At 38.4% G+C, this 281,217-nt stretch overlaps 1 protein-coding gene across 1 annotated transcript; it reads left to right on the forward strand.

The window, feature by feature from the left end:
• Positions 1 to 12,530: 12,530 nt before the first annotated feature.
• LOC132143729 (neuroligin-4, X-linked-like) lies at positions 12,531 to 145,493 on the forward strand. Its single transcript, XM_059554210.1, has 6 exons — positions 12,531 to 12,855; positions 18,505 to 19,261; positions 45,079 to 45,231; positions 99,611 to 99,796; positions 103,960 to 104,749; positions 143,267 to 145,493. The coding sequence occupies exons 2-6, from the start codon at positions 18,799 to 18,801 to the stop codon at positions 144,156 to 144,158; spliced, it is 2,484 nt and encodes an 827-aa protein (XP_059410193.1). The 5' UTR covers positions 12,531 to 12,855; positions 18,505 to 18,798; the 3' UTR covers positions 144,159 to 145,493.
• Positions 145,494 to 281,217: the final 135,724 nt, after the last annotated feature.

The following is a 281,217-nucleotide window of genomic DNA, read 5'->3' on the forward strand; positions in this document are numbered from 1 at the left end:
TTTTTCCAGCTGGTGTGTCACAGCCTTGAGGACACCTATCGCCCTCGGAACAACTTTGTGCTCGACCTGCCACAATTTTTCTAGCTCTTTCTTCACTGCCTGGTACATCTTGCACTTGTCTGCCTTGTTGCTTTCATCACTTTCTGTGAAGCTCCCATTTACACTTGTCTTTAGTCTGTGCTCTGTGTACATTAGGTGATCCATCTCGTCACCCTGTTTGTTTCTAATTAGTGTATGCTGTTGTTGCATTAGGAGCTGGAGGTCTCCCTGCACAGTCTGCACTTTCAGTCTTTTTTGATACCATAGAGTACTGTTTATTGATCTGGTACTAATGATGTATCCATGATGTATTCACACATGCTTTGCATTTTATCCTTAATTGGCCTTGACAGTTAAGGATATCATCTTTTCAACTTGAATGTGGCTTCTAGATATTAAACTTCATATGTAATGCTACACGTATATCTTACTACAAAGCAGAATTTATTTTTGTTAATATCGACTGTGTTCAGTTACTCTCTTGTTCAACTTACTAGGGATGACTGACAGGGCGTATGACTTGTTCTTTAGCTCAGTAGAGGTCATAGGTTTGACTCCCAGGGAATATATAAAGTGTATAAAATGTATAAGCCAACCTTGAAGGTAATGGATAAAAGCATCTGTCAAGTAGTCTTGAGCTTATGTCCCCTAAAGTGGTCCTATTATGCTTTTTATACTTTCAGCTTCCTTTAGTGCATAATTCTGCTGTTTTTAGCATGGAGACCTGCAAAGTTACAAAGCACAAAGTCCACTCAAAAGGGAGTTATTCTTTATATCAGTAGGCACCATTTTTGAACTCCCTTATTGTAGTCTCAAGTTTTCTTTTGGGAATGTACACACCACAATCTCAAATGTAAATTGTTCCTGCCCAAGGTGGTAATGCTTGTTTGAGTTGAGTTAATAGTGTGTAATCTAACTGCCGTATTCAAAAGACACTGTTCCACAGTTGTAATATACTGATACACATGCAATTTCTTCCCAACTTTACATCCATTGACATAACCTTGTGTGTATATGACAGTTGACCCAAAAGAGAACTTAAGTTTAATACCCACATGACATCCTATCTTAAAGTTGAGCAACAGAAAATGAATGAATGAGAAGTAATGTAAAGTTCTTACCTGTAATAATAATAATAATAAACAACATTGTAAATTAAGAGGTAATAGGCTATTCTCTGTCCTGTTTTTAAGGAGGAGGCAGTGTTTTGCTACACTATTACATCATAGAGTCGTACATTCCAGAAGCTGGCATTTTGTCAGACTGGCTTTAGTATAACCTGTTATTAGACTAAGAATAAAGTTTTGATTTTGAAACGTACACAATATTTTATAGTACAATGACCTTTTAAATGTCAAAAGATTAAATGAATATTGGTTTCTCAGTTAGAGACCCCTTACCCCTTACAGTATTATCACGATATTGAAATTTAGTTTAAAAAAGTGATCATAATACAGTATAACAGGTTTAATAACTTTTATCTTAAAACAAAAATAACTGAATATTTGAATACAATAAAGCAATACAGAAAACAATATATAAATAATTAACTAATGTTAATTAATGAAGTCCTAATGTAAAGTGCGAACAAACAATAAAGAATCAAAACACTTTCAAACAATTAAAATTTAAATAAAAGTTTGAAAATGAATAGCCTATTAAGTCTAAATATTTGAGTATTTGGCACTTTTAGTATCTGGCACTGTGATGAACACCATAGCAAATCCACAAATCTGAATGGCCATTTAAATTATTTAAAAACGTTTTAGAAAGTAGTGTAGCTGTTTTATTTATGGGGTTTCCAGGGTAATGGCTGCATTTTCTGCAGTTTAGCGCCATCTGCTGTCAGAGAGTGAATGTGCTTTCATTCAGTGCCTCTCATGTGTTCCCCCATGTGCTTCTCATATGTGCTTGTTTACATCAGAGAACACTCATCTTCCAAGCAGCATACAGCGGTGTTGTGCATTTTGACCAGTTAATGGGAAAAGTATTCTTAAAATGCATCCCAAATTCCGAACAATTTATAATGTATAATTATTCATGGTATATACAAGTGCCCACGATAACAATATCGTGCATATTCACATTACCGTGATATATTGCATTAGTGAATACCGGCACATGTCTAATCGTCAGTTTTATTTGGATTTTTTCTCCTCATCATAAATGTGTGTGTGTGTGTTTTTTATGTACACTTTTTGCTACACAGAAAAAAAAAGTTTTCTTTCAATGTATTAACCATTAACTATGACTTTTGCTATTATATTTGCTAATTTGCTACACACACACGCACACACACACACACACACACACACACACACACACACACACACACACACACACACACATATATATATATATATATATATATATAGTAGTAAGTTAGTCTATAGGTTATGTATTGGGTAGGATTAGTGATGTAGAATATGCTCATGCAGAATGTGTGCTTTGTAAGTACTAATAAACTGTCAATATGTTAATAATAGGCATGCTAATAATTAACCAGTTAGTGAGAACCGATGCAGGTGGCAGATCATTTATTTGATTGCGGATTGTAATCTAGAAAGTGCCCTTGCATGTTATGTCTCCTGCTCTTTTTTCTAGCAAAAATTCACTCATCACTAAATGAAAACTTAAAGACGTTATTATTTCAGGAGCCTTATCACAAGTCCATGTTTTTTTATTTTTTTTTTTTTTATTTTTTTTTTTTATGTCAGTGCTACTTGTGCTATATTTTCACACTTAAAACAATTATTCCTCTTGAACCATTTTCCTCTTTTATGCTAAGAAATATGTCACCTGGCAGTTCTCTCCCAAGTTGTTACACTGCTACCAGCATTAAGTCTGAGTATGATCCAGTGGGCTATATAACAATTTTAATCATCAGGAAATAAAAAGTTTTGTCTTTAAAAGTTTTGGTTCAATATACATACCTGTTGATCAAAAATAGCCTAAAAACCTTAGCCTTTTTTTTTTTTTTTGATTTAGTATCTTTCAGGAGGGTGTACTAATTTTTGCAACACAAAATTATATCTCTTTGATAAGAAATTCTTATTTTGCTGAATAATTCTTCTTTGGTAATTGATCAAGCAGGCTTGTTGGAACATTATATCTCCATAGAACCCTAACATGTCTCCTAAGTAAAGAGTAATTGCTGAATTTATTAAGTTTTAGAGTGGGTGTACTCATTTATGCTGTGCACTGTATATGTAAAGTTTATGTATTTAAAAATGAATGTATGACTTCGTATTTGCATGGTTTTGGTTGCAGTTGTTAAAAGCTATTGAAAAAAAGATTCTGTATATTGCATTTATGAATGCTAGGGAAGGGATATAATGTGATGATTTACCTCGCTTTTATAAAAAAAAAAACATATTATATTATTATATTTTGAATTTGTTACAGTTAATTCTTCTATTCTGCTATTTTATCACTGTGAAAGAAAATGACATAATTCTTTATCACTTTGCACCTCTGATGACCTGAAGCTTTAAGACATCAGCTGTGTTAAACAGCTACACCATAATTTTGCCATTAAGCACTGGATGAAAACCTATTTTTATGTTCACATGCAAATGTGTATATACATGCATGTCATAATACCTGTGATGTGTGACTAGCATGTGCAGATAAATGCGTTTTTGCCTAGTAGAACGTTTGTCTGAATAATGTTGCATGTAAGATGGTGTGTTTATGATTTTCCAGTGAGTGCGTGTGTGTCTGAGTGTCTTTGCGAAGTATGTGGAGCCAGAATCACCACATCTGTAAGCAGGTCAGACTTCTGAAGCTCCCCTTGAGGAAACCAGAAAGAGTTCCATAGCACCACTTATAATCCAGCACCATTTTCCAAGAAAGTGGAACGTACTCTCCTGACCTTAAGAATGAAAAGCAAATACGAAATCTCAATTTATACAAGTGACACACAATGCATTTTTCTTAAATATCAATATATTATCAATATCAATGCTACTACATAAAAAAATAGCTAATAGATAATAATGATGAGTTCAATATTCTGTTCATCTCATTTGCCAATGAAATAATTTATTATTGTTGCATATTTGCCTGAAGGCAAAAAAATTATGCACCCAGGTGAAATGAGAATTGCTAATATTTATGCTTCACTGTGGAAGTGTTACAAAAGAATGTTTTATTTATTTTCATCTGATATGCCTGATTGAATTGTGTCAACAAATTCACAAGAGAGTCAGTGAAGTCTAAATAGTTAAACATGCAAACTATGATACTCAGTCAAATGAGCATGAAGTTACACTTTTTCAGAGTTCTTCTTAATGTATAGCTCATTCACTGACCATATTTCAGTATCGTCTTATTAAATGTGTTAAAAATGCATAGGAAAGATAGACAAGAAAAGTGTTACTCGGGGATGAAATTATTCATACACCATTAGAAGGAAAGATGCACTCATGAACACAAACAATATCATCAGTCTATGAATTATTAACGCCTTAGGTCAAACCACATTATCCTTATCCATCAACATGTTCCGTTTTGACATTGATCTTTTTACCCCCTTTGCCTTCTTTATCTGTTGCTGCTGAAGGACAGCAGCACTCCAGTGCTTATTTTAGCTCCTCTCTGAATATGGAGATCCTTCGGAATTGGACCACTCAATCTGTCCATCAGCCCTTGTGAGACTGGCAGATGTCACTGAGGATTCATATCAAAGATACTGCATGAACGTGCAATGTGGAGGGCTTCTGTCTGATGTGGGATGATATAGACCCTGTGGTCAATGTCTGGGTCAGGATGTTCTGTGAAGGAAAGGTTGTATCCTCTGTGTGTCATTTTGCACCTTACAATGCTCTTTTTTTAACTCCATGTGTCCATGTGAATGACTGATTCAGAATGAGGTTATTGCTAATTAAAACTGAAGGAGAAAACTACCAGCCGAACAATTTCTGTATTTATTTAATTTTATTTAATTTTATTATAAATGCATCTGAATTGTAATCAATAATTGTGTCGTTTTTGATGTTATAATAATTATAATACTGTTTCCAATAAAATAACTGGTGATAAATATACATATTTCCAATAACCCTCATGCAGAGAGCTGAACCATGGCGTGAATAGTGAAGAGGACAAATGTATATGACAATTTGAACCTTAATAAGGATGTGGCGTTTCATCAAATTACATTCTGCTCAGTCTCATTTTACATGGACTGAATTTTCTTGAAATTTAAACTTGAAAATCGTCTTATCAAGACTCGTCACTGACTTGTCAAATGGTTTTTACAATTTACATCTAGACAAATTGATAAAGAAAATGGTTGAGGAATTCATTCTCAGAAAAAAAAAAATAATAATAATAATCTTGTAGAAATGTAAGGTCAAAGGGGCTTAAAAAATTATTTATTAATTCATACATCAGTATTTAACTGTCATATTCATATTCATTGAGACTAAAAATCCATATTTATCATATAAAGTAGATGATATACAGTAAGTATAAAAGTAATTTCTCTTGGAATTTCTTAAACAGATTACCTGGCAAATGCTTCACTTCAACTCTTATTCAATCCCCTTTAAAAAAGAAACCACAAAATCAATAAATAATACTAAAATATATAAAACAGGGTTTCCCATATGCAAATGCAAATGCAATATATCATAAATATATGAAGTAAAAAAATATATATATGTGCACATACAAATTTTACTATGGGGATTTTATATATGTTACAAACTAAAATCTTAGTCTACCCAGATAATGTCAGTATAGTATGGGAAAATTATATATTGCCTTATAGATAACACAAATCTTTGGTAACATAAATAATTATAAGTAACATAATTCTAACATCTTTTTGCTATTGTTGAGAGACTAACAACCCCCCCCCCACCCCCAAGTCAGATTCCCGGTGAAATGCTCTCCGACAGCAAATGCAATGAGTTTGCTTCCTACTTTTCTGTGAAGATCAATAACATCAGGAAGGCGATTAGCACATCCCCAAGTTATGCAGGGGTCAGACAGATTTGACCACAATATCAAAAAGAAGATATTACGTCTGCTTTTGAAGTAATTAACATACTACTAGAAAAACTGGAAAACTGGGTCTGGCTTTCTGGGATGGTAATCAGATGGTTCAGGTCATACATAAAAGGGAGAGGTTATTATGTGAGTCTAGGAAAGCATAAGTCGAAGTGGACGTCCATGACATTGGGAGTCCCACAAGGCTCAATTCTTGCACTGCTCTTGTTTAGCCTGTATATGCTCCCACTATGTCAAATAATGAGAAAAAAAACGAATTGCCTATCACAGCTACACTGATGATACCCAGACTTATGAAGTTCGGATCATTTTACAGACTTGGACCTTTGAGTCTTGTTCAGCAAAATGAACAAATCTTTTTTAGTCATTTCGTAAAATTTAATTTTTTTTCGATTATTGGTGATTCCATAGGCTCTCTGGTTTAAAACACCAAATAGTTATGCTATGACAAGAACAAAGAGTCTCTCTCTTCTCTGTGCCCATGCTTGATAATAACGTGTATCGTCGATCTCACGGGCTGACGATATGACGATTTGAAAAATGACCATATCGCCCAACACTAGAAAGAACGACTCAAAACCCGAATACTCGATAAATAAACTAATCAATTCTCTTTCTGGCTCAGACTGCATTGGTTATACTTATGGGTCTGTCATGCGAAAATACCTGAAGATTCGATAGATGAACTAATTAATTCTCTTTCTGGCTCAAACTGCATTGACTGAAACAGGTGAACTACTAGACTAATTCCAGTACAGAACCTATAGACTTTTGTGCATTCGAGATAATTAATTCTTTCCGAGTCACATTAAAGGTTCTTTCAAATTGAACGAATCATTTACGAAAGACCCATTACTACTACCTACCCTTATCACCAAATGACTACAGCCCCATTGACTCCCTCTGCCAATGCATTGATGAAATTAACAGCTGGATGTGCCAGAACTTTCTTCAGTTAAACGGAAAAACGGAAGTCATTGCATTTGGAAACAAAGATGAAGTTCTCAAGGTGAATGCATACCTTGACTCTAGGCATCTAACAACGAAAAATCAAGTCAGGAAACTTGTTGTGATTCCGGAGACAGACCTTAGTTTCAGTAGTCATGTCAAAGCAGTATCTAAATCAACATGAAAAAATTAAAATAAATGAAAGAATAAAAACATCGATTTAGATGTTTTGTTTCCAGTCAAGACTTGGATAAATTTGTTCATGCCTTTATCACAAGCAGTGTGGACTATTGTAATGGTCTTCTCACCGGCCTTCCCAAAAAGACCAATAGACAGCTGCAGCTCATCCAGAACGCTGCTGCCAGGATTGAGGAACCAGAGAATCTGAGCATATCACACCAGTCATCGGGTCCTCACACTGGCTTCCAGTTACATTTAGGATTGATTTTAAAGTACTTTTACTTGTTTATAAATCAGTCAATGGCCTAGGAACTGAAATACATTGCAAATATGCTCACTAGATATAAACCTAACAGACCACTCAGATCACTAGGATCGAGTCAATTAGAAATACCTACGGTTCACACATAGCAAATGGGGAATCTGCTTTTAGGTATCATGTCGCCCGCAGTGGAACCAGCTTTCAGAAGAGATCAGATGTGCTAAAAATTTGTCACATTTAAATACAGACTCCAAACTTTTCATTCATTTTCTGTTTTAAAATAATTTTAAACCTTTTAAATCAATTATAAATCATTTTTTAAATTCCTTGTTTTATTGTTGTGATTATTTTATTTTATTTTATTTTATTTTATGTAAAGCACTTTGAGTTACCATTATGTATGAAATGTGGTATATAAATAAACTTGCCCTGCCTTCATTCAGTATCACTCTTTATATATCATATTTTGAAGATCCAGCCATTCATAAGAAAATTGCGATTTGGATTTATTCAAAACTAGACAAGGATATGGTGTATTTAAACTCTCACCCTGAACCTTTCACGGTTCGATGCACACTAACAGTGCACTTTTTCACTATGCCACAGCCAAACGTAATATTTAATATTACATCAATACAAACAGTGCTATATGTCAAGTACAGAACATAAATTATTAAAGAACAGTAGGCTCAGTCTTGCTCTTACTCTCATTGCTTTTGACAGGAAAACTTCAGGTGTAAAAGCTGATATGCTATTCCATACCGCCCATAGCACTTGGCCAGCTCTCAGCAGCCATTGATGCAGGTGTCATGTCTGATACATCACAGGTTTTCCACTAGAGACAATTGTTACATGACTGCGGGATGCGGCCAGATTAAATGTGTAACCATGTTTGGGGTCAGCGGGCACTAGACAGATCCATGCTATTAGACTGGGATGAGGAAGACAGTGCAGCAAAATGAGCTTCATTGTCTCGAGACATGAGAAAATCTGAAAAATGAGAGATTTAGAAAAGTTTCTGTTGCTGGGTTACTTATATATAATAGCAGTGGAAGAATGGGATGGAAGGTGGAAGAATGATCTGGAGACTCAGCACTGACTTGGGAACTAATGGAAAAAGTCTTGTCATTGCTAAAATAACCTTTAACATCAGATGTATCTCAAAAGAAGAATAACTCTCTCTCTCTCTCTCTCTCAAAAAAAAAAAAAAAACTATATATATATATATATATATATATATATATATATATATATATATATATATATATATATATATATATACAGGTGCTTAAAAAAAAAAAAAACAGAATGTCGAGGAAGAGTTAATTTCAGTAATTCAACTTAAATTTGGAAAAACTCATGTATTAAATAAATTAAATGCACACAGACTTTAGTGGTCTAAGTATTTGGTTCTTTTAATTGTGATGATTTGGCTCACAGTTATCAAAAAGCCTACCAATTCACAATCTCAACAAATTACAATATGATGACATGCCATTCAGCTAATCAACTCAAAACACCTGCAAATGTTTCCTGACCCTTCAAAATGGTCTCTGACAATCATTGACACCCTTGCCGCTGTCGCCTCTGGCTTGCTTAGTTGGGGACACTTCATCTACAGCGATATCGTTGACTTGATTGCAAATAAATGCACAGACACTATTTAACTGAACAGAGATGACATAACTGAATCCAATGATGAACTGCCTTTAACTATCATTTTTGCATTATTGACACTGTTTTCCTAATTAATGTTGTTCAGTTGCTTTGACGCAATGTATTTTGTTTAAAGCGCTATATAAATAAAGGTGACTTTGACTTTGACTTTGACTTCACAAGGAGTGTAAGTCACAAAAATGAATTGCCAATAAGCTGCCTGTTCACAGAGTGCTGTATCCAAGCATGTTAACAGAAAGTTAAGTGGAACGAAAAAGTGTGGAAGAAAAAGATGCACAACCAACTGAGAGAACCGCAGGTTTATGAGGATTGTCAAGCAAACTAGAGAACTTCACAAGGAATGCACTGAGGCTGCGGTCAAGGCATCAAGAGCCACCACACACAGATGTGTCAAGGAATTTGGCTACAGTTGTCGTATTCCTCTTGTTAAGCCCCTCCTGAACCACAGACAACATCAGAGGCATCTTACCTGGGCTAAGTAGAAAAAGAAATGGACTGTTGCCATTGGTCCAAAGTCCTTTTTTCAGATGATAGCAAGTTTTGCTACCATCTGCAGTTTGCAGTGCCACAAACTGATCACCTCCATGCCACGCTGAATTGAGGCAGTAATTAAAGCAAGCTGAGGCCCTACCAAGTATTGAGTACATGTACAGTAAATGAACATGCTTTCCAGAAGGCCAACAATTCACTAAATGTTTTATTTATTTACTTATTTATTTTTTATTGGTTTTATGAAGTATTCTAATTTGTTAAGAGAGTGAATTGGTGGGTTTTTGTTAAATGTGAGCCAAAATCATCACAATTTATAGTAGCAAAGACTTAAACTACTTTAGTCTCTGTGCATTGAATTTAATACATGAGTTTCACAATTTGAGTTGAATTACTGAAATAAATTAACTTTTCCTTGACATTCTATTTTATTGAGAAGCACCTGTATATAATACAGTAATATGTATTGCCCATAAAGTTTGTACTGATTATTGTAGTGACACAATCCCTTTGAAAAGTCTTTTTCAGTCTCAGCCAGAGGCTGGAAACATTTATTTCCTCAGGCTTTCGCTGGAGAGACAAAACTATAAAGTATCTGGTATATGATTATGTTTTTAAAAGTGCTGTTTTGTAACAGATATGAAGAATAGGGAGTAAACAGTGGCAGGGATCTACTCACATTACACTCGCGTGGGCCCTCGGCTGCCATATGAATCCATTTGCTGCCCTGAGGCAACAAGCTTCATCTGCGCCGGGAGTTTGAACGCCTGGAGAAATGAGCGCCCATGGTCTTTGATCTAAGTCTCTCGCGCGTGATTGTATCTTTGCAATTCGAAGCACTTAGGCACGCTTGGTAATTTCCTCTACAGCCACCGCACCACAGTGCATCAGCCCCTGTTGCATTTCCCTTTTAATCTAAACATCCAATTACAGCTGTGATCAGTAATAATAATATCATAGTTTAAAACAAACTAGTTAATAAATGACAGAAGCTTTTCCAATAGAGAGAGCTCTCCAGAAAATGACAGTGATCCTTGTCATCCTAAAAAATGTAATGCTTAACTCATATGAAGTCTGTTCTCAGTAAATCTAAAGTTCAGTGTCTGTATGTATGCCAGAAAAAAAAGTGATTAACAAGTGTACATCATATATATATATCACTTTTATTTATACGCCACGTTTATTTTTATAGAACTATATACAATAGAATATCACAGCATTAAACAGGAAATTATCATAATCAATGATGCAAACTTCAAAAATAAAAAAAATAAAAAATAAAATTGCTATGAGGCAGCTGTAGCAAGACAATTCTGTCGTTATTCAGCTTAATTCAGTTCAAGTTTAGTACTCATCCAGTAGTGTCAGTGGTGTTAATTCGATATTACTGTGTTGGGTAATACTAAGATACTTTTAAAAGTAATGCATTACAATATGGCATTACTCCATAAAAATGAACTAATTACATTACTTAGTTACTTATTATGGAAAGTATTGTGTTATGTTACTTTGTTTTTTTTACTGGGCAGGACTTGCTTGTTTGTTTTAATATAAAAGAAAAAAGTTATTTTACAAATGTAAAAAGCCTTTTCACAACAAAAGTGAAATGAATACACTTCAGGCTGTAGGAAATGTAAATTTATGTCTGTACAGCAGAGGGCACGGCTCAAACTAATTGCATGAAGAATATGATGCAGGAGAAGAAAGTTTAACACTATTCACCAAATTAAACACGAATGTTTGATTACTGCTTAAAATGGTTGAATTGGATCATCGAAGCCAGTAGCAAAGACATTAGTTATTAAAATGTTATTAATACATGAATTATAATTGTCTTATTTGACATATTTAATTATTGCAGGTTCGTCTAATATTCTGAATTCGTATTCAACTGTTTTTTCTTCATTTTGAGGAATACTGAATCTGTTTTTGTACAGGTGAGATGAGTAAATACATGTTCATATTTAGCCCTACAGTAACCATCATGTTCACACAGCACGCACAACAACTCTGCACTTACTCCTGATTTCTCTCAACATGGAAACACAAGAGCTGTCAGCCAAGACATGGGAAACAAAGTAACTGCCGTTACTTATTTGAAAAAGTAACTCAGATATTTCCTTCAAAAAAAAAAAAAAAAAGTAATGTGTTACTTTACTAGTTAATTAAAAGTAATTTAATTACATAACTGGCATTACTTGTAAATGCGTTACCCGTGACACTGTTACTGACCCCAAATTAGCAAACCAAAGGCTATAGTTGCAAGGAACCCAAACTTAGAAAGTTGTCCAAAAAAAAAAAAAAAAACTGGAGGAAACCATTTGTTTCAAGAGAGCTGTTAATTACTACCGAGACATTTCATTGTTCGTGGACAAGACCATATGATTGTATGATTGGTGTAAAGTGGAAAGACTTTGCAGCGGCTTAACCCAATCTAGTTGAGAAACAGTCATTTGAAATTGTCCGTGTGAATGATGGACATTAGAAATGGATGATGGAAATTACTGTGATCACACTTTTAGAGTTTTCACTCTATTTGTGTGCATTTTTAGAATATGTTGAAAGTCAGACCATCTACACATTTTCTCACTTAATGAACACTCAGCTCAAGGAAAACCTGGTGAGCAGCTTCAGGGAAACATGTATTTCATACTGAGTGATGAGAAGGGAACTTATACACTATTCCAGTGATTTTTTTTCCAGTGTTACATTACATTCACCATATAGCTGTAACCCAAAACAAACAACACAGCTATCATACACGTATTAAAGCTGGTTAAAGGGTGATAGAGTGAATGCGGCAATCTATTGGTTGTAAGCATTGTAAATTTCATTCAATGCAGTCCAATGGCAACGAGAGAGAGAGAGAGAGAGAGAGAGAGAGAGAGAGAGAGAGAGAGAGAGAGAGTCAGTCCCTCTCCCTTTAATCTCTTTTTTTTCCCAGTCAGTGCTGTCTCTTTCTATGGAGACAATCAGATTCTCTATACAATTTACTGTTCCTCCGCAGTGATTTCAATGAATTACCTTAATCTATGTGGGTCATTTACATCAGATATGTTGCCGCGTCTCTGCTGAATAGTCCCCGGTGTGCCACCTCTCTTTTGGACGGCAGCATCACGTTGGATTTTAGCAGGGGCAGAACGGAGTTTGTTTTTTTCCCTTGTGTTGGCACATACATTTTGACCGTACCTCAGGAAGTCGCGGCGGCAGGACAGAAACCGTACAATGCAGATACCGCAAAGGTAAGCCACGAGAACAGCCCTGCATGGAAGTGAACGTATCTTTTATATTGTGCTGATACAGAGTTGAACAGTTTGCCAGACGCCGCGTACACGCTTATTTCCAGCTGGTTCCCAGGATTTATTCCCTCTCTCTCTCTCTCTCTCTTTCGCGCACTCTGAAAGCTTCATCCATCCGGACGAACGATGCAATGATTTTGCTTTGCGTGTTTAATTCACACCGGCTAGTAGCGCTGATTTGCATGAAAAAAAAAAAAAAAAAAAGCTCTGACCCTGTTTCAGTAGTTTTTGGCCAATACGATTTGAGTAGACATTTTTTCCTTATCGAAAATTATTATTATGCTCAATAAAACACGTGTTCTACTCTCCATCATTAGTGTCAGAATCTACATTAAAGATGAAGTGCAAATACAGTGCATGAAAGAGTCTTTCATATGAGTCATTGTAAGTACGCACTTGATGATGAGGAAATTGTTTTTTAGCAGGGGGTTCATGTAGCAGAAGTGTTTCGGTATATCACTACGTGAACCTGTGGCTAACCAAACCTCTGTACAATGGGGTACTATGTTGATTGATGTATGATTGTTTTCCTCCTTGTACATTTAGAGCGGTTCAAATCCACATGCGTGCTAACCATTTACCCGGCTTAAGTAGCCGATGTGGTGGCGATAAATCTTTCCAAATGTCGTTTCTCGAGAGCCATAATGCTGGGCCAGGGGGTTGAAAGAAATATGCAAGGTTATTATTCAAAACGTTTTTTGTTTGAGATAAAATGCAATATCAGTCAGTGATTGGACACTGAAAAGGTACGCTGAGATTGAAGAAGATGTGGTGTTGTGTTAACTTTCGCCTGGCTTTGCTATGCTTACAGACGAACCAGATTCTCCTCAAAAGATGCGATGAGTCCAGACTTTCATCACAGGGACCACTGTTTCAACCCAAGCTGTCCCGCTTATACAGCGGTGAACCACAAGGTGGTACTGTGGACATCTCCTGCATACGTGCGTGTTTGGGGATGGAGTAGGCTATAGCCTAGTGAGGAGGGGAAACTGGGCCGCCTCTCGAACATTCGCACTGACATTAGGCTAGTATCGGTTTAGGTTCTGATGTACATTAAAAAGTGCCAACAAGTTCAGTCTCTCTGTAATGTAAAACTCAAAAGACAGTAATCAGCTGCACTTTAAAAGCAGTAACTAAATTAGAAAAACTGACTGATAGAGGATTTTTTTTTTTTTTAGGTAGGCTGTGTGTAGCTAATTAGGCCTAGGCTTCATACATACATACTTCATCCACAATGTTGGAATTGTTCTTTGACATATAACTTTCCAACAATAAAATGAAAGTAATTTAACTGGGTGCTGTAACTTAAGTTGGCCTAGGCCTACTGGGGCAACTTTCTTGGTATCTTTAGTAGGACACATTTTAAAAAGAGTGCTGTTTCTGGCTTTTTGTTTCATTTTATTTTAATTTATTTTTTACCTCTTGTAGTACTTTTGGATATTAGACATAATCTTGTACTTCATTTTGGTATTGTTCACCTACTCTTTCATGAATATTTATAATATTGAAATAATTTGATGTACTGCTTGTTGCACATTATACAATACAAAACATGCATATTCTGACATGTGTTAAAACTTGGAAACAAATTTGTCAGTTTTGTAAAACTTTAATACAAGTGGCATAATAGGGTGTAGAAAGGGCTAAACATAGTCTGATTATGTGGCTGAAAATATTTTGTTGGATAGACAATAGGAAATACCTTGGGATAGGAATTGCCTACCTGAAAATGCAAACATACTTGTAATCATCACAGTTGTTTTGAAGTTGTAGTTAACAATAGACAGGGTGCTTTCACAAATTCTGGTCTTGATCGCTGAGGTTTAGAGGTTCAGTTCAGTATTCATTTCTCATCCATTCTCTCTTGATTGGCTGTTAGTATCACTCTTTCTCTTTGCTTTCTGGGGTTCCTTTCCACACTCAGTCAACTGACAGAAAGATAGAAGGAGAGAATACAGCTTGAGGAAACTAATTCCAGCTGACTTGCCAGCCCAGACGCCATGTTGAATAAGTCATAGCAGGTGCATTTGCGGTGGAATCACACCGCGTTCATCCAAAGTTCACCCAAAGGTCACAGCGGTTTCTGTGTTTTATTCCATGGTCTTTTGTCTGTTGCTTGGACCGAATCAATACTGTCTCCTTTGCATCACGAGTCACTCTTTGAACAGTGCAATTGTTAGAGCCTCCTTCAAGCAGATCATTTATTATAATTAAAATTCAGAGAGAGGTCCGGCACCTTCATTGAGATTCGCGTGAGTTATCTTCAGTGATCACACAGGCAGTGAATGCTATTTTCTCTCCTTTTATTCTCTTTGGTCTCATTTCTCTCCTTTTTATTTGTCATACTCACTTATGTATCAAGTGTGCATTCAAGTGAAGTGTGCAGAACATGTAGAATAGAAATTCCACCCAATCACCTTTATCTAAATATAACTGACAAAAACACATTTTCTCTTCCTAAATGATTTTACACATTTAATACTATAAAACAGCATGTTTTATCTATCTATTGTTATGTCTGTGCATCTGTCCATCCATCCATCCATCTATATATTTATTAATTTATTTAATAAGAAGTAATCATGTACTTACTTTCCCCAAACAATCAATTGATGGGAAAGTGATTGGGATCCAATGTTGTTTTGTCAAGAAAAAAAAATGTTCATACAGATTTTGGACAATATGAGGGTGAATGAATTACAACATTTTTCATTTTAGGTGAAGTATCTCTTTGGGCTGGTAGCCAGTATGGACAACTTTGTTCTTTGTTCTTCTCTGTTGTAATATGGCATTTTGGCAGAAGGTGTGTCCATTTACTGGGCCTCTTAAATGTAAGCATTTCTTGAGGATGTAGCTATATTGGCGTAAAGTTATTGAATAAATCCCCCCTGGCTGGTCTAGCTGGACATCAGATGAGAGTGCATGCAAACTGGTGGATGCTACATAGCTTTTTGTCTGTGTTGGAAATTAAATTGCTGGCCAGACATGCAGGCCCATTTGCTTCAGAGGACAAAATATGTACGTGAAAGATTTTCTGAAATGCCAATCACAATGTCGTGATATACAATGATGATCAGCAAAGAGAGAACTAATGAAAGCTTAGGACTTAAAAATCAGTAGGCCTTCCCTCTTAGATCAACAAAGGCCTGTTGATGGATAATGCTGTGTTACGTGTTATTTTTTTACTGACTCTATTAAAATGTTTTATTTAAAGAGAACGAGTTTTCACACTTTTTTGTATCCCTTTATAATGAAGCCATTGCTGTGTGCACACAGCACATGTCTTGATATCTGGGCTAAATGATGGCTTTAATTTGAAAAAAGAGTGAACTTAAAACCCCAGGGTGTTACAGGATGGGTCTGTCTGAGACCACCAATAAAGATCTTTTAAAGCATGTCATGTGCACTGGGACTCAAGCCTTATTAAAGTCCTACTCCTTCATTAGATGCTGCCTTATAGGAATATCACCTTTCAAATGCTCTAAACTGCCACTAAATATTTATCAGAATAATATTTTACAGGCATGTACTGTATCTGGGGATGTTATATGCACTGTATAAAGGAGATAATGCTTCTGTGTTGTTTGTTTTCTTGTGCTTCTTAGTTTTCTCCTGTGACTGGCAGTGCTTAAAACATCCTGCCGTTGTACTGTTATGAAGTGGGAAAGTGAAGATAACCCTAATCCTTTTGTAATTTAGCATTGTTCAACACCAATTTCAGTTAATGTGACTTGTCTCAATGAGTCTATTATAGCATCACTGCTTTGTTCGCACAATTAACTTTCCTTGGGTTATACTATCTTCCATGTGATCTCTGCTGAAATTGCTTTGTGAAATTAAAAAGTTATATCAATCAATCTTAGATTCTTGAAGAATTATTTAGACAGGCTTTGAAAATGACAGCACAGATAACGCTGGGTGTGACATCTGTTAAACACACCGTATTTTGAAGATGTTGGCAGAATGATGGCCTTTTATTACTGTTTAAATAAGAGGTACTGATTCAAGAACAGTCTCATAGGAAATTTCACTTAGCTTTCACTGACAGAGCTATTAATGGGGGGATCAGAGCGAACCAAACAGTTCATCGCTTGCAGATTTACTCAAGGACTCAAGTCATTAAAGTTTCCCTCCAGAGGCTCCAGCGAGCCTAGTTCAGTAATTTGAGGTAAATGTGCATGAGCAGTCCATGTGATGATCTTGAACTGTATATGAAGTTAAACAAGTCAGAGCTATGGTTTGTGTTGAATGATGGTGGTGAAGTTCAAGAATATCAAAAACACCAACTGATGAGGATCTTCTCGATTCTTGTTTCACACCCACTCTTTTCCTCCTCTTACTTGTATGTTGATGAAGTGCATGGAGCATTCATTATTCAAATTCACACGCCGGGTAGCATTTCTTGTGCATAATCTGCTCTCAGCTTTGTGCGCTTCTTTTGTTTGTTCATTCAGGTGGAAAGATTATCATTTGTTCAGACAGTAAATGTGATGCAGACATACCATTTTACAATTCACATATATTTAAATCAGAGGCAAACTTGTATTCATGTCTACTCCAATATGTGTCTCTAAGGAAGTTTCTGTTGAATGCATTTGATTTGTTCCAGAGGATCGTCCTGGAAAGATTCCTGGAAACACCGTGAACTTTAGCATTTCCAAATCTAGAGGAGTCTCAAACCAAAGTCTTTCTTGAATTTCATTCTTTCATAATTACACAAAACGTTTCCTATTGCTAAATTCCCAAATGTGTACTTAAACAACGGGCAAGAGTCAAAGGATAATGGATAAATGTTTGGATTTGTGTAGATGACAGACCATGATTAATTTCACGCTTTGATCATGCTCACTGACTTCACATCTCATGCTTTTATTGATGATGCCTATGAAGAGTAGTAGCTCATGTAGCTCAAACTGTTAGCAATGCTAAACTCATGGAAGGTCATGGGCTTGAATCCCAGGGAATGCATGAACTGAATATATGTATACCTTGAACGCAATGCAAGTTAAAAATGTCTGCCAAATACATGAATATTGGAACTTCATTTTTAGGTCCAAGTCATCAGAACACTTCAGAGTCATAGATTGGGCATTTCTAAACTAAGTGATTAGAAAGACAAGAGAGAATGTATATATATATTGAACTCAGTTGTTGTTCTAAAATACAACTGCTTCAATCAAAGTGCTTGCTTCAGTCATAGATAGTTTCCAAGCAAATAGATCGATATGTTCTAAACAGCCTTATTTAGTGAAAATAACCTCATAAATGGATATACTATACACTATTTTGTGTATACGCTACAATGCTCCACACGCAGTTATTTGAGCCTATCAATTACCAGACCACTTACTGTATAAATTGTGACCCAGTCAATACAAACATAGAGTCATATTTCAAAATAGCTATTGTTTGAATCTAGAGTATAATGATGTCTAAGTGTTAGCATTTGTTTGCTATTTAACCAGTGCAAGGTTACCTTGGTGCCTCCAACACTTAACACAAAGCATGCAATATAATGAAGGAAATGGAATTCCACTGTTGTTGTTTATGACAATGAATGAGAATTTATGGGCTGTCCTTTCTTTCCCACAGGCAAACCAATAAAGGAGGTATTGAAAGGAGGGACTAGTTTAACCAGAGGACAGCTCAGGGGGAAGGAACTGCATTCTCTTTCTCATCAAAAGGATAGCAGTTAAAGAACAACAAATATACAACTGAGATCCAGAATCACCCTCATGGCATGGGGGAATGACATGATTGCTGATCTGATTGGTTTACGCGCTGTCAATCATCTGTCCATTGCAGCCTGAGGGCGGGATTTGACCTTGGCTGTGGAAGGAGTGGAGGACTGTGAATTCAACCAACTCTGCTAACCGCAGCTGGACCATGTCACGGCTCATAGGAACCCCATGGATACCACTCACCATGGTTCATCCGCTGGCTACTCCACACCTTTTTTCCTGGATTCTGCTCGCAGCTGCTTGGCTAGCCATTACACAGGCCCAGCATCACCCTATTGTCACGACAAACTACGGCAAGCTAAGAGGCTTGAAAACGGCTCTGCCTAATGAGATTCTAGGGCCGGTGGAACAGTATCTTGGGATTCCCTATGCCCTCCCACCCACGGGGGAGAGAAGGTTTCAGCCCCCCGAGCCCCCCATGTCGTGGCCAGGGATTCGAAATGCCACACAGTTTGCTCCCGTTTGTCCTCAGTTTCTGGAAGATCGGTTTTTACTCAATGATATGTTACCTGTATGGTTCACCGCCAACTTGGATACCGTTGTAACCTACGTACAAGATCAAAGTGAAGACTGCCTGTACTTAAACATTTATGTTCCCACGGAGGATGGTATGTAATGTTCTTTCTAATTATAATTTGATGTATATCGTTTTCTTGAAATGTTTCATTGTTAGTTTGCTGATTTGGTTAATCTCAGATGTATTTAGCAGCTTTTTTTTTTTTTTTTTTTGCTTAGTTGGCATTATCACAACTTAATCTGTGAAGATTTCCCCAAATTCAGCTAATTGTTGCAGACATTCCAAAGATTAATTTTTATTTATTTATTTTTTTGTCACACTTTATTTTAAGGTCAAGCTCTCACTATTAACTAACGGCTTTAGCTTGGTAGTCTACTTCTTTTCATAGTTTTGACCCTGTATGTCCTGGCTACCGTAAATCTTACAGCATAAATATATATTTTTTTTTATTTGAAAGTTGCTGTAATGTAATTGAAAATAAGATTACACTATTTTAAGGTGTCCTTATCACAGTGTAATTATACATTTAAATACTAAGTAATATTAATTAACTACATGTACTTACTAAATGGATAGTAAGTATTAAGTTAGTATTAGGGTTTGGCTTAGGGTTACTTGTATGTAATGATGCATAATTAATTGTTATTATAATAAGTACATGTAACCAGTTTAACAAGGACACCTTAAAATTAAATGTTACCGTAAATAATAACAATTCACAGATATGACTCAGCTGTTGCAGATTTGTGTGTCCTCTAGTCTTGAATTGAATAATAGTGTTTATTTTTAATTTAAACAAAGTTAATTTAAAATTAATTTAATATGGACACTGGACTGAAAGATTAAGGAAAAGTGACTAACTTACAAATTAAAATCTCTCAAAGAGTGGAGCAGACATGTCTGCATCTTCAAATTATTGTTGTCTTATTATTTTAACATCATCTTAATGAAACATTTTGCCAAGTACTCAATTATTAAGCCATATGGGGAGAATTTGTATCTTGAAGATATGAATCTTCCTGCTCAGTACATAGTGCTTCGTTATAATAGTATTTATTGTGATCTGAAACCTAAAATCGATAATAGTATTTTTATTTTATTTTTTTTGTAATATGAAATAATTTGGATTTCTTTCTTTTTTTATTTTTTTTTGGAGTAACTCCATTGTTGCTGAGCTGAAATCAACGTTACTGTATTCTTCAGATTCCATGACTGTTGCTGCACCAGTGTGGAGTAAATTCCTAACAGAATGTGTCAGCATATTGTGACAGCCCACACTTTTGCTTAAAAAAGTCCCTTCTGTGATGCTTGAATTCAATATTTTTTTTGTGCCGTACTGAAGTCATCTCCTGTTAGCTTTCATGCACTAACCGCCCATCATGCTTCGGCTCTCCAAATTGCCCTTTTCAAAATCCTGTGTAATATGGGACCATCCTGGCATTTTTGACTCAAAGAGGGACTTTCTCTACAGTTGTGGCAGTGTTCTCTACAGTTGTGGCAGTGTTAAAGCAGAATGATAGATATAAAAAAGCCCTTTAGTGCAAAGACCATATCAAAAGAAAAAGCATGGCGTTCAAGGCTAGAATGGAAAACTGGGATCCCCTCTTCCTGATCTGTTGAAAACAGGTTAGAGACACATAAATTCTCTTTGTGTTTTACTTGCCCGCTTCCTTTGTTAGCTAGACGCACAAAAGAGACTGCAGTCTGTTAGTGACGTTAGTGAGTCAGCTTTATCTTTCAGTGCAGTTACGAGTGAAGGCTGTGGAGGTGGCATCCTGTTTTGTTGTGAATTAATCACAATGAATGCTTCAGCCTGAAGGAAAAGTCTGGGTGAGGAGACAATGCAGGCTCCCTTCCACTCTTTAATTGGCAATGCTAAGCAATTTAATTTCAGTTGGACTATTCAAAAAAAAAAAAAAAAAACATTCAGAGAAACAGAAAGGTGTTGAAATGAATCAGTGCTTGTTACACTCATTGTCTATCTCAATGGGTGTACTTCTTTAACATCTGAAATCCAATCTTGTTTTAAAGATAATTGAGATCTACTCATAGATTGCAAATGGGGAATTGACACCTATGATCGTGTACTGTAATTAATACCACTCATTGTTCTTCCACAGCCTGCAGGCCTATGTTTTCATGTTGGTAGTTGTCACACTTTTCTTTTTAGTGAATACTTTAGTATTTTATTTAATTCTATTTTTATTGTATAAATGCACAAACCCTTTTGGACAAAATTGCTTTCTTAGGAGAGGATTAAACTGCTTATTTCAAGATTTTTAGCAACGTCTATCTATCTATCTATCTATCTATCTATCTATCTATCTATCTATCTATCTATCTATCTATCTATCTATCTATCTATCTATCTGTCTGTCTGTCTGTCTATCTGTCTATCTGTCTATCTGTCTATCTATCTATCTATCTATCTATCTATTGTTTGGTTGCATAGCAAACTGAGAGAAAGTTAAATATAAAATGAATTGGAGGATTTTCATATAATAGACTTTTCAAGACTTTTGTATGTTCTTATTTGATGACAGCCCTCTCCAGCTGATATGGATTTTATAAGTATATGCAATACTCACAATAATTCATTTTCTGGCATCATTAAGAAAATTCCAAATAACTTTAATGGAAGCAATAATAATAATAATAATAATAATAATAATAATAATAGTAATAATAATAATAATAATAATAATAATAAAAATAATATGACCAAACAGTTCATATATTGTCAAATGTAATGATTTGATAAGTGACCTAGAAAAGGTAACAGTCATATAAATGTTTCTTATTTAAAGTCATAACATTTATTTCTTTTTGGAAATCATAAAACTTTTTTCACCTTGAAGTTGTATTTTGAATCCCAGACTCTCAATGTCATCTCAAACTTCTTTACGCCACTAAATATATCTCAGAATGCATCTCAGAAGCTGCCGATCTCCTGGGATTGTCAGACACAACAGTCTCTGGAGTTTGGAGGGGGGGGAAAATCAGATGAGCAGCAGTTGCTGGTGAAACTGCTTTGTTAATGAGAGGGTTTGACAGAGAGTGGCTAGAATGGTTCAAGCTTTCAGGAAGGTGGCTAACTAAAATAGCAATGTATGACAACAGTGCTATCCACCTTGAACCTTTAAGTGGTTGTTCCGGAGCAGCAGGCAAACAGCAGATTCCTCTGTCAGCTAAGAACAGCTACAGTGAGCATATGCTCGCCAAACTGGACATTAGACAGTTGGAAAACATTGTTTTTCTGATGAATCAAGATTTCAGATGTGATACAGATGGTAGGGTCAAAATTTGGTGTTAACAACATTAATTCATGGATCCATCCTGCATTTTTAATTTTTAGTTATTCATATGTTTTGGTTCAGGCTGCTCCTGCTGGTAAAATGTTGTGAATATTTCCTTGGCACACTTCGTTTCCAGGCTTTTTGAGCATCATTTAAATTCCACATCCAACCTGCTGTGATCCTGCATCCTTGCTGACTATGTGCATCTCTTTATGGACACACACAGTCTACCCATTTTCTAATAGCTCATTCCAGCATGATAACATGCCATGTCACAAAGACAGGTGATGTCATTGAGTTAAGGACAATGGTCTCCTGGGAATGGCATGAATTTTAATGTGTGATATTCTCATGTCAATATGGACTAGAACCTCCAAGGAATGTTCCTGCTTGTTAAATTAATTCCATCAAGAATTCATGCCTAGTCATTAGAATTTTAAGGATTAGTTCACTTCCACAAAAAATTAAAATAAATAATATATAAAATATATATAAATATATAAAATCGAATAATTTACTCACCCCCATGTCATCCGAGATATTCATGTGTTTCTTTCTTCAGTCGAAAAGAAAATAAGGTTTTAAGGAAAAAATTCCAGAATTTTTCTCAGTATAATGGACTTCAATGGGAGCCAAAGGGTTCAAGGTCCAGTTTCAGAGTGGCTTCAAGGGTTTCTACACAATCCCAGCCCAAGGAATAAAGGTCTTATCTAGCAAAACGAAAAAAAAAAAATATATATACACTTTTTAACCACAAATGGGACTCGACTTCACACATTACACAGTCACCTTGTAAAGTTTATGTGAGACTTATGCGGAAGTACTGACCCAGTGTTTACAAAGCGAACGTGCAAAGAAAGTCAAACACCCTTTACAAAAAAAAAAAAAAAAAGAGTAAAACTGATGGGGAGAGAGGATGAGATGTTTTTTGCTCTGCTTTTTTTTTGAACCGGGGTATACAGATGAAGAACTAACCGTGCACTTGACCTTTGCAGCATGATTATAAAATGCGGAAAGTCACACGTCGCGGAGCTAATACAATCAATTTTGGTTAAAAAGTATATAAAAATGAAAGATTGTTTCTCTAAAAATGTACTCGGTTACTAAACGTAACCTCGGTTCTCTCTAGAAGAGCGAACGAGTACTGCGTCTTAGCTAAGACGCTACGGGAAAAGTCTCTTTTCACGAAATACTGAAGCAAAAAATTATCCTTAATTTTGTATTTTTGTAAAGCGCATTTGCAGCAGTACACAGCCATAGGCTTCGCGCCCTTCTTGCCACTTCCCGCCGAAACGGCTGTGGCCCAACCTATAAAAGGAGCTCGAAAAGGCTGACTCACCTGATTTATTTCATCAGAGTGAACCAGAGTGAATCGTGCGCACGGCAGAGAACGCAGTACTCGTTCGCTCTTCTAGAGAGAACCGAGGTTACGTTTAGTAACCGAGTACGTTCTCTTACGTGAGCTCTCTCGTACTGCGTCTTAGCTAAGACGCTACGGGAACCCAATGCAAAATGCCGTCCGCGCAGGGATCACACACCAATAAACCTGAAGCAACGCCCAGGATTTACAGTGCACAGTCACCTGAGGGACTCACAGAGAGTCCAGGACAGAAAAGGGGGAAAGCCCTCCGTCCCATATCTAGCAGCATCCGTAGATGCGGCAATATGACATCACACAGCCGAGGCAAGCCTGACCAATGTGGCAATGCAGGTCTTACGCAATACTGCCCATATAACAGTCGGCAGCGCATAGCGCTCATGAACTCAGAATTCCCCTCAGGGCCCTGGCTCACCGAGAGCGCGTGCAAATCACCCACACGCTTCACCGAAGCGAGAGCCAACAAGAATACTGTCTTGAACGACAGATTCTGAAGGCTAACCGATTGGATAGGCTCAAAAAGGGGGACCCTTCATGGCCTCCAAAACCGCGGCGAGGTCCCACATAGGGACTGACGGAGGTCTGGGAGGATTCAGCCTCCTAGCTCCTCTGAGGAACCGGATGACCAAATCATTCCTTCCTATTGACTGACCGAGCGCTGTTTCAGAAAACGCCGCGATGGCCGCCACATAAACTTTGAGCGTGGATGGGGCTCTGCCCTTATCCAACAGCTCCTGTAGGAAGGAGGGAACCTCCGTCACCTCACAACTAAGGGGTGAATATCCTCGAGCTGTGCACCAGCTGGAGAACACCGACCACTTCGAGGCATACAGACGTCGTGTCGACGGAGCTCTAGCCTGAGTGATGGTATTCAGCACTCCCACTGCGAGATCAGCGGGTAACCGTTGAGCGCCCACACATGGAGGGACCACAACTCCGGTTGAGGGTGCCAAATCGAGCCCCTGGCCTGCGAGAGGAGGTCCCTCCTCAACGGTACTGGCCACGGGGCGACATCTGCTAACTGCATCAAATCTGGGAACCATGGTTGGTTCCTCAAAAGAGGTGCTACAAGCAGTATTGAACATCTCGTTTCTCTCACCCGTTCTATCACCTGCGGAAGGAGGGAGACGGGAGGGAAAGCATAAAGCGGGCAGCACGGCCATTCCCGTGACAGCGCACTTTCGTTCTTGGAAAAGAACACAGGGCAGTGAGCGTTTTCGTGGAACGCGATGAGGTCCACCTCCGCCCTGCCAAATCTCTCCCACAACAGCCGGACTGTTTGCGGGTGTAGAGACCATTCGCCTGTAGGAACATTGCCTCTGGACAGCCTGTCTGGACCCAGATTCTGTAGCCCAGGCACATGCACTGCCCTCAGCGAACGCATGTCGCGCTGAGCCCAAACCAGGAGGCGTTCCGCTAGCCTGTACAGGTTTCAGGACCCGAGACCGCCCTGGCGATTTATGTAGGACACCACAGACATGTTGCCCGAATGGACTAAGACGTGGTGATCCTTGATTTGGGGACAAAAGCGCATCAGCGCGTTCTCCACTGCCAGCATTTCCAGACAATTGATATGATGGAGCTTTTCCCGTTCTGACCTAATGCCAAAGGACGTTCTGCCCTCGAGCAGCGCTCCCCATCCCGAAGTGGAGGCGTCCGTCGACACCATCTTCACATTCGGGGAAGTCCTCAGGCTTACACCTGATCAGTACCAACCGTTCGCTGTCCAAGGTGCCAGAGCTGTGACACAGCTCTGATTGACCTTGAGATGCAGCCGGCCAGATGCCCACGCTCTGCGCGGCACCCGCGTCTTCAGCCAAAACTGCAGGGGGCACATGCGGAGCAGGCCCAGCTGCAGAGCCGGAGATGCTGAGGCCATGAGGCCCAGCATCTTCTGACAGTGTTTGAGCGACACGGTCACGCCGCAGCGGAAAGAACTCGCTGCGCGCTGAATGCCCATCACGCGCTGTGGTGACAGCTGCGCCGTCATGGAACACGAGTTCAGAACTATACCCAGAAACAGAATCGTCTGACTGGGGTTCAGCGAACTCTTCGCCCAATTGACACTGAGGCCGAGCTTCTCGAGGTGATCGAGTAAAACGGCCCTGTGGTCGCTCGTGATCGGGCCAGAACCAGCCAGTCGTCCAAATAATCCAGCACTCGCATGTCTCTGAGTCTGAGAGGAGCGAGCGCTGCATCCATGCACCTCGTAAACGTACGAGGAGCTACGGAGGACTGTAAACTGGTATGCCTGGCCCTCGAAGGCGAATCTCAAATATCGCCTGTGGTTTGACGCTATCTGTATTTGAAAATACGCGTCCCTCAGATCTATTGACATGAACCAGTCCCTTCTGCGAATCTGCGCGAGGAGTTTCCTGGTCGTAAGCATTTTGAAACTGCGTTTCATCAATGCCTTGTTCAGCTGTCTTAGATCCAGTATGGGCCTGAGACCCCCGTCTCTCTTGGGCACCAGAAAGTATCTGCTGTACAGCCCCCCCTCGCTTTGAGCTTGAGACACAGGCTCTACAGCCCCTTTGCTCAACAGTTTTGATATTTCGGCCCGAAGTATGTGTGCTACTTCTGTTTTGACCGTAGTTTCGACGCGCGCTGAAAATCGCGGAGGGCGTCGAAAAAACTGTAGCGAGTAGCCTCTCTTTATAATGCCTAGCACCCAATCCGAAAACCCCTGGAAGCGCTGACCATGCATCTGCATGAATGGCTAAGGGCTGGATGCGAAGCGCGCTCTGTTGACTGGGCAACGGCGGCGCTCGGGTGTGCTGCGCATTTGAGGCGGGGATCGCGCTGATCACAGCGGGCAGATCACTCCTCCTCGACCCCGTCCCGGTGCTTAACCGACTGGGGGAAGGCTGAGCAGGTCCCGTGGGACTCGATATGTCTGCGAGTAACTGTGGGCTGCATATGTGCACATTAACCACTTTCAACTCGCTGTCTGCCTGTGCAGAGCGTACGTGCACGGGCCTCGTTTTTACAGAAGCCACGCGCCGTATGTGACATAGTGTATGTGGGCACTGGGGAGTGGGCACGTTTACTATGCGGCGCGCTCGACCGATCTTTGTCGATCTTATGTGCGCGAGCCCTGTGTGCAGGGCTGTGCTTACATGTGGAGATGGGCACTGAGGAGTGGGCATCGTCACTGCATTTATAGCACCATCGGCCGTGGCCGGACGAGCGTGCACGGGTTTTGTTTTTACAGAAACCACATGACGAGTGTGACATAGTAATTGTGGGCACTGAGGGGTGGGCACGCTTACTATGCAGTGTGCGCGATCGACTTGAGTCACTTTTATGGGCGCAGGCCCTGTGTGCAGGGCTGTGCTTACATGTGGAGATGGGCACTGAGGAGTGGGCATCGTCACTACATTTATAGCACCATCGGTCGTGGCCGGATGAACGTGCACGGGTTTCGTTTTTACAGAAAGCACATGACGCGTGTGACATAGTGATTGTGGGCACTGAGGAGTGGGCACGTCTACTATGTAGTGCGCGCGATCGACTTGAGTCACTTTTATGGGCGCGAGCCCTGTGTGAAGGGCTGTGCTTATATGTGAAGATGGGCACTGAGCAGTGGGCATCATCACTACATTTATAGCACCATCGGCCGTGGCCGGGACACCAGAAATTACACCTTTTTCGGGAAATATCTGGGTAGCCGTGATAACGGTTTTTGTGTGCAGGCAAGCGGGCAACCGTACAGGCTTGCGCATTGCAAAAAACACTGAAACAGTCACAATCTCTGGAACTGAAACAGCGGCGCGCTTAGGTGAGAGCCAGGCCACAGCGGAACTCGTACACCGGCGCTTCGATGAAGCAGCCATTGTGTGTAGTGCCGACGCAGCGTCATGCAGCATGCATAGATGGCTTTCCTAGGATGGCTTCGGGGCTCCCGGCCTCACCGTAATCCTCTGCCGCGGTCCCCGCGGCGCGGGGCGACGGCCGGTAGAGCGAGAACAGGGGTCTCGAACTGCGTTGCTGAAGCTGTTGTGATAACGGCTTTTGTGTGCAGGCAAGCAGGCAACTGTGCAGGCTTGCGCATTGCAGAAAACGCTGAGACAGTCACAATTCCTGGAACTGAAACAGCGGCGTGCTTGGGTGAGAGCTCGGCCACAGCGGAACTCGTACACCTGCGCTTCGATGAAGCAGCCATCGTTAGTAGTGCCAACGCAGCATCACACAGCAGGCTTTAGATGGCAACACCGCTTTTGCCGCCGTCCAGCAGAGGGCAGACAAAGGTGAGTCGCTATCGCCTGTTCCAACGGCGGAAGTGAGTGGTAGTTCCTGTTTTTAGCATCATCAGTGTGGAGAATGCTAGTGAGACAGACGAACGAGTTCGCGCTGAATATGGAGCGTTCCAAGCCTTCGCCACCTCTTCGTGAAGCTCAGGAAGAAATGAGGCGGGCTTTGAGAAGTACGCTCATCCGAAAGGGAAATACCATCCAGCCGGGAATGAGAGGGGGGGGCGCTGGTGCAAACCACTCGCGGCCGTGACTCATCGCGGCCAACACGAGCATTCGCCCCGGCTCCTTCTCGATGTCAGCTCGTCTGCTGGGCTTCTGAGCAGAAGGCGCGAGATCCTCGGAGCTCGCCCAGCCCTCACTGCCCGAAGCTAGCAGAGAGCGCGTGTCCTCTTCCCCCGACGCGGCCCTGAGATCGACTTCCTCGGACGACGCGCCGGCAAACAGCGGGCGCTGCCCATCGGGAAGCGATGCAGGGGGGGCCGGTGAAGCAGGGCGAACCGGCGAGCTCGGTTGAGCTGAAGACGGTTCCGGAATCCGCTGGAAGCGATGCTTTTACGGCGCCTCAGCGCAGCGGAGAATGCAGGCTCAGAGAAAAAGGCCAGGCGAGTCCTCAGAGTCACCATGGCAACAGCTCGCAGTGGGGGCATCCGCCGTCAGCGAGCGCTGCATGATCTTCACCCAGGCAGGAGACACAGATGACGTACCGGTCTCCCTCGCTGAGTTGGGCTCTGACGAGCCGCAGGAAGGCATCTTAAAAAGACGCGAGCTCTTTTACGAGTGTGTGTCGCAGGGCGAACACACACACACACACATAAAGAACAGCTTGGATATAACAGAATTGAAAGGATATAGGCGCCGGATAGCGCAGCAGGAGCGGCAGTGGAAGGCGGCGATGCCAGCAGCTTCAGAATGGCTCGTCCTGCTGATGTGCTTTCTCAGACGGCGCTTGCTTCCTCCGTGATCCAGCGATGCGTGAGCTTCGCTGAAGAGATGAAAAATCAGGTGAGTCAGCCTTTTCGAGCTCCTTTTATAGGTTGGGCCACACCCGTTTCGGCAGGAAGTGGCAAGAAGGGCGCGAAGCGGCCTTATTGGTCTGATGTTGCATCAGCCCGTGCTCGATAGGCTGTGCAGTTGCCGCAGAACAAGCCAATGAGCGATCTGGAACTTAAATCTGTTAGATCCCAATGAAGTCCACTGTATGGAGAAAAATCATGAAATCCTCAAAAACCTTAATTTCCTTTTGACTGAAGAAAGAAAGACATGAACATCTTCAATGCGACAGGGATGAGTAAATTATCAGGAATTTTTTTTTTTATTCTGGAAGTTAACATAAAAAAAAACATAAATAAAATAACATAGCAATATGGTTATTTTAAGGTGAATCTTTGAGGCTCCTCATACAATCACGTATGTTCATCTCTCATTTTGTGTCCCGCTGTGGCTTGTAATTTGCTGCTGTCAATCATCTATGAGTAATTGGCCATTTCTTGTGGTTAATGTGTTTTGTGTGAAACCTTTATTTGAGCTGTGGGGATAGTATCGACTGCTGGGTAATGAGATGTCCTTTGAAGCTCAGCCCAAAAAAAGTGTTCAAAGCTATTGTAACTTAGTTCCTCACATTCTTCAGGTTGAATTATTAATGAATATAATGTAATGAGCTTCTGAACTAAGGGATTAATATATGTGCTTCGTACATGCTAAAAATACTGATTTAACCTGTGTTGAGGAGAAAAGAAAAAGTGCATCCATTTTTTTGGTGTCAAACATGGGCACACAGGGGTGGAGGGTATCCCTGTATTTTTGTTTTTGTTTTTGTTTTTTTCTTTTGTAGTATGCATATCACAACCATATTAGTGTCAAAGTTTCAACACTCATCCTGGGAACTGAGAATGACAAATGATACCATAACATCCAACATTTTCCCTACTTTACAGGCCATGGGTTTCATCATTTTCATAGTGGGTCCACCATTTGAAACATTTTCTTGGCACTGGTACAGTATTCAGGATAATCTTGAATAGCACTGGAAATCCTATGAAATTAAACAAATAAAACTGATTTGCCATTATGAAATGTTCTTATTTTAAGACTATGTAAAAGTCTTATTTTTTATGTGGAATCTTGCATTTGTTTAATAGCACATCAACATCATAGAGATGAACATTTAGCTGTTAAAATTGCATTTAAGTCCTCTGAATGAAATTTTCCTCAGTCTTGACATTAATTAAATAATTTTATGTAAGCACATCAAGCTAATCTGTCTAAACCAATGCAACCATAACATCACTTATGCAGACTTTTGTGTAAGCTAATGCTGAAAGACTCTAGGGCAGTGAATAAACATTTCTAGGATAGTTAATGTATTTTAAGCTACATAAGCTTGCAGCTAGTAACTAGTAGGCTCAACTTTGGATTATTTTCTGTGTATTTATAGTTATTTTTTAAAAGATATTCTAAAGTACATATTTTAAGGGATTATACAAAAATCTAGCAGGGACTCTACAGCAGCAATCAAACTGTAAATCACATTTTTGTCACACATCAGTCAAAACTGTTATATCAAATATGATTTCAATTTATATATATATATATTTATATATATATATATATATATATATATATATATATATATATATATATATATATATATTCCCCTTTTCTTTCTTTCTTTTTTTTTCTTTTTTTTTCAAACCACAGACATCTATGGCACATAAATAAATAGCAATACAGAAAATGACACCAATTCAAATATTATTGGTTTAGATACAAATCATTGTAGAATGTTGATAACTAAACAGTTTTGATTCCCAATGACTTCCGTTGTACTGATTAATCGTTAATGGGAAGATGGTACAGTCAATAAGAACTTACCAATATAACAATACCAACATTATGTGTCTTATTTTAACACACTGTACCAAACCAAGCATGGCATTGGTAACTAGAAAGTGTTGTTAACCTCAGGTCCTCAGGCAATTTAATTGACTTATTATAAGGGAGACTGTTTCTTTGTTTGTTTTCTCTTTCAACTAATAATTACAGGCAATTTATAGCAATTAGGGACTGTGCCAACTTGGATCTAAAATATACAAAATTCGAGTAGATGGTAAAGTTCAATGATCAATCATGAGAAAACCTATATTGATCAACCTATAAATTTAAATATTGGGTCAGACCTGTCCACCTCATTATTTATAGTTATGGCCCAGGATTATGCCTTAAGACAAATCACTTTCTTTCTTTTTTTTCTTTCTTTCGGGATCTCCTCATAAAAAGATGAGAATGGCAGATTTTTAATAAATCAAGCTCAAAGATGTTAGACCTGTTATACTGCCCTGGTGGCTCAGTAATTAGGCTAAAGGCGAACTATGTCAATATTGACCTGGTGGAAAATAAATTGACAATGGGCCATATTAATGATGTGAATCAAAGGAGAAATAATTAAAGATTTGCTAATAATTAAACTGATTAATTGTAATGCATTATTAAAGGTCCACAGAAATGTATTTTCTCTCAAAATAAGCCCCAAATTATTAAAATTTGTCTGCATGAATGAACAAATGTTTGTTATTTGTGAATTCATATCTTTCTAAAATGGATTTGTGAATATCCAACAGGCATTCCAATTAATCATTTGACATAGATGCAAATCCTAAATATTTTACTCCATGTATTCCGCCACATTAGCAAACAAGTTGTATGGATAACATTTTTATTACTGCATCCAAAAAGTCTTCTTTAAATATCAGTCCAGTATATTTTCACATTTTGATTTGTGTGCAGTTATGCTTAGTACATCATCAGCAATATGCCCACAAAGCTCACACACAATCTGTTAGACTGGACATTCATTAAGCGTCCTTAAAAAGGGCAATGCAAATATTCCAAATGCATTCATACTGCCACCACTCTGGAACATTACAAAAGGGGGTACACCAAACTATGTGGTCGCATGCACATTTTGTGCATACAGTATGTAATTAGGCATAGGTATATGTGTCTATGAACACATGACCCTGCAGTGAAGATCTAAGACATTTGCTTTCTATGGCTGACCAGTTCCACAGACACTTACCCCTTTCTTTTCTTACCTGACTTACCTGTCAGAGGAGGGAGATCTATTGTCCTACACACTTATGTGCTATCGCTCGGGCATATACCCATGAAGCAGCTGTGTGGGCTTAGCCAAAACTGGTGAACTGAGGTTCTTTTCACAGTTATTTTAAACATTAACCTGATCTCCACAGCCAAAATGAAGAGTTCTTCGCTTTAAAACAAAGTGTCACTAGTGGGACTAAATGGAACTGCAAAAATAATGATAGTTATCAAAAAGGTTTCTGTAACACTACAACCTTCATAATCATCGGGAAGAAGGAGGCAGGAACCTTCAACAATCAACTGAAACTTTAATACTCAAAATAAACACAAAACAGCGCAACAGCGCCTCGCGGACGACTGATGCGCACAAATAAAAAGCAAACACAAAATAAAGTCCAGGCCTGGTTCTCTCTCGTCCTTCACTGTCGTCGCTCCAGTTTTATATCCTTCCATCTCTTCCGTGGGACTCGAGACCGGTGGGTCGAACAGGTGTCGCTCATCTCCAACCACTCCACCGGCCTTGCTCCTGTTCCCACATCTCTCGGCCCCGCCCCACTCGTCACATACCCCCATCGCCCCTCGCAGGCCGGGGGGACCGCTCACTGTGACCTGCGGGAACCTGGGGGTAGGACAGACGAGGGGAGAGAAAAAGAGATGGAAGGAGGAACGACAGAGACGAGAGAGGGGAGAGAGGAGAAAAAAAATCGGTTCCCAGACGCACTGCTGCTTGGCTCTCCACCAGCTGGGTGATCTCCTCCGCGGTGCCTGGTGGTAGCACTGGACGGCCCTCGGCGGACGGCACGACACTCCTCTGCCACCCGGTGGACGGCGACGGCTCCTCCGATTTTGGGCAGCCGGCAGGAGTCCCCCGTTCCCTGCCCCTCCGGATGCCTTCACGGAGGCAGCAGGATCCAGCCCCCTGGCGAACTGCGCCGACTCCTCCGCTCCCTCACGGACGGCAGCCGCCCCTCCACTTCACGGGCGGCCGGCATCGAGCTCGCCCGTCCCCAGCAACTCACTCCAGCCCACCGCCTCGAGCGTCCATGGCGGCACTCTCCTTCGCCTGCTCGATGGCACCGTGGATTCACCACAGCGGCGATGACACCTTCAGCAGCGCGTCCCTCCTTCTCCCGGGCTTCGGCACCACTGTAACAATACAACCTTCATAATCATCGGGAAGAAGGAGGCGGGAACCGGCGGACAATCAACTGAAACTTTAATACTCAAAATAAACACAAAACAGAGCAACAGCCCCTCGCGGACGTCTGTTGTGCACAAATAAAAAGCAAACACAAAATAAAGTCCAGGCCTGGTCCTCTCTCGTCCTTATACATATAATTATAGAATTTATATATATATATTTTTTTTTATTTATTTATATTTATTTATTTATAATAATAATAATAATAATAATAATTATTATTATTATTATTATTATTATTATTATATTATATATGAGAGGATAAATGTGAAATATAAAATGAGAAACATCATTTCTAAAGGGGCTGTTTGTATCTAATATGTTATGTCAAAATGCATTGCCTTTTTCACTTTTCAATTCGAATACAGTCCTGCCAAAATCCTGCCAAATATTGATTTCAGTTGAAAATATGTTAAATGTGAAATTGTGAAGTAGAATAGCAAGACAAACATCTAAAATGTTCAGCATAGCAGAATTGATGCTGTCAAATTCACCAAATGAATTTGAAAAGGCTGGAAACACATACTGTAAAGCTGCACCATTGCAGAGCTTTGTATAATACAAGCCTCTTTAGGAGGGTTGTACAAAATAAGTCATTACTCAGAAAGAACCATGTAAAAGGATCTGTGCAGTTTGCCAAAATTCATAACACTGATAGACTGCTGAAGGGAAAGATTTAGAGTCCAGGACAGAGCTGTTTAGCTAGAAGTCAAACCGATCTGTGTGATGCAAACCTAACAATACACAGGGTACACCACATCTAGAATGAAGTATGTTGGTGGAAGTATCACGCCATAGGGCTACTTTGCATCAGCAGGAACAGAACATCTTATTAAAAGAAAGAAAAATGGAAGACCCAATACAGAGAAATAATGCAAGAGAATATAATTTGACTTGATATAAACTGAATCTTGGTAGCTCATCTTTGAGAAGATCAATAACTCGAATTTCATGTTAGGCTACATAACCTAAAAATATCTAAATGTGGGAATTGATGCTAAAGTTACATCACTTTTTGTCAACAATATTGTATTACATGACTAACATGAACATAATTTACAGCTTAATACATTTTGAGTGAACCTAAATGCAATCTCACTCTATTTGTAATTTGGTAAAGGTACAAACATACTGGAACAGTATCTCTGCAGATTTTAAGATTTAAGCGTTTACTGCTGGGTCAGCATTCATAGAGGAAAGGAGAGAGAAATGCAGTCTAACAAGGTTGCTAATCATAGAGTGTCCAACTGTATCATACAAGTCATTCATTTAATTAAAAAGTCTAGCCTTTAGGCTGAGACTTTTGTGATGTATTATTAATATCATATATTGTGATAGACCCAAACTAATAAAACAAAAGAAGAGAAAAGAAGTGTATAATTATTCAGGATCTAATCGTGATCACCTCTTGGCAAAGTTATTACGTCTTTTTTTTTCTTTTTTTTTTTCTAGTCCAACCTCATAATCCCTGTTGTGCAGTGCTTATGACCCAGCATGGGTGTGTTATTCACACTCTAGTGATTTACATGCTACTTGCTTTAGTTTATACAGCTTGACATCCAACAATCCTCTGTTAACTGAAGAAATATTGGAACCTGCATAAACTCTCAGTGTGAGCCAATGTTAACACACAGTGCTGCATATATAATGTGCCAAGGTCATTTACAGAAACACCAGAAACCTGATGCTCATTCTGCATTTCATTAAAGGTTTCTTTTTGAGTGTTTATTATTTTTATTTTTTGGGCACTTTATTCTGCCCCTCATTTGCACACCAAAATGCAATACTACTGAAGATTACAATTAATATTATTTATATTTTATAATAGTAAAACTTTGTTCAGGAAAATAGTTGTAATTATCTACAAAATGTATGTATTCATTTAGAGAAATATTTCCAAGTTGTAATGACTAATCTTCATTGTGTTACAATAGTTGGTTTCAGCAGACTTTCTTCAAACTTGAAATAAATCATTTTGGAAATGATTTTCTTTTAATATTAAAGCTGCTGTTTTAAAATCTGTTCCCCCATTTATCCTCTTTACTTCTCCCCTGTTGTTGACAGTAGGAGCCAACACAGTCAAAGGCGATGATTTCACCAATAATGAGAGTGGCGAAAATAAAGGTATTTTTTCCATCTTTTTTCTATTTTTTTTAACAACAACAAAAAAAGATTCCAGCCTGAAACCTGCATGAAAGCGAAACCAATTTTTTTCCTGTAATGAATTCTTTAGGTTTATTTAATTTTGTTCTTACGTTTTTGGCCATCGAAGCGCACCATCATAAAGCACATCTTTTTGACACCTCTTTCCTCTTTGGCGATTCCTAGCACCACGCTGAAGGACTGTGTGAAAAGGCTAAAGTTTGCCTCTGCAGAAAATACAAGAACATCCATAAAATAACACTTGTTTCCCACATAAATATTACCTTCTCCCAGTGCTGCAAAGTGAAAGATGGTCGACGAAAGTCTGCATGCTTTTTTTCCTCTCCTCCTCAAAGAAAAGATTAAACAGTCATGTTTCCCTCTTTTTTCTCAGTTTTGCCATTATTTTTCTTTCATTGCCCGGTGAAGCATGAGCACTAACCTGTGTTGTTTTGACGGTGGAAATCTGTTCATTTGTAACTCCTGTCAGATGCTGTGTTAAAAAAATTCTTCTCACCGTAATATTAATGGCTTGCTCTTTTGCATCCCATTATACTTGGACAGATAATATTTTGTAAGACACAACACATTATAAGATGCCATGAAAGGGTAGAGCCATGTGAATGTATGTTTTATACACGGTGGTCAAAGTGTATGAAAAAAGAAAAGAAAAAACAGGGTGGATGCTTTTAACTGACTCCATGCAATAAAAAAAAAAAAAACTAAAGTAAAAAAAAAAACCCTATTAAATAAATGTGTCAATAAAGATTCATTTTGCGATTAAAACCTTTAAAATGGTAGATGATTATTGTCAACAATAATTCAATATTTTGCCGAATGTGTCATTAATAAAAATGACACTAAAACTGTTAGTAGGTGGCAGCAAGCCCCTGTTTTATTAAATGATTAACTGAATTATTCAAATCAAATGATTGGTTCAATATAGCTGATTCAATTAGAAACGAAGCAAGTAACTATCTTCATGAATGGAACGTTGAATCATTGGCTCACTCGATTCGTTCAAAAATGAATTCAATCAGGAACAAAACACTGCAGTGTTGCTCTGCACTGTTGTATACAATTAATAGCACATTTGCAATTATGTACACATGCTGATATTCAGGAAAGCACACTTGCTTAAAAAAAACTCATACAGGAGTATTTTTTCCTTTAATTAATTGAATTATAAGGGCATTCTAACAGCATACTCAATAGTGTATCACCTCTTCGTCCCTCACAGTCACACATACAGCACAATAATGTTATGTAAGGGGAATGTCTTTAAACTTGAATCAAGAAAATATAATACGTTCTGTTGACTTCTTTAAAAAGAACATCAAAAGTTGTGCTTGGACCATTTTGCATGAAAAAATTAATAAATCAATAAATAAACCTTGTTTGAGCTTGTATTGTGCAGCTCATATTGTTCTAATTGGCCAGTTGGCGTTATTTAGTTCAGAAATTATCATACGTAGATAACTGTAATATAATATAAAAAACAGCTGTCACACTTTGTTTTAAGGTCAACCATTAACAAACCATTAACTAACATTTTCCTCAATAAAGTCCTAATTGTCTGCTTATTAATAGTAAGGTTGTTTAGAACCTGATCAGTTAAACATATATGATAATTGAATTGATCTGTATTGGGCACAGGCTGTAGTGGTGTCTCTTGACACATCTGATAAATTGTTTTTGTGGATCTGACTGTGGTTTGTGGCTGCCGAGGAGTCAGCTGTCATGATCTCTGAGTGATGTGTGCGATCATTGATTGCTGCTGTCCAGACTTGTTGTATTTTCTGATTGCCCTCTGATACCTGTATCTGTATGGAATAGAGCCAACACATGTTTGTAGCCAGCTGGGAAAATACTACAAGAAGAATTTTTTGAGATCTTATTTTTGCTCTTTTACAAGGTTCAGCTTGAGCAACAACCTGAATACTATCGCTCACAAAGTTGGTTGAAATAGATTGCATTCCTCTTGCAACCCGTCACTGTGTGAACACATAATGGTAAAATTGTCAACATCAACAGTTATTTATTATTATTATTATTATTATTTTATTTTTTTAAAGCAGTTCCCACACAAAAGTTTAAGTCTGTCATCATTTACTCATGATTACTCACTGCTAATAAGCAACTAGTTAATATTGAGGATTTGTTAATAATTTTCTCATGTGCCATATAGCTTAACAATGTTGAGTATGAGCAATTGAAAAGTTCTTTATTTAGTCTGTACACGTTTTCGACATGCCAATTATTTGTGTGTGGTGTTCCGTGTATAATTGAAAATATTGCTTATGGCACATTTTATATAATATAAAAAATGCATACATTTATGGGGGGGGATCATGTTTCTCATCAATGAATTGGTAATTAAAGGGAAACTATCAGCTATAAAAATAGACTTAGACTGTGGACTGAGTTGCCCAGATGGCATATTAACATTTACAAATGCCTATTTAATCTCTGCATTTTGAAATTAGGCTGCCTTAAAAAGAAACAGTGTTAAGTCCTGTAATACCCCTACCGAACGCGTCTTGTTCTGAAGAGACGAAGATGGTGTTTTCAGAAGGGCAGGATCGATGCTCTCTGTCTGTGTGAACATCTGCAGTGGCGATGAATTACTCTTCCTGGCTCCCTTGAGGTTGTACCTATACCATAAGACTCCCCTGCAAAATCACCCTACAGCAATGCACCTGCCTCTGCAATTTCCTGCCACCTTTAAAAACTCACCCAGAAAGACTCTTTAAATGCATGGAAATGAAAGAGAAAGCTATTCTTTCAGTCTGTTGTCCCTTTAAAAGGATGACACTCTTTAGACTCAGCCTAAACAGAAAGGAAGAGCTTTAGTTTGGAAATGAACGAGTGAAAGAATATCACTTGTCAACCATGCCTTAATTGGTTAACATGGGTTCTGAATGAAGGGCCTACGGCATTACTTTAACCGCTTTATTAAAGGTTTATGTTGAAAGCTTACATTTGAGATCCAGTAGCAGTACATGAATATCAAATATGGTGCATGTCCAGAAGCCACGGTTGACTTCGGCTTGATTTGAGGCCAATAATTGGCATACAATTGCCTTTAATGATATATTACAGCTAGGTTTTCGCTGGCGTGCCTGCCCTGTATTGCTGTGCATAACAATTCTGTGTTACAGCTGAACAGACTGACTGAAGAGCTCAGCACTGTACAGACTGCATGGTCATTAACAGCCATCCTTCCCTACTAACACTTCTGGGAACAGGTTATTCAAAAATGAAAATTCAATCATTATTTTCTTATGTTTCAAAACCTGTATGACTTACTTTCTTCTGTGGAACATAAATACATTAAATGTTAAATAAATATGTTAAATGTTATAGCAAAAGTAGAAAAGGTCAAATTAAACTATATATGAAGAGTTTATTTGGCAAAAACAGATAACTCCATTTTTAACAAGTGTGGATTCCAATGAATCTCAATGAAACTGCAGTTTGGTTATTTCGATTAAGTAAAAATAAAAAAATAAAATACAGCTAACAGTAAAACACAATAGAAACCTGACAACAACAATAAAAAGAAGAAAAAAAAGGAGTTATCTGTTTCTGCAAATAAACTCTCTGTATATATTTCATTATGTATGTATACATACAGTATATATGAATTGATTTATGCATATACTAAAAATATTTATATTTAAGTTTGGGGTCAGTTCAGATCAAATTATTTTTGGTAAAATTTTATTTAAAGCCTTTATGTATAATCATTATAACAGTAGTATAAATGCTAAATTATGTCTTTTAATGCACCTTATAATGCATTGTACAGTCTCATGAATAGTTGTAACCACAGTTAGTACACTACATACATTACATAACACTTATCAATTGATTGTTACATTATGCATTTTAGATGTGAATTTGGTTATAATCATTTATGACTAGATATTATTATTATGTATTACAACACACACACACACACACACACACACACACACACACACACAAATGTATTCTAATTTTGTATATATCCCTTTATAATAGATTATACATAAAGACATTATGTAAAATGTAAAAAAAAAAAAAAAAAAATCAATCAGAAAAAAACTTTTCAAATGCTAATACCAAGAAAATTTTCTTGAGCAAGTTTCTTGTGACACTGCAGAGTAGATTAATGGCTGCCAAAGTTCATCTTTGCACCACATGAATAAATTACTGCAATAGACAATTACAATGTGTTCTTTTGAGTAATTTCACAATATTACACATTTTATACATTTTACACTGTATTTCATGTTACACACACTACACTGTATTTCTTGATCAAATAAAAACTTTGGCGAGCATAATAGACTTTTTTTGAAAAGCCAGTACATTTTGCTAAATAGCTCCTTATGTGGTCCATAGTAGTCATACAGGTCTGAGATGACACGAGGACGAGAAAATGCTTACAGAATTTTCATTTTCGGGTGAACTATTTCTTTAATAAGAACTGTTGAGTCTAATGAAGAATTCAGCTCTTTCTCTCTCGTTCTTGCTCTGTATAAAGATGAGTAATGTGTGCAGTGCCGTGCAGCACATGAGGGAATATATTATCCTCCTCGGCCTGTCCTGGCAATGATGAATGTCCAGGGTGTGTGCACTGCAGAGTCACCCCCACTCACTCTCTCCTTTCGTTCATTCAACCCTTCCCTTTTCTCTCTATCTCTCTGACATTCTTGCTCTCTATATCTTTTCCTTTTATTTTATTTCTGTCTTTCATGTTCTCTCATCCTCTTTACCAGTGTCTTCTTGTCACTGCACAGTTCCACAGACAAAACAAGAAAGGGAACTTGTATAACATCTAAGCCTTGGCACTGACAGGATGGGGTCAGAGTGGACGCCTAAAGGCCCGTTCACACCTGAAAGTTTCTTGTATCTCCCTGGGCTGTTCTTCCATGTAAATATGCTCTAGAAGGAGTGAGTGATTGAGCAACTAACACAACTACTACTGGGAATGGATAAAAAAATAAATAAAGTGGATAAGATGCATAGAATGTAAGTGATTAATTTGTTTGTTGCTACAGCAGAGTTAAGTTACCAAATGGACTAAAGATAAACTGTTGTTTCCAATAACTAATAAGGTGAAGCAACACATTTTATGAGCAAATTAAAGATTGTTTTTTTGTTATTTACTGATAATAGCTATGCAACATATTTGGATTACTTGTATGATGTCTTTATGAACATTCTGAAACTTGAACATTTTGTCAGTGCATGGAGAATATTACAAATATTTTAATTTGTGTTTATAAGGATTTGGAACACATAAAGGGTGAGTAAATAATGTCTGAATTTTCAATTAAGGGTTAAGTAACACTTTAACCATAACATTTGTTTGCAATAAGGAAAAGCGAAACAACTCCATAACATCTGCATGCTTTTATACAGTCCTATAGCATAAGTCATGAAAAAACTAGAGTATTGCAATAGTAACTCAAAGTGGTTAAATTCCACTGGAGTGCATAACTGATAAAATAAATATTGTGAATTACTTTTTTTTTTTTTTTTTGACAAAAGCTAAAAAAAAAATCAGTTCAGCTTTTAAAAACGAGATGTTTGGTTCCATTCCACTGCGCCAGCAGTAGCTGTTTTTGCATGCAAGAAGTAATTCTGGGTGTACAGCCCCCAAATCATCAATCCCAAGACCCAACATGTTTGCCAACTTTGCAGGTTTCCAATGCCAGTTGAGTTTCAACGCACCTGGGATGCAAAATGCGCTGCCTTCTCTGCTAACAGCCCCTCCAATATGTCCCCTTGATCTATGGGTTTCACTGTGAAGAGCTTTAAGATGTGTATCGGCATCTACTTTAAACAAGTTCATGGCAGCACTCCATTCTCGTAATGTGTTTCTGGATAGTTCTCCTTCCAATAGCTGTGGCGATGAAGGATTTAAATGGTTTTCTTGGAAGGAGCCCATGAAATTAGTACCTAAACTGCTTCTACTGGGTCAAGTTTGTCAGTAAAGATTCTCCCTAATAGAGCTCTCCAATTACGTGGGTGGAAAGTTTTGTCAGCGTTGGTAGTAATGGGTCAGAATAGGTAATCCTAGACTGGTATAAAAGGGTAAAACATCAACACAATACTTGTGTAACATCTTCACTAAACAAGAAGCCCTTGCGCAGTTATTAGTCTGCCTGGTTGAGAGGCAGAGTATTAGACAGGAGGTTCTGGCCTTGCTGATAGTCCAGCGCAATAAAGGCGCTGCAACGCTGAAAGTTGTACACCAGCAAAGAGCTGCAAAATAGACGCACTCGCATTAGTGCGCTGCCTGGCGCCCACTCAGAACCCGACCGAGATTAATCACCTGTCACGACGGGTTGTTTTCCAGCTCTCCCTCTCTTTCTCTTTCTCTTTCTCTCTCACTCTGTTTCCCTCTCTCTCCTTCTTTCTGTTTTCCTTTGCGGGGGAGAACGATACACAGGCTTGCCTTTAATTCTGCACGCCTGCCCACAGGCACTGTAGTATTGTGCCAGCGCTGCAGCAGACCACGCTGTGTGTGTGTGTGTATTTGTCTGCGTGTTTGTGCACCACCTCTATGCCGTTAATGAAGCCATATGCAACAGAAACCAATAATCAAAGTACAGTGACGTATGAACACCAATTACTCTGGGTCTTACACCGTACCCCTGCTGGACTCCACTCCAGTCTGAGAAGCCAACAAGGGCGTTTCTAATGCAGATATACCACTCCCACTGAGACGAGACTGTTTGCAGTAAGTGTGTTTACAGAAGTGGATGCAAACAAACACACACACACACACACACAAACACACCAAATGTCATAACCCCTTTTTGAAGCCATTAGCTCTCTTTCCATCAGCAGTTTTGAGCAGGCTGAGGAAGCTTTGATGAAATATAAGTATACACATTATCCTAATAAGAGTAACTGTGCAAACCACAGAGCATTAAAACACACTTAATTAAAGATGCAAACTGATTATTCACCCTGAAAAAAAACAAAAAAACAGTGTTATGACTTGTTTGTAAACAGTATTTTTTAAGGAGTCTTTGAATCAATTGTAAGTCATTGTTACGTAGGTGTTTTTGTGAACTTTCAGAAAAGTTAACCGTCTTAAAGAAATAGTTCACCCACAAATGAAAATTCTGATTTCATTTAAGCACCCTCGTGCCATTCCAAATCTGTATGATTTTCTTTCTTCTATGGAATGTACAGTACATATAAACACCCACCAACCACTCAGAACTGCCTTTTTTTTTGCATTCAGAACTGCCTTAATTCTTTGTGGGACAGATTCAACAAGGTGCTGGAAGCATTTCTTAGAGATTCTGGTCCATATTGACATGAAAGCATCACACAGGTACTGCAGATTTTGTTGGCTGCTCATCCATGATGCAAATCTCCTGTTCCACAACATCCCAAATGTGCTCTGTTGGTTTGAGACCTGGTCACTTGTGGAGGCTATTCCAGTATTGTGAACTCATTGTCATGTTCAAGAAACCAGTTTGAGATGATCTAAGCTTTGTGACATGGGGCACTTTCCTGCTGGAATTGGTCAGAAAGGGATATGATCAACAATAGTACTCAGGTAGGTCATGGCACTTCTCAACATAATAAGAAAATATCCCCTACACCATTACACCACCAGCAGCATCCTGAACCATTGATACAAGGCAAGATGGATCCATGTTTTCATGTGGTTTACATCAAATTCTTACACTGCCATCTGAAAATCACAGAAGAAACCAAGACTCAACAGACCAGGCAACCTTTTTCCAATCTTCTATTGTCCATATTGGTAACCCTGTAAAAATTGTCGCATTAGTTTCCTATTCTTATCTGACAGGAGTGGTAACCTCTGTGGTCTTCTGTTGGTTTGATATGTTGTGGTTTCAGGGATCTTGCTCTTCATATCTCAGTTGTAACAAGTGGTTATTTGAGTTACTGTTGCCGTTCTATCAGCTCAAACCAGTCTGGCCATTCTCATCTGAACTCTGGCATCAACAAGGCATTTTCGCCCACAGAACTGCCGCTCACTGGAAATTTTCTCTTTTTCTGACCATTCTATGTAAACCCTAGAGATGGCTGTGCATGATAATCCCAACCGATCAGTGGTTTGTGAAATACTGTACTCAGACTAGCCCATCTGGTAAAAACAACTGAGTTATGTACAAACTTTTTTAAATCATCTTTTTTCCCCATTCCGATCCCCAGTTTGAACTTCACCAGATTGTTTATGAACCAGAATGTAGGGTGACCATACGTCCTATTTTTCCCAGACATTCCCCTCTTTTTGGATGTAAAAAATGCATCCGGCCAGGGTTTCTAGTTTGCCCAAAATGTCTGGGATTTTGTTTTTGCTTTTTACCAAAAGTTGCCATTCATTGTGTGTGTTTTTGTATTAAAGCCCTGCTGTTTTCTTAATTCTGCTCCTGCTGATTGTCTGACCATTATTGCCTACTCCCAGTAACATTGTAATATTTAATATAATTTTCGCACATCAGGGAGCCGCTACCAATATGCAGAGTTTAAATCCCTTTGGATGCAGCTCATGTTGGAAGCAGGGTCGCCAAATCCACATTTAATTTTTTTTTACGGAATTGGGCTGATTTTAAACTATTGTGAAGGATTGATTTTCTCCTGTGGTTTAAAGGTGTGAAATATTCCATAAATCACATTTGTCTGAATTGCTTGTATTGAAACTGATAAAACTGTGGTAGATGTTAAGGTTTGTGAAGGATGGCTGATGGAAGCCTTTTAGCTGTGGTTAGGATCCGTCTGCACTGAAATGCTGGCATGTGAATGGCTGAATAGATATTTGCATTAACAAGCAGTTTAACAGCTGTACCTAATAAGGTTGCCATTAAGTGGAAATATAGGCCAGTGGTTTACAGTTTCCCTTAAGATGCATTAGTTGATATTATTATATTGTTCAGCGTCTGCAGTAAAATCACTCATCTAGAACGTTTCAGTGCGTGTTTTTATTGTGACTAAACAAAAAGATACATCTGTATCCACATTTGTTGTTCAAGACCATTAGATATCTGGTGGGAAAAATCTATAGTCTGGTAAGCCTGCCTGCAATTTGTGAAATGTTATCAAAGACTTCCTCATCCTAGGGCTTCATGTCTCGTGTTTTATAATCAGCCTCCTACACATGTACTAATCAGGGGCTTTAATCAGAACAAGAGAGACCCACAAATAACCAACTCATCTGCAGCAATTACGGACTTCCCTGTGCATGAGCCACATCTTGAGCTGAATCTCGCCGAGGTACGATTAGTTTCAATGGAAATGTGGCTTGGTAATGGTATAAAAAAGCACTTTAATTTGGGATATTTGTCTAATCTTCTCATTTGGGATTTTACTATTGGATTTGCTTGTCAAAGTGTAAAGCCTAATGTATTCTACTGATGTTCGTTTTTGAGAAAAACTGCCAGTGCTTTTGTCAGGCCACTAATAGTTGGTGAGAAAGGGTTGTTTAATCATCCTACAAATATAAAAAGCGTTTACTTTATGCTCAAATTATTTTTTTTCTTCTTCTTCTTCCTGCAGACATCCATGATGAGAATGGGCTGAGGCCTGTTATGGTTTATATCCATGGTGGGTCCTACATGGAAGGCACAGGCAACATGATTGACGGCAGCATTCTGGCCAGTTACGGAAATGTAATCGTGGTGACCCTGAACTATAGGCTGGGAGTGCTTGGTAAGTCATTGGTTTTTCTTTAAATGGTGGATGGTTTTGATTATGGAATGTCTTGCTGACCTCCTGTTTTATATTCACCCTCCTACACACGCAATAAAGATATACACGTGTTAAAGTGGCTCATGATCTTGGAATAGCTGAGAAATAAAAGGGTCTCAGGCTTAAAAGTCACAGACTTTAAAATGAAGATTTCATTTTGTTTATATGTTGAATTAAAATGAAGAAGAGGTGGAATGTTATGTAAATGTTTTATAAGATCTAGTTTAATTCCCTGCAAGCAAGCAATTTTTTTTATTTATTTATTTTTATATTTTTTGTAGTTTGTTCTAGTAATTTGATATGCCTTTTTTGTAACACTTTATTAAGGACCGATTTTCACTATTATTTAGCTGCTTATTAGCATGCATATTACTAGCATACTTGCCATTTATTAATACTTTTAAATATTAATGCTTTTTTCTGCATGACCATATTTTAGATCCCTTAACCCTACCCATACCTAAAATTAAAAAGTTCATAAAATAACAGTTTATCAAATTATTATTATTATTATTATTAGATTTATTTATTTTTTTCTAGTAAATTTTGTAATTTTATTAATGATATTAAGGCAATATTTTTCACTCATTTATTTATTTTAGATTTATCATTTGATAAATTTGATCTTTTTTTCAGCTTTAGTACAATTAACAAAATTAAAATGTTATGCATGATATGACGTATGTTGTTTTACATAGCCAGTCATTGTTTATTTGTCGTTGCATCATGACCAGGCAATATTGCCCTCATAAAACAAAATGATTATCTTCCAGGTTCTCGAGAAGGGAAAAATGTAGTACTTTCAAAATATGAGAAAGGAATGTTCCTAATTTACAAGTAATGAATTTCAGAATTTGTGCTGTCTAAAAGTCCACTCTGGATTTCATAAACTCTTATTTCACCTTTCATTCCAGTATACAGTTATGTTTCAGTAGGACATACATAATAATATTTAATAAGTATGATTAATAATTTACGTTTACGAATCTCAGTCTCTCGGTCTGTTACTTCTCCTATCGGATGTGGTGGGTAAACATGAAAAAGGATCATAGTTTTATTCACAGTCCTCCACTTCAGCTGTTCTTACAACTCATTATCAGCCACAGCTCTGTTTGAGGCTGGCTATATTTAGATGTGTTGGAGGAAAGGGTATAGGCCTCTGCGAAAGTGTGCACTGCAGGAAAAAGGCAGTAGTTGGGGGAAAGAGAGGAAATTTGCAGCAAGACTGAGGACAGGAGTGAGAGAGCGCGAGCGAGGCCTTTGTTAAACGAGTTTCTGCTTCTCTGCCTGACAGTGCACAGCATGAAGCTGATGGAGATATTCTAAAGTGTCTGGCTGTCTCCGTCTTTATGGAGAACAGTTTGAAGTGTGGTGGCAGTGAAAAGCTGAGCCCTAGATGGAGGATAAAGTGAGATTGGAACATGTTCCCAAGCATATAAAATTGCAGGATCGTTTCCCTTTTGTACACCTTCTTCAGAGAGCGAGAGCTCTTTCTCCACAACAAAAGTCATATTTTAACACCTCGGAGGTATCTTGGTTGCAGCATGTGTGTGTGCACACTGCACAGACTGCTGTCTAGTTGGCCCGTGCCCAGTCCGCCACCAGCGAGACAGATTTTCTTCTCAGCTGTTTTTAGACCTAGTGTTGTAATGGCTTTATCCAGCTTTTAGACACATGCTCACTGATTAGCCAGCCAAGGGAGAGAGGAGCATTCCGATGTGAAAAAACTGTTTTCAGAAAGTCATGCACTCCTTTCTCAAATGGCTTGTTGGAGAACAAAAATTGTGGCTGAACATATGTAGGCACATTTACAATAGATACTGTACACTGACTGTTTGGTATGTATAACAGGGTTGTTAGTGTCATAATCATGTAGGAAGTGATACGGCTGCATGGTTGTTTATTTATATTCATTTCGTATCGGCTGCATGGGTATGCATTTGTACGGATGTGCTTTTTTCTATCGAATGTAACTGTGTGTGTGCCTTCATAGTAATTGCTTCATCTGCAGTGGGGCACATGTGGCCTGCCGATGATCCAGTGGAGGCTGTTAGAATGAACTGAGATGTGTCACTGGCACATGACTCTGTCTCTCTGTCTCTCTCTCTCTCTCTCTCTCTCTGTGTCTCTGTCTCTCTGTCTCTCTCTCTCTCTCTCTCTCTCTCTCTCTCTCTCTCTCTCTCTCTCTCTCTCTCTCTCTCTCTTTCTCTCTCTCTCTCTCACATGGCAACATGAGCAGACTGCTGATGTGCTTCATAATACAGCAGAATGGGTCTGTTTCTACACTTTACTCTTCATCTCGGTGCATTAAGGCAAACTTGGTTCCAATTTTTCATAATGAAGTATTTATGTATGCGGCACTAAATGAAGAATTAAAATGTCTGTGTTCAAACAGCAGCACTGAACAGCTTTTCTTTCTTTCATTCTTTCTTTCATTCTGAAGACTGCCAAGAGCCCTGAAATATTTAGGGATAGTTCACCCAAAAATGGAAATGAACATTTATTTGTCCTCATGTTGGTAGAAACCAGTATTGTTTTTCTTTTTTTTCTTTTTCTTTTTTCTTTCTTCTTTCTTTTTTTTCTGCTGCACGCGCACACACACACACACACACACACACACACACACACACACACACACACACACACACACACTACTTTGAGGGATGTTCCACAGAAGTAAGAATTGCACACAAATTTGAACAACACAAGGTACTGTACTGATACTGTACTGTACTGATAAGACTGCAAGTATGAACAGTTCAATTTGATTGATTCACATCTGTTAGTAAATACTGCTGCCATTCCTAAACAGTGACACAGTGAATGTAGCCAATCAGATTAAAGTTCCCTGTATAACTGATTTCTTGCTGAACCTCTAGTAGAAATCTGGAAATTTTGGAAATCTGCTTCTTGAGGTTTTACAGTCTATAACCATAAAACTGCACTGCAGAGAGTCCTGCAGAATCTCACTCTGACTCTTGTCAAGCAAGACACTAAAAAACCTTCCCAAATCACCCTCAGAGTCGTTTAACAGACAGTAGCTTGCGCTAATAGACCCCTTTGCAGTGGGTCAATCTCTGTGGAGCCTTTATCCTATTCACTTCTGTCTCTGTCAGTCTGTCTGGCCTGGAAGGCTCTTACAGTTTCCCTGAGGCCTCTGTGAGTCTCCACAGCAGGGCAAGGACAGGCACAGCCCAGGGGAGAAAGGCCAAATGGGCTTCAGTCCTCTGAAATGCTTGCATGTGGGAAGAGAAATAGAGAGATTAGGAATGACAGAGAATGAGAAACAGAGGGCTTTTTTATTTTGGTCGCATTTTAAGCAATAGCAATATAATGATGCAGTTATAAAGGTGAGAATGGGCTTGGGTGTCTGTGGGCATGTCATGCTGTCCTCAAATGCCGAAAGGCAGAGTTGTTTGTTGTGGTCTCGTGGTAGGTCTAATGACTTTGCTTTCTTTTACACAAAAGCAGAGAGAGGTGAGGTGATGTAAGGTAACGGCAGGATAGGTCAGTGGAGGACTGCTCCAGGTAAAATGTGTTGAGAGTTGGATTGGACAGGAGTGAGGGATCACAGACTATTGAGTAGATTAAAGATAGCATGTCAACACTAGGAGAGGAAGGGCAGAAGAAGCTGCTAGAGAATGGGAGAGACGACATGGGACATAAGGGACAAGAACATAAATTGTCATGGACATTAGATCACAGCCTAGAAGTTAGCACGTGTTTCAGGTATATTCTCCGAGAAAAGATTTGAGTTCAGCCTGAATTTGATTCATGTGAAGATGGCCAGATACAACTTTAAATATTAATATCTTTGTTACTGTTTTTATATAGAGATGAACAATCCTCCTGTGTAAATACTGCTCCAAAGTCTTTTTAAACTCCTGATTTCACTATTTCTTTAGTGAATAAAGGGATTTATTTAGTAGGTAATCTGGATTGGAATCTCTAGGCACCTCACGATTCGAGTTATAATTCAGAAGGCTGCACTGTAATCATAAAACAATTATCAATGCATCTTGATGCTTTTTTTTTTCTCCCTTGGTACTTCGATACATATGATCTATGGTGAATTTGCTGCCAATACCTATTATCAATTAAACAAATGGAAGTGTTGCAATTCTTGATCTACATTCATCTTGTATATATATATATAAACACCCTCACCTAAAGGATTATTAGGAACACCATACTAATACTGTGTTTGACCCCTTTGGCCTTCAGAACTGCCTTAATTCTATGTGGCATTGATTCAACAAGGTGATGGAAGCATTCTTTAGAAATGTTGGCCCGTATTGATAGGATAGCATCTTGCATTTGATGGAGATTTGTGGGATGCACATCCAGGGCACGAAGCTCCTGTTCCACCACATCCCAAAGATGCTCTATTGGGTTGAGATCTGGTGACTGTGGGTGCCATTTTAGTACAGTGAACTCATCGTCATGTTCAAAAAACCAATTTGAAATGATTCGAGCTTTGTGACATGGTGCATTATCCTGCTGGAAGTAGACATCAGAGGATAGGTACATGGTGGTCATAAAGGGATGGACATGGTTAGAAACAATGCTCAGGTAGGCCGTGGCATTTAAACGATGCCCAATTGTCACTAAGGGGCCTAAAGTGTGCCAAGAAAACATCCCCCACACCATTACACCACCACCAACAGCCTGCACAGTGGTAACAAGGCATGATGGATCCATGTTCTCATTCTGTTTACGCAAAATTCTGACTCTACCATCAGAATGTCTCAGCAGAAATCGAGACTCATCAGACCAGGCAACATTTGTCCAGTCTTCAACTGTCCAATTTTGGTGAGCTCGTGCAAATTGTATCCTCTTTTTCCTATTTGTAGTGGAGATGAGTGGTTCCCGTTGGGGTCTTCTGCTGTTGTAGCCCATCTGCCTCAAGGTTGTGCGTGTTGTGGCTTCACAAATGCTTTGCTGCAAACCTCGGTTCTAACGAGTTGTTATTTCAGTCAAAGTTGTTCTTCTATCAGCTCGAATCAGTCGGCCCATTCTCCTCTGACCTCTAGCATCAACAAGGCATTTTCGCCCACAGGACGGCTGCATACTGGATGTTTTTCCCTTTTCACACAATTCTTTGTAAACGCTAGAAATGGTTGTGCGTGAAAATCCCAGTAACTGAGCAGATTGTGAAATACTCAGACCGGCCCGTCTGGCACCAAAAACCATGCCATGCTCAAAATTGCTTAAATCACCTTTCTTTCCCATTCTGACATTCAGTTTGGAGTTCAGGAGATTGTCTTGACCAGGACCACACCCATAAATGCATTGAAGCAACTGCCATGTGATTGGTTGATTAGATAATTGCATTAATTGCATATATTTACAATTATAATATATATATATATATATATATATATATATATTAGTGCTGTCAATCGATAAAAAACTTTAACTAGATTAATCACAAATTTTTTCTGTGATTAATCGCAATAAAAAAAGAAATGTTTTTGTACGTTTTTAATATATTTTTTAATGTAATAATTTCACAGTTAATCAAATTAATGTAGAAACAACATAAAGACAGTATATTTTAAATACTTTTTTTTTTTTTTTTTTTTACATTTATTATTAGGCTTCAAAAATATAACAGTATTTAATTTAAGTAAACTTAAAACAATGCTAACATAAACCCATAATAAATGTCATGTTTACTCCTGCCCTTCCTGTCTTAGCAGTTAGGAAATATACAGAAATTTAATAAAGTTATCAAAGTTATATGCAGTCCGCACTGCATAAACTATAAATTAAATAGTTAATCCTTATTAAAGCTACAAAAGTTATTTAGTCAAGAGCAGCGAGTCATTTTCTCTGTTCCCCTTGTTCTTTAACTTTACTGACAGGAAGCTTTATTGGCTGCTGTCCCTTTAAGAGCAGACAGACACGCGGATCTCACCGTTTATATACTGTCTATGGATCTCGCCTCATTCTCTCACAACTCTTTTTGTTCATTTTAGACTTTATATAAATCATTTAAGATTGCTCTTATGAGGATAATCGACAAAACTGGCACTTTGGGATGTTTATTGTTAGTTCAAGCGCTTAAGAGAACTGGATTCTGGCGCCCTGTCTATGCATTGTGTGTGTGTGTGTGTGTGTGTGTGTGTGTGTGTGTGTGTGTGTGTGTGTGTGTGTGTACGTGTGTACGTGTCACATAAGGGCATTCACAGACAGCGCATTCTCTTTTGTCTTGCCGCGCTTTAAATGTTTAAAAGTATTTAAATGAATAAGAGCGTGATCATATAATGTAAAGCTAGCCAACGGATGGCAGAAAATACGGATGCTGCGTTAATTGCGTTAAATATTTTGACACGTTAAACCAGACAAAAATTAATCGCATGCGTTAACGCGTTAACGTTGACAGCACTAATATATATATATATATATATATATATATATATATATATATATATATATATATATATAGAGAGAGAGAGAGAGAGAGAGAGAGAGAGAGATTTTATAATTGCAAATTAATAATAAATTAAACCAATTGTATGTTCAGAATTATAAACTAAATATAGATTGAAAATATACAAGCAAATGTAATGAGAGGAACAAAGAAACATATTACAGGCGATAAACAAAAAATACTTTCAATATCTGCTTTAAGTATCTGAAAGTGTTCAGACACACACAGTATGGATTTTTCTCTTTTTCTCCAGAAAATATCACTGACTGCCATTACAGTACTCTTGCATCGTACAAGCATTTGGAGATTCAAGTTGATTGAGCTGCATACACAGATAATGCACACCTGCAAACACACACAAAGTGAGGGTGAGCTTTGTGTATACAGTATGTACTGCATTTCAAATGGCATAATGCAAGAGGAAAATGTAATATCGGGATTTAAAAGGGCGAGTTGTTCAGCAAAACGCACGTTTCTAACATGCATTCTGAAGTTTTCAGAATCATTAAAGACTGACATGCAATGCATTAGAGATTTTTTTTTTTCTCCCACTCCTATAATTTAGCATGGAAATTACCATAGTATTATCTTAAAGGTAAATACTATTACTAATAACAACAACAATTATATTACTATTACCAAATAGTTCTTATTTATTGCTAATATAAAACTACCTTTTTGAACCTATAAACTATATGAACAATTTAAAATCTTTTAAAATGTCAGATAACTTCACTGTTTCATAACGTGGCTAGGTTAGTACAAGTTGTAAAATGCTATGTGAAGATTATTATTTTTTATGATATTTATGAATTATTATCTTATGATATTTATGTAAAACATTACCTTTGAAAAATATTTAACCACTGTTAGGTTTAAAAAATAGTATTTAAAAATCACAGAATTTAGAAACCTAAATACATAATTATTTACCAACTAAACTTTTTTTTTTTTTTTGGAGGGGGGGGGGGGGGTGTTAATGCTGAATAATGTCATATTTTTTGTTATTTTTGTACCAAAATGTATTTCCGATGCTTCAACAAATTCTAACTGACCCTCTGATGTCACATGGACTGCTTTGAAGATGTTTTTCTTACCTTTCTGGACATGGACAGTATACCGTACATACATTTTCAGTGGAGGGACAGAAAACTCTCGGACTAAATCTAAAATATCTTAAACTGTGTTCCGAAGATGAACGGAGGTCTTACGGGTTTGGAACGACATGAGTGTGAGTCATTAATGACATAATTTTCATTTTTGGGTGAACTAACCCTTTAACATTAGGTAGAAATAGCTCATTAAGGTAACAGTTGCAGGACATCCCATTTATAGTGTGCTCAATCCCTGATATTTAAAATAACTGATTTTCTTGTTGCATTTCTCCCTCATATTTCCCTGTTATTTCACTACTTTGTTGATTAAAAAAAATGCAAAGGATAGGATGGATGAGGAAGGAGGGTAAGGTTGAAAAAATTGAGGTGACTGCCTGAGGCGAGTCTTCTAAGCGGGGCACATGCAGCGCATACAGCGCTGGTTAACGTCTTCCCATTACAATCAGCTCAGAACACAAACAATAAGCAAACAAGCGTCTTTTGAATTGCACTGATGCCCGAGGTGGGTGAGAAAGCTGATTTGCCTGTACCAAAAGAATAAAAACAAAACCTAATTAAAGACAGATCAAGCCCCAATTGACGTTTGCCTTTTGACACATAAACACACACCTCTAATGGCTTATAGAAACACAAACCTCTAGGAATTATATAAATAAGCAGAATCCTCTTCGGATGATGCAAGCCCTCTTGTAGTGATTATTCAGACATTTTGAATCATTGTGGCTCTGTGAGAGTGTCTGGCAGCTCAGATAAGGAAGGCTACCTTGAGAGTCATTTGTTGAAATGCCTCCATTTTGTAATTTTACCTTGTAGCCTGAATCTTTCAAACATTAAATATGGTATGCTGTAAAAAAAAATAAAAAATGACAAAGTATTTTGTCTTAAGTTATTAATGATAAAGATTTAGCTTTTACAATAGCTTTTGTCTTAAGAACCTTTAAAGAATACAGACTGAAATCCATCCCCAGTTCTGCCCTTATGAAGTTCGGATGTATATGCGTGGCTTATCGTAAAGGTCATTGTTGTCATATTTCTCTGTAAAGCCAGTATTATAATGGGCTCTGAAGTATTTTGTATTTTGTGTGTACTCAGCTATGCTGTCTTCATATCTAATGGTGATGGTTTCTCTATACTACTGTTAAGAAGTTTGGGATTTTTTTTTTTATTTATTTTTTTTTTTTAAGACGTATATGCTGACCAGGGTTGCATTTATTTATTGCATATATAAAATAGCTTTTTTCTGGATTTATTTACTGCATATATAAAAAGGTAATATATAACAACATAAATATATAATAAATAACAATATTATATAAAAAATGAAATCATTCTAATATGCTGATTTAAAGACTTTACTGTCCTTTTGAATCAATTTAATGCGTCATTGCTGAATAAATATTTATGTGCTGAATAAATAAGTAATTAAAAAAACAAAGTTGAACTACTTCATGGTAATTAAAGCAAATTTTTAAGACAATAAAATTAGAATCCATTAAAATCCATATACTTTAATGTGTAATTCAAAAAAAAAGAAAAAGTTAATTATTTTAAGACAAGCTTTGAACAAATCTTGAATATTTGAGGAGTTTTACACTGCAATATGTGGTAAACTGCCGCTGTTACCTTAAATATATATTTCTACATGATTTAACCAACAGTTGGTATAAATGAATGTATTTAGCTTATTTTAGCTATATATACATAGGTTTTGTTAAAACCTGTTAAGTAAATACATGTCCCCATTTGTATTTATTTATTTAATTTTATTTATATAAACCTTGCAGATGGATATAAATAAGCAATATAGTAATTTTCAGATTTTCTTTAAACTGCAATTCAGTAATTCCAAATGAAACTGTGTGGAAACTTCGGTAGTGCACAGCTAATTCAATTCAAATTTCATCTCCAGGATGCAGCATGTTCATATATCAAACAAATGTGCATGGTTGTTTACACACCTGTAGACATCAGTAAACATTCCTCACCCTGTCATCTTACTCTCATCTCAGATATGCACAGTTTGGAATCATCAAATCTCTACACTGATTTGAGAGGAGGAGACCTCACTATGTTGATTGGTTAATCCTGTATTTTCTCTCTGAAGATCTGTGGATGGCAGCTTGTCACTCAGGGATGCAGTGTGCTGGGGCACAAGAGGGCAAATGGTTAATGTGAATCTGGCCGCTGCCTCTCTGGCTGTTTCAAGCCTTGTGTTCAGTCATGCTTACCCTGTTTTGGGCTGCTGTGCCGGGGGACATGCGGAACTCTTTGCCCTGCACACGTTTGGATGCTAATGTGCTGTTTGCTTGTTTTTGTTTTGAGCTGTGTCATAGCAGTGCCACAGGATGGAGGATGTAATTGTGTAGGGCATTAAATCTTGAAATTACAGTCACATTGAGAGCATTGACAAAAGTAGGGAGAAACATAGTGAGGCATAACGGGAAAAAACATGTAAACATGCAATGACATGACCTTGACTTGACATAAGTCATTTAGGCACACTAAATTGTTTTATTTGTGTCAGTTCATTTAGTATTCTACCGGTAAATGGGGATAAAGAGGGCTCTCAAATGCAATTTACATGCAGCCAGTAACAACAATGATTCCTTTTCAGGAACTCGAGCTGCGTCAAGCGCTTTGGGGAACGTCCCTGACGAGACCGACTCTGAATATCGTGTGCAATCTTTCCAATGGAAGGGTGTGACGTCACGGGCGGGGTGACGTAGCGACCAGGAAGCTATAAAGGCACCTGCCACGCAGCTGGCTACAGCTTCTTGTCCTTCAGCAAGCGCTCTGTGTGTGCATGTCTTTCTGCCTTGTCAGTCTTATTTATTGTCGTTCGTCACTATTAGCTCCTTTAAGTAGCTATAGTATGTCAGAGAGCAAAGCTAAGACTGGCATCTGAAGGGTGAATCCAGACCGCATTCAGATTGTGTGTTCCTCCCTACTCAACAAAGCTAAACATTAGAGGCGGGGATACACATGGTCTGTGCATGGTCTGCCCGGGATCAAAGCGCGCTGCGTATGATTTCACGTGCGCTTCGATCCCGGAAGGCTCTTTTCGAGAAGTGAGCCTTCGCCAGCATTCCTCGCGATGCCGGTCCCGCTTTCGCCGAGGCGGAGCAGCACCAGCATTCGTTGGGTTCGCAGATCGATCTGCTGGAAGGAATGGAGATGGGCACGTCCTTATCTCCTACCTTACCCACCAGATCTGCCCGATTCCGGGCGTCGGCGAGCTTGTAGTTGCACAAACATAAAGTTGCATAAGCGCCAGTATACAACAAACAATGTTATGCCTAACATTATACGGGCAGCGTTATGAGCAGCTATTTAATCTCCGAGGGGATTAATATTGTTTGTGTGACTAAGATATTCACGCGCTGTCGAGGCAACGCGTGTATTACATCATTTTCAGCTTTGATGTGAATTTTTCCATACCCGACCGCGTGTCTGGTTATTTAAACTCCATTTAATAAAGGATGAGTTAGTTCTATCACTTCAGTGTGTACTTTATCACAATCTAGACCATGTTTACTTGCCTGATTGTTTGATTACATTAAATTCTGAGAAATTTAATGACATTGAGAAGTTAATATCACTTCAATGTGTATTGTATCACAATCTAGACCGTGTTTACTTGTCTGATTGTTTGATTATTTTAAATTCTGAGGAATATGATGACTTTGAGAAGTCAATATATCACTACAATGTGTACTTTATCACAATCTAGACCGTGTTTACTTGTCTGATTGTTGGATTGCATTGGATTCTGAGGAATCTAATGACTGTTATCTAACTTTGAGAAGTTCAATATATCACTACAATGTGTATTGTATCACAATCCAGACAGTATTTACATGTCTGATTGTTTGATTGTTTAAATTCTGAGGAATATAATGACGGTTATTTGACTCATGAAGTTGGATGTACTGGAGGGACTGCTGGGTGGGAGCAGCCCCCTCCGAGTACAAACAGAGCGTTGCCGCTTCGGGACCAGAGGCTGAAGCAACGCTCTGGGCCAGTCTGGGAGGTCCACGGCCAAGAAGTCATGACGCATTTTGGTCACGACTACAGAGGGCGGCCCCTACTGGGGTAGAGCGGTGTCCACCTCATTACACGGTGCCTGTCTCACCTCAGTGCCCTCGGGAGGTGGGTCTGCCAACCCTGCCAGAGTTTCAGGGTGCAGCGGCTTCCAGCGAGCACTGCTCTCAGTTATTTCCGCCCGTGAGCGTAGCGGAGCTGAGATGCTCACCTCCCCTTCGGGGGCCTCTTACACCAGAGGTCAGTCTCTAGATAGACTGATTCCCTTAGTACATTAGTTAGCAGCATGGAAACTACTGCCAAATGTATCTCAATGGGTCCTGCACACAGGCTATCGCATTCAGTTCGGCCATCCACCGCCGACATTCAACGGGGTTACACCGACAATAGTCGGCCTCCGGCAGGCTCTGGTTATGGAACAAGAAGTGAATACCCTATTAAGGAAGGAGGCCATCGAGGTGGTCCCTCCTCTAGACAGGGAGTCTGGGTTTATAGCCGGTATTTCATAGTTCCAAAGAAGGATGAGGGGTTGCGTCCGATCTTAGACTTACGTCATCTAACCTCTCAGTAATGTCACTGAAGTTCAAAATGCTCACTGTCAAACAGGTTGTAGCTCAAATCAGATCCGAGGACTGCTTTGTCACAATAGATCTCAAAGACGCATAATTCCATATCCATCCTTCCACAACACAGGGAGTTTCTGAGGTTTGCTTTCGGGGGCAAAGCCTACCAATATCGAGTACTTCCCTTCGGCCTTGCACTCTCACCCCGCACGTTCACGATATGTGTAGATGCGGCTCTGGTATCCCTCCATATGCAAGGCATCCGCATTCTGAACTATATCGACGATTGGTTGATTTTAGCTCAATCAGAGCAAATGGCGGTTCGACATCGAGATGTCGTTCTCGCACATATGGGGGAGCTGGGTTTGAGACTAAACGGAAAAAAGAGTGTACTTTCTCCAGTTCAGAGAACCACCTATCTAGGCGTAATGTGAGATTCGACCACGATGCAGGCACGTCTGTCTCCTGCTCGGATCGAGTCGATCCTCACATCAGTCGAGAGAGTCAAAGAAGGCCAGTCACTCACTATCAAACAGTTTCAGAGACTGTTAGGGCTTATGGCAGCTGTGTCCAACGTGATACCTTTTGGCCTCCTGCACATAAGACCCCTACAGTGGTGGCTCAAGACCAAGGGATTTTCCCCGAGGGGGAATCCATTACGAACTATCAAGGTCACGCGGCGATGCCTTCGTGCCTTAGACATGTGGAAGAAACCTTGGTTCTTGAATCAGGGCCTGGTGCTGGGAGCTCTTGGTCGCCGTGTAACGCTAGCGAAAGATGCGTCCCTCACCTGTTGGGGTGCGGTCATGAGTGGCAACCCTGCCCACGGTCTGTGGAGCGGTCGCCATCTGACATGGCATACCAGTTGTCTAGAGATGCTAGCTGTGCATCGGGCATTGAAATATTTCCTCCCAGACCTGAGAGGTCACCATGTGTTGGTGCGCACCGACAACACATTGGCGCTTTCTTATATCAGTCACCAGAGAGATCTGCATTCGGGCCCCTTGTACAAGCTGGCACACCAGATCCTTCTGTGGTCCCAGGGCAAACTCCTCTCATTCGGAGTAGTGTATATTCCTGGGAGATTATAATTCACCCATATATAGATATAATTATAATTATTTTATAATTCAAAATAATTCACCCTCGCCCGGAGTTGTGGAAATTGTGGGTGTGGCCCCTGAGGGGGCACATTTCATAGCTTCCGGTCTATCAACCGAGGTTGTTGAGACCCTCCTCCAATCCAGAGCTCCCTCTATGAGGAAACTGTATGCCCTGAGGTGGAAGCTCATCTCCTCATGGTGCAGAGACCGCCAGCTTGACACTGTTAACTGCCCAGTTGGTACAGTTCTTGAGTTTCTCCAAGCTAGGCTCTCTGCGGGGTTAACTCACTCCACCTTAAAGGTGTACGTGGCAGCCATAGCTGCTTACCACGTCCCTTTCAACGGTCAGTAAGTGGGTAGACACCCTCAGTTACACGTTTCCTCCGCGGTGCACTGAGGCTGAGACCTCCAGTACGGTCCCGTATTCTCCCGTGGGACTTGGTTGTGGTGTTAGAGGCCCTCTGTAAAGCTCCATTCGAGCCAATTCAAGATATATCAGATAGACATCTGACCCTTAAGACTGCCCTGTCACTGGCTATTACTTCTCTTAAGAGAGTTGGAGATCTTCAGGCCCCCTTGGTGGCCCCTACCTACTTAGACTTTGCCCCTGGTATGGCCAAAGCATTCTTATACCCTCGAGCAGGTTATGTTCCTAAAGTTCCCTCTGTTACTCCACAACCCATAGTACTGCAGGCCTTCTGCCCTCCTCCCTTTCGGGAGCCAGACCAGGAGAAGCTAAACTGTATGTTTCCAGTTCAAGCGCTGGACGCATACGTCCACAGAGCTGCCCTGTGGAGAAAATCTGACCAATTGCTTGTTTGCTATGGTCTTCCTAAAAAGGGTTTTCCTGCCTCTTCGCAGACCCTTAGTCGTTGGATAGTCGAGGCAATCAACATATCCTTGAGTCCTCTGGTCTTCCCCTTCCTTTGGGAGCCAAGGCTCACTCCACTCTGGGTATGGCTGCCTCTAAGGTGTCTCTAGCAGGTGTGTCCCTCTTGGACATCTGCAATGCTGCGGGATGATCCACGTCCTCTACATTTGCCCGATTTTATGACCTTGATATGCGAGCCACTCCGGGCTCTTTTGTTCTCTCGTCTTAGCTGTGCTCTTCGGATACACACTAGGCAGGGATTTGGAAGTCTGGCAGCGTGGGCACATCGTTCCCCAAAGCGTTTGACGTAGCTTGAGTTCCTGAAAAGGAACGTCTCAAGGTTACGAATGTAACCCTGGTTCCTTGAAGGAACGAGACGCTGCGTCGCAGAGCCATACTCCCGGCATCCCTGCCGGCGCTTGCTTCCCTACTCGAAGCTGAAGCCAGCTGCGTGGCAGGTGCCTTTATAGCTTCCTGGTCGCTACGTCACCCCGCCCGTGACGTCACGCCCTTCCATTGGAAAGATTGCACACGATATTCAGAGTCGGTCTCGTCAGGGACGTTCCCCAAAGCGCTTGACGCAGCATCTCGTTCCTTCAAGGAACCAGGGTTACATTCGTAACCTTGAGATGTTTTTTTTGTAGAGATTTTCAAACATGGCTCACTTGGTTTGTTTGAGGGGTTAAATATCATGTGGTGTGGTGTAATAAAAAAATATCTTAATCTGTGACCCGAAGATGAACAAATTTCTTACCGGTTGGGAACGACATGAGGGTGAGTAGTTAATAACTGAATTTTCATTTTTGGATTCCTTTGACATTCTAAAGTTTGGGGTTGGAAAGAATTGATTAATTGAGTGAGTCTTTTGGATTAAATTATATATATATGAAGATGGTTCAATCAATCAATCAATAAATTAATGTTCTTTTTATAACTGCTATTCACCATTTCTAGTAAAAAAAATAAAAAAAACCTGACCACTGACAACTGTTTTCAGCATTGATAATAATAATAAATGTTTCTTGAGCAACAGATCAGAATACAAAAAAATATTTTGAAGAATCATGTGACACTGAAGACTGGAGTAATGACAGCTAAATATGATAAATATCTAAATATATGAATATAGAAAACAGTCATTTGAAATTTTAATAATATTTCACAATATTACAGTTTTTACTTTATTTTTGATTAAATAAATTCAGCCTTTGTGAGCATAAAAGAACATAAATAAATAAATAAATAAACATCTTGCAGACCCTAAACGTTTGAACAGTGGTGTATATAGTGTAACTTAAAGCCAGTTTTACTGAATAACAGAAAAAAAAAAGGAATTGACTGATTACTTTAGGCATGTTAATTTAAATGTATAACACAATGGTTAATCCTGTGTGAAGCCAGTATGGCTGTTGATTTGAGTATGAACATCATAGCTAACATCACAACTATAATCACAAAAGATTTTTGAAAGGAGTTCCAGAATAAAATATTTGCTACCCGTCACATGATAGCAGCTGACATAGGATGCTCTGTGAATCATTACATAAATGCCAACCCAATCCCCCTGGAGGGCTGTCGGGTGTCCTTTATGCAGTGCACTCCAAGATACTCATCATGACTCCACTAACCTCTAGCAGTAGAGGTAGGCTAGCAGATTCAGTGGAAACACTAAATTTATATTTATGCTCTCCATACTGCGTGAACAATATGTCAAAAAACTTACTATAAAGCAATGATTTAGGTGTAATAAAACTAACAGATATAGAAAACATGATAGAAACTCAAGGAACAGGGTGACAAGAGGTTAGCTTACTGCCACAGGACTAGCAACAATAATAAAAATGAAGCACCCATTTAAATTCATTAGATCATAATTTCATGTTTTTTTATAATGCATGGTATTGTCATTATCCACAACACTGATATCAACACTAGGTTTAATTGCATACACATGCAAACCATTCAAACATCTGCATTAGTATGCATGAACAGCAACAGCAAAAGAACGGACTAGTGACAATTTGATTGAAGGAGAAAGCTTGATTTGGGACTGTGGCATAGAGATAATAAAATTTTAATTACTTTGGCAATGTCATTGCTTTACTCAGCAGGGCTACAGTGCAAAAACTTAAACATTGCCTTGCTCTAGCCAAAAGAAGACCTGATCTTCACTCCTTTTTTACTCATAATGAAGAAAACATACTGTATTGGACTTGTTAGGGGTAAAAAGTGGTATTCATGCATACCTTATATAATAAGTTCACCTTCAGGAATTTGAACTGCATCAAGATGCTTTGGGAACTCCTTCAGCATGACCACTCTATGAATCATGTGTGTAATCATTCCAATGAATGAGCTCTCGAGGGGGCTGACTGCACTGTAAGCTCTTCTCCCTGCAGAGAAGCCATCTCTAGTGTTCCTCACCAGCAGTCCTCACGGCTCAGGTCCCGCTGCTGCCAAGGCAGAGTGGGCGCAATGATTGCAAATGGATCTGCTGGAAGGAATGGAGTCCCTTCTTCCTCAACCTCCAGATCCAGTGCCCGAGTTCAAGCAGCTCATGCGAACTCATGCAGTGTCCAAGTTAAATCTTGAGTGGCCCGCCGAGAAGCAGGCTGAGCTAATGAAAAGCAAGTTAGATGTGCGCTTTTTATGGTTGAAGCCGCTTCACACCGGGGCTTATTGTTTTTCACCCTTCGCCACACCAAGGTGTCGAGATCATGGTTGAGACCATAATCGGCACACCTGTTGGGTCTGAGGGCAACTGCATCCAATGTAATACCTATTGACCTGCTGTCCATGAGATCCCTACTGTGGTGGCTCAAGACCAAGGGGTTTTCCAAGAGGGGAAATCCGCTTCACATGATCAAGGTCATGCGTTGATGCTTTCATGGCTTAGACATGTACAGTAGAGGAAACATTGGTTCTTGTCACAGGGCATGGTGCTGGGAGCTCCTTGTCATTGCGGAACATTAACAATGGACATGTCCCTCACCGTTTGGGGTGCAGTCTTGATTGGCCACCCTGCCCGCAGTCTGTAAAGGGGCCGCCATCTCATGTGGCACATCAACTGCCTGGAGATGTTGGCTGTGTTTCGAGCACTGAAACATTTCTTTACAGACCTAAGAGGCAATTTGTTGGTGCGCACTGACAACACAGCGTTGGTCTAGTACATCAATCACCAGGGAGTTCTGTGTTCACGCCCCTTATACAAGCTTGTTCACCAGATCCTTGTGTGGACCCAGAGAAAACTCCTTTCACTAAGAGCTGTTCACATCTCTGGGAATCTCAACAAGGGAGCAGACATCCTGTCAAGAGAGGGGCCAAGGCCTGTGGAATGGAGATTCCACCCAGATGTGGTGTGTCAGATTTGGAGAATGTTTGGCCAGGCTCAGGTGGATCTCAGGAGGAGAGGTTGCACCTCCTGCCATACTTCCAGCACCCCTACAAGAACTTCCTTCATTCTACCAGAAGCTGCCACTGTTTTCACCACACATGCTCTTCTAGCTTCCTAGTCACTCTGTCACCTCATCCATGACGTCTCACCCATTCATTGGACAGATTACACACGTGATTCAGAGTGTTGTCATGTTGAAGGTGTTCCCTAAGCATCTCGAAGCAGTGTCTCTCTTCCTTCGGGGAACTATTGTAACATACCTAAATATGACTTTTTTATTACAAGGTCAGGTTAGTTCAGAATGCAAAAACCTTTTTTTTTTTTTTTTTTATAATACTTAAATGGATTGTTCACCCAAAGATTCTGTCATTAATTTCTTAACATCATGCCATTCCAAACCTGTAAGACCTTCGTTCATCTTTGGAAAAAATTTTTAGATATTTTGATGCATTCTGAAAGCATTCTCTGACCTTCCCATTGACAGCAATGATCCTTACACAATCAAGGCTCAGAAACATAGCAAGGACATCGCTAAAATAATCCATGTGTCACCAGTGGTTCAACTGTTATTTTGCGAAGCTACGCGAATACTTTTTGTGCACAAAGAAAAAAACCCCAACATTATTATTTAACATTATTCAATAATTTGTCTCCTCTGTGTCACGATAGTGTCATTTTGGAGAGGATCAAAAACATAAACAATGTATGATTTGCGGTGTCAGCAGCACTATATACGGATACGCTGTTTACGTTGTTTATTATTTTAACAATCTCCTCCTTGCTACGTTTCTGAGCCTTGATCGTGTAAGGATTCTTGCTGTGTATGGGAAGATCAGGAAGCTCACAGAAAGCATAAAATAAATCTTAATTTGTGTTCTGAAGATGAATGAAGGTCTTACAGGTTTGGAATGACATGAGGCTGAGTAATTAATGACAGATTTTAATTTTTTGGGTGAATCCCTTTTAGATACACTCATCGTATCCAATATGGTTACACCACTTGACACTGGTCAAGACTTGTTGTCAGAATTGGTTATTCTCTCTTTCTTGTGAATATACCTGTAAAATAATGTTAATTTTGCAATCACACAGCTTGCCAAACAGGCAGTTCTAAAAGCTGCTAAAGTGTGCCAAGTGTTAAATAAACTGTGTTTAGCTAATTATGTGAAAAAATATCCTGTTTGTTTTCCCAGAGAAGGAGGGACACTAATGTGTCGCCAAATGTGCTGCTGCACAATATTGCACATTTTACCTTCCCATTAAATCAAAAATGCTTAGTTTGATAACCATGATGTTCAAAACATGCAACATTTTTTTTCCTTCATGTCCTTCCCTCCAACCCCCTCAACTTCTCGCTTCATTTACTTTTGAATGAGGACCAGGCTGTGTTAAGAGCCTTATCTCTCCACAGGATATCTTGTGTAGCTTCAGATGGCTAACACTTTTACATCAAAGATTATTCTCTTTATACAGTGCAAACACTTAAGCCTCTGTCAGAGGACATTACTTAAATGCTCTTATCAAGACATTCTCACATTTGTACATAGGTGCTTTGGAAATGAGGGTGGAGGGAAAATGTGATGGGCTCAGCTGAACTTGGCTGCTAAATGGTCATCTGACCACACCATGAACTGAAAACATGAAATGTTGTAAGCAATGGGATTTACAAATGCAATGGAACAGTGCAGCTAGATGAAATACGAGTTTTCACTTATAATTAGGCATTATTACAATATGAATTGTTCTAGCAGTACATATCAACACCTTAGGATTGTGTAACACTCCAAGGATTCACTAATTAATACTGCATAATGATATATACAGGTGCATCTCAATAAATTAGAATGTTGTGGGAAAGTTCATTTATTTCAGTAACTCAACTAAAAATTGGGAAACTTGTGTATTAAATAAATTCAGTGCACACACATTGAAGTAGTTTAAGTCTTTGGTTCTTTTAATTGTGATGATTTTGGGTCACATTTAACAAAAAGCCTACCAATTCACTCTCAACATATTAGAATATGGTGACATGCCAATCAGCTAATCAACTCAAAACACCTGCAAAGGTTTCCTGAGCCTTCAAAATGGTATCTCAGTTTGGTTCACTAGGCTACATAATCATGGGGAAGACTGATCTGATCTGACAGTGGTCCAGAAGACAATCATTGACACCCTTCACAAGGAGGGTAAGCCACAAACATTCATTGCCAAATAAGCTGGCTGTTCACAGAGTGCTGTATCCAAGCATGTTAACAGACAGTTGAGTGGAAGGAAAACTTGTTGAAGAAAAAGATGCACAACCAACTGAAAGATCCACAGCTTTATGAGGATTGCCAAGCAAAATTTATTTAAGAATTTGAGTGAACTACACAAGGAATGTACTGAGGCTGGGGTCAAGGCATCAAGAGCAACCACACACAGACGTGTCAAGGAATTTGGCTACAGTTGTCGTATTCCTCTTGTTATGCCACTCCTGAACCACAGACAACTGCAGAGGCGTCTTACCTGTGCTAAGGAGAAGAAGAACTGGACTATTGTCCAGTGGTCCAAAATCCTTTTTTTCAGATGAGAAAAAGTTTTGTATTTAATTTGGAAACCAAGGTCCTAGAATCTGGAGGAAGGGTGGAGAAGTTCATAGCCCAAGTTGCATGAAGTTCAGTGTTAAGTTTCCTCAGTCTGTGATGATTTGGGGTGCAATGTCATCTGCTGGTGTTGGTCCAAGGTTTTTTTTTTTTTATTCTATTTTTATTTTTTTTTTCACCCATTTATCAAGAAATATTTGAGCACTTCATGCTTCATTCTGAGAGGAAGGAACCCCAGAGAGAAACTATGGGCTATTGTCAAGAGGAAAATGAGAAACAAGAGACCAAAAAATGCAGATGAGCTGAAGGCTACTTGGAAGAAACCTGGGCATCCATACCACCTCAGCAGTGCCACAAACTGATCACCTCCATGCCATGCCGAATTGAAGCAGTAATTAAAGCAAATGGAGCCCCTACCGAGTATTGAGTACATGTACAGTAAATTAACATACTTTCCAGAAGGCCAACAATTCACTAATTTATTCATTCATTCATTCATTCATTCATTCATTTATTTATTTATTTATTTATTTATTTATTTATTTATTTATTTATTTATTTATTTATTTATTTACATTATTATTATTATTATTATTATTATTATTTTATTTTTTTTGGTCTTATGAAGTATTCTAATTTGTTGAGATTTTTATTAAATGTGAGCCAAAATCATCACAATTAAAATAACCAAATACTTAAACTACTTCAGTGTGTGTGCACTAAATTTAATGAATACAAGAGTTTCACAATTTGAGTTGAATTACTGAAATAAATGAACTTTTCCACGACCTTCTAATTCATTGAGTTGCACCTCTGTATTCTGTATATAGCTATTTTGGAGCTTTATGCATGTAATATGAAGCAGATTTTTAAATATACATAGCTAAACAAATAGTTCATCCAGAAGTGACAGTTTGTTGGAAATTTACTAATCCTCAGGCCCTCTAAGATTTTGGAGTTTGTTTGATCATGGTAAAATTTGGAGAGATTTAGTATTGCTCACCAATTGATTCTCTGCAGTGAATGGGTGCAGTCAGAATAAGAGTCCAAACAGCTGATAAAAACATCACAATCCACATGACTTCAGTCCATCACTTATGTCTTGTGAAGCAAAAAGCTGTCTTAATGAATAAACAACTTTAATTGATGGACTCTCATTCTGACGGAACCCATTCACTGCTGAGGATCCAATGGTGATTCAGTGATGTAATGCTAAATCTCTCCAGATTTCAATGGGTGAACTATTCCTTTAAGAATTGGGAAATTGTGGTGCAGATTTCCATTTTGCCTTCATTTAAATTCTTCATTAGCCTATTGGCCTGATATATGTAAAGCAGATTAAAATGGATTATGCTATTAGATGTACTGAGATATAAAAGGTGTGCGATGTGTAAAAATGCTGCTTACGAAGTAAAACAATTAGAAACTATAATGTAGAAAATGTCAAAAAGCTGCTGAATGGAGTGTGCACTTTCATGTTTTAAATTAGTTCTTGAGGTTAAAGGTCCCAAAGATACTGCTGTTTTTTGTTCTAATTAGAATGACCTGAATGATCACTTACCTTATCAACATAATCATCATTCAGACCCCCATTTCTCCTATTCATTTCCTGTCTTGCACTTTTGGCTAATTTTAAATTATGCATACTGTTTTGATGTGGTTGTCTGATTAGAATTCATGAGAAATGTTTTAAATATGCTGTTAACAGACATATAAAGGAACGTTAATGGCTTGACACTAATTACTGGATGATCCCTGCTGAGAATGATTTTAATTACATGAGCTCGGATCCGATTAAGGCCTTCACTAAAAGTTGATATTCAGAATGTCAACATGAGCAGCACATATTATAAGCTCCTCCAAATATACCAAATTTACTGCAGCTATATGTGCAAGGCAATGTGTTTAAATGTTTACAAGTTATAGAGTGGGTCTGGGTTTTTAAGTCACTGAGAAAAACTGTATATATATATATATATATATATATATATATATATATTAGCGCTGCTTTGTGTGGATTTCCCTGATCTTCTGTGCAAATACACAGCTGTTTCTTGATGTTGCTTATTTTGCAGGTGACAGATCAAAGGCTTTAGAAATTTTAAATATGAGTATTCACTGTATTGGTAGACATCTTATGTTTGTCTGATGACTAAGCGTGAACTTGAGAGTAATTTTAGGGCTTGGATTTCTCCAAGCCCTAGTACTCTAAAATTAATCTTGATTGAGTATTTTATATCAGACTTTGACCAAAGACCATACTGTTAGATGAGCGCTTATTACTGTCTGTAATTGTATGTATGAGCAGATTTGTGCAACAGCTGTTCTCCGGATGATGTTTAGAAAAAGACTAAGGAAATCCTGTAACAGCGTGCCTTTCCCTATTTTCTGCTTCATCCAAATGATACACATGGACACATTTTCATCCACCATGCTGCGATGAAAGACAAGAGATCTAATTTAGAAACCATGAAATTTTTCACAACAACAATGCTTATGGTTGACAAGAGATCTAATTTAGAAACCATGAAATTTTTCACAACAACAATGCTTATGGTTACACAATTGCTCAGTTTGTTGTAGTGTTTAGCTAATCCATCTGCTGGTGGTGTTTTAGGCCAAGGGCACAATGTGGATCCTTCAGAATGGATGCTCGAATCACATTCTATACAAAGCTGTTCACTGAAGCAGGTATCTGCCCGAGGAGCTGAAACTGAGACCTGTCAGAGCAGATGTCATCCATCCATAGCAATTCTTAGATAAAGACGGAAGGAAAACAGAATGCAGTGGATCGAGACCTTTCTAGCAACTCAAGCTGAAAGAGAGCAGTCTAAGCCCTCAATGTCATAAATCCTTTGCTCTCCACTAAGATTTTAGAACATATGATGTCTGAAGACTCAAGCATCAGTTCCTTGTCTATCAAAGAGTTTAATTCATGTGACATGCTGACACTATGCGTGTATCTTTATTTAAAAATCATGCACGTCTTTGTGCTGTGCATAACATTTCAGGTGGTAGCAAGTAATGCTTTGACATTTACAGGCTCACATCTTAAAATGATGGCATTTCTGTAGTTGTTTTGTTATCTTCAGAAAATGGCCACAGACGATAATTTGTTTCATGTCTTCTAAAGAATTAACTCTTTTCTAGATTAAAGCTGATTAAAGATGAATGCCTCTCATTCAGGTGTGCATATGCACAAATTTGTGCATCGTATCTACAACCCGAATTCCGGAAAAGTTGGGACGTTTTTTAAATTTTAATAAAATGAAAACTAAAGGAATTTCAAATCACATGAGCCAATATTTTATTCACAATAGAACATAGATAACGTAGCAAATGTTTAAACTGAGAAATTTTACACTTTTATCCACTTAATTAGCTCATTTAAAATTTAATGCCTGCTACAGGTCTCAAAAAAGTTGGCACGGGGGCAACAAATGGCTAAAAAAGCAAGCAGTTTTGAAAAGATTCAGCTGGGAGAACATCTAGTGATTAATTAAGTTAATTGATATCAGGTCTGTAACATGATTAGCTATAAAAGCTTTGTCTTAGAGAAGCAGAGTCTCTCAGAAGTAAAGATGGCCAGAGGCTCTCCAATCTGTGAAAGACTGCGTAAAAAAATTGTGGAAAACTTTAAAAACAATGTTCCTCAACGTCAAATTGCAAAGGCTTTGCAAATCTCATCATCTACAGTGCATAACATCATCAAAAGATTCAGAGAAACTGGAGAAATCTCTGTGCGTAAGGGACAAGGCCGGAGACCTTTATTGGATGCCCGTGGTCTTCGGGCTCTCAGACGACACTGCATCACTCATCGGCATGATTGTGTCAATGACATTACTAAATGGGCCCAGGAATACTTTCAGAAACCACTGTCGGTAAACACAATCCGCCGTGCCATCAGCAGATGCCAACTAAAGCTCTATCGTGCAAAAAGGAAGCCATATGTGAACATGGTCCAGAAGCACCGTCGTGTCCTGTGGGCCAAGGCTCATTTAAAATGGACTATTTCAAAGTGGAATAGTGTTTTATAGTCAGACGAGTCCAAATTTGACATTCTTGTTGGAAATCACAGACGCCGTGTCCTCCAGGCTAAAGAGGAGGGAGACCTTCCAGCATGTTATCAGCGTTCAGTTCGAAAGCCAGCATCTCTGATGGTATGGGGGTGCATAAGTGCATACGGTATGGGCAGCTTGCATGTTTTGGAAGGCACTGTGAATGCTGAAAGGTATATAAAGGTTTTAGAGCAACATATGCTTCCCTCCAAACAACGTCTATTTCAGGGAAGGCCTTGTTTATTTCAGCAGGACAATGCAAAACCACATACTGCAGCTATAACAACAGCATGGCTTCGTCGTAGAAGAGTCCGGGTGCTAACCTGGCCTGCCTGCAGTCCAGATCTTTCACCTATAGAGAACATTTGGCGCATCATTAAACAAAAAATACGTCAAAGACGACCACGAACTCTTCAGCAGCTGGAAATCTATATAAGGCAAGAATGGGACCAAATTCCAACAGCAAAACTCCAGCAACTCATAGCCTCAATGCCCAGACGTCTTCAAACTGTTTTGAAAAGAAAAGGAGATGCTACACCATGGTAAACATGCCCCGTCCCAACTATTTTGAGACCTGTAGCAGAAATCAAAATTGAAATGAGCTCATTTTGTGCATAAAATTGTAAACTTTCTCAGTTTAAACATTTGCTATGTTATCTATGTTCTATTGTGAATAAAATATTGGCTCATGTGATTTGAAAGTCTTTTAGTTTTCATTTTATTAAAATTTAAAAAACGTCCCAACTTTTCCAGAACTCGGGTTGTACATACATGTTTCACAAACTATAATCTTTTGTCTGAGGGAATTACTTCAATTGGAAAAAAATCAGTGATAGAATTTACTGAGGAAGGCCTAGTGATTTGATGATCCGTTTGATGATCCTGATAATCCATTTGGGACTGTTGTATAATATAAATCTAAATAGCCTACATTGATTAAGTTTAGAAGTGAGTACAGATCCTGCTGTTTTCATTTGAAGTAATTATGATTTTTACTGATCAATGCACCGGTAAGTATTTGTTGAGTGCAGTGATTTAACTTTTAATGCTGAAAGGTATACAAAGGTTATAGAGCAACATATGTTCCCCTCCAGACGATGTCTATTTCAGGGAAGGGCTTGTGTATTTCAGCAGAACAATGCAAAACCACATACTGCAGCCATTACAACAGCATGGCTTCATGGTAGAAGAGTCTGGGTGCCGAATTGCCCTGCCTACAGTCTGGATCTTTTACCTATAGAGAACAAACCCAAAAAATATGTTTAATGATTAAAGCGTATTAAAAGATACGTCAAATATGACCTCACACTCTTCAGCAGTTGGAAACCTATATCAGACAAGAATGGGACCAAATTCCAACACCAAAACTCCATAAAAACTCATAACTTCGAGGCCCAGACGTCTTTAAACTCTTTTGAAAAGAAGAGGAGATGCTACACCAATAGCAGGTATCAAATTTTAAATGAGCTCATTTTGTGCATAAAATTAAAAGATTTCTCAGTTTAAACATTTATGTTATCTATGTTCTATTGTGAATAAAATATTGGCCCGTGTGATTTGAAAGTCTTTTAGTATATCATTATCTAATCAATTGTAAATGATTTATAACTTAAACTACAAAGCATAGATATAAATACTAACATATCATTCATCATCTATGAGCATAAAGTCATAGTTTTTTTTTTTATGATTAGCTAATCATTAACTAATATGAATGATTTACAACTGAATGTTATTATAAAGTGCTAACCTATTTTCAATAATATTTCATCATCCTGACAGCACTGACATACCTTTTACTGTGTGCACTTTTTGAAATCAGTGACTGACAGCTGGCCTTGGACATATGTGACTTCCCAGATAGGTATAAATGACTTTAAAAACAACTTTCAGTTTTTTAACTTTCATTATCAAGTTGTTTTTAAACGTCCTGTTGAAAGAACTCTTCTTATAACCCCTGTTATCCAATGTAAACAAGCTCTTTTAAACTGATTTGTACAGATCTTATGAAACAGGAGACATTTCCTTTGATGGTTTAAAATATTTTACCAGTTTACCAGTGACATTGATTAATAATATAATCATAACTTAAGCAATTAAAATGTTCAGTTCTATTTTCAGCAGAGGGAGCAAAATAAATATAATATAAAAATGTTTGTTTGTGCTCGATTTGTGCTGGTTTGTGCTGTAACTATGACCGCTTCTTTATAAACGTAACTAAAATACACTTTTTAGGAACAGTGACATCACTCTCCACCCCATGCAATCTTAATAGTTCCAAAATGGTGCCATTCGTTTGTGCTCGATTTGTGCAGATGTATGCTGTTAAAATAAACATTGTATCTATTTCCAGTCCTCAGAGATAACAAATACAAAATATGGCAGTGACTTCACTCTTCATTCCATGCCCTCCAAATCCCTCCAAACCGGTGCCATTCGTTTGTGCTTGATTTTTGCCAGTTTGTGCTGTTAAAATTGTAACAGAAATGACTCAAACCAGACAAATTAAAGAGTCCATCAGGGCTGTGTTTGAAACATGAGCCGAATTCCTCAGGAAGTCATAAAACATTCTGTGCCACAAGTCCCAAGCAATATGAGCAACCAACTTGTTCACACAACAGCTTTCAACATTAACACCACTAGAACAATTATTTACAATTTCAATTCGAAGGAGAGAAATTTGGTGTCAAATTTGTTGTTCGTAATGGAAATGAAACGCTGGACATCACATGTAAACCCATGAGAGTTAAACACTTCCATTGACCTCCCCCCACCTAACAGAACCAGACTGAAATTCCTAAGGGGGAAAGGGGCTTTGAACCTCTGGTCTCCACAGACATCTTTGCCAAGAGAATGGCAAAGAACCTGTCTTTTCTACATGTATATGGACCAAAATGAACTCCAAAATGACTTATAAATGAATCAGTCCATCGCTTCATATTCATTTATATGTTACCCACACATTTGACTATCATGTTATAATCACTTATTGTGTATGTCTTTTAATAACTATGGGATAACTTAAGGATTCATAATCATGTTTGGTATGGAAACTGCTTGCTTGAAATAGGCCTGACAATCAAATATTTGTCAAATGTATCCTATTCGTGTTATAGGAATCATGTCCAAAATTATACCCTACAAGAGCGGGAAAATTCGGACCACATGCTTGGTAAGATAAACATTTGATTTATGATGCCCCCGAGCCAAGACAATATCTGATTGGTCAAGACAACATTTGAGGTGTGGCCAACAGGCCAGTTTAAATACTCAGGACACCATAAAATCTTGCTTTTAGTCTCCAGCTATGCTTCTGCTATTAGTCATGCCATCTTTTAGCTTTGCTTCTTAGCTTTAGCTTTTAGCCATGCTGTTAGTCATCACTGTTCTTTGAGCGCGGTCCAGCGTGCTTCAGCCTGCATGCCTGCTGCTAATTAGCCACGATGAGAAGAAACACCACCTATAGTCTCGTCAAACTTTACTTCTTTTCTTTTCCGTTTGAGAATTTCATGGTCTGAGTTAAGTTTTGTAACGTCGAGTCTCCGATGCCTGACCTCGGGTGCCCGTTCAACTTCAACCAGCCACACAACTCCATCTTCAGCCAACGTCCAACCAGGGCTTCCCAAGACATCACTTCAACGACTACTGAACTTCCAGCCAATCAGCGACAACTTTACACATGCAATGTACCTTCAGACATTTGTGCTGGTGTATCTAATATAATTTTAACCTCATTGAGGAACTCAATGCGAGGGTTAATTAAGTGATTGATGGCTGTTCATGTCTATGCAATTTAACGTATTGCTGTAAACTTTGGATTCCATATTTCCATTCTCTTAAACTCATCTTTCCCTAACTTTCGATCTTCCTGCAACTTGTGTGAATGTGTGAGTGTGTGCGTTTGTGTGTTAGATTAGTTTATATGTCTTAGATTTATCTAATAAAGCCTTATTCATATTGAAAAGAGAAGTATCTTGTGTTTTGTGCTTACAAGTTAATGTCTTAAACTGCCGATCTTGTTACTGTGCTAATTGATAGTGTTTTCACTATAGTTTGGATATTAATATCCAGCGCAGATTTGATGTTAAACAACTCGTTCACTGAATCGCAGGGCGTCTCAGTGATCAGCCTTGAAACAGTGATTCTGTTCAAATTCCCTTTAAAATCTTAAATGATTCCCTTTGAGCTAAAATGATTCCCTTACAAAATAAACAGTGTAACCATGACTTATTCCTCTCCACCCCAGTGTTATTATTATTATTATTATTTTTAAATTAGTGTTCGTGCTGCGTTGAAACTTTGTTGTCAACTCAAATATCCAAGTTTTCACTAACCTCATATTTGACTAAGCTTAAATTTCAAGTCAGCATTAAGCTGTACCCTTTTTTTTTAACAGTGAGTCTAAATCATTATTTTCCATATGTGCTCAGTTTGTGCCATTAGAATATTTAACACTGTATTTAACCCCCCCCCCCCCCCCCCCAAACCAAAAAACAAAAAACTAAACAAATGTATGCTAATTCAGGACGTTCCGTTCATTTGTGCTCTATTTGCACCGTTAAAATTAACATTCCGTTTAGATCTCCTCCGTATGGAAAAGTGTAACACGAACCGCTCACCCAATTTCCCGTCTTCTATTGTTTGCAAATCTGATGGTGTGTTATGATGTTTTTCTAAGTTTTATTGCCAGTGATTTCATCAAGCTCCAAATTCTAAATTTCCGTTGTGTGTATGTCAGTGTTTGAAAATGTATCTGCAGGCTATTGCAACTTATCACATCTGTGTTCTAGTTTGTTGCTTTACTAATCTAATTTGTTTTTCAAAAAATCAACATGACTAAATAAACTGGTCTATACAAATATCACTGAATCAACCTAAAGGAAATAATATATATATATATATATATATATATATATATATATATATATGTGTGTGTGTGTGTGTGTGTGTGTGTGTGAGAGAGAGAGAGCATATGTCAAAGCATGCAGGCTCTTTAATGTAACAAGTTTACTTTGTCCAGTACCATTCTATATAGCCTGTGTAATTCAAAACAAGTAATAGCCTGACTATATCACATCGACAACGACTGTTTGCCCATGTGATATTGTTTAATTATTTTTATTTATTCTTATTTATATGAATTGCATTATGCACATTTGAGATGATGAAATATTCATAGCATTAATATTACCATTGGTAAGAAAGAGTGAAAGTGAAGTGACATTCAGCCAAGTATGGTGACCCATACTCAGAATTCATGCTCTGCATTTAACCCATCTGAAATGTACACACACAGAGCAGTGAACACACACACACACACTGTTAAAACACACCCAGAGCAGTGGGCAGCCATTTATGCTGCGGCGCCCATGGAGCAGTTGGGGGTTCAATGCCTTGCTCAAGGGCACCTAAGTCATGGTATTGAGAGCACTGTACATGCACTCCCCCCACCTACAATTCCTGCCGGCCCGAGACTCGAACTCACAACCTTCCAATTGCGAGTCCGACTCTCTAACCATTAGGCCACGACTTCCCCAAGAGTAGAGTAATACATAATTCTGTAAAGGGTCTATTTTTATTTGTGTGTGCTCACAACAAAATGTGCTTTTAAATAAAGAAAGCAAACAGGATGCGCTTTCTGCCGTCTCAGTCTTGAACAAGAGCATTTCACACTGATGAACCAAAACTCAACAAATAGACTGTTTGCCTCACATGATAAATACAGGTGCTGGTCATATAATTAGAATTTCATCAAAAAGTTGATTTATTTCACTAATTCCATTCAAAAAGTAAAAACTTGTATATTATATTCATTCATTACACACAGACTGATATATTTCAAATTTCTTTTAATTTTGATGATTATAAAATCCCAAATTCAGTATCTCAGAAAATTTTAATATAACTTAAGACCAATACAAAGAAATGATTTTTAGAAATCTTGGCCAACTAAAAAGTATGAAAATGAAAAGTATGAGCATGTACAGCACTCAAAACTTAGTTGGGCTCCTATTGCAATTACTGCTGCAATGCGGTGTTATGAGAGCCCAGGCTGCTCTGATAGTGGCCTTCAGCTCTTCTGCATTCTTGGTTCTGGCATATCGCATCTTCCTCTTCACAATACTCCGAAGATTTTCTAGGAGGTTAAGGTCAGGTGAGTTTGCTGGCCGATTAAGAACAGGGATACCTTGGTCCTTAAACCAGGTACTGGTAGCTTTGGCACTGAGTGCAGGTGCTTCTGACGCTGTCTGTTGTTCAAGAGTGGCTTGACACAAGGAATGCGACAGCTGAAACCCATGTATTGCATACTGTGCATAGTGGTTCTTGAAGCACTGACTCCAGCTGCAGTCCACTCTTTGTGAATCTCCCCTACATTTTTGAATGGGTTTTGTTTCACAATAATCTCCACGGTGTGATTATCCCTTTTGCCTGTAAACTTTTTTTCTACCACATCTTTTCCTTCCCTTCGCTTCTCTATTAATGTGCTTGGACACAGAACTCTGTGAACAGCCAGCCTCTTTTGCCCTCATTGTGCAAGGTGTCAATGGTCGTCTTTTCCCCATGATTGTGTAGCCTACAGAACTAGACTGAGAGACCATTAAAGGCTTTGCATGTGTTTTGAGTTTAATTAGCTGATTAGAGTGTGGCACCAGGTGTCTTCAATATTGAACCTTTTTACAATATTCAAATTTTCTGAGATACTGAATTTGGGATTTTCCTTAGTTGTCAGTTATAAACATCAAAATTAAAATAAACATTTGAAATTTATCATTCTGTGTGTAATGAATGAATATGAATACTTTTTGAATGTAATTGGTGAAATAAATCAACTCTTTGATGATATTCTAATTATATGACCAGCACCTGTATATCTATGGAAAACTTTAAATTACTACTTTAAAACAAAATAATTAAAAGTGTTCAATAAAACTCTTCGAATAGTTAACAACAAACTATTTCAATATGTAATCCGTAGAGATGCATTTCTCTCTTAAGGATTGACTTGCGATACTGGCTCAGAAAACACTTTATTAATAAATAATTCAAATATATCCTTACTATTTGCCAAGACGCATTCATGGTAATTTTTTTATTTTTATTTTTTTAAATCTCTTGTAGAGCAGGCCTAGTTTTAATCCAGTCTCCTTTTTAACTAACTTTTCCAGTTGCTTTGACGTGAAAATTAGCTCGAAGCCCGGCCCTGTAGGGCATATAAGTTGGGACCAGGCTAAAATGCACGGCTATAAAATAATGGTCTTTGGATTTCCCCTTACCTTAAAAAGATCCTCTTTTGTGGTTCCTTATTAGCCTATTAATTGAAACACATCAGTCATAAAATACAATGTCAAATTCGCATAGCAATATTAAACATCTAACTTTTATTTACAAAATGAATAAGACAAATACTTGCATTGTAACCCACACAAATAAGGTATTTTCCCTTTAAACGTTTATGGTTCATTATGTTTTTTGTATATAAAACACAGCAACAATGAATATATATATATATATATATATATATATATATTCCTGCGGCTATTAGACTTGTGCCGGTATTCAGTAATGCAGTATATTGCGGTGGTTAATATGCACGATATTGTTATCGTGGGCACTTCTAAATACCATGAATAAATATACATTGCAAATTATTCTGAATTTGGAATGCATTTTAAGGATAGTATTCCCATCAGCTGCTTAAAATGCACAACATCGCTGTATGCTGCTTGAAAGAGTGCATGCGCTCTGATGTGAACAAGCACGCATGAGAAGCACATGGAGGAACACGTGAGAGACGCGCTGAATGAAAGCACATTCACTCTCTGACAGCAGATGGCGCTGAATGCAGCCCTTACCCTGTAAACACAGTAAATAAAGCAGCTGTTACTTTCTAAACCATATTTAAATAATCTTAAATAACCATTCAGATTTGTGTTTTCCCTATGGTGTTTATTACACAGCCAACTACTGAGATATTTAGACTTAATAGGCTATTTATCTTCAAACATTCATTTTTTATTTTTTAAATCTGGATTACAAATGTCCTAGATATTGTTTGAAAGTGATTTGATCTTTTATTGTTCATTCACACTTTACATTATGGCTTCATTAGTTAACATAAACTGCCAATGAAAAAAATATTCTGAACTTTCATTAATTTTAGGTATTCCAATATTTAATAACACATTGTTAAAATTTAAAGTTGCAACGGTGTTATTTAATGAGCTAACATGAACTAAGACTTGTATTTTTTAACAAAGATTAATAACTTCTATAGCAAATGTAGCTATTGCTCATTGTTTAGCTGTGCATTTATTGAATGGGCACTATGCGATGTCCGAACTGATAACACTATATTTTATGTATTGCACTGTATTTTATGTAAAATCATTTTCTATTTTTTAACTGTCTTAAAGGAGCATTGCGTAGGTTCTAAAATTTCTAACCGTTACTGACACCAGTGGCCGTTAGAGGAACGGCAGCCAGTTTCATGCTCATTCTCAGTGCGCACGCTCTTTTTTTTTTTAACTTACGAGGATTGTCCGTGGGTGTCTGAATTGTGCTGGAGGCTGGTCACTTCTTTCCATCAGCAGAGTCCATTTGAAAACACTATTGCTGCTGCTTACTATAATGGCTGGCATGCCGTACGGTTGTAAGCCCAAGTAGACGAGAAAGCGCATGACGTCACATTTTGTGAATTTTAGCGCCAATTCGGGCCCGACTCCTCCACACACAATTGAGCCTACAGGCTGATAGAGGCAACCGTGGTGGACAGTCGAGGTGTCATTCTTTTTTTTACATCATGGTTGGCTCATACATGTACAAATGAAAACTCTATCTTAAAGATTTTTTTTAAGTAAAAACCTCCACATAGCTCCTTTAAATTCATTTTAAGTCAATTTTTAAATCATTTTCATTTTCAAGTTCTTAAATTGCTTGTTTTATTTTTGTGATTATTTTTCATCATGACTGTTTTTTACTTTCTTTTTGAATTACCATTGTGTACAAAATGTGCTATATAAATAAACTTGCCTTGCCTTGAATGTTAATGCATTAACAAAGGTTAACTAATGAGGTCTTATTGTAAAGTGATAACTATTGGTTTTTATAGTTCTTTTGCACTTTAATGTGTAAAACATTTAACTTTTATATGTTTTTCTGTATTGCTTTATTGTTTTAAATGTTTAGTTATTTTTGTTATAAGAAAAAAAGTTATTTAACCTGTTAAACTGTATTATGACCACTTTTTTAAATCAAAATTGCAATACCCTGATAATACCGTATAACGTGATAAAAGCATTATCAATTAACCGCAACAGGAAAATGTAATACCGGCATATCCCTAGCGGCTATATACATAGGTGGTAAATGCAGTCATACCATGTTATTACATTTTATCCTATATATAGTCTGTAATGGCATATTAACAACTTATTTTGTCTTAATTATATATTAATGAAGAATTTTAGTTATAGCCAGAGTTTTAGTTACAACCAATTTTTTCAAAGTACAAATTGAGCACAAGTGAATTTGGTATTTGCTGTGAAGAGTACCCTGAAGCATAGGCATTTATTTATTTATTTAGTTATGTGGATAAATGCAGTATTCATTTTAGCAGCACAAATCAAGCACAAATGAAAGGATTTAGATTCACTGTAAAATAAATTAATAATAATAATAATAATAATAATAATAATAATAATAATAATAATAATAAAAACTCTGGTCACACTGAATGGGATGGACAGTAAAGTTTCCATTATATTTAAATAAGAAGTCAAGGTTACATTTGTTTATTTTAACAGCACAAACGAATGGCACCGGTTTAAAGGGATTTGGACGGCATGGAGTGGAGAGTGACATCACTGCCTCAAATTCTGTTTGTTATTTCTAAGAAGGGGAAATTGATGATTGGCACAAATGATTGGCACAAATCAGCTCTAATCAAGCATAGACAAATGACACCGTTTTTGTGTAATTTAGACGAACTGGGTGAAGAGTGACACCACAGCTCCTGAAAACATTGTGGTTATATCTAAGGAAGGAAACTAGTAAAACTAGAAACAAATGAACTGTGCTGATTCGGAGTGATTTAGGCAACATGGGGTGGTTAGTGACATCACACGATCAAAAAAATTGTGTAAATGTTTAATATCTCAAACACCAAACCAGCACAAATGTTTGTTCTTGTGTCACAAATCAGCACAAAGATAGTACAAACAAATGGCATAGTTTTGATGATTATTTCTTTTTATGAGGAGCCAACTACATGGAGGTCACATCAGAAGATAACAGCTATGTTGCCATGACAGCATTTTTTTTTTTTTCTTTGTATTTATCTGCTCTGGGTAAAAGCATAAAGCATAATTCAAGATTGTCTGGGTACATTAAAGGAATAAAACTATTTGCTTGATGACCAGGTAATTATTACAGAGATAGTCTCGATCCCTGTGGTGCTCAAGCCAGCTCTGAGCATAGCTTACAAATTTCTTCATTTAAAATTTAATTTGGATGTTTGGATTTGATGGTGTTCCTCTTATTTTCATATCAATGCTTAATTTACTTAAACTGTGTGTTAATACAACTTAGTCTATGCAGGAGAGACGAGCAAGTTAGTCTAAGATTTTAATTGGTCGTTTAGCATCCACAGTCACGGTAATGTGAAATATGAGTCAAGTAGCCACAACAATGTCATTAAAGTGCTGCATGATGCTGTTGAGACCTGGATTGAGTCCTGAGCTTCTAACTAGATGTTGCAGCTGAGGCAAAACTCTACACATGTAGAACACTGACAGACAAATTCGATATATTGTACAAAGGAGACCCATTTGAGTTGCTGTTATGGCTCATTGGTAACATGTTTGCATCATTTGTAAGTAGAGTGCTAGTGTTTGTGTGGATCCTTGCCTTTGAAAAAGAACTCCAGCTCTTGTTGATGAAGAGGATTTGTTTGTGTTTTGACATGGTTATATATTTACTTAGTATCGATCTACCCCTAATGTGTCCTCTCCACTCCCCACTCAGGGCTGCGTAAACCGTTTCAATGACACAACAAAGATTCTTAGTGGCCAAGTACTTTCATATATATTAGAGACAAAATTAGGCTAAATGCCATCGCTAATTGGTGCCATCTTTCATATTACTGGATCCATATTGGACCATTAAAGTTGCTCTTTAGCTTAGGTTTTGGTTGAACAATAAAACTGTTTCTTTGTACTTCAACATAAAGCAAGCTGTTGATTATCACACAGTTAACCCTAGAATATCAGAGGATAAATTGTCATTGTATGAAAGAGTCATTTAATATTTCCTATTAAAATCTCCTTGGTAACCACCAATGTAGTTAAGGTTAACTACTAGTTAAGGTTATTGTTAGTAAAATTGTCAATTTTTAAATGCAGGAAATTCAAATGATTATTATTTGGATTCCACTTGGATGGTTTAATTATTATTATTATTTATTTATTTCTTGAACAGCATGTCTTATTGATTCAATTCATAAAATATTCACAATTTAACAACGTATTAAAATTTTGAGAGGGCACAATCTGTTTCTTTTCTTTTTGTTTCCCCATTTTTTTTTCTCCAGTCATTGTTTATAATGTAATCCATATTTATCATCAAAACTGTGATAGTGTACTATACTTTATCAATTATAACATAGATACAACTTTAATTTGAATGTGCAATGTTCGGTAAAGCATGTTTTTATAAACTATCTTATTATTAGTTGTAGTAGTATTACTACTCTGTTTGACGTTTTTCCCATAAAACAGAAATGTCTCAAAATAAGCTGTTCAGAAATGCACAGATCTCATATACACATGTAATTTATTTCCCATCATTTTACATTCACAGACATAACTATCTGTGTTTATGTGAACTTTGCAATTTTGTGAAGTGTATATTTGACAGTTTAAGCTCAATAAGAAAGATAACTTAGTTTAGTTTTCATGTTATGCACTGTCACAGCTTTCAGATGTGTGCGCTCAGAAAATTCTAAGTTATACACGATATATATATCAAGTTATGTGTATTATATAGTCTCAGCCTCAGACGTCACACCCACAGACCATTAGCTAAACATCTGATGCATATGGGACACAAAAGTGGAAACACTTCAGGTGTGTCAAAGTCATTATCAGATTGGTTAAATTCTACAGGATTTCCACGAGACTTGTGTGTCGCGTTCTTTAACGTTCCGCCTGTCTGCATTTCCAGCACTGCTAAAATCATAGGGCCGTACTTTTTAACATCCTCTAACACTCGAGTAATAATGCTCATGGCATGTTAATGTTATGTAACTTAAATATCACTGTGCTCCATCTTCACACTGGCTTTGTCACTGACTGACTAATGCTCCATGTCAAAGGTGAAGGAGAAACACATCATATACTGTCTGTAGGTTCTTCTGAGCCTTGAGGTGAAGACCACCTGTCTTAATGAGTACAACTGACTCTGACATCCATCATCGACACTGACAGGAAAGCATTTCCCAGACGTGATGTTCATCTTGTGAGTGAAGGATAGTGGCCTGTAAGGGACAGCAGACTTCATCATGGACCTGTGTGGTTACCACTAAAGTGCTGAGGGATGTGTACTCTCACCCCTGGAAGTGTCTTAATGTTTGATGGAGCGAACTGCAGATGCCCAAAGTTTAAAACTGAAACTTATTGTGACAGTCTTTGCAAGTTTTGATGATTGTGTGAATCACTGGGGAGCTTATAGGATATAATTATATATTTATAATTATACCATTCGCTGCCTTAATAAAGCTTGGAATCAGGCCATTTTTTAATATAACTCTGATTGTATTCCTTGGATGGCTTGAGGGTGAGTAAATCATTGGGTAATTTTTATTTTGGGGTGAACTATCCCTTTAAGGTAAGAAAATACATTACCAGTGGGGGCCTTCAAGTCAAAAAGGTTCAAAACCGCAATTTTGACTGATTGTCAACACCTCTCCTTGTATGAACTGAAAAAGATTTAGTCATCAACCATATGCTTTAATTTATGCGTTCATAGCAGATGTGCAAAAAATAAGTGGTGAAGAAGCTATCTAGAAGCTGTAGCTATGAGCTACTCATAATTTATACAATTATTTATTTCTTTCTTTTTCTTTCTTTCTTTCTTTTTTCTTTCTTCTTTTAATAGTTATACTAAAAACAAATAATAGAATCTGTACAGTGTGACTATAATATATCAGTACTCGTTGGATATATCAGCTACAGAACTACAGACACATTACTGAAAAAATAAAATTATATATATATATTAGTGAGATAAAGTATACACCAATGCTAGTTCTAATTCTTTGTTAAAACAGCAAACATTTTTCTCTAGCCTCAGTCCTTATGGATCAGCATAGATCTGGTCGTAAGCAACAACCCAAGTTAATATAGTAATGCTGTACTCTATATGCAGACATATTGCATCTGGCCTGTTGTTTGCCAGCTCTTGCAGAGAGTTGGGTGTTAGTAAGAGAGAGCTCAGTGTATTTGTCAGATGGCATGGGCACGTGGGTTTTGCTGCCCTGCAGATAGCGACCTGGGAGACCCTGATGGATCTGATTGCCATGCTTTTGGAGGACAGATGGCTTGTGCTGAGGTGATGAGTGTGTGCGTGTGTGTATATGGACTCGCAACAGGGGGATTTAATTCTCTCTGACCCTGATCTCAGTTAAGCAGCCTCCACGTTTTCCCCTGTCTGAGGTTGTTGGAATCCTGGGGATGACAATGTGTTCTTTGCTACTGTGATATATGTGTTTTTTCTCCTCTGTTCAATCCCAGAGTATTTATGGAGGCCTGTTTTGCCTCTGTTCTTCCCTGCAGCTTCTGGTCAAGGGCAAATTCGCATTTTATCAGACATGAAAATGGAAAAAATCCCTCACATATGTTTTGGGAAATCAGCCTTCACTGCAGAGATTTATCTGTGGCTCTCTTGACTCAAAGATACTGATGAAGCCAGAGTAAAAGGTTTTGATCAGAATTCACATTCCTGCTTTGGGACAACATGAAGTGCAGGCCGTGTTTTATTGATGTGCGGGATGAGGAATGAGACTCGTGTCTGGGTTTCTGACCCATCCTGTGACAACCGATGAGAGGATGTATTCTGAACTGCCTAATAGAGAAATATTCTAGAGAGAAATATAAAGCTCAAACATACACTACATCCTCTTTTCCTTTCTGTCAATGTCACATATCTGTCTTCAGCCGAGCTGTCATTGTCCACCCATAAAAAACTGGTGCCCTTCACCTGAGTGACCTGTCATTCTGAATACCCACCAGAAACAGCTCTGATTCCTGTGACAGTTTAACTATACATCAGAGCAGGAGAGACCTTCATGAGCAGGGAGTGTCTGGACTCCATCACCCAAAGGGCCCCTCATCAGACTCCCACTCACTGCTGATCCTTGTCCAGTCAAACTGAGTAGACTGGACACCTGTCTTAACATGAAGTATGAGACAGACAGAAATAAGGCTAAAGATGATAGGTAGGGGCCTATGGGTATGGGTATGCTGTCCAACAGAGGAAGGAGAAAAAAAAATCATAGAAAATGAGGGAGATTAAATAGGAGGACTGGAAAGATTTACAGAATAAAATAAATAAATTAGAATCCATTCTAATTCGCAGTTTAGGGAGATGAATGTAATGGAGGCCAGCTAGGAAGCACACCAACCTCCCATGCCGTTTGAAGCAAGTTCAAACTCCTCTTTAAAACAGTTTGAGTAGGACAGGTTACCATGACACGGATGAGAGTGAGGTTTATGGAGGTGAGTGTAACGGAGGCAGGCTGGTAAGAGCTGTGCAGGTAAGCCTCACTTCTCTGGCCTGAAAAGGTGCAATAGACTGAAGCCAGAGGCTGAAACATCCTTGTTCTGCCTTCCATGCCGGTATACGCTTGTTTGAATCCCATTTGGACCGTTGAAAGCAGGACTATTTCTATGGACAAAATCATTCTAAATATCTGCTTTTCTGTTCCACAGAAGAATGGGAGTCATGTATGTTTTAAAGGCCATTGATAATGAACAAATGAAGACAGAATTTTCTTTGATTCCAGTCACGTCACAGTCCTTTCTTTCTCTGCATTTTGCCAATAAAAGTGTCAGAAAGTGTCTTAAATGTCTGTCTAAGATGCTCTATCCATCCTGTTCAACAGAGTGTATGTGTGTGTGTGTGTGTGTGAGCATAATATGATGTGCAAGTTCTGTGAGGGGCACTATTCCAAAAAAACTGCAGAGCTGCCAACCTAAATGGCATTTTAGGCATCATAGGCACTCTTCTGATGCAAATGTTGTTTGAAACTGTTGGTAGAAAAATGATGCTGCCTTTTAAAAATTTCATTTGGCTTTAGACTCTTATGCAGCATAGCATGCATCCTTCACAGATAAGGCATTGCCAGAATCCATTTCAATGAACTCAACTTCAACTTCATTCAAGATGAAAAGTACAACAAACCCAGAGGAAAATGAGAAGGGTATTTATTCTGTGCTAAAGACTGAAAATATTATTTGCGCAATATTTCACCTGTGTTCTGTATTTACTGATTTAGTATGAAAAAAAAAAAATACATAGAAAGATTACTTCCTTTCTCTCTTCATTTAGAGACTGCATATTTCAGATTGACCTCACTGAGATTTTTAAAAGAAATTAAAGGGGTCATGAACTTACTTTTTTTAGTTTGGTTTTACAAGGTTCAATGTTTTTACATAAAAATAAAATAAAAATAGTAGTAATAGTAATAGGCTATTTTCTGTCTTGTTTTTAACCATATTAACGTTTAGGTCAAATACACATAAATGCTCAGTACATTTCAAATGATCTGTAATAACAGACAAAGCAATAGTGCCCACGTAATAAAAACATTCACTCACACTTGTGATTTGAGACAATAATGTTAGATCCAGTTTAGTTGGCACAGCATTGTCTTTCAGCTTTAATCTTTACCAGTAGACGGGGCTAAACAGGCAGCAATCTAGAAGCAGGCGTTGATCTTCTTCTGCGGAGGCAGTGTTTAGCCACACTATTACATCATAGAGTGACATTCCACAAGCTGTTGTTTTGGCAAACTGCCTTCAATATAAGCTGCTTTTTAGACTAACAAGAACGTTTTGAGTTCTGAAACGTAAAATATGTATTTTATACTACAATGACAACATTTCAAGGGAATTTTGGTTTCTCAGTTAATGTCCTCTTGTTAAAATGACATTAAAGACATTAAATTAAATTTTTGCACATATGTGTGTGTGTGTGTGTGTGTGTGTGTGTGTGTGTGTGTGTGTGTGTGTGTGTGTGTGTTGCGGTTTCCAGACCTCATTAAACAGCACAACCATTTTCAACTGTGATTATTGACTGTGATTAATATTATAGATCCATATAATAATGTTTTTTATATATTTTATATTATATTTTTAGTTTTTAATATATGAAACATAGAAAACAGTTCATTTAATCTAATGGTATTTCACAATAGTACTTCTTTGATGTAGTTTTGATCAAATATATGCAGCCTTGGTGTAACAATTTTCTTTATTTTAAAAGCCAACTCAAACTGATCTCAGACTTAAGGACAATAACTTGCATCTTGCATTTGATTTAAAAATAAATAAATAAATAAATAGCAAAAAGGACAGTGGAGATTCTACAGGCATGCAAACACACAGACATCCTTGAGACATCTTATATATGAGAATAACCAGTGGGAGAAAATAGAGTGAAAAAAGGCAAAAAAAATATAAGGAGAGAGTATGTTAAGAATATATCATGGTCCAGAAAAAGACATCATCCATCAAAATATGTCTATCTGACAATGGCAGAATGACAGGAACTGGAGCAGAAAGAGGACTCCATCAATTACAGCTGAAGTTTTTGCTGATAGATGGGGAATATTTTGTCCTTTACAACATCATGCCCCTGAAGCTTATCCTGCTTTTACACAATGCTGCCAAGACTTAGTCTAATAAAGTCATATATTAAAGACTTACTTATTTGTGCCTCGAGGGCCAAAGATAAAACACCGCAAGGGGTGAAGATTCAACATCTTGCAGTGGCTAATTTTATAACCGTCTATGGAAATTAATTCATAAATTTATGAATCCAATTACATTTGCAGCACAAATTGGTAGAACTGAGTGCAAGTAAGGTCTAACCACCTCTTAACTCAAACATTCTCACACACACACACACACACACAAACATAAACTTCTTTCTGAACTTGCATGAGAACTTATTAAGAGTTATGCACTGTACTTTCCCTCAGCTTTAGGACTATTTTTTACCGTATGATCCTGCAAGCCTTGCAGTCCTTCTCTTAGGGGTGTCAAATAGATTCTAATTACCTCGGCAGAATTAAATGAACATACGCTAATGGATCATGGGAGGCATAGCCTGGCTCCAAGGATGTGTAACCAATTGCACTCTTCATGGTTCAGAGGGAGTAGAGGAGCTAGAGGAGTGACTTCACACCAGACCTTCTGTATGTATTACCTCACTATATCATTTTAAACCAAATTACACTTGACTGAGTCTGTGAGGATTTTACTCAAAAAGAGAAAGATAGCGAATTTGAGAGACATATGGCAATGCCCTGTATGAGGAAGGGCACTGCAGTTACTAGGTGCCTGGAGATTTTCCCTCCTATGAAATTACTGGGATCTGACTGTGCTTAGAACTATTTGCTTAAGGCAGGTATTGTAGCCATATGGTATGGAAGCATATCATTTTACTTCACTTTCTTGGAATTCAAAACAAATAAACAAATTACCTGAGTATGAAAGACACGCACCCTTAAAAATAAAGCTACTTAAAAGGTTCTTCACAGTGATGCCATAGAAGAACCATTTTTACTGTTTTAGCATCTGAAGCACCTTCTTTCACCACCAATAACCTTTTGTGAAACGTTTATGAAGCCATTTAGACAAAAAAAAAAGAAAAAAAGAAAAAGTTATTCAATGGCATCATGAAGCACCTTTATTTTTAAGAGTGTGTTATCATTTAAATGATGCATTGAGGAGGAGCCCAAACTACAGTTAGTGGCCAACTGATGCTTATGTTCCATGATATTGGTACAGATTATGTGTAATAAACAATGCGTGACTGTATATTTCAAGTTGGAAAATACATTTAGTTCCCATTTTAAGTGAGCCTTAGTTCCCAGGTCACCTTGACTGATAAAGTCAAGAAGAGATGAGACATAAACACATGACAGTATGATTGAAATGTCAAAAAAAGTAGAAAAAAAGACAGCCCCTCACGGACGACTACCGCACACAAACAAAACCAAACACAAAATACAAACCAGGCCTGGTACTCTCTCGTCCTTCACCGTCGTTACTCCTCTTCATACTTCCGATCTCCTCTGTGGGACTCGAGACCGGTGAGTGGGGCAGGTGTCGCTCATTTCCAAATCACTCCACCGGCCTCGCTCCGTTTGCACGGCTCTCAGCCACGCAACACTTCTCACACAGCGTTTCCAGGAATTCTGAGAATTCACTACACAGAGGTGCCCACTATTAAAAGAGAGAAACAAGGAAAGATTGTGCGACATTATAGATGGCCTGTAAGCGGCAGGAGGCCTTACTTATATGGACCTTGAATGATTTCAGGAGAGCAGTCAACCAAGAGCACTCATTTAAAATGCATGCAGTTCACTATAATGCTGGGCTTTACAATGAATAATGCAATTTGATTAGTGAACCGCTGCTCTGTGTGTGTGTTCACGGTGTGTTCACTTCTACAGAATATCTGATTGTTAAGTTACAGAATTGGAACATTTTCGCTGCAATATCATAACCTTTTATACAGCAGAAAGTCAGCAGCGCTGATGGTAGAAAAGACACTTTCTCAACAGCACAATTCTCACTAAATAAAGAACAGATGGCGTTTTCACCACACATCAGACAGACTCCCTGATAATTACACGTGCTCATTTTAATCAGTGTGCTTCTGTGTTTTATGCAATAGGTGTGCTGGCGCACTATTTTCTGTTGCTCCATCGCCTGACACATCTTAATAAAACCAATGTGTATTGCTTTCATTTGTTTTAAGCAAGTATTGCAAGTGCAGTATTTTCAGTTACATTTTAGATGCTGTTTAGAAAATTATGGAATCTCTATGGAAGCTTGTTTCCACCACAGGATAAAAATAAATAAATAAATAAAATAAAGATAGTAACTATTTTTCATAAATGCGAGCTATAAAGTCATAATTGTGAAATATATACTCACATAGAGAGATATAAACTCTTAATGCGAGGAATAATATGAGAATTGTACTTCCTTTTTAATCTGATATTGGAAATAAGCTCCATATCTCTTCTATAGTCGCAACAGACTTACAAAGATGTTGGTCCAGATTGTCCTAGTCGTGAAGGAGCATTGTGATAGAGTGACTCAATTGCAACTTGACAGATTGACTATTTTGCAACTAAGTCAGGGAAGATGGTGTGCTGTAACTCTGAAATGTAAATAACAAACAGGAAGGCTCAGAAACACTCACGGCTAGACAATTACCATAAGTGGCGTAATTCTTTATGAAACAAGCCACAGGAACAGCATAGCTAGTGCTTTTATTTCTGAAGTTCACTGAGAGTCATAAATTATATAAATCATGCAGTCTGACATCCTGCAAGCGTATCATCAGAATAGGACCTGGGGCTGATGGCACAGTTCTACATTAAGTCCAAAGTGACAGACTGGATCCAGTTGTTTGCTCAGAGCCAGTGGCATAAAGCATTTGATTAAAAATTTTATATAAACATTCACCAAATATTGCGCCAGATTGCTGTTTATGTAATCTCAGTAAAAGGGATGTAAAAAAAAAAAGTCAGGATTGAGTATTGGTCAGAGTCATTTGGAGTGTGATCAGTAACACAGCTGTTATTGTATAACCAATGTGTTAATACAAGCAGCTTTCACTAGATGCACAATTTGAATGCAATCCAAAGCTTTAAATAGAGGTTTGCTTTGGTAAATAAACCCACTGAGGTTTCTCCTGATAGCAGTGATGAATCATATTAGGTGTATCATTTATGGAAATAGTAAGTGAATTTAAGGCTAACCAACTCGGTCATTATAGTTGGTGGACTACAAAGGTCTGTTTAATGATTTTTCATGCATTGTGATGGGTCGGGAAGAATAAAAATATCTTCATATGAAATGTAAGAAACACATAGAGATATAAATAAATGTTTTCATTTAAATTGATAGATTTATTTTTTTGATCGTGAGCATCTTTCTCCCAGTATCTGTTTGTGAAACAATCAACTGCTGCTGCAGACAGGCTTAAAAACAAGGGCTTTATTTACTTGTTAAGGCTTGAAATACACAGATAAAGAAACTAAGCTGCAATGTCAAACAAACCCTTTAAGGCATTTTTTAATCAAACAGACAGAAAAAGGATGTCTTTTAAGGCCAAGTGTTTATAGCTTTGTTTGCTTGATACTGCACATGATTAAAAATAATCTACAAGACATGATTTATTCATGTACATCAGTGGTGAAACATAAACGCACATAAAATTAAATAAAAAATATATATTTTTAGATGGATTTCATAGTAACTCGTCAGTGATTTTGTAACAATCATCTAATCATCTATCATAATTAAAGTGTGTGTGTGTGTGTTTGTGACATATCAGGACACGACTTTGTATAATGACATGGGTATGACACAGTGTTACAAGGAGAGGGTGACTTATGAGGACATAACCCATGTCCCCATTATTCAAAACGCTTATAAACCATACAGAATGAGTTTTTTTTTTTTTTTTTTTGAGAAAGTAAAAATGCACAAAGTTTCCTGTGAGGGTTAGGGTTAGGTATAGGGTTGGTGTAGGGCCATACAGTTTGTACAGTATAAAAACCATTAGACCTATGGGATATTCCCACTTTTCGCAAAAACAAACGTGTGTGTGTGTGTCTGTCTGTGTGTGTGTGTGTGTGTGTGTGTGAATGGTGGTGGGCTTGCTTGCTTTCTTAATACAATATGATACATTGTGCTGGATGTTGTTTTTCCATGAAGTTAAACTTTCATGGGACTTTCAAGAGTCAATAGGATGCAAAAGCACCATAAACATTAAACATTTATTAAACATTTTCTGAAGCCATACAATATAAATACATAGTAAACGATGACAGAAATGTATGTCAAGTCTTTATTCACTCTATAATCTGGGCTATTAATCATTGTGACCATATCATTGAGTCAGTGAAATAAACTGGACTGTTGAACTAATGTCAGTCCGATTTTGGGAAATTGATCAACCAATTCATTGATACAGCTGACTCCAAAGAACTATTCTTTTACAAAACAGTCATTACTACTTCTTTCAAAAACAAAAGAACTAAGGAAGATTTAAAAAATAATCTTATATCTTCCACAGAAAAAAAGTCAAACAAGTCTGCAGCAGAATTGATAGAAACTGCAGAAATGATGACATTATCCAGTTGTGACTACTCGTATATGTTCTAATGTATCCATGTATCACATATGTTGTAGTCAAAGTCCCTTTACAGACATGTCTTTGAGCATCTACTTATGTAAGTAAGCAGACACTTTTTTCCAGGGTGACTAAGAGTTTACTTATTTTAGAGTCTGTCCCTGCTGTGCTCAGCTATAATGGTTCCGGTTTCTTCCAGTTCATAGACTCAGCTTTGGCCACTATTACTTCCCCCAGATTTGATCTTTTTATATTTTTTTTTTACAATAATTATCCCAGAATAAATTTGTATGGATGCTGTATCATCTCAACTGCAGATTGAGGTCTAGTGTGAATGCAGTGATCGGAGTTGATGGACTGAAGTTAATTTCCCATCAGCCCTAATGGCGGTCATTATAACCAGCACCTGCACCTTAGAGATGCTGTACCAGACTTCATTACCGCTCTTTTGACATCATACTCAAACAAAAGAAATTGACCAATAAAGTTTTAAATAAAATTCCTGGTATGGTGCATGTGCATGACCTGAGCTCAACTGAGCTAATCCAGAATGTTTATCTCATGTCTCCTTCTTTGAAAAATTCACATTTCATCTGAGAGCCAAAGAGATTATCTTCCTGACAGTGAGCACAATTAGACACTATTACCATCAGCCTGTCAGAATATGGCTTTCTTTTCCTTCATTCATTCTTTCTCTTGCTGCCTTTGCATATTTTGATTAAAAAAACATTAGTTAATGATTGCTGAATGCACATATTAAAGATGATTTGGCATTAAAGACAAGTTTTGACAAATGTGGCTGTTATTATGTCATTACAAAATCAGAGGGTGTCATCACAAAGAAATGAAATCAATGTTGTTGTTTTTTTTTTTTTTCACAACTGTTCACTTGGATATGACATAGTTACTATCAATACCCAGGACTGAAATCTTTCCAATCCATTTCTAGTGGAATTAAGTGTGTCCTGACTGAAACTTTATTTATTAAACTAACCGATAGCTCTTCGAGAAGTACCAGTCACTGTCAGTACAGGGAGTCACTGCATATTTCAGAAACTTTCCAATAAATGTTTGATGCACATTTACTCTCATGTCATTCAAAACTTCTATGTCTTTTTCAGTGGAATGTAAAAGAAGATTTTTTTTTTTTTTTTTTTAAGAATCTTCATAAATATTTTCAGCTCCCATTGATTTCCATTGGAAGGACAAAATACAGGAGCCTGTCCTCCAACAAAAAACGACCATATGGGTCGTTTGTGCAAGCACCTTATTACGACCTATATTTACGTTTTAAAGTTAAGTGCCCTCTAGCGGGCGTAAAAATAATGACAGTATCGCGTTGCGTCTGTTGTCATGAACCAATGAACCAACGTCATTACCAATCAAAACGCACGTTTATTTAAATGCAATGTGTGGACTTTTTACACCAATCTCACAGTATTTCCTAGATATTTTACTAGGTGGCTTATTCGTTCGAATGACCACACCTAACCCCAACCCTAAACCTAACCCTCACAGAAATCGTGCTATATTATGATTTATTGAGCATATACATTTCCGTGCACGTCTGTTCCCTGGGATCGAACCCATGATAGCATGATTACATATCAAGGTATAATGCAATAATCTACCAACTGAGCTACACGAAACGCAAATCAGAAGGCAAATAAAAGAGTACAAAACATTAATATGAAAACGACCTTTTGCCGATAGGGGCGCAATTGTAGTATACGCTCTGATGGGTCGTATTTCAGGGATTTGGACAAACGACCTATACGAGCGTATATATATATATATATGGTTAATCCCACTTAACAGTAAACTTTTTAAATTAATGTACAAACAACATAAAGTGTATTTTAAATATCTGTTTAACACTAGAACTGCCAGCAGATAAACTTTACCAACACACATTACAACTGTTTTTACATGGCTAAAGAAAATATTATTTCATTGTATTATGCCACTGTCTTCACAAAAAAAGTGTCTAGTCATGAAATGATTATGTGTAGTCATCCGCTGTAATTTTGGCCTGTTGTTTTTAGTTCAAGTCCTTTTTTTATTGTATTTTTTATTTTATTTATTTTTATTTTTTAATGCAGGCCACTAATCACTTTTCAACGGTCAATATAATCTAAACAAGCCTGCACTGACAGCGACAAATAGTAGGAAGTAAATAATATTTGGATGGTTTAATATCATAATACAATGTTATCAATAGGGATGTCCAGATCCGATCACGTGATCGGAAATCGGGCCGATCGCGTGGTTTCAGACTCGATCGGAATCGGACGTTACCTCCCGATCAGGACTCGGATATATATATATATATATATATATATATATATATATATATATATATATATATATATATATTCTCATTAATTTTTAACACATCTTTTGTTATGCGGTGGCACAGAGTTAGACCCTTTTGACTCCACATAGAAACAGCGACGCGTGCGGCATGACATCACTTTGTTTTCAAGAGCTGGTGTGAATAAATATAGATTCAAACTCAAAGAGACATGATAGTTTGCGCATGACCTGATATTTCATCCGGACTCAGGATACAGCGAGATGAACATCACAGAGCGCTAAACTCTCATGCAGTGTGTGTTTCATTCATACTTGAAGCCGGAGCGCGCTCTCGCGCTGATATCAGGAAATTCCTAATATGGACAAAAGCATCCAGCTATGCTGTGGTGCGCACAGGAAAACAGAAACTTATGCAAACACGAAGACGTTAATATACGATCACGACAATAAATTGTTCTTCAAGTCATCTCCAGCAGGTGATAAATAAAGTATGAACAATGCAGTGCTGATTGACATAGTATTTATTACAGTATAGAAACTATTCTGCATTAATATGTGATAAACAGTGTTTGTAGTATATAAACAAATCATTATTATTTGTTATTGTCCAGCATTTATAGATTTCTAAGCCAATTAAAAGCTAGAAATTAGAGAAAAAATAAAGTTGCCTATACTACCAGTCAGAAGTTTTTGAACAGTAAGCTTGTTAAGGTTTTTTTTTTTTTTTTTTAAGAAGTCCCTTCTATTCACCAAGCCTGCATTTATTTGATCCAAAGTACAGCAAAACAGTAAGATTTTGAAATATTTTTACTAGCCTATTTAAAATAGCTGTTTTATATTTGAATATATTTCAAAATGTAATTTATTGAACATCCTGGATCTGTTTTTTCGCTCTTCTTTATTCTTTTTTTATGTATTTTAGAAGTATCGGATCGGGACTCTGTATCGGCAGATACTCAAAATCAAATGACTCGGACTCGGACTCAAGGACAAAAAAACCTGATCGGGACATCCCTAGTTATTAATCTATATATTAAGTCAACCTATGCTATTTAAATTACTAAAAATTACTAGATAATGAGAAATTATAATTCACCACAGTGAATATGATGATGCGATGACACATTCAATCGCAGTTTAGTTGTATAATTTATAATTTGAATGAGAGAGCAATGGCAACAAAATTTGGTCAATCAAAAATGGTTTTATTCATTATATAATAGATTGGATAGATTGGGTAGACTAAATAACAACACAGAAAGTGAAAGGCATTTCCTAGCAATGAACAATTAACAGAAGCAGCAATAAAAAGACATTATATAGGTGGGTAAATTTGACTGGCTGGCGCTTATAGTTATAAATGCAATGTGGCTTGTTCTGGTCTTCTAAACAATTTTTACCAATAGGGGATTGTACATTACACAATTTTAGCAAAAGTCAGTGACTGGGAGACTTGGATGTTTTATTGGAAATCTTGCATGCACATTTGAATAACAGCCATGGGTAAAATTTACACCATGGTGGTTCTAGTGTTGATGGAATGGACACTATGGGGCCAGGTGGGGCCCCAGTGGGACAGCCCAAAGTGTGGGATGAGTGTGGGCTGGTCCACACAGAACAGAGTGAGTCCCAAATGGGGCCAGTTTTGGGCCAATAACATGCCCACAGTATGTAGACACTGTAGGCTGGGTGTGGGCATATTGTGGGCACAGTGGGGGAAGTGTGGGAATATGGTGTGGGCACATTCTTTGATATATGAAACAAAAACATTTTTTTTTTCACCAATATCTTGAATTTTAGGGCATAACTGTATTTATGGAGTTGTTGTCCTGCATCAACTGTATGAAATGTCAGATAACGTCAGATTGCGTTAATTTTTCATAACGAATTAAGTTAACACATTAAACTGACAGCCCTAATATACACACACACACACACACACACACACACACACATATATATATATATATATATATATATATATATATATATATATATATATATATAAAACAACAGAGATTAGATATTGTGAAACTTTTCATTAATCCTAGATATTACTTTATACTCTTATCCTTTATGCTGCTGTCTTTCTCTGCTGAGATTTATCTGTATGGTTTATGGTTGCCTACACGATCCATCCTCTTACAGGCACAGGCCTGAATAAGGTACATAAAAGATTACATGTCTGTGTTACATTAAATTACTGAGGTTAGTTTTTGGTTGATTGCTTGGGCCAAAGCTGTGGTTGTTTTTTTTTCACACAATATTTTAATCATTTGTTAACTTGGTGTATTAAAGGTATCGTTCACCCCAAAAAAAAAAAAAAAAATCATATATGAACAAGGAAATATTTGATCATCAGTGTTCATGATGATCTTTTCTGTGGAATGAAATTGAATTGAGTGAGACCAGGTTGCATAAAATAGTTTAAATATGTAACTTTAACTTCTGCTTGTGCATTCTACAAAATAAACAAACAATCAAAGTAATCAATCAATCAATCAATCAATCAATCAATCAATCAATCAATCAATGGTCTTTCATCCTGAGAGACATGTTAGCCATTATTTATTATTTATTTTTTATTATATTTTTTTTTACTGCTCTTCTTCACTAAACTACCCTGTTATTGTGTGTTTGTTCTCTGTTTATTTTACTGCTCTCCCAGAAGTCTTAACTGTCATCTTAGACTGCGTTGGGGGTTGTTGCTAGTGTATAATTGTACAGCTGACACTGCTGTGGTGACATCAGTGTGAGCGCCCTTTTCTTCCATACATCCTGCTGAGGTGTGTTAGGGATACATTTGGAAGTGTTTTAGCAACAGCAGCAAGCTGTGAGCCTGGCAAGATCTTTTTGTCACTGTCGCTCAAGCTTCTGATCTCTCCAAAGTATTTGGAGGGGTGACCTACATTTCTGCAAATGGCTCTCGCTGGCTTCACCATTTAATACAGCATAGGATTAGTGAGGGTCTTACTTTGAACAACACACCAGGAACGGCATCAATCCTAGTTGAATGTTCCGGAGTGTCTTTCCCAACACTAATACAAAACTGTCCACATCATGTGGCCAAGTATTAATAAAATACTTTGGTCTGTAAAGAGAAAATAACATCACATTAAGCTTTATAAGAACCAGAAGCAGGTGTCAAGATTGTGTGTACCTGTATATAGACACATAAAAAAACACAAATAAAAAAATAAAATAACTTTAAGAAATACTAAGCATTTTTTAAGCTCCTGACTCTTTTATACCTGTGATGTCTGCAGCAGAACACATTGCTGAAGATGCACACTCAATGGAAAAAATAAAATAAAATTAAAAATAATAATAATAAAGTAATTCTTCAGAAAAGTGCAGAATTTACATGGTGGTTGACTGTTCCATTTTTATTGTTAGCATTTTATTGCAACTTTCACGCTAAATGCCTTGAATTCAGGCTTGTATTATGGTGTACCATGCTGTTCAATACAATTACTTTTTAAGATGTCATTTTCAGATGTTTTCTGCCAAACCAAATGAAGCCTTGTACATTCTTTTTGAAGTCTGTGACCCCCTGCCCCCCACATACATATTCCATTTAGTTCTGCCACTTTTTAAGAACTATTTGACATTAACTACATATCGAGACTACTTAGGAAATATAAATCGTTCAATCAATCAATCGATCAATCAATCAATCAATCAATCCACTTATTTTTTTCTGAACGAGGCCGCTGTGTTTTAAATTACGGGAGGCACTTCTGGTTTGAAAAAGATATGCTCAAAAAGACTGAAACACATTACTTTAAATCATAAGGTTACAAAAAAATCCTAATACATCAGTTTGACTGAATTAGCTGTACATTTCCCTTCTTGTTCTATTTTCAGAAGTCAACGTAATGCTTGATATTTTAATGTGACGTGATATAACAATGATACCAACAGAAAAATACTTTTCAGTTCACTGCATTTTCTTCCTCCTAATTATTTTCTTCTCCCCAAACCCCTTGTTCTCTACTGTGTGGAAGAAGAAGAAAAAAAGAGAGAAAAAAGACAACATATAGTTTGCATTTTTGGTCTGCTTTTCCCATTCAATTTATGATATATTCCATGAATATTTATCTGACATGCACTAAGAATCACTAATTTTTTTCAGCCCTGACGATTCTTTCCAGTGTTTTCACAGAGACACTTTAAAATGTAATTGTTATGTATTATAGACATATATTACAACAGTTATATGTAATACATCCAAAATATTGCTATGTATAGAACCAAGTTTTAAGGGTTATTCATGGTATGTCACATATTTACATTTCCTTTTGGAGATAATAATGTCACCTCATTGACATTACTTAGTATTGTGTTCATAGAGCAAACCTTCTGCTGATTGTCTGCTGCTTAACAAAAGTTATTCTTATTATTCACACAAAGCATCATGGGACACAGGAAAAGGGTGGAAAGTTTACAATAGTAATTTGTTTAAGATCAATTAAATGTATTTTAATGTACCATATTAATAGGGTTTTTAAATAATTTTGAATAAAAGCACCAGTTTCCAGTTTAAAATAGCAAACTAACATGTTTAAATAATTATTTCAAATTTACCTTTCCCTAAATCCCCAAATAATTGCTGTCAAATAAACTTTTTCCAGCCCTTCCATTTTCCATTTTTTGCAAGTTTTGAATAGTCAAAGTTACAGTATCAACATTTATTTCAAAGTTGAGAGGAAATTCAAATAATTATGGTGTAAGTCATTTACGGTTCTTTCTATATCGATTCAGTCTAGAGATAAAGTGCCCTCACTTATACAGTCATTATAAAGTCCATGCAAAGAGACAGACTTAGAAGTGGTTTTGAAGAATACCTTTTGAATGGACAGGTTCACAGATCGCAGACACGCAAAAGTGGACAAGGTGCAGTATGCACCAGGTGTGCCTCATCACACTGCCAGCAATATTCTATTTGATACTGGATGAGACTGGATGAGGACTGGCTGTAGGAAACTGATGAATGTTTCGAGAAATGATTTCATTATCTGCATGCATATCTTCAAGTACGTTTTACATTTCTATTAAGGTTACTTGTAATGCTGTACTCCTTTTTCCTCTTTGTCATGATGATGTTCTGTATGTGATCATGGCCTTGGGTTATCCAGTTGAGCTACAGTAGTGATGCTGTCCTGGGCTTTGTAATCCCTCTCCCACAGCAAGACCCTTCTGTGTAGGCATGACCAACTGGATCTGTCCCTCTATCAAAAAGCCACAGTGGCTAGTCTTGCTTCCCTTGCTTCTCATCCTATTTGTCCAGAGCTGTCTGGGACCAGGCCCTAAGCGGGTGTATGGGGAAAGTGCCTTTGACATGGGCCAGAATCGGAAATCCAAGACCGGGCAAAGGAACAGAATTGATACCCCTGAGGCTTTTCCGGGTCTTTCTAATGGGTTTAAGACAGTTGGCTAATTTGTCAACCTGTTTGTGATTTTGTGCACATTGACAAGCCTGTTAAAGGTTGGCACACTTACTGTAAGCCGATCGGAGCAATGGGGATTATTTAAAAAGTCTTCAGGAAATATTTGTTGCTGCATGTTGTCACTTTGATGTAGTGTCTCCTCAAATGAGAAGTGATTTTGTCAAACAATGCCTAAAGACATATCACCATTTAACGAGAAGGTACTGCCCTCCTTTAGCAATCTGAATGTCAATTTTGATTAGAATCTAGCTTTTATCCACATGGAGAACTCTGCAAAAGGATGCCATCAAGCCAATGGACCCTTAACCCAATGGAAATTATGGGCATCTCTACATTCAACTTTGAATGAGTATCTAAATTGCATCAATTAACATGGAAGTAACCTCAACCTTTTTCTATAAAGATGGTCGAATGACCCTATTAGTGTCTAAAAAGCAACCTTGAACTATATTCTTTGCCTTAACAGCATGACTCTTGCACCCAAAGTGGTGCCTTTTTGATTCTTTCTTCACAATGATGACTTTATAGAAAGGCTATAGGGACAGACAGGGTCCCGAGGTAAATAATGAGCGGGTTTTGAGGGCAGCCATTAGTGCCCTTAACATGAAGTAACCAAGGCATGCCATTAAGAGTCTCTTTTTAGAATTCTGTGCTCTGCCTATTTGGATGTCAAGTGCAGCGATTCTTTTATGTACATTTGTTTGTGAGTGGAAGGTAATGTATCAAAAAAACAACAACCTTAAATTAGATAGAAAACAAGTTTTTTTAATCAAATGGCCCATAGATGTACAGGTATATGAGAAATAAAAGGATTGTGAAAAAAAATAAAAAAATAAAATGAAATATTGAAAGAATGAATATTTATAAGCAATGAATTACTTCAGAATAAACCTTTAAAAGCTTTCTGAGATTTCTTCTAAATGCATTTTGTGTGTGTGTGTGTGTGTGTGTGTGTGTGTTTTTTGTGTGTCACTAGGGTTCCTGAGTACAGGTGACCAGGCAGCCAAAGGGAATTATGGGCTGTTGGACCAGATCCAAGCACTCCGGTGGATCAAAGAGAATATCCTGGCTTTCAAAGGCGACCCGAAAAGGGTGACTATATTTGGATCAGGAGCTGGGGCATCCTGTGTTAGCTTGCTGACCCTGTCACACTATTCAGAAGGTAAAAGTCATTTTGTAATAGACAATTAGATATAGTACTGTGTTATCTGGCCATTCTTTGGGAACCAGTTTCTGACCAAATTGGGTAATTGTGAGATTAAATGGAAAATGTAGTCACATTGTTATATGTAAAGCTGCATTCGCAATTGTGAATTGCATTACGAAACGTTTCAATTATGAGATAAAATGTCATTGACGAAAAATGTAGTCACAATCACCCAAAAATGAATATTTTGTCATCATTTAAGAAGATATTTTGAAGAATGTTTAAGAACCAAACAGTTGTTGGTCACCATTGACTTCAATAGAAGTACTGTTTGATTACCAGCATTCTTCAAAGTATCTTCTTTTGTGTTCAACATGAGAAAGAAACTCTTACAGTTTTGGAACGACACGAGGTAAACTCTCCCTTTAAGACCATTTTCAACCTGGCTCGTTTGGAGCATTTGTTTTGCTACCTAGTGCACTTTCCCCTTTAATTTCATTTAGGCATATATGAAAAAGACATTTGAATTCAGATGTGCACCAAAACAATCATCAATGTGATCTTGGCCTGATTGAAGACAAACTCTAGAAAGATATGCATCTGGAAAGATAGCAATCTGACCGAGCGGATGAACGAACCGATATCTTTATGCATGATTTCTGCTGTATGAAGGACAGCACTGTTTGTTTGGCTAACAGAATGAATCAGTTAACCTGAGCAAAGATGAGGCAGAATCAGTGTACTAGCACATCACTGCAATGCATAATCAATACGCCCGCTTTTTATCTGAAAATACCTTCTAATTGCAAAACAGGTCTAGTGAAGCACTGCTGTCCTGATGTCGCCTTAATTTATGTCCAGACTCATAAATAAATATAAGTAATGATTAGAAAGAACGCTGCAAGCCTGCTAAACTGTTGTCCTGCTACGAGACCAGTTGCATTTGAATAATTTGACTTGCATCAACAAATTTTGGTCCATTTAGAAATGTTGCCTTTGTGAAAGCAAACTAAAAAAAATTGTAATTAAAATAAAAAACAATTTTAATCCCTGTTTTGGAACAAAAAGCAAATAAGTTAACAAATCAATAACTGATTCTTGTGAAGTGGGCCAAAGCAGGGTACAAAAAAAAAATAAAATAAAAAAAAATAAAATAAAAATTTGACTAAGCTACTGAGCTATGCTTTGATGCAACCTCCCAACTTTTCTTTTTTTTTTATCAAATTAAGCTTTTTACCTTGGACTGTGAAATATCATTTCAATATTATCTTTAACAGCAATCAAGATGTTTTGAAATGTTGAAAAAAAAATGTTCTATGGAACATTCTCATGTTAGCATACAGATTACATGTGTGACCAACAATTGCTCAACAAATATAAAATCTAATGAAATATTATCAAAATAATCATCTGACTGAGGTGACAGAACTGTTATGTGTTCCCTCAACCCCGACTCTTCTAGAAATGTTGACTGTCAGTCTGCAAAAGCAATGCTGTCAGGTCACATATTTAGTATTTATACAAAAAAACAAACAAAAAAAACACTATTTTATATTTAATATAATTAAAAATGACTTAAAAATATGATGACTTCACAGGATGAATGTCAATTCCTTCATTGGGAAAAACACCGAAAATCTTAACGGTGTTGACATCTGACAGTGTTGATAAATTTGGCATTTTTTTCACAAAGCAACTGGAGATCATGTAGAAGCCATATTTTTTTATCTGTTGATGCTAGATTGTAAAAGACCCTTCTTCAGGAGAATACAATTTATTTTAAATAATTTCCTCAGATATTGGAAGATGGTGTTGACATATCATGGTTGTGACAGTAAATATTAACATTAGGATTATAATAAAAAAAAAAAAAAATAATAATAATAATAAAAATATTTTTTATCCATTTTATAGCATATGAATGATTGAACCCTCCTCTGTGGACACACTGTTTTAGATGCAGCGAGAAGACAATAAGTGCCATAAAATGTATATAATAATGATACAATTAAATTGAAGTGAATAATGGTGTTAAACACATTTTTATTGATCCCCCATACCATTATTAATTTATGAATCCCCCATTTTTAAACTTATTAACAGTTTCAACTGCTGGACATATTTTGTCCTATGTCTCAAGAATCAGTGAAATACAGTACAGATCTGAGCATGCCCTAAATTACAATTATGAGAAAATAAACTGTGATTATGTTCCATTTTGTTTCTATTTTTCAATCTCTCTGATTCAAAGTCATTTTCCAAACCATTATTATCTACATTTACAACAAACATACAATCCCCTCTTTCCTCTGTACTGATATATTGAAAGATCTTTTATGAACCAAAAGCCCTTGGTTCCAGTGTGCCTGGCTGCATGTAATTTTCATTGCAATAACCCCTACAAGGCATTCATCTGGAACTCAATTGTCCCACTATAAAAATAGATTTTACATTCAATGTCCAGCCTGGGTAGATAGCAGACGAAATCTAGTAATGGATCAAATGACCTCTGGCTAGAGTTACTCTAACACTAACACAACACCAAATAAGGAAGTGTCATATTTGATCAAAATAACAGGACAAGATGTACAGTTCCCTCCTGGTGTTCTGTCTGAAAGGTCAGCTATGATTTATGAATGAATTACATAATGTAAATTGTAAAATAAGCAGAAGGGCATTTAATTTCACTTGCTGCCCGTGCTGTTTTCCTGAGCCCTTGTCTTCAGACAATCTAGTGTTTTTTTTGTTTTTTGTTTTTGCAACATGTAATTAATGTATGGTTAATTAAATACATTATTTAACATGTGAACTCTTTTTCTGATCTAAAGAAGAGCTTTTTAAAAAAAGGAAAACGCTGTTATTTTCTGTTTGCGTTCTTGTAATATTGTTCTGATGCCACTCAAAATGCATTCAATGTGCCTGGCAAAGCTGTCATGCATTTGGGTTCGATTTGGACTTCCTTTAACCTAGTTCAAAACATATTATGAGTAATCAGTCTTTGTTTTATGGGAAGGGTCTGCTAAACTCTATAGACTGGGCATTGATATTGATATTTTTAATGGCTTGTACATTATTAGAAAGCTCTTGACATAAGTGCCGTCTCCACATTTTTGATATTTTAAACTTGAGTGAAGGCTATTTTTCACTCCGTGTCAGTGCGGCAGAAGCCTCGGTTCAGCCTAGTGAGATCGGTGCCCTGAGGTATTGCTATTTTCTAGGACACAATCTGTGTCAACGTGTTATGGCCACGGCTGGCTGAGCTGACAAAGGTACAGCATCAATGCATATGCATATTAGTTGCCGTCTATGTCAGGCACTGTCTGATATTACTTACCCATATAACATTATGCAGGGACAAAGACTCCAGCAGGCTTCATTACAAAGCATTCTTATTCTAAATGCACTTTCATTTTCAAGCCAGTTTTGGCCAGGTCCAAATTAAGTCTTTGATGACACATTGTAATATACAATATGAAATAAACAAGCACCTTCCTTATTATTATAATGATATTTTCATTCTTCTTCTTCTGATTCTTCTTCTTATTATTATTTCCCCTCAGTTCTCACTTTCATTTGTATCAGATAGACACTAATAATAATAATAATAATAATAATAAAAATACTTTTGCCTCAATAAACTCCTAATTTGCTGTTCATTAATAGTTAATAAGGTAGTTAAGTTAGTTATTGCATAGGATTAGGGATGTAGAATATGGTCACAGAGAATATGTGCTTCATAAGTACTAATAAACCGCCAATATGTTAATAATAGGCATGCTAATACTAAAGTGTTACCAATATTTTTATTGAAACTTGAGAGATTGCAATTCTTCCACTGAAAGTCCATTCACCTAAAACTTGGATGCTTCATAAAGTTTTCATCATACAAGCAATCCATATGAATCAAGCTGCTTAAAGTCTTCTGACACAATCTATTCATATGATTAATAGGTTTTAATTTAGGCTTTTATTTACATATAAACACTGATCAACACACATACATAGAGCACATCAAATATGGTTCATGGAAGCTGAAATTTACTTGCTTGACATGCAAACAAAACTCACTGGTTCTTGAAGAAGTTTAAATGTGCAACACATGACACATATTAAGCAATGTTAATTTTTGGGTGAAATAATTATTTAATTTTAATTAATGTTTTTATTTTTATTTTCAGATTTATTTCAGAAAGCCATCATCCAGAGTGGTACTGCTTTGTCAAGCTGGGCCGTCAACTACCAGCCAGCCAAATACACCCGCATACTAGCTGAGAAGGTGGGCTGCAATATGCTAGATACTATAGATCTGGTGGAATGTCTACAGAACAAAAACTACAAGGAGCTGATTGAACAGTACATCACTCAGGCCAAGTACCACATTGCTTTTGGTCCGGTTATTGATGGTGATGTCATCCCCGATGACCCCCAAATTCTGATGGAACAGGGAGAGTTTCTCAACTATGACATCATGTTGGGCGTCAACCAGGGTGAGGGTTTTAAATTTGTGGATGGCATCGTGGACAGTGAGGATGGTGTCTCTGCAAACGACTTCGACTTTGCTGTGTCTGATTTTGTGGACCACCTCTATGGTTATCCAGAGGGCAAGGACACGCTTCGCGAAACCATTAAGTTCATGTATACCGACTGGGCTGACAAGGAGAACCCGGAGACCAGGCGGAAGACTCTAGTTGCACTGTTTACTGATCACCAATGGGTGGCGCCAGCAGTAGCTACGGCGGACCTTCATGCTCAATACGGATCTCCTACATATTTTTATGCTTTCTACCACCACTGTCAGAGCGAAATGAAACCTAGCTGGTCAGATTCAGCACATGGAGACGAGGTGCCTTATGTGTTTGGAATTCCCATGATTGGCCCCACTGATCTCTTTAACTGTAATTTCTCCAAGAACGATGTCATGCTTTCAGCGGTGGTAATGACTTACTGGACGAATTTCGCAAAAACTGGGTAAGTTGAAGCATTTTATTTGTTCTGTTAATTAATCTTGCTCAATGACTTCAGTATCAGATACGTATGAATAGTTATTTGAACACTCTTTCACTTGTTATTTCAAAATTCTTTCTTTCAGTTTATTCTTCTTCTTCAAAAAAATCATTCAATATGTAGTTTACACTAATATGTAGTTAAATGTGTATTACGAGTGTGATAGCTGTCTTTAAATAAGAGTATGGATGAAAAAATGCTAAAATGATTAAATATTCAAAAAGAAAATCTCATAATGTCATGTTCTTAGAAAAATTCAAATAAGTCCTATTTGGATGAGACTAGTTTTACAGGGGGTTTCACAGACATACTTGGCGATTTTAATCCCGTCCGAATCTGCCACGTATTCGTTTTTCTCACACAACCTCTGTAATAATTCCAGAGCAAATTACTTACTGTTTTTCGGCAAACTCCGAACTCCTGGCGATCCTCTGAGAAAACCTGTTTCCTTGTGTGTTTTGGCCAACATCTTACAGTTACATTTTTACGCGCACATTTTTGATATGTTCGTGTGGCGAGTGGGGCTAGGCCGAGGGACGTGGGAACAAGGGGTGAGGCCGGCAGTGATTGGGCAAATCAGTGGCAACTGCGGCCCACCGCCGGTCTCGAGTCCCACGTAGGAGATGGAAGGATATAAAACTGGAGCGACGACAGTGAAGGACGAGAGAGGACCAGGCCTGGGCTTTTAGTTGTGTTTTTATTTGTGCGCACCAGTCGTCCGTGAGGGGCTGGTGCGCTGTTTTGTGTTTATTTTGTTTTATTAAAATGTTATTGGATTGTCCGCCGGTTCCCGCCTCCTTCTTCCGGATGAACACAAAGGTTTTTATCATTACAGTGGTGCCGAAGCAGGTTTTTTTGTGTGTCCGATTTTTTTTTTCTTTTTCTGGACAACCTTCGGATGGATTTTACTTTAAACTGTGAGTTCCATTCAGGTTTCATGCCATTGGCACTTTATTGGAAGGATTGTTTACAATTTCACAGCATAAGCTATAAAGCTGTTTCCCAGTAAATAATACAACGCACTGCAATCGTATTCTGTTTTATCCTTATTCTTCGTGAAAATATGTTCTGAAAGATTCCTTAAGCTTTGTTCAGGATGTTAAACTACTTTAGGAGCTCTAAGGACTGCCATGGTGAAAACATTATTTGAAATCTCCTTGTGAAATTTGCTAGAGTATGGGTCAGTGTTTTGATTGCAGAAGAGTTCGACAAAGGATCACTAACACATAATAAAACAACTCCAGGTATATTTTTGATGAGGATATGACAATGCACAATGGTTAAAATCTCTCAAAAATCAATGCTGAATGATAAAGACCCTTTATTAATAATTTACTTGGGGGGGGGGGGGGGGGTGGAAAAAAACGAAAGTATAAGTACATAAACCGATTAATCGATTAACCGTAAAAAATAGCATATATAACCAGCAGTGAAATGTGAGTCAGGTCCGCCTCATGGACAGAACAGTTATTAAAGAAAACAACACAGATGAAAATATACATAAATATAGCTATATAAGAACGAAATAAAAGTAAACAATAAAAATATAAGAATAAAATATAAAAAAGATGTATATTTTAGAATTAAATATAAAACGCGAAATAATGTGCATGAAAGTAAACTGTAGTCTTAAATATTAAATGAGTCATGACCCACAATTTTCACTTTTCCACGAGAATCAATGTATGTTATGCGATTATACACTGGCCGGGAAGCCGATATTTAAAAGTGAAGCGTTTGTTTACCTCAGGGTTGGTAAAATAGCCCACGTGCACGCGCACTCAAATACGAGATTTTGATTTCTTCCCCGTCTTGACGTCAAGACGGGGCAGGATATACCATATATGGACACCGCAGCAGGAAGCTCGCCCTTCCCCTCGCCCTTCCCCTCTCCCCCTCATATTCAGTCGAGAAAGACGCTGGAACTAGTGCACACGTGAGTTGCTCTGTGGTTGACTGCCAGAATCAACATGTAAATGTGTTTTCTCTACCAAGAACGGACCTAGCTATCAGAGACCAGTGGATTAAATTCCTCTTTTAATGACGCGGTTCCTTCAACCCTTCCACTGGTTTATCTTTACGTGTTTGTGCTAAACATTGTACGCTGAAATCCTTCACAAATTTGGGGCAATATCAGGCGAAGTTGGCATCGAAGCTCGGGAAAAGCGCCATTCCAACAAAATTGCCTGCAATTGTTTTTATTGCTCTACTGTGTGTAACAAACAGCATAACTGCTAATGCGGCTATTGTATGCTATTGCGTCTGTCACTAGACAAATAAACGAAAGACTCTTGGTGAAGTAATTATTTATGTTCCCTGTAAACTGACTGCAAAAACGGACTTTTGACTGCATTATAAGGATTTCTTAATTCAGAATATGATCAAGATTGCGTAGGTTGATGTGTTTGGGGAATTTGCCAGTTAATAGTAACATTTAAAGCCCCTTGTTCAAACATTTAAAGAGTGTTTGAACAAGAGAGTCTGGCGTTGCCAGATTGGGTGTTTTTTCCGCTACATATTAAGGCCGGTTTATGGTGGGTTTTAGGTGGGTTTTCGCCTAGAAGGCTTTATAGAAATCTGGCATCCTACTGAACAAAGTTAAACTGAGAGAGAGCGTGGCGTTCACAGACACCAGAATGAACGACTTCACAGTAACGTTCATCAGGCAGTAATGCGGTACGTTCAGTTCAGTCCAAAACATGAACGAGTTCATGAATTATCGTTCAATGAACGCGTCCAGGCACAACACTGGCAGGAGTATTAGCTTCGAGGTATGGGGAATGGCTGCTAACGTACTTTGCAAAAAACAAATGACTGAGATCATCATGAATTCGGTTATTGTTTATTTATTGCCTAACGCTTACATGAGGCCCCGTCTAGTTTGTGTGTGTGTGTGTGCTCACGTCTTATATTTGTGTGTGTGTGCTGTGCTCACGTCTCATATGAGTAACTTTATGTGCGTAGATAGTTCATATACATGTATGTGTGACTAGTACTTAGTATATATGCAAGTGTGTTTCATATGTGTGCGTGAATGAAGTTTGATTTAAGCCCTAAACGGCGCCTCATACTTATACACTGGCCGGGAAGCCGGTCGCGTTCATTCACAACTTGCGCCATGATGTCAGTTTGTAATGATATGCTAAAGCGTTACCTGCGGTGTCAACCCCCCTCCTTCCTGCAACCAATCAACGTGCCCCTCATTTGCATTATTATAATGACCGTCCACGACAGCCAAAATATCGCATCAGATCTCGCGAGACAATAATGCCTACAGAGATAAGGGTCTGAGGAGCTCTGTGTTTATTTTTTTCCACTTTTCTTTTTTAGAAGGGCCTGAAAGACTATAATACAGCAGTAGGTATCCAAGGTAATACGAGGGTATGACTCCTTTAAGATATACAGGGATGTACAATGTGCATATGTGCATTATACTGTAGTCTTAAATATTAAGATACACAGGAATGTACAAGAAGCAAATGTGCAAACAGGTTGACACTGTCAGTGTGTCTATGTGAGGTAGTGAATGATGAATATCTTACTGATAAAGTGTACATTAAGTGGAGGCGTGAGGATGTTAAGAGGCTGGTTTTGAGTTTAGGAGCCTGATGGCCTGGGGGAAGAAACTCCTCCTGAGTCTCTCGGTTTTTTACCATCAGGCTACGGAAGTGCTTACCAGATGGCAGCAAAGTAAAAAGATGGTTACTGGGGTGGGTGGAGTCTTTGATGATTTTAGCAGCTCTGCTTCTGCAGCGTTTGAGGTAGATGTCCTGCAGAGAGGGGAGAGCAGATTCTGAATTGCGCTCAGCTAAGCGCACAACTCCCTGCAGGGCTTTGCAGTCTTGACTGGAGCTGTTCCCATACCACACTGAGAAACACTGAGTCAATACACTTTCTATAGCCCCTGAATAGAAAGTTTTTAGGATTGCTGGTGAGACCCTGAATTTCCTCAGCTGTTGCAGATGGTACAGTCTTTGATTGGCTTTATTAACCTGTGTTTGAATGTGAGTAGTCCAAGTCAGGTCCTCGGAGATGTTTACACCAAGGTACTTGAAGCTGCTCACCCTCTCCACAGGGGTCCCGCTGATCATAAGAGGAGTATAGGGCTGCTGCTGTCTCTTCCTGAAGTCCACAATCAGTTCTTTAGTTTTGCTCACATTCAGCGAGAGACAGTTCTCCTGGCACCATGATGTTAATTTCTCTACCTCATCCAAGTATGCGGTCTCATTATTGTTGTGAATGAGGCCCAGAAGCACAGTAGCATCAGCAAATTTGATTATAGATGTGGAGCTGTGCGAAGACACGTAGTCGTGTGTAGAGAGAGTAGAGCAGGGGACTCAGGACACGGCCCTGTGGGGCTCCTACGTTCAGGGTGATGGAGCTGGAGGTGTACTGGCCTAGTTTCACCACTTGAGGTCTGCCGGTGAGGAAATCAAGAATCCAATCGCAGAGTGAAGAATTCAGGCCTAGGTCTATAAGTTTAGAAGCTAGCTTTAAGGGGGCTATAGTATTAAAAGCTGAGCTATAGTCAATAAATAGCAGCCTTACATAGTTCCTGTTATTGCTGTCAATGTGTGTGAGAGAAGAGTGCAGGATGTGAGAGATGGCATCATCAGTGGATCTGTTTGGGCGATAGGCAAACTGAAGAGGGTCCAAAGTATCCGGTATGGAGGAGTAGATGACGTTTTTAACCAGTCCCTCAAAGACCTTCATGACTATTGATGTGAGGGCAACTGGACTATAGTCATTCAGACAAGAGGGTTTATTGTTCTTAGGCACAGGGATGATGACAGATTTTTTGAATGAGGTGGGAACCACCGATGTAGCAAGAGACTCATTAAAAAGGGATGTAAACAAACCAGCAAGCTGATCAGCGCAGGACCGCAGAACACGGCCAAAATTCCCATCAGGTCCGGCTGCTTTCCTTACATTCACTCGCTTTAGTGCCCTCTGAACCTCGTCCTCTGACACGGTGATCGCATGATGATCGCTGATCTGACTGCTGCTTCCTGACGCGCTGATTGGCAGACTCACACTGCTTAGATTGCTTTCAAAGTGGCCGTAGAAAGTGTTTAGCTCGTCAGCCAGCGACGGATCTGCTCTCACCTCTGCAGAGGATTTATGTCCAAAGGCACAGATGGTCCTTAGTCCTTGCCACATGCGTTGGGAGTCATTTAGCTGGAAATGTGACTCTATGCATTCCCTGTATCTGTGTTTGGTGGCTCTTACTGCGCGTCTGAGAGCATAGCACGATGCTTTGTACTCGCTCATGTTTCCTGACAGAAGACCAGCGTTGTAAGCAGCAGTGCGTTTATTTACTGCTGCACGGATTGATCTGTCCACCAACGGTTTTTGATTAGAGAATGTCCTTATAGTTATTGTATCTGTAGCTTGTTCGGCTAGCGTGTTTACAAAGCTTAATGCTACATCCGTGAACTCGCTGACGTCAGATTTGGCGGACCATCGCGTCACCACCCTCTGCACCGGGGAATCTTGAACGAGCCGTTGTTTATATTCCGACGTGAGGAAAAGGGCGGCATGGTCCGATTTGCCGAAAGCCGGTAGTGAGCGAGCTTTGTAGGCATTTTTAAACTGAGTGTAGCAATGATCCAGTGTATTCGGTCCTCTGGTTGGACAGGATACATGTTGATAAAAATTAGGCATAACTTGCCTGAGTTTGGCTTTATTAAAGTCCCCAGCGATAATAATAGCAGCGTCCAGATGTTTGTTGATGTTGCCGCTGAGCGCATCGTGAAGCTCAGACAAAGCCAAACCGGTGTCTGCTTGTGGTGTGATGTAAACAGCAGTTATGATGATCGATGTAAACTCCTGAGGCAGATAGAATGGGTGGCAAATAATGGATAAATGTTCCATATGAGGCGAGCAGGAGCGCGACAGAGAGGAGATATTCCTGGGGTCACACCATTTCTTGTTAATCATGAAACACACTCCTCTGCCTATGGATTTGCCGGTCTCGGCTGTCCTGTCCATCTGTAAAACAGAGAAGTTTTCAGACGGCGTTACAGCAGCGTCCGGGACCAAGGGCGTGAGCCATGTTTCAGACAAACAAAGGATGTTACAGTCCCTAATGTCCCGTTGGAAACTTATCCTGGCTCTAAGATCGTCCATCTTATTCTCCAGAGACTGGACATTGGAGAATCAGAATGCTCGGTAAAGGAGGGCTGTGTGCTCTTTTCCTCAGTCTGTTGCGAATCCCAGCACGTTTCCCACGTTGTTTCTTGATCCGTCGCCTCGGGTGGTTATTAAGGTGGCCATTGTTCATCTCTGCGTTCCGGAGAATCTCAGATGGCCACGATGGGTTGGAGGATAAAGTGTCCTGAAACAGGTTAGTGAAGCGGTGTCCAATGTCCAAAAGTGTTTCTTTGTCATATATGATCAGTGCAGAGGTAATGTGTGTAAAAAGAGAAAGCAAAAGTAGGTAAAAAAGTACATAAAAACATAATCTAAGTGGAGCGACCTGGACGGCGACCGGACTCGGCGGCGCCATCTTGCTTCATGTGCTCTGCATGCAAACAGGGTGCAAGTTCTTTCCATTCCTGCAAATAAATAATTTTAAATCACATTAAAATGTGAATGCTGGAATTGTTAAGCAGAATCAAAATGCATGCTTCTTATCAAATACCCGGTTCTTGGAAATGGTTGTAAAATGGAACCGTTTTCGATTCCTAACTCCTTTTTATAGACCACAAATTGGGACTGAATCAGCTAATATTAATTTTCACTGACTAGGGGCAGGATTGTTTTCTTATTACTGATAGATTTCTGCTAGGACTGTCACGATATTAGATTTTTCAGATCACGGTTATTGTGGCCATATCGATATCGTGATATCTATAGAAACCTTGGGGGGAAAAGATATCAGTCAAATAATTTTTTACTTTGTTTATTGAGTTTTTCTTTTTTTCACCCAACAAGAATACTGATGAACGTAGGGCAGAAGACTCAGGCTTTCTCCGTCTTCTTTGCAACTCTTATGAAATAACAAGAGAGAAAATACTGTCAAGTTCAACAGTATGATGAATAAATATTAATGGTAAAAATTTACAATAAGATGTAATTTATTAACATTATTAACTAACAAGAATGAACAATGGACAATACATTTATTACACATTTTATTAATATTTGTTAATGTAAATAAAAATAGCCACTCATTGTTAGAGCTAATTCATGTTTACAAATACAATTCAATACAAATTTTAATAATGCATAAGTAAATGCTGAAATTAACATGAACTGAGATTAATAAAATCCTGTGGAAATATTGTTTATTGTTATTTATGTTATTTATATATGTTAACTAATGTAATTAACTAATGTTATCTTGGAAATTTGTCAGTGACATCTTAAGCTGCACTTAAACATTTAATTACCTGATCATTTTAGCATGTTTAGCAGATGTCCATTAAGATTTCTTAAGATTAAGAGTCTTACTCTATAAAGAATGCTTGTTTTAACTGTCTCAAGCACACAATGTGGAACATCACATTCTATTTAGGGAACTTGTCCTAAATGAGTCATGGTTTTGATTAAAGAACCTTCGGTGGCCTTTGTTGTCTCCTCACATTTCACAATTTGAAGACTCAACAATGTCAGTCAGATTATTATTTGAATGGTATCGGACCAGCTCTTAACAAGCCTCTTGAATTATGGGGTTCTCTCCATCCTTTTCCTCATACAGCATCACTGCACTCAGGGCAAGCCCAGTTCATCCCGAACGTACTTCAGATGTAAGTGACTGAGGCCCCCTCATACTTTCAGTGTTCCATTCGCCATTTATAGGCAGAACAGGCAATGCTTTTTGGCACCACTCCAGATGATACCTGTCTGTCAGGAGATAGATTGGCAGGCTCATCAACACCTCACATCAGGCTGCTCTCCCTCCGCTAGCTAAGTGTTTCTCTCAGAGCGAGTACTTTAAAACAGAGGAGGAAAAACGAAAGCAATTTCAGCAGCACTTGGAAAATGCTCGCTTTGCAAGAGAGTCTTTCCAGCCTCTGGTAAACACTCCAGTGGTGATATCAGCCTCTCTGAGTGTTTCCACAAAAAAAAAAAAAAAAAAAGACATCGAATAAATAACCTGCAGAGAAATGTGCAGAACATAATGTCTCATTTGTAGCCTTCATTTGTCGCTATGGCTGTCAAGCTTCGGTGCTCAGTCTAGAGAGAGCAAGACATGGGTCATTAATGCTATCATTGACGAAAATTAGCATACACTGTTGTTCTGGATGTCAAGTGTCAACATTGGCTTTGTGGATTTTATGGGTCAGGAAAATTGTACACACATATTGTATTATACATCAACAGCAGACTCGAGATACAAACCTGAAATAGATAGATGGAAGTCTTTGGGACTCACTATCACGTTGTTCCAATCCGGTATTATTTTACTTCTTCTGTGAAAAGTCAATGTAGTGCAAAACAACACTGAACCCTATTGACTTTTGTATACACAGAGGGAGAGAGAGATGGGGGAGAAAGAGAGCGATTTTTTTATTTATTATTAACTGCAATTTATTTTACCATTAAAAACAACCTCGCCAAATAAAACAAATTTTATAACTCAAAAGATTTTCTTAATATATTTCAGAGTGCATTTTCTGCATGGGTTAATTGGGAAAAAAACTGACACCCTGTTACTGGGTTGTCGATCAGGGGAGCGTTTCTCAAAACCATAGTTGCTAACTAAGTTAGCAACTTTGTTGGTTGCAATACAATTTCCCATTGCAAACCAACTAAGTTGCTAACAGGTTAGCAACTATGCTTTTGGGAAACGCACCCCAGATCAGAACCCACCTCAGCTTCTATATCAGTGCCTTTGGAATGAAGAGGGTGTTAAGATACTTGTATTGTTATTTGGGAAAAATATTTTGTGGACTTCTTCTGGGGTGTCCGTTATTGGCTCCCCCCGGAGTACTTTGTTTTCCTGTCAATGGGGGCAGTCAAGGGTTAATCCGTCTGACCTCTATGGTGTAAACCATGAGATTACAAACTGCTCTAAAGTTGCTGTATTCTTCAGACTCTACACCATGGATTAGTTTTGGTCTTGCAATTAAAAAACAAAACAAAAAAAAAAACAAGATGAGACTTGATAAGCAAAATTTTATTTATTTCTGTATTTCTTTTTTTTTTTTCGTTCTTTGTACAAAAACCAAATTCCAAAAATTTGCATTGTTCATTGGTTCATTTCGCTTAAATTTTAAGTTTCAGTAAATTTACATTTTCTTAGTTTTGTACTGTGTGCAAAGATCCTGACACTGTTTTTCAGATTTTCTTTTTATGTTGTAAATTATTTCCCCTTTTCAATATTTTAGACATAATTTTTCAGTAGGTTAGTGTAATAATAAACACTCCATAATCATCGGGGATAAGGAGGCAGGAACTGGCGGACAATCAAATGAAACTTTAATAATCAAAAATAAACACAAAACAGCGCATCAGCCCCTCACGGACGACTGATGCGCACAAATAAAAAGCAAACATAAACTAAAGCCCAGGCCTGGTCCTCTCTCGTCCTTCACTGTCGTCGCTCCAGTACCACGTCGTTTAATTAGCAAATGCATTTGCACACAAAAAAGAGATCACGAGGTGTGTTCAGGCACATTACTGGCGCAATGCTATTTTAAGGAGCTGAAAATAGACTGCGCCATAGACCAACTCAAACCTGGTCTAAAGTCTGGCGCAATGTTTTTTCTTTGTTATCTAAAGAGCGTACACGCTGCATATATATATATATATATATATATATATATATATATATTCCTACATGTAATAATGGATAGTCATCACATCTATCAGAATTAGGCTATTTGCTCACACACGAACAGCTCTGTTTCATCTCGGAGATGTGTTCTTTCTTTGCGCTTGCCAAATTCCAGGGTGTAAATAGCAAATCCATCATGGCATGAGCACAACTGGCTCTTAAAGGGAATGGAAGATAGAGACTCTGATTGGTTTATTGCACGTTATGCCCAAAAATCACCCATTACTCATTAAGAGAATAGGGACAACCCATTTAGACCGTGCGCCAGTGCGCGCCAACCGTTTTTCCGTCGTTAAAATAGCAAAAGTGGATTTGGACACGCCCTGAGTGCACATGTACCGTGCGCTTTACACTTTGCATTCGTTAAAATCGTTAAAATAGGGCCCCTTTTCTCTCATTTTAACCATACGATTCCTTGTATATTGGTGGAAAAAAAAATGGATCTGAACTTTTCCAATGTCCCACCACTGCCCTAGAGTTTTGTACGGTGACATTCTCTCCCTCCATTCTCCCAAAAAGAGTAAAAAAAATTCTACAAAGGACACCTTTCAACAATCTATTATTAATAATTATATTAGGAAGTGTTCTGTGTTATAGACATAGCTACAGCAACATACTGATGATCAGAAAGTGATATTGGCAAAATATAACTGTTAAAGTTCTTCCTCTGTTATCCATTTGAACATACTGTATATCCTATCAAGTCGTGCACCAGAAACTTTGTTAGCATGAATTTTTAACCATGTAAAGTATATTAATTAGAAAAGCCTCTCTCCATCCATCAAAGAGGTTATGATACTGAACTATGGTTTTGAGAGTTTCAGCGTGAGAATTTAAGTGAGGCTCGCCATGATCCATAGTGTAATCAAGAGTACAATTAAAATCACCAGCTAAAATTATTATTCTATTATTTGGAATTTCTGAGATGACATCGTTCAACTTTTTAACTTTCTACACCATCATTCAGAGCATAAACATTAATAAGAGAAAACTACAATTGCTTTTTTTCAAACCTATACAAACCTATTCAACAAAACACTATTTTTCAGCACTATGGCATCTGTTAACATTTAGAGATCCAAAATTCAAGAATGTCATAGTGCTTACTTTAGAAAAAAAAAAAACAGACAAAAATAAATAAATAAAATAACGGGTATCAAACAACAAGCTATATATTCTTTCTCCCTCAATCCATACTAATCCGATTTTCTCATTGCAATTTTACAAGACATCAAAAACCGCTTCAAATCCGGAAATAAAGCCTACATTTTTGGTTTAGGAACTCCTTTGGATCCATTAAGAAAGTCACTTATTTGTTTTATTGTAAACACAATTTACAAATGAATGATTCCATTCTTTCAGCATCCTCTCCATCCGACAGACTACCTATACTCTGTAGATCATTGTCTGAATCATTTTCAGAATGAGCATATTCTGAACTCATAGTGGACATCTCATTGTAGCTTTTCACAGCTGTTTCACTTTCACCATCTACTTCAGTATCTTCTATTCCCATCTGTTCTTTTTCTGATCGTTTATCATCTTTGTTTACTATTGACATGGATTTTTCCCAAACACCAGCTTGATTTTGATTGTTTCAGCACTATCATCATTTTCTGTGTTCAATTCAACTCAGTTCAATTTTATTTATATAACGCTTTTTTACGTTACAAATCATTGCAAAGCAGCTTTACATAAAATTTATATTTCTATAATATTTAGTAGTAGATTATCGGTGGTGACCCAGTGTCTTTATTTAACGTCACATTTTTTTGTTTTAAAGGCGCTGTTTCAACGACAGGGACATGTTCATTTTCTTGGCCAACATCTTGTTCGGTTGTTTTTGAATGAGATGGCTTGTTCGTTTATTTGGTAACATTTGCTTAACATGTCTCTGTTCTCCGCACACAAAAAAAAAACAGCATTTGATCAGAGCCAATAAAGATTGTATAATCTTTGCCCTTATTGTTTAGTTTCATGGCCAAGCTAAGCAGATCTTGTTGCACTTTTAATATCATTTATATATCGCCGAAAAGACAAGACGTGCTTGACATCTGGATATTTCAGACCTAACATGATCATCTTTATAGGAACTGTTAAGTTTGCCATATCTTTCAAGCACTCCCTGAATAACTTTGTTCTTAATGAACAGAAAATTAAATTAAATTAAATTAAAATTAGATTTAAAATTACATTTATGCATTTAGCAGACGCTTTATCCAAAGCGACTTATATTGCATTCAGGCTATCAATTTTTACCTATCAGGAAAAACATTCAATATACTATGTTCTTTTATGGACTCACATCACTACTGGTAAAAACGTGTAATTAATTGTAATTCCACGTCCAAAAAGATTATTAAACCATTTGAACACTGGCAAGACAAACAACTACAACTTTGTTCATTCTAGAAGCTGACATAATATGTAGCCCACCAACCTGTTCACTAACTGCAACCAACACATCTTCCACAGATATGGAGTCATCTGGCATGCACTTCAATCCATGTCTGAGAGTCAAGAGTGTTAGACAGCAGTAGTTCTTAATCCTAGTTCTTGTGACCCATTGCTCTGCACTTCTTGTATGTTTCTCTTATTGCTTCATATTATCTGTTCCATTCGACCGTAAGTGCCCTGAAAAGTGGACATCACAGGATATTCTGCCATGATTCCAGTTTGAAAGGAGTGTATATGTTCCATTAAAGAGGCATTAAAATGTGCAAGATGTGACAGCTAGGCAAATATCATGATTACGGTTAAATACATTTTCATTTTCATCCATGACAATGCAGGCGATGGTGTAGCACAAATCTGTGTTCTTAAGTGAAGTAAACTTCAGCTGGTTTCCTGTGTGCAGGGAGTAGAGAGTGTTATTTAATTATCTTGAGGTTATTTCCAGATAATCCTAAAGAGATTGTTCACCCTAAAATGAAAATTACCCCATGATTTATTCATCCTCAAGCCGTTCTAGGTGTATATGACTTCTTTCAGAAGAATACAATCTGAGTTATATTAAAACATGTCCTGGAACTCCCATGCTTTATAATGGCATTGATTGGCTGTTGACGTTCAAAAGTCAAGTAAAATACATCCATCCATTATAAAAGGTGCTCCACATGGCTTTGTAGGGTTAAAACAGTCTAAACCGTAATCTCTAGCTTCCCTTAACTATTGTATGCAGGTTCACAAGGGAGTGGTGTTCCAGCGGATGACATAGGACATAGACGTAGCATAAGCTTCCTTGAGATTATGCTAGTCTCACTAGAACTCAATTTGGTTTACAGCAAAGGAAAACTAGTCTCCTCTTAGATTACATCGAAATCCTCTGACATTTTTCTATAAAAAAATCTTGTCTTAAACTTATAATCCATGGCCAGTGTTTTGTTTTGCTCTCTTCTCTGTGCTTCTTGACTTGAGAATCAGAGTGTGATTCAAACATGGAACACTTTAATAAACAACTCAGGAACCAAGAGACAGTGATAACACACCTAATCATAATGGAGATCAGACCAAGACTAAGGCCCCGTCCACACAGAGATGTGTTTGGCTGTATACGCATACATTTATTACATCATATAGGCATTTCATCCACACTGATCTGGCATTTTGGTAACCGATATTTTTTAAAGGATGTTTCAGAATGGATAAATCTGAAAATGCCATCCTTGCATTTTCGTGTGGACAGGGAATTTGTATATTTTCTGAAACAATGACGTCATCAGCCCACATCTTGACCCTAGTCAGACACTGCTACTTCACGTAAGAGCAACAAAAAAACATGAACAAACACTGAACGTTTGTCTTATTTATTAACTAACATTAACACAATGTATTGTATTATGTTCGTTTGTATAACGTGCGCAAGGTTTATGCGCATAGTCCAAGTCTTCTTCTCCATATTTTGTGTATCTCTGTCACAGGATTACAGTGCCGCATACTGTGCTGGCATGTATAGTAAATTGTTTTGTGTCGCTTTCATATGGACACATATATTTCTTGAGACGAGGGGAAAAAAATGTCAGATAGGGAAAGCTCTGGCTTCATGTGACAATGAAACTGAAACAGATCACAAAACACACAGAACATACAGAACTGCCATCTCATCCCTGTATGTCATGTTGCATTAAAAAATAAAATAAAAAAATGAATTAAAAAAGTTCACAAAAGAAATAAACAAATTAAGCAGCACTAAGAACAGCTTTCTCCGAAAGAGGATGCAAAAAGCCTTTGCTTGTGTAAGTCAATGGCTGGGTTGGAGTAACTCTGCTGCTAAGGGGTGTTTGAGAGCAGGGATATATTGGGATCCCTGAAAATTAAACTAACCACTTACCCAGTGATTGGGTAATACAGAGAAAAAATAAAAATAAAAATAAAACCGGCTGAACCTGAAATAATAAGAAAAAACAAAACTGCATGTTTTATAGTGAAGGTCTATCACTCTCTGAAGGCAGAATACTTCCACTGTGTGTTTTAGAGGAATAATAAGATTAGTACTCCACTAGTAATATCACCTTGTCACACTACGAATTGAATGAGGTGATGTAAATGTCTCTTTATATGACACTTCCTGCTTGAATGCTTGCACAATTTAGTTGTTTATTGTTAGTGCGTGACACACCAGTTAGCTTTACAAGCCCTGAAATATTGTCAGATTTGTGCATTACAATACAAATGATGATAATGGCTCTACAGAGATATTAGTTCCAGAAAACACAAGTGAAGAAATGACTATTCCCAGTTATATTCTGCATAGACCATTAAGTGGATCTTTAAGTAAATGCATTTCTGTATCATGGAATCACACCGTTTGCCAAATTCTGGCTGGAAGAGTCAAATCCAGGAATGAAAATAAAAATCAATATAGATTTCAGCCATTACAGAAATATACTCACTGACTGAAATGAAGCATAATGGATATGGATTTTGACATATCGTATATATCGATATATTGTTTATATTTAATTCTGATTCCGCCACTTTGCTTGTTTGTCTTCTCTGTGCTGTGCTCGCCCCCGCTCGCCCCACGCCTCCTTGCTTTTGACCCCCCTCCCCTCGCGTGTACAGAACTAGTCAAAAAAAAAAAAGTAAAAAAAAAAAGGACAATTGGCTCCATTATATGTAGATACTTCGGTTTTCAGACGTCGGGAGAACAGCAGGCAGCCACGATGCAGAATCCAGTCATAAAAACGGAATTTACAGTTTAACGCGAAATGGCACGGAATTTCTCAAATTTTGAATGAATTAATCAAAAGTAGGTCATTGCACTTACATCAAATCGCGATATGGACTAATATCTGCAAATATTAAGCCGTAAAGGTCTATTTAAATATGAATCCTGCGTGTCTGTGTTAATGAATGGCGTAGAAGCGCGTCTTCATTCAGTAAACACACGGAAGCGCGCGTGACACTCGCAGTGATTTCAGCTTCTGTCATCTCACTAAATCAGGACGTAACACATGAAGAACATCTCCAGAACGACTCTGAGAGTCACTTCATGAGCATCTGACCGTTTGATTTGAGTAAAACTAGCATCATATATCACATCATAGACTGTAGTATCACATACACAGAACTGTAACGGTTCGTCAAAATAAAAGTATTTGCCAGAAATCTATTACTATTGTTCAGCAGAATGTACATAGCCAACTACTACTACTATTAAAAAGAAATTAGCATAATTTTTAAAGGAATAATCACACAACATTTCTTCCATTTTTTTATTTTTAATAGTAAAACCCCTTTATTTACCAAAAAATAAAGTTTGCTTAATTTTAAATAATTAAATGATAAATTAAATGAATGTTTTATGCCTTCATTTGATAACCAGAAAAATGTAAATACACAGAATTTCTGAAGGGAAAAAACATTTCACATAAGGCTATTGTAAGAATTTGTGTAGAATTTTTAAGAAGTAATTAAGTTGTTTTTATGCATTTAAATAATTACACATGCTAAAACACAGAATTAGGTAACAATAAAACATATGGTGAAGAAAAAATAAAACGTTTCATAGGGCCCTAAACATGTAATATTTGGCATATTTGTTTTTGCAGTAGTTTTTGGGGGGTTATTTTTCCTGTAAAGATATCGAGATATATATCGTATATCGAGATATAGCAAAATATATAGAGATATATTTTTTGCTCCATATCGCCCAGCCCTAATATATATATATATTTAGATAGATAGATAGATAGATAGATAGATAAAATATACAAAACTTTTTTTTTTGAGTAAAATAGTGTAGTGCTTTGAATTAACGTTCTCCAGCTCTGTCATTAGTTTCTATGTTCAGATGACACTGTAATTTTTGTATGTTATGTATGTTATACCTGTCTTGTTCTTTTTGCCAGTTGCATGCATCTTTTTTCCTTTTCGATTTCTTCACATCCTTTTTCTTGTATTGTCTTTTGTCCTCTTCATTTTTTTCTAATCATGGCATCCTTTCCTTTCCACTCTTTTATTTCTGTCTTGCCCCTTCCGTCTCACTCCTCTCCTCATCTTCATATTGCTTGTGACCTGCTGTGGTGAAGCATTCCCTGATGCTGTCTAAGGATACACTGGATTTACCCATGGAAAATGCTTTTGTAATTCAAAAGAAAGTACCATTGCCTACAGTGTGAACAATCTGAATATAAACCTGTGATGACTGTATACTTCAGGCAATAATTAAATAATATGAGTGCTGTTTGACTTAATATCAGCGTGGCTGTGATTTGGCTGTATGTACAAGGCTATGCAGTTTGTAAAATGATTGGTGTTACTGAGCAACGCAGAGACTGGCAGCTTGTCTGGAGTGTTGCAAACACAGACAAATGGAGTAATACAAACAGTGAAGCTTCACAGTAGTGCAATAAACTGTTCAGAACTGTTGGTGGACCGCATGTCCAACAGTTGTATAGCTGGGACCTGTTTTAACATTGTAAGTAACCTGAATGAAAGAAAATTATACATACAATTACATAAATACTGTACGGTCATGTTCCAAACAGTTAAATTGTTAAAGTCTATGAAATTAACCCAATTTGAGATGTTTTGAAACCCATTTTGAGTTTAATAAAACTTAGCATAATGGGTTGACCTATTCCAGTTAATTTTTAAAGGAAAACAGTGTTATTTTTACCTCATACTTCACACTTAATATTTAAGTTAATATTTCTAGATTTATTTAAATTAAAATCTTGAAATCCTATACACAACCATTGTATGCACCTTCTTTTTTTTTTTTGGGATGAATGTAATTGTTATTTATTGTTCATGCATACCCTTAAACTCATTTAACAAACATAAAAAAAATATATATATATATATATATATATATATATATATATATAATAAAAACACACTTTTCCATTGAAATTGTGCTGGCTCTCGTGCTGGTGTGTTGCAGATATCTAAGCTAGTTTTGGAATGATGTTTGGAGGAGGAAATGTGAATCTCAATCTGAAGGATATAGGTATAACATATTTTAACATCCAAACCAATTGAATTCAGTATTATTACAATAATAATAATAATAATAATAATAATAATAATCTGTTTATACAGAACAACAGGCATTTCTGTTATGTGAAACGGCCAATGCTGACAGATATTTCTGTCCTGTATGTAGCATTGTGTAAAATAAAAAAAAAACATATATACCTATATATCTCAGTAAATACTCAAATATTTCCCATTTTCCGCTCTCTGTTTGCTCCATGCTCACTGGTGCTAGAAACCCCGTCCTGAGCAATTAGGAGTGATTAAAAAAAAAACAGGTACTCCACTTTTCTGCTCCGCTTCCATATTTTGCACAGCTCACCAAATGGTATGGAATACAGACAAGTGATACAAACAGTGAAACTTACTACTGTCTTTGAACTAAATATCAGCACTCGTGGTATCCATTCAAAGGAACTAGCAAGTAAGAGCCACTCTGTGTCAATTTTAATGATTTAGGAAAATTGCAATATTTAAGTGTTATTTGTTTATTTATTTTAATAGAATATTTCAGTGTTTATTATAAAATCTGGGCACACCATTCCATCAATTCCTGATGGCCAAAATCAAGTCCTAATCTACATTTGTTTTTCTTCCCTGCTGAAAAAACCAGCTAAAACCAGCCTTAGCTGGTCAGGCTGGTTTTAGATGGTCTCCCAGCCTGGTCATAGCTGGTTTATCAGGCTGGTTTTAGAGGGGTTTTGACCACTTTTTTAGCTGGTTTAAGCTGGTCTAAGCTGGTTTAAGCTGGTTTTAGCTGGTTTAAGCTGGTCTAAGCTGGTCTTAGCTGGTCAGGCTGGTCTTAGCTGGTTTTAGCTGGTCAGGATGGCTGGTCTTAGCTGGTTTAAGCTGGTCTTAGCTGGTTTAAGCTGGTTTTAGCTGGTTTAAGCTGGTCTAAGCTGGTCTTAGCTGGTCAGGCTGGACTTAGCTGGTTTTAGATGGTCCGACTGGCTGGTCTTAGCTGGTTTTAGCTGGTCAATCTGGTATTAGCTGGTTAGACTGGCTGGCCATAGCTGGTTTAAGATGGTTTTAGCTGGTCAGACTGGGAGACCACCCAGATAGCAAACTGACATAGAAACAACATAGAATCGACGTTTCTCTTGGCACTGACACAATGTTGATTTTTTGCTTGTTTAAAAAAAATCTCACATACTTAATAATAGATACATTAGTAATAATTTATTAAACACACATCACATTTAGTCAAAATGTCTTTATTTATACAAAATATACAGTTTCAATTATGTTTAGAGCATACAAACTTTCTGTATACAAAGCCTCTATAAGACTAATATTGAAAATGCCTTTACACTCAAATACACACAAAGAGGTATAACGTAAATTATAGGCTAATATAAATCGTCTCAAGTTACAAATTAAAAGAATTTACTTAAGAATTAAACTTATGTTATTTTGTACCAAATATGCCAGTGTCTGACAGCTTATCAGAATTACTGGCCTGAGTCTGTATTTCCCCCACCCTCTCCCAAAAAGCTTATACTACTGTTCCAGCTATTAAAATAGTTCCGTTTTGTATGTAATGGCAAAGTGATTGTATATTTTATAGTTTTTATTATTATTATTATTATTATTATTAATAAGTTAAGAAAAACGTTTGTTAAATATAAAACAAAAAATTACTGAAACTTATATTAGAAAGTTTTAAATTACTGTATAACAAAATAAAACGAATCAAAAACAAAACCTCTTTCATTATAATCATAATCATTCTGGCCCGAAGCCCGGTCCGAGGGACATAAAAAATTCGGGGTGAAATGCAGGGCTCTAGACCAGCCTATAAATTTAACTTTTAAAAATGTTGTCATCCTAACAACAAACAGCTTTACTCATTCTTGTACACAGAGTCTTATACTGTCTATCAGCTATGACTATTTTAGTTTTTCAAAGGACAAAATGGGTGAAAAAACAGTAATAAAAATTAGACATAAAATGCAGGCTAGGAGCGAGGCCCTTTAGAGGCATAGATCGCACAGCGGTCGCACACTTGGCACAGCTCTTTCGACGGTATACTGAGTGAGAGAGCGGCATGGCTTATCGGACACAGCAACAGTAACTAAGGAGGGTGGGATCAATCGTAGCAATTAAGGAAGTTATTCAGAACATTTGATCAGATTCACTCCTGTAATTGGGTAAATTTGGTGTTCACTGTTCTCCTAATTGTGAATGGATTATACAGTGAGTGCATAATAGACGATAGTCAGCGAATATTCTTATCTTTTTTTTTTCTTTTAAGCACATTTTATGAATTTCAAGCCACAAATATATGCACAGGAGCGTTTGAAAGTAGTCATTTTCAGCAGGTACCTAAATTAAATCGATACTACTTTGAATCACTATTTACTACTGTACACACATTTTCAAAAACTCTTTGGATTTACTTAAATCACGCTAATGATCTATTTTGGATTCAAAATGACAATTTTTACTTAAAGATGATATGTTTGCATCCCTGAATATTCGGTTGTTTATGTCCCTTTGTTGTATTTGCATACAGTACATTTGTGGTATCTAAAATTATTGTAGCAAAAGTGAGCACCTGACAGTAGAATTTGTAGAGAATATTTCAATTATTTTATATATCATCAAGAAAATGTTTTAGGAGTTGCAATCTTGTATTTTGTTTCCTTCTCTCTCTCTCTCACAAAAACAACAAAACAGTTACACCTTCTCAAAATATTTACTGTAGGAGTATAAATCCTATTCTACAAATTACAAATTAAAAACTTCACAGGCTGTTATACCAGACTTATGCAGGGATATATGTCATTTTTATCCAGAATAATCTCTAATATTATATTTCATTTTTATTTATTGTAATTTTATGACTACAATGACCATAATAACTATGACCATATCCTTCAAAAAAAAAAAAGAAAAAGAAAAAAAAAATGAAGTTTGTAAAGAAATATCCATAAAAGTCACCTATTTATTTAGCCTAGAATATTGAATATGAAATAGTAGCACTCAATAAAAACTATTTTGCCACTGTACATATTTTGCCAAAACCATATTTCTACAGTGCAAAGTAATTTCAGAGTAATGTTGTGTCGACTGATTAATAATGACATGATCATGTCATTATTCTGTGTCAAATAAAATGGGTCAAGAACCACATGCTGTGTTTATCACTGGATAGAGTGCAAGAATGCATGTGTGGTCTCACATATCAGTTCTCATTCTTACAGTCGTGGTCAGAATCATTAGCACCCTTAGCAAATTTGATCAAAGAAGCCTGTAAACATAAATCTGTATTGTTTACATTTGTACATTTTATTTAATAATAATTTATTTTATTTTATTTAATTAATAATAATAATAAATAAATAATAATCACAAAAATCAAACTTTTCAGTAAATAAAAAATAATGAAACAGGTATGTGATCAGCTAGAGAAAAAAAGCAGGAAAATATGACCACTCCCTGCGCCACGCCCCCTGCCACTTATGTATATATATATATATATATATATATATATATATATATATATATATATATATATTAGGGGTGTAACGGTTCACAAAATTCACGGTGCGGTTCGATACGATACACTGGTGTCACGGTTCGGTTCGGTTCGGTTCGGTACTTTTTAGATACAGCAAAAAGAAAAAATTGGCAGATAAATTTCCTTGATTTTTAAAAAAATGTTTCATTTATTAAAACTAACAAAGTATGTTTTTTTTTTTTTACATTGAACAATGATGGAGCTATTCTTTACCCATCTTCTATAGTGTTTTCTTAGCAGCATACTGTATAAAACAAAAACAGCTCCTTATAAAAAAAAAATGTTATATTATTGTAGTAGTTATGAACAAATAAAAAATGTAACTTTTTATATGGAACTCTATAACTCTTTATATTGAGTGTGTTTTTACTCAATTGGTTCTCTATAGGGCTTATGTTTTTTGGAACAAAGCAGGAATTACGGTCTGTCTGAAATGGGCTCGTGAAGGAATATTGTAACGGGCTCAATTACATTAAGCATGTTCTTAAAACCTACGTTTTCCACTACAGAGTAATGGTCCTTTCACACAGGACGCGGTATACGCGGCTCTTGCCGCTGGGTTCAGCGTTGCCCTTCAGATACAACGCGATTTGCGCTGCGCTATGGCGTAGGCGGAGTTTTAAAAACTTTTAGCGGGAGCTCTATCATAGTCTGTTGTTCCTTGAATGGAGATATGTCTCCATGACACAGCTTTCCTGACGATGTCCCTATACTACCTCAAACTTGTATCGTACAGCTCAGGAAATTCTGACACACACAGTATTGTACTAGCCATTCATTCATTTTGATTTCCGTGCTTGTTTTGGATCCTATTGGTCGCGCTGGTAATCGTCACAGAGCGCAGCGGCAAAAGTTGAACTATTTTGAACTTTGACCGCGGCGTGCGCGCAAGCACGCAAATGATGCGCACCGCTGCACTTGCGCTTTGGTCGACGCAGCAACAAAACGTCCTTGCGCGGAGCAAGCCGTTGAGATGAATGGGTTTTATAGCGCAGTGCCGCACATACCGCGTCCTGTGTGAAAGGCCCATAAGGCGCTCGCTCACTCAGTATACGCTGAGGGCTCGTTGCAAAATGGCTAATGCATTTAACAGACCAGAAATAGAAGATCCTCCAATAACCAACAGGTCTGGTGTTTGGGTGCACTTTGGATTCCCTGTAAGCTATAATGGTGATGATAGAATGAATGGTAATTAGTAAGGTCTCATATCCGCGGCTATAACGTAAATGTAGCCTACCAATCGCCGTGGTGATGTCTTTTGCCCTGTTTGAATCCGTTGGAAATGTCTGTCTAAATGCTGCGGGGATAATTTGTTGCGTGTATGTGTCTCCTTTTTTTCGTCTTTTCCCAGATACTGACACACCAAGGTGATGTCGGCGTAAATGAGTTGACATGTTTCAAGTATTCCCGCTGGTGTTTTTTTTTTTTTTTTGTATTCCCGCTGATGTACCCTAGATGCGACATATCGTTGTTTTTTTTATCCACCACTCTCTTGCCATCACCATTATAGCTTACAGGGAATCCAAAGTGCACCCAAACACCAGACATTGGTTGGTTATTGGAGGATCTTATATTTCTGGTCTGTTAAACGCATTGGCCATTTTGCAACGAGCCTTCAGCGTGTATTACTGAGTGAGCGAGCGCCTGACTGAGTAGCCTAACATAAACATAAGTTGGTGTCTTTTTCTTCTTCGGGGGTGTCAGGGCCTGTAGTTGCCTGTTACGTCGTTTGGGTTATTGGGCTACCTTGTTGAACGCATATCATTATATTTCACAATTTTTTTTTTATTTTCCAAATATAATTAATTAGTCCAACGAACCGTTCGGTCCATAATGCGTACCGCGTACCGAACCGAAAGCCTCGTACCGAACGGTTCAATACGAATACGCGTATCGTTACACCCCTAATATATATATATATATATATATATATATATATATATTAGCACATTAAAATATATATATCTTATACTGTAATAATACATACTATTATCGTGTAAAATAAAAAAACAGCATTTCATAATCATGAAAATAATATAATATAGCAATAATAAAATATAAATGAATTATTATTATAGTACCTGCCAAAAGTTTGGAAACATTAACATAAATTATTAATGATTTTGAAATAAATCTCTTCTGCTCATCAAGGCTGCATTTATTTGATCAAAATATTGTAAAATATTACAACAAATAAAAATAAAAAAGTGGAAATGTGTTAAGATTTTCTATTGTATTATATTATAAAATGTAATGATTTTCATGTGATTCAAAGCAGAGTTTTCTGCATCATTAAGCCAGTTTTCAGTGTCACATGGTCCTTTAGAAGCCATTACAATTTAATTTCATGCTCAAGAAATATTTCTGATAATTATCAATGTTAAAAACATTTCCCTTTCAATGCTTCACTTGTACTGCGTCTAAGATGCTATATATATATTGGCCGCTTCGCCACAGGAATTCAGGTTACTTCGACTGAGTTGTGAAGCCTTTTAGCACGGCAAGGAACTCAGTGCTCCTTCCGTATTTCAGGGAACCGAGGTTACGTTAGTAACCGAGTACATTTTGCTGCTTCATATTTTGTGTGGATATGCTGATACATTGTATTTTTCAGAATTCTTCGATAAATAGAAAGTTCATTGAACAGCATTTATTTGCATGTATCAAATATATTTATTAAATTTGTTAAAGCATTTATTAAATATAAATCTTTTTAAACATTTTAAATGTCTTCACTCACTTTTCAACACTTTAATGTATGATGAATTAAATTATTAATTTCGCTCTCTTTTTAAATCTTTCTACAGATTTTTGAGTGGAATCATTGTTTCCACAAAAAAGTTAACCAGCAAAAACTGTTTTTATTATTGCTAATAAATAGTTAATGCTTCTTGAACAGCAAATCAGCATATTAGAATGATTTCTGAATGATCATGTAACACTGAAACTTCTCTCTGTAAACTTTGCTGTAAACAGATTTATAAACTATTCTAATGACGAATGTTGAATTCCCAAATGCAAATTAAAGTGACACTAGCACAGCATTTACAGTAAATCGAAACTGAAAACAGACATGTAGCGTGTCAGACTATAGTATGTATTTATATAATTACATCACAACGGTTGCAAATTTTATGATAGTATTAATCAATCTCAAATTTTCCCCACCATTCATAAAAGTTACCGGGCGAGTAACACGCCTCAGCACATAAAGGGATAGTTCACCCAAAAATCATAATTATGTAATTAATAACTCACCCTCATGTCGTTCCAAACCAGTAAGACCTCCATTTATCTTCTGAACACAGTTTAAGATATTTTAGATTTAGTCCGAGAGCTCTCAGTCCCTCCATTGAAACTGTGTGTACGGTCTACTGTCCATGTCCAGAAAGGTAAGTAAAACATCAAAGTAGTCCATCTAGTCGTAGTTTTTGCTATTTTTGGACCAAAATCTATTTTCGATGCTTCAAAATATTCTAACCGACCCTCTGATGTCACATGGACTACTTTGATGATGTTTTTCTTACCTTTCTGGACATGGACAGTAGACCGTACACACAGCTTCAATGGAGGGACTGAGAGCTCTCTGACTAAATCTAAAATATCTTAAACTGTGTTCTAAAGTTAAACAGAGGTCTCACGAGTTTGGAAAGACATGAGGGTGAGTTATTAATAACATAATTATGATTTTTGGGTGAACTATTCCTTTAATCAGATTTAGCGCTTTGAAGCATTTGAATTCTTTTAACGGTCCTGCAGGGGGCGCTGTGTGTTTGTACAGTGCTCTCAGGAATATTCTGTCCATGATGTTTTAGAAAACAATATTTTTACAGTTTATTTAGTTGTGGTGGAAATTATGATTCTTTCAAGAGATTCGTTCATTTTCAGTTCGTTCACCAAAATGATTCGTTCAGATTAGTTCACTGATTCGTTCAGTGACCATTTCTTCGTATTAGACCAAATATGCCAGCAGGTGGTGAAAAAGTGTATTATGTGTTATGTTTTAAGTCAAGGAACGTATTCACTTGTGACAAAAACATATTTGGTTTTATTAAAGTGTGTGCATAATCGCATTCAGTATATAAAGTCTAATTAAGTTGTTCAGATGAACAAAGCACGAGGTTTTCCTGCATAATTAGCATTTTAATTGTTTGGTCAGACAGTTTGTATATTATATATTCACATTCATAAATTAGGAATTAAACGTCTAGTTATGTTCTGTATGCTAAATATGAAAACAAGTGTATGTGAAACAGTACCTATAACTGCGCTTTGCATTTTAGAGCTTGACATGATAAATTGCCAACTGACCCGGTTTACTCATTCATTTCGCTCTCGAACGAGATAATATTTACCAGGGCCCGGTTCCCCGATAACGTTCACTCTTAGCGCGCTAAGAAGACATTGAAAGATATATCTTACCAAAGTTGTTGATGTTTCTAAGTGTGTTCCCCGAAGTGTCCCTTAGGAAGCTTCTTAGCACGCTGCCTCTTACGTCCGACGTTACAAGAGCGCTGTCCAAAGTCAGGGTGCTGAATTAGTTGGCATCGATTGCTCATGAATCGATTTTCCACTTTACGCGAAGGTGCAATACAGCGTTAAGAAAGACAACACGTTCTATGCAAATGAAACATTCCTCAAATTATTACAGTGACATTTATTTTAACATAGTTTAAGTTATCAGTAGAATATAGACTATAAATTAAATTATCAAATGGTCAGCAATATGTTCACACGATATGTTGTGATGGTTAGACCAACCGGGTATCCCTCGCTAATCATCCACCCTCCTAATTATCCCGTTGTGCCACTTGTGCCGCTTCTTGACATGGGTTTAACGACATATAAAAATTATTTTTTTTTTAATAAAAAGCAACCTATCTACAATGAACAGAGAGAGAGAGAGAGAGAGAGAGAGAGAGAGAGAGTTAGATACAGAATATGCTGGGGAAGCAACGTAAAAAAAGGGCACAAAGCCTCTCGTCAGAGGAACTTGAAGTTTTGCTGACCACCAGGTCAGATATCACACCCTTATGGTCCACTATAACCTGCACGTTTATGGCCGCGTCTCCCTTTCGCGATGAGTAGCCTATGCCTGATCAATCACTGATGGATTGGCGATAGGGATGAGTGTGCCATCCACCAGGATGCAATCCCCGGCACGGTGCAGAAGGGTGTTGGAGACAGCGTGGACGCACCTCCACACCGAGGTCTTGATAAGGCCATAGCCCTCTCCCACGACCTCGATGAATCTCTCTGTAGCCAAAAAGAAAAAAAAAAAAAAAATGAGCGCTGGGCTTCAGGGCTTAAAGCAAAATTCCGCTGCTTTAGCCTGGCAAGCGCAGGTCTGAGAAGGTCCAGCAGCTCCATAATGAGCTGTCTTGGGAGGCAATTTTTTTTTTAATATAGCCACATCAGGCAAAATGTCAAAAGGGCTTAAGTTTTGCCGAATAAAAAAAAATGACATGGGCTAAACGGCTCCGCATCCGGCTCCGTCTTTGATTCAATACAAGGACACGTTGGATCGCTGCTATAGTTGGTCGCTTACTGGACACCACCATGATTACCCATTTATAGATCTTAGCCATTTAGAGCCATATTGTTTGCCAGATTTTAATTATCAAAAAATGTATTGTCAATTCGCTTTAATTACATTACGAAAAAGCCTAGGCTAATTACCACCTTATTAGTTCTGTAACCACATAAAGTCAACTTCATAAATAGGCCTGTATCCATTGCGAACATAATTTATTATGAGTCTTAAAAAATAACAGAAAACCATTGTTGAGCCACAAAATTGTCAACGTACCGTAGTTTGACTTGTACTTCGCTGCGCTGGTTTCTAAAGACTGCTGTACAGTAGCGTCATGAGCTCAAATAACGCTAAGAGAGAGCTATGAATGGTCCAAACCAACCTTACGAAAGTATGACTTACAGAAGATATACTTAGCGTACGAACGTGTCGGGAACCGTGCCATAAGGTTAAGAGAGAGGTTAAGGAATAGGTTAAGAACTACTTAGCGATAAGAACGTTTTGGGGAACCGGGCCCAGTTCATTTTATTCATGATTGACATGTGTACCAGTTCAGTCATTTCATTCACGAACGAGATTTACTACACCATTCAGCTCGTTCGCGAACGACATGGGTATCAGATCAGTCATTTCATTCACGAACGACATAATTTCATTCAACTCGTTCGCGAATGACATGTGTACCAGTTCAGTCATTTCGTTCACGAATGATAAGATTCTCTAGATCTCGTTCAGACTCATACGAAACTGTTCAGTGAAGGGCGTATTCGTTCACTAAATTCAACAAATCACATGCTCCGTTACATCTCATACTCGAAGGCTATTGGCTCTAGGTTGAGTAATGCTTTGACAGGATGAAACATTCATAGACAGTAAAAGAAATGGACACCGCGACCCCACTGGATCATACAGTGGAAACATTTCACAGATACCCGGTTCACCGAGCTGCGCATTCGCTGCTTATAGCGCCGCGCTGCTGTGGAGGGAGGAATTTCAGTGAATGTGAAATATGAGTCAGTGGATTACGTGAACGAGAACGATTCGTTCACCTAAAAGATTTGTTCTAAAAGAACGATTCGTTCACGAACGACACATCTAAACCCGGTCCTGGAGGGCCACTGTCCAGCAGAGTTTAGCTCCAAATCGAATTAAACACAACTGAACTAGCTAATCAAGGTTTTACTAGGCAACTTCCACTAGAACTTACAGGCAGGTGTGTTGAGGCAAATTGGAGCTAAACCCTGCAGGACACCGGCCCACCAGGACTGAGTTTGGACATGCCTGGTTAAAGGCCATTTGTGTGATTTCAATCATCATGCAGTAACCAGCATCACCTTGACTCTTTTTCATATTTATCAAGGGTGCCAGTTATTCTGACCACAACTGTATATACAAATGTGCAAAATTTGTTCATGATTTCACATTTTTGATTCGTGTGTTATAAGTGTGTTTTGCCCCACATTCATTACAGCAGCTCTGTCCAAACTGTGAGCATATGGTTTCTTTATTTTGTGATTTGTAGAATAGGATTTGTGCACCTCAGAATTTGAAATGGTGTTACTGTTGTGTTGTGTTTATGAGAAAGAACGAGTAAATAAAACATTTGCAACTCCTAAAAAAAACTTTTGTGACTTCAGTTTACTGATATGCGTGTGCTACTATTTTTACACCTGCAGATTCCACTGTCCCAGGTGATCAGTTTTGCTATAATAATACCTTCACAGAACATGGTAGTAATCAGCTATCTGTGCAAAAGCAGAGAGGTCAGTGTGATGTACTGTAGGTACAGCTGTCCAGACCAACATCTGATGTTCTGATGTCTTCAAGTGGGATCCCAGAAAACCTGCAATAAAAATAGTACAGTTCAAAATCAATTATACATAATCAATATAGCATGGCTGCCCATTCCTGTTCCTGGAGATCTTCCTTTCCTGCAGAATTCAGATCTAACTCTGATCTGGCTGTAATTGTCAACTGCTCCTGAGGAGCTGAAATTTGCAGAAAGGTAGAACTCCAGGAACCGGACCCCTGTATTATAAATTATCACATCTGGTATTATTAAGTATCATTCCAAGTTTAATTTTAAGATTAGCGGAATAGAAAATATTTGTGGTATAATACTGGGATACTGTCCAGTCCAGTGACCTTGTCATGTTTTCCTTTTCATATAATTTTCATACAATATTAATGCTACAAAATACATTATAAACCCCCCATAAATTTACAAACCTGATATGGATAAAAACAAGAGTGGAAAACCATGTTTGTTACATAGGAAAGCCTTCCATTGATGCGCTGTGAAGTGAATTTGTTGAGAAGTTCCTCCCTAAAGTAGAGAAAAAGACATCGACAACACCGTAAAACTGTATTTTCATAGTGGGTCATTTAATAAAGTTACTATTATACTTTTTTTTTTTTTTTAGGTAAACATGGTAAAAAGATGCCCCAACTGATTAATAATTGAATAGTAGTAGACTAGTAGTATAGTAGTTTGAGTGCAAACAAACAGTCAGAAAACACAGCTAAACAGGAAACAAAAGTGAGAAATGAATTCAACCTTTTGCATCATCTGCCAGAGTTCTGCCTCCAAATAAATGGTGATATTCTGGTACATGTAATTCAAAGAACAGGTAATCATTGTTAATTTACATATATTACCAACACTGTAACAATAGAAAGCTGGTTAACAATCTGTGAACTTACTTTTTAGGGCAATGATCATAATATAAGGGTAATATTTGGCAGACTTGTATGTTCATCTTTAGTTGTCATCATCTGAAGTCATCGTGAGTGTTAGCATCTTCTGAAGTCATCGTGAGTCTTAGCATCTTCTGAAGGCTGGATCCAAACTGGAACTGGCGTAATGTTTAGTAACTTTGAGTTGGGCATCCCAAGATAGAAACAGGAAACCAACAGGAGAAAGATTAGCATAGCTGCTGTTCATATTATTTCACACAAAAGATGATATATTTCATCACATATAACTGTACTGCACGGTTATGAGATGTGTTATGTGTGAATTATGTTAAAATGTAATTGATCACTGTGATCTAAGCTGAATTTTCTGAATAGCGGTTTTATGTGTGAATATAGTAAAATGTAACTTATTTCTATTTTAAATAGACCCAAAACCTTTGAATGGTAGTGTACACTAAAAGTTTATGTGGCAAAGTGGGGTGTGGTTCAGGAAGGTCTGCAGCGGCCAGCTGGACAGATATTTGGGAGACGAGCACCGAGTAAAGTGCAAAATGATAAACACCTGTGTCTGATTGCAGTAACTGGCACGGAGAGATCGGATAAAAAGCCACCGGAGAACAGCAAGGTGGAAAATCAGATTGGACTGAGAGCTTGTGCATGCTTCTCCCAATAGCAGAGGGATGAACCACGCCCGCTCACTACAGCTTAATAGTTTAGATAAAAAGAAAAAAAAATACATTTTTATTCAGCAATGATGCATTAAATAGATGAAAAATGAGTGTCACTATCTTTGTTTAAGATAAATGCTGTTCTTTTGATTTTTTTTCCTGAAAAAAAAGCATTGGTGAGCATGAGATGTCTTTTCAAAAACATAAAATATCTTACTGAATTTTGAACAATAGTGTATATTTGTGGTTATTAACTGTATGGTTCAGTGTTCTTTGTAGATGTTGTCTGGCAGAACTCTGGGGTGTAGCAGGCCATTAGCATTGAAGAATCTAGGAACATAAGCAATTTGTCACAGAGACAACAATATTTAGTGTACAGTGCCAGTTTTATTACAAGGAACCAAGCTAAAGCAGAGAGGAAAATAAAAAGAAGAAAATAAAGAAAACTATTTCGTAACGTAACAGAATTTGTTTCTAGGTTTTCTTATTTAATAGTGCTTACTTTTAGGAATGTCAAAGCCTTAAAAATTTAAGAAGCTTTCCCAGTTCTTCTGCCTTCAGAAACTGCTAAATCTTGGAGCTTCCCCTGTTGCTGAGGTTTTTTTTCCTCTCTTGAAAGGCTGAAATCAATAGTTTTGGTCAATATGTGTTTACCATGAGAGATCAAAACACATGATTCAGTTTATTATCGCGCTGATATAAGTGATGTCACTGATTAACGGTTAATTTACAGTTTAGATGTTTAACTTTAGGTTAAATAAATGAGCCTATTTCCAATCACCCATTTAAAATAAATAAATAAAACACAGCAAACCTTTCACAGACCTGTCAAATGCTCTCATCTACACATAAAGATGTAATAAAAATCCCAAACTTTAATAAAGAGCTCCGTCTTTGGAGTTAGCCTAATGTTACCTCCTCTGAAAAGGGTAAGATGCTAACGGACTGATTCAAAGACATTAACCATTTCTATGAAGTAAATTCAACAGAAGCGAGTCAAATTAAAAAGCAAGAGAAGTGTCAGGAACAGTTGTATGTAATATATGTGTGATTTTAGGGACTAAACTTACCGAAAGCTTTGAAAACAGCAGCAAAAGTCAGTGATTCTCTGCTTGTCAGTTGTTGTGTTGGCGCTCCGTTTCTATGGCAACTCCCTCCGCTCCAGTTTTTGAATGAAACTCGAATGTTCAGCACGCACGCCCATTTAAACACGTCACAGTCACGCAGAATTTACATGAATAAACATTTAAAATTAGAACATAACTTAATTTAATTAAATAATTATTAAATCATCTATTCTTTTTACTAATTTATCACATTATGGGGACCAAATGTAAATATAGTAAGTATAATATAGTAAGCCTAATACCAGTACATTTTGACCATGTAGTGACAATTTTTTAGGTCCCCATGAGGAAACAAGTTTATAAATCACACAGAATGGAGTGTATTGAAAATCTGAAATACCAGAATATTTCCTGTAAGGGGTAGGTTTAGTTGTAGGGCGATAAAAAATATGGTAAAAATTAGAGACCAGCTAAAACCAGCCTGATCAGCCTGGCCAAGCTGGGAGACCAGCTAAAACCAGCTTAACCAGCCTGGCCAAGCTGGGAGACCAGCTAAAACCAGCCTGGTCAGGCTGGGAGACCAGCTGACCAACCAGCTAAAACCAGCTTAACCAGCCTGGCCAAGCTGGGAGACCAGCTAAAACCAGCTATTTCCAGCTAAAACCAGCCAACCAGCTTAGGCTGGTTTAAGCTGTTTTTTTCAGCAGGGTTGTTTGTAAAGCCATTTGACACATATATACATCACAATAACAATTTACATTTCAAGTTGTCTTTAAAATGCAAAGTTATTTTTATTTGTTTTCTAATAAGTTTCAGCTCCCTGTATCTAACTGTGTGATTATATAAATGATAAAAGAAAAATAGATTTAATGGAACATATGCTATACACTGTGCCACTTTAGTGAAGTGCTGCTCTTATGTGAAACACGGAAATCAAGGAGCTGTAGATTGGCTCAATGGGTAAATAGCTTAGAGTATTGCTTGCTTTTCGGTCTGAATTCTATGAAAAAGTCATTAACTTACTGAAATCTGATTTAAACTTTTTCTTCTTCTTCTTCTTCTTCTGATACCAAATTAACATGGTAACATTATAATCATAATAGAATCATGCTAGTAACATGCTAATCTTGCTAGAATAATGCTAGCCACATGCTAATAAATTTGCAAATCATGTTAACAGCATGCTAGTAACTAGATAATCATGATAATAACATGATAGTAACATGCTAATCATGCTAGAATCATGCTAGTAACTGGCTAATCATGCTAGAAACATGCCAGCAATTTGTTAAACATGCTAGAAACATGGAAACAAAATGCTAGTAAATTAATCATGAAACAAAATGCTAGTAATTTGCTAATTATGTTGACAAAATGTTAACACAACGGTAGTGACATGTGAATCATGCTAGAATCATGCTAGTAACATGCTAATCATGTTAGAAACATTAATAACTTGTCAATCATGTTAACAAAATGTTAACACCATGCTAGTAACATGCTAATCATGTTAGAATCATGCAAGCAACATGTTAATAACTTGTTAATTAAGCTAGTAACATGTTAACCATGTTAGAAACATGCTAGTAACATGTTAATCATGCTAAAAACAAGTTTTACATTATTCATCTTTTTTTCTGACACCTGCGATATGTAACATTATCTTTTGAGAAAATTATCCCCATTAAAGTGAACCCAGAGTTACCGTAATCCGTCATGAGATCCAAAGATATTGTTCATATTGCTATAACACATAAAACCCAATGGGCACACTTCAGGCGCAGCGGGACAAATTATTAAACCCATGAATTGAAGAAATCCGTTGGAGAGCTCTATTGAACACTTGGCACGCAGAATGAAATACCTAGAATGTTTCTGTCTATTTTACCTTTTATATAACCTATATAACCTATATATATATCATATATAGGTATCATTTTAAAGCTTAAAATGCATTTCAAATGCATCCAACCATTTTGATAAACTCCTAACCAGTGCTGTCTAGTTCCTCTAAACCGTAGTGTACAGCCGGCAGGTGCCCTCTAGCAAAGAAAAACATAATAAGCATATTTCTCAAAATATCTACCTTAATCAACACAAAATAGGTGTTGTTTGAAAGCTTGGAGTCTGACCTTTACAATCCATGTGGTTTGAGTAATTCCTAAGTAGTTATTTGCTGATAAATAGAAGAAATATGTTTTCATAATTTATGAAAAATGTTTTTGTGCCATGTACTGTAATATGTCAGAAACACCATACAGCTCAGATAGTTATTTGTCATATGTAATTTGAAAGGTCTCATCAAGTAGAATAAAACAATTATATTTTCTAAGGATTTCACAAAACTTGAGGGAGGCATTACTTCAAATTCAAAACATCAATTTCAAAACTGTTAGTGCTAAGAGTAGGGCTACCTATGTTCCAAATCCTGTAACTTTTTTTTTGTTTATTTGTTTGTTTTTACTTTGTGATATGACCACAAAATTCACATACATAAAATAAAAATAATTTACATACAGCACACGTTGGGGAACATCACAAAAAAAAAAAAAAAATATATGGTCACACTTTATTTTAGGGTCCAATTCTCACTATTAACTAACCATTAACTATGACTTTTGCCTCAATTAACTCCTTATTTGCTGCTTATTAATAGTGTATTAGGTAGTTGTTAAATTTAGGGTATTGGGTAGGATTATGGAGGTCATGCATTATATGTACTTTATAAGCACTAATAAACAGCCAATATGTGTCCGTGACCACGCTATATTTTTTTTACATTTTTTTTTCACTCAGCATGGGAATATTCAAATGCAAATATTTTATTTTATTATTATTATTTTATAAAAAATATAGAAAAATGTATATCAGACTATACCTACCTTTTGACTCTTTATGAACCATTATTTTTGTGTATGGCACTCAGAAAATAACAGTTTTTAAAATTCCTTCAAGGAGTCAAGAGCTTAAGAAAAAGGCCTGTTTTGATACAAAATACTAACTTTTGGATACTTTATGCTATCACCACAAGATGAAATTGTATCATATATAGCTAACATGCTTGGGAATAATTTTCCTCCTACCTTATTTCTTTCCTGAGATATTTAATGTCAAATAAGACAGATATGAAACATTTATTCTGATCAGTCAAATATTTCTTACATTTCTTTCAGACATTTCTCAGCAGGAGAATGTCCAAATGAATTTAATTTATTTATTAAATTTTAATTTTTTCACTGAAAGTACAGAAAGCTTTGTATTGAATGATACCAACCTTTTGACTCTCGTTGATACAGTCTTTAGTCATTATTTTTAAGTATGTCACTCCGAGAGAAAAAAACAAACAACAACACACACAAAAAAAAAAAAAACATTAATTTAGTGAGGCAAAAATGGCCTTAGGATTTAAGGGGTTAGGACTAAAAATTCACTAAACATATAATTAAAACTATTTTAACTTTCAAACTACTTCAAACTGAAAACTTTCAGATTGCAAGCTATTAAAACATTTTAAAACTTTCTAGCTACTAGCTACTTGTCTACAAACTTTTTAATCTAGCATTGTTATTGCTTACATACATATATAAGCATAACCAGAGATTAAAGCAAACAAGTAAAATAGCATAAATGCTCTCTCATGTTTGCTTGTTGCTAGATTAGATTAGATTGTTGATTCCCTGTCATATATGATTGCACTGAGGTGGTGCTCTTTGAGAAGATCATTTGTGGAAAAGAAAAGTATATTGTGTTTTCCATAATAATTTATCTTGCAAGCCATAATAAATAATATAGTCAAACCATGAATAAATGCAACATTTGCCATCAGCTGCACTTCCATTACATTTCATTCCATCAGTAACAAATTTCAAATGTCACGACATCATTGCCACAGTTTTACTAGTGCCATTTGTGTCATTGTTTATTCACACTCACATAATTCCATGCCCATATGATTTTCTTTCTTCCATAAAACACAAAATTATGACTAACTACTTTATTTGCGCAATTACAATAAACAGAAACTAGCGCTTTCACACTAAAAAAAGAGACAAAAACGCATCAAAAAGTAATCAATACGACAGCCCGAGTCATTATTCACTTTCTAATAAAATCACATAAATATCACCTTTTGTGTTCTATGAATACAAAGAGAGTCATGCAGTTTTGAAATGACATGAAGGATATGATGACAAGATTTTTTTTCAGTAAACTATTCCTTAAGGCCTCTACATACTGACAGAAAAAAAAGCTTTATTTATTTATTTTTTTCTTCCCCTGTTGGACACATGTTTCCTCCATTAAAATTACCAAACTAACTTATTAATCTCATCCATTTCATCCACTTATTATTCATCCATGCACATTTGAAAGCATAAATTAATTATCTTATTTAGTAATGCTTATTTTATATTTTTTATTCATGTATTGTTTTGCTCTTAGTATGGTGAAAAGGGCTCTTGTTCAATTTCAATCATGCACATTTCTTTGAATTGAATGATAAAACAGCACACCATATCACAACAACCCATATGGCCATATCATGGAATGTCTAAGGGCCCTATTTTAACGTTCTATTCGCAAAGTGTAAAGCGCATGGCGCAGGTGCACTCAGGGTGTGTCCAAATCCACTTTTGCTATTTTAACGACAGAAAAACGGTCCATGCGCCGGGGCGCATTTTTGGAATGGGTTGACCCTATTCTCTTAATGAGTAATGGGTGTAACGTTCAATACACCAATCAGAGTGTCATCTCTCATTTCCTTTAAGAGCGAGATGCGCTCGCACCAGAGTGGATCACTATTTACAAGGCGGAATTTGTTGGTGGAAAAGCTTAACGCTTCTCAAGCAAAGAAACGGATCTGGTCGTGCACGAAGTTAAAGCGAATCCACCAAAGCTCCACATGATGAGTCAGTTAATATATAGTATATGTGTGTGTACTGTCATGATTGTTCAATTAATTAGCCAATTTCATTCATCATTATAAGTAATAATAGGCTGGATTGCAGATAGGTAGCCTAATTCTAATACATGCAATGACTATCCATCATTACATTTTTATATTTATGTAGCCTACACAATAGTATTCTTTTACACTGTAATCCTTTTGTTTTTAATATTTGGCATGTTTGTGTGATGCGCATCCCTGTGTGTAATAAGCAAAGTCAGCACGCACTGTGGACCTGCCCAGAGGCGCATTTTTTTACCAACAAAAAAATAGCAAAAAAACATATTGCCCCCATGACTGTAGACTTGACCAGGTTTGAGTTGGTCTATGGCGCAGTCTATTTTCAGCTCCTTAAAATAGCAATGCGCCAGCAATGCACCTGAACACACCTCTTTTTTTAGACCAACACGCCCATGGGTGCACAAATGGGCGCAAATTAATTTGTTAATTAAATGACGTGGCGCTGGATGGGAAAAAACGTCACATTGCGCCAGGTGTATGATAGGGCCCTAGGAGTCCAATTCTATATGGGATATATTTTATTTTATGCTGTTATTAAATGTGATAATAATCTAAAATTAGGCCAAGAAGAACAGCAGAATACTGAACCTGTCATCCTTGAAAGTTTCACACAATGACATACCATTCAAGAGCCATAATAACTTGATTAAATATAGCAGCTGAACAAAGCTTGGGAATAGTTTGGACGATTGACTGAAATCATCATACCATTTTGAAACTAGCAATCAGCCAGCTTGTAATACAAAAATACAAGCTAATTTACATTAGCTTTCTATTTTCAGAATATGTAGTGGTAAGCATGATTCTACATAGTTGCTATCTATATCGTAAATCCCTACATATGTAATTGTGTTGCTCAGAAAACCAAATTCCCATTTAACCTGATTGACATTGATATTTACTCACTAGAGCCTGTTCATATTTACATAACAACATTTAAATCTATAACAGCAATCCATCCATGACACAAAACCATTTATTAATATTGAAAGTGATAATGTAAATGAATAAAGATTCAGTGGCTTTGCAACATATTGAATTTAATCTATTTTCTGTTAATTTACATTTAAACATTATGATTTAGTAATGGCCCCCAGTAGTCACCATATTCATGCATATTCTCTAGATCTGCTCTATCAGACATGCATTCAAGCTCACTGTCTGGCGGGGTTGGATTAACCATATGGACACTGGGTATGTGTTCAGGGGCACAATGTCCAGAGTGGGTATATCTACATCCATGGGGACATAAATGGCTGCAAAAATGCTTTCAAATATGCATGATGGCTTCTTGTCTTTTTTGGGGGGAGGATGATTTTAGGGTTCCATCACCTTCAAAATAACAATATAACACATGATTATGCTCTCATTTCGGTCTCACTTTAATTTAGGGACCAATTCTCACTAATAACTAAGACTTCTGCCTCAGTAAACTCCGAATTTGCTGCTTATTAGTAGTTAGTAAGGTAGTTGTTAAGTTTAGGTATTGGGGATAATTAAGGATGCAGGAGATTGTCATGGTTTATAAACACTAATAAACAGCCAATATGCTATAAAAGGCATGGTAAAAAGCACAAATTAATAGTGAGAATTGGTCTCTGTATTAAAGTGTTAACATTATGAATAGTTGGTACGGTATTTGTTTATGAATGGGTAAGATTAAGGGATCTAAAATATGGTCATGCAGAATAAGGCATTAATATGTTTTATAAGTTCTAATGAACACTGATATGCATGCAAATAAGTTGATGGTGAGAATTGGTCCTTAAAAGAAAGTCTTACCTACATTCCTTGAAAATTTGTATTTGGCCAATTATTTCCATTGTCCCCAAATGCATATTGAAGCAAATAACAATAAAATGGTACATTTGTCCTCACAAGCCTTCAAGGTTTAAGTTCATGCATTCCAAACTGTGTTTCTCAATATCTCTAAACCACTACAACGCCTACTTATTTTTCCTTCCTGTCATGCCAAATCATTGTCAAAATATTTGTGCACTGCAATTCTATTTAAAAAGCCTGATGACAAAAGATGACTAGTGAGGCCAATTTTTAAACAAACAAATTTGAGCAAAATCTGTGGAGAAGTGAAGCTATTGCTTTAGAAACAAACCTTGACAACGCTAATGCACTCAGAGAGAAATGCCGGCCCGGTTTTTACCACCTCGTCTCCATATTTAGAAACCTTTTATGCCCGGCTAGGTTGTCTGCTGCTCCCAGACTGAATAATGTGTAGGAGTGGTAAATTGGCTTTCCGGTTAAAACCTTTATCACAAGGTATGTTCTTTTTTTTTTTTTTTTGGTTGCTAGGAAAGCTATACCTGTAATGACTGTTCAAATACAGCACAGTTCTGTATTTTTTAGTTCAAACGTGTCAGTTATGAAATTGCACTGAGCAGATTTTTGTGTGTGTGTGTGCTATGAAACACAAAAAGACATCATGAAGAGGCATCATAACCCAGAACACTCTGAGGTCACAAATCTTTGCAAACAATCAGATGTAGTAGGCATCTCTATGTTATAATACCCTTAGGTTCAACAACTTAAGGTTAAGCTATTATTATAGCATGTGTTCTTAAACACATACAGTGCACAGAGGTTAAAGCTATTGATGCCTGTGGGTTTGTGAGCATCTGTGTAGACTTGGTCTTTAATACTGCAGTTTTAAATCACACATTGCATTGCATTTATAAAGCTATTTGCTTCTGAACTGTAACTGGAACAAATGCTGATTATTTCTTTTTTTTAATTCTCATTTTAGGGATCCGAATCAGCCAGTTCCACAAGACACCAAATTCATCCACACAAAGCCTAACCGCTTCGAGGAAGTGGCTTGGTCTAAATACAACCCCAAAGACCAGCTCTACTTACACATTGGATTGAAGCCAAGGGTGAGAGATCACTATCGTGCGACTAAGGTTGCCTTCTGGTTAGAACTGGTACCTCATCTTCATAACATCAATGAACTCTTTCAATACGTCTCGACCACGACTAAGATACCTCCTCAGGATACTACGCCATTCCCATACACTAAGAGACTAAGTAAAACATGGCCGTCCACCACACGCCATCCTGGTGTTCCTCCCGCCAACACCAAACAAACTACAGACCAGCGTAAAGGCAACGATCTGGGCGATGACTCTGCGGTGGTTATTGAGACAAAGCGAGACTACTCCACTGAGCTCAGTGTGACCATTGCGGTGGGTGCTTCTCTCCTGTTCCTCAACATTCTGGCCTTTGCAGCACTCTACTACAAGAAGGATAAGCGGCGACATGAATCCAACCGACGTGGGCCCAGCCCGCAGCGGAACTCTGCAGCAGCTACCGTAGCGGTGGCTAACGCTAATGACATAGCACATTTGCAGAGTGAGGAGATGATGTCGTTCCAGATGAAACAGCAGCAGATGGAACACGAGCACCATCATGAGTGCGATTCTCTGCCAGCTCGCGATACACTTCGTCTTACCTGCCCAGCTGATTACACACTTACTCTGCGACGTTCGCCTGATGACATCCCACTCATGACACCAAGTACCATATCAATGATTCCTAACTCTCTGCCTGGAATGCAGCCCCTGCACAATTTTAACACATTCGGAGGTAGTCAGAACAGTACCAACTTGCCCCATGGGCACTCAACCACCAGGGTATAACTTTGTGCTGTGCACTAAAAGATCAGAACTATATGACATGGTCTGCTAAGGCATTGGGGGTTAAGAACATTTGTTTGTCATGGTGTCAAACTGTGCTGACTTTGTTCCACTCTGAGACTTACCTTGGTGGATGAGATATTATTTTCCTATAAAGCCTTCTTGCAGAATATATCAAAGTCAAATATGACCTAATTGCGAAAAAAATGAATGTTACTAAAGTAATTCTTTATTTGGAGTCAAGCTTGTTTAGGGCAAGGGACTTTACACCAAAAGACGAGAACTCTTTCTGAAGGACTATTTTGCTTGCGTAGACGACATACTGTATACTACATAAACAACAGAGAGCTTGAAGGATCTGACGAAGCTTTGTATGTGCCATACCATATGTCATATACCAAGAGCAACAATGAGAGCAATGTTATTATAGTATATTTCAGACGAACACATTCATATTATTTTCCGAGTGTTGTCACATACCGAACCTGTGGACTGAACTGAAAAATCCCAGCCTGAAATGTAATTATAACAAAAGGTGACAAAATGTAAATACTTGTGAGTCAAATACAAATATTAAAATAATTACAAAAGCTTTTACTGTTGTTTAGTTCAAAATATGACTATTATGAGCTTACGCTTTTGTTAAGGTGCGTGTAAATATATCAATCATTATCTTTTCTTTTTCTTTTTGAAATTGTCTGTGCTAAACAGCCTTTACACCTGAATAAAATAAATAAAGGAGAAGACAGTATTCTTATTCCAAAGCCTCTAAATATCCATTTCAGTCATCTGAGTGTTCCTTTGTCCCAATGTTTGATGAATATTGCATGTTTGATTGCTGCTTACATTTGATAACCGCATACCTTGACCTCATACAGATATTAAAAATAAAATGTTGCTTCTTATTACATTACAGTGCTGGGTGAAGTTGCCTATTCAAGCTGTTCAGAGAGTAGTTGTAAAGTTTTTTCTAATTTGTTGGTTTGATGGAGGAAGGTGGATTTGATGTAAATCAGGGCAACTTCTACCTACAACCTTTGTTTTACCTGCATAAATCTCTCTATTTTTTACTACTTGTTTTTTTTTAGTTTTTTTTTTTTTATCTGTAATCTGTATAATCACTGCCTGAGCTTCAGATGTGACCAGCATTGTATAATTAAAAATATCTATAAATAAATAACACAGGCAGTGGATTTGGGTATCTATATTAGTTGGATTTGTTTGTAAAGAAGTATATGTTAGATATTTCTATTTGTAACATGCTAGCAATATGTAAAGTATTGTGCCAGGCTTGTGATATTTTGGGTTAAAATGTAAGTGAATGAGTGTAAATACAAATAATTATGATTACTATAAATACAAACAAAGAAAAAAAACCTGATATTTTCCAGTTCTGCATCCTATAAAAAAGATGTTGAAAGCGCAAGAAATAATTTAAAAATAAATGAGTTTATAATGTTACATTTGTATATTAAATCAGTTCATGATTCATGTTAGCCCTTGGTTTGTTACCTGTCAGTACAACAAGGATCAAATGTAGGGTTCTAAATAATAGTTTGTCTTATATTGTTTGCAGTTTTTGCCTTAAGTGATAGATGATATTTCTGGCTGGACACCTGTATAAAAATTTTCTGCCGCATTTTTAATAAAATATCACAGTATTTTCTAAAACAGTGTCTTCAGATTTGTTGACTTTTTGTTGAACTTAAATCGAAAAAACTTATATGCACCCTGTATGTGATATCAATATGAAGCTCATAGCATTGGTAAAAAATTTTATTCATTTTAAATGGAAAATACATTTGAATTACCTTACTATATTTGATAAGCCCATTAAAATAGGTTCCACTCCATTTCATGCTTTGCAATAAATTTTACTGACCTTAAGGCTACAGCACTTTTTTTTCAATGCCAGTGCCCTCTGCATGTCTTGTTAATTGTAGATGATCTATATTCGAAAATCAGTAATGGTTTTTACAAGATAAACTGATGGCTTCTGTTCTTTGAAAAGTTCATGATAATGTCAAGCAAAGCCAAATCAATTAGATAGCAGTAGGGGGCAGAAAACTCCCTAAAGCTCATGCTTGCTTTATTTGACTTCCCTACTACGCTCTCTTAAGAAATACAACCTTTGTCTATACTTTCTAGGAGACACAAAACAAGTAATGTTCTGCAGTCACTTGCTCCTATATCAACATATGACAGCTGAGAACAAATAAACACACAGAAATGCCTGTTATTCAATTTCTTTTGCACCCCTTCCCTCTTGATAAGTGACGTGAACAGTATTTCTCATTAACATTCTGTGAACAGACAAACAGTTCTGCTGTTCCTGACACCTCTGTCCTTCAGGTTCAATCAAGTCTCCTAATTATTATTATTATTATTATTATTATTATTATTATTATTATTATTATTATTATTATTATTATTAGTATTCTTATTATTTTCTTTCTTTTTTTTCCTTTCTTTCTTTCTTTCTTTAGAATAACATGGCTATATGCACACACACATTTATTTATTTATTTAGATTACGATTGAAAGTGATCAGCTGTTCTGCAGGTGGTCCTCAAATATTTCCCTTAATTCCGGTTCATCTGTTCGTCATTTGCCAGAGCAATCTCTCATTTTAAAACCTGCAGTTCCTTTTTGTTTAACTGCCAACTCAGATTTTGAGATAAGCTAAGAGTGGATGTAGAAAGTTGTGAATTTGTAAAGCCTTCCATTTGCCGTTTAATGTAGATATTGAAGTTTATGTTTGTAGCATAGTACAAGAAAACATTAGTGCATCAGTGATGATTTCCTTCTGAACAGTGCAAATGTTTTTGATTAATTTAATATGTGGAATTTAAAGAGAAAACCATCAACAAAAGTCAAAGAGTTGCCCTGAAGCTCACTAGTTTCTCAATGGTTACTCAATGGTTGTATATGCCATACAGAAACACTAAAATGAGAGTAGAGCAGGGCGTTGGGAGAGGAAGTCACTTTCACAGTTTTAACTTCATTGAGTTCTCAAATCAGAGTTTATAAACTCCAGCAATCTAGCCACAGGAACTTCAGAACACTAAATTGAATTCTAAATTGTTTAGTCAAAGCAACTGACTTTGTGATTGGTTACGATAGCTGGAAGAGAGAGAGAGAGAGAGAGAGAGAGAGAGAGAGAGAGAGAGAGAGAGAGAGAGAGAGAGAGAGAGAGAGAGAGAGAGAGAGATGGAACATAAAGGCACAATATATCAAGTTGAGCCTTGCATGTTCCCCAGTAGGAATCAACATTGAGTTCATCTTGAGGTGCAATAAATTGCTTTGAAATTCTGCCACTCACTTTCATTGCTTTTATTGATCTTTCCTAAAATTACGATAGTAAATTAGCTTTTGAGTTAAAACTGAAATGACAGGAGAAGAAAAACAAAAGCTTTAATAGTTATTTGCAGTTACTCAAGCGTGATAGATGTCCTTATACATTCCATAGAGTATGCTGAGTCTTTCAGGGATTGAAAGTCAGACATGGATTCTTTGAACCTAGCAAAATTTAATGGCACAATCTCTCAGCAAAGAGAGGGCTATGGCACCTTGTACTTTCATAATGCATAATACATTTAAAAACTTAATGGCAAGCTAATATTAGTCTTTTCCGTGTCTGCTACAGATATTAATGTAAATATAATTAATTACAAGAGAATTAACAGAATTTTAAGTAATAATTACATATCAAGTACATGCAGTTGTTTGTTACACTAAACTATTGTAATTATAAAGTAATTCCATTGTCGTCACATTTTAATTACATTGTAATCCCACTGTAATAAAAAAGACAATAACTTTAAAAAGAAAAATATCCATACAGTATATAACAGTGTTACAAGTTTTATCAAATTCATATCCTATCAGGGCTTAACAGTAACACCCGCCAACCTGCCAGATATGGGTGGATTTCAACTGTGACGAGTAACAAGGTCACTATTACTAGCCACTTTGGTGGGTTGAATTCTCTCTACAGTAACTGAGCTTGACATTAAAGTTTCTAAAAAGGACATTATTTTGTGTATTTGGTGTAATGAAAAGTGTTAAATGGGGTTAAGGTTAAAAAACACATATTTTCCACATAATGTACATTATTGTTTCTCCTCTATGCCCCGACGTTTCTGAAATCCATTGTGTTTTACAAAACTCATCGGTCTAAAAAGCAAGGTGTGCTCTGATTGGCTTGCTATCCAGTACGTTGTGATTGACCGAATGCCTCAAGCATGTGATGGAAATGTTACACCCCTCACCATACTGTTATGGCCTATCCTGTTCAGAACACTGGTGCAAAAGGACAAAAACAATAAAACCCATTACAAACAAGGCCTTTGTTGCATCCAGTGGGGGCATAATTACTGATTATAATGACTTATATTGTAATTTTACGCATTGTGTATCAGGCCGCATACCAATAAAACCACGTCTGCATTTGTGATCGGAGAAATGACAAACAAGCGCTACTCTACACTGTTCTAAATATGCGTTTGAATCATCAATGGCAAATTCTTATATATAAATAATAATAATACAAATCAGTCAGAAGTGCCAGACTGTCCTTGCAAAGAGTGAGGGAAGGCCGGTGGTTTGAGTGAGGAACGGCTGGTGGATTTGACGAAGGAGCAGCCAGGGGCTTGCGGCAACCACATGTGATAACCTTCGGATACTCAGAGTTGTAACGTATAAGAACATCAGCAGCGTTGAAAACGTGGCTATGGAACTGCACTTTATTGAAAGCAAATCTGCAAAGGCTATTATTTGTTTGCGATGGAGATCCTTATTAGATGAACACCACGTGTGCTGTCTACTGTTTAACAGGTAATTACTTGGGCTACATTCGATTACAGTACACGATACCACTGTGACATTAGTTTGTTGTACGTGTGGCTTATAACAGAGGGGAGTCAAGTTGAATGCAGCTTCCAAAAGACAAAAAATAGCTGATTAAGATTTTATTAATTTTAATATAATAACACCGGTGCGAGTACGTTCAGCAAGTCATATCATCAGCTGCTAAATTCAGATCTGTGATCGCTTGCTGGTGCTGAGCCAGAGATAGATGCGTTTTTACAGTACTGCGCATTATAACCAATCACACAAGATTCTGTTGAGCTTTTGAATGCAATGGCCAATCAGAGGCGTTCAGATGAGTCATCGCTAAAATGCCAGTTGTTTTTTCACTCGCTCGCTGACTGGAGACCTCTTTCTGGCAAATTCTCTCGTCAGAAACAACAAAGTGCTGATGTGTGTACGAATCTATAATTAAGATATTGATTTCACAGTGTTAACAGTTTTAGTGATTTTAATGGGAGTTTCTGAGAGTGATTGAACTCTAGACTGTCAGTGAAAATGATCTTAAATAGTGTAAATGTTATTTGCTTTCTTTCTGAACAATGAAAGATTAGTAGGAATTTTTATATCACATTAACTTTCAATGTTAAATTCACATTTAATATAAAGTCAGTCGTATTAAAAAAGTTATGGCATGACACCTATATCTGTTACTTAAGTAAACAGACAGGGTTTTATAATAAATTACATAAATTGGAGTAAAGGCTGATGAAATATATACATTTATACACGCACACATACATTACATACATTTTATCTATATATCTAAATAAAAATAGGCTCAGTATATATGAGCCAAAGTAACTAGTAACTAACTACTTGAGTAGATTTTTTATCCGATACTCTTTTACTCTTACTCAAGTAACTATTCAGACTAGTACTTTTACTTTTACTTGAGTAAATATTTCTAGAAGTACTTTTACTTTTACTTGAGTACTGTTTTTGGGTACTCTACCCACCTCTGGATGTATTTCCTCAACGACCAGCACGGAACAACTCTAGGCATGACGAAGCGGATATCATCCTCTTTTTGAAGGCCTAACAAAGTAGTTTCACTTTCACAATGAAACACACAGCGACTCCACAACATGGCTCCGAAAGCAACAGCGAGAATGAAGGTACACCTTCTTTCTTTGCATGAACATTTGGGCAGCGTTATGCAAATCTTCCCACACAGTGACGTAGACATGGCGGCATGTTAAAACAAGGCATTTTAGGAAGGCGTGGACAAGTCTTAACTTGTATAAAGAATATCTCTTTGGATTTGAGACTTTAGTCTTTGCAACTTTACAGATCTTCTTTATGCACCAAGAGCTTGTAACACTCCAAGAGAAATGCAAAATTCAAATCGTATAATATGACCCCTTTAATGCTTGTTTGGGACAAGTGAAAGATAATTAAAGATAAAAAGATAACAGTGACAAGATTGAGCAGTTGAGGTTTACACAGCCTATCCGTGTGTGAAAGAATATAGTGAAGAAATCAAAACATATTAAGGCAACTGCACACATAAGAAACATACTGCAGTGAAAATGTAGTTTATTTATATATATATATATATATATATATATATATATATATATATATATATATATATATATATATATATATATATATATATATAGATATATATATATATATCTATATATACAGTACAGACCAAAAGTTTGGACACACCTTCTCATTCAAAGAGTTTTCTTTATTTTCATGACTATGAAAATTGTAGATCCACACTGAAGGCATCAAAACTATGAATATACGCATGTGGAATTAAATATGGAATTATATACATAACAAAAAACTGTGAAACAACTGAAAACATGTCATATTCTAGGTTCTTCAAAGTAGCCACCTTTTGCTTTGATTACTGCTTTGCACACTCTTGGCATTCTCTTGATGAGCTTCAAGAGGTAGTCACCTGAAATGGTCTTCCTACAGTTTTGAAGGAGTTCCTCGAGAGATGCTTAGCACTTGTTGGCCCTTTTGCCTTCTGTCTGCGGTCCAGCTCACCCCTAAACCATCTCGATTGGGTTCAGGTCCGGTGACTGTGGAGGCCAGGTCATCTGGCGCAGCACCCCATCACTCTCCTTCTTGGTCAAATAGCCCTTGATGCCTTCAGTGTGACTCTACAATTTTCATAGTCATGAAAATAAAGAAAACTCTTTGAATGAGAAGGTGTGTCCAAACTTTTGGTCTGTACTGTATATATTATAGTCTAACGTTAGTTAAGCAACATGACACGACCAAAAAGAGTGCAGTGCAGTCAGAAAATTTGACATTGACATATATATAAAACTGTAATTTAAAACATAACATTATTTATGCAGTTATGTTAAAGGCATTCATGGCATGATACATTTGAGCTTTATTACATTAATCTGTTTAAAAATGCTTCGAAATGCCTATTCAGCTGCTTAAATTTTTATGCAGTGAAAAGATCTGTTTTGTTGATTCTGATTTCATTTGATTGGTTACAGTCCTATAGTGTCTTATTATATTAACTGTAATTAGTAGTAAAATTACATTATTTGACATAAACAATATGCATTAGAAAAAGGTACAAATGACCTAGAAATCAATTTAAGTAAATTCAAGTATGCAGTCATGAACTTTAATCATATAAAATATAATTTCCCAGCAATAAAATTTTGGCTATGGATTATTTTGGAAAAACACACAGTGGCTGGTGAGCAAAAAAGAAGTTAATGTCATTGTCAAGCCCTGTATCCAACAGAAACTACTTCTACACCCTCACATCTAAAGGGTTCAGCCTGTGAATCTAAACTCTCAAACCACACTGATTGTTTATAAGAGGCAAAATCAGCAGGAGAAGGGAAAGTGAGTGGGCCTGAATATTCTTGAATCAACTGGAAGTTAATTAAGCCTGCTCCAGCATTCCATCAGTCTCCCTACCCCCTGTCTGTCATCCAAGCGTGGGCCCTTCTAAGCAGTCATTACCATGGCATATCGATCCAAGCAGTGACAAGGTAGCCATCCAAAGTGGAGTGTGAAGGGAAGAGGACTAGGGTACGGAAAGGGAATGTATGGTCAAGTGTGTTCAAAGAGCAAATGTATGGAAATTAAGAAAGTTACCAACTATTACGAGTTGTATTTCTTTATTTATTTTTAAGAAGAATAAAAATTCAACAAAACTATTCATTCTCAGTCCAACAAACTCACACTCTTTCCCCATTATTATCTCCATCTTTCTGCACTTCTCCTTCTCTAAACACGAATTAAGATTCAGGTAAATACCTCTGCATCCAATTCAGCTGATTGCCTTTGCTCCTGTCTGTGGCAAGACCTTAATAGATGAATATGAAATCTTCTGAGCCAATATATATGCTGAACAGTTAAGTGGAGAGGAACACTCATCTGTGCCACCCTGCCTAGGTAATGAATATAGCCCAGAGAAACTTCTTTCTTCTTGTCCCCCCTCCGTGTTCCTTCCACCATTTTCTATGTTATTACTATGTCATAAATTGAGTTGAAATTCTAAAATAAAAAGATTTAATTTTGTAAAACAAACAAACAAAAAAAAAACATTATTTTATAATTTTATACAGTTTTATGTCATAATGATCTGTTTGCTTGTTGGCTTAGTTTAGTTTAGTTTTTGACAGGCTTTGACAGGTTATATCAGGTTTGACATCAGTGATATTGAATGTAATTAATTGCGAATATTATCACTCAAAAATATAACTACAGTATATACTCATTTAATTGGAAAAAAAATGCAGCTCAATTTCAGTTTTTTTGTCATGCAAACTTTGATAATATCTGAAGATTGTCAAAGCTGATCCGAAACTGAGATGAGAATGTCACAAGAGCTGAGTCGAAAAATAAAAGAGTGATATCTCCCTTATGAGCTAAATAAATGGATAAATAATCTTTATTTATGTGAAACTGATTAATAATTGGCAATTCAGATGTTTTTAATCACGCAGTCGCATAGATTTTATTTAGATTTTGATGCCCTGTTGGCCGCTGCTGCCTATCCTCTGACAGAATATTGATGATAAATGTTTCAGTCTGTAATTCTTATGGCTTCATCATTTTCCCTCTCTTGTTTTGTTTCTTTTTGTCTCTGTCTTTATCTCATACAAACAGACATACACTTGCTTGTGCAGCATCCAAAAACAAGCGGCTCCCAATTACAACTTAATAACATACTTCATTATTTCTGAGCGGCTCGGCACAACATGTCCAATTGGCAACAGCTTTCAGGGAACTTCTAGTGAATAATCTCCACATCAACTGTAAGATTCCATTAACCTGTTAAGGACTACATAATTAGTTATGTAATTAAATGATAACAGAACAATTGATTTGACTTATTGCCGTCTTTTGTAGTTTCTTGAGATTTTTAATATGCATCTCTATCTAACCACTATAGAATATTAGCCTCATAAGATGCTTTGCAATCAGAGTTATTCAGAGTCTCAGTATATGCATCATTCTTAACTTAGATTAAAGTATTATCCTGGTCCAAATATTAAACCGCCACTTCATAAGCTGGTTTATTAACTGTAGGACTCCATGTGTAATAGGCAGACTCAGTATTTCTCAGCTGAATAGCTAAATAGGAAAGTAACTTCAGTGTAAGATGGATCCTGTCATGATACTTGAAATCTTATCAAGACAAGCTGTCAGGGAGAAATGGAAAATAATTCACACTGAGGAGTTCGGCTCTTTCTCTCGCTACTAACGGTATGAAGTCGAGCTCTGTGTCCCCTTGGAAATGCATTTCCATGGTTACTGATGTAATCTGCAATCCGCTGCTAGCTAAGTGGACAGAGAGGAGGCAGCGTGATGAATGATGAGGACTAAACGTTGACATGTAAAAGCAGAAGCTTATCACACATTCAAAAACTACACAACACAACCAGCATGTATAAGTGAATGAGTCTAGCACTGTGCCACACATTTAAGTTATAAGCTGCCAACTCAAGCACTCTGTTACAGTTAGGGAATTCAATAATTGAGTAGTAATCTTAAGAAATCTACAAATGTTATCATTCATGTGGTTTTATTTTATTTTTATTTATTTTTTGATGATGAATGATGAATGGAGTTTTCAAGAATTCCAAAATGAAACAAAAAGAAACCTTTTGACTGAATTTACATACGCTAGCATTGTGTCGAGAAAAAAATGAGAATGGAGTACTTATTCACTACAAGCAAATCACCGAGGGAGTTGAACTCATGAACTGAATCAGCATGATTAATTTAAATCTTTCATTTCAGATCGTTTAGGTTTTTATATGGGTTTTGTGGACTTCATAAAATGACTCATTTCTTTCAGACTCAAATTTTTATTCCAAAATGCAGCAAGAGGAGATGTCAAGGTCGTCAGTGATTCATTCTGCTCCTCACACAAAGCTAGTGTTGGCCTATGGCTTCAAAAGACCTGAAAAATAGAAACCGTATAGATCACTTTTATGATATGTTTATTTATTTATTAATTTTAAAACTTGACCTCATTTTACTCAATAGAAATAAATACATTTTTTTTACAATAAATAAAAAAGGATTGCATTTTCTTTGAAATATTAAAAGACAGAAATGTCCACAGAAGTACAAGAAATGAAATAATAACATCACATAGATTTGGAACATCGGGTTGAGTAAATAATGCATTTTAGGGTAAATTGTTCCATTAAGTGATGCTTAATGATAATTTTTCCTACACTTATTACTCATTAGCAGTAAAACAACAAACAAGATTGTAATATTCAAATGGATCTAGCCTGACCCTTTGAAATACTTTCCGTAAAATAAATCAATTCAGTTGAAATTCCTTAAAGGGAAATTTCAATTCACTTTTTTTTCCTTTTCAGTGCCGCTGGGACACTTAATGGCTCCTATCAGCAATTTGTCAAATTCAAAACATTAGCCCTCATTCACATCCAGAGCTAAGCTGAAATCTAATTCGTCTTAATGGCAGGCTGTGCATGCAGTACACGGTTAGCAGGGAAGAGGTCCAACAAAACAGAGTAAATGTGCTCATCGCTCTTCCTGACTGTGTTGATTAGACTAAAAGCTGTAAGGCTCCCCTATTGCCTCTGATCCAGGACCAGCATTCACATCTAAAGTACTAACCTTCCTTCTTACGAGGAGGACTGTAAAACCAATCCAAGAGCAGTGTTAGAGGCCAAGTTAATTCCAGGTTAAGTGTTGTCCCTGCTGGCGTAAGTGGTGGAAATGACCTAGTTGAACACGGAGAGAATGGTGATACGCAGTGATACGGAGTTCACTTTCAGCAGCTGGGCAGCCAGCTGTGATTTTCTAATATGTTCATTTTTCTAAATGGTTTGCTTCCCATCACCAGCTCATTTGACTAATGTAAGTCAATTACATCGACACAAACAGCCAGTGCCATCAAAGATACAGCAAATTTGACTGCCTTTTTTTGGGTGGGGGAAAGGAAAAATCTAATAATATAATTTCAAGTTGCCTGATTTTGTAACAGATGTAGCACCATCTTGCTCCTAAGCCATATTTGCCATGGAGTGCTTCCAGTTAGTTATAGCGGGCTGATGGTGGACATGTGTGCAGCGCTTAAGCACTATTAGATGATTGTTATTGGATGTTATTGGACAGATTATCTATAGGAATAATACAATAGGTTGGAGTTGAGCAGATTATGTGACGCCACCTGCAGTTTGATCTAATCATTTTAAAGACATGGTCACCTACTTTTCAGAACCAGTATTTATCTTAATTAGGAACCCTTTCTCATTGACCAGTAGGACTGATTCTTTATAGTGTTAAATCATTAGTCCCCTTGCAGTCACTAATTTTATCCCTTAAAACTCATCTAAGATAATCAAAATGATATATCTAAACAATTGTATCTGTAAAATAATTTGCTTCATTCATTAAAATGGCTTGAATATAACTTTTCTTACCCCATTTAGCATAGCTATGAACATGCAAACTAGTTTTAAACTCCATTCAATCACAAGAGTTTGGACCTGCTCCACTTTCTCTCAGTAAAGTGAAGTCGTAAACACTCCACAATGCAAGTGACAATATGGGATTTATTCAGCCATATACGTTTGAACCCGAAACTGATTCCAAAGAAGAAGTGGAAGAGTGAATTATACAGATTAATGTATTTTGTGTATCGTTCTCTACAACATCACATTAGCTAACAATACTTGATATCATTAGCCTTTGGCTTGACTCTGCTATTAAACAGCTATTAATGTGTTGCCAATGTTACATTAACTATGTTCCTATGATATGCTAATGATATTAAAAGCCCCACCCATCAAGTTGATAGTAGGAAAGGAGTTGTTTCAAACCAAAAGGTGAAAATGTTCAGCACTGGTGTTGACTGATGTATTTGCACATGGTTCGTATTTAAGCATATTGAAAGCAACCGATATATATGTAAACAACATTAAAAACCTGATTTTAACCACAGGGGTTACATTATTAGACATTCCATAGTTGGAATGATGCATCTACAGTATGTGAGAACATAGTTGACAGTTCTTGCTATGTAGGACAAAAGGGCGGAGAGAGATTATTATTTTCTGCCCTATCAGAGAGATTATTTTTTCCTCTTTCACCAAGGGGATGAAAAGACAGCAATGATTTATTGGGAATCTGAGGGATGACACATGCCGAGCAAGGCAACTTTTTTAGTGGCCCAGAAGATGCAACTGAAATTGGGTTACTCACAAAATGCAAAGGGCTCCGTTTCAGCCTTACAAACTCAATCAGTCATCCTATCCCTGGAGGTCATTTTAATAACGCCACATGACAGGGATCTCTTGCCAAACAAAATGCAATCTCTATACCTAGTCTTTTGGGAATTTCACAAAACAGCATCCTTAGAATAGTTGGACTGTAATCTCTGGTAAAAGTGATTGGATTTAAAATGGCAGGCCATCTGTGTAACGCTTTATTTAAGGATATCAGTGATTAGATAGATAATATGGTTACAGTTGTAATCCAGTGACCTGGTGTGGGCTTCTGGAATTAGGAACCCCCCCCCCCTTTATTTTTTGAGCTGTCAAGGTTATAAGTGAATAACAGCTTAAATATTATTCTGTTCCTCATATAAAACCACTGTATAGCTTGAGAACAATCACACACATATTTTGTGTGTGTGTGTGTGTGTGTACACAATAGCTATTTTGGGGTGAACTATTCCATTAAGTAATACTTTCTTTCTGTTGTTGTTATTTTATTCTAAAGTACATTCATGTCTCATTTCATTTGATATTCATATTGGTTCAACACTAAAATAATGGTAACATTAAAATCAATAGTTTTAAGTCAATATATATATATATATATATATATATATATATATATATATATATATATATATATATATATATATATATATATATATATATATATATATATATATCATTATTTTTATTATTTTTATTTTTTTTATTTCTTTTTACTATCACAGAATCAACCTAAACATTAATTTACACCACCAAACTGCATGGGTTAAACCAGTGGTTTTCAAACTGGTCCTGCGAGCACCCCCAGCACTGCACATCACTCCTGATTCAACTCATCAGCTCATTAGTAGAGACTGCAAGACCTGAAATGGATGTGTCAGATATAAAGAGACATACAAAATGTGAGGTGTTAGAGGTGCTTGCAGGACTGGTTTGAAAACCACTTGGTTAAACAATGTAGGACAGGGATGTCAAACTTAATTCCTGGAGGGCCATAGCCCTGCAGTGTTTAGATTCAACCCTAATTAAACACACCTGGTCCAAATAATCAAGTCCTTCAGGCTTATTTGAAAATGACATGGTATATTCATTATTTTTGTTTCCTTTGTTTACAAAAAATATTCTCGTCACTTCATAATGTTACGTTTGAACCACTGATGGGAGATATATGGGAATATTCTCATGATGTCTTTCATACTTTTCTGGACCTTGACATTGTTACTTACTTGGCAGTCTATGGGACAGTCACAAGCCTCCCAGTTTTCATCCAAAATATCTTAAATTGTTTTCCGAAGACGAACAAAGCTTTTATGGGTTTTGAACGACACAGGGGTACATTTTGGGGCGAAGTATCCCTTTAACCAACAGGTCAAGCTCATGCCATGTTTGATTTTATATTATTTAAGCAATGACAAACTATTGAAAAGATATCAGTTCTATTTTATCTATTGATCATCTGATCTTTTACACACATCAATATTTATGTGTACTGTATTTATTTTCAGTAGACTGATAGCATTTAACATACATTTCATAGTTTCAATTTAATAGCAATCTTGATTCTTAAAGATTTGTTCAGTCACCTATAAGTATCGTACATCTGAAAAATGGGGGAACATTAATTGTCTCAGACACAGAGTTCCTAGTTATGCTCTACAGTAAGTCACATTCATATTGTTTGCAAAACAGTACTGAAAGAGACTAAAATGCAGAAGCTCTGCAGCATTTTTCATAACTATGTATGAGCATATCTCCATACAGTTGTTCTCAAACATCTAAATCTGCTTTGCTTTGCTCTTCTTCATGTTGCAGGATAACAAATCATTAACTTGTTTCCCCTGCCACTCGGGTACTTGTTGGTTATTCTTCAGCCTGTTCTAGGCTTTGCAAATGCAGGTAGAGTACCTTCCTGTTTGCACATAGACATGGCCATTAGCTTAGTGCTATTCAAGAATTTCAAAGCAAAAGTTTACTTTTATTTGCAAGAGAATAATCATGCATAATTAGGATGTGAGATGTTGGTTGCAGTACAAGGAACTCTACAATGTACACAATGCAAAATCCCATGTAAGCAAGCAAACTCATATGGCACTTATGACTCGGCTCGTCTCAGCTTGAGTTTCCACTGCAGTTTAGTACCGCTTTAGAGTGGGTGGTATTATTCAAATGTCATTATAGTTGTGCCGCCTCTGCTGCCACAAGATGAACATCTGTACTTCCTCAACAGACCATGAAACATCCACTTTTTGGTTGTTAGAAAAAGGTGGGCACATTCAAAACATTTGCGTTAGATCCTTTACTAGCTATGCTGATTTAAATCTTGTGGTTCTGTTGTGTTTGTGTATCAAGTTTAGTGCTGCAGGTGGTGACGATTCTCTCCAGGCAATTCATGATCAGTAGAGTTCACATGTCAATTTTTGTTAATGTTACGGTTCACTTGGAACCTCAACCGAGGTGGTACAAAAAAAACAAAAAGGACCAAGTACTGTACCCAGTGGAAAATCCACCAGAAAAGTCAACTGTACCGTGCTGTACCATGCAGTGGAAAAGTGCCAATATTGACATCTGGTTGGATGCTGAACAAGGTGTTTAGACCACTGTCGATATTTCAATAGAAACGTCAGAGGGAAAGTCAGACAGATGTTGAGTGATTCACAACTCCAGTGAAAAACTACATACCCTCATTTTAACATGGTAATGCAGTGTTGGCGCTTTGCAGCTGTTTCATTTTTCACACTTCACAGTATAAAACTAACACGATCTGATTAAACATCATTAATATTGATATTTCCTTTTTATTTGAAGAGCCATGAATTATTGACCTGAACCCCTGATAGGAATGCTGTTAGCTGGTGAAAGGGTCATAATGAATACTCGGTCAAGAAGGCTTTGATCTCAGGTCCGTAAGGAGCATGCTTGTTTTGTGTAAAGACCTTTTTTCAGTATGTGATTAGTGCCGTGGGTCTATGAGTGATCTTATAGTCTTGAACAACTCTACATAACCTAAGTTTGGTGGTTACCAAACTTAGGTTATGTACAGTGTTAGCAAGACTATATATCACTCATAGACCCATGACACTAATCACATACTGAATAAAGGGTCAGTAAGATTATTATTATTTTTTTATATGTTTATTATTATTTTTTATTTTTTATTTTTTTTTACTTTTTGAAATAAATAGATTCATTCAGCAAGGATGCATTCAATTAATCAAAGTGACAGTAAAGACATTTATACGGTTACCAAATATGTATATTTCAAATAAATGCTGTATTTTTTAAATTTCTATTCATAATTCAATAACAAATGTATCACCGTTTCCACAAAATATTGCGCTGCACAACTGTTTTCAACATTGATAATAATAATAATAATAATAATAATAATAATAATACATATTTCTTGAGCAGCAAATAAATGATTTCTAAATGATCATGTGACACCGAAGACTAGTAATTGCTGCTGAAAATTCAGCTTTGCATCACAAAAATAAATTTGTAAGTCCTGTGCTCCTGTCTTTGTTGTGTTTTGTTCCGTGTCTTGTGTTCCTTCCTCATGTGCCCCATGATCTAGTTTATCCCATGTCTGATTATGTCCATGGTTCCCAGGTGTTTCCTCTGTTTATGATGTGATTTATTCCAGGGGTGTCTCATTTGGTTCTAAGTTCTTAAGCCCTGTGTTTTTCCATGTCTAGCGTCCGGTATTGTTTGTCTATCCCATACATGTGTGTGCCTTGTTGTTTTAAATAAAGACTTTTTCACGGATTCCAAGCATAAGAGACCTCATTTAAAAACATAATATATATATATATATATATCTATATATACAGTACAGACCAAAAGTTTGGACACACCTTCTCATTCAAAGAGTTTTCTTTATTTTCATGACTATGAAAATTGTAGATTCACACTGAAGGCATCAAAACTATGAATTAACACATGTGGAATTATACATGGAATTATATACATAACAAAAAAGTGTGAAACAACTGAAAATATGTCATATTCTAGGTTCTTCAAAGTAGCCACCTTTTGCTTTGATTACTGCTTTGCACACTCTTGGCATTCTCTTGATCAGCTTCAAGAGGTAGTCACCTGAAATGGTCTTCCAACAGTCTTGAAGGAGTTCCCCGAGAGATGCTTAGCACTTGTTGGCCCTTTTGCCTTCTGTCTGCGGTCCAGCTCACCCCTAAACCATCTTGATTGGGTTCAGGTCCGGTGACTGTGGAGGCCAGGTCATCTGGCACAGCACCCTATCACTCTCCTTCTTGGTCAAATAGCCCTTGATTCCTTCAGTGTGACTCTACAATTTCCATAGTCATGAAAATAAAGAAAACTCTTTGAATGAGAAGGTGTGTCCAAACTTTTGGTCTGTACTGTATATATATATATATATATATATATATATATATATATATATATATATATATATATGGCACCAAATATTTGAATGGTATTCTAATATAATTTTTTTAATAACTGTCTGTATTGCATATGGCATTTTACAGCTCTAAACTTCATATTTAAAAAAACTTGAAAAGTCAATAACAAATGTGATTGATTGTTGCCTTTAGTAGAGCAGCACAGGGACAATTCATTGTTTCACTCTGTTTGTCTGTGCTTACAGCCTTCCAAACCAGAGTATGTGAGTGGTGTGTGGTGAGAACAGAGTTGTGTGATTTTGCTTGGAGCAAGGTGCAGGTTTTAGTGCTGGTGCTTACTCTCACTCCAAGATCGCTCAGACCAAGTGAGGAGCAGGAAATGGAAAACTCTGAGTGGAGCTGGAAAAGCCAGGGTGATTACAGAACACTCTGAGCACTGAGGGAAAATTGCTGTCGCCCTGCTCCACACACAACTCTGCCTGTTTGTTGCTTGGTGACATACAGAACTTGACGTTTAGGCTTCTTACATTAGTAGAGAAAAAAATCTATGAAAGCAAAGTAGGTGACACTTTAGTATTGGGCAATTTCTCACTATTAACTAGTTTCTTGTTAGCATGTTGGCTGTTTATTAGTACTTATAAAGCACATATTCTGCATGACCATATTCTACATCCCCAATCCTACCCCAACCTTACTAACTATTAATAAGCAGTAAATTAGTAGTTTATCAAGGCACAAGTCATTGTTAATAGTTTGAACCTGGAATTGGACCTTAAAATGAAGTGTGACCAGCAAGGATATGTCTAAAACTCCATAGTAATGCAATGCACATTTGTTCATTATTTGTTTAGTTTCATTATTTTATATATATTTTTGTTTACCTTAGATCTACATTTAATTTGTTTATTTAAAAGGGAAAGCTGATATTAAAAAAAAAGAAGAAAAAAAAACTGATTTATTTGCAAATGATTGTATGCATTTTTTTTTTGCCTTATTATTTGGGTATATTCAGAGAAGAGGTGAAACGTACTCGGTTACTAACGTAACCTCGGTTCCCTGAAATACGGGAACGAGTACTGCGTCGAAGACGCATATGGGAAAAACTCAATCACTCAATCACACAAATCATTCAATCACGCAGTGAAACTGCACGGCCATTGGATCCTATGCTAAAGCCCGCCAAAGCCTGCCAAAATAGGCGGAGAATCTGGCTATATATTGGCCACTTCGCCACAGGAATTCAGGTTACTTCGACTGAAGCGGCGACTGAGTTGTGCAGCCTTATTACCATGGCAAGGAATGCAGTACTCGTTCCCGTATTTCAGGGAACCGAGGTTACGTTAGTAACCGAGTACGTTCCCTTTCAATACTTCACTCGTACTGCGTCGAGACGCATATGGGAACCCAGTTCGATCACGCCATGCTAAGAAGGGGGGACGACCAACGCAATCATACTTGATCTGCGAAACCAAGGTATGACAATAGCAACTAGGAGCAGAATAAGCTCAATGAGGTTACGTCTGGCCTAGCCTGATCATCCCGTGTTCGTATCGCCTCAGTACCAAAGGGACCGAGTGCATACGAGTAGAGTTTGAGTCTTGGGCAAAGAATGGTCAAGAGCATGCAATTGAGGAACAAAAAAGGTGACCTTCACACAAAAGGACCCTAGCATGAAGCGCCGGGACGTCTAGATTATAAAATCTAGCAAATGTGGACGGCGAGTTCCAACCAGCCGCCGCACAAATTTCTGCGATGGTCACACCACTAGACCATGCCCAGGATGAAGACACTGCTCTCGTCGAATGGGCTCTTACTCCAATTGGGCTTTGCAGGCCCAGAGAAGAGTAGGCTAGCTGGATTCCATCAACAATCCACTTTGAAAGCCTTTGCTTTGAGACCGGTAACCCTCTGGTGCGGTTTCCAAAGTATATGAAGAGCTGCTCTGATCGCCTTATTGGCGCAGAACGCTCTAGGTAGACTTTTAGAGCCCTCACTGGGCAAAGCAGATTAAGCCCTGGATCATCCTCTGTGTTTTGTAATGCAGAGAGAGTGACCACTTGTGCTCTAAAAGGTGTGGAGAGCACCTTTGGCACATAGCCATGCCTCGGTTTCAGCACGACCTTCGAGTCGTTAGGCCCGAATTCTAGGCAATTAGGGCTTATCGAGAGTGCTTGCAAATCACCCACACGCTTAACAGCCGCGAGTGCCAACAGCAGAGCGGTCTTTAGCGACAGGGCATTAAGGCCTATGGACTGTAGCGGTTCAAAGGGGGCCCCTTTAGGGCTCTCAGTACCGTGGGCAGGTCCCATGAAGGGACAGTGGGAGGGCAAGGCGGATGAAGCCTTCTGGCACCTCTCATAAATCGGACGACTAAGTCGTTTCTGCCCACCGACTGGCCTGCTATAAGGTCGTGTGACGCCGCTATAGTTGCTACGTAGACCTTGAGCGTGGAGGGGGATCGTCCCTTCTCCAAGAGCTCTTGCAAAAATGACAGTATCACTGATATGGCACAGGAGGTCAGGTTTTCACCATGGTCTGAGCACCATGTGGAGAACACAGACCATTTGGAGGCATAGAGGCATCGTGTAGACGGAGCTCTAGCCTGTGAAATTGTGTCTAGCACACGCTCAGGGAGTCCCGTGGGCTCCCGTCGAGTGACCAAAGGTGCAGAGACCACCTCTCTGGGTGTGGATGCCAAATCGTTCCGTCCGCCTGAGAAAGGAGGTCCCGTCTATGAGGAACGGGCCATGGGGCCGCAGTCAGCATCTGTGACAGGTCGGCTATCCAGTGCTGATTCTCTCAGAGTGGGGCTACAAGCAGAACCCTGCATCTCTGGTCCCTGACCCACCTGATTACTTGGGGAATCAGAGGAACCGGAGGAAAAGCTTAAAGAAGACGGTTGGGCCAGTCCTGGGACAACGCGTCCTCGATCTTGGAAAAATATGTTGGGCAATGAGAGTTGTCTTTTGAGGCAAAGAGATCTATTTCTGCTTTGTCAAAGACCTCCCATATCTTCTGAACTGTCTGCGGGTGGAGTCTCCACTCTTCTGAGGAGACTCTGCTTCTTGACGGCATATCCGCGCCCTTGTTCAGTTTGCCCAGAAGATGCACTGCTCTCAGGGACCCCAAGTTGCTCTGGGTCCATTCCAGCAGTCGCGACGTTAGTCCGAAGAGACGCGTCGATGACAGCCCACCTTGGTGATTTATGTAAGAGACCACTGTCATGCTGTCTGATCTAACCAGCACGTGGTGGCTCTTTAGGTCTGACAGGAAGCTCTGGCAGGCTCGTTGAACTGCAATCATCTCGAGGCAGATGATGTGAAGCCTGCTCTCCTCTTTCGACCATTGGCCGAAAGCAGGTTTCCCTTCGCACAGCGTGCCCCAACCCTTGTTCCATCCATTGCATGTTCCTCCAAGGGGTCAGGGCCGAAATGCAGTCCTGACTCACCTTGATATTCAGGTGTCCATGACACCACGCATGAGGTGGAACACGCGGTTTCAGCCAATATTGGAGGGGGCGCATACGTAGCAGCCCGAGCTCCAGCACCGGCGATGCTGCTGCCATAAGACCCAGCAACTTCTGGAATGTCTTTAGGGGTCGAGTAGCACCTATTTTGAAAGAGGCCGCAAGTCGCTGTAGAGGCGCCTCGCGCTCCTTCACCATTGTTGCCCTCATCGTCACTGAGTCTAACACTGTTCCCAGAAATGATATCCGTTGGCTGGGGGACAGCGAACTCTTGGCAAAATTCACCCTGAGCCCCAGGCATTCCAGATGGCTGAGGAGCAAAGTTCTGTAACCCAATGCCTCCCCCTCTGACTGAGCTAGAACTCGCCAGTCATCGAGGTAATTGAGAATGCGGATTCCCTTCTGCCTGAGAGGGGAGAGAGCCGCATCCATGCACTTTGTAAACGTGCGAGGCGCCAGAGACATCCCAAAGGGGAGGACCTTGTATTGGTAAGCCATGCCCTCGAAGGCAAATCTCAAGAACGGCCTGTGGTGGGGGGCTATCTGGATGTGAAAGTAAGCGTCTTTCAGATCCAGCGAAAAGAACCAATCCCCTGAGTGCATTTGTGAGAGGATTTGTTTCAACATGATCATTCTGAAGCGCCGTCTCATGAGAGCACGCTTCAGATGTCTTAAATCGAGGATGGGGCGCAGTCCGCCATCTTTCTTGGGAACTAGGAAGTAACGGCTGTAAAACCCTGAGTCGCGGTGTGCTGGGGGAATGATTTCTATAGCTCCCTTCACCAGCAGATTTTCCACTTCGGCACGAAGAACGTGAGCGTTCTCGTTGTGCATCGAAGTGGTGACCACCCCGCGAAAGCGTGGTGGTCATCGTGCGAACTGAAGGGAATAGCCGTGTTTTATTATTCCCATGACCCAATCTGATACCCCGGGAATGGCTTGCCATTGTGAGGCCCAGATGGACAGGGGTTGTATTAACTCGAGTGTTTGTCCGCCGTGGGGGGACATAGCACTCATGAGTGTTATGTGAGGAAAACTGCTCTTTTTGTGAAGGAGTGTGTTTTTTATTTTGTGCACTATAACAGCGCTTTACTGTCTGGGCGCTAAAAAGGGCCCATTGTTTGCAACAAGAACTACTTCGTCGACACCTGGAGATGGACGGCAAAACAAACGGGGCAGTTTGGGGGGTGGTCCGGCCGCAGCGAGACTTAGCCCCTTCCTCTTTCTTTCCTGTAGATCAGGATGATGGCGGCGGCACAGGGTCCAGCACTATCTTGGGCCGGGGTCCCATGCGTTTAGGGAACTGAAACCGTCTGGTGGCCGAGCGAGAACGGTGTCGAGGCTCGGGTTTCACAGGCTGGGCCGCGGTGGTAGCAGCGGGTGCTTGCTTGGGAGGCTGACGAGTCGGCACCTGTTTGGGGCGACTGGCAGCAGCAGATGAAGCGCGTTTTGGCAGGAAGTGTCGCATCGCCTGGGACGACTTCTGCGCCTCTGTGAAGCGTTCGGCTAACCCCTATTTCGCTGGACCAAAGAGGCCGCTGGGGGAGATCGTTGCATCCAGGAACTGGGCTCTGTCAGCATCCTTGATCTCTGTGAGGTTAAGCCACAATTGGCGCTCCAGGACGACCAGGTTAGCCATCGAGCGCCCAATGGCCTGGGCAGTGCTCTTGGTAGCACGTAGTGCTAAGTCTGTTGCACTTCTCAGCTCCCTGAGCGCGGCGACATCCGGGCCAGACTCATCAGTGGCGGCGAGAAGTTTGGCCTGGAAGACTTGCAACACTGCCATGGAGTGGAGCGCCGCGGCTTCTTGCCCTGCCGATGAGTAGGCACGCCCGGCAAGCGCCGACGTCGTACGGCAGGGTTTGGACGGATGGTTGGCCTTGGCTTTCCATCCAATAGCTGCTGGCGGGCAGAGATGCATGGCCACAGACTCGTCCAACTGTCCTCTAGCAGTTCCTCCTCAGTCCCTCCAAACAAAACTAGCAGTTCCTCCTCAGTCCCTCCAAACAAAACTAGATCACTCGCGGCAGCAGAGGTACACTGGTCTGGCTGTACAAAGAGGACTGGGGAATCCCCTCTGGGCGGAGAAAACGAGGCACGCGGGGGCTGAGCCGGCGTGAGCTCGTTTTCATCCTGCTGCTTTAATCCTCCGCCCCGCCTTTTCTTCCCCGCGGCTCGTGGGAGGAAGAAAACGGGAGGGCGCGAGGAGCGAGATCGCTCTCTGAAAAGAAAGCGATTCGCGAGCGCAGAGAGGCGATAATCATGTTCTCGCAATGAGAACATGAATTCCCCGCGAGTGCTGTGTCAGCGTGGGGTTTCCCCAAGCACACGACACACTCGCTGTGCCTGTCATCAGCGTGAAGAGGGGCTCTGCACGAGCTGCAATGACGAGACGGCATTTGCAACAACGCCGTAGAAAGGCTCTTTTAGAGAAATTTGCTCTTTTTAATCCCTCCCTCTCTCGCCGGATGGCCGCAGGGAATCGATGAATCTGCAGCGGGGACCGGCAGTCGCGTTCCAGTGCGAGGCGTGTCAACGGCAAGCAGTTCAGCGGAGATCAGCGAAGCGATGTGACGTCGTCGCTGAAGGAGAAGAAATCTGAATTCCTGTGGCGAAGCGGCCAATATATAGCCAGATTCTCCGCCCATTTTGGCGGGCTTTGGCAGGCTTCGCTGCCATAGGTTCGTGCAGCACCACCACCAAGCCATTGGTTTGTTTTAATAACACTGCACAATCCAATGGCCGTGCAGTTTCACTGCGTGATTGAATAAGGCTTCAGTTCAGGAGAAAAAAAGGAGTTTTTCCCATATGCGTCTTCGACGCAGTACGAGTGAAGTATTGAAAGGGAACACTGGTTAGTTGATGGTTGATGTCAGTTATGGTAGCTGTGTTGCTGAGGAGCAAATTGTCACCTTTGAAACCAGTGTTTTATTTGTGTTGTTGCCCTCATGGGTGAGACTAAATAACTTAATGTTATGGCATTAGAATAATAGTGTTAAATTAATTTGTTGTTCATAAAAATGTTGTATAAAAGCAAAAGCACGTGCAGTCCTGCTGCATCACAATTGTGACTGTGATATTAAATGTATAATTTATAGGACAGGTTTACCTTTCAGATGTGTCTCTTTTTATTTGTCAGTCATTTTCCAATCTGAGAGAGTAGAATTGTGCATATTTGAATTAGTGTTTATAATAATAATAATAATAATAATAATAATAATAATAATAATAATAAAACATTGAAAAACATTTAAACATTTTTCTAATGTTCCACTTCAGACTGGTTTTGTCAATGCAGTCATTAACATCTGTTTATGGAAGTCCGTCAAGGACATATATCATTCTCCAGCCCTCAGAGGATTAGTCAACTCTATATCAACGAGGTCACACATAATTATCATGGCTGCAGTGGTGCCATGCATATTTTAATTACACAGAGGAAAAATATTAAGACAAGGAACTCTGTTTTTTGAGAACCTCACCTGAGGCACACAGCAAAATGGAGGGCATTAAGATGCGTCTGAGTGCGCTACAGGGCTGTTGAGGGATACAATCTGGGGCATGTTAAGAGCTTAAATGAGAGCAGGCTCGTCCATCAAGCAGGAAACAAGATGCAGCATGCTGACAGCTGCAGGAGATTGCATTGATTTTCAGTTCACCACTTCCCGCTTCACATCTTTAATGTATACAAAGGTGATCGCTTTATGCTTCGTAAAATCTGTGTCCTCTACATAGCAAAAGGCCTTGTTCAGGTTATGGAGAACAGAAAGTAAAAACTGCTAATGCATCAAGATTTCACATGAGGTGAGACACTGAAATAAATGACATGCTATATCACCCTTTCAGTGTGTTCTGTGTCTATTCGGAGAGTAAGTGTGAAGACTTGCATACTAGTGCAGGTTATAATGAATTATTTACAGGTGATTATCTACATGTTGATGGATTCTATCTGCTTTGATGGAGTACACAAGAATTGCTGCATAAAAGCACATTCATGAGTACGGTACGGCACATGGAATCAAAATGGATGTAAGTAGGGAAGAAAAGACAGATTCAAAAGAGAAAAAGAGTAAAAAAAAGAGTATTTTTAATGACCACAGAGAGTGATGTGGTGATGACCACTGAACGATAGCTGTCAGGAGCGCTATACTGCATCATTAGTCAAACAGACTAACGTTACCCTGAAGAGGGCAGTTTTCCACTGTTTGTCACGATGGGCATAGTCTCTGAACTTTTGATCATCCCTTGTATGTTTAGATAGCACGAATAGTGAAACTTGTAGTTTACATTTAGTAAAGCAGGTACAGCGCACCTGTGCAAATAACAGACTGTAATCAGACTCCTCCTCTTTAGTAACTTCATCATCCGATCCTTCATCTCTGGATGCGAAATAGTCCATTATAACGTCTTTTAGGGCACTGACATCACCAAGATTGAGCAGACTGAGATGAGCAAGATTGTCTAAGTGAGCAGTTTCAGATTGTGTTGTTTTCTTGCACTCCGCCCTCTCACGATATTAAATAATAAATGCATTTAAAAAAAACTTTCCGTGCTGTTGATTACACAGGACTGGTGGGAAATGTGCATTGATACACCTTTATTATATATGTTACGTGGTTTATTTTGATAACTGTTTTTGTGGTGTTAAGAGAAAGCACCTCCACAGCGTGTTCTTAACATGAGAGAAAGAAACAGCCTTTTCTGCTTGCTGCAATAAATTGATATTTTTCTGCACTAAACACGTGAATTTTGCCATAATATTTTCAGAGATGATAGACAAGATGTTATAGAATAATAAATTAATGAAACCCTTATTTTGACAAAAAAAAAAAAAAAGTCATTCAACCTATTTTTTTTTTCCTGAAAACATCCCAGCACGATATCCGACGGGTTTTTCAAGACCGCATCACATGTATGTATATGTATAATACATATGCATATTTTCAATTTCATTAATGCCTCAAAAGTCTAGATGGGGCAGACTTAGGGGCCTTAAGAAAATTTCAGGTTTGGGGCCCCAATACAACAACTGTGTCCTCTTTTACAACTAACCCTTATTTTGCTTGCTCACTCTCATAGTTTTTAGTTTATGTTCATCCCTTCACAACCAGTAAATGTTTAGTCAACCTGATGCTGTTCTATAACCATATTAAACTATGTCTCAACTACATGCGACGTGACAAAATTCCAGTGACAAGCAGTTTGGCTGTCCACAACGGAGCACAACATAACCACTCAGAAGCACACTGCACTCTCAATGAAATGGACAAGTTTGAAACCTAATTCATACATATAAAACCTTTTTAACATTATTAAAATTACATCCTGAGTGACTGATATAATTTATGTTATGGAAAACACCTATTGGTTCGTATTAAGTTCACAATGTTGACTTATGCCTACATGCTTGCTTTATTTTATTTTCAAGATCTGAGGTATCTATTGTTGTTTTCTGTATGGCTATAAATGTCATGCATTATGATATCCAAACTCACATTAGAGACTATTAACTTTGCATAAAGCACATAATTAGTACATGAGACTGTTGTTGTCATAGCTTATATATTGAAACTCCAGCTGCAACTTTGCATAAACAGAAACTTTTGCGTGTCGCCATTGCTGCTAGTTAGATTAAAAATATAAAATTATGCCATGCAATATAGTCTATACATGGTCTATTCCAAGTGTTCTAAAGGCATACAGTAGTGTTTCCTGAGAAAAAAAGTTTGCGTCGGTGCACCTAGGAAACGCAAGCGAGTCATTTTGAAACATCAAGAAGAAGAAAATTAAGACTTGAAACACAATACTTTCTTTACTAAGGGGAATATCTCGGTTCTGAGACAGTTAGTATTATACAACCTAGAATACTCGTAAAGAGCGCACCCTCATATGATCACTAAAAGCTGTCACTCACTTCAGTCTCCACAGACATTATGTTAGTAAGCTCTCTACACTGCACAATGAATCTATTATTTATATTGTATCTACACTTTGTTATAATGAGATGGTTCACAATCTTGCAGAACTCAGCACTTGGGTACGGGATGGGTTCAGGCTTCAGTTTAAAGCCCATGCAGACTTCTAGGCTAGCATTTCACCTCAAAATTATGGGGAAGGTAAGCCACCCCCAACGAGCCACCACTGGTACTGTGCAATATTATTCACAAAACAAATAAATGTTTTATCACAAGCGCTGTCTGGGCAGGGCAAGAAACATCATCAAGGATGCCTCTCACCCTAAACATGGACTTTTCACCCTCCTTCCATCCGGCAGGCGTTACAGGAGCCTACGCTCTTGCACTAGTGGGCTCAGGAAGAGCTTCTTCACCGAGGCTGTGACACTTCTGAATGCCACACCACCAATCTAACCTGCACCTGCTCTTTTACTGCACTGGTCACAGTACTTTACATACATGTATATACAAGCTAATACACTATAAACGGTCTAAAGTTGTTACTGTACAAACACAGTAAATACATTGTTCAACAATGCTTTTGCACACTCATCCAACTGTATTAATTACCACTGTTCTCACGTTCCTGCTGTTCACAATGTATATATAATCCTTCATTGCTCTGTTCATAATGTACATACAATCCCTGCATTCATATTTATATTCTGTATATACTTTGATCAGTATTGTATATAGCAACTCCATTGTACATTCTGTATATCATAGCTTTACTTACTCTGCACTTTTATGTATATAAAACACTATATTCTTGCACTTCTAACTGCATTTGATTAGCTCTGTACTTGTACTCTGCATAATGACAATAAAGTTGAATCTAATCTAAATAAATAATAAAAAAAAAAAATATATATATATACACACAGTATATATATATATTTTTTATGTAAAGTGAGCATGTAATAGTCCTATGAAATGTTAATGAGTATTTGTAAATATAAATATGTACCAGTTCAATTTAGTTATGTGGTGTGATATGTGACCGTTATTGATTTCATTTAATTCAGAAGCTTGTTTGTATTTGATGAGAAATAATTTAAAGTTAATTTATCAGCAATTTACAAATAATTTGCTGGTATTTCATACTAAATAAATTTTAGCACTGAAAAACAAAGCAGGAACCACAGCAGAGCAACACTGCTTTAGGCAGATTGGCCTCTATCCTTTCCCATGATCAATTCCTGTCATTGGTTCAACTGACCTATTAATAATACATTTAAAAAATATACCTTTAAAAAACTCTGTGCATTGGGTTGGGTCAGCGTTGTGTGAGGTGGGGAGTGAAATCTAGGCCTGTGAGTTGGTCTGTGCTGGCCAACTCAATTCTCCTGAGTGCTTGACCACAGAACTATTCACTATTATCTGCCTCTTCCTTCTATAGAGCACCTGAGGGTCAGATCATTTACCACAAACAACCTCCAGAGGCTGACATCACCTTAGGGTGCTCCCTACATCTCATCAATCAGCCCTACAATTATCTGCAAAGTTGCAAGGCTCTGCCTCTCCAACCAGACATTTATCAAGGCATCACTGAGCCACCTAGAGGAACAATTCAAAGTGCCTTACAGACTTGTCAACACACCCTTGTTTCTGCTCATCATCTTTGAAAGCACCTGAGAGAGACACATCTCTCAATTTAATTCTCCTCACTTCCTTTTGCAGAATAAACGCAGCTTCATCTCTTACCCGTGAGCTTACTGGAGAGAGCGAGAAAGAGAATAATGAAAGAGAATGGGACCAGAGGTCTTTAAACACAGGAATCTGCCATGTTTCCCACAGAGCTCGGCCACTGAGCGGAGGAGAGCTGTCAAACAGAATCACAGCCTAGTCTTTCCAAACGCAAGTTTCAAACAGCTCAGTCAGAGTTGTATGTACGTGGCTTTAGGCACCGCTAGGGACACCTAATTGGAGTGAAATGAGCTTGACAGCTGTGAATGCAACACCAGTGACTCATAGCTGTGCTGATTCTGTGTTGTTCTCAATTTGAAGCAACTGTTTTTTTTTTTTTTTTTTTTTTTGTGGTTGAATTATTAGGTGGTAAACCATAAGGTGAACACTCATACTAATGCAAAAATATGTGAAAATATATTGTCCTTTGGTTTTTATTTAACTGTTGAAATGCAAAATTAATTTATAAAAAAAATAATAATAAAAAAAATAACTTGCTGATGCTTGCTATTGCAACCTTACAGTTAAGACAGGAGGGCTGTTTATTCCCATTCATCTCCAGTCGCATACACATTCATCTCTTGAAGTGGTTCAATTTACTCTCAGCTTATTAGGCTTACTCAAAGCATGTTCGATTTCCACTACTGGCTATTTAAGTTGGGTTTACATCAGGAGTAGCCAATCCTGCGTTTGGAGAGCTTCAACCAGTTAGATTATGCCTCCATGCCAGATAATTAAGATCCAGCCCCGGATGCCAGATTCCTTCAGAAAATATTTGTTTTCTTTTGTAACAGAACAACATATGCAGCAAAGTAGTCTAATACCCAAAAACCTGTTAACAGGAAGTATTTTCTGTTACCCAAAATACAGAAACTCTATTAACAGACTTTTATTAACCAAGATGTTGACTGAAGAGTTTATTGAATAGTTTTGTGTGTTTCAATGCTCAGATTTAATCTGACGAGCACAAATTAAACAAGTACTGTTATACCAAACTGATTCACAACAATATCCCATAAACCCTGGGTTTCCAGTAACATTCTCTTGTATCTCTTATTCATGAAGACAAAAAGTCCTTGAAACCACAGTCTAAACAACAATGAAAAAACAATAAAACTATAATATAATATAATATAATAATATATAATATAATTAATATAATATAATATAAATGACTAATGAATTAATGAATCAATTAAATGGGTATATAAATGACTATCATAAATATTTATATTTTAAAATCAAATATTAAAATGATTAAATGATACCTGATTATAAATAAATAAATGAATGAAGAATAAATTAATATAAAAGAAAGAAAGTAAAACCCAGCACAAATGCGTGACTGCTCTCTTGAAGCAAAACACACACAGTTTGCATTTGAGGATCCTCAGATTCTTCAAACCTGCTCCAAAACACTTGCCTGGAAGTTTCTAGGATTCCTGAAAACGTACTCGGTTACTAAACGTAACCTCGGTTCTCTCTAGAAGAGCGAACGAGTACTGCGTCTTAGCTAAGACGCTACAGGAAAAGTCTCTTTTCACGAAATAATGAAGCAAAAAAATTATCCTTAATTTTGTATTTTTGTAAAGCGCATTTGCAACAGTACACAGCCATAGGCGAGACGGCTCGTTCGCTCATTGGCTTGTTCTGCGGCAACTGCACAGCCTATCGAGCGCAGGCTGATGCAACATCAGACCAATAAGGTGGCCACTTCCCGCCGAAACGGGTGTGGCCCAACCTATAAAAGGAGCTCGAAAAACCTGATTTATTTCATCGCCGAAGCAAACCAGAGTGAATCGTACGCACGGCAGAGAACGCAGTACTCGTTCGCTCTTCTAGAGAGAACCGAGGTTACGTTTAATAACCGAGTACGTTCTCTTACGAGAGCTCTCTCGTACTGCGTCTTAGCTAAGACGCTACGGGAACCCAATGTAAAACGCAGTGCGCGCAGGGATCACACACCAATAAACCTGAAGCAACGCCCAGGATTTACAGTGCACAGTCACCTGAGGGACTCACAGAGAGTCCAGGACAGAAAAGGGAAAAAGCCCTCCGTCCTATATCTAGCAGCATCCGTAGATGCGGCAATATGACATCACACAGCCGAGGCAAGGCCTGACCAATGTGGCAATGCGGGTCTTACGCAATACTGCCCATATAACAGTCGGCAGCGCATAACGCTCGTGAACTCAGAATTCCCCTCAGGGCCCTGATTCGACTATACCGACAACAGCCTTGCTTGCAAGGCGGGGGCCTCCAGGTTATAGAACCTGATAAATGTAGACGGCGAGGCCCAACCTGCCGCCATACATATATCCTGCAAGGAGATCCCAGTAGACCACGCCCACGACGAGGCGACGCCCTGAAGGCACTGAAGGCCCCTGGAAGCGTAAGCTAACGCTATGGCGTCAACTATCCATCTGGATAGAGTCTGTCTCGAAACAGCCATTCTCTTGGAATGTCCACCGAACGAGACAAACAGCTGCTCCGTCTGCCGAAAGGCAACAGAGCGAGACACATAAGCTCTTAGAACCCTGACAGGGCAAAGAAGACTCGAGTCTCCATCCTCCCCTGACACCGGCAGGGCAGACAGGGCAATAACCTGAGCCCGAAACGGTGTGTTGAGGGATTTCGGCACATAACCGTGACTAGGTTTGAGTATGACTCTTGAGTCTTTGGGCCCAAACTCCAAGCACGACTGGCTCGCCGAGAGCGCTTGCAAATCACCCACATGCTTCACAGAAGCGAGAGCCAACAAGAATACTATGCAATACTAATACAAAATAAAATGAAATATATGTTGAATTCAAAATGCATTCCAGCAAAAATTGCAGTCAGCATAATCAAAGCTTGATTTGCATATTGATAATTTACAGGGTATTATTTACAAAATTATCCAGAATGTTAAGTAAAGAGATCGAAATGAAGCCAAACAAAAAAAGAGAAGTCTAATAATAATAACAATAATAATATACAAATATTACAGGGGAAAGATGATCAGTTAATGGAAAAAACTCTAGGGTGGATGTTTTCTTATATTATGCACTTTATGTAACATTTATTCATGATAAACTTCATTTGAATACTGACTATCACACGTAATAAAGTCCGGTAGCCAAGGCATATGGCTAATATAATAATTTAATAATAAAATATTTTCTATAATAAAAAATATAATTTCATAATTCAAAATAAAATATCAATGAATACATCTCTGATAATCCCGGTTTGCTATGGTCACGGATGTTTGTTTACGCATTAAACTCGTGGCCACAAGAAAAACATGTTGTTCCCTCAACATAAGAAGTCGTGGCCACGAGAAAAACATGTCGTTCCCTCAACATAGCATCTCGAGACCATGACATAAGGATGTCGTTACCTCGACAAAATGATCTCGTGGCCTAGACATAATATCACATTCCCACGAGTTATTATGGTCGTGGCCACAACAAAACTAAGTGAACCGACCATATCCTCTCCCAGGCACTGTAAAAAGGCTTGACTTACACTGCTTTCTTGGGTTTGACATCCTTCCCATTCTGAAACAGAAAACCCTATTTCCCTCATTTCAAGTTTAACATACTCATAGTTTTCACTTAACCTCCTTTCTAAAATGGGCCTCTTGTTGAGGTGTGTTTAATTAGGACTAGAGCTAAACTAGTGGCATTCCAGGAGCAGGACTGGACACCCCTGATTTAATTAGAATGATTAATTTAGCAATCACCTGGTGGCCAACATCATGCTTTTTAAGGACATAATATAAAGGACAACTATTTAAAGCAGTTCTTCAAAAAAAATTATGGGCTACAGAAATTCCCCTTAAATGGCAGACTTTGCTCTAATAATACTTTAACCACAACCACCATTCTTTGAGGACACTAGTCCAACATTCACATTGTAAAATTGATGTAAAAGTGCTGAAACTGTTTGACCTCTTTCAACATTACAGTGAACATAATCAATCACTGTCTTGCAGTGGCTTTCCGATCCCTCATGTTCACACAAGCATATGGCCACATTTTTCCAGTCACTATGACCTACTGTTAGTGACTGTCAGACTGATTATTGCTATCCTCAAATAACTTGCATGCAAAACACAATACAGTTCTCTTTGAGGGGGAAGTCAAGGAGAAAAACTAATTACTGGCAGATTTTCTTTGGAAGAGAGATTTTGAAAAGTTTAACGTACAACATTTGCATTTGTGTTTTCACACAAACATTTACTCATTTTGACCATTTTTTTTCACATAAAATGAAAGTTCTTAAAGATAAAGGTCCTATTCTTGGCATATATTAATAATAATAAAAATAACAAAAACAAGTAAATTAAATAAATAAATGTTAACATTCATGGAAGTTTTCCATTGCAAATAAATGCATTTCTTATTGAAATGTTCTTTGGGTACATCAAAATGGTTCTTATATGATATTGCTGTTTCATTTTATTTTTTTTTTTATTTTTTTTTTAAGTGCTTAAGATTGGTGGGGCATTACCAATTCCAGTGCCTTCTAACTACTTTCATGTTGTTTCTTGGCACATAAACAGTCCTGGTGGCATTTTGTAGTGGCTTGTGGCTTGTGGTTGAAGCTGTGGAGGTGACACAGATGGTATTCTTGACATCCCTCGTTCCTCGTGATCCAAAATGCATATTTTTGGATATCTTGGGTTAGCTAGTCTTAGGCCACCTTACAGCACGGCCAACACAAACACAGTCAACAGAAACACCTTAAAACTTTCCTGTGAGTTTTTGTAGTAAAAAGCAAGTTACACAGACCTGATATGGTAATGGCTACATGACTGGAAAGTTAACATTGCAAGGCTTTGTATGCTCTAAAATTACTGAATCACTGATTGGAACTTCAGTAAATGCAGAAGATTATATATGTGTGTGTGTGTGTGTGTGTGTGTGTGTGTGTGTGTGTGTGTGTGTGTGTGTGTGTGTGTGTGTGTGTGTTATTGATTGTTTGATTGATTGACTGATTGACAATAATTCTCTACACTTCAAATTTGATTAGACAGTTTAAAGTGAAAATGTATTCTGACCACTCCACTGAGCAGAGGCTTCCGGATTGTCCTGTTAGCCTGTGAATTCAAATTCAAGTTAAGCTGTTTGAAGATTGCTAAAACAAACCAAAAAAAAAAAAAAACTAACAAACAAACAAACCAAAAAAAAACAAAAAAACAATGTTTACACTTTACTTTAAGGTGTCCTTGTTACGTGTTACTTAATACTATAATAACAAGAAATGATGCATAATAACATGCAAGTATCCATAAACCAAACCCTAATCCTGACCCTAATCATATAGTAAGTACATGTAATTAATTGATATTACCCAGTACATTCATGTTTTATTTCACTGTAACAAGTGACACCTTAAAATAAAGTTTAACCAAAAATACTTATATATAAATACTTACATATACTTAATTTTAACTAAGAAACAAACAACTGAAAATAAATACTATTATTTTGATAATCGATTCATCTGTCGATTATTTTTACAATTAATCGATTAATCGGTTTATGTACTTATATTTTAGTTTTTACATTTTTTCCCCAAGTAAATTATTAATAAATGGTCTTTATCCTTCAGCATAGATTTTTAAGAGATTTTAACCATTTTGCACTGTCATATCCTAATCAAAAATATACCTGGAGTTGTTTTATTGTGTTAGTAATCCTTTGTCGAACTCTTCTGCAATCAGAACACTGACCCATACTCTAGCAAATTTCACAAGGAGATTTAAAATAATGTTTTCACCATGGCAGTCCTTAGAGCTCCTAAAGTAGTTTAACATCCCGAACGAAGCTTATTAAGGAATCTTTCAGAACATATTTTCACGAAGAATAAGGTTAAAACAGAATAAAATTGCAGTGCATTGTATTTTATTATTTACTGGGAAACAGCTTTATAGCTTTTGCTGTGAAATTGTAAACAATCCTTCAAAAAAAGTGCCAATGGCATGAAACCTGAATGGAACTCACAATTTAAAGTAAAATCCATCAGAAGGTTGTCCAGAAAAAAAAAAATCGGACACATACAAAAAACCTGCTGTGTGAAAAAGAGCAGTGAATACTTAGAAAAAAAGTGAATTTCAAATATCTTTAAACATTTACCTCTCTCATTCAGTCATAATTAGGCTGCACGACTGAATTTTGAACTGGTAAACGACAAACTGATCACAGAACATGTTTGTAAAGCTTTAAATGTTAACTGTTAAAAAGCAATGTTATCAGCTTTTACGACTACACATTTGCAAACAACATTGTACTGGAGAATCTGCACAAATAAAAGTCTTAGGGCCGTTCACATATCGTGCCTAAAAACGTGTGGAAAACGCTAGGCGCGGCGCTTTCTCCTTCTTTCCAATGCGCTCAGGCAGAAGCGTCCCTGAGGCGTCTGCCTTTGATAAGCAACCATGACGTGCTCTCTCCTTGAAGACGCGGAAATTTCAGCACAGGATAAATGGATTTGCAGCTCAAAAAAATCGCTTGCAGTAGCTCTGCTACTAAATTTATTTCAAAATGGAAATCCATATACAACTATGATCAGCTGTTCCTTTCATCTTGACTGAGCTTTTAACGTTGTTACGGGAAAGGATGAAGCCGATTGGTTAGTTCTTGTCACATGACCCGCGATGCGCTTGCAGCATTCTGAAAAGTTGAGATGTTTTTAACTCGATGCGGTGCTGGAAATAACGAACTTGAGCGCGCAAAAGACGCGATATGTGAACGTCCCCTTAAACAGTTCAGTAGTGCAGAGTTTACAGGTTACTCTTCTTTTTTGAAGGCTCAAAGTAAAGTACTCCCAGTCTCCCACATCCCGCTAAATGCTGCAGAGACGCTGTTCGGGAAGCACGTGACATAAAACGAGGCCAGCTATCGGCTATTCGCTACTTCTCCTGCTGTACTGGCTGAGTAAAACCTCCGGTGGCTCATTACTGCCACACTTTGGTCACCGCAGATTTGAAATATGCACGAAATGAGCCGCTTACGGCAAATTAAAGTTATTTAGCAACGAATCGATGACTAAATTAGTTGACAACTATTTTAATAATCGATTTTTATCGATTAAATCGATTCATTGTTTCAGCTCTACTCATGACTCATCATTATTTGGCCATCATGCTGTCGTGGGTCTGCTGAAGTATAGCAATATTCAATGAGAGAGAGTGAAACTCTTGCCATTCAAGGCCACAATAGTTACTCACAAGCAGTAAACACACACACACACACACACACACACATATATATATATATATATATATATATGTGTGTGTGTGTGTGTGTGTATTTGAGGCACAAATGTGGTTCTTGTTATAATCAGTCATAGAGCTGCCATTTACAGATAAGGTTGACTGCCATCTAATTGAATGTCCATCATCCAGCCCGAGTCAGCGTATTAGCTACTGCACAGGGGCCAAATAATGATGTGACAGCTCAGTCTTCAGTTAAAAATATCAAGATGCCTATACACAAAATCTTCTACCAGAAATAGTTTTGTAAGCAAGTTAACGGTTTGGGATATTAAACTGGTAACTGTTAAGATAAAAAAAAATTATACAAGATTATTATTATTATTTTTTTTATGGATTACAAGCCATTAAATTTATAAAGATAAATAAAAGATATAAAACTTGCATTCTTCAATTAACCCTAGAATGCATAGCTAACTTTCTCTGATACTTAAATGCATATTTATAACACATCTTCTTCTGACAATGAAAATAAATGTTAATAATAGCCAGTTTGGTGTATGTGAATAACTGTAATAAGTCAGAATAGTTATGGATCACAGTATCTTCTAAGCGACAGCTTGTTATTTATTTTCTTACTAAATATAGTTCTGAAAATGAATGTTATTTAATGTAACATATGTAGTTCTCAATCAACGTTTTTTTTTTTTTTTTTTTTTTTTTGTTACCAGTGTATGCATTTTGGAGTTAAATTTATATTAGCAAAAATTACAATGCCTTAGACATGGATGAAGAAACTACTTGTTTGGCAGGTGTATGCTGTTGTCTCTGGAGAGATGTGTTAAGATGATTGAGAATGCTCTGTTGAGTAATGCATGGCTCCACTGCTATTAAGTGCCTGTATTAGTTTTGGCAGGGAAGGTTTAGCTGGGGGGGTGGGGATTGAGGGGTGGGGGTGGTTTGGGGTTGGGATTCAGTGGTCACTAGCATCCACAGTGCAATAACTCAAAGAGAGTGAAGAGGAAAGAAACTCACCGTGGTTGGCAAGGATATCCAAACAGACTAATTATCACATCTCGTTACGTGTTAATTGCCACCGTGAGAAGCTGCTTGTCTGCACTAATGCCTTCCAAAACATTCAGTCACACACACACACACACATACACGCTCACACTACCACCACTAATGTGCACAAATACATTATTTCTCTTCAATTGTTGTAAAATTAATAAGCCCAAGTTACTCCAGCAGGCAGTCCAGTGGGTTCATTAGAGACTGTGTAAAAGAGAGCTATAATCTTAACACCACTGGGTAGGGTGTCCATTTTTATATGTCTACTAATTAGACGTTACTTGCGTGGTCATCTGCACACACACACACACACACACATACACACAAAATGCCCTCTTTATCCCATAACACATCACAGTTACGGATAGAGATTGAACTTTATGCACCATCCCTTATGTGTTTTTTAACCAGGTTTTATATGCTGATTGTATGCCATATTGATAATCTAAAATAAATATTCAACAAAGAAACAACAACCATGTCATATGCATGTTCCCGTTGTCACAATCAACAGCTGGAGTGTCCATGAACTCCAATAGAGGGCACTCCATTCAGAAATCTGGCATCTTGTATTTCCATTCCCAACTGCATTTCCCATAATTCACGTGTTTAGGGCTAATAACCACCAGGTGTTCCCCATTACCACTCACCTATATAAACTGTGTTTGGACTCTCTTATAGGGCAAAGTCTTGTTTAGTTCTGTCTGGCATTTCCAAGTGTTTTCCTAGTGTTTTTTTCCTTCCGTGTGTGACTTTGGATTGTTTATACCGAATGTGATTCTCTGCTGCCTGCCCCGACCTCTGCTTTTTATTGTTATTGATTCTGGATGTCCCTTGACACACCTGACGCTGTTACCTGAATTCTGCCTGTTTGATCATACTCTCACTCTGACTCCATGTTACACCTGTGTAACACCAATGAGCGGATGGTATTCAACCATCTGTTCCATATTAATGAATCTTGACTCTCTAACACATTCTGCACTCAAAGACCAGAACGTGAGTTAAAGAAAAAAACAAGGACCTTCGTTTTACAACATCTTCCAACATAACTCACCACCCGGGCGCCGCCATGGCGGCAACATCCTGGTGTGGATGAGAATTATAACGCCTCTGAGACTATCCAGAAGATACAAGATCAAACTTCAAAGGAAAGACAAACACCCGCCCTTTTCACTCTCGGCGCGACCACACATTCCACAGAACAGACACACACACATTCACAAACAGGCACGAGCATTTTTGGCTAGCCCATGGACCTTTCTCCATAAAACTACCTCTAAATGTATTTTAATGTCTCCCTTTATGTGCTCAAATGTATGTATGTGGCATAGTGGAATATATAAATGTTACTGTGTGTTTAATCAAACTTTATATGCATGTAGTTAGGAACAACTCTGTATTGCTGTATACTTGATTTGCAAAATCATAGTTTTTGGTGTCTGTATAATCGTAAAAACACGACTGTAACGAATCTTGACAGCAAATTACAAAAAGATGCATTGTTTCAGAGGAACAATCTTGCTTAGGAAAAATGTTTAATTTTGTCATCGCCATAAATTAGACCAGTGGGCGAAAATCAGCAAACAAAGAAGATTTTTCCCGCCTCAGTTCTTACACTTCATTGGTTCATACGGAAAGATAGGTGTAAACGTCCCAAGGTTACGAATGTAACCCTAGTTCCTTGAAGGAACGAGACGCTGCGTCAAGCGCTAAGGGTCTGGTTGGTGGCAGGAGAACCCTTGTTAGAAGGACCGTAGCAAACAAGCAATTGGTCGGATTTTCTCCACAGGGCAGCTCTGTGGACGTATGCGTCCAGTGCTCGCACTGGACACATACAGTTTAGCTTCTCTTGGTCTGGCTCCCGAAAGGGAGGAGGACAGAAGGCCTGCAGTATGATAGGTTGTGGTGTAACAGAGGGAACCTTCGGAACATAACCCGCTCGAGGGTATAAAAATGCTTTGGCCATACCAGGGGAAAGGCTAGATAAGTAGGGGCCACCGAAAGGGCCTGAAGATCTCCAACTCTTTTTAGTGAGGTGATTGCCAGTAGCAGGGCAGTTTTAAGTGTCAGATGTCTATCTGAGATATCTTGTATTGGCTAGAATGGAGCTTTACAAAGACCCTCTAAAACCACAACCAAATCCCAGGGGGGAACACGGGATCGTACTGGAGGTCTCAGCCTCAGCGCACCGCGGAGGAAACGTGTAACTAGGGGGTGTCTACCCACTGACTGATCATTGAAAGGGACATGGAAAGCAGCTATGGCCGCCACGTACACCTTTAAGGTGAAGACGGATAACCCCGCAGAGAGCCTGGCTTATAAAAACTCCAGAACTGTACCAACTGGGCAGTTTGCTGGGTCAAGCTGGCGGTCTCTGCGCCATGAAGTGAAGAGTTTCCACTTCAGGGCGTACAGTTTCCTCGTAGAGGGAGCTCTGGATTGGAGTAGGGTCTCAACAACCTTGGTTGAGAGACCAGCTGCTAACAGCTGTGCCCCCTCAGGGGCCACACCCACAGCTTCCACAACTCAACTCAACAATTATCGTGCCCTGCGCCTGTGAGAGTAGGTCTGTCCTGATCGGTATCTCCCACAGAGAGCCGTCGAGGAGCGAGACTAGATCTGAGAACCATACTCGGCCCGGCCAGAACGGGGCTACTAGTAGTAGACAGGCCCCGTCCCGGCGTACTCTCTCCAGAACTCCCGGGAGCAGAGCGATAGGGGGAAAAGCGTACAGACGAAGCCTCGGCCAGGTCTGTACCATAGCGTCCAGTCCCAGAGGAGCTGGATGAACTAGAGAGAACCAGAGGGGACATTGCGATGTCTCCTGAGTCGCAAAGAGGTCCACCTAGGCTGTGCCAAATACTCTCCATATCTGCTTCACCACCTTGGGGTGAAGCATCCATTCCCCGGGCCTCTGCCCCTGCCTCGACAGTATGTCTGCTCCCACATTCAATCTCCCAGGAATATACACTGCTCTGATCGAGATGAGTTTGCCCTGGGACCACAGAAGGATCTGGTGTGCCAGCTTGTACAAGGGGCACGAACGCAGACCCCCCTGGTGATTGATATAAGAGACCACTGATGTGTTGTCGGTGCGCACCAACACATGGTGACCTCTCAGGTCTGGGAGGAAATATTTCAATGTTTGATAGACTGCTAGCATCTCTAGGCAATTGATGTGCCATGTCAGATGGCGACCACTCCACAGACCGCGGGCAGGGTGGCCACTCATGACCGCACCCCAACCGGTGAGGGACGCGTCTGTCGCTAGCGTTACACGGCGACAAGGAACTCCCAGCACCGGGCCCTGATTCAAGAACCAAGGTCTCTTCCACATGTCTAAGGCATGAAGGCACCGCCGCCTGACCTTGATAACTCGAAGTGGATTTCCCCTCGGGGAAAAACCCTTGGACTTGAGCCACCACTGTAGGGGTCTCATGTGCAGCAGGCCAAAAGGTATCACTTTGGACGCAGTTGCCATCAGCCCTAACAATCTCTGGAATTGTTTGACAGTGAGTGACTGGCCTTCTTTGACTCTCTCGACTGATGTGAGGATCGACTCGATCCGAGCAGGAGACAAACGTGCCTGCATCGTGGTCGAATTCCACACTACGCCTAGATAGGTGGTTCTCTGAACTGGAGAAAGTACACTCTTCTTGGCGTTTAGTCTCAAACCCAGCTCCCCCATGTGTGCGAGAATGACATCTCGATGTCGAACCGCCATCTGCTCTGATTGAGCTAGGATCAACCAATCGTCAATATAATTTAGAATGCGGATGCCCTGCATACGGAGGGATACCAGAGCCGCATCCACACATTTCGTGAACGTGCGGGGTGAGAGTGCGAGGCCAAAGGGAAGTACTCGATATTGATAAGCTTTGCCCCCGAAAGCGAACCTCCAAAACTTCCTGTGTTGTGGAAGGATGGATATGTGGAAGTATGCGTTTTTTTGATCTATTGTGACAAACCAGTCCTCGGATCTGATTTGAGCTACAACCTGGTTGACAGTGAGCATTTTGAACTTCAGTGTCATAACTTAGTGATTCAGGTGACGTAAGTCTAAGATCGGACGCAACCCCCCATCCTTCTTTGGAACTATGAAATACCGGCTGTAAAACCCGGATTCCCTGTCTAGAGGAGGGACCACCTCGATGGCCTCCTTCCTTAAAAGGGTATTTACTTCTTGTTCCATAACCAGAGCCTGCTGGGGGCTGACCACAGTCGGTGTAACGCCGTTGAACTTCGGTGGTGGACGACCGAACTGAATGCAATAGCCTCTTTCTATTGTATGCAGGACCCACTGAGATACATTTGGCAGTAGCTTCCACGCTGCTAAATAATCTACTAAGGGAATCAGTCTCTCGAGACTGACCTCTGGTGTAAGAGGCCCCCGAAGGGGCGGCGAGCATCCCAGCTCCGCTACGCTCACGGGCGGAAGTAACTGGGAGTGGCGCTCGCTGGAGGCCGCTGCGCCCTGAAACTCTGGCAGGGTTGGCAGACCAACCTCCTGAGGGCACTGAGGTGAGACGGGCACCGTATAATGAGGTGGGCCGCGCTCTACCCCAGCAGGGGCTACCCTCTGGATCCTGGCGTCAGGATCTTTTCGTCGAGGACTTCCGGGCTTCGATGACAGATCTTAAATCGGTTTTAGCCCTAGAAGCCCCCGACTCAGAGCGTCGTTGCCCTCGGTCCCGATGTGGGGGAGCACGAGCGGCGACACTCTGCTTTTGCGCTTCCCAGTGTGAGGAGCCGGTATGTGGCGTGGTCATCTCCCGCCCAGATGCACCACGAGAGCGACGAGGGAGGAAACTCTGGAATGCCACTGCCTGTTTGTGTGCCTCCTGTAACCTGTCGACGACAGTGTTGACTGTGTCGCCAAACAGGCCCGAGGCTTGAAGCGGGACGTCCAGGAGGCAGACCCTGTCTCGTTCTTTTATTTCTGACAGGGTCAGCCACAAATGCCTCTCCGCGGCCACTAAGGCTGCCATAGACCGCCCAATTGCGCGAGCGGTCTCCTTAGTGGCGCGGAGGGAGAGATCAGCGGTCTTTCTTAGTTCTTCTACATCTTCAGACTTGATCCCCTCTCCCTCATCAATATCTCTCAGCAGGTCAGCTTGATAAGCTTGCAGGACTGCCATAGTATAAAGGCAAGCCCCAGCCTGACCTGCTGCCACATAACCTTTGCCCACTAGCGAGGATGTAACTCGAAGAGGCTTAGTGGGCAATGTCGGAGCCTTTAGAGACGATGCCGAGCCGGGCGACAGATAGCCCGCAAGCGTCTGTTCGACCCGTGGCATCGCTCTATAACCACGCTCTCCCAGCCCCATCACGTTGCCATAATATAGTGAATCGGGGGCCAAAGAGGCGGGTCGAATACGGATGGTTCCACGATCTCGATAACTCATCATGGAGATCGGGAAAATACGGAAGGCTTCGACGTGGAGGTGGTTGCCTCGGCCGCAGAAAGCGTTCATCTAGCTTGCTTCTCTGCAGCTCAGTTTGTTTCTCAGCAGGCCAGTCGATTTTTTATTTATCTACTGCTCGCGTGACCACCTCCAATAGCTCCTCATGCTGGGGCAACAGGGGTGGCGAATCCCCAGCAACAGTCTCCACATCGACCTCCTCGGAGGACGAGAGGTAAAGAGCTGATCCCTCACCCTGGGGGGAAGAAACCGACGAGCGTGCTTCCGAACCCAGGGTTTGGGCGCCGGATCTGGCAGATGAGGAAGGAGATAAGGACTGGCCCGTCTCCATTCCCTCTGACAGATCCACCTGCGAACCCCACGAGTGCAGCAGCCGCTCTGCCTCGGCAGAAGCGGGGCCAGCACCGCGAGTAATGCTGGTGAAGGCTCCCTCCTCGAAGAGAGCCCTCCGGGATCGAAGCGTCCGAATTGGCAATCGCTCGCAATGCGGAGAGTCGGCCCCCTCGAGAGCCGACTCAGCGTGCTTCGATCCTAGGCAAGCCACGCACAGACTGTGTGTATCCCCGCTCGTAATGTAGCGAGGGCAGGGAGGAACACACAATCTATAACGTGGCTTGGAATCGCCCTTCATATGTTTGGTCTTTTGCTTTTGTTTTGGCATATTGAGCTGTTTTAGCGATCTTTTTATGGCTAAGGGACAGACAACAATAAATAGGACCAACGGTACAGACTTTTGACATGCACACACACAGAGCGCTTGCTGACAGACGCGAAGCTGAGGCCAGCTGCACGGCACGTGCTTTTATAGCTTCCTGGTCGCTACGTCACCCCGTCCGTGACGTCACGCCTTTCCGATGGACTGATTGCATACGATATTCAGAGTCGGTCTCGTCAGGGACGTTCCCCAAAGCGCTTGACGCAGCTCGAGTTCCTGAAAAGGAACCTACTTTTACATAAAAACAAAGGGAAACCGGTGTTCTTGGCATTCCGCCAGAGAAAGAGGGGGAATGCCAAGCTTCGCAACCGGACTTCAAGAAATTTCTCCATTTGTTCTTCTTTACTTTTCGTTTCATTTTAGTTTTTCTTTATTGTCTTCTGATATTTGACTTTGTTCAATTGTCTTCACGAGCCAAACGAACTTAAGTCTAATCATCTTTTGGCAAAGTTTACATTTGCGTTAACCACCGATCTCACACTCTGGAAAGAACAACACTGAAGCCGCACCGACGGACAATTTGAACTCAGCTACACACAAGAGCCAGATCAAAGCAAGTACTTTCTTATATCGCAACTTAAAATTGCTGTTTAAGGTTGTCTAGGCTATTCCATTTTTGTGAAATTATTCAATGACTTGGGGTCTCTTGCAAAGTTAACTGTTTGAATATTGTCACGCTGAGATTTGTCTTCTCTCTCTCTCTTTCTCCTCACTTTCTCTCTCTCTTATTTCTCCTCCTCTCTATCTCATTACTATTCTTGTTCGAATATCTTGTTTAAATTGTACTGTTCGTTTTGCTATATACTCATATTTGCTCCGTGTGAAGTGTAGTTATGTACTCTTTAGTCTGTTTTTATTAAATACCATAATTTGCTTGAATTGAACTGTTTTATTGTTCATCGAGATCGAAGTCCCTGAATCGTGTGATCTAAGCTACAAGCTTTGTTTTCTATGGATTAATTTCAGTAATCTAAGTAGTACAGACACAGAAAATATTGTTTTTCCTGATCAGAAGATTAATATTTCTTGGAGTTTGTAAGAAGGGTATTTTTATTGAATTTTGATAAGGACGTCCAGCTTCCAGTTCGCGGGACGAACAGATTGTCTAGATTAACTTAAATTAATTCTAGTAAAGGTTACCTTCAAATGATTAAATATTACCTCTTTGGGTAATTTAATATTTGTAAGCAATAAGCACATTATATTCATAGACTCATGAATATTCACTTCATTTGAGTTAATTATTCCCCAGAAAGTGATTGTTGCTACACCTGTTCAGTTCTTGTTCACCCTCATTTGGTTTAGTTCCTGTTCTAGTTATTAGTTAATCATCATTTATTCAGTTCACCTGTGTTGATTAATCATCTTGTTTGCTCCTTTGTTTCCTTGTCCTTATAAACCCTCAGTTTTGTTCTGTTCTTCATTCTGAAATGATGTTTATTTAATTGGTCAATGTGTGTTGGTGTTTATTAAAAACTCCTTTACTTCTGCTCCTTCGTGCACCATTACTACAGCCACGACCCCCAAACACAAAGATGAACTTGGCTAAAGATTTTCTTCTAGATATCCAGCAGGAGGGATGGCCTTTGGATGAGTATGTGGAGTTTTTTGAGCATGTTACATCTGGTGAGTTGGAGTGATGGGATTTAAAGTTGATAATTTGTTTAGTTTATTGACTTCTGGCAATTGCTGCAGACCCGTAGCAGATTTTATTAATAAGGTGCCAGAGATAAATGGTTCCAAGTTCTTTGTACATGTGGAGGATTCACATCCTCCTCCCATCCAGAAGCATGTGGACACTCCAGCTCACAACAAGCCAGCTCCCTCCACATACTACTCCAATAAGTCCACTCCCTCCTTTCCTTCCGCACTTCCCCAAGCCCTACAAAGCTCCTCCCTAGTCCTCAGCCCAGGATCGCCAGTCTACCTGCTGTCAAGCCTGCCAGCCGCCGCTAAATTAGGCCCGCCAGCTGCCGCTGACTCAGGCCCCTCGGCTTTTGGACATGGCGCTGCCTCCGGAGTTGTCTGCCCCATCCTTTATCCACAGTCAACTTCAGAAAGCTCTCCTTCATCTCCACTGGTCCCATCCAGCTCTCCATCATCTCATAAGTCTCCTTTACCACCGCTGGTCCTGTCCAGCCCTCCGTCTCCTGAATCGCCAGAGTTTGTCAGCTCTGTGCCTCCAAATACCCGTGGCCGAGCCATCTAATGCCACGGAGGATCCACCATGGCCTCTGGAGTCTTCTGGTCCGCCATAGCCTACTGAGTCCCCTGATCCACCATGCCTTCTAAAACAGTCTGCTCTGCCTTGGCTCACCGAACTTTGCACCTTCTGGAAGAAGGTCCTTATAAACACTCTGTCTTGTTCTGTTTTTCATCCTGGATTAAAGGGGTCATATGATGCTATTTTAAAGATCATAATTTTTTTTTTGTAGCATTTGGACCAATCAGACACACAACTAATTGTTATAGTTAACAAAGAATATCTTAACGCCTCCTCATCTAACCACAGGGTCTATGGACCCTTCCACCCCAAAATGCAACTATCACCTCAAAAATGGCAGAACAGGCCTCTGGTTCCATTGCAATCAAAGGCACACTATCTGATAACACTTTGTTTATGACGCCCAGGAATGTGACTAAGCAACTCTTAACTCAAGTGTTTCAAAAACAGGCACATTAAAAAGGGACTCTTCTCTAATTAATTAATAGAAAAAACTTCCTTTGAATTCATTCACATATACTTTAGGAAATTGTGTATGCTGTTACTGTTCTTGTGCATTGTGTTTTGTGAATTGTATATGTTTTATACATGCTTATGATGGATCACTAGTTAATATAACCTCATCTATATGATGTTTGGTATTTATGAGTTTGTATTTTCATGATCTAAATGAGAGTGTATATTATATGTTGATGCCTATGTAACACATTATTTTTATAAGAATCTTAAAGATTCTTCTCTTGAATCCCCCAATCTAATTTAATATGCTAGACACCATACTAGAAACAAAAAGTTGTAAAACTTCCCTCCAAAGGTACCATTCATCATTGGCTCACTTGAATCCAGAGGGTGTGACAACGTCACCCTATATAGATCACTGATCACCAGATCGGGGCATTTCTTTTAGATTCAGGAATTCCAGGAGAAGATGCTGAGCTAAGAGCCGTAAAATCCATGCTAAACTTGCGCCAGGCCGTTCGGCCTTGACTTTCCATTCATCAAGATCCTCTGATTCGAACTGGTCTTTCTCATCAACTCACTTCAGCAGAGACCAACTGGAGCCCCAAATTGCATCAGGACTCTTTTTCAAACAAGCAAGACATGCAATTATCAAACTTAGTCTTATTAATTGATACATTTAAGTATCATATGCACCTTTTACAAAGGTGTGTTTGAACTAAGAAACTGATGTTTCCTTCAGGCTGTACATCTGCTCAATATCAAATTGTATGACAGTATCGTAGCAAAGTCAGAATTACCTCCTCTCGTAGGTTCAAGAAACAGTTGTCCATAAAATGCATTGCTGCTCTGCTGTAAGTAATCTTAAATATTCCTAAATGCATATACTTTTGGAAGGCCAAAATAAAGTGCTTTTGTTTTCACATCACACACTGCATCTCCATTACATGGCTGTTTCAACACTAATTGCAGTTACTGAAAACATGCCTTCTTTCTTTGCATGAATATTTTGGTGGCTTTACACAAATATTGTCATATTGTGATGTAGAAATGTGGGGGCATGTTTGTATGAGCCGTTTAAGTGGGGTGTGGCAGGCTCCTAACTTAGAATATCTCTTTGGTCTTAAGACTTTAGTCTTTTTAACTTCAGGGATCTTATTTATGCACAATCAACTTGTAACACTACAAAGAGAAAGGAAAACTTGAAATTGCATCATATGCAATTTAATGTTAATTTCAATGGTGAATGTGGGTGTATGTTTATTAAAAACACCTTTACCTCTACTCCTTCTTTGTGCATCATTACAACAACTAACCTTGTGACAAACCACTTACAGTAGCTCACCAAAGTAACACTTTGATACCTAAGTTTCCTTGGTTGAAAGATCACAAAAAATATATATATTTTCTGTTTTGTAATTTACAGTAGACTTTGATTTATTAACAATTTGGTATGAAAACTTATCCACTAACTTTGTGTACTGAAGCTATCATTTTTCAGGTGTGAACAGAATAGTATGTGCTTTCAGTTTTTGCTAGATTATTTAAATAAACATGCACCTTATGGTGTGCTTGTGTGCAATAGATTAAACTTAATTTATCAATTCCAGTTATTTCTGAATCTGTGTTTTAGCAAGTTATGACTGTCTTAATCTGATTCACACTCATCATCCTGTAACTGTGACAAAATGGAAACTTTTAGAAAGAAAAATGGGTAGCACTTTATTTTACAGTCCTGTTCCTCATGTACATACTATGTACTTATTATAGTAATTACAATAACTATGTAATAACTAGGTACTAACCCTGAACCTACCCCTAAACCTAACCCTACCCCATGTAGTTACCTTGTATTACCAGAACTTTCTTAGATAAATACACTGTAAGTACACTATAAGTACATGTTAGTACACGTACTGTAAAATAAAGTGCAACCGAAAAATGTATAATGCATCCAATGTTGTAAGACTGCTGAGACCCATTCATGTGATATAATTTTCTCATGAGCAAACATAAGTGAATGTAATACATTGCTGTCTTATGTACTATATATTCAGCAGGACTGTGAGTGTGATATTGTTTTTATTTAACCATATTTTTTAAAGTAAAACAATTATTTATTTACTGTTTGATCACACTCTTCATCATCCTCAAACTGTGACAAAATGGAAACTTTGAGATAGAAAAATGTATAATGCATGCAGTGTTGCAAGACTGCTGACACCCATTTATGTGATATAATTTTTTCATGAGCAATCATGAGTGAATTTAATACATTGCTGTCTATATATATATATATATATATATATATATATATATATATATATATATTCAGCAGGACTGTGAGGGTAATATTGATTTTATTTAACAATATTTTTACAGTAAAACAAGTATTTCTTTACTGTTTGATTTAAAATCGCGTTTACACATTGACTGTGTAAATAACCTTGCCTGCATTGATTTCAACAGTAACATTAATTTTCCAAACCACTTGTCCTTTATAGAGGCACAGAAAGCAGAAATACAAATATTGTATTTTAATATAGGAAATGACCATTAAATCTTGTGCAATCTTGGGATTTTTTTTTTCTTTTTTTTGTGTGAATCAATTGTTCTGAAAAGATCCAGCAAAGTTGTTTCTCAGGCTGAAGCTCATTTAGAAACTGCCCACAGAATCTATTAGAGGGTGAATGGGGGTCGTGTGGAAGGTCGCACAGTAGTTTGAAAGAAAGGAATGTAACAGCTAATAGCTGGGAGGCTTATACAAACAGGTGAAGCAAAACCAGTTGGAACAGCAGCTGAGTTTTCATTATATAACTGTCTTTATACCCAGTATTATCATTATTAGCATTGCACTAGTGTGACAGACACATATAATCTACATCCATTACATCTAAAATACCACAGAATTGTCATAAAAAGGCTCATTGTCTTTTTAGAAAACTGAAGCAAAATGAATCTGCATCCATTGTGAACAGAGCCCAGTAAAGCTTACCCTTCAAGAGGTCTTCAGGGAGAGATATAAAGATTGCCACTGATAGAATTAATCAACAGGGTGAGATATGAATCCTGAAGATACTGTAGATAACTGGTAGAATTATGGACATAATCCTCAGATCCAGTAAAGCACCTTGGCTGAATGAAAATCATGGTTATAAGTGAAACAAGTTTGCAATGAACCTTCCTTATCTTTTAGAATTTTTATTCAAAGTATTTATTCAAGTATTCAAAGTATTTTTATTCAAGTGTGATATTAAAGGGGTAATATGATGCGATTCCAAGTTCTCCTTTCACTTTGGAGTGTTCAATTCAATTCAATTCAATTCAAGTTTATTTGTATAGCGCTTTTTACAATACAAATCGTTACAAAGCAACTTTACAGAAAATTATGTTTCTACAATATTTAGTAGTAGCTAGTAGTTTGTGCACGTTTGACAGGATTTTAGAAAAAATAAAAAATAATAATAATAATAAAAGACGTAGTCAGCTAGACGATGAACTATCAATATTATTAATTAATAGTAATTATATGATGCAGTCACACATGTAGCAATAATTGTTAGTTCTGTTTGTTGATTCAAGGTTAGGATCATCTGGGGTCCTCTGAGGGTCAGCATCATCTCTTCTCAGGTGTTCTGGATCCAGACTGGAGCTTGTGTAAATCCTAGTTACCACGGGATGTAAATCCCGTGGCAAAACATAGAAACAAAATAGAGACATCATTATCATAGCTGCTGATCCAACAAAGTAAAATTAGTTTAACCCAAGCTAAAGAATAAAAATGCAGATGCAACTACACTCACAATTTAAGAGATACATTATTCGAATGCTTGGTGAAAGAGATGCGTTTTTAATCTAGATTTAAACAGAGAGAGTGTGTCTGAACCCTGAACATTATCAGGAAGGCTATTCCAGAGTTTGGGAGCCAAATGTGAAAAAGCTCTACCTCCTTTAGTGGACTTTGCTATCCTAGGAACTACCAAAAGTCCAGCGTTTTGTGACCTTAGGGTGCGTGATGGGTTGTAGCGTGGTAGAAGGCTAGTTAGTGTACGCAGGAGCTAAACCATTTAGGGCCTTATAGGTAAGTAATGATAATTTGTAACTGATACGGAACTTAATAGGTAGCCAGTGCAGAGACTGTAAAATTGGGGTAATATGATCATATTTTCTTGACCTCGTAAGGACTCTAGCTGCTGCATTTTGGACTACCTGTAGCTTGTTTATTGACAAAGCAGGACAACCAAGCTTTTGGTGCATAAAGAAGATCATAAAGTTGCAAAGACTAAAGCCTTAAATCCAAAGAGATATTCTTTATAAAAGTTAAGACTCTACATCACTATTTGACAAGATTGGCATGACGCCACTCAAATGTTCATGCGAAGAAAAAAGACTCACAGTCTGTAAGTACATTTAAATATGTAAAGAATTTGCCACTGATGGTTTAAACGCGAGTTTTGAGCAGGGTAGAGTAGCACTTGTTGTTTGTGTTTCTCCGATCACAAATACATACATGGTTTTATGTTTACATAGACAACAAAACGCATAAAAAGAGTGTACAGTAAGTCATTATAATCAGTATTTATGTCCCCACTGGATGCAACAAATACCTCGTTTGTAATGGGTTTTATTGTTTTTGTCCTGTCGTGCGACACGACACCACAGTATGGTGAGGAACATTTCTGTCACACGCTTGAGGCATTCAGCCAATCACAATGCACTGGACAGCTGGCCAATCAGTGTACATCTCACTTTTCAGAATGATGAGCTCAAATCGACGCGTTTCAGAAAGGTGGCGCATAGAGGAGCAAAATTAATGTTCATTATGTGGAAAATATATATATTTAAATACATATTATATAAATATTTATTTTTACCTTAAACTGCATAAACACATTGCATTACACAAAATATTGTTATTTTTAATAACATAATCCATCCATGCTTGTTTCATTCCTGAATAGGTCAGTGTGTCTGAGCAAATGATTAAATGAGTTTTCATTCCTAAAGATGTTTTCACTTGTTGCCACCTACTGGATAAACAATGTAAACTGTAGAAAGGCTTGCTGAGAAATTAAACTAATGTACAAAGTATATGAAATTCTGGTTGGATTGTATTTGTATTTCAGTCATGAAAACTCTTGCGATAGTTTTATCATACTGATGAATGATAATACTAATGTATTTGGTGCCACGCACTAAGTCCGCAGCTGCAAAACAAGTATGCACCTACTAACAGAAACATGTAATATATGCAGCTTTTGCATGGACAGGCACAGGATATATAGACATGTGGAGATGGGGAGGTGGAGGGTTTCAGAGGAACTCTTCAAAACCACTGGCTGCAGAATCAGCAGAGACCAATCAGCTTGTGCTCTGAAGGCACTGAACGTCCCTGACGAGACTGACTCTGAATATCGTGTGCAATCCGTCCATCGGAAAGGCGTGACGTCACGGGCGGGGTGACGTAGCGACCAGGAAGCTATAAAAGCACGTGCCGTGCAGCTGGCTTCAGCTTCGCCTTTGTCAGCAAGCGCTCTGTGTGTGCATGTCAAAAGTCTGTCCCGTTGGTCCTATTTATTGTTGTCTGTCCCTTAGCCATTAAAAAGATCGCTAAAACAGCTCAATATGCCTAAAGTTAAGCAAAAGACCAAACATATAAAGGGCGATTCCAAGCCACGTTATAGATTGTGTGTTCCTCCTTGCCCTCGCTACATTACGAGCGGGAATACACACAGTCTGTGCGTGGCTTGCCTGGGATCGAAGCACGCTGAGTCGGCTCTCGAGGGGGCCGACTGTCCGCATTGTGAGCGATTGCCAATGCGGACGCTTCGATCCCGGAGGGCTCTCTTCGAGGAGGGAGCCTTCACCAGCATTCCTCGCGGTGCTGGCCCCGCTTCTGCCGAGGCAGAGTGGCTGCAGCACTCTTGGGGTTCGCAGGTGGATCTGTCAGAGGGAATGGAGACAGGCCAGTCCTTATCTCCTTCCTCATCTGCCAGATCCGGCGCCCAAACCCTGGGTTCGGAAGCACGCTCGTCAGTTTCCTCCCCGCAGGGTGAGGGATCAGCTCTTCACCTCTCTTCCTCCGAGGAGGTTGATGTGGAGACTGTTGCTGGGGATTCGCCACCCCTGCCGCCCCAGTATGAGGAGCTTTTGGAGGTGGTTACGCGAGCAGTAGATAAATTAAAAATCGAATGGCCTGCTGAAAAACAAATTGAGCCGCAGAGAAGCAAACTAGATGAAAGCTTTCTGCGGCCGAGGCAACCACCTCCACGTCAGAGCCTTCCATATTTTCCCGATCTCCACGATGAGATATCGAGATCGTGGAACCATCCATATTCTACCCGCCTCTTCGGCCCCGATTCACTTTATTATGGCAACGTGATGGGGCTGGGAGAGCGGGGTTATAGAGCGATGCCACCGGTCGAACAGACGCTCGTGAGCTATCTGTCGCCCGGCTCGGCATCGTCTCTAAAGGCTCCGACATTGCCCACTAAGCCTCTTCGAGTTACATCATCGCTAGTGGGCAAAGGTTATGTGGCAGCAGGTCAGGCTGGGGCTTGCCTTCATACTATGGCAGTCCTTCAAGCTTATCAAGCTGACCTGCTGAGAGATTTCGATGAGGGAGAGGGGATTAAGTCTGAAGATGTAGAAGAACTTAGGAGGACCGCTGATCTCTCCCTCCGCGCCACTAAAGAGACCGCTCGCGCAATTGGGCGGTCTATGGCAGCCTTAGTGGCCGCGGAGAGGCATTTGTGGCTGACCCTGTCAGAGATAAAAGAAAGAGACAGGGTCTGCCTCCTGGACGCCCCGCTTCAAGCCTCGGGCCTGTTTGGCGACACAGTCAACACTGTCGTCGACAGGTTCCAGGAGGCATGCAAATAGGAGGTGGCATTCCAGAGTTTCCTCCCTCGTCGCTCTCGTGGTGCATCTGGGCGGGAGATGACCACGCCACATACCAGCTCCTCATACCGGGAAGCACAGAAACAGAGTGTCGCCGCTAGTGCTCCCCCACGTCGGGACCAAGGGCCTCAGCGACGCTCTGAGTCGGGGGCTTCTAGGGCTAAGTCCGATTTAAGATCTGTCATCGAAGCCCGGAAGTCCTCGACGAAGCGGTCCTGACGCCAGAGGCGCAGTGACCCTGAGGGTAGCCCTTACTGGGGTAGAGCGGTGTCCACCTCATTACACGGTGCCCGCCTCACCTCAGTGCCCTCAGGGGGTCGGTCTGCCAACCCTGCCAGAGTTTCAGGGCGCAGCGGCCTCCAGCGAGCGCTACTCCCAGTTATTTCCGCCCGTGAGTGCAGCGGAGCTGGGATGCTCGCCGCCCCTTCGGGGGCCTCTTACACCAGAGTTCAGTCTCGAGAGACTGATTCCCTTAGTAGATTATTTAGCAGCGTGGAAGCTACTGCCAAATGTATCTCAGTGGGTCCTGCGTACAATAGAAAGAGGCTATTGCATTCAGTTCGGTCATCCACCACCGAAGTTCAACGGGGTTACACCGACTGTGGTCGGCCCCCAGCAGGCTCTGGTTAGGGAACAAGAAGTGAATACCCTATTAAGGAAGGAGGCCATCGAGGTGGTCCCTCCTCTATACAGGGAATCCGGATTTTACAGCCGGTATTTCATAGTTCCAAAGAAGGATGGGGGGTTGCGTCCGATCTTAGACTTACGTCACCTGAACCGCTCAGTTATGCCACTGAAGTTCAAAATGCTCACTGTCAACCAGGTTGTAGCTCAAATCAGATCCGAGGACTGGTTTGTCACAATAGGTCTCAAAGACGCATACTTCCACATATCCATCCTTCCACAACACAGGAGGTTTCTGAGATTCGCTTTCGGGGGCAAAGCTTACCAATATCGAGTACTTCCCTGTGGCCTCGCACTCTCACCCCGCACTTTCACGAAATGTGTAGATGCGGCTCTGGTATCCCTCCGTATACAGGGCATCCGCATTCTAAATTATATTGACGATTGGTTGATCCTAGCTCAATCAGAGCAGATGGCGGTTCGACATCGAGATGTCGTTCTCGCACACATGGGAGAGCTGGGTTTGAGACTAAATGCCAAGAAGAGTGTACTTTCTCCAGTTCAGAGAACCACCTATCTAGGCATAGTGTGGAATTCGACCACGATGCAGGCACGTTTGTCTCCTGCTCGGATCGAATCGATCCTCACATCAGTCGAGAGAGTCAAAGAAGGCCAGTCACTCACTGTCAAACAGTTCCAGAGATTGTTAGGGCTCATGGCAGCTGCGTCCAACGTGATACCTTTTGGCCTGCTGCACATGAGACCCCTACAGTGGTGGCTCAAGTCCAAGGGCTTTTCCCCGAGGGGAAATCCACTTCGAGTTATCAAGGTCATGCGGCGATGCCTTCGTGCCTTAGACATGTGGAAGAAACCTTGGTTCTTGAATCAGGGCACGGTGCTGGGAGCTCCTTGTCGCCGCGTAACGCTAGCGACAGACGCGTCCCTCACCGGTTGGGGTGCGGTCATGAGTGGCCACCCTGCCCGCGGTCTGTGGAGTGGTCGCCATCTGACATGGCACATCAATTGCCTAGAGATGCTAGCAGTCTATCGAGCATTGAAATATTTCCTCCCAGACCTGAGAGGTCACCATGTGTTGGTGCGCACTGACAACACATCAGTGGTCTCTTATATCAATCACCAGGGGGGGTCTGCGTTCGCGCCCCTTGTACAAGCTGGCACACCAGGGGCCTCATTTATAAAGCGTGCGTACGCACAAAACGGGGCTGGAAACGTACGTACGCCAGTTCCCACGCAAAGGTTGTGATCTATAAAAAACAAACTTGACGGGAGAATGTGCGCACCTTTAAGCAAACTTTGAGCCGTGCGTACGCACATTCTGGAGACAAAGGGAATTGGCGACACCGATGGTGAGGTCGTGAACTGAAGTTAGATTGTAGAAAATAAATGTGAGAAGAACGATTATAAGAATGAATGACATTTAATTTTCACTCCATTTCATACGTTATATCCACATTATCATGAAGATTAAATCCAACAGTGTTATTTGTGCCGATTGTTTTAGGCTATATACATCTAGTAAAATCCAAACGTAATTCAAAATGTATTAAAAGTAAAATAAAATAATAATCAGCGCTGCCTTACAGTCACATTGTCCACAACGGGAGCACAGGAGGACATGGCGCGATACATGTGATAGCCTACAGAATAGCATGAAATACCCTTTTATTAGAGAACTGCAGAACACAGTGTAAAAAGGAAATATTTTCCTTAATGTACATAGCCTCTATCATAAAATGTCAAAGTCTGCAAATACAGTCATGAAGCACAATCGCTACTCATCATCGGTCCTAACTATTACGGTGTTCATTACAAAACCGTCAAGAAGCATGTGTTCACTATAACATTTTCGTCTTAAATTTTCGCCCACAAATTAATTAAGTGATTTTGTCAAGGTGTTAACGATCAGTCTATTTGCTAGAAACATATAAATTCTCCGGTGACCCGGGTATGTAATGCTTCATGATGGCACTCCTGGCACTGTTGGAGGATTACGCTAATGGCAGAATAAGGAGAGAACGAGTTTTCAGGGACCATGATGATTTCCTGGCCCATGATGATGACTGGCTAATAAGCCGATTTAGATTCCCTAGAGCTGTGCTCTTGGATCTATGTGCTGAATTGGGTCCAGTATTAGAGAGGGCAACACGCCGGAACCATGCCATCCCAGTCCAAATACAAGTCCTCACCACTCTGGGGTTCTTGGCAACCGGCTGTTTCCAGCGGGAATTGGCAGACAGGTAAATTAATAATATAAAAAAACTATAAGTAATCCTCAAATTTGTCTCTAAGACCTTTTTGTATATGAAATAATTCTATTGGAATCTATCATCTCACCCTATAGGTCTGGTATATCACAGCCGTCCCTGAGTGCCATAATATCTGTCGTTTTAAATGGTATACTTAATATGGTTAGTCGATACATCAGGTTCCCCTACACTGTGCGAGAACAGGCCGAAATTAAAACGCAATTTGCAGCAATGTCTGGTTTCCCAAATGTAATCGGCGCAATTGACTGCACTCATGTTGCTATAAGGGCACCATCTGAAAATGAATTTGCTTATGTTAATAGAAAGCATGTGCATTCTATTAATGTGCAAATCATATGTGACTCCAACATGACCCTCACAAACATTGTGGCACGCTGGCCTGGTTCAACACATGATTCCTTTATCTTGACACATAGCAGTGTAGGGAACAGACTAAATGCAGGCGCAGTACGTGATGGCTGGCTTCTTGGTGAGTTTAACAATATTAAAAAGTAGAAACTGTAACAATTTTGTTTTTAATATAATTATAACCTGCAGGCGACAGTGGCTACCCCCTGAGACGCTGGCTCCTCACCCCATTTTTAAACCCGCAGAGCGCAGAGGAAACTCATTATAACGAGGTCCACTCTCGTGCCCGCGCAGTTGTGGAGCGTGCCATCGGCATCCTGAAATGCAGATGGCGTGCTCTGGATGCCTCGGGTGGCAGACTTTTATACCATCCAGCAAAAGTGTGCAAGATTGTCAGGGCGTGTGGTGTTTTGCACAATATAGCACTGAGAAACGGTATTCCTCTCCCTCCTGATCTCCCTCTACCCCAGCATTACGACCCCGAGCCACAGCCCCCTGGCCGACAAGAGGGATATCAACGAGGTGCAAGAAATGATTGTGCAATTTCTTGCATCACTTCTCTCATCTGCCGTAGCTCATCTGCAACCCTGTTGACAGCGTTTATTGTCTCTCGCTGTAACTGCAGGACTGCGTCAGTGAGTACCCGACCACTTTTGGACGTGCCAGACGCAGAAGGGGCACTGCTTTGAGCCGGACGCTGTGCATCTGCATCTGAGAACCCCTCACCCTGAACCTCCTGTTCATTTACAGCTTCAGACTCCGGAAGGACTGGAGGACAAACAATTGGCAACATTTATCCATTTATCACCCCACACACTCAAATGTACAGCGTTAATGATTAAAAATCGGTTTAACCTTGCTCCTCTGTTGTTTCAGTCACGTCAGTGTCTCCCTCCTTTTCCGACACAATACCACACACGCTGACCTCCCCAATTATAGCCGCGATTTTGCTGTCCACTGATGTGAGATCAGCTGTACATGGGCCCCCACCAGTTGCAGCCACGCTCTGGCGGTGGGAGGACAGTTTTCTCTTTGCCTCCACCTTGAATGAATGAGAATCTTTATTTCACATATTTTGCATACTGTAAGCACATGTAAATAAAACTTTTTGAAAATCAATATTGCTATTTATATAGGTATATAGCCTAATAAAACACAAATGTAATATGTTGGTAAAAAAAAAATTTGTATACCTTCAGGTCGGACCATTTTTTCTTTAATTCTGCAACTGTCCGTTCTGTCCCACTGACACAATTGACGGCAGAAGCAATACTTTGCCACTCGCACTGCTTCTTTTTATTAGTGACCCCACTGCTGTGGCCACCAAATAACACAGTTTTCCGAGCCTCCACCTCCCCTACAAGTGTTTCAATCTCAGTATCTGAGAAATTACGTTTTTTTCCTCTTTTCTCACCTGTCGCCATTATTAAAATTAGGCTAACAGAAATGCACGTTTTCACTTTCTTGGATTAATTAATTGGCGGGTCGCATGCCAGTTTTCCAGGTATATATGGGATTCCACTCTCATTTACATGCTGATCAGCAATCATGAGGTGATTTGCATTGACTATTTATGGTTAAAAATGGGCGTGTACAGGGCGGGATATGAGGCTGGTTCACGTACGCACATCTGCGGGTGATCTGTGATTTATAAAGGGAACATTGCTTACAGGTGTGCGTACGCACGGTTTTATAAATCGGAATATTTTTTGGCGTACGCCATTTTTGGCTTTTGGGCGCACGTAAACTTTTAGTAAAGATCCTACGCATAGTTTTATAAATGAGACCCCAGATCCTTCTGTGGTCCCAGGGCAAACTCTCGATCAAAGCAGTGTATATTCCTGGGAGATTGAATGTGGGAGCAGACAAACTGTCGAGGCAGGGGCCGAGGCCCGGGGAATGGATGCTTCACCCCGAGGTGGTGAAGCAGATATGGAGAGTATTTGGCACAGCCCAGGTGGACCTCTTTGCGACTCAGGAGACAGTTCTGGAGTTTTTACAAGCCAGGCTCTCTGCGGGGTTATCCCACTCCACCTTAAAGGTGTACGTGGCGGCCATAGCTGCTTTCCATGTCCCTTTCAATGATCAGTCAGTGGGTAGACACCCCCTAGTTACACGTTTCCTCCGTGGTGCGCTGAGGCTGAGACCTTCAGTACGGTCCCGTGTTCCCCCCTGGGATTTGGTTGTGGTTCTAGAGGCTCTTTGCAAAACTCCATTCGAGCCAATACAAGACATCTCAGACAGACATCTTGTAAGTGATGGCCCAGTGGTCAGAGAGAATAATTTGAACAAGCGGGCAGAGGTTCAGTGGATCTCCAAACGGTGGTTTATTATAATGAGAGAAAAATATATATATATTTACATTGAAAGATACAAACAAGACAAAACAAAAACTGCAACAATGTGCAAAAAGGCTACACCAATAATTTGGTCCAATTCGCAACAGTATCACACCTCCAGCCTTAAACAGACCAAGACTGGTTGATAGTCTCTACAGTTCCCTATTAATAAGGGCTAACTCCACCCTCAGCCTGTTCCAAATGAACAAGCAGGGAATACACATACAACACATTATACACCAAAAAATAAAAATAATAAAACACTAAACATATTCACAAATAACACTGTGTAAACCCATGGGTACTTAACCACCAACATACTAAACCAAAAAAAAAGGAAATGAAAAGGGAAAAATTGCTTACAGATATTCCCCCACCCCCATACAAAATTACCAATGGTTCAGTCCAATTAGCCAATGCTAATGCTACAAAAACATGTTTGAATCAAACGGACTGTTTGATGGTGCAGCATGGGATGAGACCAGTAGGCCAACAGCCAAAACAAAGTTTTTTGGGGGTAATTCTTTCAAGAAATGAAAGGTAATTCTGATTGCAATTATACCTGGTTGTGAAGTTATTAAAGAAAATTAATCATTGAATTAAACAGAAAACAAAATGTATATCAGATTCATTTCAAACGGGGGAAACACATTACAACATCATTCTGATCTTAAAAGATGGTAAATGCCGGCATAATCAGATAGTGATGTGTGCATGTGTATCAATTCCATGTAATTCATGTCCTGTCACCAAGCTTAACTTGTGACATTTTCCCCCCCTTCTCCAGACACCTTGTGAGGTGTCCGTGAAAGATAGTCCGCAGTACAGTTTTGGGTGCCTGATCTATAAAGGACTTCAAAATCAAATGGTTGAATAGCTAAAAACCACCTTGTAATCCTAGAATTAGTGTCTCTCATTTGCCCCAACCAGGACAGGGCCCGATGATCAGTTTCCAGTCTAAATTTTCGGCCCAGCAAATAATAACGTAGGGAGTCCAGGTCCCATTTAATAGCCAAACACTCCTTCTCCACCGTAGAGTACCTAGACTCACGGGGAAGGAGATTCCTACTAATGTAAACCACCGGTCTTAATTGTCCTGACTGCCCCTGTAACAAAACGGCTCCAATGCCGTGCTCAGAAGCATCGGTTTGCACAGTAAACTCCTGTTCAAAATCAGGACTCTGCGGTATTGGCTCCTTGCATAGAGTGTCTTTGAAGCCCTGAAAAGCAAATTCACATTTATCAGTCCACACCACCTTGTTTGGTTTGTCCTTTTTGGTGAGACTGGTCAGTGCAGCAGCTTGTGCAGAAAAGTTTGGTATAAACCGTCTATACCGTCTATAAACCGTCTATACCATAGTCCAAGGAAGGACCGCACTTGTTTCTTAGTCTGTGGTCTTCCAGCAGACTTAATAGCCTCAATTTTGCTGACTTGAGGCCGAATCATTCCATGACCCAGAACGAATCCCAGATATTGTGTTTCTTGCTTGGCCAAAAAACACTTGTCAGGGCGAAGGGTGAGTCCTGCACTTTTAATCCTCCCTAGAACATCTTTCAGATGAAGCAGATGTTCTTCCCATGACTTGCTATAGACGACAATGTCATCTAGATAAGCCGCTCCATATCCCTCTGTACCTCGTAGGAGCTGATCCATCATTCGTTGAAAGGTGGATGGTGCCCCATGGATGCCAAAAGGTAATACCCGGAAATGGAAGTGCCCAAATGGTGTTCGGAAGGCTGTCACTTCCTGACTCTCTGGGGTCAATGGAACCTGCCAATAGCCTTTACACAGGTCTAGGGTGCTGATGTACTTAGCTCGTCCCAGTCGTTCCACAAGATCATCTACCCTGGGCATGGGATAGGAGTCAAATTTACTGACGCTGTTTACCTTCCGAAAGTCCAAGCATAAACGAAGGCTGCCATCCTTCTTGGGCACCAAGATGACTGGACTACTCCACTCACTGGCAGATGGCTCTATGACCCCCAGATTCTGCATGGATTCTAACTCCTCTTTAAAGGCAGGCAAGAGTCGTTCTGGTATTCTGTAAACAGGTTGGCGAATGGGTTTAGCATTGTGCAGGGTAATGTGGTGTGATACCATTTTGGTCAGACCAGGTGTCTCTTTGAATAGACCCGGTTGTACCAGGTCCAGTAATTGCTTTTTTCCATGTTCGGATAGGTGGCACAAATCTAGTTGAGCAGATTGGCGAGGAAGAGGAAAGTATTGTTCCTCTACCTCCTCTTCGTCCTCAACTGCTCGAATGAACAAGGATTTCTCTGGGCTTGATTCACTGGTGCTAGTTGGAGAAACAGAGGATGGAGGTCGCACATGCCATCTTTTTAGTAGATTAACATGAAATGTCTGCAATGGCTTGCTTCTCGATGGAATGTAAACTTCATATGTGACTGGGCCTACCTTCAGTTGGACCCGGTAAGGGCCCTGCCACTTGGCCAGTAGCTTGTTTTCTGAAGTAGGCAGAAGTAACAATACCTCATCTCCTTCTTCAAAGCTGCGGGTTCTGGCTGTTTGATCATACCATTCCTTTTGACGTGCTTGGTTCTGAAGAATGTTTTTTCGAGCCATAGCTGTAGTTTTCTCCAACTGTTCTCTCATATTTAAGACATAAGAAATAATGTTTATTTGACTGGCTTTGCTGATGCTTCCCAGGACTCTCTTAAAACATCAAGAGGACCTCTGACTGGGTGAGCATAGAGGAGTTCAAAGGGAGAAAATCCTGTTGATGCTTGGGGTACCTCCCGATACGCAAACAACAGGTATGGCAACCACTTGTCCCAATCTTTCCCAGTCTCTGAAACAAACTTTTTCAGCATATTTTTTAGAGTTTTGTTGAACCTTTCAACCAAGCCATCTGTCTGAAGATGATAAGGGGTAGTCCTTACTCTCTTAATTCCTAAGAGTTGATAAACCTGGTGCAGGGTGCGACACATGAAATTTGGTCCTTGATCTGTTAGGACCTCCTTAGGTATGCCTACTTGAGTGAAGAATCTGAGAAGTGCAGTTGCTACCTGCTTAGCAGTGACTTCTCTGAGATGATAAGCCTCGGGATACCTAGTGGCATAGTCACAGATAACAAGAATGAACCTGCTTCCCTGACTGGCTCCTTTCTAGTGGACCTATCACATCTACTCCAATACGCTCAAAAGGCATATCAATGACAGGTAATGGGTGCAGCGGTGCATAGGGAGGTTTATAACAAGTTGTGAGCTGACACTCGGGGCAAGACTTACAGTACTCTTTCACTTCAGTATACATCTTAGGCCAGTAAAACCTCTTAGAAACTCTCATAAGGGTCTTCATGAAACCTAAATGACCAGACCAGGGAATCGTGTGTCCGAGCTCAAGCACCTCCTTCCTGTATGCTTTAGGTACAACCAACTGAGTTCCTTCCTCCCTACTCTTCCTATAGAGAAGGCCTGCCTTGAGAACATATGTTTCTCCCAGGCCATGCAAGAGACAACCCTTTTCAGCTTGCTTAAAGAACTCCACCAGAGAGGGGTCTTCCTTTTGTAACTTAGCTAAGTTGTTGGGTATAGTTACATCAGACTCGGTTAGTTCAGGTTCCCCTAAATCTAGATCAACATGGTCAGCGTTGTCAATAAGTCCCTTCACCTCCTCCCTACGCCTCGCTAACCTCTCTTCATCAGTGGGCTTAAGCTCTGCCTCTATGTCAGCAGTTGAAAAAGGCATCTCGTTCAAAGCATTAATCTCTGTCTCCTGCCTTTTATGCTGGGTTTGGGCCCTTGTAACTACCCCACACCAAGTGCTGCTCTGCACTAGATCTGACAAAATAGGGACATCAGTACCCAACAAAATGGGGAAGGGGAGATTGGTGGCTACCCCCACACCCATCAGATAAGGCTGGTTGTGTATTTCAATATATACATCTGCTGTGGGTAACTTTGTTCTATCTCCATGTACACAGACAATGGAGACGGTTTCCTCCTCATTCCACATATCTCTAGGGATGTACTGAGACTGTACCAGCGTACGGGAGCAACCTGTGTCTATTAGGGCAGTGAGTGGTTTACCATTAAGCAAGACGGTTACAGTGGGCTCTGGGTTGTGGGCATGGGTGGGGGAATGATTAGGACGGGGCACCCAACAAAGACTGGTGGTTTTGGGCTTTTTCAAGGGGCAAAAAGGGCTAGTATGACCACGTTCTCCACAATTAAAACACACAACATCGGTCCTGTCAGAATGTTGTCCTACTTGTGGGGCCTTAGCAGTATAAGTCTTATTGTGGATGGGCTTCAGGATCTTGGCTGGACTAGTGGTATAAGAGTTTAAACCAGCCCCAGTTCCTTCAGACTTACCCTTGCCAGGATGTATCATGCCTGCATATCGATAGTTGCCAGGGCCTTTCCGTGCTGCAATGTAGGCCTCCACATGTGTAGCAGCTTCTTTAGCAGTGAAGGGATTCCTTTCTTTGACCCAAGTCCTTATTTCCGGGTAGAGCACTCGCAAGTATTGCTCTAACATCAAAGTCTCCATAATATCCTCCTTGTCGCAGCTGTCAAACTCTACCCATTTGCAGAACAGATCCTTGAGGCGTACATAAAGTTCTCTGGGAGTTTCCTCTACTGGAGTCTCACGCCCTCGGAATCTCAGTCTATAGGTTTCAGAGTTGATTTCATATTTTGATAAGATTGCCTGTTTGACCGCATTGTAATCCTGCGTCAATATTGGATCCATAGAGACAAAACACTCCGTGCTTTACCAGTCAACAGCGGGATAAGGCGTATAGCCCAGTCCTCCTTTGGCCATTTTACGACTTCTGCGAGTCGTTCAAAGGTTGTGAGGTAATGCTCAATGTCGTCGTTGTCTTCCAGCCTTGTCATACGTAGCTCTTGGTCCATTACTCGAGCTGATTTACCCGAAGTAGACACACCAGCCCTGGTGTGTTTAAAGTCAAGCTGTATCTGGCTGACCTGATGCTGGAGGACCTTGTATTGTTGTTCCCGACGGGCCGTTTCTCTCTCTTGCCTGTCATCACGATCTCGCTGATATTCCATAAAGCTCTGGAACATTTTGGAAAGACTGGTGATGGCTGCTTCTCCTCCAGATGAAGTAACTTCAGCAGCAGACGAACTTCCACTTGCACCTTGTCCCAGATCTTGCTCATTGCCCTCCTCAGGCTGACCCCTCAGCTTTGGTGGCATCTCAATGAGCAAAAATAATCCAGCTTGTTTATGACCAGGGCTATCCCACTTCTGACACCAACTGTAAGTGATGGCCCAGTGGTCAGGGAGAATAATTTGAACAAGCGGGCAGAGGTTCAGTGGATCTCCAAACAAAAAAATATATATTTACATTGAAAGATACAAACAAGATAAAACAAAAACAATGTGCAAAAAGGCTACACCAATAATTCGGTCCAATTCGCAACAGTATCACACCTCCAGCCTTAAACAGACCAAGACTGGTTGATAGTCTCTACAGTTCCCTATTTATAAGGGCTAACTCCACCCTCAGCCTGTTCCAAATGAACAAACAGGGAATACACAGACAACACATTATACACCAAAACATAAAAATAATAAAACACTAAACATATTCACAAATAACACTGTGTAAACCCATGGGTACTTAACCACCAACATACTAAACCAAAAAAAAAAGGAAATGAAAAGGGAAAAATTGCATACCAGATATTCCCCCACCCCCATACAAAATTACCAATGGTTCAGTCCAATTAGCCAATGCTAATGCTACAAAAACATGTTTGAATCAAACGGACTGTTAGATGGTGCAGCATGGGATAAGACCAGTAGGCCAACAGCCAAAACAAAGTTTTTTGGGGGTAATTCTTTCAAGAAATAAAAGGTAATTCTGATTGCAATTATACCTGGTTGTGAAGTTATTAAAGAAAATTAATCATTGAATTAAACAGAAAACAAAATGTATATCAGATTCATTTCAAATGGGGGAAACACATTACAACATCATTCTGATCTTAAAAGATGGTAAATGCCGGCATAATCAGATAGTGATGTGTGCATGTGTATCAAGTCCATGTAATTCATGTCTTGTCACCAAGCTTAACTTGTGACACATCTGACGATTAAAACTGCCCTGTTACTGGCAATCACCTCTCTAAAGAGAGTTGGAGATCTCCAGGCCCTTTCGGTGGCCCCTACCTACCTAGACTTTGCCCCTGGTATGGCCAAAGCATTCTTATACCCTCGAGCGGGTTATGTTCCCAAAGTTCCCTCTGTTACACCACAACCTATCGTACTGCAGGCCTTCTGTCCTCCTCCCTTTCGGGAGCCAGACCAAGAGAAGCTAAACTGTATGTCCGCATATGTCCACAGAGCTGCCCTGTGGAGAAAATCCGACCAATTGCTTGTTTGCTACGGTCCTTCTAACAAAGGTTCTCCTGCCATCAAGCAGACCCTTAGTCGTTGGATAGTCGAGACTATCAACGTCTCCTATGAGTCCTCTGGTCTTCCCCCTCCTTTGGGGGCCAAGGCTCACTCTACTCGGGGTATGGCGGCCTCTAAGGCCTTCTCAGCAGGTGTGTCCCTCCTGGACATCTGCAACGCTGCAGGGTGGTCCACACCCTCTACATTTGTCAGATTCTACGATCTTGATATGCGAGCCACTCCGGGCTCTTCCGTTCTCTCGCCTCAGCCGTGCTCTTTGGATACACACTAGGCAGGGATTTGGAAGTCTGGCAGCGTGGGCACATCGTTCCCCAAAGCGCTAGACGCAGCTCGAGTTCCTGAAGAGGAACGCCTCAAGGTTACGTATGTAACCCTAGTTCCTTGAAGGAACGAGACGCTGCATCGCAAAGCCATACCCCCGGCACCCCTGACGGCGCTTGCTTCCCTACTCGAAGCTGAAGCCAGCTGCACGGCATGTGCTTTTATAGCTACCTGGTCGCTACGTCACCCTGCCCGTGACGTCACGCCTTTCCGATGGACGGATTGCACACGATATTCAGAGTCGGTCTCGTCAGGGACGTTCCCCAAAGCGCTAGACGCAGCGTCTCGTTCCTTCAAGGAACTAGGGTTACATACGTAACCTTGAAGCGATTTCCATGACTGAATTGGATATTTAATTGACTCTGTAAATTTAAATTTAGTCTATTCTGCTTTAATCTACTCTTACATACACTCAGTGTTCCACAGATAAATAATATCTAGTCAGGGAAGAAAAATTGCTGTTTGACTGACAATAAACGTGCAGATATATTATCTACAGGTATGGATCTATGGAAATCATTGCACCATATGCTGGAGCCTTGGACAAATGATTTTAAATAAGGCTGCTGTCTCTGTCCCCTTGAAGGTAAGAAAAGCATAACTTGCAGTGTCTTGTGAATAATGATCCCATGGATGTGATTTAGTTATACAACACAGATGCAGTGAATGGAGAGAGGAAAGGTCATATTCACACAGGCCCTCTTGAATTATAATGAGACCTCCTGGTTTTTTTCTACCTCTTTTTCATTCTCGTTTTCCCTTTTCTTCTATTGCCGTTGTGTCTCATTAAACAATGTATATAGCGCTGTTGCAGATCTCTGAGTGAGTCTACTATTTTCTCTAACTGATCCACAGTCTTTTATGTTATTTTGACAGTGTGCTTTTTTGGCGTCGACAAGGCTGTCAGAAGCAACATTTGTAGAAAAAAACGTTGTAAGTATGGTCATTTTATGGCTATGTATCTTTAGTGAGGTACATGTGCAAAACTGAAAATGAATAGAGTTTTTAATGCAGTCTGAACTTTAAATGCAGATTGTTCAAATGCACATCATCATTCATTACACTGTTCTTTATTGCACTTTCAATAAGATTTTGTCAGCATAGTTATTTTAAAATACAGCTATAATGATGGAAGAAAATCAAGTGGCTTGGAGTGAATGTGTACTCACTTAAATTCATGAGCACTTTTTCCCAGTGTTGCAAAACCCCCACTTTATCATGCACTGGCTTCCGTGAGCATTATTGGCGCTTGTATTTACTGTGGAGGTTGCAGAAACCAACATGTCAACCAACTGTAGAGAGGTAATGGATTTCTACTCTGAGCTAATCATGTCTGCAGCCCTGCTCACAAATAGGTTCTAATTCAGCTCTGTACTGGGAAGCCAATTTACTCCAGGGGAACAGTCTACAGCTAACCAACCATAAGAAACAGGTTGTCAAAAAGACAGCAAGAAAGACTGAACCATGTTATGCTCATGTTAAGCTCAACTGGATCTTGAAAATAACTGGTGATATCAAAAAGTGAGTTGAATTGAGCACTTTAATTTGATTAAGATAATTTGCCCACCTATGTGCAAATTATGGCAGTCAAAAAATTACTATAAAACTTGTGACATCAAAAAACCTAACCTAACTTTTTATTTGACAAAGAAAAAAGGTACCATACCATGAAATTTGTAACCAAACAAGTTAATTAACTAATTAATTAATTATGTAACTTAGCTAGTTATTGTTTTTACATGATGGTTACATAATCCAAATATGACCAAATTCTGATTAATATGGGATAGACTTTGCCTAATTCTATAGGTATTTGATATGAAATTCTATTTGGGTTTCCAACTTCAAGAATAATTCAGACTGGGGATCATCTAAAGTTAGTATTATTAGGAAGTTAAATAATCTTCACATTTACGAAAGGAAAACAGAAAGAAGAGAAAGAAGAGGTTTAAGAAAGATTATGCACAATGAATAAAGCATTGCAGCAGATCATCTTTATTTATGAATATTTATTAATGTGATATTCAAAGTGTCTTTTTCATTTCTCACATTCTTTTAACACTGCTCATAACAGAATATTTTATTTGTCATTTTCTGCATAACTGAATAATAATTATTTTAAATGAATGGTAATGCTTAATAATTAATGTACTGGATATAGTGCATAGAGGTAATAAATACTGATAATGCAGTTTTTAGTATACTACCATATTTATACAGAATTCCAGGGTAGGTTTTGGAGCTGATTATATACTGCTAAAATGTGTTTTGATGTTGTTAGCAGACCTTTGCAGTGGCAAGAATGTGATCACAATGAAAAAAAAAAACAGCAAAAAACAACAACAAAAAAAAACAGCAAACCAAGATCATAAACCCTTGCATATATGTAGTTCTTTGCACATGTAAACCATCTGCAACAAGTTATCTGTAAGCAAAATAAACATAAACATATCTGAGAAGCAGCAGCCTTGGACAAATAAGAGTCAGCTAAACATATGCAAAAGTCTCACTGAGTGGATCTTTAACTTCTTTTGTTCTGGAAGTAACAAACCTTAAACTTAAAAGAATGACAATATACCTTCGGATGTCTGTGTCATTGAATCAGATTCACTTTTATATTCAGGTAAGTTAATATAAATATACTGACTTTAGCTTTCTTGCTAGGCATGATTTTCTTCAAAATGTTGCTCTGCCATGACAGTAAATGACCTGAAAAAGAAAAGTGCCTGTAATCAAAGACGGTTTACATTAATAACTGCTATGTTTAAATACAGCTGTGTTTATGGAGGTAAATGAAGTATGTTTTTGAGCCTTAGAATGGAAGAGAGAGCTTTTCAGTTGCATTTTCAGCAAAGTATATACATTTATGATTGATTACAGAATGCATTTGACATGTAAAACATTACACCTAATACTGATACTTTACAATATATACTCTACCATTCAAAAGTTGCAGTATGAGTTGCAGTACTGTGTGTGGACTGACACTTTAGATCGTTTGGAGAAGACAACAGATAACCTGTCCCAGGCTTCAGGCTGGCTTGGGTGACTCGCATGTTGAAGCCAATGTGCATAGACTTTTCATGTCAGGGCCTTTTCTGTGCAAGTAAAAGCACTGTTGGAAACCATCATGTCTTTCGATTCTAGGAAATTTAAATTAGACCCTCCATTGTCCTCACCAAGTGACAAAAGTCCATTTTGAGGGAATGCAAAAAGACCCTTCTGTCTTGGCAGGTGCAGAGCACTTTAAGTGGAATTCAGTGAGTGCTGGAGAAAAAATTGGTCAATGTGGATGGAGAATGCATTCGGACTGATGAGTTGGAAAGCAGGCATATTCAACATGGCCGGAAGGATAATAGTACATGACAGTTTGTGCATTGTCATATGGTGTCATTGTTCAGTACTTGCCGCTGTTAAATGTTACTGATATGGAGTGCTAATTTTTAGAAAGTGAAGGAATGAATGTTGTCATATGTGAAAAGTGAAAATATCATGTTTTCTTCAACATCAACTACATTGCAACCCAATACAGCTCCAAGAGTTAGTCAGAATGCTGGCAGCACTGACATGGGATTGTGCTGAATTATTGTGGTGCCACCAAAGGCCTGTATCATTCTGATTGGAATACATGCTTGGTTAGTGTCTCTTTTCTACAGAAACCGACCTTGATGCTCGATTTGGTGTATAGTTTTTTAACACATGATCTGGATGCGACATGCATACGCAGTGGAGACGTTGAGTAGATCACACAGGGGATCTTAAAATAGCTCTGACAAGATGACGTAACAAATTGGGTAGAATCAATCAAAATTAAGCTTGTAGCTCTTGCTTGACAAAACAAATGCCTTGCAGGTTTATAGAAGCTCTGCTGGGAACCACTACAGCAAATGAAATGTATTTTCAACCCACAACAACTGGCTGTGGGTCGTTGGGTTGTTGAAGGACCGCGCACAATGGCAGATTTGTATTTATGCAAATGTGTGCTGACACCTTACACTGAAGCACATTAACCCGTGGGTTTTGTTCTTTGTGCATGTGCGTGCAATACCTTTATAAAACTCATGGATAACTCATCATTGCATAGATTGACATAATTATGTTTTTTTTTTTTTTATGGTTAACAATCATAACGGTGTTTGTTAAGTTTGTTCATGATTGTGAAAAAATGAAATAAAATAAAAAAGTTGATTCCACAACTACGGAAACATTTTAATAAAACAATATTTTTTGCTGAATTATCATATTTACTAGTTATTATCATATTTACATTAGTTTTCATTAATATAGAAAATTACAATTCTAATTCAGTGGCTTTCCATAAAATCTAATGTATTATTATCTATGATTTATTATATTATCTTATATCAACATATATATGATAAAAAATACAGTATATATATATATATATATATATATATATATATATATATATATATATATATATTATCAATCAATTATGTGTTTCATATGCTATAATTAATAATTGACTGTATATAGATTTTTGCATATTGTTATTATATGGTAAATGACTGCTGTTAACACATTGTAACACGATGGACTTGGGAACAGAAGGTCAGTGATAGTACAGTTTTATAAAACATGAATAGAAGCAAGCAGGGTGAGATTCAGGTGAGTAGATCCGCATAAGGCTTTGATTATAGTTTTGATGACTGGAATTGACATGGGATATCTTTGTACCGATAGTGGGGAGACCAGGATGGAGGAATCGTTGCACACACCTTGGGGGTAACACTGGTTAGGAGCTTGTGGAGGAGGAATCGCTGAAGGCATGTTGGAGGAAAAATGGAGAAACACAGGAGTCTAGGAGAAACGTGCTGGCAAAGAGGTAAGTAGAAAGGTTAGTATGAGATTCGCTGCAAGTGGCTTGAGACCAGAGTCCGTATAGTAGCTACGAGATCGGACAAAGGAAGTGACTGAGGTGTGTGCTTTTATGTGGTGGTTAGTGAATTAGGTCAAGTGCTGGTGATTAAATGATTGGATTGTGAACAGGTGCTGGTGATTAATGCTCGAGTGAGGGAGTGTGCTGTGGGTGATGAGCCTGACCGACTTGTGAAACAAATGTTAAATTCAATTAGAAAATGTTAAACATATTTTCATTTCACAAAGTCGGTGTGTACTGTGTGCTGTAATTATTTACCGGCATCTTCTGTTTGTGCTTTTGGAAATAGATCTGCATTGTGCCTTATTGGGCTTTATTACACTTTTGGTTAATTGTGTGATCAAAGTATGTGCTTTTTGCAAATGTAATTAAAGTCTTATATTATTTATTTATTATTTATTCATATTAAGCTTTAGTTTTACCCATGTGTAAAGTCTGAGAATGACTGCATTGTGGAGGCAAAAAGTTTTGGAATGTTTTGGAATTGTTTTGGAATTGTTTGCAAATCAATACTGCATACTATTCAGGCCCTGTTACATCATGCATACAAGCAGTATTGCTTTAACATGAACAGTTACAATGTGACTACCTTGAAACCGATAACTGTCTATGATAACTGATAGTGTTTCTTTGGATTATTGATGATAATAGTGTTCTGCTCTCATCAAAGTAGACTACTTCATAGCTAAAGTTTGTAGTCCAGTGTAGCTTCCAGTCCTGTCTATCAATGAAACTAATCATTACATAATCGCTCAGACAACAAACAGGCTGTTCTGTGTTTTTGTGATGTGCTTTGAATGTGGAGTAAATTTCTGAGCAGAGGACCTCAAAGACCGTGCTTGAATGGGATGCATATAGCTTGGTTAGCTTTCTGATTTTGATTACAACAAGAATGTTTTACTGATGAACTTTTTATAGTCTATAATTCTGATTACCCAGATTCTCTATTACAGGTGGATACTGGATAGCTTGATGATTCTGCTTCATAGCTGTTGTAAAGATTGAATAAATAGATTTTTTGGCCAACTACAACAAGCTACAATACACACTAGTCCACAGCAGACCATCATAGAAACATAAAAGAAAGCCCTGCAATTTGCTTCAAGGGGTTATAAAATCAATACAGGAACCACAAAAATAATAATAATAATAATAATAATAATAATAATAATAATAATAATAATAATAATAATAATAATAATAATAATAGTAATAAATAATAATAATAATAACATTTATTATTATTAATAATAATAATAATAATAATAATAATCTAATTAATTACATGATGTGGTGATTAATTAATCAAATTAATCGCACATCAAATTTGGGTTTAGCAAGAAATATTTTGTTGACAGAATTGTCACTTTTGGTTGGGTGAACTATAACTTTAATAATTTATTTTCTTAATTGTATTATTACTATGAAAATATGAAATTATTTCTTTAATTAAATTATACTCTAAATAATAAACTAAAACTGCCAGTAGGTGTTGGTAAATTTATCAATTTATTTGATTCGTTCAAATGGCTGATTCATTCAGGAGTGAAGTAAATGGTTCATTGAATCATTAGGCTAGTTTGACTTGAAGCAGATCATCACCATCAGACCGATCGGTGTGTGACATCAAAGTTCCACAAGAGCTTAGAGAGCAGATGACTCCTTGTGCTTTTGAATTGCGGTACTTTGATGTCATACACCGATTTGTCTGTGCAGTGCCACTTCAAAGCCAACGCATAGGCCAATGGTTCAACGCGACAAATGGTTCACCAAATTCATTCAAAATGTGGATTAAGAAATGAAATGCCACTGTGGGTTGCTTTAAGTATAGTTTTTCCATAAACATAGCACATACCAAACTGTACCGTAACCGTGTTATAATATATACTTAATATATATATATATATATATATATATATATATATATATATATATATATATATATATAATGTAATAATTTGGCAGTCCTAAATGGCACATACAAGGGTGATTATACAGAATAACCATGGTTTGAAACTATCAGTTTTACAGTTATAATTCAACAAGTCAAATGTGCTGAGGGGATGTTAAATGTAACTTGCAAACTTTTGTATATTCTGTTTCTAACCTTGTTGCTCCAAATTCATATTATTATAATTATTATTATTATTATTGTTGTTGTTGTTGTTGTTGCTGCTGTTGGACCTCTTTAAAGCCATTGGCTTTAGTAAATAAATTAATAAAATAATTAAATTGTAGCAGGAAAAAGGGTCAAACATAAAGTTGAAAAGATGGATGAAATCATCATTCGTTATTTATTTTAATAATACATAATGAAGTTCACATCAACATTTAAAGGGCAGTGACTCAAATTAACATAAAGTTCATATATCAGGACATCACAGCTGTCAGAGACCAAAAAAAAAGAGACCAAACTAACTTCTAGAAAACAGAATCTTAGACCTTAGCTTTAATTTAAATATTTAAAGTCACAAAGATTTAAGTCAATCTCAATATATGCTTACCCTTTATCATACAGATAGATAGATAAATAGATTTTAAACATTATTATTATTATTATTATTATTATTATTATTATTATTATTATTATTATTATTATTATTATTATTATTATTATTAACAATAATAATATCAACAATAATAATTTTAGACTTCTATGCATTCATTTAGGAAGCTCTATCCTAATATCACACAGGGACAGGACTTTGCAGTGGTGCTGCACAAGAATGCCATTAATCTAAGCCATATTGAGGTCACCTCCACTTCATAAGCACCGGCTGAACAGCCAAGCATTCACAGAAACATATTTGTAAAGTCTTACTGAAAGCTGACGTCAGTTGAGATGAACTGAGGAAAGCATCTCTATAGCACCTTGTTATGTAATGGTTGGATGTATGTTAAGCATTTGCCACTTACTCATTATCAAATGTATGAGTATATTTGGTAGGATGACATGTAGGATGACGTTGTATAGAACTTAAATTATTGAATGAGGAGCATCAAGGCCATTTCCAATTCAGACTACTAGTAAATCTATAATGCTTAGCTTCCATATTTTCCATCCTTTCAGTCTTACTGTAAATAAAGAAGACTAGAGACTGCATATAAACTGTAGGCAGATGTATAAATCAAAATCAATTAAATTACTTCTCAATCAAGCATCTGCGCATGGCGCTTTAGTCGGTTGAACGCATATGACGCGGCGCTGAGTGGAAGCAGTGTGTAATCTGGGGGTGTTGTGGCTGTGGTTCAGCGGAAAATTAGTCCCAATGGGATGCCATCAGAGCATGTGTTTTACACAGCAGGCATAACAAGCCTTAAGTCAGACATTTGATTTGAACGTCCCATAGCAAGCAGGAGAACAAAATGGATATGTGTTACAGTCTTCTTGAGTCTTTCATGCTTCAAGATTGTATTGTTTACACAGTATTTTGTTTAGACAATGCTCTGTCTAGAGCTACAAATGAATGAGTTTTGGCAATTTCTTGTTGTAAATCCTTTAGTTTTTGCATAATTCTGCTGTAAAGAAACCAAGCACACTTTAAAAATCCCTCTTTTCATGAAGTACAAAATACATTTGTTTTGACCTTCCAAGTAAGAGCAATTGCAAAATTTTATGAGATAAACACAAGAGAAAACTCAATATGTGAGCTGAGACCTCAACAATGCTCAATCAATATCTGCATTATTTACTGAATTTGCGATACATGCACAGAGAATTTGTTGGTTATAAAAGAAAAAAGTTCAAGCCTTTGAAAAATTTATTAATCAACACATACTGTAGAAACACTGGAGATATTTCAGTCTCCTGATATTGTTGTTTTCATCTTTAATGATATCGGTCACTTATCACCTCAATATTTTAGATCCCTAAACTCTTAACCTATCACCGGTTCTGAACAATATGAAAGATGAAGATGAAAGTACAGTCAGTTTACTTAACAAATAAATAAATTACTCATGTTGCATTCTAAGTCTACATTCTAAGCCATTTGATAGCTTTGTGTAATGAAACTTTGGGTTATAATTTCTAAATTCTTCATTGAAGGCAGTCACTCATTCAGAAATTAAATTCGAGCTTTATGTGGCAAACAGTTACAGTACATGTGAAAGCCAATGTTATTTAATTTCTTATAACGTTAATATGAATGTTTAAATGAGTGTGAGATTTAATCATTGCAGGGGATCATAATCACTGAATAAACACTTAAACTAGGGTCCTCACAAACCAGTCGTATAATTTCATAAGACTTGACAAGGTGAATTTCTGATAAATGTCGCTCAAATTGAAACCCCCCAAATGGAAAATCATATAATGATGACAAAATTACCTCCTAATTTCATGGAGATAATGGCAATTTATGCTTAAGGTTTATCATTTAAAACAATGAGCTTGCCAGCACAAGCTGCTAAATTTTACATCTTACAAGTGAGAACAGGTGGTATATTCATATTGAATGTAACCAGTGATAAAAAGCAAAAAAAAACATCACATATTTCTGCATCTTAGATATTTGTTTATGCTGAATATTTAATCTCATTTGAGTTGATTACACTCCATAATAGGCCTCCCAAATCAACTAATTTTTATACAGAAAATGTAATGCATATTCCATGAAATGCTTGAACAGAATTTCCATATTTCCTCATTTAAATACTGTAAGCTATGTTTCCTCTACCAGCTGTGCAGTTGTGCATCATCCACACCCTTTAATAGCATGATTCACAATTTAAGTGTTTATGTATGATACCAGCAAGCCATCCTGTCAATGGAGATCAGTGAAATGCTTTTAAACCCTATGAGACTGTGGTTGGTTGTCAATTAATGTCTTCGTGTCTATAATAACCTTTAATTGTAAGCAAAAACACAGGTCTATTTTGACACTAATAAGTACAACCACAATTACTTTAGCTTAGGGTCTGTTTTATTATTCAAAGCATGTCGAAAAGCATCCATTTGCGACACTACTCGCCACATGTAATAATAAGACGCCATCACACGTGTGCCACCAGCATCTTGGAAACCTAATTCTCTATGACAATAAAGGGTTTACAACAAAAACAAAGGCAGATTGCACTTTTAATCTCCAGAAATAATCTTCTTGTTTTCCATTTTTCAGCCAGAATGAAGCTCCTGACAAAGGTACCTGACTGCAGACTTTACAAGAAGCAATTTCTCTGTCAGACTTTGTCAAAATGCCAGATCCCAACAGGTGGCTAATATAATCTGCTCATGCACACGCAATTTGTGTGTGCTTGTAAAGCTTTTGGGATCCACTTTTTCCAAAGTAATGTTTACTTTTCATTTTTCATCTTTGCCTGAGATTGTTCAGAATAAGATAAAGCTGAAGTATCCAAAGCAAAATAAATAAACAAGTGCTTAAACGAGTGCAATCGTGACGTTAAACTAACATGCATCCAAATACGTCGGGGTGGGTGGATAAAAGAGAATCTCGCAAACAAGAGACAGATAAGCAAGTCTTTGTGAAAGTACGTGCCGTTCACATTAAACAAATGAGAGAGATTTTCATCTTGCTTGTTGAAGGGTGCTAGTGGAGGGGTGATCTAAACACATGCTTCGAAAAAAGATCGCTGTTATGTAAACGACAGGTTGGGAGACGCTGTCTCCTCCAGATGATTTACCCAGGCAATTTGTTGCCTTCTGCAGCAGCGGAATCAGACAGATTGGCTTAGGGTGGAATTAGATATCAGGTTTGGGAGGGACAGCCGAGCGTCTTTCATCACAAATTGCTGATGCTTTTATTTTTTTTTGCAGGAGGCTTTCAGAGGATGAGCTGTGGACGCTTCTTATTTATTTCTGCATCTGACAGGAAAGTCAGATGTTCCCAAACTCTTTGCAGTAAGTGAGTTAAAGGATTAGCTCACCCCAAAATGAAAATTCATAAATTCTCTCCCATATGACTCTCCCTTTCTTCCTGTGACAAACCAAATGGAGAAATTTGAAACAATGTACTGCTCTTTCCTTTGCTGCATTCACAATATTAAGCTTCCAAAGGGATGCACAAGCCTACCTTAAAAGTATTGTTAATGGATCATAATAGTAGTCTAGCTGTATTTCAAGGGCCAGATTTACTACATGGAACAAATTACAGTGAGACCGCATTCCCATAAAAGCACTGATTGGAGTGAAAAGTACTGAGATTTTTCTCAGAAACAGATGAATGTGTCATGTATGATCTGTTTTTGTTTCGTTCTAGTGTTCCTTTATTCTATACCTGATCCTTTTTTCCTATTTTCCTGTCTTTTTTTTTTTTTTTTGCCATTTCCTATTTATTTCCATTGCTTCTGTTTTTTTCCTGTTTTGTTGGTTATGTCCCTGTGTATTTATGCTGCTATGCATGCTATCGGAAATTAGCTTGACACATTCAAGTGCTTTGTTTTTGGAAAGAACAAAATGTAACATCCCATTGGTTGACAATCATATAAACATTAGCCTCGCTAGATGGCTATTTCAGTCAAACACATGCTTATTTCAGTGTCTATGAAACATACTGTACAATATTCTTCAAATTATTGTTCATATATAGCTCATACACACAATACTTTAGTGACAAGACAAAGTGATGAAGTTGCTGTGGAAATAATATTAATAATAAAACTATAAAGAATAGCACTGACAGCAGCAAATTCATTATGAAGAGACTTTTTTTTTTAAGTCTGGTTCGTGCGCCTTTAGTGTGCACTAATCATTGCACGATTCAGTCTATTAAAATATATTCAGAATGATCTCAAATTCAAGACATGGGGGCAGAAAATATTGATATCACTACACATAGTTAATACATTTCACAATATAACATACAAATGTTATATTGATTTGTTTTTTTTTTTTACAACAGTTCAATAAACTAGAAGTTTTATTATAAATTCATTCCAAACGCAGCCACAGTGTTGTTTTTGCGTCTCTGGGTAACACAACGGTGTCCTGAATGAATCAACCGTTTAAATGATTCCTTTCAATCGCTGCAATTTGCTTAATCTCACATTTAAGGTAACTTTTTATTTTAAAAATAATTTCAAACATCAGTTTTCAGTGTTTTATGTATAATATATTAAAACATTATTTACGCATGTATGACTGATGCATCAGTTCAGTTGAACTTTACTCCAAATATATGAACTTAGCTGTTTTGAATACTTTATATTTAACGTGTTCGTTTATGTTCAATAATAGTGTTAAACTGTTGGACTTTAAATGAAATCTATTGATAATCTATTGCTTTTCACTGTTGACTGATTTTGCAGAACATTTAGACTGATAACTTCCATGTGGAGATGTGGCAGATTTGTGAACAATATTTGAGAGAAATAGGCCTTTTGTGTACACTGAAAAAGTCTTAGATCGAGTTCAGCTCATGAAAAATGGAGGCAAAAACAAAAGTGTTGCATTTATAATTTTGACAGTATATGTTATTTAATTTATATATTAATTTATTGATAACGATTGTTTATATGGATAATCTTGCCTCATCCATTTTCTTAAATGTGGTTTAATTAAAGGCTGAAATGTAAAGTTTATCATTTTATAAAACTTTTTTTTTGTGTGAAAACTTGAATCTGAACTGCAAAATATGCTTTTTATTGTATATATATATATATATATATATGTATATATATATATATATATATATATATATATATATATATATACACATATATATATACATATACATATATACATATATATATATATATATACATATATATATATATATATATATATATATATATATATATATGGAATTATATACATAACAAAAAAGTGTGAAACAACTGAAAATATGTCATATTCTAGGTTCTTCAAAGTAGCCACCTTTTGCTTTGATTACTGCTTTGCACACTGTTGGCATTCTCTTGATGAGCTTCAAGAGGTAGTCACCTGAAATGGTCTTCCAACAGTCTTGAAGGAGTTCCCCGAGAGATGCTTAGCACTTGTTGGCCCTTTTGCTTTCTGTTTGCGGTCCAGCTCACCCCTAAACCATCTCAATTGGGTTCAGGTCCGGTGACTGTGGAGGCCAGGTCATCTGGCGCAGCAAACACATCACTCTCCTTCTTGGTCAAATAGCCCTTGATGCCTTCAGTGTGACTCTACAATTTTCATTATTTTCATGAAAATAAAGAAAACTCTTTGAATGAGAAGGTGTGTCCAAACTTTTGGTCTGTACTCTCTCTCTCTCTCTCTCTCTCTCTCTCTCTATATATATATATATATATATATATATACATTTTTTCCAAGTAATTCAACTGAAAAGTTCTCATTCATAAAAAAAGTTTCTTCACAAACTGGACCCTCTGCTACTCTTCTGACTAAGATTTTTATTGATTACCAACTTACATTTTTGTCATTCTGTTTTTTATTGTATTTTTCTTTTTTTTTTTTTTTAGGTCAGTGTGGAGCTTCAGTCCTCATTAAATTGAAAATAGAAGCCAGACTATTTTTGAACAAATTGTGACATGGAACAAAAAAAATCATGGAGCAGACTGGAACAGCATTAGAGTGATTAAATAAAGAATAAAGAAATACTTTATTTTTTAAGAATAACTTTTAGTGTTCCCTTCAAAAAAGTAAAGGTTTAGTTTGAGACTCACTGACATACAGTAAGCAATGTTAGGAGACTGATACAATTCCAGTGTCCTGTTACAGTCTCATTAGAGTCTGATCCAAAAAAAATAAATTCTGATTAAGATGACCTCTGGATTTCCTTTTTATATAACGACTTGCATTTAAATGAAGATATAATCAAATAAAATTAATCAACTAACTTTTAGGCCTACTGTAGTAGCCTTTTCCAATGGACCTTTTGCTACTACTGTTGGTTGAGCTGGATATAGCTTGACGCGTGCAGTTGTAAAGATAAGTAGAAGTTGATTCAGTCAGTTCAATGACCATTTATTGTTAATGATGTAGAATGTTACATAATCTTGAAGTAAATAAAACAAACAGTTAAATTAAAGTAGTCTCTTCATATGGTAGCAAACAGCTTGTCACGTCATGGCACCATAGAGCACACCACCACACAGACTGTTTGCCCTCTCAGCCACACCTCGATACTGTGGCTTCCTGTCTTTAAGGCCATTCCCCTTGGGCTGCACATTCAGCCTCCCCACCGTCCTTTAGGTGGCAGTAGACAGACCTGTTGCCATACATATATAAACACTCACACATTCATCCACAACACACACATACTGTATACACTACTATTCACAAGAAAGAAACATGAAATTAACTCAAAGCTCAATTTGGCTCCTACATACCAGCCCTTAATTGTGTTTGTAGAGGCAAAAACAATTACTCTTTTAAATGATAAAGGAGCCATTTCTACAACCCGAATTCCGGACAAGTTGGGACGTTTTTAAAATTTTAATAAAATGAAAACTAAAAGACTTTCAAATCACATGAGCCAATATTTTATTCACAATAGAACATAAATAACATAGCAAATGTTTAAACTGAGAAAGTTTAAAATTTTATGCACAAAATGAGCTCATTTCAATTTTGATTTCTGCTACAGGTCTCAAAATAGTTGGGACGGGGCATGTTTACCATGGTGTAGCATCTCCTTTTCTTTTCAAAACAGTTTGAAGACGTCTGGGCATTGAGGCTATGAGTTGCTGGAGTTTTGCTGTTGGAATTTTTCTTCCCATTCTTGCCTTATATATATTTACAGCTGCTGAAGAGTTCGTGGTCGTCTTTGACTTATTTTTCGTTTAATGATGCGCCAAATGTTCTCTATAGGTGAAAGATCTGGACTGCAGGCAAGCCAGGTTAGCACCCGGACTCTTCTACGACGAAGCCATTCTGTTGTTATAGCTGCAGTATGTGGTTTTGCATTGTCCTGCTGAAATAAACAAGCCCTTCCCTGAAATAGACGTTGTTTGGAGGGAAGCATATGTTGCTCTAAAACCTTTATATACCTTTCAGCATTCACAGAGCCTTCCAAAACATGCAAGCTGCCCATAACGTATGCACTTATGCACCCCCATACCATCAGAGATGCTGGCTTTTGAACTGAACGCTGATAACATGCTGGAAGGTCTCCCTCCTCTTTAGCCCGGAGGACACGCGTCCGTGATTTCCAACAAGAATGTCAAATTTGGACTCGTCTGACCATAAAACACTATTCCACTTTGAAATAGTCCATATTAAATGAGCCTTGGCCCACAGGACACGACGGCGCTTCTGGACCATGTTCACATATGGCTTCCTTTTTGCATGATAGAGCTTTAGTTGGCATCTGCTGATGGCACGGCGGATTGTGTTTACCGACAGTGGTTTCTGAAAGTATTCCTGGGCCCATTTAGTAATGTCATTGACACAATCATGCCGATGAGTGATGCAGTGTCGTCTGAGAGCCCGAAGACCACGGGCATCCAATAAAGGTCTCCGGCCTTGTCCCTTACGCACAGAGATTTCTCCAGTTTCTCTGAATCTTTTGATGATGTTATGCACTGTAGATGATGAGATTTGCAAAGCCTTTGCAATTTGACGTTGAGGAACATTGTTTTTAAAGTTTTCCACAATTTTTTTACGCAGTCTTTCACAGATTGGAGAGCCTCTGCCCATCTTTACTTCTGAGAGACTCTGCTTCTCTAAGACAAAGCTTTTATAGCTAATCATGTTACAGACCTGATATCAATTAACTTAATTAATCACTAGATGTTCTCCCAGCTGAATCTTTTCAAAACTGCTTGCTTTTTTAGCCATTTGTTGCCCCCGTGCCAACTTTTTTGAGACCTGTAGCAGGCATTAAATTTTAAATGAGCTAATTAAGTGGATAAAAGTGTAAATTTTCTCAGTTTAAACATTTGCTACGTTATCTATGTTCTATTGTGAATAAAATATTGGCTCATGTGATTTGAAATTCCTTTAGTTTTCATTTTATTAAAATTTAAAAAACGTCCCAACTTTTCCGGAATTCGGGTTGTATTTGCAATTTAAATTGTCCACACAAAAAAAAACATTTTCCAATTAATTCAAATTCAAAATGAAACTCAAATTGAATGAGTCAACTTATCTGCAATGGTCTTGAATGCTCTGGACTTTTTACAGAACCTCCGTCACCCTCCAACAGCAAGCAGATTTTTGACACTGGCCTCTCTAATACACTTGTTTTTGTTTTCAGCTTCACGACCCGGACATGACCTCTGGTATCAGGTCTAGCCTCAACAATTCTTCCCAGTAGCCACGAACTGCGAGGAGCGGTATTGTCTGTGATCAAGACGATGTCCCCTGGGATGAAATTTCTTCTTGCTCTTGACCATTTTTGTCGTTCTAGTAGAAGAGGAAGGTACTCCAGAAGCTATCTCTTCCAAAATAGCTCGACCATATACTTGACCTGTCTCCAACGTCTTCTGTGGTATAGATCCGACCTTGAAAAGACTCCAGGGGGCAGAACTGGGTTAGTTCTGAGCAACAGAATATGATTCGGTGTTAGAGCCTCTAGATCTTGTGGGTCACCAGATACTTTTGTAATAGGACGGCTGTTAAGAATTGCCTCAACCTCACAGAAAACAGTGTGTAGCCCTTCATTGTCTAAGGTTTGTTGTTTTAAGACTGAGCATAAGACATGCCTTACCATTCTAATAAGGGGTTCCCAGAACCCACCATGGTGAGAGGCTGTAGGGGGGTTAAAGCGCCACTGTACTCCTTCCTTCACCAGAGTTTGGTGGATCTTCCTTTGATCTAAAGTTCTGAGTGCTTCTCTTAGTTCTCTTTCTGCACCTACAAGGTTAGTGCCATTATCTGATCTTAGGTGTTTTACCCGCCCTCTTCGACACAGAAACCTTCTAATTGCATTGATGCATGAGTCTGTACTTAAAGAACATGCTACCTCTAGATGTACTGCCCAGCTGGTCATGCAGGTAAAGATGACGCCATCTTTTCATTGTGCTTCTTCCCCTTCTTACCTCAAAAGGACCGAAGTAGTCAAGGCCAACGTTGGAGAATGGTGGTAAGTCTGTGACCAGTCTTTCACTTGGCAGGTCAGCTATCTTTTGTTCGCCTGCTTTACCTCTGTGCCTTCTACAAGTCACACAGTGAGAGAGAACCTTTCTTGCAGCAGAGTTACCATTTGTTATCCAGTATGTTTTTCGTACCTGAGATAGCATGTGGTTCCTTCCCCCATGTCCAGTTTGAACATGAAAGTAGCGCATAATCAGAGTGGACACGTGGTGATTTTTGGCCAAAATGGCAGGGTGCTTTCTTTCCTCAGGCATTGCTGTTCTTCTGAGACGACCACCCACTCTGAGGATTCCATCGTCCAGCACTGGATCCAATCTGTATATGCTACTGCCCTTTTTCACATTGGAAGCGTCCTCTTGCAGCATGTCGATTTCCTCAGGGAAGCTTTGTCTCTGTACATAAAAGATAATAGCCTTTTCTGCCATTATCAGATCATCAACTGTTATTATTTCTTTTATGTAGTCTTTGACATACCCTTTTGTCGATCTGGTTACCCTTTGAGTTTGCTTACCATCTTTCTTTGAGTCATTTCCTTTCTGCACAAGGAGTTTTAGTGCCTCTTTAATTTTTAAGATCCATGCAACTGCTACTTTCAACTTCAACCAGTCTGAAAAGTGATTGAGCAACTTGTCTGTGGGCCTTTCCTCACATGTCTGCATGATTGCATTCACTGTTGTAGATTTCCTCACCTCTGGATCATCTTCACAAAGTTCAACTTTGTTCACAGATTCATTCGGCCAGTCCTCTTCTGATGACCAAAGGAACTCTGGTCCAGAGATCCATCTTGTGTTCTTCATGAACCTCTCTACGCTCACACCTCTAGAGCAATCGTCGGCAGGGTTTCTCTTTGTGTCAATATATCTCCACTGAAAGACTTGTGTGGCCTCTCTAATCCTAGATGTTCTATTCGCCACATAGGTGTGAAAACGAGTCTGGTCATTTGAAATGTACTTTAAGACAGATGTGCTGTCAGACCATGTGCACACTGACCTATCTGTAGGTGTAGGTAGCAATTCTTCCTTTAACATTTTATCCACTTTAACTGACAAAGCTGCAGCTGCTACCTCCAGCCTTGGGATGGTTTGCCGTTTTAATGGAGCTACTCTTGCCTTGCCAATCAAGAATGCTACATAGACCTTTCCTTCTGCATTTGTCATTCTGAGATAGCTGACTGTTCCATAGCCTAGCTCGCTGGCATCAGAGAAGTGGTGAATCTGGTTATGTACTGACTCACCAAAATTACTTGGCTTAAACCTGCGTGGAACTTCAAAGTCTGTGAGTTGTGAGAGACTGCCGGTCAATTTGGTCCACTAGTCAGAAAATGTGTTGGGAATGGTCATGTCCCATCCAAGGTTCTGTCGGCACAACTCCTGCAACAACAGTTTAGCTGGCAAGGTAAGCGGAGACAAAAAACCCAATGGGTCATATATAGAGCGTACCATTGATAGGATGCCCCTTCTGGTAAGTGCACGCTCACTGATGGTGATGTTGAACTTGAAGTAGTCTCTTTTGGACCATTGAAGTCCTGAAGCTCGTTCCATGGGCAACTGGTCTTTGCTCAAGTCCAAGTCTTTTATCTCTTTAGCTCTATCCTTTTGTGGAACAGCACCAATGACAGTTCTACTGTTGCTTATCCACTTTGATAAATGGAAGCCTCCTCTATGACAGACTTCAGTGAGGTTTGTGATTAGTTCTATTGCTTCTAATTCTGTGGGCATCGATTTCAAACAATCATCTACATAAAAGTGCTTAATGATTGTGTTTGTTACCTCAGGAGGGAAGTTGCATGCATTGTCCTGTGCAGTCTTTCTGAGAGCAAAGTTGGCTATGCTCGGTGAAGAGACTGCACCAAGCAAATGAACAGTCATGCGATATTCTACTGGAGCAACATCCACATTTCCTTCTGGCCACCATAAGAAGCGCAGGAAGTCTGTGTCACTTTCAGTCACCTTGACTTGGTGGAACATGGCTTGTATGTCCGCCATCAGTGCTACTGGTTCTTCACGGAAACGTGTCAACACCCCAATCAGTGTGTTTGTCAAATTTGGGCCTTGGAGAAGTTCAGAGTTAAGGGATGTTCCCTGAAAGGTTGCACCACAATTAAACACTACTCAAATGGTGTTCTTTTTTGGGTGATATACCCCATGATGAGGGATATACCAAACTTTTCCATCAGTCCTATTCACTTGTGCTAAAGGAACAGTTTCAGCGTAGCCATTGTGAATGATGTCACTGAGGAATTCTGTGTACTCCCTTTGATAGTTTGGATCTCTTTTGAACTTCCTTTTCAGATTCAACAAGCGTTGTTCTGCAACAATGCGATTGTTGGACATTGTGATATCTGCTTTGAAAGGTAAGTTAATGCAGTAGTGATCCTCCTTTACTTTTACGGATTCATTGACAATGTTCATGAACTTCTTGTCATTCACTGACATTTCATTTTTTTCTTCATAGGCTTTCTCATTGAAGTCTGTGTTGTATTGACTCACCAGTAGTTTTTGCAGGTCGACCAAGGAGATCCGGTTTGCAGTCACTTTTGTCATTTCCACACCTTTGCTGCTACCTCCCAATGGACCGTTGATTACCCAACCTAACAATGTTCTTACGGCATAAGGTCCATCTTCTTGTGAGTTGATTACTTGCCAAGGTTCCATAACATTTGCTGCATTCATTCCTATGAGCAAGTCAATGTCACAGTCTATGTGAGGTAACTGGATTTCACTAAGGTAAGGCCATTGCTTCAAATCTTCTTGTGTTGGGATGTTCTCTTTTGTTACAGGTATAGAATTGTGTGTGTAGACATCAGGTAAAGGAATGAATGTCTTGCCATTAAGTTCACTGACTTCTAAACCGGATACTAACACACTTTTTATGGGTTTCTCATGTGCCATTGTTCTCAGCAGTACGGTCATTTGTTTCCCCTCTAGACACAACTTCTGCACCAGTTTCTTCGTACAGAATGTTGCTGAACTGCCGGGATCAAGAAGAGCATGAGTTTGAATGATTTTGTAGCTCTTGACAGACTTAACTTGCACAGGAAGTATTGACAGTGCACATTTACTGTTCCCGGCCCCTGCTGGTCCACAAGCATTTGATGACACTTTGCTGATGTGTTTCTGTGGCTGCTCTGCTGACCTTGAAGCGTGCCCTTTAACCTCAAAGTCGATGTGAAGCACATTGGGATGTGCTTCATTGCAGATGTTACATGTAAGACGGTTTTTGCAGTCTTTGCTCATGTGCCCTCTACACAAACAACCAAAGCAGATTCCTTTTTTCCTTAAAAAGTTTAACTTTTCCCTGTGTGTTTTCTTCTTGAAGTGAGAGCAGTTCTCCAGACATTGAGCACCATCACAGCAGAGGCATGGCATTTTCACATCACACAGTGTTGTTACATTAGTTGCATAGTTAGACTTAGGCCTACAAAGGGTCTTACGTACACTGGGCCTTTTATTCCTGCTTGGAGCTGGTTCTTGTTTATTTCCAAATATCGGATTGGAACATATCTTGGCCTGTTCCTCAATGAACTGTACAAGGTCTGAAAATACAATCCTGCTGTTGTTATCCTCCAGTTTATTTTGAGCTTTAGTCCGCCATCTATCCCGCAGCTTGTAGGGTAATTTCATAACAATGGCTTTCAAGGTAGAGGCTACGTTCAGTTCCTCCATGTAGTTCATCTTCACCATGGCATTACAGCATCCTTTGAGGTACAGGGAATACTCATTCAAGGCTTTAGGATCTTCAGGTTTTATATTTGGCCAATTGAGAACCTTTTCAATATAGGCAGTTGAAATTTTATACTCATTTCCAAACTCTTCAAGCAACAAGCGCATTGCCCTGAGATAACCCTGATCTCCATCCATATGATGGCAACTTCTTACTAGGTCTCTAGCTTGCCCTCTAGTAAATTGCTCAAGGTAAAACAACCTATCATGTCCACTGTCTGTTTTCATCTCAATGTTGTGTTCAAAAGATGTCATAAATGACATAAAATGTCCCCATCAAATATGATAACACTTTTAGGTGGCAATAATGACAATTGCTGCTGTTTGAAAAGCATATATGTAATTTCATTTTGTCTATTTAAGACACCAATGAGACTATTGGAAGCTACACTACTTCTCTCTAACGGTCTGCACTGCTCAAGCTCCCTTTTTAATAATGTAGGACCTGCTGTATCTGCATGTGATTGAACTGCCAGCTGTCTATATTCCGTACTAACCTCTACTCTGTCGGAGTGATCATGGGATTTCTCAATATCATCAGCACCACCTCTGGCTATACTATCTGACTGCAGAGATCGTGCCTGCCCTTCTGCTACCCCTATATTATCCTGGGTCTCCTGATATAACCAGTGTCCTCTCTGGTCACCATTAGAACTTTCTTGTGGATATGGTGGTTGATACAATGGCAGATGCTGTACTCCCTCCTTTGGGCGCACACTCCTATGTTCATGCACACTGGTTGTTGGAGACCCTGTTTGCAGAGTTTCCATGTTGGTGAGTTCCAAGTTCCTCTCTTGAAAGTATGCCATCAACTGGAGTGGAATAATCTCATTCTTCTGCGCTTTCCAATACTGCAAGCTTTGCATTTGCGGCAGAAACTCAGCTGTGAAGTTCAGTGCCTCTTTTTGCCTTCTTATTTCCTCTCTTTCTTTAGCTAAGCGCTCTTCCTTTTCCTCCAAAGCATGCCTTTCTTTCAAAGCAGCGGCTTTAGCTAAAAGCACTGCCTTCTCAGCCTGTGCTACCAGGCGAGCTGATGCTGAGCTTGCACGTTAACTTTTACATGAAACCTGACTTACAGAAGATATACTGTCTTTAGGACTAATATCATCTCCTCTTTCTGACAGTGTTTGAACAGGACAGAATTGAATCCACTCATCAGCCTTTATCTTAAACTCATTGATGTTCTTCAACTTTGGCTCATACCACTGTTCTGTGTCTACAACACACTCATCATTTGACAATAACTGTTGGTATTGTTTGTGCAGGTCTTTAAAGTCTTCTAACATTTCAGTGTTTTTCTGAACATTCTCCTTTACTTTTTCAAGATTGACTGGATCACACATAAGCTCAGTTGTTTTGTTCATTTTACGAGTCAACACAGCACACTTATTCTTTCTAGCCATTCTTGCTTCTTTATTCTTCTTTTCAAACAATTCTTCCTTTTCTTCTTCAACAGGTGCAACATAAATGTCAGTGACATCCATATTGATTGAGGCTCTTTGCTCCATGTTACAAACTCAAAAGTCCTTTTTCCTTCCAAAAATATAACTCAATATTCCTCAAAATAAATTGTTATGAATACACAGAGCAAGATTGCTTTAAAAATTCTTTGTTTTACATACCGAATCATTCGGATTCGCTTGGATTCACTTTGGCCTTATATAATCCAAAATGGCACTTGCACTTCCTTCTCTGGTAATCCTTTGTTCAAAGTATCCAATATTCCTTTGATCCAAGTATATCCATCCAGAGCAGTCTTTTGACTAACTTGTAGTAGCCTTTTCCAATGGACCTTTTGCTACTACTGTTGGTTGAGCTGGATATAGCTTGACGCGTGCAGTTGCAAAGATAAGTAGAAGTTGATTCAGTCGGTTCAATGACCATTTATTGTTAATGATGTAGAATGTTACATAATCTTGAAGTAAATAAAACAAACAGTTAAATTAAAGTAGTCTCTTCATATGGTAGTAAACGTCATGGCACCATAGAGCACACCACCACACGGTCAAAAGACTGTTTGCCCTCTCAGCCACACCTCGATACTGTGGCTTCCTGTCTTTAAGGCCATTCTCCTTGGGCTGCACATTCAGCCTCCCCACCATCCTTTAGGTGGCAGTAGACAGACCTGTTGCCATACATATATAAACACTCACACATTCATCCACAACACACACATATACATTACTATTCACAAGAAAGAAACATGAAATTAACTCAAAGCTCAATTTGGCTCCTACACCTACTTTTAATCTTTATCTTAATTAGAAGTGAAAAGCGCAAAATGACCTTGAAGCAGTGAAACTAGCTAAATATACTGTAATGCTCCCCATAATTGAACTAACCAGTCAGCACTTACAAACGCAAACTTTTCTAACTCATAGAATTGCAGACATTGTGGCTTAATCCATCCCAATTCTGCATTTGTCTCAGTGGCGCACAGTGAGAGCATTAGCCATATTTTATCATTCTGTCATGGGTGTTCACTTCATCATTGTTTGAAAACACCCCGTTGCCCTGACAACAGGTGATGAGCATCAGAGCCCCAATGCATTGAAGCATAAATTTAGATGTGACATTCTGTCGTTATTTAAAGGTGCTTACTCACAGGATGCATTGCTAGGCTTTAGAGAAGCTAAAAATCTCTCTGCTCTATTGCAGTTGTTTTAGCAATATGTGAAAACAGGCCTCTCCTACAATTTCTCCCTCTCTCTCTCTCTCTCTCTCTCTCTCTCTCCCTCTCTCTTTTCTCTCTCTCTCTCAGACACTGTGTGTGTGTTCCTTTGATAGGCCTAACGTGTGTGGTAGTTCTTGATAATGGACAGAATTCTATAAAATATCTAGGACTTCTGGGATGCTATGTATAGGATTCCACTGGTTTCCTTTGAATTATTTATCCATTTCTGAATTGTAGATGAGTCATAAGGGCTTATGTGATAATTTTGGACCGGCATGATCTACATGGAAACTTTAAGATACACAAACAAGAGTGGGGGAGTGCATAAATCTTCATTTTAAGTACTACACAGTCCGATAAGCAACAAAAAACTGAATTAATCACTATTTAAACGGATCTTTCCGTAATAACTTTGAAGTCGGTAGCCAAAATCTCCTTCACTGGGATGTAGGCCCTGAGGGACTTCAACTTCACCCCACCATCCTCATCATTAAGTCTTTCTTTTTATGATAGACTCTTTTTTTATATATATATATACTCAGTCAGCATATCTGATAATTGAGTCCCTATGTTCCCTGTCAAAGCAAATTCTTCATCTTTGGCACCTTTACAACCGCACAACCTTTGTTAACATTCCTAGTCACCTCAAATTGGGAAATCCTTCTGTACCCTACCCTTATAAGAGTTTTGGCCTGTCAAAGTCTGACTCTGTCAGGCCCTTTAGATGACTAACCAACTGGCTCATTATTTAAAAACAGACTGCTGCAACTGATGGACATGTTTCACTCAACCTCTCTTCACTGTAAAAGTTAAGTCTACTCAACTTTAAGGAAACTCCTTCCCCCAGTTTAGTGAAGTAATGCTGAATAACAATATAAATATAATTTATATAATGATGCATTTGAAAAAAAGCAGTGATTGCTTCACTTCAACCCCTTTATTATTTATTATTTCCTGACAGCATATTAATCATATTTCATGAAATAACAAAACACTATTATACCTGCATCAAACCAGCAGCAACGTATTTTCAGTACTGCTTTTAATAGTAATTACAGCCCAAGACACTGCATTTGTAGTATTAAATGCTTTAATCCTAATGAAAAACATGAGAAACACATACATTGCAATCTAAAATAAATTGTAATATACAGTAAAATATTAAAAAAAACCATAATATATAAACAAACAAACATCATTTCAATAATGTTTAATAAATCATAATTTAATTCATTAAACTATAATTCCTTCACACAGCCAGGAGTATGTGGGTACCCTCTTCTAATTAAGGAGTTATTCAAAGCAATTTTCTGTTCCACAATGTCACTGCTCCATGCACAAAGTGAAGTCCATGAAGAGATGATGAATGGAAGAACCCAGACGTGAACCCCATGAGAAGCTTAGAGATAAAGGCCAACTGCAAGTCAGGCCCCATTGCCCAAAATCAGTGCCCGACTTTACTGTTGCTCATGTCTGAATGGGAGGGAAAATCATCAGCCATGTTCCAGCATCTAGTTGAAAGCTTTCCCAAAAGATTTTACAAGCACATATTACTCTTTTAAAATAAAGATTATTTATTGGCATCTATAGTGACTTTTGCACTGGAGGAATTTTGTTCATAGTTCCTAGAACTATTGATGGAAGTACCCGCTTTTTGATGTGTTTGCACCGCAGGAACTAGGGTTTATTTAGTTCTAGGAAATCCACTTGGGGGAACTAAATTAGCTCCTAATTCAAAATAGGGACTAAAACTGTTCTATCAACACAGTCTCACTCTCTACTCGTCAAATGTCTGACGCATGGTCAAGGGATCTGGCGTCACTTTTTTGACGCACTGGGTATACCTTTGGCGTTATTTTTCAACGTGCAGGTTAGTCCGATAGACTTCTATGGAACTCAGCAGCGTTTAAATTGGACGTCTTGGGTCAGCACACCGCAACGAGACTAAATAAATAAAAATAAAAAAGAATAGGCTACAAAAAATTATATATGACAGAGATCGTTTTATCTGGCCCTTTAAAAATCCTCGCAATCTGATATCAAAGTGCTCTCTGTGCAAAGGCTTAGCGCGTTTATCAGTGGTGATTTTAACAACACTCAACTACAGGTAAAACAGCATTCAGCGGTGAGTTTGACCAAAGCAATGCTCCATTGCAGGAAAAACGGCATTAAAAGGTGAGTTTAACAACGCTCCAAGGCGCGTGCAAGTAAGCAGTTTAACCGTTTTCTTACAACCCATTCTCGCTTATTCATCGTTTATCACTATGAAATCACGTTCAAGAAGTCTCATTCAGCACACATCGCGATACTTGCCATCAGTTTACATGTGCCACAGGTTTGGTGAGTAGATGTAAATTCGCTCTTTTAATGCCTGTTATAAAATGTATTCTGTCTTCTTTATTAATCAGATTAGCGCCATATTGTTTACTCGCGGTATTATATCAGTCATCCGAGGCTGTCTTTGAGTTTCATTGCGTTTAACTAAATGAACACACCTGCTAACTAGTGTGATTAAACCCTGTCGGTCACGTGACGTGCCATAGACTTTCAATATATTCAGTTCAGGTTCAAAGATGTAAATTTGTAGTAAAATCATGGTAACCACGACACGTACAACAGTAACAAATTACATTTGAAGTTAAAACCCAGGAACGGGCCATATACCATGTTTTTACCACAGTAACTGTAGTTTTACTATGGTATATTAATAATAAATACAACAATACAATAATCATCAAACTAACTATGGTTGTACAACTGTAATGGTCGTTTTTTGATGTGCTTTTATATGACAGATATCACAGTAATCACATTTACTGTACCATGCTTTTGATACCTTTTTATGTAAATCCAAAAAAAGTAAATAAATAAAAGGACACATTTTTCCCCTCTTGCAGTTCATTCATATCAGTTTATATTTTAAATATTTTGCTCACAAAACATTATTAAAATTCTGTTTATAATTCTATTTTATTCTACCCCCCCCCCCCCCCCCACCTTTCTTATTTTTATTATTATTATTTCTATTTTTAGCTGAAAAGACATAAGGAAGCAGTCAGCCCTGTGGTGTTTCTGGAGAGGTATTCCTTCAGAAATGGAGAAGACAGAAAGCTGCGGAGGCAGACATTTGCAGCAGTAAGTCTGTGATAGTTTGACCTTTTTATCAAACTGCGGTTATAAATTGCACAGCATTTGTTGTTTCTTAAACTTTTGCACTGTCCAAATACCCACACTTGCCATCTTTGCATTTGACCACTTGATTATTTATTTGACGTATTTCCTGTGTTTAGCCCAAGTGTTCGAGTGAGCATGATGACCACAAGTGTGTGTCGAACTTTTCATGACCTGATGACAGTGGTTCCCAATCCTGGGGCCTCATTTATAAAACTTTGCGTAGGATTTGCGTCATAAGTGGCGTACGGATGAAACATAGGACGTGCGTACGCACAGAAATATTTGGATTTATAAAACCGTGCGCACGCACATCCTACGCATTTTTCCCTTAATAAATCACAATCAATTCTAAATGTAGCGCAGCTTTTGCGGCTTCATGACACGCCCATAGTTGCCCATAAATAGTCCGTGAAACGCCCACAAGTTAATATTCATTGATTGCGAAATCATGGCAAACACAGAGAGGAAATAAAAAAAAACTTAACTTCACTCAATGTGAAGTAGAAATTATCGTTGGCGAGGTGGAAAAGAGGAGAAAAATGTTGTTTGGAGGGCACAGTGTGGGCATTACTAATGCCAAAAAGGCACTTGAGTGGCAAACGGTGGCAGACGCCGTAAATGCTGTAGCCTCACAACCTCGGACCTTGGCCGAAATAAAAAAGAAATGGTCGGACATCAAAGTCGAGGCAAAAAAACGTCTAGCGCTCCATCGCCAGAGTGTGTCTGCCACAGGTGGGGGAAAGGGGACACCGGAGCTGACCCCTCTTGCATCTGACAAGCTACAGATGTCGGTAATAATCGACGTGGAAATGGGAAATTGTTCAGCGCAAATGTAATTTCTTGTTGCTTTCTGAATGGTTGAGACATACGCCATACATTGTTTTATCAAAAATAAAACGAACTAAAGGCATATGCATGAATACCATAATTCCGTAGCTTATGAAGAAATGTTTTATTATGAAAACAACTTTCCCCAGTGGACAATTAATACATCTATCTATTTATCTATCTATCTATCTATCTATCTATCTATCTATCTATCTATCTATCTATCTATCTATCTATATATCTCCTTAATTATCTATCTATCTGTCTATCTAATTGCATCTATATCTGCTCCGCCAGACGGATACATTGACGAGAATATCAGTTTTGTACATTATTTCGTTCTGTTAACTATATTATTTATGAGGATGAATTGCACAACATGCCAATATTATTGCAGAACATATTTCACTTTTCTTTTTGCAAATATGTGTTCATTTGAATTTCTGTTGTAAATTTCGTTTGATTTTTTTTGTTTGTTTCACTGCTGATCGATCAAACGGGTGTTCGTGTAGGCTGTTAATTGTAAGACTTGCTTTGTGAAGTCTTCATGTTATTTATGAGAGGCAGTATTGTCATTTTCACTTTCACGTGTTTCTTCCCTCTGCCGACGGTGTCGCCATTTCTCATTTCACCCGTTTTTGTGCGTACGCCTGGGTCAGAGCTTGCGTGAAGGACCGCACATTTTCCCGTCAAGTTTGCTTTTTATAAATATCAATTATTGCGTAGAGAGTAGCGTACGCCTTCTTTTGTGCGTACGCAACATTTATAAATGAGGCCCCTGGTCCTGGAGAGCCCCAACACTGCACGGTTTTGGTGTCTCTCTTATCTGACAAACACACTTTTGAGGTCTTCGAGTCTACACTGATGAGCTGATGAGTTGAATCAGGTGTGGTTGATCAGGGAGACATCTCAAATGTGCAGTATTGGGGTTCTCCAGGACCAGGATTGGGAGCCACTGCCTTATGGGACACACTTAAGTGTTTACAGAGATTTTTAGTTTTTTTTATTATTATTATTATTCAACTTTGCATTTTAAAATAAATTCTAAATCTCTTTTCATTAGTCCCTATTACAGAGGACAATTTAATTTTTGGTGCTTCTAATTAAGTGAAAAAAAATATTTTCAATATCTATTTATTATTATTAATATTTCACATATATTGGAAAGGTTATATTATAGCTTATATTATTATTATAGGTTATATTATATAATATAGCTTGTTATTACTGACTTGCTTTTATTAATGGATGCATTTTACATTTAATTATACAGCAGACATCCCAACCTGCAAAAAGTCATTTCAGGGAGGTATCCCCCACCCCCCAAAGAAAGGAAATACATCTCAGCTGTAGTCACCTTCTAAGTGAGACTTTGCCTATCTGAATGGGAGAACTGAGATCTATTGGAGCAGCCTTCCCTGCACTTAGCCTTCCTAACATGTTGTGGTCCCTAAAAGTTATAAAAGCATAAAATATTATTTCTATAAGGTATAGGCCTATGTAATTATTTGTTAAGTATGTTTAAAGATGTAGATTACTTTTACTATCTATATAATCTGCTTATACAATTTATGTAAACTGCATTTATTTATTTTCCATTGCAACTTTAAACAGGTCTAAGGAGTTGTTTTCATGTAGCCTTGGCAACTAGCCTGAATAATATGCAGATGAAATGAAACTTGTCAACTCACCTCAACATGCCTTTTGCAATCATATAACCCCCATGGGCAATGCTTGAGCAAGACTGTCATTATGTTTGACACCTATAAGACAGGGGTACACTTTCGTGTAGTCTGCCATAAAATGTGTCCTATACTTATTTTTGTTTTGTGGCACTCTCCCTCTGCCATGGTGCTCCTGTTTCTAGATAGACATAACTGATTAATTTTGTTCGGGACTCGGGAGAAGAGATAAAAGCCCGCCCACACTGACAATTGATTGGTTGATTTGCAGAAACAGGAAATGATTTGCTCAGGATGAGGAATGAAGAGCTCATCTTGTGCTCAAACAAACAGAAGTCCACTGGTATGTGTGTGTTGAAGCGATGCTGTTATGTGTTACAGGACTTTATGATGATCTCTCACAGGACTGATCATGTCAGCTGTGATTATTCTTTCTAATATGTTTTTTTTTTTTTTTTGATACAGCTATTACAATTATAGCATGTTGGCAAAGTATGACTGGAACATTTTTAAATTTTAAGTAAAAAAAAAACACACCACCTGTTTGTCTTAAATAAAAGAATACAAGTTTTATAAAACTGGTTTACATTATTTCATTGTTTCATACATGTTTTGTTATAAATTGTGGATTGATAGTTGATTGGTTTGAAGCAAGGCCTTACACTGCACAGACTAAAACACATTTGTGAGAGAAGTCAGGAACTTTGGAGAAAGATTCTAGAGGAAAAAAAGACACATTTACTGCAACAATAGATGAATTATAGAGGCAAACATTTCTGTCACATGCTAAGGGGTTTTTCTTAATTCTTGCAGAATGAAATTTTTATTGCAGTATTTTAATTTGTACAGATGATCTCATCAGCCAAATGAGCGGCTTTGACCAAGTGATGCTCTTGAAAGGAGTGAAAGAAGAGGATGTGGTAAATTGTCTTCAGAGAAAAAGTTTCTCAAAAGGTCTTAAAACAGCTTGAAGAATGGTAAGTGTACAGTACTACAAGAGTCATAGTTGCTCAAATCTGCTAAAATCACGCAGAACATAAGCTGAGCTCTCTGTCCATTAAACAACTTCATCTGGATTGTTTGTGTTTTTTGTTTTACTTTGACCAGGTCTGGGAACTGTCTGAAAATGGGATGTTAGGACTGAGAGATCCTCTGGCTGAGAAAAAGCTACACCACATCAGTGCTGGATGTCAGCCACAAACTGTTTCCAGACACGAGAGAAGAAGATCATGATGGGGAGATGAAACCAGTTTAGATGTGATGATAAGGAATCATTATTTTCTGAAACAGTATCACATGTCTTATAAGTATCACATGATCTGTATCACAGTTGACTGGATGGAATCTTTTTACTTTTAAGGACATTTCATCACTCCTCTGTGTGAACTGATTAATTTATGATATTAATGAATTTTTGATCCATTATTATTTTCCTTAAATCGTGTTTGTTTTGATGCTACTTTATCAACTTCATAGTCTATGCTTCAATAAAATTAATATGGTGAATATTGTGTGTTGAAAATTCTTGGTAAATTCATAATTTTACTAGGTAGGCTCATATGTGTTTATTCTACACTTGAAAAACTACATATTATTAATTATCAGGATTATTTTTTACTTAAGACATAAACATTTTTTTCATCAGATTAATGAAATCTGGAACAACAATACACCAGAAAGTTATTATTGTATATATTTAATCACAAATATGGCTTTTTTAAAATATATTTATATATAAAGGGAGTTACTAGATGAATTATTTTGAAAAGCCATTTGCTTTATTGTTACAAACACTTGAGGAATAACTGAGAATGTAACAGGAATGATCAACGTGGATCTTGTACTGTATTCAAACCAAGAGCATGCACATTACTGATGACAAGCACGTGAGGAGCAAGATAAGGGGTGAGGAGGACATTGTTTCACTGATTGTTGCTAATTAGTTTATATATAAAGTATTCTTATATATATATATATATATATATATATATATATATATATATATATATATATATATAGTATTCTTAGTACTCCATGAATTCTTCCTTGTGTAATAGTGAAGTATCACAATGTGTATGCATTGTCCTTGATTACTGCTTAACAGTGGGAAATAGATAATGGCAAGTTGTTGCAGGTTTATCCATTCTATTTATTACTGTTAACTTAAAAAAAAAGAAATAATCTATTATTTTTATTATTAAATTATTTCTTTCTAATTTTTCCATGTTTCATCAGATGGCCTCACCATGTCCTGTCAAAAGCTTTACTGGCCAAGATGTTAAGATTAGAAAAGTGTGGACTGTGAAAACTGTCAGATATAAATGTGACTCAGCTCAGTTTGTTGTCCATGATGAGGAGAATACATATATGTTGGTTTTACTGCCCTTCTACCCCCAGGGGCCCAGTAGCACCCCCCGAAAGAGCCAAAAACTGTACATTTCAAATAGCTGTAAATTAGAGTCCAATTAACGAATCAAAGAGAAAACCGGAAGGATTATTACTTATGCTATGCTAATAAAATAATGTCGGGCACAGTTTTCAGAAATTAATGGAAATGTGTCATAAAGGCATTTTAAATATTGCTCACTCTAAAATACCAAATTTCACTCTGTCTTTCAATTATATCATAGAGGATTACACAATGAAAATATTTAGAAATCCAGTTTTCCATTAAATATCTTATTTATTTCATTTCGTCAATAAAACGATTTAAACTACATTACCCACAAGCCTCCGTCGTTCTATCTATGGAAATGGAAAACTAGGCGCTGTTTTTTGTAGTTCTTTGAAGTTATGCCTAGGGTTAGGGTTAGGATCTTGCTAAAGAGGTAATTTTTCTCAACATAGCAACCCTTACTTGTTGACTTAATCTATTACTAATGTGATAAGAGCAGCAAAACGTACTTTTGTAACACGATGCGCTGTTTAATATGGGTTAAAAGATAGTCCAACCACAGACTGTCCTGCAGTGACAAGGTAAATTAACAGCCAATGATATCAAAGCTGAGCAGCGGCGTCTCGCTTCCTTATCCATTTATGACCGATGTCTTTCAGCTGAAAGGATAGATTGGTTAACAATCATGGTTAACATTTGCTACCTATTAGATTGTGTTTTATTAAAGTCTACACCTTCCTCCAACAATAATGCAAATGCTCTAATTATTGTTGTTCAGCTTGACAAAAATTGGGCAATATTGATGAGCACATGACCAGCATTCGCAGTTCTATCTAACCGATTCCTCTCATTAAATATAAGATTTTTTTTTCAAAGACAAGTGCATTTTCTAATCAAATGATGAGCTTCTAACATTTACATTGTATATTATGTTGTGTTTTAAAGTTATAAAAATTAGTAACTTTTGTGTTTCTGTGATTTGCCATTCTCTACCATTTGAACTCTAGCAATAAAAACAGAAAAAAAACTAATTTAAAGACAAAGTGCCCATATAACTGCACTGCATCCTCTGTCAATAAGCTTGTTTTTGCCACTATGAAGAATAAAAATACTTTGCAAATACTTTTATTAAAAAAAACAAAAACAAAAAAAAAACACAGATAGTCTTTCAGAGAACACTGGAGAATTTAATTGACCAAAAAGTGATACAACACACGGTTTCAAACTCAGAAAATAAAAACCATGAAGACATGCATGTCAAGTGTGCAATATCATCTATAAAACTCCATCAGCCAGCATCAAATAAACACTGATTGTCCGAACAATGGAAGAAAGAAAACATGTTCAGGAAAACAAACACCTGCTACATAAAAATGCAGAAACAAAACCGACAATAACATCAACTTCATGACTGGAACTAGGTGATGGCTGTGCATGAATACGTCCTTTACGAAAACTCCTGATGAGAACTGATGTTTTTTTATGATAAAAGCACCAGAAGCAAAGTTTACTTTATGAAGCTTGAAAAAAAGAACACAATGCTTTATCAATATGAAAATAGTATTTTCAACTATTGTTTTGATCACTGGTTCTGTATACAGTATATGGGTTGCTGGAAGGTCACAATGTAATCATTATAAGCTTAGAATTAAAACAAAGTTGCATTTTCTGCAAAAATCAAACCACTGCAAAGTCTAAACACTGATCAAGGGACCATTTCTGTGTGTGGGGGGGATAAAGAGTTAAAGAGGTGAGTCCTTGTGCATGATGGAGAAGAACAGCATTATCTGCAAACAGTCCTGAAAGACAGAAAGGAAATATTATTTAATTACATGCAACTTTTTTTAGACCATCAAAGCAGCCTCTGTAAAGATGCTGTATAATTAAATGTTAAATGCATCTATTATTAAAAGCTAGTCAATAATAGCAAGCTATATTCATATGAATTATTTTTAAAAATATTACATGCTTAAAGGACGGTTATCAGTAGTGTAATTGATCTGGTCACAGAAACCTTTCCAATGTATGTGAAATATTAATAATAATAATAATAATAAAGATATTGAGAATAATTTGGTAGTAAAACAAAGTGTTGCACGTTTTCTTGGTGCACAGAAAAGTATATTTATTTTGTACATCATTTGCAACTGCTTTTATTCACTTAATTAGAAGAACCAAAAATTAAATTGTCCTCTGTAATAGGGACTAATGAAGAGAGATTTAGAATTTATTTGAAAATGCAAAGTTGAATAAATAAATAAAAAAAAAAAACTAAAACTCTAAACACTTAAGTTGTTGTTTATTGATCCAACAATCAGCTATCTCATATACATATGAGTGCTGTTCTTCCTGTGGTCAAAATCACTATTACATATCAATTTTTACAAAGTGTGTCCCATAAGGCAGTGGCTCCCAATCCTGGTCCTGGAGAACCCCAATACTGCACATTTGAGATGTCTCCCTGATCAAACACACCGGATTCAACTCATCAGCTCATCAGTGTAGACTCCAAGACCTCAAAAGTGTGTTTGTCAGATAAGAGAGACACCAAAACCGTGCAGTGTTGGGGCTCTCCAGGACCAGGATTGGGAACCACTGTCATCAGGTCATGAAAAGTTCGACACACACTTGTGGTCATCATGCTCACTCGAACACTTGGGCTAAACACAGGAAATACGTCAAATAAATAATCAAGTGGTCAAGTGCAAAGATGGCAAGTGTGGGTATTTGGACAGTGCAAAAGTTTAAGAAACAACAAATGCTGTGCAATTTATAACAGCAGTTTGATAAAAAGGTCAAACTATCACAGACTTACTGCTGCAAATGTCTGCCTCCGCAGCTTTCTGTCTTCTCCATTTCTGAAGGAATACCTCTCCAGAAACACCACTGGGCTGACTGCTTCCTTTATGTCTTTTCAGCTAAAAATAGAAATAATAATAAAAATAAGAAAGGTGGGGGGGGGGCTAGAATAAAATAGAATTATGAACAGAATTTTAATAATGTTTTGTGAGCAAAATATTTAAAATGTAAACTGATATGAATGAACTGCAAGAGGTGAAAAATGTGTCCTTTTATTTATTTACTTTTTTTGGATTTACATAAAAAGGTATCAAAAGCATGGTACAGTAAATGTGATTACTGTGATATCTGTCATATAAAAGCACATCAAAAAACGACCATTACAGTTGTACAACCATAGTTAGTTTGATGATTATTGTATTGTTGTATTTATTATTAATACACCATAGTAAAACTACAGTTACTGTGGTAAAAACATGGTATATGGCCCGTTCCTGGGTTTTAACTTCAAATGTAATTTGTTACTGTTGTACGTGTCGTGGTTACCATGATTTTACTACAAATTTACATCTTTGAACCTGAACTGAATATATTGAAAGTCTATGGCACGTCACGTGACCGACAGGGTTTAATCACACTAGTTAGCAGGTGTGTTCATTTAGTTAAACGCAATGAAACTCAAAGACAGCCTCGGATGACTGATATAATACAGCGAGTAAACAATATGGCGCTAATCTGATTAATAAAGAAGGCAGAATACATTTTATAACAGGCATTAAAAGAGCGAATTTACATCTACTCACCAAACCTGTGGCACATGTAAACTGATGGCAAGTATCGCGATGTGTGCTGAATGAGACTTCTTGAACGTGATTTCATAGTGATAAACGATGGATAAGCGAGAATGGGTTGTAAGAAAACGGTTAAACTGCTTACTTGCACGCGCCTTGGAGCGTTGTTAAACTCACCTTTTAATGCCGTTTTTCCTGCAGTTGAGCGTTGCTTTGGTCAAACTCACCGCTGAATGCTGTTTTACCTGCAGTTGAGTGTTGTTAAACTCACCACTGATGAACGCGCTAAGCCTTTGCACAGAGAGCACTTTGATATCAGATTGCGAGGATTTTTAAACCTCAAAAACAAGTTGGAGGGCCAGATAAAACGATCTCTGTCAAATATAATTTTTTGTAGCCTATTCTTTTTTTATTTTTATTTATTTAGTCTCGCTGACCCAAGACGTCCAATTTAAACGCTGCTGAGTTCTATAGAAGTCTATCGGACTAACCTGCACGTTGAAAAATAACGCCAAAGGTATACCCAGTGCGTCAAAAAAGTGACGCCAGATCCCTTGACCATGCGTCAGACATTTGACGAGTAGAGAGTGAGACTGTGTTGGTTCTATAGGAACTACCAGTAACATAAGTATTTTCTACAGCGTTGATTTCTTTTCTCAGCCTCGGTGATATATGTAACAATGCAAGTTGTCATAGGAGATTGAGTCAGATTTTCTTAATCTTTCAATAGTGTAAATTGTGCATTTACATAAGATCTACATTATCTTAAAACCCTCGGCACACAGCATAAATAGCTCTGGTCAAGGCATTCTCCATTCGCTGGTTGTTGAGATTTGTAAATGCCGCAAATTAAGATGTCACTGTCGACTGCTTTAGGGTTCTTGCTTTTGATGCAAATGCAACCATTAAAATGGCCGAAGAGGGAAATTGGTTCTCTAGTAACCACTATGCTGGCTAGTTCCTAGAACTCAGTTCCTACAACTACATGGTGCTATATTTGTATCTAATATATCAATTGATGTTATTGATGCTCCTACTGTTTCATCATTTGAATGTCTGGTTTTTAAAGTCAATGGTGCTTCACCTGTTCTTGTGCTGCTAATTTATCGTCCACCAAAACCTAATCCTTTATATTTTTCTGAGTTTACTGAGTTGCTGACACTTCTTAGTCCACTCTGTCCGTCTATGGTCTTGACTGGCGATGTCAATTTCCATATTGATAATCCAAACTGTGTCAAAACTGCTACCTTTTTGGACATTTTGGATGGTTTTGACTTTAAACAGCATGTTACTTTTCCGACCCATAGGCTGGGCCATATATTGGATGTGGTATGTTCTGCTGGTGTTTGTATCCAATCTCTGGATAGTATCGACATGAGTATAAGTGATCATAGACTTATTACTTTTGACATAAATGTTATGTCTTCACGATCTATTTCTGAGCGCACTATCAAATTCCGTAACATCAAGCACATGGACTTCACTCTTTTTTCGACTTTTGTCTCTGGGCTTCCCACTACTAACTCCGTGGAGCACTATAATTCCATGCTTTCCTCACTTTTGGATGAGTTCGCACCTGTGCGAGAACGGCTTGTTACTTTTAGGAATCCCTGTCCATGGTTTACCCCGGATTTACGTTTAATGAAAGCTGCCGGAAGACAATTAGAACGGCAGTACAAAAAATCTGGCCTGACGGTGCACAGGCTTCTTTACACTGAACAACAGTCTGCTTACCATTCTGCTTTGAATACTGCACGTAAGAGCTACTATTCAAGCATTATTGGTAACGCTGCAACAAATACTAAATCGCTGTTTAAGACTGTTGACAATCTTCTCAAACCGACTAAGGCCGTTGTTCATTCCTCTGTTGAACAGTGCAATAAGTTTCTTCATTATTTCACTGGTAAGGTTGAGGATATATATAGCACTTTAAATACCATCACTCCTCTTGAGCTAGTTAATATCCAGCCTTCAAACTTCCCAACTACTACCTTTTCAAACTTTAAAATGGTCGGAGATGATTTTATTATAAGTACAGTGAAGTCCATGAACTCTACAACCAGTATTTTAGATCCCGTTCCCTGCTCGGTCATCATGAACTGCCTTGCATCAATCTGCCCTTTTATGACTTCAATTGTGAACTTGTCATTGACCTCTGGAATTGTTCCTTCAGAACTAAAAATAGCTGCCATTACACCAGTCCCTAAGAAGAATGGTTGTGATGTATCTGATTTATCCAATTACAGGCCGATTTCTAACCTCCCATTCTTGGCTAAAGTTCTTGAGCGTGTTGTGGCTGTTCAGTTAAATAATCACCTAGCTCTTAACAGTCTCTTTGAACCTTTTCAATCTGGGTTCAGAAGAGGGCATAGTACTGAAACCGCTTTAATTAGGGTCATAAATGATCTTCTTATCACAGCGGATTCAGGTGCATACAGTATTTTGGTCTTGTTAGACCTCAGTGCTGCTTTTGACACTATATGTCACTCTCTTCTGCATGACAGGCTGGAAAATTGGTTGGGTCTTTCTGGAGCTGTTCTCAATTGGTTTCGGTCTTATTTAACTAAACGTGCCCAGTTTGTTGGCTTGGGTAACTATAAATCAGATACCGTGCCTGTTCGACAGGGAGTTCCTCAGGGTTCAGTACTGGGTCCAATATTATTTAATATTTATATGCTTCCACTTGGGCAGATCATTAGGAAACATGGTCTTGGGTATCACTGCTATGCGGATGATACGCAGATTTACATCACCACTAGTCCTGATGTCCATTGCTCATTAATAGCTTTATGTGGTTGTTTAGCAGAGATCAGTAACTGGATGCATAACAACTTCCTGAAGCTGAATGGCTCCAAAACGGAACTGATGCGGATTGGTACAGTGGCAGCCACACGTAAGGCCGAGCAGATCAGTTTGATTGTTGATTCCTGCACGGTAATCCCCACTTCACAGGTGCGAAATCTTGGTGTCATTTTTGATTCACAATTATCATTTGAAGCACACATAAAACACATCTCTAAAACTGCATTTTTCCACCTGAGAAACATAGCTCGACTTAGACCTTTTCTCTCTTTTGCAGACACAGAAAGGCTTATACATGCCTTGATAACAACTAGGTTAGATTATTGTAATGCCTTGTTCTCTGGCCTTCCAGCTAAATCGTTGAGCAAGCTTCAGTATATACAAAATTCTGCCGCTCGTGTGCTCACTTGTACTTCTCCTCGTGAACACATTACACCGGTTCTTTCACAATTACACTGGCTTCCCGTAAATGCGAGAATTGATTTTAAAATTCTTACTTTAACATACAAGGCACTTCATGGGACTGCACCTGAGTATCTTTGTGAACTCATCAGCCCTTATATTCCATCACGCTCTCTTCGCTCTACTAACTCTCTTTCACTTAACCAGCCATCATGCAAGCTAAAGACCATGGGGGAAAGAGCCTTTTCATATAAAGCCCCTAAGCTATTGAATGTACTTCCTCTGCACGTCAGAAATGCACCAACGTTGGATGATTTTAAAAAAGTTGATTAAGTCACATTTATTCAAGACTGTCTTTCTATAATGAATTGTTGTATTGCTTTTGGTGTTTTGTTTTACTTTATTTATTACTTTATTACTGTAGCGCTTTGGGTTTAAGAAAAGCGCATTACAAATAAAATGTATTATTATTATTATTATTATTATAGCCCCCCATGAAGAACATTTAACAAACTTTCTCTTTCACAAAAGGTTCTTTATAGTGGAAACTGGTACTTTAGATTTCTGAAATGTTCTTCACACTAAGAAAAAAATCTATTCTATTCTACTCTATTCTATTCTATTCTATTCTATTCACAGGGAAGTTCTTGGGGAAACCAAAATTGGTTCTTCTAGGACATCCCTGTGAAAAACCCTCATGGAACCTTTAGTTTTTTGGTGTCCACACACTTTTCTGATACATAAAATACGTTCATATACTGTATTTTCATAACTGAATGGGTTGCACTTTATTTTACAGTACATGTACTAACATGTACTTATAGTGTACTTACAGTGTATTTATCTAAGAAAGTTCTGGTAATACAAGGTAACTACATGGGGTAGGGTTAGGTTTAGGGGTAGGTTCAGGGTTAGTACCTAGTTATTACATAGTTATTGTAATTACTATAATGAAGAACATAGTATGTACATGAGGAACAGGCCTGTAAAATAAAGTGCTACCAAGTTTTGTCCTCATATGCATTCTTTCTAAATATTATTTGAGATTTGAGGAATGGCCTGTCTTGTCTTTATGCTGTGAAGGCAATGGTTACTGACCATGTCTAGATCTGTTCACACAGCGACTGCCTACTAATTACACAGGCATTAGCAATGCGGCCCTCGTCCCACCTTGAGGAGGGGACAGGTCTCCAAATATCAGCCTCAGATCTCATTAGACTCTCAGTGTGCCTTCCCACTCGCGGGTGAAATGACATGCGTTAATGACGCTGCCCCTTTTTCCTTTCAAATTATCATGCAGGAGAGTCAGTCTCCCTCTCTATATCACACACACACACACACACACAAACACCAAGGATGTGATTTCAGCACACTGTAGCACGCCGGGAGATTGCACTTCATTGCCGGCGAATGGAAGAGAGGCTCCCACTTTCTCCTCGGAGAGCTAATTTCAAGGAAATTATTCATGGCCAACCCCATGCTCTGTAATCACTTGTTCAGTCCCAAGAAATCTCCATTTGTTCTAAGTGGCTGTAAATGAATTTTTAGATGGGTGCTATGAAGTGGCAATATTTGTAAGGGAAAATCATATGCAAAATAATGTTACTGGAACACACTTAAAATGTAGTGAAGATCTTATGGACCTATAGAATGTGCAGAGAGTCAGAAAGATGGTATTAAATCTAATTTAATTACTGAATGACATGTATAATAATAATCTTGATGATCAAAAAATGTATAATAATTAACACAACATGTTAATTAACAATTAATGCATTTTTTTATTTTTTTATTGTAAAATAACCTCTTTTGCATTTTCTTTTTGATTTCAACATTTTTACACATTCATATTGCAGTTTTTTATATATTAAAGAAAAAAGAAAATCAGAATTATACATGTGTGCCCGTGGGTTTCTTACTCTGGATAAATGGAGAATAATCATGCATTTTACTGCAGAAACCTGAAGGTGCTAACTAATTAACTAATGAACAGAGACAGAAATAGGAGACAGAGGATGAAAAATCAAAGAGTGCAAAGCAAAAGATGAGAGAGAAATGAAAAAAAAAAAAAAAAATGTTGATTGTAGTCTAAGATCAAAGCCGTATAATTAAATTAATCTTTCATAAAGCACAGGAAAAGAAATGTGTTTGTTTCCCTAAGCAGTAATCTGACCCTGTCTTATTGGGGTCAAAAGCTTTAAAACAACATAAGCCTGCAAGAAGAAAGAATTGAAGTCTGGCTGACTTGTTTACAGTAATATAGTCAGTTTTGGGGAAAGTCACTTTTAAAAGTAATGCATTACAATATTGTGTTACTCTAAAAAAAAGTAACTAATTATGTTACTTAGTTACTTTTTATGGAAAGCAATGTGTTACGTTCCTTATGCGTTACTTTTTTAAATCTTGACAGGGCCTTCTTGTTTGTTTTCAAAATAAAATAAAAAAGTTATATTGTTGGCAAAAATTAAAGCCTTTTCTCACCAAAAGTGAAATGAATAAGCCTCAGACTGAAGGGAAAGTAAATTTACATCCGTACAGTAGAATACAGAGGAAGAAATTTCAACAAACTTCAGCAATAATAAAAAAACACACAAAATGTTTGTCTAGAGTTTGTCTTGAGTCATATTCTGAGCATTATTTTTATTCATTTTGAGGAATACTGAATCTGTGTTTCTGTTTATTTTTATTTTTGTGAATGAATGCATATTCATATTTATTTTAGAACTACAGTAAAATCTGATTTCTCTCAACATGGGGAAAGGAGAGCTGTCAATCAATAAAAAAAATAAAAAATAAAAAAAAACTTTCGGTACTTATTTGAAAAAGTCTCTAAAAAGTAGTGGGTTACTTTACTAGTTACTTGAAAAAAGCAATCTGATTACATAACTCACTACTTGTGATGGGTTACCCCCAACACTGAATATAGTGACATCTGTTTATTTTCCATGAAACCTCAGGACCCTTGTCCTTCAGTAAAGTTTAATAGTTTTTGGTTTAATCCTTGGTTCCACAGAACATTAGTTTTAGAATTGGTCATAAGAGTGCTTAATTGAATTCTCTCTGTCTCACTCTCTCTCTCTCACCCTCTCTCTCTGTGCACATCGTCCATGACAAACACACAAACAAGCAACCCCTCACAAACAGATCAGACTCAGCCTCTAGCTCTCTCATGAGTCATATCTTCACCTACCAACACATTTAGAAAATGCCACTTATAGGGAAAAAAATAAGCTTTGAATACCGCATATCAAGAGTTTTATTTATTGTATTGTCAAGGGCTCCAGGGGCTAGAGTCTGAATTATAACCCTGAATCAGTAAATGATGTGGTTCTGCTGAAACGTATTTCAGAGCATTTGACTGCCAGGTAAATAAAATATGTTTAGCATAAAAAGGAGACTATTTTGCTCCAAGCAGACTGAGTTGGTTTGCTATCCTGGGGAAAGAACCACTGTAGAGTCTGTTAAATAGATCAGCACGTTGTTCTGAAGGACAGGTTTTTGTGGTGACTCAATTTTCATATACTGTATATCAACTAAGCTATGACTATATAACACCTGAAGCACCTTTTATCTTTGTTCAGTATGTATTCAAATCTTGAATAAGTATTTAGAAAGACACTTTTTAAGAGCTTCAACTGACAGATTCTTTTTTTTTTTTTTTGACTTGGCAATTAATTAATGCTTGCTTTCATGAGATCATAATGTAAGATTCATAAATCATAATGTAGATTTGTATTATTATTTTCTTTTTTATTTCTTTAAACACTTTTTTTTTACTTGTCTTTCAAATCAGGGATAAATGGCTGAATAATATTTTGTCAAAATAACTGAAACTGCTTTCAGTCATTTTGCTTTAATGGCAATGTGCAAGTACTTTTCCAGGCTATTAAAGTGAAATAACTGAACATAAATATAAAAACCTGATAAAAATCCAAATTTTAGATGAAAATTTCAGATGGCACTTAGAGGCTTTTGCATCTGAACTCTTCATATATATATATATATATATATATATATATATATACACACATATATATATATATGAAGAGTAAAATATAGAAACCTGATAAAAATCCAAATTTTAGATGAAAATTTCAGATGGCACTTAGAGGCTTTTGCATCTGAAGTCTTCATATATATATATATATGAAGAGTTCAGATGCAAAAGCCTTTATGTGCCATCTGAAATTTTCATCTAAAATTTGGGTTTTTATCAGGTTTCTATATTTATGTTCAGTTATTTCACTTTAATAGCCTGGAAAATTACCTGCACATTGCCATTAAAGTAAAATGACTGAAAGCAGTTTCAGTTATTTTGACAAAATATTATACCACTTGGAAAGGCCTGTTAGAGTTTAAGTTTTTAATGTTTTGTTCAAACAACATAAAAGTTTTTTTTTTTTGGTTACCACTGTGGTGGAGCTTGTGCTTAGGTTGTCAATAGTTGTCATACATGCACGTACATTTTCTAAGATCGTTTGATTGTTAAGAGTAGAAATGCTCTATAGACAACATAGACTGTCTAAATCACATGCTGACCCTCAAACTGATTAATTTTATTTATTGAAAACATAATACATGTTCACATGGTAAGTAAAAATTTTGTAGCATGCAAGTAAACCTGAAATGAGGGAAACTCTAGGTTTTCTGTTTCAGAATGGGAGGTTTGTCAAACCTGAGAAAGCAGGGTAAGTCAAGCCCGTTTCTGAAAGAGAGCTAACTTATACTCAGAGTCAGTTACCATGGTAACTTACTCTATGAACCTAACCTGGTCAGAAGCAGGTTTTCTTCGGTAAACCCAGAGTTTCTTTCGGTCTCCTCCCCCTTTTTAAACACTTCATTGATGCACGCTGGAAAAATGCTCTTCTTACTAAGGTTTTTTTTTTTTCAAGTACAAATACATAAAAAATAAATTAAATAAAGATAGATTTTCTATATAAGAAAATTATATAAGATACTTAGTCTTGTTTCCTGGGGAGGATCTAAATTAAGTGCATTTTACTTAAGTAAAATTATATGCCAGTGTGGTAATAAAAATAATCTTAATGCAAATGGAAAACAAGATTATTCGGAGTGTCCATTACTAAGTGCAAATCTACTGTAGCTCCGCCCTCCATCGACACATAAGGTTAAATTCGACACATGTGAATAACGACTTCAATGGTGCAGTAATGTTTTGGGCACGGAAAAGTGTATCAGGTTACGAATGTAACCATAGTTCCCTGAGTAGTTTAAATATCTCGACGCGTCGTTGGAACACATGTCGGTGAGTATTTCTTTATTTTTCTTTATTTGTTTACAGGTATTTATTGATGGTTCTCAGGTTAACTGTTCACAGCAGACAAGAGTTTTCTTTTCCATTTACTGCGTGTGTGCACGCAGAATGATGGATATATAATTTTCTAATATGGTTTTCAAGGTGTTCTGTTCCCGGACTTATTCTGAATGATGAGTATGAAGAGTGATTCATCACAGTCTTTATATTAAATTGTACCTGGTTAATTGTGTTTAACTAATACCAGGCAGATATTTTTGTGGATTAAGAAAGTGTCCTATTTGATTAATTATCTAGTGGTTCATCACAATCTATTTGTAAATGGCATTTTTGCTTGTTTTTTCAACAAAATGCTGAGTTATTTTGGAATCTTGCAGTTCAACTTCCGGAATTAGTTAAAATTTGTGACAGTTGTGATTTATTTTCCCTTTCATAGAATATCATTATATGACTGACCTGACCTCTGGCTTGTTGTCATGAGTCACTCAAAATTTTTTTTTTTGCCAAACTGGCATACACCCAAGAGATGGGCATCGCGAATGTCCCTCCTGTTTGGGTATGCAACATGTACTAGACGATATCGAAAATCCCAGTGCAAAGAGTGCAAAGAGCTAAACTTTTAACTGGTGTTAATAAATAAATGACTCCCAGTAGTTCCTCTCATAAACGCAAGAGGCCTGATGATTTCATCAGGTCTTCAGGTTCTGACATGCCTCCAGATAAATGGAAGAAAGCCACAGTAGTCCAAGAGCCCAAGGATGACACTCAGTTGCAAATCTTGGCAGCATTGCGTGACTTAGCTAGTAAGCTTGAAACACGTAATTCTTCAGTAAGCACACAGCCATCTGCACGCCGGGCTGAACCCTCTCTAGGAGATGAGTTAACATCACGTCAGGAAGAGAGGGATGATTATACGGATGCCTTGTCACTGCATGCAAATAACTCCCTGTTTGGTAGTGAGGAGAATGCAGACGAAAACGAGGGAGATGAATCCAGGTCTGAGGTTTCAGAAGGAGCGAGTATTTCCCCTGCACAGTCTACGGTGTCAATTCCTGTAGCTGAGGATTATTCCCCGATGTTGAGGAAAGCCTGGAATAATCCAAAACAGGCACCCCAGTTTAATGGAGGGTGTAGACGGTTTGTTAAATTGGATTACCCCGCTGAGAGTGGTATGGGGAAATGCCATCAGTGGATTGAGAGATCGCAGCTTTAACCGCTTTGGGACCTAATAAGGTTACTGACAATCCTCGTTGTCCTGGTAAGGAGTGCCAAAAGACAGACCGGTTAATGAGCCAAGCATATATGCAGCTACTCAGGCAGCCCATTCAGGAAATGCTCTAGCAATAGTTTTGGCTGCGTTTTTAATAAAGAAGAGCGTGATGTGATGAGCTTGATTGACACAGCACTCATCACACACTCACAGCTTACCAGGGACATAGGGGCATCTATGTCTTCTGCAATTTTAGCCGAAAGACAAATCTGGTTGACTCAAACATCTTTACCTGACGCAATCAGGAAGTATCTCATTAATATGCCAGTGGTTCTGGGTTGGATATTTCACACTGATGCACAGGCTTTACTGGATACTGCTGATCAGGCAAGACGCAGAAGGGAGTCAGTTCAGCAAACATTTGCTGGCCCTACCAAATGTGGCCATAGGGATGCTCATTCTTTTCAGCCCCCACACTTTCCTCATTCAGAAACTTGGGGGTATGATAGAAGACGATCTAGGGGTTACCAGTTCCATGATCGAGGAACCAGACCTTTTTACCAGGCTCCCCAAACTGACCAGGCTCATAATCCAGTCAGGGAGGACCACTTAAGAAGCATTCTTCCAGGTGTTTCAAATCTAGGGGAGGCCAGGCATAGCAGTCTCAGAGTCATCGGAGACTGCTCCCAACTGTGCCTGGACAGTTGGGAGAAGGTAACATCAGATCCTTGGATTCTAGATACCATCAAGACAGGATACAGGATACAGTTCCCGCGGCGCCCTCCTACTTTTTCAGGGATTCGTATGACCATAGACTGAGGCCCAGTCCAGGCACAAATTTTGGCCAAAGAGATCACATTCTTACTTCATAAAAAAAACAATTGTACAGATAAACACAAACAAACAGCTCACTGGGTTCTATTCGAAGTATTTCCTAGTGCCAAAGAAAGACAGGGGACTTTCGACCCAAGGTATTGCCCTTCAAAATGCTGACTACAGTACAAATTCTGGAACCCATAGAACTGGGAGAATGGTTCACTTCCATAAACTTGAAGGATACCTATTTCCACATACCCATCTGTCAGGATCACTGCCCTTTTCTTCGCTTTGCCTTTCAAGATCGGTTTTATCAGTTCAGGGTCCTTCGATTTGGCCTGTCTCTGTCTCCAAGGGTCTTCACCAGGTTGGTTTCAGCAGCCCTTCATCCTCTTCAGTGTGCAGGTTTGAAAATTCTGTCATGCCTGGACGACTGGCTAATTTGTGCTCTTTCTTGCAGTCAAGTCATGAAGGACACAGAAATGGTGCTCCAACATGTCCAGTCTTTTGGGTTCAAAGTGAACTGGGAAAAGAGCAATCTAAGTTCCAGACAACAGACCGTGTGTGTGGGAATTTAGCTAGATTCCCAACTGATGACTGCAACTTTAACACCCCAGAGAGTGGTACAGTTGGTCAGTCTAACTCAATCATTCCATCTGAACAAGAGAGTAAAGTTAATTCAGTTTCAGCGATTGTTGGGCATGATTTCAGAAGCAGCAGCTGTGATCCCACTCGGCCTTCTCAAAGCCCGTCCACTACAACGTTGGTTGAACAACTTTCACTTGCATCCCAAATTACACAGACATGTAAGGATAAAGGTTACACGAAAGTGTGTCCAAATATTACATGGAAGTCGTTACCTTCACAAGGGGTTCCTCTAGGCAACATCCCAGCGAGACGGTCTGTGATAACGACAGATGCCTCTCTAACTAGGTGGGGAGCAGTTTGGGAAGGCAGGTCCATCAGGGAACAATGGAAATTCCCCTGGACCACATAGCACATCAACGTGTTGGAACTCAGGGCAGTCCACCTCTCCCTGAGGTTTTTTCTCCCATTGTTGCAGAACAAACATGTTTTGGTGAGAACAGACAACATGTCTGCAGTGTACAACATCAATCACCAAGGCGGCACCAGATCAGCGCTGTGTCTCCAGGTGACAAAGGAACTACTTTCTTGGGCATTTCCAAAGCTCTCATCACTCAGAGCAGTATACATACCGATAAGAATGGCCAGAAGAATTGTTGTACGCTTTTCCTCACCTACCCTTGATCCACCTTGTGCTCAACAGGGTAGCTTTGGGCCGTCACAAGGTTTTACTTGTGGCCCCAAGTTGGCCAAAGAGACATTGGTTTCCGACCCTTGTACGTTTGGTCCAAGGTTACCCTTGGCAGTTACCAAGGAGACCAGATCTCCTCTCTCAAGCTGAGGGCCAAATCTGGCACCCAAGTCCAGAGACACTTCAGCTATGGGTATGGCTCTTGCTCAATCCCGCTCTGAAGACTTAGATGAAGCTGTATTAAGGACAAAATAGTTTGAATAAATAGTTTGTTCTAAGGCACCTTCCATGTGGAGTAACTATTTTAGCAAGTGGTGAATATTCTCAACATGGTGTCAAGACCAACAACTAGATCCGGCCAAGTGTGACACCAGTTTGGTTCTTCGTTTTCTTCTAACATTGATTGATTCTGGGAAATCAGTCAATACCATAAAAATCTACGTTGCAGCCATCTCACACTTCCATGTGTGAGTGGATGGTGCAAATATTGGCAAACACCCTCAATTTCTCAAGGGTACAAAATGCTTGCGACCAGGGAGAATTATGAGATCACCTGCTTGGGACCTTTCTATTGTCTTACACTCACTGGCCAAAGCACATTTTGAACCTTTGAAGCAAGCAGATCTCAAGTTCTTGACATGGAAAACAGTGTTCCTACTGGCGATATTTTCAGCCAAGAGAGTTGGTGAATTGCACGCTTTATCAGTCAGTGAAGACTGCTTGAGATGGAAGGCAGAAATAACAGGGGTTTTTCTCTGGCCAAACCCATCATTCCTACCGAAGGTCCTTAAAGGGTTGGTTCATCGAAAAATCTAAATTATGTCATTAACAACTCGCCCTCATGTCATTCCAAACCCATGAGACCTCCGTTTATCTTCGGAACAGGTTAAGATATTTTAGTTTTTAGTCGGAGAGCTCTCTGTCCCTCCATTGAAACTGTGTGCACAGTATACTGTCCATGTCCGGAAAGGTAAGAAAAACATAATCAAAGTAGTCCATTAGACATCAGAGGGTCAGTTAGAATTTTTTGAAGCATCGAAAATACATTTTGGTCCAAAAATAGCAAAAACTACGACTTTATTCATCATGGTCTTCTCTTCCATGTCTGTTGTGAGAGAGTTCAAAACACAGCAGTTTGTGATATCCGGTTTGCGAACAAATCATTCGATGTAACCGGATCTTTTTGAACCAGTTCACCAAATCAAACTGAATGTTTTTAAATGGTTGGCGTCTCCAATACGTATTAATCCACAAATGACTTGAGATGTTACTTTTTTAATGTGGCTGATTATCAAACATGACATGACATGAGGGTGAGTCATTAATGACATAATTTTCATTTTTGGGTGGACTAACCCTTTAACATTAGTCAATGTGAGAAAGGCCTTTAGTTAATTAGAAGTTAGCCTGCAGTGCTTTGAAACCTGGTGGACTTTTAACACATATTGATTTTAGAGTGTTCTTTGTTGGTGGACCACTCCTGGGGAGAATAACAGTGGTCTTAAATTTCCTCCATTCGTACATAGTCTCTCTGACTGTGGATTGGTGGAGTCCAAACTCTTTAGAGATTGCTTTGTAACCTTTTCTAGCCCAATGAACAACATCAACCCTTTTTCTGAGGCCCTCAGAGATCTCATTTATTTGTGCCATGATACACTTCCACAAACATGACAAAACTTTGATAGTTCTCTGTTCTTTAAATAAAACAGGGCACACACTGACACCTGATAGTCATCTCGCTGATTGAAAACACCTCTGAACAGATGGACTTTAATTTCACCTTCAAATTAACAGCTAATCCTAGAAATCCACATACTTTTACCGCTCACATATATGTAATATTGGATAATCTTCCTGAATAAATAAATGACAAAGTATATTTTAATCTAATTAGTTTGATTCAGGACTTGCATGAAAATCTGATGATTTGTTGGGGTTATATTTATGCAAAAATATAGACAATTCTAAAGGGTTCATAAACTTTTAAGCAGCACTGAAGGTATAAACATATACTGTAACATACACTCTTAGTTAGATCATCGGAAGACAACTACATACAGACCAAATGTGGTTTAGGTAAGTTTACATTAACTAGTGATCTGTCATAAGCATGCATAAAACATTATACAATAATCAAGAACATATAAAAGGACATAGAATCATATGAATAATTGATTTGTTAAATCTAACAAACAATTTTGTGATAGATTGGTCCAAATGCTACAACAAGCAAGCAGATGTCACACTATTATTTATCAATTATAGTTAAAATTGCTTTTACAATAATGATTTTCAAAGAGCATAGTGGAAATAAAATATAAATACAAGATATATAGATTCATGCAATATGTGCTTTTTATTTAGCAGACTGAAGAATAATTTCTAAACAAATGTGTATTTAATGATAAATATTAGAATTCCTTTAGATTTTATTATGATTTTAATCAAAATTTAAGAACATTTTATTAGAAATATGACCTTTGAGATTGAATGTCAGTTTACTGAAAAGAGAAAAGTTCGCTTCGAGGTTTGTATGTTTCATGTTATAGAGAATGAGCTAGGGATGGGCAATAGAATCAGCTTCATTCATCCTTTTTATCAGCCGCGATAAAAGTGGCAACTGAAGTGTAGTTGCTCATGTTTATTCTTCATGACAGGGAGCAGGGAGCTCTGCTTTGTTGTGTAATGAGCCCCAGTCCCAGCTACAAAGGTTTTGCTTCTGCCTTCAGAACCACTGATGCTCTAAAGGCCAAGCACATGACTGCACCAGCATCACTGTATAATGACTGGATCAACCCAACTCTGACTGTGAATACATTCATGAGCTCTATGCAAGCCAGCTCAGATCTGTGTACAGTATGGCTCATGCAATGAACGTCAGAGCATACCTGCAGGGTTCAAGGTTCAAAATGTACATTTTAATAAACAGTAAAAGTATGAGTGTGGAAAAGCAGGGAGGAACATGATCGATGAGACCATTCATATAAACGTGTTTATTATACCTGTACTCATTAAAATAATGAAATTCCTGTAAATAAACCATTAATTGTAATTGTTGTAATCAGTCAATCATAAATGAATGAATGGATAAATGTATTCTGCTTATTGACTGTCTGTCCAATAATAGCTTTATGACTGTTTCAAGTTATTTATTTTTTTATTTTTTTATTTATGATATTGATTTATGATTATTCATTTTTTTATATAATAAAGAAAAGTTATTTCAGATTGTAAAATGTCCTTTGATGTGACTTGCCCACAACTGTACTATATTTCTGAATTAATAATTCATAATGAATGAACAAATTAAAATATGTAAGCATGTATCTTAAAAAAAAATGTCAGTTAAGTCAGTTATTTCTATATTTTGCTGTAGTGTGTCAGTAGGAAGTATCAGTTTACATTTCCAATTTTGTGGCATTTTGATATTAATTGTTATAATCCAGTGAGATTTTTGTTTACACAAGGAGCCTGACAACAGCCAGTGCTCCACACAGAGATCTGATCTCTTCATCATCCAGTCTGTCTGGAATAACATGAAGAAACAGAACGTCTCAGTTATGTATGTAACCCTCTTTCCCTGAAAGAAGGAACGGAGAAGCCACATCGATGACTGACGAACTGGGTCTCACCGGAGAGCCCTATAATCCTTGAGTATAAATTAAACAAGCCAATACACATTGGCATGCGAATATTGCATCTTGCTGCTGGTAATCATGACATGAAAATAAGCAGGCAGCAGGTACTACTATTATTAAGGTTTTAGCTAACGACCCAAGCCAGTGACCTGGCGCCTGCCGGTGGTACAGAAACTGTGGCAACAGGACATGATTTCTCCATTCCATCCTTCAGGCAATAGGGGTTACATACATAACCGAGTTGTTCCTTTTCAGTCGGTTACTCCGAGTCATGTCGGTGACCGACGAATTGGGAAAAAGCGTCACTATTGCTAACAAAGAGTCACTATTGCTGCCCCTTCCAGCACCCCTAGTAAGCCGCCTGGTCCCCCCGCAGCAACTATTACTGATGTTCCATTAGTCCCATACAGTAAGACTTATTGGATAACACTAGGAACGCATACCTTTTTCCAGGGATGCTGCAGAATCCACATCCTGCCCGCAGGGAGGTATCATGTGGAGATTACATATACATACTGGGAATTAAAGGGATAGTTCACCCAAAAATGTATATTTGATTTTTATATGCTTACCCTCAGGGCATCCAAGATGTAGGTGATTTTGTTTCTTCAGTAGAACACAAACCAAGATTTTTATCTCAAACCGTTGCAGTCTATCAGTCTTATAATGTAAGTGGATGGGAATCACGGCTAAAACATTAAAAAAAAATTATTATAAAAAAATAAAAAAACATACACAGTCAAAACTAAATAAAAACCTGCGGCTTGTGATGACACATTGATGTGTAAATACACAAAAAGATCAGTCTATGCAAGAAACAGAACAGTATTTATATACTTTTTGTACCTCTGATTCACGCAATGTCCAAACTGTTAGAACTCTCCTGACTCCTGTGTGCGTACTCAGCAGCAGGCGCGTGATGAGTCTTCTTCTTCTTCTTGCTGTATGGCGGATCGCAGACTTGAGTGCCAATGGTCCAATGGTCCAGAGATAGGTGGCGGTAACGCACTTATAAATGGATCCTATAACTTACGAGGAACTGCACTGGATCCTAGGTTTAAGCATGAAGTGGAGGATGACAGTGCTAGCAGCAGTACATCCTATGGAAACAGAGCAGCTATTCAGCTATTCACATCAATTTGATGGGAAATTAATTTAAATTTATACCTTAAATGATCAAATACTCACTTACTGCATGCATGTTGTTACTTGTAAGCCATTTATTTTGTCAAACTGATTAAACTGCTTTCAGCTGATAGAGCATGGTGATGGTCAGGAGGATATGTAGACAGGCCAGCCACATGAAGAGGAGATAAAAGAAGGCAAGAATGAGACTATTGCAATGGTGAGTACACCATGATAAAAACTGAAAGCATAAACTTTGAAAATGGCTAAATACTTTTCTTTTTTTGTTCTTTGCATAGCATCAGAAGTGCAAGAAGGCCAAGGTGACTCCTTTGGAGCAGCTTTTTCCTGAAATTGAAAGTGACAGTGAAAGTGACGTGACGTGACGTGATGTGGCCAAGTATGGTTGACCACACTCGGATTTAGTGCTCTGCATTTAACCTATCCTAAGTACACACACACACACAAACACACACACACAGTGAACACACACCCAGAGCAGTGAGCAGCCATTTATGCTGCAACACCCAGGGAGCAGTCTGGGGTTTAGTGCCTTGCTCCTCAGTCTTGGTATTGAAGGTAGAAGAGAGTAACCATACATTCACTCCCCCCACCTACAATCCCTGCCGACACAAGACTTGAATTTGCAACCTTTGGTGATGCACTTAAGGAGAACCAAATTGAGAGTACCATATCCATCCAGGAAAAAACTAAAAAAAAAAAAAAAAAAACTTACTGAGAACTGGAGACGTCTAGAGACATACATCGAGACACTGCCTATACAGACTTCTGAATACCATATCAACTATCTGAACTATCCCTCCCATACCTTTGTGCACAGATCTCCTCTGCAGTGAAAGAGGCTTTTTTCGCATCCTTCCGGAGAAGGCAGACATGCTGATCTTTCTTCAGTAGAGCTGCTAACTTTGCATTTTAATCTCTCTTATGTTACTGCCTCCAATAGTAACTGCATGCTATATTTTTGATGTTGTAGTTTTTGTGTTATACCTAGATAGTATTGGTTTGTAATTGCTTATGACATTCCTTAATGAAAGTGTTATTTATTCAATCATTTGACGAATTCTCTAAGTTAACAGTTACAGCCAACTGGTTATAGCCTAAATGTGTCAAAAAAAAAAAGTTTTCTTCTTTTTTCTTCTCTCTCTCTCTCTCTCTCTCTCTATTCAACGAACAGGTTCCACTTCAAGGTATACAGGTGCATCTAAAAAAAAACAATATCATAGAAAAGTTTTTTATTTTTTTGTCATTTAATTTAAATTTCAAACTGAAATGACCTTTTTTCTGATAGTTATGACTTACGGCAGAAAATTAAAAATTCAGTATCTCAAAAAATTTGAATATTCCATTTTGAGCTTGATTAATCTGATTCATTTTGAGTATAAATACTGGGTACCACTTGGGCTAGTTTATAACATGCAACCACAATTATGGGAAAAACTACTGACTTTACAGTTGTCCAGAAGACAATCATCAACACTCTCCACAAGGAGAGTAAGCCACAGAAGGTCATTGCTGAAAGGGCTGGTTGTTCACAGAGTGCTGTATCAAAATACATTCATAGAAAGTTGACTGGAAGGGAAAAAGTGTGGTAGCAAAAGTTGTACAAGCAACAGAGATGAACACAGCCTTGGGAAGATTGTCAGGAAAAGCTGATTCAAGAACTTGGGAGAGCTTCACAAGGATTGGACTAAAGCCGGAGTCAGTGCATCATGAGAAACCACACTCAGACGTCTTCAGGAAAAGTTCTACAACTGTCACATTCCTAGAACCAAGCTACTCTTGAACCACAAAAAAAAAAAAAAAAAACTCATTTTCACCTGGGAAATGTCTCAAGCATTTCACCTGGGTTGAGGAGAAAAATAACTGGACTGTTGCTCAGTGGGCCACAGTCCTCTTTTTAGATGAAAGTAAATTTAGCATTTCGTTTGGAAATCAAGGTCTGGAGTCTGGAGGATAACTGGAGAGGCACAGAATCCAAGTTGCTTGAAGTCCAGTGTGAAGTTTCTAAAGTCAGTGATGATTTGGGGTGCCATGACACCTGCTGGTGTTGATCCATTGTGTTTTATCAAGTCCAAAGTCAATGCAGCAATCTACCAGGAGATTTTGGAGCACTTTATGCTTCCATCTGCTGACAAGCTTTATTGAGATGCTGATTTCATTGTGCAGCAGGACTTTAGCACCTGCCCACAGTGCACACTTTCAAGTGGTTTGCTAACCATGATTTTACTGTGCTTGATTGGCCAGCCAATTCACCTGACCTGAACCTCACAAAGAATATATGGGGTATTTTGAAGAGGAAGATAAGTAATATCTGACAAAGAATACAAAGGAGCTGAAGGCCACTATTAAAACAACCTGGGCTTCAATAACACCTCAGCAGTGCCACAGGCTGTTCGCCTTCAGTGAAGCTGTAATTCATTCAAAAGGAGCCCCAACCAAGTATTGAGTGCATAATTAAACCTGCTTTGGAGATCTTGAAAATTTCTGTTTTGTAAATCTTTTTTTTTTATTGAACTTTGAGAAAATTGTCAAATTTTTTGAGGTACTGATTTAAGTCATAACCATCAGAATTAAAAAAAATGAAATCTTGAAATATTTCACCTTGTGTGCAATAAATCTAGAATATAAGAAAATTAGCTTTTTGAATTAAATTACAAAAAATAAAGAACTTTTCCATGATATTCACATTTTTTTAGATGCCCCTGTAGGCACCCCACATAGAGGGACGAATTGTTCTCAGATGCTTCTGACTCCATAGGAGAAGATGGTGGGCGAATTAAGACATATGACGGGAGTGTAGACCACCCTGATGGTTGATGTGCGCAGTGTTCGCAGTGTTATCCATATGGACCAGTATGTGCTTGCCTTGTAGAAATGTTTTGAAGAGGCCCAGCGCAAGATGTACTTTAAGCAACTCAAGGCAACTGAGGTGCCAATGCAGATGGGAGCCCATCCACAACGCCAAAACTGCATGCTTGTTGAACGCGGCACCCTAGCCCGTAGTGGAGGCATCCATGAAGACAACAGCATGCCTGGACACCTGCTCTAGCGGAACTACCTGTCTTAAGAAATGCTGGGTGCGACCGGAGGCCGGAGTGATCGTCACTCTGTTCATGCCACATAGCCATGCCCATCTCGGGACTCAGCCGGGAGGCCAATGCTGAAGCGGCCTTATATGAAGCAATCCGAATGGCGTTACTGTGGCTGTGGATGCTATATGCCCCAGGAGCCTCTGAAATAGTTTTAGTGGGGCTGACTGAGCACCACATCCCTGTGCTCACTCAACTGCTCCTGGGACTGAACCAGAATGAGCCAGTTTCGAGATAGTTGAGAATGTGAATGCCCTGTTCTCTAATTGGAAGAAGGGCCACCTCTGCAGCCTTTGTAAGACATTGTACTAATATGACTTTCCATCAAACGCAAAGTGGAGAAACAGCCTGTTATGAGGGAGAAATGAAATATGAAAGTATGCATCCTTAGGGTCAATCTCAGCAAACCATTCCCGGGGACGGATGCATTTAAAAATGCATTTCTGCATAAACATTTTTAATGGCATCTTGTGAAGGGACTGGTTCAAACCTCACAGGTCGAAGATTGGTCATAACCCACTGCCTTTCTTGGGTACAATGAAGTAGCTGTAAAACCCTGACCTTACATCGGCTGGTGGGACAAGCTATATCGGGTCGTTCGCCAGCAGGACTGAGATTTCTGCCTGTAAGACAGGAGCATCGCTGAACCTGGGGGGATGCCAGGTCAACTCAATCACATAGCAAAGTCTGAAGGCTCCTTGAACTGTGCCCTGCTGCACACTGGTGATACTAGAAGGGAATGAAGCTGGCCAGACACAGCATGATTCAACATAAATTGTGCCCCCTTGGAAGCCAGAGATAGTGAAAACTTATTTTTTTTGTATTGGTGGGGGTGGGGGCGTACCAAAACAGGAACAGAAAGAAAACAAAAGATTCTCACCTATCCCTACTCAGGGGGAGGGAGTGGTGAGGTCACCATATCCCGAAGATCTGTCCCCTCCATCTATGGGTAGCCTGTCTCTGCTCCCCGCTGTGGCCTCAGTGGACGCTACTGCTGAGACTGAGCAGTGGTGGAAGACGCTGCAGGGGGGGTGTCCTCGGCAATGAGCAAGCAGAGAAGCTACAGCCAGCGGTGGGGTGAAAGCAGCAGCAGGCTGTCGGGGCAGGATGTGCTTGATTGTCTCTGTCTTCTTTTGTGCAGCTGACAACTGTTGTGCAAAGCTTTTGACTGCATCTCCAAATAGGCCGGCCTGGGAGATAGGGGAGTCAGGAAAATGGTATTTGTCGGTCTCCCGCATATCCACCAGGTTCAGCCAGAGATGGTGTTCCCTCGTCTGATCAGGGAGTGTGCAATGACATTTGTCACTCTCAGGGCAAGGTCCGTCACTGTGTGCAGCTCCTGCATCAGCCCTGGGTCAGAACTACCCTCATGCAACTATTTTAGTGCTCCACCTAGGGGATCGCCGTGTACCACCTGGCCAACCCACTATTGAGAGTAGTGAGGGAGGAGAATGCAGCAGATCTATTTCAGACAAAAAAAAGGTGCCACCTAGTCACCACCTCGTGCACTTATGGAAATAATGGCACTGGAGCAGGGGGCTGATAACCAGCTCTGGGTGCCCCGAGATACCAACAATCTAATCTCGACATTTCAATACACGGTGGTTTTCACTTGAGCCCGACCACCTCGGCAGACTGGGAAAGCATATTCGTCAATTCTGGGTCAGGCTCGGGCAACACTACTCTCCCCAAAGGGGGCAATGAGTCCTTATTCCCAGACTCCAGCTCACCCTCTCATGCCGCAATTGACATCTGGTCATCCGGAGGAGCACCAGCTGCACTGATATTTACATGGTGTGTTTGCCCACACTGTAACCCTAAGGTCAACTTATCTAAACACCAAAGCAACCCTCTTCTGAGGAACAGAAACAGAGCTAGATCGGGGCATAGATAAGGGGACTCCACTTTTCTTGAGGTATTCATCACCACATCACTTGAGATATTAATCACTGCATCCAGAAACACATGGGAGAAACAGCATCTATCTGTCGTCTACAAAGACACACCAATGTATGGTGTTTTGGGGAAATTAGCTCTTTTAGTGCTGAAGTGCCCAGGGGAACCACCACTGCAGAGCTGTCACACCAACACCAGTTAAAGAAGCCTCTTCCCAGAGCGCTCATAGACTCGTTCAGAATCCTCTTCGAATGATAGGCAGTGCAGAATAATAGAACTGCTCAGCTTCGAAATGAAAAGCTGAGTATGTGTTGCACCTGCTGCCTACTAATGCTTCTGTCATGACGAGCAGCAGCTGGATGCAATTATCGCATGCTGTAGCAACTCATAATGTAAAAGAAGTTTAAATCAAATTTCTCAAGCCATCTTAATAACTACACATAATGTAAAAACTGTGCATAATGTGATATCACATTATTATTGTAATAACATTTTCATAATGTAATTGTTTTCTCAAAATGTAATAAAAAATGACAATTATTACATTATGAGAAATGTACTACATTATAAATTGACCAAAATATTGTAATATTGTCATAATTATTTAATTATACTTATAATAAAGTATAAGCAGTCCAGTATAACGGTCAGTCAAAATATTTGTGCTGTTATTTAGCCTATGTGTTTATATATACACTGAACAAAAAGTATACATTTACATTTATTTACAATTATTCATTTAGCAGACACTTTTATCCAAACCGACTTACAGATGAGGACAGTGGAAGCAATCAAAAACAACAAAAAGAGCAATGATATATAAGTGCTATAACAAGTCTCAGTTAGGTTAACACAGTACACTTAGCATGGGATTTTAAATAATCTAATAAATAAAAAGAAAACAGATAGAATAAATAATACTACTAATAATAATAATAATAATAAAGTATAAATGCAACACTTTTTTTGCCCCCATTTTTCATGAGCTGAACTCAAAGATCTAAGACTTTTTCTATGTACACAAATATTGCTCACAAATCTGTCTAAATCTGTGTTAGTGAGCACTTCTCCTTTGCCAAGATAATCCATCCACCTCACAGGTGTGGCATATCAAGATGCTGATTAGACAGCATGATTATTGCACAGGTGTGCCTTAGGCTGGCCACAATAAAAGGCCACTCTAAAATGTGTTTTACTGTATTGGGGGGTCCAAAAACCAGTCAGTATCTAGTGTGACCACCATTTGCCTCATAGAGTTTATTAGGTTGTTGATTGTGGCCTGTGGAATGTTGGTCCACTCCTCTTCAATGGCTGTGTTAATTTATTTTTAGAATTAATTTGTACATGCATGGATTAAGCAAAGCAAATATGCTCATGTCGGAGATTCATTTTAGCATTTATATAGAATAGCTAAATGTTTCCTCTTAGCATCATAAAAAAAAAGAAAAACCCTACAATTAAAATTCTGACTGCATTACAGATAGTTTAGTATGTATGCAAAGAGTGCTCCCTTTATAATTTCAAATGCACTGAGCCTGTCACTCATCTCAGTTCATTGGTTCAATGGACGTGTCTGTGATTAGCTACACTGCTCAATCCTGCAAACATTGCAAATAGAAACATCTGATGCTCTTCAGAGCTCAAATGAAAATATGCACAGAAGATTTTGCAAAATATGTTATTATTACAGTTTCAACTAAGAGTGCTCTTTTTTTATTTATTTTTTTGTGAAAGTTATCAGCACCCTAAACTAGACATGACATGATAAAATGCTTTAGGTATGGATTTAATATGGAATGTTGCTTAAATACGTGGACAGTTGGGAATCCTACTTTACATGTTTTAAACACCTAGATTATGTTCTTACTATTGCCATGCATTAAATGCACATCTTTGAAAGAGCGCAGTTTGCTGACATATTTACTTGAGACTCCATGTGATCCGGAAGTTGCTGGCGACTGGATTTCAGTGTGGTGGCGTATTTCCGACTGAAATGGAATACTGAGTAGAGGGTGGGGTTCTATGTTAGTGCTCCTCCTCTCATCTCTCACTCACAGCAAACTAATTGTTAGAGTAGAGTGTCTAAGCATATTGTACCCAAGCCGTCAAACTTATGTCATTGGAAATGCATGCCATTCTAGAGCGGAAGCAAGTGATCAGAGTTTGATTAAACAGTGTTCCAGTTGTGCCCCTACTAAACCCCTTTTGTCCTTTGAACTGATGGCATTTTTTTATGAACAAATTTGTTAAAAACATCTAACAGTTTCCAGAGTCTAATGTAGTCTGGGATAGATCTGACTCAGGCAACGGCAGCACGGCACACAAGTTAAATTAACAATTTGTCACTTTAATACAAGTTATAATATGTACATCAGAGGATATGTTGAAAAATAAAGTACAACTTATAATCACATATAATATCTGTGCCTATAAGCTGTTTTAACAAGAGATATCATCAGTATAACAGCCTGTGAAGAATGTGTCAGTTACGTGATATTTACCTCAGGAAGATAAAACCCTCTAATCATACACCAAAATTATAAATACAGTAATCCTATGCATTTGTGTATTTGAGTTTTTATAACAACCATTAAATGACTATCACCCGGTTTCACAGTCAAGACTTAAGCCTAATGCCAGATTAAAATCTAAGTCTGAGGTCTTTCAAACTTGCTATGACTAATCGTAAAATATACCCGTGCCTTTATTTTGTCTTAAAATGCACAACAGTTTTTTTTTTTTTTTTTTTTGTAAAGCATGTTTATAAAAATTATTTAAATGTCCTAACTGAACTAATCCTGGCTTAGTCTAAGCCCTGTTTGTAAAACTAGGCCTATATCAAAAATATTAATCATGCCATAATCACAATTTTTTTTTAGATTTTTATAAAAAAAAAAAGTTTGCAATGTAGCCTAAAAAGCCTAATTTTCTTTTAATAAAACTATGATTATGTTTGTTCTCAAATGTATTATATTGAAATATAATTATGATATTGTAAACATAATAATAATTCTTTTAAATTATGTGCTGGTATTACCTTATGAACTGTGATTACAATATAAGTTATTACATTGTAATGTAATACATTTCTCATACAATAACCTATTACATTATGTGAAAATAAAATAAAAAAAAAAAATTTAAAAAAAAAAATATATATATATATATACCCCCTTTCGCCTTCAGAACTGCCTTAATTCTACATGGCATTGATTCAACAGCGTGATGAAAGCATTCTTTAGAAATCTTGGCCCATATTGATAGGATAGCATCTTGCAGTTGATGGAGATTTGTGGGATGCCCATCCAGGGCACGCAGCTCCCGTTCCACCACATCCCAAAGATGCTCTATTGGGTTGAGATCTGGTGACTGTGTGCCATTTTAGTACAGTGAACTCATTGTCATGTTCAAGAAACCAATTTGAAATGATTCGAGCTTTGTGACATGGTGTATTATCCTGCTGGAAGTAGCCATCAGAGGATGGGTACATGGTGGTCATAGAGGGATGGACATGGTCAGAAACAATGCTCAGGTAGGCAGTGGAATTTAAACGATGCCCAATTGGCACTAAGGGGCCTAAAGTGTGCCAAGAAAACATCCCCCACACCATTACACCACCACCACCAGCCTGCACAGTGGTAACAAGGCATGATGGATCCATGTTCTCATTCTTTTTACGCCAAATTCTGACTCTACCATCTGAACTCAACAGAAATCGAGCCTCATCAGACAAGGCAACATTTTTCCAATCTTTAACTGTCCAATTTTGGTGAGCTTGTGCAAATTGTAGCCTCTTTTTCCTATTTGTAGTGGAGATGAGTGGTACCCGGTGGGGTCTTCTGCTGTTGTAGCCCATCCGCCTCAAGGTTGTGCGTGTTGTGGCTTCACAAATGCTTTGCTGCATACCTTGGTTGTAACGAGTGGTTATTTCAGTCAAAGTTGCTCTATAGTACTATCAGCTTGAATCAGTCGGCCCATTCTCCTCTGAGCTCTAGCATCAACAAGGCATTTTCACCCACAGGACTGCCGCATACTGTATGTTTTTCCCTTTTCACACCATTCTTTGTAAACCCCTAGAAATGGTTGTGCGTGAAAATCCCAGTAACTGAGCAGATTGTGAAATACTCTGACCGGCCCGTCTGGCACCAACAACCATGCCACACTCAAAATTGGTTGATTAGATAATTGCATTAATGAGAAATTAAACAGGTGTTCCTAATAATCCTTTAGGTGAATGTGTATATATATATATATATATATATATATTATAATGAAGGATTATTATTAAATTATGAGCTCAAAATTTCATTGTTTTGAAAATGTTAAGAAAATGTTTATTACAATAATGGTGTAATATTTACATTATGTGCAGTTTTTTCATTTTGTGCAGTTACTACATTATGAGTTGCTACACATGCCTATGTGCATTGGCTTGTTTAGTTTACACTCTAAGATGATAGAGGTTTTCTGCCAAAATCAGTATTGTATTTGGTCAGGATTGAAAAGTCCAATTTAAATTTTATGCAAAATACGATATCCGCCATGTTATCCTGTCATGTTTTCTCCCTATCTTTCCAAATCGCGAGAAATGCTAGTCTCCCTTCTCTTCAGAATGTGATATATCCGCTCAACCAATCACAGCAGCCCATTCATCACATTGTAGTCAATAATGGCAGTGCTTTGAATACACCTGGCGTCGTACTATGCCTCATCTACTTTGTAATTTATGATCAATAAACAAACTAAAAATTTATGGCTGCATGATAAATCGCATGTGATTGTCATGCGTATCCCATCATTAAAGTCGGTTCTGTGATCAGTAGTAAATCTCCATCATGTGCGTTCAGATAGAGCAGCATTTACTACACAGAGCCGTACATCACTGACAAGCTACGCAATATCGCGTTCATAATCGCAAATGAATCGCATTTGATTGTGAATTGCGATATTGCATAGATTGTCAGTGTAAGTGTTTTTATTAATGCAATTAATATTTTTGTTAATAAAGCATATAGCACTAGTAAACTAAATGAATGTAACATGGCAAAGATTAATGTAATTTTGGAAGTTGAACGTAAGGGAATTGTCATTTTGGAATTTCTGTGTACTATTGTGATACTTTTGTTCATGTTCTTGCTCATGATGAAGTTGTCTTTTATTGTTGTAATTAATTTATAGCAAGATGACCCATTGAATTCATTTTGGGAGCAATGACTGATTTTATGTATTTTTTAGTCCAGTGCTGGCATATAAGATTAGTATTGACCAAGTTCAGAGGCTGTCATACTTTGTTGTGTATTTTTGTGTATTACTTTGTTGTCAAGTTTCAATATGAAAAAAAAAAAACTTTTATATTGATTCAATGGATTTATTGCATTTTGAAAAAAAAAAAAAATCTGGATTTTAATTTATATGTTTGTGTTTGTGTTTGTGTTTATTAGTGCTGTCAAACAATTAATTGTATTATTGCATATATATCATTATATATATAACCCCCGGCTCTTAAGGAATGTTTTTTTGTTCCTTCTAGAGCATCAATGAGCATTTGAACCTTCTGTAATAGTTGTTGTTAGAAAGGCTTCAAATACACACGCACACAAATTTTGATCCAGCTGTGGAATACACAAGTAACAACACATTTTTAAGAATCAAGTGTATGTAAAAAAAAATATTGTTTTACTGTAGGCTAGTTTGGTTAGATTTTACTGTCTTCTATACAGTACTAGACCATAATCGACTAATGTATGCGCAAAACATTGGCATGCCAGTCCAGCATTGCCAGTCTGTGTGTTATGATGTACTCATCCTGAGCCTGGAGCAGCTTGGAAGAACAGCAGGACAGATACTCAAGCACAATTTAGCTTGTAAGCAAATGATCCCCATCGCACATCCACTGATGTGAAGCTGACAGAGTGTGAAAGGCTTTACAGGGGATTTGTCGCACAAGTCTTATTCACTTCCGTGCCCAATTAAGGGTTGGCGGCCGTGACATTGCCGACGCTCCAGTGCAGGAGCAGATCAATAATATTTCCACCTTTGAAAGCTGACTCCCCTAAAACCAGGCCCACCAAGCTATTTTACCACAATGTCCCTCTGTTTCCTGGTCTGAAGAAGTGCTGTTTCCTGGCTTGGAGGAAGCAAGGATTCCTTGACACAAAATCTTTCTTGCTTTCCTTGCTCAATCCCTCAACTGCCAATGCCCAGGGCCCAATTAACCTGAGCCAGCATTTTGTCTCAGCACAGACAATACCCAGGCCACACCAACCAATAAAGCATGCACAATACCATCCATAGAGCACCATTCATGCTGGGCCAATGCAAGGACAGGGTCATTAATAATTGAGGATTGGTGAATATTTCACACGTAGGGAGAGTCATGGCTTGACCCAACGGACATTTTCAAGGTAAATATTTAAAGATCGATACCTTGCATGCTGGGAGAGAAAATGGTCCCTGAGGTTGTGAATTGAATGTACGAAGGAGAGAGAGGACATTGTTTGGTGAACAGTAGTCATTTGCTGTACTGTTGTAAACAGTTTCTCCAGAGGGGACTCCTTGTGAGATGCCAGAAAACATGTTGGAAAATCAGTGCTTTTCAATAAGCGGGCATTCCTTTTTCTTCCTTTCCACCACACCATGGGCTCTCAGCAGGAGGAGAGGATAGAGAATCCAGCAGCAAATCCAAAATGTGGATTTAACCTCTCTAGTACTATTATTTTGAAAATGAACCTTTTAAAAGCTGGGGGATGACTAAGCCAAATCCATCAGCACAAAGCACAGAGTGAGCATTGATATAGTTAAATGTCAAGTAGTGAGAATGTAATAATTCTCTCAGATAGCATGGCTGTGAAATATTCCCCATTTACTGAGACACAATACAACCTCTTTGTTTCAAAAGGACACATGAGAGGTGTGGGTTGGACTGTTGCCTCCCGGTGTATGCTGGGAGCGGATAAGCTGTAAGCACCACTCTTTGATATGGGGATGAAATGTTAGGCACCATTTTTTAGATGTAAAAATGTTGTTCATTACTTTCCTTATTTTTCCTTTTCAGTTTAATCGCTTTTCATAATATGAGGCAGTAAGACTTTATAACAACAAGGGCTGACACTTTTAAAGCAACTTACAATAGAGGAGCAAAAGCTATTTGTAAAAGATAGGTAGGTCTATTAGACTGTTAGATTTCTCAGCCGTTTAATCACTGGTGAAACATAGCTTATCTCAATATATTTGTAAGATAACATTATAGTAGGATTTGGTCAGATAATAGTGGAAGAATGTATCATATTCTTGTTATAGGAATCATGTCCAAAATTATACCATGCAAGAGCGGGAAAATTAGGACTAAGTGATTGATAAGATAACATGTGATTTATGAATGGGCAGGACAAACATCGCAACAGCCCGAGCAAAAACAATATCTAATTGGTCAAGACAATTTGATGTGTGGCCGAAAAGCCAGTTTCAATACTCAGGACACCATCAAATTTTGCTCTTAGCTTTGTTCCAGCGTGCTTCGGCCTGCACGCCAGCTGCTACTTAGCCACGATAAGAAGAAACACCACCTTGTCTCGTCAAACTTTACCTATGTTCTTTTACTTTTAGAAGTTTCTCTTCTTTTCCGCTGAGTGTTTTGTGTTATGAGTTAAGTTTTGTAACTCTGTGTCTCTGAGTCTGACCTGATGGTCCACTTAAAACTACTACCATCCCACTCCCAACTCCCAACCACGGGCTTCCCAAGACGTCACTTCAAGGACTACTGAACTTCCAGCTAATCAGCAACCTCGGGAACCCACTTTTCAACGACAAAAAAAGGGAACCCCCTTTAACACAGGCAATGCAAGTAACTTATGTCCAGACTGAGCTGAACTGGTGTATCTAATATAATTTTAACCTCATTGAGAAACTCAATGCGAGGGTTAATTAAGTGATTGATGGTTGTTCATGTCTATGCAATTTCACGTACTGCTGTAAACATGGGATTTTACATTATCATTCTCTTAAACTCATTCTTTTCTAACTTTCTCTCTTCCTGCAACTTGTGTGAATGTGTGAGTGTTGTGTGCTTATGTGTTAGATTAGTTTATATGTCTTAGATTTATCTAATAAAGCCTTATTCATATTGAAAAGAGAAGTATCTTGTGTTTTGTGCTTTCAAGTTAATGTCTTAAACTGCCAATCTTGTTACTGTGCTAATTAATAGTGTTTTCACTATACTTTAGATATTAAAATACATTGCAGATTTGATATTATACAGCTTGTTCAATGACTTGCTGGCCATCTCAGTGATCAGCCGTAAAACAGTGATTCTGTTCAAATTCCCTTTAAAATCTTAAATGATTCCCTTTGAGCAAAATTGATCTGTTTTGCTTACAATAAATAGCTAATATTTATTTATTAATTTTCAAACTTAAAATCAATACGATTTTATGTTGGTGGGTTGGTGTCAAATTAAGAGTATAAGTAAAGTGTGTCATTGAATGAATAACTTATAGAGTATGAGTATTGCAGTTAGTTCATCTAAAATGGTGATTGACAGCTGTCAATCATGTCAGTTTGTCAGTTCGGAGCCACTCAGGTAGACCTGTTTGCTTCTCCAGAGACCTCTCACTGCCAGTTGTTCCGAAGGAACTCTCGGGACGGACGCACTGGCAAACAGCTGGCCGCAGAGCTAACGCAAGTATGCGTTTTCCCCAGTGAGCCTTTACGCACAGACACTGTGCAAAGTCTGGGAGGACGAGGAGCAAGTCTTGCTAGTGGTGCCATATTGGCCCACTCGGACCTGGTTCCCCGAGCTAGTGCTCCTCGTGACAGCCCCTCCTTAGCCGATTCCTCTGAGGAAGGATCTACTGACTCAGAGATGGGGCACCATTTGGCACCTGTGTCCAGATCTTTGGAAACTCCTTGTCTGGTCCCTGGACGGGACGCGGAGGTTCTAGGTGACCTACCCCAAGAGGTAGTGAACACCATCACTTCGGCAAGAGCACCGTCTATGAGACACACGCTTACGCCTTGAAGTGGAACCTGTTCATCGAGTGGTGTTCTTCTCTCCGAGAAGACCCCTGAAAATGCCCGATTGCAGTCATGCTTTCCTTTCTGCAGCAAGGGCTGGAGTGAAGACTGTCTCCCTCCACCCTCAAAGTCCAGGTTGCTGCTATTGTTGCGTACCATGACCCTGTGAATGGGAAATCTTTGGTTAAGCATGACCTCATTGCCAGGTTCCTTAGAGGGGCCAGGAGGTTAAATCCTTCCAGGCCCCCCTCTATAACCTCTTGGGACCTGACTCTAGTGCTTAAATCGCTACAGCAGGGCCCATTCGAGCCTTTGCATTCAGTGGAGCTCAAGTTTCTTTAATTGAAAACTCTGCTCCTGCTTGCACTGGCCTCCATCAAGAGGAGAGAGGACCTGCATACATTTTCGGTCGACGATTCGTGCCTACAGTTTTCAAAGACCAAGTGGTGAACCTGCAAGCGCTGGAGGAGGCAGACCCAGCCATGGATTGGCTCTGTCCCGTCCGAGCATTGAGATGCTATGTAGACCGGACACAAAGCTTCAGGACCTCAGACCAGCTCTTTGTCAGTTATGGAGGCCGGCAGAATTCAATTAAATTCAGTTAAAGTTTATTTTTATAGCAGTTTTTGCAATACAAATCATTACAAAGCAACTTTACTGAAAATTACATTTCTACAATATTTAGTAGTAGCTTATAAGTGGTGACTGTCAGTTTGTGCATGTATGACAGGATTTTTCAGAAAAAAACTATACAAGATGTAGTCAGCCAGATGATGAACATTATTAACAGCAGTTATTATATGATGCAGTCACACTTGTAGCAATATTTGTTAGTTATGTTTGTTGATTCAGGGTTAGCATCATCTGGGGTCCTCTGAGGGGTCAGCATCATCTCTTCTCCAGACAGTGTTCTGGATCCAGACTGGAGCTTGTGTAAATCCTAGTTGCAAAACATAGAAACAAAAAGAGACATCATTAGCATAGCTGCTGTTCCAACGAAGTAAAAATGTTATTGAATGAATTAGTTTAACTCAAGCTAAAGAATAAGAATGCGCATTTGATAAGATACAACTGCAGTCACAATTTAAGAGATACATTATTCGAATGCTTGGCGAAAGAGATGCATTTTTAATCTAGATTTAAATAGAGCGAGTGTGTCTGAACCCCGAACATTATCAGGAAGGCTATTCCAGAGTTTGGGAGCCAAATGTGAAAAAGCTCTACCTCCTTTAGTGGAATTTGATATCCTAGGAACTACCAAAATCCAGCGTTTTGTGACCTTAGGGAGCGTGATGAATTTTGTAACGTGGTACAAGGCTAGTTAGGTACGCAGGAGCTAAACCATTTAGGGCCTTATAGGTAAGTAATGATAATTTGTAACTGAGTAATGATAATTTGTAAGATGAAGGGGAATGCTGTCTCTAAGCAGAGGATGTCCCAGTGGATTGTGGATGCCATAAAGCTGGCTTATCTGGCTCGAGTGTGCCCTGCCTGTTCAGGTTGTGACCTTACTCAACTAGAAGTGTTGCATCCTCCTGGGCGCTGACTCGTGGCACCTCGCTGACATATATTTGTAGAGCTGTGGGCTGGATGACCTCCAACACGTTCGCTAGGTTCTATAGCCTTCGTGTAGAGCCGGTATCCTCCTGTGTTCTCACCTCAAATGGGTAGTGGCACTGAGAGGCCCCGGTTAGTGTTGGCTTGCTTAAACTACTCCAGAGTGTCCATACTGTAGACCCTGTTGAGATCCTCCATCACCCTAGGCAGCTGGACGCGGAGGAACGTCCGGCGCCAGGCCTTTATGATGAATCCGTGAGAACCATGGAAGGCTGGGTTCCATATTGAGACCTAAGCGGTATCCGTATGTGTATAGTCCATGGTATAGCTTTAGAGCCCGTATTTCCCCGACAGACTTCTGCCTTCCCAAAAGAGTTTTAATCACCTCAAATTTTTCCATATACACTTAAACGGATGCTATATGTGTATTTGCTCCCGAGACCTCCTTCGGGAAGGATGGGGTTTCTGCAGCGACCCTGTTTCAAGCAGAACAGGTACGTTTTCCCAGTGTTATCCAATCTCACCCAGTGAGGTAGTGCTTTGACAATGATGAGTGGAACTACTTGTTCCGAGCCCCGGCCTACAGCTAATAGGGGTTTGCACAGGTCACTGGAAGGGGCACCACCCATGACGCTTTGTTAGGGATCCCATTTTGCGTCGGTCACCGACGTGGCGCCGAGAGTGACCGACTGAAAGGGAACGTCTGGGTTACATATGGTAACCCTTATTCACTGGAGGAGGGAACGGAGACGCCACGTCCTGTCGCCATGGTTGCTGTACCGCCGCTGAGCTGCCGGGTCTCCGGCTCGGCTCCTCAGCAAAAACCTGGTATGCATTGCACCTGCTGCCTTCTTACACTCACGCAGTGATCAGCGGCAGCTGGATGCAATAATTGCATGCCAATGTGCATTGGCTCGTTTAGTTTACACTCGAAGTAGATTGGTTTATTAAAGCGATATCCCATTTTGCGTCGGTCACCGACGTGGCGTCTCCGTTCCCTCCTTCAGGGAACAAGGGTTACCATACGTAACCGAGACGATTGTTTTGGTTATTTTGGTTTGTGAATATGCTCAGCCCTGGCAGTTTTTAGGGACTGTCTATAGCTGGAAATACTGTTTTTCCACGCAATTCTTATAACTTCCAAGGTAATTTTTCTCCATTTACGCTCAAGACTACAGGTTTCTTTCTTGAGAGAGTGAGTATTACTGTTATACCAAGGCACAGTAGGTTTTTCTCTAACCTTTTTCAATTTGATGGGGGCAACAGCTTCTAATGTATTAGAGAAAATAGTGCCCATATTGCCAGTCAACTGCACACATAGCAGTTGAGATAAATCAGGCAGGTTATTTGCGAATCTGTCTTTGGTGGCTGGAATCTGCCCAGACAGAAACCCTGAGCCATATAGTTTATATCATTGATACGCAGCATGCACGATTCAAGGAAATGATTGGTAACATCATCACTTTGAGTTATGATATCTAAATCAGTAAGATCGATTCCAAGCGATATAATTAAATCTAGTATATGATTAAAATGATGAGTGGGCCGGTGACATTTTGCTTCACTCCAAAAGAGTTTATCATGTCAGTAAACGCAAGTCTTATGCATCATTTGTATAATCAATGAAATTATGAATATTAAAATCTCCGACAATTAGCCAGTGGTGGACGAAGTACACAAATCAAGTACTTGAGTAAAAGTACAGATACGTATAATAAAATATTACTCCAGTAAAAGTACTCCTTTTTCAATTTTACTCAAGTGAAAGTACAAAAGTACAACATTTTTTATGTACTTAAGTAAAAAAATACTGAAAGATAGATTTTTGCAATTTTATATAGGCTACTTAATTACTTAATTAATTTTATATGCACACATTTTTTTATAATCCTACTGCTCAAAATACCTGGGATTTTTTCCAAAATAACCACTATATGGAGTCAATATATATTTTTGTTGTTGACGAGAGTAATGTTCACTGTGAAGCTTACACTGTGATGTACCTGAAAGAAAGCAGAGTTGACATCTGATTTTCACCAGTAAGAAAAAAGTATTTTAAAGTTTGTTGTTTTACAGAACATCCCAGTTATATATGACATGATAATAAGGCCTGAAGTTAGGAAGAACATTTTAAGGAAAAAATAATTATATTTTCATAATGATTTTTTCCTTCTCAAACCTTGTCTGTGGTGTAAAAACACCCCTGGCCAAACGGGGTGCATCTCTTCCCACTTGGATAATTACTGTAGTTACCATGTTCTGAACATATATATAACTATATATATATATATATAGGTGGTTGAATAAAAATATTTGGACATTATTTATAAAAATTATCTCAAGTTAGCACTAGCAAGCTTGTTAGCTAGACAGTTAGCATCAACTAACAATATTTACTTATTTTCAGTACGGTTATGAATAAACATTCATGTCTGTCTACTCATCTAGTTAATCCGAACAATATAACGTTACTGTTGATAAACAATATAAAAACAGATCTCACATATAGGACATGGTAGGATTTCAATAAAACTGTTAATATTACGGGAGCGGGGAATTTGAACATGCATGAGTTATTTTATTTAATCTGTGTTAGTTTAATGGGTAATTTATTTATTTATTCATTTTTTTTAAATCTAAAACACAGAGACGCTGACTGATGTGTCTGCATCTTCTGCACTCGAGCATTTCAGTGGGCTTAAATAGATCACTCTTTACAGCGGATTTAGTTCCCAAACAACTGACAATTCTGACCTAAATATGATTTTCAATTACAATAATTAATCCTAAATTTCGAAATTAATAACTTACTTTTAGCAACATCAGACGCACGCGCGCTCACAAGATCTCCCGGTTCTTACTCCTGTACACTCGCACTAATCGGTTCATTTGAATCAGTGAATGGTCAACTCCAGAACAGCTGCAATCGGAAAATTCTAATTCGTAATCGAATCATTTGGTGCGATTTGCGATCCAATTTAAAAGTTTATATTTAAAAGACTCAGTTCATTCATGATGAATCAGACACGCTTCTGCATGTCGGAGCACGTGATATATTATAGGGAGTAACGATATGTTGTATGAAATGTAGTGAAGTTAAAAGTACGATCTTATGCTTTGGAATGTAGTGAAGTGAAAGTAAAAGTTACCCAAAATAAAACTACTCCAGTAAAGTACAGATATTTGAAAAATGTACTTAAGTACAGTAATGAAGTAAAGCTACTCCGTTACTGTCCACCACTGCAATTAGTGCTTTATCAACTGTAACCAGAAGGTCTAAGAGGAAATAAGCAAATTATTTTAATAATTCTGTATACGGCCTTGGTGGTCTATACACAGTAGCCAGAGCAAGAGACACAATAGATTTCTTTTGCATATCTGACAATGTAACATTAAGCATAAGTATTTTGAATGAGTAAACCTGTATCCTGTTTTCTGGGTAACATTGAGAATATCACTATATACTGTTGCAAGTAGACTCATTTAGGTCAATATAATCATTTGGTTTTAGCCAGGATTTAGTCAAGTAGAGTACATCAAAACTATTATCTGTGATAATTTAATTTACAATAACTGCTTTGGGTGTGAGTGATCTAATGTTTATGAGCCCAAACTTTAAAAATGTTTTTTTAAATGTTTCTGGAGCATTTTTCTGGCTTAATCATGATACGATTTTTTTAGATCCTACATTAAATTTATATATTGACCTCACTATTTGGGGAACAGACACCTGAACAGACACAACAGTCTTAATAGATTGTATAGCACAAGTACTTTTATCATTTGAGCATGTACAACAAAAGTCATCATAATAGTTATTTGTGAATGGGCTTACTAGTCATATGGAGCGAAGTGTCCTGGAGATGTTGTCAGAGAGCAGCTCTTCTCCGACTCTGCTGGTGCAGGCCATCTGGCGCAGCGTGGTGTTTTTAACCCCGGCGAGAAGCACGACCACTCTGGGGCTCTCGTCGGGCTTCAAGATCACGGGTATCTGCGCAGAAACATCGAGAACACGAGCACCCCTGTGAACACCTGTATTAAATAATTTGCATGATGCTGCTTAATTTTATATTGCCTTGAATAACAGTCACAACCATTACTAATATAATGTACACATTTATGCTAATATTCCACCAAAATAACAAGGAAAAAACTGCATCATCATCTTCCAGTCAAACATACAAATAGCATCTGTACACATCAAATGTTCTACAACACACTCTATCATCCTTCCTTGTTTATAGAAGGAAATGAGTTCTCTCCTAATGCTGTACATTAGTATGATGGCGGTGTGGGGGGGTGTTCCTATTCAAGTATCGTAATGTGCTTCCTGGAAAACATTATTGATTTAAGCATGGGTTTTCAAGTGCAAAAATATGCTTTGACCTTAAAAAAAAAAAAATAAATAAAAAATAAAAAAGTCAGTTCCACAGATCATTTTGTGCAATCTATTCTGAAGGTTTGCCAGGCAAGTTGTGAGGTTGAGAGTACACAACTGTCCACTGTTCTTTGATTAGAGAACCCTGCAAGGTTGTGTCCCTTCTAACTTCTTTGTAACTCATTTGCCATCTGCTTATATCTCTTCCTGTCCACCCCCACAGATTCCATCTTTCATTACTCACTACTTCTAATTAATGAAATATGTAGAACTTCTGTTTGGGCTGCGCGTGTGTCTGTGTGTGTTTGATGTTTGCCTGAGATGTATGTCTGCCAGAGACATCAGAATAACTGTGGCATGCTCAGTGATAACCCAGGCTATTTGACTGCACCTGTTTCTCTGCATGGCTTGGTGCTCTGTGAAAGTGGAACACAAAGTTTGTAAAATAAATACACTGTCCAAGTGGCACTAATGTGGCCCAGCTTGTGCATATTTATTTGGGTAAAAATGGTTGTGTGTGACAAATCCACACTAAGAGACTGTTTCTTCCCTTTAATAATACTGCAATTTGCCATAGACTCTTAATTACCTATACAAACTAGGAGGAAAGTTCTGCAAGAACTTCACTGACACAAAGCACTTAATCATGAGACTTTAGAAAGAAAAATAAATACACTTTCAGAGCGTGGTTGGATTTTAATGCAAATTGCATGCCTGGCATAGTCTGATTAAGGGCTATAAACTAAGTTATCAAATGTAATTACATATTTTTCTAACTCCTTGAATATTAATCATAAGTTATTACTTATGTAAAATACTGAATACTGTATATTGTTTTTGTATTCTATTATTTTCTATTCTATTCTATTCTATACAGCAGTTATTTCTGGTCCTCAGATCTGATTGGCTGAGAAGAGTGCAATGTTCAAGTGATAGTGGAACTCCAACCATTCCACCATTTTTATCCGCTTGTAGCATTGGTTTAATCATCAAATATGCAGTTTGTTAATAGAGATAACTTCTCTTTGAAAATTTGCTTTAAGTTTTTTAGAGATCTAGGACGTCAGGGACCATTCAGTTTTTGCATAGGGCAAAATCTCATCGCGTTATATTTTGTGTAACTTCAACACTGAATATCAGAGCACTGCCTTTGTACTTTTGACTGAATTGCCTAGCAAAATTTATGTTGTTGTTATTTATATTGAAAGAAAATGAAACAGGGTT

Source organism: Carassius carassius, chromosome 7, assembly GCF_963082965.1.
Source record: "Carassius carassius chromosome 7, fCarCar2.1, whole genome shotgun sequence".
NCBI lineage: Eukaryota > Metazoa > Chordata > Actinopteri > Cypriniformes > Cyprinidae > Carassius > Carassius carassius.

Coding starts and splice junctions, on each gene's coding strand:
- LOC132143729 (XM_059554210.1), top strand. CDS start 18,799: ATGTCACGGCTCATAGGAACCCCATGGATACCACTCACCATGGTTCAT. Junction 45,232..99,610: donor CTATAGGCTGGGAGTGCTTG/GTAAGTCATTGG, acceptor GTGTGTCACTAG/GGTTCCTGAGTACAGGTGAC. Junction 104,750..143,266: donor ACGAATTTCGCAAAAACTGG/GTAAGTTGAAGC, acceptor TTCTCATTTTAG/GGATCCGAATCAGCCAGTTC.